Source organism: Saimiri boliviensis, chromosome 17 (assembly GCF_048565385.1).
Source record: "Saimiri boliviensis isolate mSaiBol1 chromosome 17, mSaiBol1.pri, whole genome shotgun sequence".
Taxonomy (NCBI): Eukaryota; Metazoa; Chordata; class Mammalia; order Primates; family Cebidae; genus Saimiri; species Saimiri boliviensis.
This window is the reverse complement of record NC_133465.1, coordinates 32,450,127-32,677,952: the sequence shown is the minus strand read 5'-3', so window position 1 is coordinate 32,677,952 and position 227,826 is coordinate 32,450,127. Positions and strand designations below refer to the sequence as shown.

General features: G+C 41.9%; 5 protein-coding genes across 14 annotated transcripts; 3 read left to right on the top strand and 2 right to left on the bottom strand.

Annotated features, from left to right (window-relative positions):
- The first annotated feature begins 5,423 nt into the window (after positions 1–5,423).
- On the top strand, positions 5,424–37,825 carry DHX33 (DEAH-box helicase 33). Of its 3 annotated transcripts, none has more exons than XM_039476339.2 (12): positions 5,424–5,833; positions 14,229–14,389; positions 15,135–15,362; positions 15,857–16,027; positions 20,927–21,094; positions 21,817–21,928; positions 23,121–23,280; positions 23,433–23,521; positions 26,592–26,719; positions 27,451–27,654; positions 30,222–30,308; positions 34,242–37,825. In XM_039476339.2, exons 1-12 carry the CDS (start codon positions 5,545–5,547, stop codon positions 34,548–34,550), a joined length of 2,106 nt encoding a protein of 701 aa, XP_039332273.1. In that variant the 5' UTR covers positions 5,424–5,544; the 3' UTR covers positions 34,551–37,825. The 3 variants fall into 3 exon arrangements, with proteins under 3 accessions (XP_039332273.1, XP_003931404.2, XP_074244612.1); XM_003931355.4 differs by having other exon boundaries at positions 5,515–5,833; positions 20,909–21,094; XM_074388511.1 differs by lacking the exon at positions 14,229–14,389 and having other exon boundaries at positions 5,669–5,833; positions 20,909–21,094.
- A 949-nt stretch (positions 37,826–38,774) lies between these two features.
- C1QBP (complement C1q binding protein) lies at positions 38,775–45,855 on the top strand. Its single transcript, XM_039476338.2, has 6 exons — positions 38,775–39,122; positions 39,697–39,847; positions 43,248–43,341; positions 44,966–45,061; positions 45,319–45,441; positions 45,570–45,855. The coding sequence occupies exons 1-6, from the start codon at positions 38,882–38,884 to the stop codon at positions 45,717–45,719; spliced, it is 855 nt and encodes a 284-aa protein (XP_039332272.1). The 5' UTR covers positions 38,775–38,881; the 3' UTR covers positions 45,720–45,855.
- Positions 45,853–58,310, bottom strand: RPAIN (RPA interacting protein). Of its 4 annotated transcripts, XM_003931356.3 has the most exons (7): positions 58,175–58,308; positions 56,994–57,164; positions 55,651–55,711; positions 52,295–52,406; positions 52,089–52,152; positions 50,442–50,582; positions 45,853–46,206 (listed from the first exon to the last, which is right to left on the bottom strand). In XM_003931356.3, the coding sequence occupies exons 1-7, from the start codon at positions 58,253–58,255 to the stop codon at positions 46,177–46,179; spliced, it is 660 nt and encodes a 219-aa protein (XP_003931405.1). In that variant the 5' UTR covers positions 58,256–58,308; the 3' UTR covers positions 45,853–46,176. The 4 variants fall into 4 exon arrangements, with proteins under 4 accessions (XP_003931405.1, XP_010340273.1, XP_074244615.1 ...); XM_010341971.2 differs by lacking the exon at positions 50,442–50,582 and having other exon boundaries at positions 58,175–58,307; XM_074388514.1 differs by lacking the exons at positions 50,442–50,582; positions 52,089–52,152; positions 52,295–52,406 and adding an exon at positions 54,402–54,519 and having other exon boundaries at positions 58,175–58,310.
- Positions 58,311–58,362: 52 nt separating this feature from the next.
- NUP88 (nucleoporin 88) lies at positions 58,363–92,778 on the top strand. 3 transcript variants are annotated; one of them, XM_003931358.4, is made up of 18 exons: positions 58,364–58,459; positions 58,849–59,416; positions 65,963–66,132; positions 67,684–67,809; positions 71,079–71,165; positions 72,555–72,731; positions 74,720–74,906; positions 75,712–75,859; positions 79,226–79,324; positions 83,345–83,435; positions 87,013–87,114; positions 90,171–90,329; positions 90,924–91,049; positions 91,158–91,223; positions 91,361–91,441; positions 91,706–91,832; positions 91,988–92,106; positions 92,541–92,778. In XM_003931358.4, the coding sequence occupies exons 2-18, from the start codon at positions 59,120–59,122 to the stop codon at positions 92,602–92,604; spliced, it is 2,226 nt and encodes a 741-aa protein (XP_003931407.1). In that variant the 5' UTR covers positions 58,364–58,459; positions 58,849–59,119; the 3' UTR covers positions 92,605–92,778. The 3 variants fall into 3 exon arrangements, with proteins under 3 accessions (XP_074244613.1, XP_003931407.1, XP_074244614.1); XM_074388512.1 differs by lacking the exon at positions 90,171–90,329 and having other exon boundaries at positions 58,363–58,459; XM_074388513.1 differs by lacking the exon at positions 58,849–59,416 and having other exon boundaries at positions 58,383–58,459.
- Positions 92,779–92,965: 187 nt separating this feature from the next.
- RABEP1 (rabaptin, RAB GTPase binding effector protein 1) lies at positions 92,966–226,621 on the bottom strand. Of its 3 annotated transcripts, XM_074388509.1 has the most exons (19): positions 226,378–226,621; positions 225,889–226,008; positions 176,758–176,886; positions 150,718–150,921; positions 147,924–148,084; positions 145,390–145,509; positions 136,618–136,753; positions 131,371–131,549; positions 126,993–127,124; positions 119,558–120,025; positions 118,230–118,334; positions 115,982–116,098; positions 108,991–109,089; positions 104,753–104,893; positions 100,801–100,990; positions 100,109–100,164; positions 97,999–98,097; positions 96,952–97,068; positions 92,966–95,719 (listed from the first exon to the last, which is right to left on the bottom strand). In XM_074388509.1, exons 2-19 carry the CDS (start codon positions 225,905–225,907, stop codon positions 95,618–95,620), a joined length of 2,574 nt encoding a protein of 857 aa, XP_074244610.1. In that variant the 5' UTR covers positions 225,908–226,008; positions 226,378–226,621; the 3' UTR covers positions 92,966–95,617. The 3 variants fall into 3 exon arrangements, with proteins under 3 accessions (XP_074244610.1, XP_039332270.1, XP_074244611.1); XM_039476336.2 differs by lacking the exon at positions 225,889–226,008; XM_074388510.1 differs by lacking the exons at positions 96,952–97,068; positions 225,889–226,008.
- Between the last annotated feature and the right edge of the window lie 1,205 nt (positions 226,622–227,826).

Genomic DNA, 227,826 nt, shown 5'->3' with positions numbered 1-227,826 from the left:
CACAACTTTTCACTTGATTTCATTTTAGGATTGGAAATATTTGGTTGTTACGCTGTGATTGTATAAATCTTACTGATTCAGAATGCAAGATTCAGCAGGAAGATGATTTATTTCCGTCACCTGGATAAGTTGTTCTCCATCTGGGTTTTGCAAAACTTTGTCAGACAACGTGGGAAAAAAAGGAGGGAGAGTGGTTCTTGTAGCAGTAGGAATTCAACTGTAGGAGAGTCAGCTGTAAGCAAAAAGCTAATGTGTCATCTTATTTGCTCTACTTACATTTCTCCTTTAAGAAGTATCCAGGGAAAGACTGGTAAGGGCCACATTTTTGGAAAACTAGGAAGCTTTTCATTAGGCTTTTTTTTTTTTGTAAGTTTTAATTAAATTTTTTTTTTTTTTGCTGGACACAGTGGCTCACACCTGCAATCCTAGCACTTTGGGAGGCCGAGGTGGGTGGATCACCTGAGATCAGGAGTTCAAGACCAGCCTGGCCATCATGGTGAAACCCCATCTTTAAAAAAAAAAATATATATATATATATATATATATATATATATATATATTTTTTTTTTTTTTTTTTTTTTAATGGAGTTGGGGTCTCACTATGTTGCCCGGGCTGATCTTGAACTCCCAGACTCAAGCAGTCCTCCGACCTCAGCCTCCCAAACTGCTAGGATTACAGACATGAGCCACCATGCCCAGCTTTTTTTCTTCTTTTTATTAAAAAATTTTTTTGGTTTTATATGAGGTCTTCCTCCTTTACTAAAAAAAAAAAAAAAAAAAAGTTTTTTTTTGTTGTTTGTTTGTTTGTTTGTTTTAATTAGAGACAGGGTGTCAGATTTCCATTAGATTTGGAAAACAAGTTAGAAAACTGACTTTGGAGCCAGATGAACAGATAGCAGTTAGTCAGGCGTGTGTTTCTCCAGGGTCTTTGGCTAGTTAACATTAGTCATTTGCTTCATGAAAATCCAAGAACCTTTTCAGAGCCAAGTACTTGTATTACCTTCCCAATCAGGTAGAAATTAGACAGGGTCCACAGAAGTAGATACTTAATGCTGTGGCTCAATAAATACTTGCCCCAAATATTCAGTCTTCCCTGAGTCTCAGCAGATTTGCATTCACACTGCGTAAGTAACTCACAGACCTGGAAGAGTCAAAAGGGCACCCCTAAGGAAAGAGATGATTCCAAACAGCTATCATTAACGGTGTGTACACACAGTTCCCTTTCCCAAAAGTGGATTGTTAGTAGTACAACCTTTCTTAAGGGGTGGCAATTCCAGAATGTGCAATTGTCCTCAGAAGGATAGACATAGGCTTAAACATAACATACATCCTAAATAGGAATTTTCAGATTGTTTTTGAAGTGAAAAGTGTTTTAATATCTTTAAATGGAATTGGATAACTAATAGAATTTAAGTATTTTACATGTTGCTAGTAACTTTGAATATGATTGCTGCAATTTTATGGAACCTGTGTCTATGGTACTGCTTTTTCTTTAAGTGGTTTTAAAAAGCTGTTTAAAGTTTAAAAGCCAATCTTAAAGTGTATACTCCTTATGAGATTCTTAAGTTTTATCATATCTTGTTGTTGCTCAAGAAAGCTTTATCAGTGATGTTTGTTAGAGTTTTTCATTTTTTTTAAATTGTTTTTGGGGTAGAGATGGGTTTCTCTAGTTTTATTTGTTCTCCCTGAGTTAACTTTGAGTTATCCAAGTAGTGGCATTGTTGTGGTAAAATGCTAATTCTAAAATCTATTCACTCACTTTTCATTTAAGTAGGGAATATCTGTATACATTAATGACTGGGTAAAACAGGAAATGTATTTTGAATGTATAGCCTGAAGGCAGGCAGTTACGGGATTTTTGGTTTCTCTGATTGTATAGGGTGCAAGTTCCTAGTGGCAGGATGACAGGCTGTGTGACCACACTGTCCTGAGCAGTGGTAATTTCAATCACCTCATCAGTTTGGCCAGCCCTACTACCATGATTCCTAGCCCTGTGTTGCCTGACAGGATGCCTGTGCTTGAATGGACATACAGAAAAGTCCTTACTTTCCCCCAAATTTGCCCCTCAATCTTGATTCTTCCAGAACACACTTCCTTTTCACAATGCAAATAAAATAAAAGTGAGATTTGATAGGTGGAATTTTGTGACCAACTAACCTTACACATAATGAGGGATTCCTGGATTCTTCCAGTAATACTGAAAAGCACACTTGACTTAAGCATAGGTTTTTTTGTTGTTGTTATGGAAATACACTATACGTTCATTTAAAAATAAATGGACATACAAATTGCATCTCCCTAGGAGATACGTTTTTATACATTTCGGTGCGTTTTTTTCACTATGGATTTCTATTTGTTTCTCTCTTCAACTTTTTTTCTGTGTCACTCTTGTATGTCCTCGTATCTTTCATACCTCTTGTGTAGTCTTTAGAAGCAGGCAGAGGTGTCTCCGGGGCCTCTGAAAATAAGGACAAATTGGAGTTATTACCATGTTTAGTAATGGGCTTCCTAAAATTATTGTCATTTATCCTGACGATGTTTTATGTTGTGGCTGTTTTTCTTTGACAGGTGAGTTCCAGCTATGTTGTTAGTCATGATCCTGCCATTATTTTCTGTGTTCTGTAGGATGTCTCCAGGCTGCTTAAACATATTTTATGAGTTTGCAATAAAATTGTTGAATCTTGTATGATCTAGTCACTTCTCAGAAATCCACAATGACTTCTTAGTAAGCCCCTCTGTCATATGCATCCTTGTTTTTTTTCTTGACTCCCACTTCTACCTAACAGGGACCTCAACTTAAGTATCTTCAGTTCCTCAAGGCCGGGCCTTGTTCCTGATTCCTCCAAAAATCTTGACTCTAAGGCCTATTTTATTGTCTGTCTCTGAATCCCTATAAAGCTTCAAGTCTGTATGACATATTCTTACACCAGATTATATATTGTCTTGTATTGTTCCTAGCTGGTACATGTATATTAGTCTTGTCTTCCTCATGAGAATGTAAGCTCCTTAAGGGCAGGGACCATGTCTTAAATTTTGTATCCACCACAGTGCCTAGCACAGTGCTTGGCACATGGGTGCTGAATAAATACTTTTGTTTATCGATCAGCAAAGTATTATCTGGTATTTTTAATTATAGAGGGATTAAAGTGTATACATGCAAGCTTGGGCCTCATTGCTGAAGCTTGTGTTTGTCTCTGAAAGTGGGATGGAGCAAAACAGAACACGATCAAGGGCAGTGATTTGGTGGTCAGAAAAGCAGAGGTGACTGACAGCTGGTATGGTCATGATCAGACCAGTTCAGTCCACAAACCATCCTAGACAAGTTGGGAATGAAATGTGTCTGACACTTCATCTTTTGGAGAAAGAACCAGGATATTCTTTGAATAGTTATTAGCTTGTTAGTATCTGCATATGAAAGGCTGAACAGCAAGAGACTTCTTTAGGAGAAACAGATGTGGGCAACATGGCTTGATGTATACATAGGACTTAATTTTTCAACTCTTTGGTCCTCTTGGCTTTGAGGTGACAGAACAGCTGCCAGGTCATTAGGCCAGAGATTATGGATGAGTTACCTACAGATTGGTTACCTTTTGTTTTTTTTTTTTTAAGTTTGTATTTTAACATTGACATGAAAATCTTCACTTTTGGCTTTTCTTGAGAAAATTAGAAGATCTGGCAATAATCGGTCTGCATGACAGCCATTGCTTAGAAATGATTAGTGACTGCATCCAGAGGTGACATGTGCTCCATCAAGAAATAAGTCCACCCATTTATATTACCTAAATTATTGTAATCGTTTGGAATGTAGAACTCGTACATTGTTACTCTGGAAAGCACACTGGGGAAAAGGACTGAGATGTCTTTACTTACGGTCCATAATTTGAAAGTTAACATTAATTTTTAATTTTTTTTTATTTTTATTTTTTGAGATGGAGTCTCGCACTGTCGCCCAGGTTGTAGTGCACTGGTGCGATTTCGGCTCACTGCAATCTCCACCTCCTGGGTTCAAGCAATTCTCCTGCCTCAGCCTCCCGAGTAGCTGGGACTATAGGCGTGCGCCACCACGCCCAGCTAATTTTTTTTGTAATTTTAGTAGAGATGGGGTTTCACCATGTAGGCCAGGATGGTCTCTATTTCCTGCCCTCGTGGTCCGCCCGCCTCGGCTCCCCAAAGCGCTGGGATTACGTGCGTGAGCCACCGCTCCTTGCTTGGTTAACATTTATTATCTGGTAGTTTTCGCTTGCCTTTCTAAATTAGTATTTCAGGACAGGAAGTGAAAATTTGTCAGTTTTATTTTTTTTTAATTGTCAGTTTATTCTTAAACACACATCTGCTGCTGGATCAACATGAACATTTTCAGCAATGCCTGGTCACCAAGCTGTCAGCAACTAGAGGAAAATTCTCTCTGACCTGGAGGAAAGGGGAAGTTTTTTGTATTTATACTTGTTCTCTCACGAATGATGGGAAGGGAGATTTTTAACAGGTTCACATACAGGGCGAGTTTCATGGAAACGAGCTTCAGAAGATGTCCTTCGCATGAGTTGAAGCTTAGTGTATTCTCTGGAAATAACACTTCCTGTAAGAGCGAACAGCTACTTGCCATTCTCCGTGGTAAATTAGCAAATCATCTAAAAACTTTTAGGAGGGGAAGGGGGAACTAGCTACATCCTATTTTTTTCTGCTGCAGTTCTGAATCTTTTCATTGAAGTGTCTATGATGGGTTTGGACAGCCATGTAGAGAACTTGAGAGTCTGGCTGGAATGGTTGAGGAAAAGGAAAGATAAAATACAATTTTAGTTTCATTGAACTCCCTCCTTTCTCTGCTTGTATTACTGGAGGCGACCACATCCGCTGGAGTAGTCATTTTCTGAGTTTAATTCATGTGTATCATAGAATTTGTTTTCGTCTTCTGTAACACAGGATGATTTGGGGACATCTGAATGACTAATCTCAGAAGACTCGGTTTCTTTATCTGTAAATTAAGGATAATTTAACAACCAGTATCTACCACATAATTTGTGGTAGAATTAAGACGTTGTTTAAAGGATTAGATTTAGATAACCCTATAAGTTGCTTAGAAGATTAGATAATGCATGTTTGTGCTTCTCATTGATTTTTACAGAATTAAGTACTTTCCTTGAAGAGTGACTTATTTCGACAGAGAAGGGGAAAACGCGTGTTTACTGGAGAGACGTGATGCTACCAAAACAAAACAATGAGAAAAACCTCGTTAACCGAGACTGCAGTCCCACGGAACCGTACACCGTGTTTTTCGCGGTTGTGGCTCCGGATCTTTTCCTGGTTGCACCTCAGGCCCTGCTTTTCCCACCCCCATGAACTGAAAGCCATCCCAAGCCCCCAGTGCATGCTGGGAGTTGCAGTCCCTTTTTGTAAAGGCTGGGGCGGCCGTGAGGTCATCGGTGGTCGCCAGGAGCCTCCAGCACGTGGCGAAGAAAGGGCGGTGCGCGCCCGCTGTTGGCACCTGGGAGGGGGCCGGAGCTGCCGGCGCGGCGCTTGCCCCTCCCGCCGCGGTGCCCTCCCGACATGCCGGAGGAGGCGGGCTTCCCGCCGGCCAAGAGATTCCGGCCGGGCTCTGGGTCTCCGAGCCGCGCTGGGTCCTTCCCTCCCGGGAGGCGAGTGGTGATGCTACTGACGGCGGGCAGCGGCGGCAGAGGTGGAGGAGGAGGCCGGAGGCAGCAGCCGCCCCTGGCCCAGCCTTCGGCCAGTCCCTACCCTGAAGCCGTGGAGCTGCAGCGCCGGAGTCTGCCCATCTTCCAGGCGCGGGGGCAACTGCTAGCCCAGCTCCGAAACCTGGACAACGCTGTCCTCATCGGTGAGTGGCCGCGCCGGCGAGCTCTTCCTTGCTCTTCGTCTGTGGCTTAGCGAGAGCAGTTTTGCTTACATGACAGTCACTCCTTTCGTTCGTGGGCTTCAACAAACCTGAGTACCTTTTCTGGGCCAGACCTGGAGAGGGGTCTCGAAGAAGGGTCCGGCAGCCCTGCCCTGGAGGCGCTGACAGCCCGGTGAGAGTGACCGACGTGTGTAGGCAAAGACTCACCTTCCGTGTAAAAGGGTAGAGAGACGTACCGGGGGCTTGCGGAGCTTAGAAGAGTGGATCTGACTCAGTTTGTGAGGAGGCAGCTGGGGAGGTCGTGTAGGAGGGAGGGCATTCTAGGCAGGGGGGCCTGAGAGACGGGAAACTGAACACATTCCGGTCGAGCGGAAAGGTGTAGTTTCTGGTGCATGAAAAGAGGCACGGTTGTGGGGCAGGGACTGATTTCAGCGGGCTTTGATCCCCCAACGTGTTAGAGGAGATGCTGAAGGACAGAAAGGATGAGCAGCCAAAGAGGGGAGGGAGCCCCAGGAGTGCTGCTAGTCAGAGGAACAGTGAGCAGATGCAGCAGTCAAGTTCAGTTATCCTGGACTTGGATGTGCTGCCCACTGGATTTGGATGTCAGCTATTTGTAAGAGTTAAAGAGGAAAGAAACACGAAACGCGGCTGGCTGTTAGAGACAGGTTTTCTTCAGTTAAAACCCGAGAGGTGCCCTGACCTCGGTCAGGAGCCCTTTCTCTTACAGACTAAGAGTATATATTGGTTTTAGGGTGAAGGAGGATTATCACAAGCTTGGAATGTTTATGTGTGTGGAGAAGTTTATGGTGGGGTTGGAATCTCTCTGGGAGGTGGGGAGGTTTTCTTGGGGCAGACATCTTTCCGTCACGGAAAGGGGATATTTGGGGGCTAGCATGTCTCTGGTCTGCAAGGAGTTTGGAATGTTTGTGGTTGGAGATGTTATTTGTGGTGTATGGTCGTGCCGACCTTAGCTATTAGGCTGATACCCTTTGGATTTTTTTCTTTTTTTTTTTAACGTAAGAAAAGCAAATCTTGCCGGGCGCGGTGGCTCAAGCCTGTAATCCCAGCACTTTGGGAGGCTGAGGCGGGTGGATCACGAGGTCAAGAGATCGAGACCATCCTGGTCAACTTGGTGAAACCCCGTCTCTACTAAAAATACAAAAAATTAGCTGGGCATGGTGGCACGTGCCTGTAATCCCAGCTACTCAGGAGGCTGAGGCAGCAGAATTGCCTGAACCCAGGAGGCAGAGGTTGCACTGAGCCGAGATCGCGCCATTGCACTCCAGCCTGGGTAGCAAGATCGAAACTCCGTATCAAAAAAAAAAAAAAAAAAAAGCAAATCTTAAGCTGAAACTCATTAAAAGATAAGCAACTAGATGAGAACTACTAATACTCAGTCTCACCCCCTACCTCGCCAAATATTTCTGTCATTCTCACCTCTCCTTTTAAGCCAAATATTAAAACTTTTTAATGGAGGATTATTTGCTATGCCACCTTTGTGGGAATTGGTGAACATCTGAATGAGGGGCTTGTCCAAGATGGCAGTGCTCTTGCTCTGTCAATCCAGACCCTCTAATTATAAAAAGGAATAGGACGGCATGTTCTTTCTGGCTACTTCCTGGTGACTAGGACGGAGAGTTTTCTGGTCTCGGGTTGACTGTAGGAGCAATGCCGTCTGCAGGATGTCAGTTAAAAATCTTTGAATTAGGCAGGGTAAGAACATTAATCCCAGGCATATTATTAGGAGAGGGCCCAGGAATGGGATGACCCATGTTATGGTTTTGTTTTCAAACCAAGAGTCTATGTGGTTGTTCTGGTACTGCCTCAGCTTTTTAGCCTTTTCTTTAAGTTTTTTAGCAGTGCTTTTTACTAGGCCCGATTGGTTAATATAGAAACAACATTTCTTATCTAATGAGAGGCAGAGGTGCATGTTTGGAAATTTTCTGTTAGTAACCATTATTCCTGCTATGAGGATGATAATTAAGCAAAATGCTATAGTAATTTGAGATTTTCTGTTTGATATTCCACCCTGAGGGTGCTACAGTATCTAGTTCCACTGCAAATAGTAGAGTAAAGCAGTTCCCACAAGGGTGGCGTAGTAAATAATTTCCATTAAAAAGTTTTAATATTTGGCTTAAAAGGAGAGGTGGGAATGACAGAAGTACTTGGTGAGGTTGAGGGTGAGACTGAGTAAGATGAGTAGTTCTCACCTAGTTGCTTATCTTTTATGAGTTTCAGTTTAATATTTGCTTTTTTTACATTGATATTTAGGATGTTTCTTGACCTGTCAGAGGTTTCCTCCTCAGCTTTCCAGGCTTTGACTTGACTGTGACGTATTTAGGAATTGATTCCTGTAACAGATACCATTTTAATTACCCTGGGTTCTGTGGACTCACTAGACGTGGGGACAAAAGATTCCCGGCTCCCTCAGGGGTTATTAGCTGTCAGCACCAGCAGTAAAGAGTTTTCCTCCGGTGATGGTCAGGGGGCTTAGAGACAGCACCTGCTGAAACATTGAGTTTTCCATTTATAAGGCTTTAAGAAAGCACAGCTGCCAGGCGAGGTGGCTCACACCTTATAATCCCTGCACTTTGGGAGGCCAAGGTGGGTGGATCACCAGAGGTCAGGAGTTTCAGACCAGCCTGACCAACATTGAGAAACCCTGTCTCTACTAAAAATACAAAATTAGCCAGGTGTGATGGCCCATTTAATCCCAGCTACTCAGGAGGGTGATGCAGGATAATCCCTTGAACCTGGGAGGCGGAGGTTGCCATGAGCCGAGATGGAGCCATTGCACTCCAGCCTGGCCAACAAGAGTGAAACTCCATCTCAAAAAAAAAAAAAAAAAGGAAAGCACTGCTTTATTTTGGAAAACATGTAGCCAGAAAAATCAGAGTTTAGTTTAAACAGTAGAAAATAATAAAAATTGTAAAATATTAGACAACACTAGAATTTAACAACAGATGTGCTATAGTTTTTGAAACATAATTTTCTCTTTCCAGTTTACCATTTTTATTAAAAGACAAATCGTGGCAGGACTGGTTTGCTTTATTATTATTTGCGTAATTATTTCTATATGGTGCAGTAAGGATAATTATTTGTTACATAGGACTTTTAAATAGTTTTGATGGAACTTTGTTTCATAGAAGGAAAATTAGATAAGACCTTTTGAAGCCAAGCCCAGCCATGGATATGTACCATCAAATACCTATGAATTGGTGAATTTCTCTCCTCTTGAGGTTCCAATGTAACTTGGGTTCCTGGCCTGCTAGAAAGTGACATTCTTTACTTAATACAGATCAGAACCCCTGTACAGGGACTGTGTAGCCAGAATATGAGGCCAGTTTCCAAGGGCCTTCTTGGCTTCATAAGGCAAGTTTGATTCCTCGAAGGAAAGCATATCATTCCAATTAAAGCCAGTTTCTCCCATTGTGTCCTATGACAAAAGAAAACAGATTCTTATTGCACTTATGCAAATAACTATATTGCTACAACTTGAAAATACAGTTTCCAGATTCTGGAGAAAATCAGGTAGAGAGAAACAAGTATGCTCCAAATTTTGTTTACGGGAGTACACTAAGTTGTAGAAAGCTGTTAATATCTCAAAAGAAAATTTTTTTTGACTTTGAAAAGCAAAACAAAGGATTAGCAATATTTTAAGCAGAACATCAAAAAGATCACTCCAGTTTCCTGTTAGTTTAGTTAATGCAGTTCATTCCTGTCCTACTTGATATTAATGAACATTTTAGCCCTTCACGAATCCTGAATGTTTTTCCTCTATTCTGGTGTTACAATCTATAAAGTTATCAGAAACCTGCATTCAAGAGCACGTTAGAGCTTTATAGCTGATTATAAAACCACCTTTTAAAGAGGACCAAAACAAGACAACAGTTATTTATGGATGACAAAAGTTTTAGGGTAGCCATTTTTAAAGACACAATTAGCAAGGATGGCATACAATGATTATAACAATTATAATTATTACTGATAACATGCACTAAGCTGTATCAGAATTATAGGAGTCATCCATAACTTTGGGGCACATACTAATAACATATTTATACAAAGAAAGCCAAATGCCATTTTATATTTGACAGTGCTTCCTGTATTATTTTATACCAAATAAGCCAAATTTTACCTTTATATTAGTGTACCATTAATGCTAAACTCAGTTTCTAAAAATAACCTTGTAGATGCATTTACCCAATTTTAGTGTTTAACTGTAAGGTAAACTTTTTTGTTTTTATTATACTTTAGATTCTGGGATACATATGCAGAATGTGTACCCCTCTCCCACCCCCCAACAGGCCCCGGTGTGTGATGTTCCCCTCCCTGTGTCCATGTGTTCTCATTGTTCAACTCCCACTTATGAATGAGAACATGCAGTGTTTGGTTTTCTTTTCTTTTTTTTTTTTGAGACGGAGTCTTGCTCTGTCACCAGGCAGGAGTGCAGTGTCGCCATCTCTGCTCACCACAGTCTCCCCCTCCCAGGTTCAAGCAATTCTCCTGCCTTGGCCTCCCGAGTAGCTGGGACTACAGGCATGTACCACCACACCCAGCTAATTTTTTTATTTTTAGTAAAGATGGGGTTTCACCACGTTGGCCAGAATGGTCTCCATCTCTTGACCTCGTGATCTGCCCACCTCAGCTTCCCAAAGTGCTGGGATTATAGGTGTGAGCCACTGCGCCTGGCCAGGTGTTTGATTTTCTAAGGTTAAGATTTTTATAGACTTTTTTTTAACCCATTATAATTTTTGTTAAGAGCAGGTTAGTGCTATAAGAGAAACCCATGCCAGGCACAGTGGCTCACACCTGTAACCCTAGCACTTTGGGAGACCGAGGTGGGTGGATCACCTGAAGTCAGGAGTTCAAGACCAGCCTGACCATCATGGTGAAGCCCCATCTTTAAAATATATATATATATATACACACACATATATATATATATATATACACACACATATACACACATATATATATAAAGAGAGAGAAACCCATTGTGCTTTTATTTTAATGCTCAATTTACAGAAAAACTGGATGATACCCCTTTAGCTTTAGCTAATGTGTTTGACTACAGAATTTCTTACAATTAACCTTCCAAAACTTGCTTAAACCTTCAAAACAATTCTTCAACCTTTTAGTGTAGGTAAAAATTCACATTCTTATGCCACCTTATAATCTTTCTACCAAGAGTATATTTTACTTTCCTTACACACCTTGCACATAAACTGTTCCTTCCATAGTTTAAATACATGTTACGCTGTTAACTTTTAGCAACCTTTACCTTTGTTGAAAACCTTGGTAAATTTGGGATTTTAATTATGTACTGGGTGCAGAGCCTAGCACCTGGACAGAAGTGCAGATAAGGTCTGGCTTATTCCATGTGGCCTAGGTTTTACCTAACTGCAAAGCAGGCAAGTTATACAGTTAAGAGTTACAGTGACATTTGATAAAGCATTCACGAGGCCAAATCACTTTTAAATTGTAAAACATTTCTTGCATAAATAAAAATTTCATGACTTTCACAGGCAATCTCTGGCACCATTGATTGCAGATCCCATCTAGAGCTATTTCAACAAAGCTGTGTGGGTAAGAGCCGATTTGTCATTGAGCTGAAGGATGAAAGCAGGGGGAGCAGGCTTCTGTTTTGAGAAAAAGGAGGGAAGCTGAGAGGAACTTTAACTACAGATGCTGCTTGATCTTAGGATGGAGTTATGTGTGGATGAACCCATCCATCCTCATAAGTTGAAAATATCCTAAGTTGGAAATGCATTTAATATGCTCAGCCTACCTTCAGTGTGCTTGGAACATGTACATTAGCCTTATGGTTGGGTGATATCATCTAACATGAAGCCTATTTTATAATAAAGTCTTGAATATTTCATGTAATTTATTGAAAACCATATTGAAAATGACAAACAGTTGTGTGGGTACTCAAAAGTACAGTTTTTACGGTTTTGACTTTCACTACGTCTTGAAGTCGAAAAGTTCTAAGTCAGGGACCGTCTGTATTTAGAGGTTGAGGGGAAGAACTCAGTAGGGAGGGAGGCTGAAGGCAGAATCAAGCTAACAGAGCAAAGATCAGGAAGCATGGGGCGGGGGGACCTTGGCAACCAGGGCCAGATGCAGGGCTGGTCTGGAAGAGGAGGAGGGTTGAGGCTGCAGGGCTAGAGAAGGGAGGTAAGGATGGTGCAGCTGCAGAAGGGCTTGAAGGGGCAAGTAGAGAGAGATCACATTTTAGAACTTCCCTTCTGTGAGACACGTTCAGGAGCTCTGCTCAGAATGGGAGTCACTGGGCTTCAAGTGGGCCCTTGGGAAGGATAGAGACAAGACAGGCTGCAAAGACAAGAAAAAAGATCAATGTTGGTATTGGTGCCTAGGTGCATTCTGGCTACACTATAAGCTCAGGTTTGCTTCTGCACAGCCAGATTATAGGTTGAACTTCCCAAATTTGAAAATCCGAAATCCAGAATGGGCTCTAAGGAACATTTTCTTTGAGCATCATGTCGAGTGCTCAAAAAGTTTCAGATTTGTGAGCATGTAGGACTTCAGATTTTCACACTTAAAATGCTCAACCAGTAAGTATAATGCAAATATTCCAAAATTGGGAAGAATCCTCCAAAGTTCAAAACACTTTTGGTTCCAAGCATTTTGTATTTTACTTCGGTAACGCTCAGTTGCCCTGGTATAGGAGCAGGAAAGATGGACAGGGAGACCTTGATCCAAGTTTGGGGTTTTGCCTGGTGGATTCAGCAAGAAGATTGCAGAATAATCAGATTCTTAGTCTGATTCTTGTCTGGGTCAGGAAGGAAAAGCAGTCAGAGGGGGCTGACAAAATGAGAGGAAATAAACCCACAAATAATGGGACTGGAGGACTCTGAGGTCAGAGAGATGTGGTGGTAGCCAGAGGGAGGAGAAGGATGCGCTCCTTTACCGAGTTCTTTGCTCTAATCAGGCGCTGTTAAAGGAACTCACGGCAGGGTAGGAAATAGCATTTACTGGGTGCTTATTGTATGCAAAATACTAAAGTACACGCCAGGGACATTGAGAGCATTGCCCTCCAGGAGCTCCTTGTGTTGGAGGAGGACGCACACATTTAAACATTTTTGTGCGATGTAGGATGGTTAGTGCTGGAAGATAGATTAACAAGCCACCACGGAGCCCAGAGGAGGGCCACCCATGCTGCCAGGGGAGCGTGTTGGAGGCCTGACTCATCTTAGAGTTTGCCAGGCAGGCAGTGTGAGGGCAGGTGTTCTTCCCATAGTGTAGGCAGGGGCAGAGGGTTTGAAGAAAGGCAGCAGGCTGGGGGGTGGCCAGGAGTTTAAGGCAGCAGTGCATGAATGGATGTCTCTTCATATCACTCAGTATGCAGACATCTATGTAAGATTTGTATTTTAGTTTATATTTTAACTATGCAAGTTACTTGTTGAACATTTATATTGTTTCCAATTTTTTTTTCTGCCAGGAGCAAAATTGAATAAAACCTCTTTGAAGCTATATCTTTATTTTCTTAAAATCAATTTCTGCAGATAGAATTGTGAGTCAAAGGACATAAACATTTTAAAGATTTAAAAAACATAATTTGACCTCCCGAGAAACAACATTAGTTAACCAATTAACTCCGTCAGCAGTGTACACACCTGAGTGCCCATTCTCCTGAGGCTTTACCAACTCAGAACATTTTATCTTTTACTTCTGACTTTGAGCTGTGTGTTTGGTGAAATTTATGTCAGTTTACTTTTTGTTGTTTTTCTCAGACAGGGTCTCATTCTGTTGCCCATGCTGGAATGTAGTGGCGTGATGGTGGCTCACTGCAGCCTTGACCTCCCAGGCTCAAGCAATACACTCACCTCAGCCTTCACAGTAGTTGGAACCACAGGTGTGCACCACCATGACCAACTAATTTTTGTATATTTTGTAGAGACAGCATCTTCCTGTGTTGCCCAGGAGCAACTCCTGGGCTCAAGTGATCCTCCTACCTTGGCCTCCTCATGTGCTAGGATTACAGGCATGAGCCACTGTGCCCAGCCAATTTGCATTTTTTTTTTTTTTTTGAGACAAAATCTCACGCTATCTCCCAGGTTGGCATGCAGTGGTGCAATCATAGCTTCCTGTAACCTTGAACTCCTGGGCCCCATGATCCTTCAGCCTCAGCCTCCCTAGTAGCTGGGACTACAGGTACATGCAACCACACCTGGCTAATTGTTGCTCTTGTTGTTGAGACAGGGTCTTGCTATGTTGCCTAGACTGGTCTTGAACTCCTGGGCTCAAGACATCCTCCTGCCTCAGCCTCCCAAAGTGCTGAGATTGTAGGTGCCAGCCCTGGTGCCCAGCCGCAATTTACATTTCAATGAGACTTCTTTTCCCTCTCTCCTAGGAGAAACTGGCTCTGGGAAGACAACTCAGATCCCTCAGTACCTCTATGAAGGCGGGATCAGCCGCCAGGGCATCATTGCTGTGACCCAGCCTCGGCGAGTGGCTGCCATCTCTCTTGCTACTAGAGTCTCAGATGAGAAGAGAACTGAACTCGGGAAGCTGGTACCTGGTTTCCTTCTTTACTATTAGTACTTCTTAACTAAACAGCTGTCCCACCACACCCGCTGCCTCTTACTTTTCCAAACAAGACTTCCTTTACATAGTGAGCTGCTTTCTTACCTATTCTTCCAATCGTCTAGGCCTATTTCAGAGTTCTTTATGTTCCATGTGCTTTGCTTTCAAAATCTGTTGTCAAGTTGGACAAATTAGTTGTTTTCCTTGAACATCTTTAAGCCTTCGGTAACCTCTGTTAAATCTCTTATCTGTCTTTCTAGAAAAATTGTAAGCATTATGCTAGTGTATATGTGAGTATTGAGAATGAGTCTCAGAACTGTATATAAGACAGATTTTTTTTGTGTGTTTCTTTTTTGATTTCGTTTTTCTTTTTCTTTTTTTTCTAAGACAGATTTGTGTGTGTGTGTGCGCGCGCGCGCGCGTGCTTGTACTCATTTCACTTAAAAATAGCTCAGAAATCTTTTCATATCTGTACATAACTTCACACGAAACTATTAAATAGCTTGAATTTGAAGGTTGATTTTAAGTATCCTTTGTAATACTTATCATAATTGCAGTTAAAGGAAACTTGACCATCGTCTCTCTCCCCAGCTAGATTGCATGCCTCCCTAGGGAGTAGGAAGGGGTTGGTGCTGGTCTTGTTCACTGTGGTAGTGCAAGTACCCAACTTACTCTGGATGCAGTGGGCGCTCAAGAAATGTTTGATGACTGAATAAGTTGTTTCTTCCCACAGGTTGGCTATACAGTGCGCTTTGATGATGTCACCTCAGAAGACACCAGAATCAAGTTTCTAACAGATGGCATGCTTCTGCGGGAAGCAATTTCAGACTCCTTGCTTCGGAAGTACAGCTGTGTCATTCTGGATGAAGCTCACGAACGGACTATCCACACAGATGTGCTCTTTGGCGTGGTGAAAGCTGCACAGAAGAGGAGGAAGGAACTGGGGAAACTGCCTCTGAAAGTATGCATCACACACAGGACATAGGCCTGGCCGGGTGCAGTGGGTCGCGCCCGTAGTCTCAGCATTTTGGGAGGCCGAGGCAGGTGGATCACCTGAGGTCAGGAGTTCTAGACCAGCCTGGCCAACATGGTGAAACCCTCTCTCTACTAAAAACACAAAAAATTAGCCAGGCATGGTGGTACATGCCTGTAGTTCTAGCTACTTGGGAGGCTGAGGCAGGAAAATTGCTTAAACCCAGGAGGCGGAGGTTGCAGTGAGCCAAGATTGTGCCACAGCACTCCAGCCTGGGTGACAAGAGTGAAACTTCATCTCAAAAGACAGACCTATGTGCTTTGGCGGGGGGTGTTTTCCTCTGTTCTGCTCAGAGCCTTGGAAGAAAGTTAACTATGATGGGGTGGCGCAGGCCTCAATCATCTGCTTTTGGGGCTGGAGAGGGACACGGAAAGGCTGTCCCAATGTTTGTTTCTGGTCCTCCTCTTCATTCTCTAATGCAGGTGATTGTGATGTCAGCTACGATGGATGTGGACCTGTTCTCTCAGTATTTCAATGGCGCCCCCGTCCTCTACCTAGAGGGTCGGCAGCATCCAATCCAGGTGTTTTACACCAAACAGCCTCAGAATGACTACCTGCATGCCGCTCTTGTCTCAGTCTTCCAGATCCACCAGGTACGGTACGGGGTGCAAATTCCCGAAAAGCTCTCTTTCATCTTGCGGTTGGTAGTGAGAACAATGAGCCTTGAAAAGAAAAGCTACTGAATAAAACAACTTTGTGAGTTGTGTCATTAAGATGAATAAGGAGGCCGGGCGCGTTGGCTCCCGCCTGTAATCCCAACACTTTTGAGAGGCCAAGGCGGGCAGATCACCTGAGGTTAGGAGTTCAAGACCAACCTGGCCAACATGATGAAATCCCATCTCTACAAAAATACAGAAATTAGCCGGGCGTGATGGCAGGTGCCTGTAATCCCAGCTACTCGGGATGCTGACATGGGAGAATTGCTTGAACCTGGGAGGCGGAAGTTGCAGTGAGCGGAGATCGTGCCATTACACTCCAGTCTGGGTGACAGAGGAAGACTCTGTCTCAAAAAAAAAAAAGAAAAAGATGGATAAGGAGATCATTTGCCATGTCTGAATTTTTATCCTTTATTTATGATATCTCTAATTTTCTCTGAAAAGAAAAATAATTCGGCTTTCAACAGCAAATTTCTTACACTGAGCCAGAAAATTTCCATATGTTAGAGCAGTAGCTTACCAACTTTTCTTCGTTATAACCCCCATTAAGAAGTACTTTTTATTTTACAACCCAGTATGCTATACCTATAACTGAAATAAGTCTATGAAACACTGCTTCTAGCCAGGCATGGTGGCTCACACCTGTAATCCCAATGCTTTAGGAGGCCAAGGCAGGAAGATCACTTGACCCCAGGAGTTCAAGACCAGTATGACAACGTAGCGAAACCCTGTCTCTATAAAAAAATTAAAAATGTTTTTAAAGAAGAAACACTGCCTCTTTTACTACATGTGGGGTACTCTGATATTTTGTGCCTCACTTAAAGAAAAAGCTGTCTGGGCACAGTGGCTCATACTTGTAATCCTAGCACTTTGGGAAGCAAGGATGGGTAGAGTTGCTTAGTTTAGGAGTCCGAGACCACCGTGGGCAACGTAGCAAGACCTTGTCTCTACTGAAAATAAAAAAAATCAGCCAGGTGTGGTGACACACACCTGTAGTCCCACCTAGTTGGGAGGCTGACGTAGGAGGATCACTTCAGCCTGGAAGATTAAGGCTGCAGTGAACTGTGATCACTCCACTCCAGCCTGGGAGACAGAGCAAGATCCCATCTCAATAAAAGAAAACAAGAAAAAGTTGACATTAGCCCAATAATAGGTTGTAACTTAGAGTTTTGGGGGTTTTTTTAAACTATATCAGGAAAATATTTATAACTATTTTCGCATTTTATTAAACATTTACTTCAAAAATTTGAATCATTGCCTGTAATCCCAGCTACTCAGGAGGCTGAGGCAGGAGAATTGCCTGAACCCAGGAGGCGGAGGTTGCGGTGAGCCAAGATCGCGCCATTGCACTCCAGCCTGGGTAACAAGAGTGAAACTCCATCTCAAAAAAAAAAAAATTTGAATTATTAATTCACTTTTGTTTAATTTGTATAAAATTTTATGTTGTTACCTTCCTATTAACTTTCTGAGAAAATCCAGAAGCAAACTTTTAAAATTAATTTTTATTTAATTAATTATTTTACTTATTTAGAGGCAGGGTCTCATTCTGTCACCCAGGCTGGAGAACAGTGGCATAATCATAGCTCACTACAGCCGTGATCCCCTGGGACTCAAGCAGTCCTCCTGCCTTTGCCTCCTGAGTAGTTGGAACTATAGGCACACACCACTACACCATGCTAATTTTTTTTTATGTTCTGTAGAGACAGGGCCTTGCTATGTTTTCCAAGCTGGTCTCAAACTCCTGGTCTCAGCTGAATTTCCCGACTCAGCCTTCCGAAGCCCTGGGATTACAGATGTGAAAAACCATGCCCAGTCATTTTTTATTTTAAAATAAGTGATGCAGATCGGGCGCAGTGGTTTATGCCTGTAATCTCAGCACTTTGGGAGGTCAAGCTAGGTGAATTGCTTGAGGTCAGGAGTTCAGGACCAGGTGAAACCCCATCTCTACTAAAAAATACAAAAATTGGCCAGGCGCGGTGGCTCAAGCCTGTAATCCCAGCACTTTGGGAGGCAGAGGCGGGTGGATCACAAGGTCAAGAGATCGAGACCATCCTGGTCAACATGGTGAAACCCCGTCTCTACTAAAAATACAAAAAAATTAGCTGGGCGTGGTGGCGCGTGCCTGTAATCCCAGCTACTCAGGAGGCTGAGGCAGAATTGCCTGAACCCAGGAGGCAGAGGTTGCGGTGAGCCAAGATCGCGCCATTGCACTCTAGCCTGGGTAACAAGAGCGAAACTCTGTCTCAAAAAAAAAAAGAAATACAAAAATTAGCTGGACATGATAGTGGGTGCCTGTAATCCCAGCTATTCAGGAGGCTGAGACAGGAGAATTGCTTGAACCTGGGAGGTGGATGTTGCAATGAGCCAAGATTGGGCCACTGCACTCCAGCCTGGGTGACAAGAGCAAAACTCCATCCCCAAAAAATTAAATAAGTGATGCATATGGGGCTTAAAGTTTTAAAAAGTCAAGTAGTTTATAGTAAAAGGCTCATAATAAAAGAATAGCAGTTGTTTTTACTTCAACATCCCAGGTTTCTGCTGTTTAGGGGACCTACTTTCAATCTCTAGATATCGCTTTCATATTTCTAAGCTACCTTGCTTTCACCGCTGTTTCTTGAATTATGGGTGTCAGGCATCATATGCTAATTTCTTAGCATGGCGATAAGAGTTTCAAATGCCCCTCCCCTACCCCCTTTATCTCCAACCTCTTGACAGTTCTATCATGATGTTGTTTAGGTTTTTCTTTTTAAGACAGGATCCTGCTGTGTTGCCCAGGCTGGTCGTGAACTCCTGGGCTCAGTCAGTCCTCCCGTCTCAGCTTTGAGAATAGCTAGGACTACATGCATGCATTCCTGTGTCTGGCCTGTTACGATGTTTTCTAAGTCTAGTATCAATATTAACAATATTATGACCACACATTGCTAGCAGCACACCATCCCTAAACCTTGTTTCTTGAACAACGTAGTTGTTTCTAGGTAGCTCTGGCTAACTTTTTCCCAAATGTTCCAACATGTCTCATATGCCAATCATGAATAATTCTATTTTATGCTACTTTTCTATTTGGGACATGTGGCTCTCCTAGGCCTTTGTGCAGCTGTCATCTTGACTCTTCCCTTTGTCACCATTTTCCTGTGGTGAAGCCCATTACTGCACTCCATGGCTTCCCAGTTTATTTTTTTTTTTTTGAAACAGAGTCTTGCTCTGTCGCCCAGGCTGGAGTGCAATGGCGCAGTCTCGGCTCACTGCAAACTCCGCCTCCTGGGTTCAAGCAGTTCTCCTGCCTCAGCCTCCTGAGTTGCTGAGACTACAGGCAAGCACCGCTATGCCCAGCTAATTTTTTGCATTTGTAGTAGAGACGGGTTTTCACTGTGTTAGCCAGGATGGTATCAATCTCCTGACCTCATCATGATCACCCGCCTCGGCCTCCCAAAGTGCTGAGATTACAAGCATGAGCCACTGCGCCTGGCCCTATTTTATTTTATTTCATTTCATTTATTTTTTATTTTGTGACAAAGTCTTGCTCTGTTGCCCAGGCTGGAGTGGAGTGACACCATCTGGGCTCACTGCATCCTCCATCTCCTAGGTTCGAGCGATTCTTCTGTCTTGGACTCCTGAGTAGCTGGGATTATAGGCGCCCACCACCACACCGGGCTAATTTTTGTATTTTTAATAGAGACAGGGTTTCACCATGTCAAAGAAAAATCAGGGTATTAGGTATGTCATTCACACCTGGGTGTTTTTACCTTTGAAAGTGAGGAACCCTGGTTGGTCGCTGTGGCTGACGCCTGTTATCCCAGCACTTTGGAAGGCTGAGGCAGGCAGATCAGGAAGTCAGGAGTTTGAGACCATCCTGGTCAACATAGTGAAACCCCATCTCTACTAAAAAAATACAAAAAAATAAGCTGGGCGTGGTGGTGGGCGCCTGTAATCCCAGCTACTTGGAAGACTGAGGCAGGAGAACTGCTTGAACATAGACGCGGAGGTTGCGGTGAGCTGGGATCATGCCACTGCCCTCCAGCCTGCACAACAGTGTGAGACTGTCTCAGAAATAAAGAAAGTGAGGAACCCCATTAACCTCAGTATCTCAAGCAGTTGTCCCAATATAGTGTATTTTTTGGACGTGTGAAAGTGCTTTTGATGGCATCATTCATTAAAGGCCCCTTTTCTAGCACGACTGCTTCTGTTCATTTCCATGGATTAGGATTTCTCCAAGTTGCCTTCTGTTTTGTCAACTTCATCTTCAAGATGCTTATAAAAGTAAGGAAGCTTCATGCAGCTTTTATTTGCTTTTCATGGTATTGTTCTTGTTAGAAAAAGCAATCTGATGATTTTCCTTCATAATTTCATCACTTGGCTTTTAAACATAGCTGGCTAACTCTTGTATTTTATAGTTTTGGTTTTTGTGTTTTTGAGACAAGGTCTCAATCTGTCATCCTGGCTGGAGTGCAGTGGCAAGCAGCTGGAACTTGCAGGCATGTGCCACCACCCCTGGCCAATCAAAAAAAAAAATGTCTTGTAGAGATGGGATCTTGCTGTGTTTCCCAGGCTGGTCACAAATTCCTGGCCACAAACGATCCTCCTGCCTTGGCCTCCCAAAGTGCTAGGTTTACAGGCATGAGCCATCACACCCAGCCCGTTAATCGTTTTATGCATTGCTGGTAAGGGTTTTCTCCAAGGGAAACATCAACTTTTAGGCTCATTTACATTTTCATAGTTAAGAAAAAGAACTCTGGGAAACATCATCAATCACCATTGTCTTTTTCTGTGCAAGCTGCAATTTTATCAATGCCTAGTAATCCCACTCCACCCTTTTTATAGGAAGCCCCTTTTTCACAGGACATCCTGGTGTTCCTCACTGGTCAGGAGGAGATCGAAGCCATGAGCAAAACCTGCCGCGACATTGCAAAGCACCTCCCAGACGGCTGCCCTGCGATGCTGGTCCTTCCTCTGTACGCCTCCCTGCCCTATGCACAGCAGCTCCGAGTCTTCCAAGGGGCCCCAAAGGTGAGTGTACCACCTCTTCCGTCCAGCCCCATTTCGGGCACCCAGACGGATCCACCAGTGAGGTTTGTGTACCTATTACCAGACTCCAGATGAGGTGTATGGGATGGGATGCCCAGGTACCAGATCAGCTCATTGAGAAGGCGCAAGGATACAATGCACAGAGACAGATACAGCGCTCCTGTGACAGGAGCAGGGAGACCGTAGTTGGGATGAGGGAGAGTATAACAAAAGCTGGAAGGTAAATGAGTGACTTCTGAGGACCAGCATAAATTGCATTTGTCCATAGTGCCATTTATTTGTGTGCCTTTGCCATGCCAGGCACTGTGCTAGCATTTATATCCACTGTATTTCATCCTTGTGGGAACCGGCAAGGCAGGTTATGATCCCATGGGGATCCCAAGGCCCCAAGAGGGGAAATAACAGTTGCTCAAGGGGCCACATAGTCACTGACAGGGCCACGATTCCAACCCACATCTACTTGCTTCTGATTCCCATGCTTGTTCCACTACATCTCATTGCCTCATATTTACCTTTAAGACTGCAACGTCCCCTTCCCCCGCCCAGTTTAATGACCAACCATTGATATTAATGACTGCCATTAATAATGAAGTCATCTTTTCTTGGTCGTGAGTGAATTGTGGAAATTAATGGTGAGAATATGTTTGAACGCTTCTGAATCATCTGTGTGTCATACGGCTTTTTGGTTTTCTTCCTCCTTTTAGGGCTATCGCAAAGTGATCATTTCAACCAACATCGCTGAAACCTCCATAACCATTACAGGAATAAAATATGTAGTTGACACGGGCATGGTTAAAGCAAAGAAGTATAACCCTGGTGAGAATTTGTAGTTCATGAATGTCTCTCCTGTGTCTAGTAAGCAACCACTGAAACTGTAGTCCCACAGTGTTCCCCTGAGTGAGTGTTTCATGTTTGTAATGAACAGATTCGGGTGGCAGGGCACCACGGGTGAGGTAATCTGCAGTCTTTGAGTCCACAAAGCAGTCCTGAGGCGGATATGTGAGACAGGAAGTAGAGGCAGAAAAGAGCCCAGGTTTAGCTAATATGGGAAGACAGGGTCAGGGACCTGGGCAGAGGATCTGGTACCCCATCAGGAGTTGCTCCAAGGCCAGGGACAGCTGGGTGTCAATCACACGCTCTCATCAGAAAGTATATATATGGCTGGTTTGAGCTCCCAGGTTTCCCAGGAAGGAATCAGACCCCCCAGCTGGGATGAGGCATGGAAGGTAAAGCACTGGCTTCTTCTGAGAAGGTACAGTGGGAAGCTAACTTAAGGTCATCTTTACTTGTGTCTGTTTTATACTTTGCTTAATTCCACAGAGGATTTGAGGCCAGTGCATTTGTTGTTCCCAGTTATTGAACTGAAATGCTCTAGTAAACATTTGAGGGTCCTGACTTCGACTCGTGTGTCTTTTTGGAATGACACAGGTGAAAGAGCTTGAGTCTCCGTTGCCTGGTACAGAATACACCTTTATCAAGGAAATGAATCTCATTTACTGCTGGAAAACAGACATCACAGTATTTCTGTCTTAAAACAGAACTGGGAGGGAGGATAAAGCACACAAGTGATTTGAGAGATTTAATTTTTGAGTCACTGAGTGATAGTATGACCTATGACTACCATCCTAGTTTGTTGCAGCTGTCCCAGTTTTAGCACCCAAAATCCCACATCCCAGGAAACCCTCTGTCCCAAGCAAATTGGAGGGGTTGGCCACCCTGCCATCTAAGCCAGGACCTCGGAAACTACGCTTCTGGCCCCTTGCTGCATGCATGAGGTTTTTCTGATGTGTTTGGAACAGATTTCACACTGGGCTTTTTGCAAAGCCTTATTTCATTAGAGTCAAACCACTGCGGAGCAACCTGGTTTTGCGCTATCCAATGTGCTAGTGTTGAGATCTTCTGGACCCCTGTGTTGCTGAAAGAAACACGGGTGTGCTTCTTTTTTTCGACACTGTAGAAAGAGTTTGTTCATGTGATAAAGCACTAATGGGGCTCACTCTCCATCCAGACAGTGGTCTTGAGGTGTTAGCAGTGCAGCGGGTATCGAAGACTCAGGCCTGGCAGCGCACAGGGAGGGCTGGCCGAGAGGACAGTGGCATCTGTTACCGGCTGTACACGGAAGAGGAGTTTGAGAAGTTTGATAAGATGACTGTGCCAGAGATCCAGAGGTAGGCACCGGTTGCTCCTGCACTGCTGCTGTTGGTCCCCATGTCTCTCCTGCTTGCCCAGAGCTGCAGCTTTTACTCACACTCCCTGCTGAGTGGTTCTGACTCACTGGTAGAGGGATCAGGTAATGACCCTGGTTTCACGCTCTTTATAGGTGTAACCTGGCCAGTGTCATGCTTCAGCTTCTAGCAATGAAAGTCCCAAATGTGCTCACCTTTGACTTCATGTCCAAGCCATCTCCAGGTGAGTGAAATCCACAGTTTTGCAGAAGGTAGGTAAGGAGAAAAACAACAAATGGACACATCCAAAAAATTAAAATATTTTGGTCATCCCCTTATGTTTATTTAATTTTGTGAATAACAACATTAACTATTAGAGAAGCATCTTAAAATCATGAAATCATAGATCGATAAGTTGATTGACTTTAAAGAGACAGGGTCTCACTGTGTGGCCCAGGTGGGAGTACAGTGTCTATTCACAGGTTCCATCATAGTGCACTACAGCCTCCAACTCCTGGGCTCCAGCGATCCTCCCACCTCAGCCTCCCAAGTAGCTGGGGCCACAGGCACGTGTCAGTGCTCCTAGCTGTGAAATGATAGATTCTGTACTATCGGCACCATCCATAAGGCTCCTTGACCTCTGGAACAAGTGAAGGTCATCATGGGAGTCTTTGGGGTACTGCAGAAATTTAATGAAATTGTACTTTTATCAGCACAGGGACTGCAAAGATCACATTTCTTTGCTTTTCCCTGAACTTGATTAGTCTCTTCTGTTCATTAGTAATTTCTCTACAGAGGAAGAAAATAATTGGAATTCTTTTTGAGAGTAGCTTTGGCACCTGGCCTCTCATCAATGCACCGTTTTCCTTTTCCTCCCACCCCCACCCTTTTCTTAAGAAATGCAATTGGTTTAAAAAGAAAAAAGAGGCCAGGCACAGCGGCTTACACCTATCTATAATCCCAGCACTTTGGAAGGCTGAGGTGATCCACCCACTTCAGCCTCCCAAAAGAGGAACTCCTGAGGTCAGGAGTTCAAGACCAGCCTGGCCAACATGAAACCCCATGTTTGAACCCCAAGATGAAACCTCATCTCTACAAAAATACAAAAATTAGCCAGGCATGGTGGTGGGGACCTGTAGTCCCAGCTACTCAGGAGGCTGAAACAGGAGAATTGCTTGAACCTGGGAGGCAGAGGTTGCAGTGAGCCAAGATTGCACCACTGCACTTCAGCCTGGGTGACAAAAATAAAAACAGGAAGGAAGGGAAGAGAAAGGGGAAGGGGGAAGTGGGGGGGGAGGGGGGAGGGGAGGGAGGGAAGAAGGAAGGGAAGGGAAAGGGACGGAAGGAAGGGAAAGGGGAGGGGGAGAGGAGGGGAGCAGGGGAGGGGAGGCCGGGAGAAAGGAAAAACACAAAGTAACCCATTGATGGGTATACAAGGGTCCTGCCCTGATCCTCAAGTTCACAGTTTTTTTCCCCTAGAACAACCACTGGAACCATTTTCTAGTAGACTTCTAGAGCGAATGTATGCATATGTGAGTATATGTAGTGGTTTAATTTATTTATTTTTGAGACAAGGTTTCACTCTGGTCTTCCAGGCTGGAGTGCAGTGGCGCATTCTCGGCTCACTGCAGCCTCAACCTCCCGAACTCAGATGATTCTCCCACATCAGCTTCCCGAGTAGCTGAGACTACAGGTGTGAGCCACCAAGCCACCCCTGTAGTATGTTTTGGTTGGTTTTCTGGTTTTTTTTTTTTTAGACCCAGGCTGGAGTGCAGTGGTGCCATCCCAGCTCACTGCAGTCTCCACCTACTGGATTCAAGTGATTTTCTTGCCTCAGCCTCCCAAGTAGCTGGGACTACAGGTGTGCACCACCAAGCCTGGCTAATTTTTGTATTTTTTAATAGAGACAGGGTTTTACCACATTGGCCAGGCTGGTCTTGAACTCCTGACTTCAGGTGGTCCTCCCGCCTCGGCCTCCCAAGTGCTGGGATTACAGTCGTGAGCCACCATGTTCAGCATGTAGTATGTTTTAAAACACAAATAGCAACACACATTGAGCATTGTTCCATGCTTAATTTTTTTTTCATTGCTAAATCCTGACAAACAAAGTAATAAGATGCATAGGTGTAAGGAATGATTAAAATCCAACACCTGTGTACCCAGTTGAAGCCCCTAGCACCCCTCCCTGGCTGCCCTCACCTCCTTTCACTCCCTTGGGCTAACTGTTCCCCCACATCTTGTTTGTAATTACTTGCTTTTCTTTATTGTTTTACTATATGCATATGTATCCCTAAACCACCCGTTGTTTGTAAGTTCATGTTATTTATTCCTTAGTAAGCTGTTTTCACTCAGTATGTTCTGTACAGTTTGTTTGTGTTGATGCTTTTTCACACTAAGCGCTATTCCATTCTGTGAATAAACAAAAATGCATTTATCCATCCTCCTATTGATAAAATTGCTTTAAAAAAAAAAAACAGTGAAAAACACATTGCTTTTTTTCACTTAATACATTTGACAGATCATTCCTTATTGTGATATATATATTTACTACATCTTTAAAAATGCTTATTTATTCTCTAATAGATATATTTATAAGGTTCAAAGTTAAAAAATATAAAATAGTAAATAGTAATAATGTCCTTCTGACACCCTTGTCTCCCAGCCTCCCAGCTGGCCTCTGACACAACTAGTATTTCCATTGTTTTGTGTTTGGTTCTGGCAATATGGTCTCTGTGCAATGTATGAGTAAATCTGCAGGTAAAATTCATAAGTGTAACATTGATGGGTCAATGGATGTGTATATTCAAACTCTACATACATATTGCAAAATTACAGGTCATTTTAAAAAGGCATGATGGTTTACGCCTGTAATCCTAACACTCTGGAAGCTGAGGCGGGCCAATAACCTGAGGTCCGGAGTTTGAGACCAGCCTGGCCAACATGGTGAAACCCAGTTTCTACTAAAAATACGAAAATTACCTGGGCATGGTAGTGTGCGCTAGTGGTCCCAGCTACATAGGAGACTGAGGCAAGAGAATCTCTGGAACCTGGGAGGTGGAGGCTGCAATGAGCCAAGATCACCCTATTGTACTTCAGCCTGGGCCACAGAGCAAGACTCTGTCTCAAAAACGAAAAGGGAATTGAACTGAAGACAGCGATGTCATTCTTTAACACATGTGTCAGGGGGGTAGTGGTGGTTGTGAGTTTTGCTATTGTTTGATATAGAGTTATCAAAAACTCCCAGAAATACTGAACTAGCTGCAACTTTATCCTTTCTGGATTTTCGGCTCCTTTTTATGTCTCCGTTTCTTTAGATCACATTCAGGCGGCCATTGCCCAACTGGACCTGTTAGGTGCTCTTGAACATAAGGATGACCAGCTTACCCTGACTCCAATTGGAAGAAAGATGGCAGCATTTCCTTTAGAACCCAAATTTGCCAAAGTAAATGATACCCTCTCCTCAGTCCCCTTTCTGTACATTACAGGTTAGCTATCCCAAAGTAGAACCATTAACCTAGTGCTTCTACATGAATCTCACTTTTTCTCTTAAATAATTACCAACCCCTGGTTTATGTTCAGTGTGGGATTCAAAGATACAAGTCATCAAGTGTCCTACCCATAAGAAATTTGGAACTCTGGGCCAGGCACAGTGGCTCACACCTGTAACCCCAGCTCTTTGGGTGGCTGAGGTGGGTGGATCACGAGGTCAGGAGTTCAAGACCAGCCTGGCCAAGATGGTGAAACCCCATCTCTACTCAAAATAACAAAAAAATTAGCCGGGTGCAGTAGCACGCACCTGTAATCCCAGCTACTCAGGAGGCTAAGGCAGGAGAAGCACTTGAACCCGGGAGGTGGTGGTTGCAGTGAGCCGAGATCATGCCACTGCACTCCAGGTTGGGTGACAGAGCAAGACTGTCTCAAAAAAAAAAAAAAAAAAAAGAAAGAAAGAAAAATATTTGGAACTCCGTAGGGAAGGCAGTCATCTGTTTAAATATATATTAAATATAATATTAAATACAATATTAAAGTAAAATAACACTAATGTACATAACCATGGTTTCAGAAATACCTGCCCTTTGACTCCTTAGAAAGGAACCTGCAAAAGCAATATGCAGAAATAGTGCATTCTGAAGCTGGGAGAAAGTTTACACAATTTTAAATTTTGGTTTGCAGACCATCCTCATGTCCCCCAAATTCCGGTGCACAGAGGAGATCCTGACCATTGTCTCCCTGCTGTCTGTGGACAGCATCCTCCACAACCCTCCTTCCCGGCGGGATGAAGTACAAGGGGTCCGGAAGAAGTTCACATCCAGTGAAGGGGATCACATTACCCTGCTCAATATCTATCGGACCTTCAAAAGCATAGGTGGAAATAAGGTGAGCCTTGTCCTGTTCCTTTTCTCCAGTGACAGCTGCTTTCCCTTCTCTGGTATGTGATTCCCTTTTTGTACTGAAGGCGTACACATACTACATTTTCCCTTTTTGGCTGAATTATCTAAAGAGTCACAAAACGAAAACCAGACATCATTTTAGAAATGTCTGAATATTGGGCAATTACCCAGGAAGATGTGTCATTCCGGTCTTTGTTTTGAATGTGTTTTTTTTTTTTGAGACGGAGTTTCGCTCTTGTTACCCAGGCTGGAGTGCAATGGCGCGATCTCGGCTCACCGCAACCTCCGCCTCCTGGGTTCAGGCAATTCTCCTGCCTCAGCCTCCTGAGTAGCTGGGATTACAGGCACGCGCCACCATGCCCAGCTAATTTTTTGTATTTTTTTTTTTTTTTTTTTTTTTTTTGAGACGGAGTTCCGCTCTTGTTACCCAGGCTGGAGTGCAATGGCGCAATCTCGGCTCACCGCAACCTCCGCCTCCTGGGTTCAGGCAATTCTCCTGCCTCAGCCTTCTGAGTAGCTGGGATTACAGGCACACGCCACCATGCCCAGCTAATTTTTTGTATTTTTAGTAGAGACGGGGTTTCACCATGTTGACCAGGATGGTCTCGATCTCTTGACCTTGTGATCCACGCACCTCGGCCTCCCAAAGTGCTGGGATTACAGGCGTGAGCCACCGCGCCCAACTTGAATGTGTTTAATTCAACAAGACTTAAGTGACTCCCAACCTATATCAAAACTTAATTGGAACTTAATAAAGTAAATATGTCTAATAATGAGAGTGCATACCAATAAATGAGTGCTTATTCTGTGCCAAGCCCCATGCAAAACACTTTTTAATGTATGATCTCATTCAGTATAGTAGTCCTAAGAAATGAGCACTGTTACTAGTTTTTATATTCATGAAACATAGTCATGGAAATGAAGCTTTGTGTAGTTGAAAAACTTGCCCAGGGCTAGGCAGTTTCTCAAGCTTGTAATCCCAGCACTTTGGGAGGGCAAGGCAGGTGGATGACCTGAGCCCAGGAGTTCCAGACCAGCGTGGCCAACATGTCAAAACTCCATGTCTACTAAAAAATACAAAAATTAGCCAAGCATGGTTGTACACACCTGTAATTCTAGCTACTCAGGAGGCTGAGGCACAAGAATCATGTGAACCTGGGAGGCAGAGGTTGCAGTGAGCTGAGACCTTGCCACTGCAGCACTCCAGCCTAGGTGACAGAGTGAGACTCTGTCTCCAAAAAAAAGAAAAAAGATGCTTATGGGCATGATGGCTCAGGCCTGTAATCCCAACACTATGGGAGGCCAAGGCAGGTGGATCACCTGAGGTCAGAAGTTCAAGACCAGCTTGACCAACATGGAGAAACACCATCTCTACTAAAAATACAAAAATTAGCCAGGCATGGTGTCGCATGCCTGTAATCCCAGCTACTTTCAAGGCTGAGGTAGGAGAATCACTTGAACCCGGGAGGCAGAGGTGAGCTGAGATCTTGCCATTGCATTCCAGCCTGGGCAACAAGAGTGAATCTCCATCTCAAAAAAAAAGGAAGGAAGGAGAGTAGGGGAGGGGAAAAGAAGCCTTAACGTAAATCGATTGGGCATTTATATTTCCTTTTCTGTGTCTGTTCATATCCTTTGTCTATTTTTCTACTGGGTTGTTGATGTTTTTCTTAATGACTTGTAGAACTTTTAAGATCTATTCTCGGGCCAGGCGCAGTGGCTCAAGCCTGTAATCCAGCACTTTGGGAGGCCGAGGCGGGTGGATCACGAGTTCAAGAGATCGAGACCATCCTGGTCAACATGGTGAAACCCCTTCTCTACTAAAAACACAAAAAAATTAGCTGGGCATGGTGGCGCGTGCCTGTAATCCCAGCTACTCAGGAGGCTGAGGCAGGAGAATTGCCTGAACCCAGGAGGCAGAGGTTGCGGTGAGCCGAGATCGCGCCATTGCGCTCCAGCCTGGGTAACAAGAGCGAAACTCCGTCTCAAAAAAAAAAAAAAAAAAAAAAGATCTATTCTCACCGGGTGTGGTGGCTCACACCTGTAATCCTAGCACTTTGGAAGGCCAAGGCCGGTGGATCACCTGAGGTCAGGAGTTCAAGACCAGTCTGGCCAACATGGTGAAACCCTATCTCTTAAAAAAAAAAGATCTGTTCTGAAGATTCTAATCTTTCATTGAATATGATGATACAAATAACCCAGTCTGGGAAACTTTAAGTTTTTCTTTAGTTTAAATTAATACTTTTCCTTATGATTCATGTTTTTTGATACAAAGATATTTTCCTACATTCCTTTTTGGCACCTGAAGTTTTTCCTCTGAATTCAACTGTGTTCTAAAAATGTCATTGTTTTCTCTATAGAAATGAGAGGATTGTTAGCTGGGGATGGTTGTGCGTGCAGATAGTTCAAGTGGTTTGGGAGGCTGAGGTGGGAAGATTGGTTTGCAGTGAGCTATGATTGTATCACTGCACTCCAGCCTAGGCAACAGAGCAAGATCTCTATAAACAAATAAATAGTGAATGAATGGGTTGCGCTATCACCCTTTCTCCTATTCAGGATTGGTGCAAAGAAAATTTTGTCAACAGCAAGAATATGATGCTGGTAGCTGAAGTCCGAGCACAGCTGAGGGACATCTGCTTAAAGGTATTGTCTGTTCCTAGAGTTCTTTGAGTGACAAAGTTGTCACTCTGTTCAAGGTAGAAATTTTTAAATTGCTTATTGCTAGTGATTATAAAAGGAATTCTCATTGTAGAAAATTTGACAAAGAAGGAAAAAAGTAAGTTACCCACAATTCCACATCTCAGTAGTTTAGTCTGTTTCCTGACAGCCTGTTTTTTTGTTTTGTTTTGGTTTGGTTTGGTTTTTTTGTTTTTTTTAGTAGAGACGGGGTTTCACTATGTTGACCAGGATGGTCTCGATCTCTCGACCTCATGATCCACCCGCCTCGGCCTCCCAAAGACAGCCTGTTTTTTATTGCATGTTTTTACATAGTAAATTACCTTATATGTATAATTTATATTTGGTTTTATAATATTTATAAGCATTTTCCAGAGTTAGAATTCTTCAGAAGAATTTTTTTTAGTGGGAATATCGCCATTATTTTCTTGTAGATTACAAAAGCAGTACATAGTTGTTAAATACTGACACAATGCAGAAAATGGTAATTTATAATATAGAAAGTTTAAAAGTCTCCCATAATCCTGCTCCTCCAGAGATAACTGCTGTTAACAGTTTGAGGCAGATCCTTCTAGAATTTGTTTCTGTGTTTGTTTGTTTTTGTGCATGCATGTGTGTGCCTGTGTGTGACTACACACACATGGATATGTGTATATGAAGTACATGTTCCACAACTTGCTTTCTTCCACATGGCACATTTCTTTTTTTCTTTTCTTTTCTTTTTTATTATTTGAGATGGAGTCTTGCTCTGTCACCCAGGCTGGAGTGCGGAGGTGCGATCTTGGCTCACTACAACCTCTGCCTCCCAGTTTCAAGCGATTCTCCTGCCTCAGCCTCCCAAGTAGCTGGGATTGCAGGCACGTGTCACCATGCCTGGCTAATTTTTGTATCTTTAATAGAGACCGAGTTTCACCATGTTGGCCAGGCTGGTCTCAAACTCCTGACCTCAGGTGATCCTCCTGCCTTGGCCTCCCAAAGTGCTGGGATTCCAGGCATGAGCCACTGCACCCAGCCTCACGTGACATATTTCTTGAACACTTCCTGTGGCTGGGCTTCCAGTGCTGGATGTGTCTGTTTCATTCGTTTTGGTGACTTCATAGCATTTCATTGTATTCACTGCAATTTATTTAAGCCTCTAATGTCATTTCGGTTCTATTATAATGACCATCCTCCTCCCTATGTGCTGTGGTGCACACAGAATGAATTTCTCCATGGGGGAATTTAGATTTTGTTAGATGTTGCCAAAATGTCCACCACAAAGTTTTCTATTAGCTTTTTATTCCCCCTTAGAGTACATGATGCTTTAAAGACCCGTCATGGTATAATTAATGTTTGTATAATACATTTTATGTCAGAGGCAGAGGGTAGTTCAAGTGTTCTTTTGCTGTTGATCATGGCGACAGTGCCCATGTTTTTGCTGTCATAAGCAACTCTGTCTTGTGCCCCTCAGTGCAGACGCCCCTGGGAGACAGTCACAGCCTGAACCCAGGCCTGTGTCTGATGCCAGCGGCCTATAGTTAGCACTAGAGCTGTTTCTTCTCTTAGCAGCCTGTTGTATTCTGTCTTTTACACATTTGTTTAAACTGCTTTTGTATTTAAAGAGTTTCCTGCCAGTCTGTCTCTTGGCTTCGTAAGTTCTCAATTTTTTATTGGCAGAAGAAATGGTACTTCTCTGTTTCTGAATTTAGGACTCTGTAGTGGCTAGGGATACCTCTCATTAGATGCCAGGCACCGGTCAAGGTCCTGAGACTTTACAGACCTGCCTCCTCAGTAACTAAGTCATAATCTAGACATGACGTACATATACCCCTGCCAGGAGGCAGTCATAATTAATCACTGTCATTTGTGAGGTGTTTGTTCAGGCACTGTTCTGAATACTTTCTATGTGATTCCCTTATTTAAAATCCTCTTTTTTTTTTTTTTCTTTTTTAACTCTGACCTTGACCCAAAGGATAAAATCCTCATTATGATTAATTCTTTTGTTATTTCCATTTTACAAATGATGAAACTGCGCCTAATCAGGTTAAATAATTTGCCCCAAATCACTCAGCCAGCAAGTGGTAAAGCTGATAGTCTGAAAGGAGAGACCACCAGTTAGCCTTTGGGGCTTCCTGGAGGTGGTGACAACTGAGCTGAATCTTGACAGATAAGAGATAAGAGTATCTTCCAACTGGGCATGGTGGCTCAGGCCTGTAATCCTAGCACTTTGGAGGGTGGGTGGATCATGAGGTCAGGAATTCCAGACCAGCCTGGCCAACAGGGTGAAACCTCATCTCTGCTAAAAATAAAAAAATAAGCTGGGCATGGTGGTACATGCCTGTAATCCCAGCTACTCAGGAGGCTGAGGCACAAGAATCTCCTGAACACGGGAGGCAGAGGTTGCAGTGAGCCAACATTTTGCCATTGCACTCCAGTCTGGGCAACAGTGCGAGACCCTGTCTCTTAAAAGAAAAAAAATAGTATCTTCTTCAGACATAGATCACCTGATTGTCAGCAACAGAAACCCTTCAGCCATCATAAAGGACAAAAGAAAGACTTTTCCAAGGATGGAAAGGTATCTCTGAGAACCTGTAGGCAGCAAATAGTCACAAGAACTAGAAAAAGCCTGCAGGAGCCAGTGCAGCTGCTTTCTCTGGACCTGCTGGTTCTCTTGCTTTGAGTACCCTTGGTGTGTCTCCTCCCTCTTCTTACCTTTAACTCTGCATGCAAGTGATTGCTGTGCATGGCCTCTCTACTTAAGAGCCTAGTTGATTGACAGGTTTTTCCAGTTTCGGATCTAAAAAATGCCTGGAAGAGAGAAGCTGGCCGGCTTAGGTCCAGCGGGTGTGCACAACTGGTCTGCTTATCTGTGCCCAGGGGCATAAGATTACATGACTCACTCATCAAGAGTGGTAGAGCAAGGACATTGACTAGTGACTGACATTTCCCCTGATGAGTCAAAGGCAGCGTTTCTATTAAGAGCAGCAAATGTGAAGGCACAGAGATAGGAATCACAAAACGGGGTTAGGAAGGAGAAGGCGCCAACTATGGGGGACCATGGAGTGTCTAAAGAAGAGCAGTGAGGCCAGGCACAGAGGCTCATGCCTGTAGTCCCAGCACTTTGGGAGGCCAAGGTGGGAAGATTAGTAAAGGTCAGGAGTTCAAGACCAGCCGGGCCAAAATGGTAAAACCCTGTTTCTACTAAAAATACAAAAATTAGCTGGGCGTGGTGGTAGATGCCTGTTAGCTTACTCCGGAGACTAAGGCAGAGAAAAGCTTGAACCTGGGAGGTGGAGTTTGCAGTGAGCTGACATCTCACCACTGCACTCCAGCCTGGGTGACAGAGTAAGACAGAAAAAAGAAAAAGAAGAGCAGTGAGAGGAAAGACAGGTGAGCTGGCTTAGGGTGGCTCCTTCACGGCTTCACCATGGCAAGTTTGCATTGTTTTGCAAGGAGCAGTAGAGACATTAGTGAAGGTTTTTGAGTGGAAGTAGAGTGACTCAAGTTGCACTTTAGGAAGATGAGCTTGGCAGCAGCCTGTAAGGTGAATTGGAATGAGGAAGGAGATGGTGAGATGGTCAAAGCGAGAGAGAAGGAAGAGCTTTTCCTTTCTGGGCTGTCCTGATGGAATGTAGGTGAGGGGTGGGTCACTCACCTTGCCTGTGGTCTGTTGGCTGATGTGAGCATTTCCCTCCCAGCCCTACCTCCCAGTGTTTTCTGGTCCAGCCTCCTCCAGCTGAGCCTTCTTCCCCTGACCTTGCTGATCCTTGGTAACCACCCTGAATGTCAGAATCCACTTTGTTAGACTCGCAATGTGGACTGCGTTTGCCCTAGTGGGTCTAGTTGCCCCAACACACTGCGTAATGCTGAACAGGGTTTACATTTGGGGTCTGCTCCATTCCTCGCTTTCTCCCGAAACAGATGTCAATGCCAATTGTGTCATCCCGAGGAGACATGGAGAGTGTCCGCCGCTGCCTGGCTCACAGCCTCTTCATGAGCACTGCCGAGCTTCAGCCAGATGGTACCTATGCCACCACGGACACCCACCAGCCGGTGGCCATCCACCCCTCATCTGTCCTCTTCCACTGCAAGCCGGCCTGTGTCGTGTACACTGAGCTGCTCTATACCAACAAGTGCTACATGCGGGACCTCTGCGTCGTGGATGCAGAGTGGCTATACGAGGCTGCCCCTGAGTACTTTAGGAGGAAGCTGAGAACTGCCAGAAACTGAGCCGCCCCAGGATGCCGCCAGAATTGCTGGTCTCTGGGAGTCTGGACTACAGTTGTCCTCACAGCAGGCTTCCAGGTTGGCACTTAGAGAAGCTTTGGAATCAGCTGACCGTGCCTAACTTCCAGGAGCTTGAAAGCATCTTTGCTTCAGTGACTAGGACTGAACCACATAGACATGAACATACCATTTGTACCTGGAAACGTCAAAATTATGCTTTTGGTTCTTACTGGGTGACTTTGACTTACTGAGCCTCAGTTTTCTCATCTGCCAAATGGAAGTAATCATATTAATAATACTTACAAAATTGGGTTCATAAAGTTCAGAGAAAATGAATGGAAAGTACCCAGAACTATGCCTGGAGCACAACACACATGCAATCAGTTGGTAGCCAGTATGCTTAATGTTCCTGCTTTCCACGTGATATGAATTAACTACAGCAACATCCCAAGTTCTCGTGACTGAGGAGGATTTTCTGGAAGGGCCACAGGAGGTTGCAGAGCTTAGATGTTGTCCTTGGTTTTTGTTTAATGTCTATCTGTATGCAGTTTTAAAATAGAAAGAAAAAAAAACAACTGACTTCTGTAGAAGTTTCCAGAGGGAGGTGCTATTATCTCTTACCTCCTGGGATGGCAATCTCTAATGAACGGTTATGTCTCAGGGGGTGGACCGCTCTGTGTCTGTCTCCAAGCAGAGGCCAGTAAAAGATCCTCCTGGTCCTCGGTGCATGTCCCTGTCACTGCTTTCAGGAGATGTATAAGCTTCCTGGATGAAGGTTGATTCGTACCTTCTGAATCATGTTATGTGTAGACATGGGACACTGACCTTTTGGTGTTTGGTGTGTGTAGGTGACTCCCACATACAGAGTTGCCATTTTTTTCTCTAGGCACCAGTGAACATGTGAGCATGAGTGATTCTGTGGACCATTTCAGCTGTTTCTTTTTGGTCAGAGCCCCTGGTCAGAGGTGGTGGGGGTGGGTCAGGGGTGAAAGGTACATAATGAGAACCCAGAGAGCATTGACTTATGCCAGACACCACACCACATCTGGTCTTACATTCTTGTATCTTTTTTGAGGGGTAGTGGGGCGGTTCAGTGAAAACTTGAAGACCTGCCGGACAAATTTCAAAAGAGCTAGAGCTGGAACACTTATTCTTGCATCTTACTAATTTTCTGTGATATTTTTTCCTTCTTCATAGGGTCTTGGGGACAGTCCGGCTTTGCTGCTTTCTAACTGCTAGGCACCTCTTTCTAACCCTCATTGTCAGAGGGAATTAGAGGATTTCCACAGTCTCTTCCTGTTATGATATTCTGAGCAGAGAAAAGGCACTGACGGTTCCCCTTAGCTATTTAATATTCAAAAGCAAGTCATCTTTCCCCAGATAATGTTTTGCCCTAGAAGAAACAGATTTAGCTCTTTTATTGTGCTTACTTGGTCCAGATACATCTGTACAGTGTTTTGTCGTTTCTTCCTGAATGAATCATAGTTTATAAATGGGCCAAACTGCCCATGAGGCTCTTCAGAGCTCATGGACAGCCTCTTTTTGGAAGCTGCGGCCTGGCGGAGCACCCCCATTCCAGGGTCTCATCTGTCCAGGGTTGTGTGTGTCCAGTCTGGCTCAGTCTTTATTTCCAGCGCTAGCCATGGTCCTGTGCAGTCAAGCTCTCAGCTTGACTTGTTTAGGACTGTCTGTCAGAAACGCTTATACGTGGGTGAAATAAGATCTGACAGCTCCTATATACCTTATCTTACTGAATTCTTAAACTTCGAACCAGTTCTTCCACTTATTGACTTGTTATCATTGCTAACTTTCTGAAAAGTTTTCCACAAAGGTGTTTTTTTTGTTTTGTTTTGTTTTTTTTATTCTTTTCAGTAGGGGTCTAGAATCTTTAGTCTGACTTGGTAAGAAAAAGTATTATATTTTTAATAAATCATTCATAGTGCTGGTAAAAATAACTGGGGAGTGGTTAGGCACAGTGGCTCACACCTGTAATCCCAGCACTTTGGGAGGCCAAGGTTGGTGGATAACCTCATGCCTGTAATCCCAGCACTGGGATGGGAGGCTGAGGTGGATGGATTGCTTGAGAAGTTTGAGACCAGCCTGGCCAACATGGCAAAACACTGTCTCTGCTAAAAATACAAAATTTAGCTGGGCATTGGGGTAAACGCCTGTAATCCCAGCTACCAGGGAGGCTGAGGCACAAGAATTGCTTGAACTTGGGAGGCAGAGTTTTCAGTGAACCAAGATCGATCGCTCCACTGCACTCCAGCTTGACGCACAGTGCAATACTGTGTCTCAAAAACAAAACAAAACAAAACAAAACAAAACTTGGGATAATTTATGTCCAGTTTAAGTACCTGAACAGCTTCCAGAAATGTATATTTTTTTTTTCCTGAGAGGTAAAGGATGTAAACAGCTTCTAAGTAGCTTTAATGTTTCTGTACAGAAATATGTTTATCACTATAATATTGTGGTAGAGTTTTAATATAGTATTTAGTTTTTTATTGGGCTTTTTAAAAAAGTTAACTTTTAACATAGCTGCTCAGGGATTAAATCAGATTGGAAAACCCATTCTGACTCCATATATTCCTACAAAGAAATAAATCATTGTTTATATTGAGCTGCAAGGGATAGTACACTTTAAACTTAGGAAAGTTAAATGTTTCACAATAACACTGCAATATAATCTTCTACTCTTTTTCCATTGGTAAAATCTCTGATGATGTGATACCTCTTTGCCAACCTATGAAACCCATATCTGGAAGAATCACCAGCTCCCAGCAGCTTCTTGTAAATAGGTGCACTCCACCCAGATTGCATGCCTTAGGTGTTTGCCTTCTAGTAATCATGGAGTATACAACACCCAGAGTAACACATATTTCACTACAAGGGGCAGGACTGCAAACACCAGGTCCTGGATAAAAACCCTTAATGCTGCATTGCTGCCAGTTGCAAAGAGATGCCTGAATGGAAGCAAGTTTTGCTCTGTGGGCAAAACTGATTATGTACTGTACTGTGATATATAAATACTAAATCCAGCTACCAGGAACTGCCTGGAACTGTGGCCATGCATTTTTTTTTTTTTTTTTTTTAAAGACCAGTGTGATAATAGGCCATGCATCTAAAATAGCATTCCTTGGTAACTAGAGGGAGGGTGGGGGGAAATCAAGTAGGTTCAGGCTTTTGTTTGTGTAGAAATAACTACGGAAAGCTCTTGTACATAATGCTCAAGTTTGCACCCGACGATCAAATCCATTAAAAACTAATCTTGTACATGATGTGTGTGGCTTGTTTCTTGGATCTCTTTTCCATTATTCATAGAAAACTGTTTAGAAAATATTTTCTTTTCTTATAAAGGTATCCTGTGACTCAGGAGTATTTCGAAAGTAGTCTTACCATGAGTTAGTAAGCCATACCTTCTTGGTAGCTTATATGTCCTGTGTATCCTGAGAAGGTGGGATTCTTGGTTCTTAATCTAAATCTGAACCTCCTCTTTGGGTTATATGAATTTACCTGAGCCTCTCACAGAGCTCAGGGAAACACATTTACTGGCTTAATATAAAGGCTATGACCGAGGATACAGATAAGGAGATGAGCAGGGTGGGGAATGGGGAAGAAGCTCCCCTCCCAAGGCCACAGCCCTCCAGGAACCTCCATGTGTTCAGCTATCAGAAGCTCTCCAAACCCTGTCCTCTTGGGTTTTTATGGAAGATTCCGGACTTCAGCATCTCTTCCCCCAGCGGGGAGATTAGAGTCCTGCTTTGGGGCAGGTGAAAGGGCAGGACAGGAGGACGGGAGAAAGATTCTATTTTCTGAGGCCTAACACACCCAACGTTATCACAGAACACTGTAACAAAAGGGCTGAGAGTTAAGAGCCAGGAACTGTGGATGAAAACATATATATATATATATATATATATATATATATGCACACACATAGTAACACCACAGCCTCCTAGAGGAACGTGACCGTGTAAGGGTCTGGTAAAAGCGGGGGGAGACAAGAGTGCATTCCAGGCAGCCCAAAACCCTGGCGTGCCTTGAGAACAGTAGGTGGAAAATGTGTAAGCAGCCACCAGAGGGCATTAAACAGCTTCGGACAGCTGACTCAGGCTAACGCAGCAAGAAAACTCGGGAAAAGATGCGAGGCTTCCCGGGCTGCCCCGGAGGTCTCCAGCAGAGGGCGAGATTCCGCCCACTGGCCTTAGGTCTTCAGAGCGCCGGCGCGAGAAGCGCTTCCTGGCTGGGCGGGGCTTCCGGCGGCAGGCTAAGTCGCGGGGCGCCTAGGCCCGGGTTGTCCTTTGCGTCTGCACGTGTTCGCAGTCCTCTCCGCGATGCTGCCTCTGCTACGCTGCGTGCCCCGTGTGCTGGCCTCCTCCGTTGCCGGCCTCCGCGCCGCGGCCCCCGCCTCGCCTGCTTCGCCATTCCGGCAGCTCCTGCAGCCGGCGCCCCGCCTGTGCGCCCGGCCCTTCGGGCTGCTCAGCGTGCGCGCGGGTTCCGAGCAGCGGCCGGGCCTCCTGCGGCCTCACGGGCCCTGCGCCTGCGGCTGTGGCTGCGGCGCCCTGCACACCGAAGGTGAAGTTCACGCACGCGGGCCAGGGGTGTTGTTGGGGTTTGCGGTCCACAGAGGAAAAACGTAGACCAGGAGTGGGGCCTGCAGCCGACCTCCGAGATCTGGGACATTATTCCATTCATTGGCAACCAGCGGGTTAAACCCACGTGTGATCATACTTCCCCCCACCTCTCCTTTCCACCAGTTTCATTTTCTGTTGGAACGGGATAGATAAATACTAGAAGGTACCTTTATCCTTAGCCTTAGTCTCTCGAAAGTGGACCTTTGGGAAGGCCCAAGGTCGTGATTGAAAATAGCATAGTTAAATCGTTTGGCAAGTGGAAGAGGATGTCTGGAAGTTCTGCTTTATAGCAGAAGGGGGGCAATGCGTTCACTGTTGGAAGTCACTTTTCCAAAATCAAGCTTAGCTTCCCAATACTGTTGTGTTATTTTTACAGAAAAGGAAACTGAGGCTTCCGGAGTAACCATAATAGCAGAGAGATTAGAAACAGGCCAGATTTCTGGCTGCAATAACCTGGGTAATAGTTTTATGTTTTAGACTAACTGGCTTCTCTTTCTATGTATCTGGATTTCTAGGAGACAAAGCTTTTGTTGATTTCCTGAGTGATGAAATTAAGGAGGAAAGGAAAATCCAGAAGCATAAAACCCTCCCTAAGATGTCTGGAGGTTGGGAGCTGGAACTGAATGGGACAGAAGCTAAATTAGTGCGGAAAGTTGCCGGGGAAACGTAAGTACTGGTCTGGGGATTCCAGGGCACCAACTCCATTACCCTGCAAGACCTGTCATGGGTCATCCCCAGAAGAGCCGAGTTCAGGTGTGGATACTTTGATAAATGGTTTTCAAGAGAATGAAGGATTCATTTGGACAAATTCATAAGTTCAGATAGTTGATTCACTGAACACAGATTTGCTGTGGGCTGGTTACTAAGGAGACAAAAATGAACACAAAAAAGTACTGACAGAACCAGATTGATCTCTGGTTTACAGCCCCAGTAAGGTAGGACCCTGATCTCTTAATGTCTAGAGTGGGTGAAAATGCAACATGTAAATGTAACTTCTGTGTAACAGGATGGGGTTACACTGTAGTCAGGGCTGCCATCAGAGCTTGGGAGTTTGTGACCTAAGGCAGCTCTCCCATCTTCTAAGCTAACTGTTAAGGGTTTACACTTTTTTTGCATTATAGTCGTCCATAATCTTATTACACAGATAAACGTTTAGCATCTTCCAGTTTTTTTTTTTTTTTTTTTTTTTTTGAGACGGAGTTTCGCTCTTGTTACCCAGGCTGGAGTGCAATGGCGTGATCTCGGCTCACCGCAACCTCCGCCTCCTCGGTTCAGGCAATTCTCCTACCTCAGCCTCCTGAGTAGCTGGGATTACAGGCACACGCCACCATGCCCAGCTAATTTTTGTATTTTTAGTAGAGACGGAGTTTCACCATGTTGACCGGGACCGTCTCGATCTCTTGACCTCGTGATCCACCCGCCTCGGCCTCCCAAAGTGCTGGGATTACAGGCTTGAGCCACCGCGCCCGGCCCTTCCAGGTTTTTAAAAGTGAATTTCCTTTGTAATTGACCTTATGATGTATATATAACTTTTTTTTTTTTTTTGGAGACGGAGTTGCCCAGGCTGGAGTGCAATGGCATGATCTCGGCTCAGTGCACCCTCTGCCTCCCAGGTTCAAGCGATTCTCCTGCCTCAGCCTCCTGAGTTAGTTGGGATTACAGGCATGTGCCACCACGCCTGGCTAGTTTTGTATTTTTAGTAGAGACAGGGTTTTGCCATTTTTGCCAGAATGGTTTTGATCTCCTGACCTCATGATCTGCCGGCCTCGGCCTCCCAAAGTGCTGGGATTACAGGCGTGAACCACCGCACCCAGCCTTTAATAATTTTTTTAAGTGACAGCTTTAACAAGATTTAATTTATATGCCATAAAATTTACCCATTTATTGAAGCTTATTAAATTGTTTCTTAGTCCTCATAGAATTATGCATCAGATACCACTGCCTAATTCTAGAACATTGTCATCCCCAAAGAATACCCATTAGCAGTCACTCCTGATTCCTCCAGCTAGCCACCCCAGGCAGTCACTGAGCTACTTTCTCTATAGATCGCCTCTTTTGGTCATTTCATATAAACGGAGTCATAATATGTAGCTTTCCCCCTACCCCACGGAGTCTTGCTCTGTCACACAGGCTGGAGTGCAGTGGCAGGATCTCGGCTAACTGCAACCTCTGCTTCCTGGGTTCAAGCAATGCTCCTGCTTCAGCCTCTTGAGTAACTGGGATTATAGGCGCATACCTGGCTAATTTCTGTGTTTTAGTGTTGGCCAGGCTGGTCTTGAACTCCTGACCTCATCATCCACCTGCCTGGGTCTCCCAAAGTGCTCCAATTACAGGTGTGAGCCATGCTGCCCAGCCTGTTTACCTTTTTAATTGTTGGGTTTTAAGAGTTCTTTAGTTTATTCTGGGTATAATTCTCTTATCACATTAGCGATTTGCAAGTATTACCATCCCATCTCGTGGGTTTTCTTTTCATTCTTGGTAATGTCCTCTGACACAAAAGTTATTAATTTTGTTTGTTTTTTTGTTTGTTTGTTTTTTCTTGGTCACTTGGGCTTTTTTACTTTTCTTCTGATTGACCAAGTGCAACTTGTGCTTTTTTAGTGTCACATCCAAGAAACCACTGCCTAACCCAAGGTTGCGAAGATTGATGCCTTATTTTTTTCAAAGCGTTTTCTAGTTTTAGGTCTTAGTTTAGGTCTCGGATCCATTTTTAGTATGGTGTGAAGTAAGGTCCTAGTTCTCTTTGCCTATTGGATAGTGTGTTTTTTCCCATACACAGGTCAGTTGTGTCTTCTGTAATCTCATTTAAAGACCATTTGCACAAGCTTTTCACAGCTATTTGGGGGCTATTAAAAATAATACTCTGGCGAACATCATTGCATTTCTGTGCCCAGGAGCTCAGCTTGGTCAGCACAGTTGGAATTAAATACAATTTTGTCAACTTCAGACTGCCACTGTTACTGTGGAGAAGTAACTTCATTGGCACAGCAGCTAGTTAGCACAAGTCGAGGAGGCAGCACTTAATGTACTTTTTTTTTTTTTTTTTTTTTTTGAGACGGAGTTTCGCTCTTGTAACCCAGGCTGGAGTGCAATGGGGCGATCTCGGCTCACCACAACCTCCGCCCCCTGGGTTCAGGCGATTCTCCTGCCTCAGCCTCCTGAGTAGCTGGGATTACAGGCACACGCCACCATGCCCAGCTAATTTTTTTGTATTTTTAGTAGAGACGGGGTTTCACCATGTTGACCAGGATGGTCTCGATCTCTTGACCTCGTGATCCACCCGCCTCGGACTCCCAAAGTGCTGGGATTACAGGCTTGAGCCACCGCGCCCGGCCAATGTACTCTTGAATGGTACTGCCCAAGTTGCGTAGTCCAGCAGGTCTATCTAGTTCTAAACCTCAGGAATTTTAAATCAAACTTTGGAACATGATTTGTCATGTGTGGATTCTTGCACCTTAAAATTGTCATTAGTTGGTTTTTCTGGCCTGCTTTGTGATGATAAAACTCCCCATAAGTACTCTGAAGAATGGCTCTACTACAGCCTTTGTTCTTTGTGAGGCATCCCCCTCCTGGGGCCAGGGTGCTCTCACCTTCCATTGCTCCTTCCTTTCCTTGCAGGGCGGATTTTCTGATAGGGAAGGCTTTAAAGGGGCTTCTGTTCCGTCTCACAAGCTTCTCAGGTCCTTATTTTCACTAAGCGTTCCCTGGTAAGACCAGGGTAAGCAGTGTCTGCTGACTATGGACATGAGATGCCCAGTCAACACACGGCAGTGAGCCCTGGGATACTGGCCTGTTGGGAGTAACCCATGCATGACTTGTTTGGCTGAGATAAACTGAGGCCAGCTTTGGCTTCCAGCAGCTGTCACATGGTAGGCACACTTCAGACCTGCTGAGTCACTGGGAATTGGAGGTAGGCACCCAACCCTGTTTGAAGTTCTGCATGAAACTGCCAGCCAGGATAGAGACATTGTTTCAATAGGCCTTTTTAACTGTAGCAGACCTCCATGTTTATGTGTTAGCCTACTCAGTTAAAAGCTGCCTTGTCTGTTGTCTCTTGCCCTTTTAGAATCACTGTCACTTTCAACATTAACAACAGCATCCCACCAACATTTGATGGTGGGGAGGAACCCTCCCAAGGGCAGAAGGCTGAAGAACAGGAGGTAAGCTTAACACTGTAATCAGCTTTTACCTAAGTTCTGACAGGCTGTCCCTGGGGCTCAGAGGAGCACTTTGGGAGGCCAAGCTGGAAAGATCCCTTGAGGCCAGGAGTTTGAGACCAGCCTGAGGAACATGGCAAGACCCTGCCTCTAATGGTGGCACATGACTGTGGTTCCAGCTATGCAGGAGACTGAGGCAGGAGCAATCAGTGGTTTCTGACCAGCTTTAACAGCACTGTGGCTCCCTTTTCTTTCTTTTCCCAGGGACCGAATATGTTGCTGTCTGCCAGCTCAGGCTTAGTAGTTTGGCCAATATTCTCTTTTTATTTTTTTTTTTTTTTTACAATCAAGTAGATGAAGTGAGGACAGTATTCTCTTAATGGAAAGGATATGAAATGGTCTCAACCTTTCCCATGATAGGGAGTTTTTTTGTTTTTTTTTTTTTTGAGACAGGGTCTCACTCCATTGCCCAGTCTAGAGTGCAGTGGTGCAATCTCTGCTCACTGCAACTTCCGCCTCCCAGGTTCAAGTGACTCCCCAGCCTCAGCCTCCCGAGTACCTGGGATTACAGGCATGCACCACCACAACCAGCTAATATTTGCATTTTTAGTAGAGATGGAGTTTCACCATGTTTGCCAGGCTGGCCTCGAACTCCTGAACTCAAGTGTTCCGCCCACCTGGGCCTCCCAAAGTGCTGTGATTACAGGCGTGAGCCACCATGCTCAGCCTCTTCCAACATTTTTAAGAAGTGCTGTGCCCAGCCTAGTAGCCAGCCAGTATGAGGGCCACAGAGTCCCTAGAGCTTCTGCCAAAGCAGCCATCAATACAGTGTTGTTTCATGACCTGGTGTGGTCAGCATAGCTCTCTGGTATGCTTCTTTACCAGCCACCCCAACTATTATTTCCCTGACATTGGACCCAGTCTGCTCCCAGAGCTCACCATTAGGAAAAGTTGCTGCTGTTACTCAGCCATAAGGATGGCCATTTAACCAGGTTCCCCAGCCTTTGACCCTGGTCCCTTATGAAGACTCTTGGAACAGTCAAGCTAGAAAGAGATCTTGAAACTTTAGGAAGACTCTGCAATATATGGGTGGAGAAAAAGGCTTGGAATGTTAAGGGACTGATAGAAACTCAGTTAATTGGCACATGGCTGAGGCTGGTATCCTTTTATTTATTTTTTCTTTTGGAGATGGAGTCTCACTGCCGTCAGCCTGGGCTGGAGTGCAATAGCAAGATCGTGGCTCACTGCAACCTCTGCCTCCCAGGCTCCAGTGATTTCTCCTGCCTCAGCCTCCTGAGTAGCTGAGATTATAGGTGCCTGCTACCACGTCTGGCTAATTTTTGTATTTTTAGTAGAGATGGGGTTTCACCGTGTTGGCCATACTGGTCTTAAACTACTGACCTCAGGTGAACCACCCTCCTCAACCTCCCAAAGTGTTGGGATTATAGGCCTGAGCTATGAAGAGATAAAGCTCTTCATTTGGGAACAGTATGGCATAAGACTATTAAAATGGCTACATTGTATCCTAACAGTGGTGGCCATCAGACACTCTGAACTGAGATCCCTGATCCAGGCATCCATCTCCTTCCAGCAATGGCATGTATTGACTTCTTGTTTCTTTTCCCAGCCTGAGTTGACGTCAACTCCCAATTTCGTGGTTGAAGTTATAAAGAATGATGGCAAGAAGGCCCTTGTGCTGGACTGTCATTATCCAGAAGATGAGGTATGCAGGATGGAGTGCTAGCCCCTTGGTACCCCTGGGGAACACAGCGTGTCTCTCGGGAACTTCCTGTCCCTTTTAGCAGACATTTAAAGATTTTCAAGCTTAGACTAGCAAAGCCAGGAGAGGGAGAGGTATGGAGTGAGGGAAGAGGGTTAAAACCTAATGAGTGATACGCTGCCAGTGACCCCCTTTTCTTTGCATGAGTCTGGCTTGCCCTGGAAAACCCTTCAGTTTCCCCAGATACTGTTTCTTCTCAGGTTGGACAAGAGGATGAGGCTGAGAGTGACATCTTCTCCATCAGGGAAGTCAGCTTTCAGTCCACTGGCGACTCGGAATGGAAGGACACTAATTATACACTCAACACAGATTCCCTGGACTGGGTGAGTGCTTGATAAGATGTGGGAACCTTTTGGACCTTGCAAAGGAGGGTCCTAGTTCAAGGAGAGAAAGAAGAATTTTAATGGAAATTAGAGATTTTTTTTTAACTAGTAAATGTTGTTTTTTGCAGGCCCTATATGACCACCTAATGGATTTCCTTGCGGACCGAGGGGTGGACAACACTTTTGCAGATGAGTTGGTGGAGCTCAGCACAGCCCTGGAGCACCAGGAGTACATTACTTTTCTTGAAGACCTCAAAAGTTTTGTCAAGAGCAAGTAGAGCAGACAGACACTGAAAGCCATAGTTTTACGGCAGGCTTTGGCCATTGGACAAATCCAAGTCTGAAGCTAGACACATGCTTTGAAATGATTATCATCCTAATATCATGGGAAAAAAAAATACCAAATTTAAATTATATATGTTTTACGCTCTCATTTATTACCACTTTTTTTCTGTACAAATCTATTATTTGTAGATTTTTGTATAACATAATAGACAATAAAATTGGTTTATCTCCTCCAAGGCAGTTTGTCTTTTCTATTCCTCCCCCTTCAACCTGCGTCACAAAAAAAACAAGAACAGATGCTGGAAAAGGTTTTTCTTTTTTTTTTCATTCAGTATCACTGAAAAGTTTCAATACAAAATAAGTTATAAATAAAAGACTTATATGTACAAGGCTCCTCAGAGGGAATGAGTTGTCTTCAGCTGATTAGAATGATGTGACTCCAAGCTGGCTCTAGAGGATCACAGCCCAAGTATCACAAGCCTAGGTTTAAACAGGAAGATAATTAGCTTAAATTGTATTCTAGTCATGACAGTCATCACTAGTGTCGTTTGTCAAGGAGGCCACTGATGACTGCCCCTCTTGCTTTGCTGGGCCTCTGCCCTGCAGCCTTCAAACAACTGCCTTGGAAACCATTGGCATCAATATAGTCTTCAAGCTAAGATTAAATCCTGTAGATGAACTAATCAAACATCCTTACCCTCAGGAAACCAGTGACCAGAAAGACTGTATTCAAATTCTTGATGGCCTGGGGCCTTTAAAGCCCAGCAGGAAGATGAGACTCCAAATCTACACAAGATTGATGCAGGTATGTATCACAGGGGAGGTACAAACCATGCATGATCAGTATAGGCAGAAAACTGTCTTCCCCTTGATTTGTAATATCAGTAAGCACCTGAGTGTAAAACTGGCTCCCAATTCCTTGATGGCTCAGCCCACCAATATGCTAAGGAATCCAGTTTGTCCTTAACCCATTTATGCAAATTTTTTGTGTGAAAAATCAGAATTTGGGGATGACCTTGAGCAGTAAGGCATCAGTAACTCCCACAGGTTTAGTGTCCAATAATGGAACACTAGGCATAAATAGGTTACCCTTGTTTCTTACCACTTCCACAGGTAATATATTTCGCTTTCTCTAAAAGGCACTATAGCCCTGCTAATAGGTAGTTTAGCATGTTCCATCCCCATGACCACCACCTGAGCACCTTCACATCTGAAATATTCCTAGTCCTTATAATACATCACCATCTTCTGCAACGCACCCCATCTATCTTCCAACACATCCTCAACATTTATGCTGAGCTACCCTACACCCTGACCTCGCCAAATTCTAACCCAGTGGTCCTTGATTCCCCCTTAAGTGAAAACCAAAGGTTGAGTGGCACGCTGAACTAGAGCATTCCAAATGTCTGCCTTTCCAAATGTTGAACTCGGAACCTAAAGAATACAATTTTGTCTTTTACCCTCCTGTTTCTTGTTTTTTTATTTTTTAGGCATAATCTCCCTGTCGCCCAGGCTGGAGCACAATACCGTCATCTCGATTCACTGCAACCTCTGCCACCTGAGCTCAAGCCGTCCTCCCACTTCACCCTCATGAGTAGCTGGGAGTACAGGTATGAGCCTCCATGCCTGGCTAATTTTTGTATTTTTAGTAGAGATGGGGTTTCATCATGTTGCCCAGATGAGTCTTGAATTCCTGGCCTCAAGTGATCCACCCATCTCAGCCTTCCTAAGTGCTGGGATTACAGGCATGAGCCACAGCACCTGGCTGTGCTTCTCATGTTCGCTGTGACCCCCCCACCTCCCCTGACTTACCCAACAATGGTCTCCCTTCCCACCCCAGAGCCCACACTGCCAACTACGATCTCCAGGACTGCTGCATAGCACTCACCTCCCAAACCTCACTACCCACTTGGCTTCACTGCTGCTCTGAGCCACAGCACTGATGGTTAGGTGAGTGGATAACCGGGGTCCATAACAAGTATATGCTGAGCTGAAGCTGTACACTCAGCAGTTAGGCAGTCTTCCGCTTACTCTAATTGCCCTTCTCATACCCCTGAGCATTTGGATTTTCATACTTAAAGAGCTCCAGACACCATTATAATCTGTGTGGATGACTCACTTGTTCATCTTACCAAGAAGGCAGAAGCCAAAACCATCTGACTTGTGCCTCTTCAGCTCTCCTCCCTCCACCTTAACTCATTTGTACAAGCATATTAAGCACCTATTTATTAATATATGCCGAGCACAGGGAGTAAAAGATACGGACCTTGCCCTCAAAGGTCCGTATCTTTGTATCTTTGTCCGTATTGACAAAGAGGAGCAGTAACTGCAACACTATTATAGGTGACATGGCACGAGGTACAGTGGAAGCCCAAGGAGAGACCAGCTAATTCCCCTCTGCCAGCCCTCCTTAGGTTTACTGAGAATGGTAACAGACTCCAAAGGAATGGACTCCTGAACTGGCCGTTTTTTTAAAAAAAAAAAAATGGGGTGTTGCTCTTGCTGCCCAGACTGGAGTACAGTGGTGAGATACCCACTCACTTTATCTGCTTTCCGGGTTCAAGCGATTCTCCTTCCTCAGCCTCCCAAATAGCTGGGATTACAGGCATATGCCACCATGCCTGGCTAATTTTTTATAGTAAAAACAGGGTTTCATCGTGTTGGCCGGGCTGGTCTCAAACTCCTGACCTCAGATGATCCACCCACCTTGACCTCTCAAAGTCTGGGGATTACAGGCATGAACCACCACACCTGGCCATCAGTTCTGTTTCTGAGACACAGTCTCACTCTGTTACCCAGGCTGGAGTGCAGTGGTGTGATCTCGGCTCACTACAACCTCCACCTTCCAGGTTCAAGCAATTCTCCTGCCTCAGCCTCCCAAGTAGCTGGGATTACAGGCACCCACCACCATGCCCGGCTCATTTTTGTATTTTTAGTAGAGATGGGGTTTCACCATGTTGGCCAGGCTGGTCTTGAACTTCTAACCTCAAGGGATCTGCCTGCTTTGGCCTCCCAAAGTGCTGGGATTATAGACAAGCCACCATGTCTGGCCAAGACTGGCCAATTCCATGTGAGGAATCAGGCTGAATGAAGTACATGGCATATTGTAGTGCTCAATAAATATCTGTGCAAATGATCCTTAAATGGAGGGGGAGGAGTCAAAGGCATTCAGGCAGAGCGGAATAAACAGCACAGAAGCCTGAAAGCACCTGCATACTCGAGCATCTGCAACCAGTGCTGGGTAGCTGGGACAGGAGAACACATGCCTGTAATCAACAGGAAGTAGTAAGGGGTTTCATTTGAACTTTCATGTACTATGTTTCTTTCCATGCAAGCTGATGGAAAATGGCATCCTTCCACCAAGGCCTGAGCCTGGAGCAGGAAACAGCAGGGACACTGGAACCAGAAAGGTCGGGGGTCTAATACCAGCTCTATCACTTAGTAGTAAAATTCTGGCCAGATTACTTCACTCCTCTGAATCTGTTTCCTATTTCTAACAGGAACTACCCTCTCCCTCATGAACTTAATGCTCCAGCTAAGCAGAACAAGATGCTCTTTGTATACACTCCAGTTTCCTGCTTCTCTGCCTTGTTCTTCATGTAGAGATCTTCCACTTAAGCTCTACCCCTACAACTCGCCAGATCTCCATGTCTGTCCAGATCCATTCCATGCTTTAAGGCCAAGTTAAATGCCTCCTCCAGGAAGGTGTCACCGTAAGTGACATTACCCTCCTCTGAACTCCCATAAGCCCTCCCGCTACAGTTTTCCAGGGGTACTGCCTGTTTATTCTGTTCTCTTATTACCAACCCAAGACTTGAGCTCTGTGAGAGATATGTATTTCTGAATTTTAGTAAGTCCTCAGTTAATTTTTTTTAATGAATGAGTAGAATTAAGTACCTACGGAAGAAACTTGATAAAGGTGAAATGGCTGTGTTACTAGGCAATGCTGCTTATAATAAAAATGACCCCTATAGGTTAATTGCATTTGGAATTAGAGGGCCATGAAGGAATTCTAAATACTCAGTAGAAGGCCATGGCTATAAACTTCCTAAAGTACAGCATGCGCCTAATCCCAAAATTCCCCTGGGACCAAAAAGCAATAATAATATATATTTTACTGATTTTATGTGTGTTTGTGTGGATATATATACACACACATACATATATGTTGCATGGTTATAAGAGATACTGGTTCCTATAGCATGCTTAAGACTTCTAAGACAGGTGGTTCCCATACCCACTTGTCTTCTGTCCCTCACACCTCAGCTGTCACTCAGGCTAGTGACTAGCCCTTGGACCTCTGTGAAAACTCTGCTGACAGCCAAACCTAATGCTGCCCTGCTATGCTTTCTGCCCTGTTTCCTTCAGCAAAAGTGATGCCAGTGTGGCCTATCTAGGTCTTCTGACTCTGAAATTACCAGCTGAATCCAAAATGACCACTGCTGATCTAACAAGAGCAGGTGTGGAGCCGGGCATCCTAACTCCCAGAGCAATCCTCTTGTCATGATCCTACGCTGCATCTTCCCTTCTCTTTTCAGGGAATGATTGGCCTTTGAGTTGAAATGACTTGTTACCTTCACTTTTCTATGCAAGTAAATTCCTTAGAGAATAAACTGCATTAAACATTTACCTGTTTCTAGGCCATTACTTCTATCAAGGTGAGAATAAAACCAACCACAGACCCCACCACAGTCTGGGTTCCATGAGAGGCTTACCAGACAGCTCATGAGAAGACTGGACTTTTCTTCTGTTCCTCCAGTGACTGAAAATTCAGGTGTGTGGGGACAATGTGCACTGTGCTCATTTATACTACCCTCTAAACAGGCACGAAGCTTCTGCTCTGTCAAGTCAGAAGACTACAAAATAAAAAAGTTCAACCTCATCTTAGTGACTTGATAGCCAACAGACTGAAAATCCTCACTCCTTATGCCAACCAATGTAATTGTGGCTCACTGTGATGGCTTGATTCTTTGGAGGCTTAAGGATACTCTTGGGTCCATGACTGTACCAAGAAGATCTCTTAACCAATCTCCATTTAACTGCCTCTCCAAATTAACCAATACCCTCTACTCCTGTTGTAAAACACACTGACAGCCACACATGGCAGGAAGAACACTCAGAGATTGCAGACTACTTTCCAGCCTCCCTCTGCCTCTGCCCTTACCAGCTGAGTGCATCCTTACCAACAACTATTAGTATTTGCTCCCAGCTCTGCTTGGGTTACTTGAACTTGCTACTGTAACTCAGTAACATTACTTATTAAGTAAATCAATGATACAGGGGAATGATAATGAAGTTTTATTTTTAAGTGAAAAGTTTAGGAAACACTCTAAAAGATGAGCTGCTTTAAAAAAAAGAGAAAGAGCTACAGAATTAGGTAAACGATGGGGAGGAAAAAATTTCAAAGTTGTATACTCAGCTGCTTGATCCACTTTATGGAATTAAAACTGGAAACTCTGGACTGTATATTATAGGAGTTGGTTATATAAAGAAGGTGACCCAGCCAGGCTTGGTGGCTCACACCTGTAATCCCAGCACTTTGGGAGGCCAAGGCGGGTGGATCACCTGAGTCAGGAGTTTGTACTGGTGAAACTCCATCTCTATTAAAAATACAAAAATTAAGAAACAAAGAAAAAAAGAAATAACAAGAAAAAGAAAAAAAATACAAAAATTAGCCGAGTGTGGTGGCACACACCTGTAATCCCAGGTACTCAGGAGGCTGAGACAGAAGATTTGCTTTAACTCAGGAGGCGGAGGTTGCAGTGAGCCAAGATTGTACCACTGCACTCCAGCCTGGGCAACACAGTGAGACTCTGTCTGAAAATAAAAATAAAACAGGTGACTCAGCTCTCCAACCAGCAGAGCCACACTCAAAGGCTGTCAAATAAATTTATGTGTTTGAAACTTTCCATAAAATATTTTATTTTTATAATTTGCCTCTTTAACCAACTGCTCAATTAACTGGCAGATTTGCACTTCAGTCCACATCATGCCAGATAAAAGGGCTCCTTCTGTATTTTAAGATTACTGAAGCTTAAATCCTGAATTGGGTATGGCTTCATATATAGAAAATTTTTATGGAACATGAGATACAGGCATTCCCAATTCCAAGCTGAGGTCTCCATTAAAAAACTTAAGCAGTGGTGGCTCTCCAGGGCTCTAAAAGCCCTGATGTGTACTGTTTGCCAATTTTCATGCCATATATATTCTCACCATGGCTGATTTGAAGCTATCAATGTGACACCACTGAACATAAAATTGGGAAGAAACATACACAGTGGGCTCCAAGCCAGCACTGGAGGGTCTTCAAGAAAGTGATATATGTGGGAAGAAGTGTCACAAAATCTGTGTGAAACACTCACATGAGATGGGATGGACAGGCCACACTGACACACGACCACACCGCCTGTGATTCTCAGGTTGTACCTAGAAGCAGAATTAAGATCCCAGAGCATCATGGCCACCAGACCTGGATCTTCAAACCTTTTCAGGCAACAAATGTGGGGGGAAATGCCACTCAAGAGTGGGGAATGGGAATCAATAATGCTGAAAAGGTTTTAACTCTTACTTTGTACATACAGGACAGATGAGTGGGTTTGCCTCCCACTCAGCCAGCATGACACTGAGACACTTTTCATCAAACTGCAAGCTCTTCTCATACTCGCTGATGATCGACTGCTCTGCAAGGCAAAGGCAGTTGGAGTGCTTCACCATGCTTCAGGTTGCCCTGTATTTAATTCTAAGCTTCACTTCCAAAGGCTTCTGTCACACAAGGGAAATATTTGGGCAAAACCACAAAACCAGTCACTAGTTTTTACTGCTCTCAGGCTGTTGAATCTCTCTCCCTCCTCTCTGTCCCCTTTTTGTGAGCACAAGAAGTAAGCTAAGACACAAGAAGACAATTTTCACACACATCTCCAGAGGCCATAGGAGCATATGGAATATCAGGGTCCCACAGGCAACTAAAAAAAGCTGACAAAGAGAACTGATGGATGGCCAGGCGCAGCTCACGCCTGTAATACTAGCACTTTGGGAGGCCAAGACAGGCAAATCACTTGAGGTCAGGAGTTCCAAACCAGCCTGGCCAACATGGTGAAACCTCATCTCTACTAAAAAATACAAAAAATTAGCTGGGCGTGTTGGTGCACACCTGTAATCCCAGCTACTCGGGTGGCTGAGGCAGAAGAAATGCTTAAACCCGGGAGGCAGAGGTTGCGCTACAGTACTCCCATCTGGGCAACAGAGCAAGACTATGTGTTTAAAAAAAAGAGAGAACTGATTTCTGATGTCAGGACAACCCTGCTGAAGCAAAAGTGATCTGTTTTCCAAGTATGTCCACATACTTGAAATCTGTGTAGTTCAGAATCTGTGTGCTCATTCACTCAGCAAACATTCAACAGTACCTAGTATGTGCTAGTCACTGGGGGCACAAAGATGAAAAAGACTGTCCTGTCCTTGTAGAGCTGACAGTCTAGATTTAGGCGTCCCCAAACTGCGGCCCCCTGAGGCCATTTATCCGGCCCCCTGCCGCACTTTAGAAAGAGGCACCTCTTTCACTGGTGGTCAGTGAGAGGAGCACAGTATGTGGCGGCCCTCCAACGGTCTGAGGGACAGTGAACTGGCCCCCTGTGTAAAAAGTTTGGGGACACCTGGTCTAGATATTAGGGAAGGAGTCAAAAAACTACAGCCATGCTTATTTGTTTATGTAATGACTATAACTGCTTTTCCATTAGAACCGAAGAGTTGAACAGTTGTGCCAGAGACCACCACATGGTCTGTAAAGTAAAATATTTGCTATCTGGCTCTTCACAAAAAGTCTGTCCACCTCTGCTTTAGAATGTTCCTTATGGCTGAGTAAGCACAACACAGTAAATCCTTGTCACTTCAGATTTATCAGTTTAATATGCCCCCAAATAAACATTTGGTGAGTCTTAGTTTCACCACTCAGATAGGTTTTGTAGGCGGGGGAAAGGGAAAAGATAATATCTTAAAGAATTTATAGTCTAACTGGAATCAACAGCAAGAGTTGTAACAACTAACACTTGCATGGCACTTATGTGTCAAATGCTATTTTAAGTCCCTTACATATGTTAACTTCTTCACTATTATTATTCTTATTTTAAAGGTAAAGAAACTGAGGCACAGGGAAATTAAGTGCTTCGCTCAGTCCCACACAAATTAAAGTGGTAAAGCCAAATGAATCTTAGGGGTATGACTCAACAGTGTGTACTCTTGCCTCACCATAATAGCTGTTGATTATTGAAAACTCTCTATGTGCCAGGCAATGCCCAAAGTCTTCTACACATGTTGTTTAAGCCTTACAACAAACTTAGAGGGTATTATCTCCATTTTACAGGTCATCAAAAGGAAGCCTAAGGCTGGGGGCCATGGCTCATGTCTGTAATCCCAATCCTTTGGGAGGCTGAGGTAGGAGGATTATTTGAGTCCAGGTGTTCAAGACCAGCCTGCACAACACACTGAGACCTGTCTCTACACACACACACACACAAATTAGGCTAGGCATGTTGGCTCACGCCTGTCATCTCAACACTTTGGGAGGCTCAGATGGGAGGATCACTTGAGACCAGGGAGGAGTTTATCACCAGCCTGGGCAACAGAGTGAGACCTTGTTTCTGTAAAAAATAAAAAAGGTAGCTGGTCACGGTGGTGCATACCTGCAGTCCCAGCTACTCAGGAGGCTAAGATGGGAGGATTGGTTGAGCCTAGGAGGATGAAGCCACAGTGAGCCATGATCATACCACTGCACTCCAGCCTGGGCAACACAGCAAGAACCTGTCTCAAAAAAATAAATAAATAATTTTTTGTCTTGTTTTTACCATCTTTAGCTAAAAAAAAAAAATTAGCCAGGGGTGGTGGCACATGCCTATGATCCCAGCTATTCAGAAGGCTGAGGTGGGAAAATCACTTGGGCCCAGGAGGTCAAGGCGGCAGTGGGCCGTGATCTCACCACTGCACTCCAGCCTGGGCAGAGACCCTGTCTCAAAAAACAAAAAAACAAAGCCTATTCAAATCAGGGCTACATGGAATAAATGTCTTAACTATATAAGGCAAAAAATTATGCTATCTACACAGTGCTATGGACACCTACATCAAGGAGTCGATGCTCACAAGGCCCTGAGGAGTTAATAGAGAATACAGCACTTAAAATGAACAAGTCAAGGGATCTAACTGACCATGTACTGTCACTGTATCTTGTAAGATGGCAAGTTGCTTTTTTTTTTTTTTTTTTTTAAGAGACAGGATCTCACTCTGTCAACCAGGCTGGAGTGAGGTGGTGCAATTATAGCTCACTGTAACCTTAAACTCTTGGGCTCAAGTGATCTTCAGCCTTCTGGCTGAAGGAGGCTACAAGTATGTGCTACTACACCCAGCTTTTTTTTTTAATTTTTGTAGAGACAGGGTCTTGTTATATTGCCCATGGTGGTCTTGAAGTGGCCTCAAGCAATACTCCTGCCTCAGCCTCTCAAAGTACTGGGATTACAGGCATAAGCCACCACTGTCAGCGAACTATTAACCCATTAATAGAGAGGCAGGATGGTAGAATAAACATGAGAACTGGATTCACACAACTCATTTTGCTTCCCGTCTCCTCCACTTACTAGCTGTATGACCTGCATGAGAACACCACCTTCTATTCTAATACTACTATGTTACTCCTGGATAGTCACATGGAGAAAAGTGTCATTAAATGAGAAGTTCATAGCACAAAGCCTAGCAGCACCCTGGAGACCCTTATTATTGGGAAGATAGACACCCAAGACAACCGAGTACAAAAGAATCCTTTTGGATACTTGACTGATGGAAGTAAACAAAGGGGACTTATGAACTAATCCTGACTGAAGGAAAGGTCACAGCATTCTGGTAGCTAAATTTAGGTAAGGAAGGACTACTCTTAGGGGTTACCTTGCTCAATCAGCTCCTGTTGGATTTCCTCCAGCACAGCCATGTCTATCAGCTCCTCCAACTGGAAGAGAAAGTGGAGGTATCAGAAGTTGAAGTATTAATAACCAACTAAGCCCCACAGTGATTCATACTTGGAGGCTGGCTTGAAAACCTAGATTTACTGGACAAAATCAGTCCAGTCCTCCTGCAGAATATGCTGACAGTGGGGTAATGTTTTCATGCTGAGAAGTCATCAACAAATGATCCAACTACCCAGTGACAAAATAATGGTACCCAATTTTAGAGAGATGATATAGGGTAGTAGTTAAGTACATATTCTTCCAAGGCTATGTAACCACAGGAAAAGCTCCTAGTCTCTGCAGATCTCAGTTTTGGCCTCTGTAAATTGGGAATAAAAATCTATCTGAAAGGGTTACTGTGAGTACTAAAATTGTGGTGCTATATGGCAAACATTGGTGTATTGTAGAACACATAAAGGCCACTGAATAATGCATCATTATTACACAGTGCATTGATGGTTTCAAATATTTGCCCACATTTTCTTACATAGTCTTTACAATGCTGACAACATTATCTTCTCCATTTTATAAGTGTGAAAACTAAACCTCAGAGAGGCAGATTGAAGATGAGTCAATAGCCAAACCAGGATTTGAATTCTGGAACTCCTGACTTCCAGTCCAGTGCTCTTCCTGAAACACTATAAATGGTTTCCTTTCCACACATGGCTCCCAATGCTGGCTGAGATTAGAATCAGAAAGTGTCTGGAGACTGTTTTAGAAAGAGATTCCTGAGGTGGGCAGATCACTTCAGGTCAGGTGTTTGTGATCCGCCTGGCCAACACGGTGACACCCCTTCCCTGCTAAAAATAGAAAAAAAATTAGCCAGGCATGGTGGCACACATCTGTAATCCCAGCTACTCGGGAGGCTGAGGCAGGAGAATTGCTTGAATCCGAGAAGCAGAGGTTGTAGTGAACCAAGATCACGCCATAGCACTCCAGCCTGGGCAACAGAGCAAGACAAAAAAAAAAGAAAAAGATTCCTGTCTATGCCCAACGATAGAGGCAAGAAGTGAAATTTCTTTATTTTTAGTTTCATAGATGATGATGTTGCAGTGATGAGCAGGTCTACAGTTTGGTATTTCATAACAATTCATCTAGACAAGTCTAATATTAAGGGTAATTAATTCTCTAATATTAAGAAAAGCCTGGGTTAAAAGCTGTTAAATGCTAAATGGGGGTAGGGAGGTGGTGGGTTTAGAGGACTCGAATAAACAAGTAAAAGAGGACCCTAGCAGTTCTTGGTAGTATAGTCCCCCTCCCTGAAAACACATAGCCCAGCCTGACCTGAGCCAAGTCTTCTGGACAATTCTCCACTGACTGCAAAGCATTCCACTCTTCTTCCATCACCTCTTGCACTAGAAAGGTGTTCTGAGCCTTCCCTGGCATACTGCTTCCAACCTGGCGGTACCTGTTTAGGACCCTGTCCCGGCTGTTTCTCATTCTCTCCAGGCATCTCTTGGAAAAGAGCAAGATGAGGAGGAAAAAAAAAAGCATTTCTACTTTTAAAAAACACTCTTACATTAGTTGGGAAAATAAAGTTTACAGACACAAAATTTCAACCACACTACTAACTAGTGTTATTTTTGCATATTCCTCTGTAGAGATACATACAATTACAATGCTTTGTACATGAATTTACATATAACCATATTTTTTATTCTATCTTCAGTCCCAGTTTCCTTAATGGTCAGGTGCATAGTATCTCAGCATCCAACGTCCTATTACAGAACATTTACATTCCTTCCAAATTCTTGCTACTCTAGACGTGGCTGTGGTAACGGCCTTCCTGTACAACAGCGTTTCTGAACTCAGGGAGGTTTTGTCCCCCAAGGAACACTTGGCAATGCTTGGAGACTTTTTTGGTTGTCACGATTCTACTTGTAGGACTATTAGCATCTAGTGGGTAGAGGCTAGAGATGTGGCTTAAACAGCCCTCCACAACAAATAACATCACCCTCAAAATGTACATTGTCAAGGCTGAGAAACTCTGCTGTACCTGCTATCTTTCTTGCGTTGGCTTACTTGCTTGGATAACATTACTTACTAGCAACCACACTGTGTTCAGGAGAGGCCAGAACTGAAGTGGAGCGTTCTTCTAAGCCTCAGTTAACTACTCTCTAGAGTAGAAATCTTCTCTACCTCACAAGACGAACGTATAGAAAGTACCTCTCTCGGTGGCCACCTCCGCAGCAACAGTAGATAGTCTTATTGCAGAGGTGCAAAAGGGGATGTCATGACCACACTCAAATTTAAAACAAAACTGAATCCGAAACCAAGGCTTTCTAGGACTGGGCCGACCCAGGCTAATCCCACACTCCACAGTCAGGAGGCCTGGGTTTGAGATCCGCTTCCACTAGCCGCCAGGCGCTCTGGCGCCTGCTCCACAGAGCAGGACTAAGGCAAAGGCAGAGAAGACGGGGGTAGCCGGGTCAGACTGGGGTAGTGTCCATGGCCCAAACACCCACCTGCCGAAAAGCCTCTTTCCAAGGCGGCGAGCCCACCAGTTTATACAGAGAGCGGCGCGGAGACCTCATCGACTCCGCCATCGCCTCTTCTCGGGTGACCCCGGCGCAAGCCCCGCCCCCTAGCGGCACACAGACCCCTGGGAGTTGTAGTTTTGGGGCGTTGACCGCGCTTGGATCGCAGGGTATTCTGGGAAGTGTTGTCTTACAGGCCCGCCCCACGTGGATACACATTTAAGTGTCCAAGCGAAACTTGTGAGGCCAGCCCAACCTTCAGTGAGGGAGGAGGTAAGTCTTTTTCTTTTTTCTTTTTAGATTCGCTCTGTCTCCCAGGCGGGAGTGCAGTGGCGCGTTCTCGGCTCACTGCAACCCCCGCCTCTCGGGTTCAGGCAATTCTCTGCCTCAGCCTCCCGAGTACCTGGGATTACATGCGCCTGCCACCATGCCCGGATCATTTATTTGTATTTTTAGTAGAGAGGGGGTTTCGCCGTCTTAGCCAGGCTGGTCTTGAACTCCTGACCTCGTGATCCACCCGCCGTGGCCTCCCAAAGTGCTGGGATTACATGCGTGAGCCAATGCGCCCGGCCCAAGTCTTGAGGGAAACTTCTGGATGCCTGGGTTTACCCAGAAGGAGGTTTCTAATAGGCAATTAGATACACAAGTGTGTCTCTCCCCAGGTGCGAAACCTCGAGCAACACCACCTTTCTGTTGACTTCTCGTCCCGCCCCCTTGGGCTTCGGAAATAATGCTGGGCTGGTGATTGGCTTTCCCCTGGCGACCCCGCTGCCTGATGGGCTTGGCCTCGCTTTCACCCCTCCTCTGACAGAGCCTCTCAAGCTTCCGGGCCAGCTGCTCGGTGATTGGCCGAAGCAGTGAGTGGACGGCTGCGGACTGGCTGCGCTCTTCGGCGGGCTGAGCGACTGGAGCGAGGGGAGCAGGTGGGCCAAGATGGCGGCCGTCGAGGGCCCTGTGGGCGACGGCGACCTGTGGCCGACCTGGCTTCCTAACCATGTCGTGTTTTTGCGGCTCCGGGAGGGACTGAAAAACCAGAGCCCAGCCGAAGTTGAGAAACCAGCTTCTTCGTCATTACCTTCATCGCCGCCGTCGCAGTTGCTGACGAGAAACATGGTCTTTGGCCTCGGCGGAGAGCTCTTCCTGTGGGACGGAGAAGACAGCTCCTTCTTAGTCGTTCGCCTTCGGGGCCCCAGCGGCGGCAGTGAAGAGCCCGCCCTGTCCCAGTACCAGGTACTGCCGAGCGGTTCTAGGAAGTGACCCTCACCGGGATCCGAAGTAGTTTTTTTTGTTGTTCCTTTCATCTCGGGGCAGGCGTTCCAGCGGATTGACTCCGACACTACCAGTCGCGGTCGCGGGGACTAAGGCTCTCTAGATGCTTACGGCCTGGGAGTCTGCGAGCAGGGAAAGGGCCATGGAAGAGTCAATAAAATACTAGTGATGGTGGAGTGTCCTGGCGAAAAACCAAGCAAGCTAAGGGCCGAGAACGAGTGGGCGGAGTTACTATTTTTAGTTTGTCGGGAGAAACCTATTTCATGATGTGACGCTCATAATACGTATAAATCGTAACTTTCTCTTGTGCTGTGTACAGCAAGGCAGATAGTAGATTTAAAATCACGTTTCGTGTTTGACACGGAGGAGGAAGTCTTTGTTAATTCTCCGCCTCCCCGCCACCCTGCTTTGGAAAATAAAACCATACCCAAAATTGGGATTTTTGTGAAAGTGGGTGTGATCCGGAAAGTATTACAGACTTGCTGTGATCAAATAATGGTTTATGGAAATGTTTATTTGTAATACATAGATTCTCCCCCTTTAAAGATTGGAAAGTAAAGAGCTTGGTACCCAGTCTAAGGTATGACCAATCTGTTGTGAACCCGGTCCAATTCTTGCTACCGAGAAGTGATTTAATTTTTAATAAGATGCTAGCAATGCTTCTGCAGTTTTGAAAAAAGGACAAGAGTCTGCAGTCTTATATAAAATTTCAGTTAAAATAGGGCAAGAGTCTGCAGTCTTACTATAAAATTCCAGTTAAAAATAATTGTCAAGGCCGGGCGCGGTGGCTCACACCTGTAATCCCAGCACTTGGGAGGCCGAGGTGGGTGGATCACCTGAAGTTAGGAGGAGTTCGAGACCAACCTGGTCAACGTGGTGAAACCCTGTCTCTTACTAAAAACACAAAAGTTAGCCAGGTGTGGTGGCGCGCACCTGTAATCCCAGCTCCTCAGGAGGCAGAGGCAGGAGAATCGCTTGAACCTGGGAGGCAGAGGTTGCATTGAGTGGAAGTCTTGCAACTGCACTTCAGCCTGGGTGACAGAGCTAAACTCTGTCTCAAAAAATGATAGTAGTAATTACCAAATGTTCAGCACACAGTATTCTAATAATATCCTATACTACTTTGTAGCATTTGACACAATCGTAATTATTTGTAATTATTTTCTTGTCTTTTTTTTTTTTAAGACGGTATCGCCCTGTTGCCCAGGCTGGAGTGCGGTGGTATGATCTGTGCTCACTGCAACTACCACCTTCTGGATTCAAGTGATTCTTCTGCCTCAGCCTCTAAAGTAGCCTGGATTATAGGCCTCTGCACCATACCCGTCTGCTTTTTGTGTTTTTAGTAGAGACGGGGTTTCGCCATGTTGATCAGGCTGATCCGAGACTACTGGCCTCAGGTGATCTACTGGCCTCATCCTCCCACAAAGTGCTGGGATTCCAGCCTTGAGCCATGGCACTCTGCCTCTGTCTTCTTTTCTAGACTGTAAGTCCAAGGCAAGGGCTGGGTCTGCTCTTCTAATTTTTATTTTTATTTTTATTTATTTTTTTAAGTAAGATATTTTATTTTAAATTTGGAAGTGCCAAGGTGACCATTTTAGTTTTTGTTTTTTTTGTTTTGTTTTGTTTTTGTTTTGAGAAAAAGAATAATAAGAAAAAGAATAAAGAAGAGGAAGAAAGAGAAAGAGGAAGAGGGAGAGAGAATGGGGGTATTGCTTTGCTGCCCGGGCTAGAATGCAGACTAAATATGGGTATGCCTGTAATTGTCCTTAATAATGGAGACATGAAATAAAATGAGGGAAGAGAGTAACAAACAAGGAGCCAACCAACATTTCGTTTAAACTTCTAAGTTGATATGATGTGGTACTGATAAGAGTGTATATTTTGTGTAAAGTGGAGAGTTCTATAAATGTTAATTACGTTTACTTGTTCCAGATCTGAGTTCAAGTCCTGGATATCGTTATTAATTTTCTGTCTCATTGATCTGTCTAATATTAATGTTGAAGTCTCCGACTATTATTGTGTGGGAGTCTAAGTCTCTTTATAAGTCTTGTATGTCTGGGTATTCCTGTATTGGGTGCGTGTATATTTAGGACCTTTAACTCTTCTTGTTGTTGCATTAATTCTTTTATCATTATATAATGTCCTTCTTTGCTTCTTTTAATCTTTGTTGCTTTAAATACTATTTTATCAGAGGCAAAAATTGTAACTTCTGCTTTTTATTTATTTATTTTTGCTCTCTGGTTGGTTGGTAAGTCTCTCTCCATCCTTTGTTTTGAGTCTTTGTGTATCCTTGAATGTGAGATGGGTCTGGATGCAGCATACAGTTTTAGTTTTTTGTCCAAATTGCCTGTCTTTGAATTGAGGAATTTAGTCAATTTAAATTTAGAATTGATAATGATATATGTGAGTTTAATACTGTCATTTAATATTAGCTGGCTATTTTGTCCATTAGTTGATGTAAATTCTTCATTATATTGATGTTTTTTACTTTTTGGTATTTTTTAGAAAGGCTGATACTGTTTGTTCCTTTCTATGTGTAGTGGTTCTTTCAGAAGCTCTTGTAAAGCAGGCCTGGTGGTGATGAATTCTCTGAGTGCTTGCTTGTTCACAAAAAACTTTATTTTTCCTTCACTTATGAAGCTTAGTTTGGCTGGATGTGAAATTCTTGGTTGAAAGTTCTTTTCTTTAAGGATGTTGAATATTGGTCCCCACTCTCTTCTGGCTTGTAGGGTTTCTGCTGAGAGATCTGCTGTGAGTCTGATAGGCTTCCCTTTGTGGGTAACCTGACCTTTCTCTCCGGCTGCCCTTAGTATTTTCTCCTTCATTTCAACCCTGGTGAATCTGACGATTATGTGCCTTGGAGTTGCTCTTCTTGAGGAATATCTTTGTGGTGTTCTCTGTATTACCTGGAGCTGAATATTATCCTGCCTTACTAAGTTGGGAAAATTTTCCTGAATAATATCCTGAAGCATATTTTCCAGCTTGGATTCATTCTCTTCGTCACATTCAGGTACACCTATCAAGCGTAGATTAGGTCTTTTCACATAGTCCCATATTTCTTGGAGACTTTGCTCATTCCTTTTTATCCTTTTTTCTCTAATCTTGTCTTCTTGTTTTATTTCATTGAGTTGGTCTTCGACCTCTGATATCCTTTCTTCTGCTTGATCAATTCGGCAGTTAAAACTTGTGCATACTTCACGTAGTTCTCGTATTGTGTTTTTCAGTTCCATCAATTCACTTATTTTCCTCTCTAAATTTTGTATTCTTGTTGACATTTCGTCAAACCTTTTTTCAAAGTTCTTAGTTTCTTTAGATTGTGTTAGCATAAGTTCTTTTAATTCACAGAAGTTTCTTATTATCCACGTTTTGAAGCCTGCTTCTGTAATTGGAACACACTGGTTCTCCATCAAGCCTTGTTTCGTTGCTGATGAGGAACTGGGATCCCCTGCTGAGGGAGAGGCGTTCTGATCTTGGGTATTGTCAGCCTTTTTTGGCTGTTTTCTTCCCTTCGTTGTAGATTTATCCATCTGTAGTCTTGATAATTACCGTCTTTGTAATTGGGTTTCTGAGTGGACGTCCAACTTATTGATTCTCAGCGCCGAAATCTGAGCAACCCAATGCACCGACCAAATCAGCGGCGTTAAGATTGATGGTGCTTTTCTGACTCTGCACCAAGAACCGACGCTCCGAGGCGCCGGCAAAACCGCCTCGCCGGTCACAAGAGTCGCGCTGGCGACCCGTGGGGCTCCTCTGCTGGGAATCTCCTGGTGCGTGAGCAACAAGAATTCATGTGAAGGTGTGGCGTCCTCTCGTTCTTTGCGTTTTCAGTGGGAGCTACAATCCCGAGCTGCTAGTGATCAGCCATCTTGGATCTCTCTCCCTCATTTTTAAAAAATTTATTTTATTTTTTATTTTTGAGTCTTTCTGTGTTGCCCAGGCTGAAGTGCAGTGGTGTGATCAGGGCTCACTGCAGCCTCTACTGTCAGAGGTCAAGTGATCCTCCCACCTCAGCCTCCATAGTAGCTGGAACTATAGGCAAATGCCACCATGCTTAGCAATTTACTCATTTTTTTATGTCCAGCATACAAAAATGCTGGAGTGCCCAGAATTTATAAGCTCTCAGTAAATACTGGTGGCTTATCTCAATAGCATTCACTTCTCCAGAAATTTCAAAATCTTAGGGATGAGGAAGAAAGCAGCTTATTGAGTTGTAACTTTGGATGTTAAAAAAAAAAAAAAAAAGCATGAGTAAGCCAGGCATGGTAGCTCTAGCCTATAATCTGAGCACTTTAGGAGGCCGAGGCTGAGGTGGGTGGATCTTGTGAGCACAGGAACAGGTGTTCGAGCCTAGCCTAGGCAACTTGATGAAACCCCCATCTCTACCAAAAAAAAACAAAAAACAAAAAAAACCTTTTTAATTAGCTGGGAGTGTTGGCACATGCCTGTAGTCCCAGCTCCTCCGGAGGCTGAGGCGGGAGGAACATCTGAGCCCGCAAATAAAGGCTGCAGTGGGCTGCCACTGCACTCCAGCCTGGGCACAGATCAAAATTCTGCCCCCCCCAAAAAAAAAGCATGAGTAGTGACTTTAAAAACAATAACAGCATCCTAAATAGTATGATTATCACGAATGAACTAAAGTGATTGAATTGTATATGTAGCAAAAGAAAGGTGGCCTCTCTTTGGTGTGAGTTTGACTAGAAAAATCAAGCAGAAAGGAGAATGGGTGTTGAGTATAGGGAAAGAAGGAAAAATGAGGAAAAACAATTTGGTTAGAATCAGCAAAGGGCAACTAAACGAAAACAAAACCAGGCTTACAGACATCAGCAGTTGAAAAACAAGATCATTTCAAGAAGACAAGCAATTGTACAAGGACACAGAGGCATGGCAAAGCAGGATAATATGCCAGAAATACAAATTATTCCATTTGGAATGTGAACTACAAGCAGGGGAGTGGTAGGGTGGAGCTTGATCCTAAGTGTAAGGTTAGCTGAGAGAAAGAAGAATAAACCCAAAGTCAGGCAAGCAAGTTTTATTAATCTGCTGGGCTTCCCCAGAGAAAGGAGGATAGACTGAAAGTCAGACAAGCAAGTGTTATTAATCTGCCAGGCTGCCCCTTAACAATCAGAGGAGGCAGCCCCGAGCTTATAAAACCAGGGGTTTATATGGGATGAGAGGGACCTAAGGGAGTTTCAGGACTCAGATAATCTAATCAAGGCATCCCCAAACTTTTTACACAGGGGGCCAGTTCACTGTCCCTCAGACCATTGGAGGGCCGCCACATACTGTGCTCCTCTCACTGACCACCAATGAAAGAGGTGCCCCTTCCTGAAGTGCGGCGGGGGGCTGGATAAATGCTTGTAATAGGCACAGAAATAGTTTGTGACAGACTTACAATACATCATCCTGTGACTTTTGTTCTGTGGCAGTGGTTTTAAAAAACCAGGATTTTACAGGTATGTGTAAAACAGGAATTTACAAATATGGATAACAAACATTTGTTTACCCTGTCCTCCCCCAAGCTGACCAGATGGCTGTAATCAAGCTTTGCTTAATTGTAGCACCTAGATAGAAGTTCAGGAATGCAGCTGCAAAGCAGTCAGATTGGGGGTGGGGTCAGCTTGCTCGGAGGGGGTTTTCTGAGGCAGCTTGACCCTAACAATAAGATAGAACATTATGCCGGGCGCGGTGGCTCAAGCCTGTAATCCCAGCACTTTGGGAGGCCGAGGCGGGTGGATCACGAGGTCAAGAGATCGAGACCATCCTGGTCAACATGGTGAAACCCCGTCTCTACTAAAAGTGCAAAAAATTAGCTGGGCATGGTGGCACGTGCCTGTAATCCCAGCTACTCAGGAGGCTGAGGCAGGAGAATTGCCTGAGCCCAGGAGGCGGAGGTTGCGGTGAGCCGAGATCGCGCCATTGCACTCCAGCCTGGGTAAGGAGAGTGAAACTCCATCTCAAAAAAAAAAAAAAAAAAAAAGATAGAACATTATGTGTAATAGTCTCTATTTATCAAGGTAAGGAAATCTGATGCATATTACCTAACATTCCAATCTAAATGATTAAAAATATTTCATGACGGCATGGTGGCTCACACCTGTAATCCCAGCACTTTGTGAGGCCAAGGCGGGCAATCACCTGAGGTCCAGAGTTGGAGACCATTCTGGCCAACATGGTGAAACCCCATCTCTGCTAAAAATGCAAAAATTAGCTGGTGGTGCATGCCTGTAGTCACAGCTATTCAGGAGACTTGAGGCAGAAGAATCCCTTGAACCCAGGAGGCAGAGGTTGCAGTGAGTTAAGATCGCGCCACTGTACTCCAGTCTGGCAACAGAGCAAGGCTCAGTCTCAAAAAAAAAAAAAAAAAAAGAGTTAATGGTACAAGTGTGAATACTTACCTAAAGTTTTATTATCCTATAATTGTAGTAAAGTATTACTGTGATTTCAAGTAACTTCCATCTATATTTATATTAAAATTAACTATATCGACTGGTTTGCTTTAATTTTCAGAGATTGCTTTGCATGAATCCACCCCTGTTTGAAATCTATCAAGTCTTGTTAAGTCCAACACAACATCATGTAGCACTTATAGGAATAAAAGGACTTATGGTATTAGAATTACCTAAAAGATGGGGGAAGAATTCTGAATTTGAAGGTGGAAAATCAACAGTGAATTGTAGGTAAGTTGTATAATATTTATCTGTATTTTTTTATGATATATACAGAAAATTGTTCAAGACCAGTGATTCTGAAAGCATGTTTAGTATACTACTCTTGAAACATTAGAGCACTCCTCATGGTCTGCAGACTGGCTTCTTATGTTATTAATGTTTATAGTATGTGTATGATTGTGCTTTTATTCTGCCTTAATTATCACATTGCTGTCTCTTTGGGGGCTAAACCATTCTTTTAATTAGGTAGAAGTAAGATTTTGGAAATGTAGTTACTATCTGTCAGCCAGAAATTTTCCATAAGTTTATCTAAGTATTAGATATATAATATATATATGTATATATATAATTTTTTTCTTTTTGAGATGGAGGCTTGCTCTGTCACCCAGGCTGGAGTTCAGTGGCTCAATGGTACAATCTCAGTTCACTGAAACCTCTGCCTCCTAGGTTCAAGCGATTCTCATGCCTCAGCCTCCAGAGTAACTGGGATTACAGGCGAGCACTACCATGCCCAGCTAATTTTTTTATTTTCAGTAGAGACGGAGTTTCACCATGTTGGCCAGGCTGGTCTTGAACTCCTGACCTCAAGAGATCTACCTAACTCAGCATCCCAGAGTGCTAGGATTACAGGCGTGAGCCACCACTCCTGGCCTATTTTTATATAATTTCTTTTTCAACAAATCCAAAAAAGTGAGTCTGAAAGATCTACTGAAAAGGGTACAGATGCTTTTCAACCTATGATTGGCTTATGTCCCAATAAACCCAGTGTACATTGAAAATGCATTTATTGTTGACAACACAGCAGATGATCCCTGATTTAAGATAGTTCGATTTAGTATTTTTCAACATTATGGTGGGTAACCCCATCATAAATCATAAGGAGCACCTTGATTTATGATGGGTTATGTCCTGATAAATCCATTGTAAAGTTGGGGATCCTCTGTATAAGGTAGAAACCTACCTTTAGCTCCACAACCTGTAAGTTGAATCCCCTTACACTTTTTATTTTCTAAATCTCTGTTTCCTCATTTTAAAAATAGGATTGATAATATCTGCCATTGTAATTTCCTTATAGGATTAGTAAAAGAATCAAATAAGATACTGCATCTGAAAGCATTTGTACTGTATGAAATATGTATCAAAAATCCTAAGTCAAACCATCCTAAAATGTATGTATATGTATAAAATATACTATAATTTGGGGCTGGGCGTGGTGGCTCACCCCTGTAATCCCAGCACTTTGCAAGGCCAAGGCAAGGCAGGTAGATTCCCTGTGCTCTGGAGTTGGAGACCATCCTGGGCAACATAGTGAAACCCCATCTCTACTAAAATACAAAACATAGCTGGGCGTGGTGGCACATACCTATACTCAGGAGGCTGAGACAGGAGAATCGCTTGAACCCAGGAAGTGGAGGTTTTGGTGAGCCTTGATCACACCGTTGCACTCCAGCCTAGGCAACGAGCAAAACTCCATCTCAAAAAAAAAAAAAAAAGTTCCTTTAGAAGATTTTTCATCCAAGCTGTACAAAATGTTTTGGAAAATTATTATCTTTATTTTAGTACTACTCCAATTGCTGAGAGATTTTTCACCAGTTCTACCTCTCTGACTCTAAAGCATGCTGCATGGTATCCTAGTGAAATACTGGATCCCCACATCGTGCTGTTAACATCGGACAACGTAATAAGGTAAATTTAAGTCTTCTCTCTCTTGGAGCCTTATGAGTGGGAAAGCTCTGTTCCTGTTTACCAATTAACAGCTCAACATAGAACGAAATGAGTCATTGAGTCAGTGCTTTTATTTGATGGCTATTGTAACCCATTCTCAATCATAAGAATTGCTTAACTGTCCTAACTTACATGACTTAATTACTGCTATTTCTTCTCAACTAGTTTTCTTGACTCCAAGTATCTCCTAGTTTAATCCGTTAGAATAATCTTTCTAATAGAAACTGTTTTCTTTATGTCACCCTTTTGGTGATAAGGTAGCATAAAGGAAAGAGAATATAAGTACAAATTGAGAGATCTGAATGATTGTCCCACCCTCTCTTCTGTTATCTTTGAGATCTTGAACTTCTTTTTAGGGGTGGGGGCTCAATTTCCAGTCTTTTAAGTTGAGCAGATTGATTCAATAGTTTTTAAAGCCCCTTCCACGCTTTACACTTTGTGATTAAATGCCCTAATCCTATGTAGATTTCTTTATTATCAGTGAACTTTATGTAAAAAGTTATTGGGAGGACTCAGCAAAAGTACAGATACCTCCAGTTTTTTCTTTTTTTTTTTCCACCACCCTACCCCCCAGTTTTATTTTTCTTAATCACTGTTTTTAACTGTGCTTTACTAAATCTTCCTTCACTGCTGAATGGTTGACCCCTTAATGGTATATTACACAGATCCCCATAGCTTTTTGGTTACTTCTAGTTATGAAAACTGTGTGTCCAGTTTAAAACTCTTGATCATGGCCATTTGCAGTGGCTCACACCTGTAATCCCAGAATTTTGGGAGGCTGAGGTGGGAGGATTACTTGAGGCTCTGAGTTCAAGACCCAATCTGGGCAACACACTGAGATCCTGTCTCTACAAAAAATTAGCTGGGCATAATGGCATGTGCCAGTAGTCCCAGCTACTCAGGAGACTGAGGTAGGAGGATTGCTTGAGCCCAGGAGTTTAAGGCTACAGTGAGCCATAATTGCACCACTGCACTCCAGCCTGGGTGACAGTGAGACCCTGTCTAAAGAAAATAAAAATTTCAAAAGCTATTTGATCTCAAATCTATTTCACAACTATGTCCTGGGTCTTTTTTAGGTCAGACCTGTGTTTTGTGGGATCAGAAGTGATCAGAGAATGTGCGGTCTATTCTTTCATTCTTCCTCCTATCCCAGCACTTTGGGGTATGGGGTGAAGTGTAAGGAATAGGGTTGCCTCCTCCTTCCTTCAAATCTAACTCCTTCAGCGTGGGGTAGGGGAGTGAGATAGGTGAGGTAGAGATCTTACCTAACTGGTGGCCTGTGAGTGATGGGGAAGTATGCCTGATTTTGTTTTAATCTAGTTCCATCTGTCACTAATGAACTCTATTAATGTGGTGGTAGTCTCTACATAGATGGGGTGTGTGTGTGTGTGTGTGTGTGTGTGTTAGAGAGCAGTGTTTAATTTCCAGCTCTCCCCATCACTGAGGAGCTCTGGCTCCCATTGGCCCCTGTCAGTTCTTTATTCCCTGAATCATTTCTCAGGATGGGGTACAGTACACCTTATCTGCAGGATTCCAAGACCTCCCATTGAATGCCTGAAACTGTAGATAGTATTGAGCGTGATACGTACATTGCTATGTTTTTCGATCTAATAACAAACAGCTACTAAGTGACTAGGGGCCGTTCAGCTAGGAAGTGGCACCAACCTCCCTTATTACTGGTACCTCCACATCTGGCTGTTGCCTAGAGCCTTCTTTGCCCACTCATTTGGCTTTGGAGTTCAGGGCAGAGAAAGAGGGGAGGGAGAATCTTCCTATTACAAACATTATCTGTACCCCTAAGGACTCTTTGACATCATCTCTTCTTAGTCTTCCTTTTATATACTATGATGGAAACAGAGATGGTGGGAAGATAGCATAGATGCAGTTCTTAAACCCCAAAGGAAGTATCTGGCCCCAAATACTGAAGGTTGTTTTTTAAAATACGCAGCACTTAACACTTCTGTTTTCCTAAGCTTTGGAGTTTTTTGGCAATTTCAGAGCAAAAGAAAATTTTCACTTGCTTTTTCTTTCACTGTTCCCCAGTACAATATTATTGTCTAGTATTCATATGTATTTTGAAGTTAGGAATGCTTATAGGAACCTAGGAAGACCATAATAAATGTGTACTCAAATGGATCAAATTATCATTAAAAACATTTATTAAATGCTTATGTGGCATTTTACTGATAATGGAAGAAACCAAGTTTAAAAATTCTTAGTGGCGTCAGACAAAATAATTAACTAATATAAAAAGACTTTATAAGAGACACTAGATTTCTAAAATGACATTGCTGGCCTTTTGAAAATTCTTTCACTTTTTCACAATAGCCATATATGCTGTGAAATGTAGGTTACTTTACACTTGATCTTAGCCAAAAGGCCGAGAAGCGATGAAATATAGATTACTTTAAATTAAAATAATGTTGGCTAAAAAAAATTCAGTATTGTACTTTCCCTTGAGAAAATAGAGATGACATGATATTGGATCTTTTTTTTTTTTTTAAATGGAGTCTCACTCTGTTGCCCAGGCTGGATTGCAGTGGCATGATCTCAGCTCAGTGCAACCTCCGCCTCCCAGGTTCAAGCCATTCTCCTGCCTCAGCCTCCCTAGTAGCTGGGATTACAGGTGCGCACCATGATGCCCAAATAATTTTTGTATTTTTAGTAGAGACAGGGTTTCACTGTGTTGGCCAGACTGGTCACAAATTCCTGACCTCGAGTTATCTATCCACCTCGGCCTACCAAAGTGCTAGGATTACAGGTGTGAGCCACCATACCCAGGCAATATTGGGTCTTACATAAATAGATTTTCAGGCTAAATATAACTCTGTTAGCCAGTTGGAATATAATGAATAAGATATGGTTCTTTCTCTGGTAGGATTTGGTCTTATAGGCAGAGTTAGATGTGTGTAGTTGAAGGAAAACTGGCAAGCTTAGGGGCAGTAGATAACTAGACAAGGCAAATGTAGCTAAGGGCTTAGGAAGAGAGTGACAGACGTGCATTAGTATCGAATAGGCTGTTAAAGAATATTGGTAAGGGTAGAGAACATTTTTTCAGGTCCCTATGAAACCTCCCTTATGTAGTTAAAGAATAAATGAAGTAGGCTACTTAGCAACAGCAAGATCTTTGCAAAGAAATAGTTGTGATAAGTGATAATGGAGAGGAAAGTGCACTTTTGGGAAAAGAAAGAGAATTTTAAGTGCTAGTTTTCTTCTCTTTTGGTTGCTAGAATTTACTCTCTGCGTGAACCCCAGACACCCGCTAAGGTGATTACACTTTCAGAAGCCGAAGAGGAAAGTCTAGTACTCAATAAAGGGTAAGTTTTTATTTGAGCCATGAAATGTTTTTTTAAATTAGTTTATTGGGATTATAAATTCAGTTTTAACAGATTGCAAGGTTTTTCAGAGGTGGCTAGCCTGCTTTTGGTAATGTGAGAAGTAAGTGTATTTTTAGTAGTAACAGGGTTTCGTCATGTTGACCAGGCTACTCTAGAACTCCTGGGCCCAGGTGATCTGCCCATCTCAGCCTCCCAAAGTGCTGGAATTACAGGCCTAAGCCACCGTTCACTTCTGTATCACCTATGCGATAAAGAAACTAAGATAATATCTGGCACTGATGTTTGCTTTCTCTACTATATGAAATTGTGATTTCATTTTAACCGTATTTGTTAGCCTTGTATTGAACTAGAATCTTCCTGTGTAACTAATTACACTAAATTTTAAAATATAAAAAAGCATGGTTTTATGATTTGTCTTCTTGATATACATGTAATGTATATTTGCTATAGAAAATTGAGAAAAATAAATCAAAGTATTAAGAAAATGAAAATCTTTTTGTAATCTCCTATAGCCTGTCTTAATACAGCAGCCAAAGTGATCCTTTCAGTTTAATCAGATCATTCTACTTCCCTGCTCTCCACACCCCATTGATTTCCCAGAGTCCTTACCTATAAAGGGGCGACAGGTATGCCACCTGATTGCCTTTCCAGCTTGATTCCTCCCATGTGCCCCGGCTCTCTGAGCTCTGGCAACCTTGGCCTCCTTGCCATTCCACAGACATCAAGCATCTTCTACCTTAGAGCCTTTGCCCTTCGCCTCAACTGCTCCTTCCTTAGTCAACCACAGACTTGCTTTCTTACTTCCTTCAGATCTTTGCTCAAATATCTTATGAGAGTCTCCCATACCAACTAAAGTAGCACCTCCATTAATATCCTCTTACCCTACTTTGTAACATTTTCTGAGTTTATATTCCATCTTTCTTCTCTTTTTGTGGTATGTCTCTTTCTAGAGGGCAGGGCATTTGTTTAATTCAGTGATACCTTCCCAGACTCTAGAAAAGTGTGTGGCACAGAGCAGGTGCTTTGTATGTATTGGTAGAACTTATAGATCCTGCTGCTCAGACAACTGTTGACGTTTTCATATGTTTTCCTGTTTCCTTTTTGCAGTTATATGTGTGTATGTATATGTATTTAAACTATTTAAGATGAGAGTAGCACCAAATAATTTTATGGCCAGCTTTTTTCACTTAATTTCATGAGAATTTTTAAATGTTAACATTCTTCATAATCATTTTTTGTCTTTTCAGCCCATTAATTACAAATTCCATATGTACCCACCTCCTATTAAGACATTTTGTTTTTTTGTTTTTTCTTTTTACTTTTCGTTGTTTTTGTTTTTAACAAGTTGGTTTTTACATCTCTTTCCAGAAGGGCATATACCGCATCTCTAGGAGAGACAGCAGTTGCATTTGACTTTGGGCCATTGTCAGCAGTCCCAAGGAATATATTTGGACAAAAAGGCAAAGATGAAGTAGTGGCATACCCACTGTACATCTTATATGAGAATGGAGAGACTTTCCTAACATATGTTAGTCTGTTACACAGGTAAGGTGAGGTGGTAACCCACCTGAAATGAAAACTCAGCTTGTGCTCCAGTACAGGTTGTTGACATTGGACTTGGGAGCCATGTTTTTGAGTTTGGAAGTGCTGCAGCCTTCAGATGGCTTGGTTTGCGTATTTTTGAGAAAGAGTTAGTACAGATCATTTTGCCTTTCATTTCTTCATATTATTTGGGTAAGTTCTGTAGAATTCTTGGATAATCACTTATGATAGGCCTGGATTTGTGTTCACAAATTCTAGTTATCTGAACAAGTGCTTATTGTTTATCTTATGTGAACCATGGGGATGGTTATACATGGCATTCTCTATCTTATGCCCCAGTTGTGGGGAAGAAGACATATATACACATGAAAAATTACTTACCCATACCACATTATTGGTACACAGACAGTAAGAACCCAGAGGAAAAAGAGATCATTCTGACTAGGAGGTTAAGGAAATTTTCACAGAGAAGTAGTGAGGTCATGTGTACCTTAAAGGTCTCATTTAGGATTAGATGAAGTATCAAGGAAGGGTAAGTCTATTTCTATCAAGGGCAGCATAAAGTAAAGTATGAAAATAAGCAAGTGTCATTCAAGGTTCAGTTGTTAGACATTCTGGGCTAGAGCTGAAGATTCATGTAGGGAGGATTAAATGATAAAGCTAGAAGTATCTGCCCAGAAATCATTCTTTCTCTGTTTTTCTTATTTTTGATAGCTTTCTTCGCTATCTTTATATCTTATTGTCATTTTTTGTACACCATAAATCCTTCTGTTGTTGCACTTATCACATGGTATAGTAATTCTGGTTAAATGTCTGCCTCATCAACTAAACCATCATTCACTGGGAGCATCATCTAGCACTCAATTATAAGTATTTGTCTAATCAAATTTAATATGGGGCCCAAAGCCCTGAAGAGAAGTTACATCTCAGAAGAAAGGATTTCGTAGTCTGCAAATACGGATGGTAGTTAAAACCAGGCATAGTTTAATAGTTTAAACACATTTATGTGTTTATTTTGAAAAAAGTCAAATGCATACAACAGAACCCTGGAGAAGACCAATATTTAAGACACAGAAATTAGAACAGGACATTAGAAAAGTGTGTTTAAAGAAGTAGGAAGAGAGAAATATAAGAAAGAACTGCTAGAGTTGTTAAGGGTATTGAGTAGCAGTAATTGTTTTTTGGTTTTTTTTTTTTTTGAGACGGAGTTTCGCTCTTGTTACCCAGGCTGGAGTACAATGGCACAATCTCGGCTCACTGCAACCTCCGCCTCCTGGGTTCAGGCAGTTCTCCTGCCTCAGCCTCCTGAGTAGCTGGGATTACAGGCACGTGCCACCATGCCCAGCTAATTTTTTGTATTTTTAGTAGAGACGGGGTTTCACCATGTTGACCAGGATGGTCTCGATCTCTTGACCTCGTGATCCACCCGCCTCGGCCTCCCAAAGTGCTGGGATTACAAGCTTGAGCCACCGCGCCCGGCCAGTAATTGTTAACCAGTGATAAATGCAGCAGAAGGTTAAGTGCCTTTTGGATTTAGTAAATCTCACAGGTGGCCTTTGCCACAGTAGCTTCAGTGGAGTGGTGAAAAGCATAAACCATAGTACATTTAGGACAAGGGTTTTCAACGTCTGTACTGTTGACATTTTGGTCTGAATTATTGTTTGTTTTAGAGGTGCTGTGGGGGAATGTTTAGCAGCCTCTAGCCTCTAACCACTAGATGCCAATACCTCTCCCCACATTGTGACACCCAGTTGTGACAAGCCAAAATGTCTTCAGACGTTGCCAGTGTCCTCTCTGGCAAAATTATCTCTGGTTGAGAAACACCAGAATGGTAGAATCTGAGTGGGAAAACAAGAAGATAGACAGTTGGGAGTATACTACATTTATAATGAGGGTTGATAGCTAGAGGAAGACAAAGTCAAAGAATGGCTTTAAGAGATGAGCATGGTTGTTGTCAACATTTCCCAAATATGTTTTCACTCCTTCTTTAGCCCTGGAAATATTGGAAAGCTATTGGGTCCGTTGCCCATGCATCCTGCGGCTGAAGATAACTATGGTTATGATGCTTGTGCTATACTCTGCCTACCTTGTGTCCCCAATATCTTAGTGATTGCTACTGAATCAGGAATGCTGTATCACTGTGTTGTGCTGGAAGGGGAAGAAGAAGATGACCAAACAGTAAGTGCAGGCTACTGTGAATGTGTTTTGTATCTTCAGCACCTTGTATGGTTTCTGACCCAATATGAATGCTTAATATATGAGGAAGAATTTTAGCTTATATATGGAACTTCTGGTATTTTGGAAATTAAACAGTTAAAAAAAGTAGCTGAAGCATACTTAACAATCTTAAGTGAAAAGAACTTAGAAGGTTGCCCAACTTACTTGGTCCACCAATCTGCATGTTACTTTCTGATCTCTATATTGCAATCTTCAGGGACAGATATAAAGAAAGAGCCTTGGAATCACTGAATTTGCTTTTTTCACAAACATCTTCCTAAAGGAAGAGAGATGTTTTCTCTTCAGAATAACAGTGCTCTGTTAGGATAGAAGTGGAATTAAGAATTTGAACACAATGTTTAACCACCCCCACTTTTTTATATTTTTATTTTTTGAGATGGAGTTTTGCTCCTGTTGCCTAGGCTGGAGTGCAGTGGCACAATCTCAGCCACTGCAGCCTCCACCTCCCGAGTTCAAGCAGTTCTCCTGCCTCAGCCTCCTGTGTAGCTGGAATTATAGGCATCCACCACCACTGGGCCCAGCTAATTTCTTATATTTTTAGTAGAGACAGGGTTTCACTGTGTTGGCCAGATGGGTCTTGAATTCCTGAACTCAGGTGATCCACCCGCCTCAGCCTCCCAAAGTGCTGGGATTTCAGGCATGAGCCACCGCAGCTGGCCCTGACCCAGGTTTTTGCTTCTATTTTTAATTGTATACATTTTCAAATTAACATGCAAGATCAAAATTACAACACTTTTTTTTACAGTCAGAAAAGTCCTGGGATTCCAGGATTGACCTCACTCCTTCTCTGTATGTGTTTGAGTGTGTTGAGCTGGAGCTTGCTCTGAAACTGGCATCTGGAGAGGATGATCCTTTTGATTCTGACTTTTCTTGTCCAATCAAACTTCACAGAGGTAAGCCTTCATGATTTTTATACTAAGACTATCATAGACTATTCCTGTGTAATTTATTTGTTCTATGGTTCCAGCCTTTAAAAAGTTGACTGGGTTTGGTTTTTTTTGTTTGTTTGTGTTTTTTTGCCTTTTAGTCTCTACAGTACACTTGCTGTCTAAGGCAGACTGAGCAAACTTCCCAAGTTTTGAAATAGTGGTCTTTGGTCCAGATCCACCCAGATTCCTAATAGTGAACTTTTCTTGGTCCTATCAAAAATAGAACTACCATATTAGCACTTCCACCACTGGGCATGTCAAAAGGAAAGGAAATAATAGGTTGAAGGATACCTCCATTCCCATGCCATTGCAGTGTTATTCACAATAGCTAAGATACTGAATCAACCCAAGTGTTCATCAACAAACCAAATGGATTTTTTTTTTTTGAGGTGGTATCTGGCTCTGTCACCCAGGCTGGAGTTTAGTGGCACAATCTCAACTCACTGCAACTTCCACCTCCCAGGTTCAAGTGATTATTTTGCCTCAGCCTCCCAAGTAGCTGAGATTACAGGTACTCACCACCACGCCCAGCTAATTTTTGTATTTTTAGCAGAGGTAGAGTTTTACCATGTTGGCCAGGCACGGTCTCGAACTCCTGACCTCAAGGAGTCCACCTGCCTTGGCCTTCAAAAGTGCTAGGATAACAGATGTGAGCCACCACACCTGGCCCCAAATGGATTTTTAAAATATGGTGTATATACACAATGGAATACCATTCAGCTTTTTTTTTTCTTTTTCTTTCGTGGTACACTGTGTCACCTAGGCTGGAGTACAGCGGTGTGATCTCAGCTCACTGTAACCTTTGCCTACCAGGCTCAAGTGATCCTCCTTCCTCAGCCTCTGGAGTAGCTAGGACTACAGATGTGCACCACCACACCTAATTTTTTTTGTAGACACAGGGTTTTGCCATGTTGAACAAGCTGGTCCCAAACTCCTGAGCTCAAGTGATCCTCCTACCTCATCCTCTCAAAGTACTGGTCCACAGGTGTGAACCACCATGCCTAGCCCCATTTGGCTTTAAAAAAGAATGAAATCCAGTCATTCACTACAACAATAGTTGAGGCTATTATTACCAAAACTAGGGAAACTGGCTAATAAGAACTGGCCATAAGAGTTCTTATTAGCCAGTTTCCCTAGTTTTGGTAATAATTGCCTCAACTCTGTACTAAAGTATAGCCAAAACATTTAAGGGAGCAGAATTCCTAACATAACCAGCAAAAAGAGTACACTGGGTTTGTATTTTGAGATTTGTATTAACTCTAAGAATTTTATAGATGAGGAAACAGACCAAATGAAGTAAAGTGACATAAACTAATTGGTTTCCTTATATGGATATATATATCTTTGGGAAATCTTAAGTGTAGACATCGATCTCAGCTCACTGCAACCTTCGCCTCTCAGGTTCAAGCAATTCTCCTGACTCAGCCTCCCAAGTACCTGGGATTACAGGCATGCATCATGACGCCTGGCTATAATTTTTGTATTTTTAGTACAGGTTGGGTTTCACCATGTTGGTCAGCCTGGTCTCGAACTCCTGATCTGTCCGCCTTGGCTTCCCACGGTGCTGGGATTTGAGGCCCGAGCCACTGTGCCCAGCTTTTTCTTGGTTCTAACGAGAGTAACATTTTGTTATGTGAAACTAAGAAAGTTTTAGCTTCTTCATAATTGTGCTGAACAAGGCATATTATCACTGAGGCACACCAGATTTGTTAGTAACAAAGTAAAATAGCTACAGTATAACATAGAATGGTGTCTAACAAATTTCCTGTTAACTAAATGTTGACTCTTCAGTAATTTGTTTTACACCCCAAAATTGATTTTTCTGTTGATGTTAGCACTACAGATTTTGAAAAGTCATTTTAATAATGTTAGATTTAATGAGATGATTTGAGCCTTAAGTCTTAAATATAAATAAATGAAAAGAAAATTTTCAGTATTTTACTCAAATGGATGGCTCCCATAGATGAGGGGCTTTAAAACTTTTTATAGCAGAATGCTGTTTTCTAAGATGTTTTATGAAACCTCAGTATATAAGACAGAAAAATAATATATTAGTTTTAGAACATTAATTTATGATGAAGTCTCTAATAACAAAGACTGTTAGATAAAAGGAAAATTTAATTTAGGGGTTTTATGAGTAACTGTTGCCATTTTATCAGCTTTAATATATACCTTATCTCTGTATTTTGTTTTAGTTTAGTAACATTAATGTTAGTAATAAAAATCCTGAGTTATAGAGATAAATACGTTGACATAAAATAGGTATTCAGTAGCTTATCTTTTAGTCTGAGGATTGTCTTACTGATACTAGGGCTTAAAGAACAGAAATTTTTGTTTCAAAACCAGTTAATTAAAATTGTATAACAACTATTCATGCTTCTTAGTTATAAATGATTGTCAAAAAGAGCATCCAAAACCGAAAATAACCTTTAAAACTGTCGTAAGTCAACATCATGAAGACATATAAAACTTCAATTCTCATTTAACACCTTACTACACTGTGATAGAACTATTCCCTGAGCCATTGTGCTTAAGTCTTTGGTAATACCTGTGCTGTAGGACCGTATGTGCTTCAACAATTTTATTTAAGTCGATGTGTGCAAGCATAGGTTTTCTACAGAGCTGCTATTTTAACCATCATTTTCTTTTGAATAACCAAATAAATAGAGAAAAGCATAAATGAGTTACTTGACATATTTATATTTTGGTGAACCTCATTGTGTTCATATTTAGAAAATAACTTTTGGATTGTGTTTTTTATACTTTAAAATACGCCGTACCTCATTTTATCATTTTATTGTTGTTCACAGATAGTGAGTTTTTTTGTTTTTTGTTTTTTAACAAATTAAAGGTGTGGCAACTCTGCATCAAGTGAGTCTGTCAGCACCATTTTCCAAACAGCATGTGCTCACTGTGTCTCTATGTCAGCATTTTTTTAGCAATAAAAAATTGTTAAGGTATGTACATATTTTTTGACATAATGTTATTGCATACCTACTGGTATAAACATAACTTTCTGCATAGTGTAAACATAACTTTCATATGTACTGGGAAACCAAAAGATTTGTGTGACTCAATTTCTGTATTTACTTTACTGCAGTGATCTGGAACGAAACCCACAGTATCTCTGAAGTATACCTATACTTAAAATCTATTTGAAATTTGAATTCAAATTTTAACATTTCAAAACCCTTAACAATATGAAAGTCCTATAACACCTTCCATCAACAAATGTGTTTGTAAGCTATTATGGGGTAGCCAACAAATTTGAGGTAAATTCCTTTAGATATCTAATGGCTGCCTTTACATCATTAATCATTCCGTTTGCAGATCCCAAGTGTCCTTCACGATATCACTGTACTCATGAAGCTGGTGTACATAGTGTTGGTCTAACCTGGATTCATAAACTTCACAAATTTCTTGGATCGGGTGAGTTTACTAACTTTCTGTACTTTTAATAGGATTCAGAGGAAAAATAGATTTAATAGATTTTGAAAAGTATTTTGGAATGGAAAAACAATAGAGAATATCAGTGAAACCAGAAGGTTCTTTGAAAAGATCAACCACATTTGACAAGCCTTTAGCTAGACTGGCTGTAATCAGGAATAAAGGCGGGGATATTACTACTGACCTTACAGAAATAAAAGATTTTAAATGAATACTATGAACAAATGTTTGCCATTTAGATAATCTAGATCAGGCATCCCCAAACTTTTTACACAGGGGGCCAGTTCACTGTCCCTCAGACTGTTGGAGGGCCGCCACATACTGTGCTCCTCTCACTGACCACCAATGAAAGAGGTGCCCCTTTCTGAAGTGCGGCAGGGGGTCAGATAAATGGCCTCAGGGGGCCGCATGCGGCCCGCAGGCCATAGTTTGGGGACGCCTGATCTAGGTGGAATGGACAAATTCCAAGAAAAAAACCCAAACTACCAAAATTGAATTGAGGGTCTGGGAGAATGTGCTTTAAAAAAAATAGGAACTAGGCCAGGCATGGTGGCTCATGCCGCTTTGGGAGGCCAAGGCAGGCGGACCATCTGAGGTTGGGAGTTCAAGAAACAGTGTGGCCAACATGGTGAAATCCCATCTCTACTAGAAATACAAAAATTAGCCAGGTGTGGTAGCATGCACCTATAATCCCAGCTACTCCAAAAGCTGGGGCAGGAGAATGGCTTAAACCCTGGAGGCAGAGGTTGTAGTGAGCCGAGATTGTGCCGCTGTACTCCATCCAGCCAGCCTGGGTGACAGAGTGAGACTCCAAAAAAAAAAAAATGGAGGCCGGGTGCAGTGGCTCAAGCCTGTAATCCCAGCACTTTGGGAGGCCGAGGCGGGTGGATCATGAGGTCGAGAGATCAAGACCATCCTGGTCAACATGGTGAAACTCCGTCTCTACTAAAAATACAAAAATTAGCTGGGCATGGTGGCACGTGCCTGTAATCCCAGCTAACTCAGGAGGCTGAGGCAGGAGAATTGCCGGAACCCAGGAGGCGGAGGTTGCGGTGAGCCAAGATTGCGCCATTGCACTCCAGCCTGAGTAACGAGTGAAACTCCGTCTCAAAAAAAAAAAAAAAAAAAAACTGATTCAGAGGGATTGATTAGTAATCAAAATTATCTAAAAAGAAAACCAAGGACCATATGGATTCACATTTAAAGAATTAATACTGGCCGGGTGCAGTGGTTTACACCTGTAATCCCAGCACTTTGGAGGCTGAGGCAGGCAGATCACTTGAGGTTAGGCGTTCAAGACCAACCTGACCAAAATGGTGAAACCCTGTCTCTACTAAAAAAAAAATTAGCCAGGTGTGGTGGCTCATTGGCTGTAATCCCAGCTACTCGGGAGGCTGAGACAGGAGAATCGCTTGAACCTGGGAGGTGGAGACTGTAGTGAGCCGAGACTGTGCCACTGCACTCCAGCCTGGGTGAGAAAGTGAGACTCTGTCTCAAAAAAAAGTAATAAAATTTAAAAAAAAATTTTTTTAATGAATTATTACCAATTCTTCACAGAATGAGAGGAGTCTCAAAAACAAGATCATATAGCAGCCTTTCATGTTAAAAATAACAAACTAGTAATAGAAAGGAACTTCCTCAAACTAATGAGGAAACTTTATCTGTGGAAAAACTTGCAACCAACACGATACTTAATGGTAAAAAGACTGACTCCTTTCTGTATTGGCTTCCTACTGTTACTGTAGTAAATCATCACACATTTAGTGGCTTAAAACATTACAGACTTACTATCTTTCAGTTTTGTAGATTAGAAGTTCTACATGGGTCTCACTGGGCTTTAGTTGGCAGAGCAGTTTTCCTTTCTGGAGGCTCTAGGGTGGAATGCATTTCCCACCCTTTTTCAGCTCCTACCACATTCCTTGGCTTGTAGTTGTCCTCTATCTTCAAAACCAGCCAGCAACAGTGGGATGGGTTGAGTCCTTCTCATGTTTCACTCTGCCTGTTTCACTTTTTTAAAACCTTGTAACATTGAGTCTGCCCAGATAAACCAAGATAATGTCCCAATAAAAAAAAAAAAATCATTTAAGAGACAGAGGGTCTCACTCTATTGTCCGGGCGGGAGTGCAGTAGTGCAGTCATAGCTTACTGTAGTGTTGAACTCCTGGGCTCAAGCAGTCCTCCTGTCTCAGCCCCTAAAGTATCTGGGACTACAGGTGTGAGCCACCATGCCCAGCTAATTTTTGTGTTTTTTTGTAGAGATGGGTTTTTACCATGTTGCCCAGGCTGGTCTCGAACTCCTGGGCTCAAGTGATCCACCCACCTCAGCCTCCCAAAGAACCCTTAGCATTCGATACATACAGTAGGGCAAATAGTATGTATATAAAAAGATGTCCAACATCATTAGTCATTACGGAAATAAAACCCCACAAAACCACAATAAGGTATCACATCACATCCACTAGTATAGCTAAAATGCAAAAGACGGACATTAACAAGTATTGAGGATATGGAAAAATGGGGGCCCTTATACAGTGCTTATTGAAATGTAAAATGGTACAGTCATTTTGGAAAATAGTCTGGCAGTTCCTCAAATGATTACTCATAGAGTTACCATATACCTAATAGTTCCAGTCTTGAGTATATTTTCAAGAGAAATAAAAACCTATATCCACACAAATACTGGTACATGACTGTTCATAGCAACATTATTCATCATAGCCCAAAAGCCACATACCCAAGTGTCCATAAGCTAATGAATGGATAAAATGTATGTCTATACAACAGAATATTAGTCAACAATAAAAGGAATGAAGTATTGATACATGCTACAATATAGATGAACCACGAACGGACGCTAAGCGAAAGAAGCTAGTGACAACTTATGGCTGTTTATATGAGATGTCCAGAATAGACAAATCTACAGAGACAGAAAGTAGATTAGTTGCCTAGGTCTGGAAAGTTTGGTGGAGACTGAGGAATGATTATTAATGGTTATGTGGGTTTCTTTTTGGAAAATGAAAATATTCCAAATTGTTATGATAGGTATACAATTGTTATACTAAAAACTTACTAAATTGTATATTTTAATGGGTATACTTTAAAATGGATGACTTGTATGGTACTGTGAATTACGTTTCAAAAAGTTATAGGCCAGGGGCAGTGGCTTATCCCTGTAATCACAGCACTTTGGGATGCTGAGGCAGGCAGATGACCTGAGTTCAGGAGTTTGAGACCAGCCTGGCCAACATAGTGAAACCTGTCTCTACTGAAAATACAAAAATTATCCAGGTGTGATGGCTTGCACCTGTAGTCCCAGGTCTCAGGAGGCGGAGCCAGGAGAATCACTTGAACCCAGAAGGTACAGGTTACACTGAGAGATCGGGCCACTGCACTCCATCCTGGGCAACAGAGGGAGACTCCATCTCCAAAAAAAAAGCTGTTACAGACTGAGTATCCATACTCTGAAAATTTGAAATCGAAAATGTTACAAAACTGTTTTTTTTCCATCCTTGAACTTGACTGAGCTGCAAAAATTTCTAAGGGCTGTGAGGACACTCCACAGAAATGCTCATTGGCACATTTAGGATTTTAGATTTTCAGATAAGAGATGTTCAACTACTACATAATGCACATATTACAAATGCCAAAAAATATATAAAATCTGAAACACTTCTGATCCCAGGCATTTTAGATAAAGAGTACTCAATCTGCATGAAAATAAAATCAGTTTAGGTAAGAAACAGCCTAGAAGAGAATGATTTCTGGGACTGTTCTTAGTGAAACATTTCTGTATAGAGACATTACCAAGGAAAATCCTACTTTTCTTCTTGGAGCAGAAATCTAGACCCCCTGGGAAAAAGGGTATGCCTATGTCAGAAAAGCATACTTGAGAAGCAGTGTTTTCAGACAAGAACCTCATAGCATTTAACCCAGTATCATTAGCATTTTAATTCAGAGACTTGTCTAAGCACCAGTTAATTTATGTAATGTCTTCCATTGTAGATGAAGAAGATAAGGATAGTTTACAGGAACTCTCTACGGAACAGAAATGCTTTGTTGAACACATCCTTTGTACAAAGCCACTGCCATGCAGGTAAGGACTTTCCCTCCCTTTTATACACAGAAAACAATTGTTCATTTCAGTAATTCAGATACATATGTATACATTACACTGAAATCCACAGTATTCATTGCTGAATCACTTGAAAGTAAGTTGCAGACGTGACTTCTCCCCTAAGAGTATCCTGCTCATCAGCAGCTTTGTTCTGCCCCATGATCACTCCACATATTGTTTCCTGTCTAGAAGGTATTTCCCCAGCCTCAGCCCCAGCTTGCTGTCTTCTCTTGACTCTTACTGTTCTTTCTGATCTTAATGTCACTTCTTCACAGAGAACACCGTTGACTCCCCAATCTAACTTAGTGTTCTCCTATTCTCTTTTTCTTTGTAGCACATATTATACCATTTATATTTGCATTTGTTTAATGTCTGTCACCACTACTGGAAGGTATATGTTCCATGAGAGCAGAGACTATGTGTGCCCTTCACTGCACTGCTGTGTTTATTTGATGCGTTTGCCCATGTCTCCTCTTTGAAATAAACACTCCTTGGTATCCTTGACATCTGTCCCCCCAGGTTCTCCTTCAGTCCCTCCAGCGGCCCTTTTCTCAAGTTTTCTTCTTTGTGGTTCCTCTGTCTCTACTAATTGCTTATAAGTGTTGCTCACCACTCTTTCCTTGGGTCTTTTCAGTTCTTTCTAGGTCCTTTCCTGAGTAACTTCTGCCATAATCATGTCTGCAGTGCTGACAGTTCCCACATCCATATCACCCCAGCCCAGACCACTCTGAACTCCAGATCCACATATCCAGCTGCCCTATTGGGCTCCTCCACTCGGATATCCTATAGGAACATAAAACTCCAGATGTCCCCTTAACTAGTCTTCTGTCTTCCTAAAGCTACTCTCCTATGTCCCATTTTTCTGAAGGGTGCCGTATCGACCCACTTATCCCCCGTAAAAACCTGGAAGATATCCTAGATACCTCTCTTTGTTCTGTTCATCAGTTACTGGATATCTACTTAGCACTCTGTTAGACATTGAGTATACAAAGACAAGAGGCAAATAGCATCCAGTAAGAAATAGACATAGTCTAGGTTTGGCAATATAGAGGACCACAGAGAAAACACTTGGTGGGCAGGGGAAGGATAGCAAACTGTACAAGGTTAAAAAGTGAACAGAGGGCCGGGCGTGGTGGCTCAAGCCTGTAATCCCAGCACTTTGGGAGGCCGACGCGGGTGGATCACTAGGTTAAGAGAACGAGACCATCCTGGTCAACATGGTGAAACCCCGTCTCTACTAAAAATACAAAAAATTAGCTGGGCATGGTGGCATGTGCCTGTAATCCCAGCTACTCAGGAGGCTGAGGCAGGAGAATTGCCTGAATCCAGGAGGCAGAGGTTGCCGTGAGCCGAGATCGCACCATTGCACTCCAGCCTGGGTACCAAGAGCAAAACTCCGTCTCAAAAAAAAAAAAAAAGAAGAAAGTGAACAGAGAAAATACATATAAAATCCCATGTAGGCCGGGCACGGTAACTCACACCTGTAATCCCAGCACTTTGTGGTGGCTGAGGCAGGAGGATCACTTGAGGCCAGGAGTTTGAGACCATCTTGGGCAACATAGCAAGACCCCTTCTCTACAAAAAAAATTTTAAAAATTAGCTGGGTGAGGCCAGACACAGTGGCTCACGCCTTATTCCCAGTACTTTGGGAGGCTGAGGTGGGCGTATCATGAGGTCAAGAGATCGAGATCATTCTGGCCAACATGGTGATACCCTGTCTACTAAAAATACAAAAATTAGCTGGGCATGGTGGTGCACACCTGTAGTACCAGCTGCTTGGGAGGCTGACACAGGAGAATTGCTTGAACCCAGGAGGCAGAGGTTGGCAGTAAGCTGAGATCGCACCACTGCACTCCAGCCTGGCCACAGAGCAAGATTGCATCTCAAAAAACAAAACAAAACAAAACAAATTAGCCAGGTGTGGTAGCATGTACCTGTGGTCCCAGCTACTCAGGAGGCTTGAGGTGGAAGGACTGCTTGAGCCTACAAGGTCAAGGCTGCAGTGAGTCGTGATCATGCCACTGCACTCCAGCCTGGGCCACAGAGTGAGACCCTGTCTCAAAAACCCCAAATCCCATTTGTGTCAATTTCAGAAACAGGTAAAATTAAACAGTCTTGCCTAGGAATGAATACATAGATAGGAAAACTGTAAAGCAAAGCAAAGACACAACATTCTGAATGTCAGAGTAGTGGTTTCTTCTCTGGGGAGTTAAAGGCTATGACCAGGGAGGGTCACATGGGAATGGGAACTCTGAGCCCCCCCCCCCCCCGCCCCAAGTGTCCTGATTTTTGACCTGGTTACTGGTTACATAGTCTATAGCCCAGTAGTGTGTAAATTTCACACTGATAATAAAAAGTAAAAGTTTATAACCTTCCAGATACCGTCTCCATGTCTCCTCCAAAAAAGTAAATGCAAGCTTTGGAAAGGGAACTAGTGGGGTCGACTGCTGTTGAAAGACTGCTGGTTCTGGCCCAGCCTCGTGGCTCACCCCTCCCAGCACTTTGGGCGGCTGAGATGGGTGGGATCATGAGGTCAGGAGTTCAAGATCAGCCTGGCCAAGATGGTGAAACCCCGTCTCTACTAAAAACATAAAAATCAGCCAGGCATGGTGTCAGCCATCTGTAATCCCAGCTACTTGGGAGGCCGAGGCAGGAGAACCTGGGAGGTAGAGGTTGTAGTGAGCCAAGATCATGGCCCTGCACTCCAGCCTGGGCAACAGAGCAAGACACTGTCTCTAAAAAAGAAAAAAAAAAAAATGCTGGTTCTAATGGGTCAGAGAAAGAATAGATTAAGGGAAACCCGACATTATATCGGGGAGTGTTTTAAATGGAAGAGACAGGAGTTTGTAAGCCGAGGGAAAGTAGATAATAGAGAGATTTTGAAACGACACAGTTGATGGTGCAATTTTCAGAAGGTGTGAGAGGAGGCGGCATCAGCATTCAGGGGCAGTTGCGTGTTGTCGTGCAGGTGGGATGGGCATGGGAGCTGCTAGGAGAGCATGTTGGCAGAATTGACAGTTCCCATCTGAGAGCCACAGTTTACAGTGTCTTCACTGAAGTTGAAAGGAAGATTGAGAGAGATGCATGCTGTGCATGCTAAATCATTTCCTGTGACAGATGTTGAACCTCACTGAGAGAAACTTGGAAGTTGTGTTCATTCAGCAGTTTCTAAGCACTTAATTTGTTAGACACTGGGCTAGACAAACAAAGATAGCTGGGGTTTATGTGCAAGTTGGAGAAATAGACAGACATGTAACCAACTATCATCAGTGTAACATGTAACTTTCAAGATTACAGTGTGCACCACTATACGGTTAAAGATTCCTGAGTGACTTAGTCACATGGGCCATGGACTTAAGTGTAGAGCTGTATGAAAGGTTTTCAAGCCACCACTTTGGAGGTTACGGTACTGATAGGTAGTCTCAGGCAACCTGTCCCAGATTATGGTACTGATAGGATGTCCCATCCCTGAGAAGGGCATGGACCTGTCATGTCTTTGCTCTCGGTTCCATTGCATTTGCTGCTTTGTAATTTGACTATGACTGTGTTTTTCCAGGCAGCCTGCTCCAATTCGAGGATTTTGGATCGTCCCTGACATTCTGGGACCCACGATGATCTGCATCACCAGTACCTATGAATGCCTCATAAGGCCTTTATTGTATGTCCCATTTTATATTCTTCACGTAGCTCTTGTTAATTCTGCAATATCTAAGCTGGGAAAATGCACTAAGTGACCAATTTGAAGCTATACATATGTGGTTTATGCTTTGGCTTCTGACTTGAGGCTTGGCAGGATGGATATTTCTGTTGTTCCTCGTTTCTGTAAGGTTTCATTTTAGGTATGGTTTCTGGCATCTGCATCTAGCTGAGAGTCAGGAGCTTTTCTTCAGCATGTGGGAAAAAAATACTAAAACTGAATACCAAATTCTGTTATCGATAGGAGTAATAATTATCAAGTTCTGACCATCTGCCAAGCTCAGAAGTAAGCCAGGTACCTGCACTGCCTTCTGGAATCATCCGGAAGGCACCGTTAATTCCATTGTATAAAAGTGGAAACAGAGATTGAGAGGTTAGTAAATGCTTAAGTCACAGGTAACAAATAGAGCTGGGATACAGATGCAGCTCTGATTGACTCCGAAGTCCATATTCATACTCTAATCTATCTCGGACAGCCTGAGGGACATTGTAGAATATGTAAAGTGAAGTAAAGTTGGACTCAGGCTGGGTGCAGTGGTGGTTCACACCTGTAATCCCAATGCTTTGGTAGGCCCAGAGTTTGAGAACAGCCTGGGCAAAATAGTGAGACCCCTATCTCTACCAAAAAAAAACAAAAAAATTAGCCAGATATGGTGGTGCACACCTGTAGTCCTAGCTACCCAGGAAGCGGATGTGAGAGGACTGCTTAAGCCCAGGAGTTTTAGGCTGCAGTGAGCCATAATCATGCCACTGCCCTCCAGCTTGGGGGACACAGCAAGACCCTGTATCTTTTTTTTTTTTTTTTTTTTTTTTTTTGAGACTGAGTTTTGCTCGTTACCCAGGCTGGAGTGCAATGGCACGATCTCGGCTCACCGCAACCTCCGCCTCCTGGGTTCAAGCAGTTCTCCTGCCCCAGCCTCCCAAGTAGCTGGGATTACAGGCGTGCACCACCACGCCCAGCTAATTTTTGTATTTTTAGTAGAGATGGGGTTTCACCATGTTGACCAGGATGGTCTCGGTCTCTTGACCTCGTGATCCACCCGCCTCAGCCTCCCAAAGTGCTGGGATTACATGCGTGAGCCACCGCCCGGCCAACCCTGTATCTTTAAAAAAAAAAAAAAAAAAAAAAAAGGGCTGGGTGCAGTGGCTCGTGCCTGTAATCCTAGTACTTTGGGAGGCTGAGGCAGGTGGATCACAAGGTCAGGAGTTTGAGACCAGCCTGGTCTACTAAAAATACAAAAAGTAGCTGAACACAGGGGGCGGGTGCCTATAATCCCAGCTACTCGGGCGGCTGAGGCAGGAGAGTTGCTTGAACCCGGGAGGTGGAGGTTGCAGTGAGCCAAGATCACACCACTATACTCTAGCCTGGGTGACAGAGCAAGACTCCATCTCAAAAAAAAAAAAAAGCTGAACTCTTAGTCCTTCCTCCTTTAAGAAACTCAGATAATTAAGCTATAATCACTATATTCCTTTTCTAACAGCCCTGGAAGGTCATTCTGAGTTATTTAAATGCAGGAATAGGAGTACCAAAAACAAAAGTCACTGGAACTTCAGACGTTAGACACCACTCCAACCCCTTGACTGTTCACAGCATGTACTTCTAGATGCTGACATAAATGCCAGATTCTGGCAGTAGTTTACCATTCTTAGAGGATCTTCCATACTCTTTGAAGGTTGATAAGTTATACTATTTGGATGCAAAAAGAAAGAAGTACCGTTTTGTGTTATTTATATTAAAGGCACTAAAAACTAGCAAGACCAAACAAAAATAATATAATCACTGGAGAAAAAATTGCCTACTTGCCAGTTGTCTCAGCATACTTTCTAAAGACCCCCAGTGCATTCAGTAAAATAAAACCTACTCACACTAGGTTACTTCAGATAAAATATGAATCCCAAAGAGGAAAAATCAACATTAATTATCTGAATACTTTTTTTCTGAGACAGAGTCTTGTGCCATTGCCCAGGCTGGAGTGCAGTGGCGTGATCTTGGCTCACTGCCACCTCCGCCTCCCAGGTTCAAGCATTTCTCCTGCCTCAGGCTCCCAAATGCTGGGATTACAGGCGTGTGCCACCACGCCCAGCCAATTATCTGGATACTTTCAAATAATATTTCTGCGAACTCCCTGAAATACAAGTTGTCTAAAAAGTTATGCTACTTAACAAACTTTCACCTTTTTTTTTTTTAATAGACCATTTCGCTCCGTCACCCAGGCTGGAGTGCAAGTGGTGTGATCTCAGTTCATTGCAACCTCCGCCTCCTGGGTTCAAGCAATTCTTATCCCTCAGCCACCCAAGTAGCTGAGATTACAGATGTGTGCCACCACACCCAGCTAATTTTTGTATTTTTAATAGAGACGGGGTTTCACCACGTTGGCCAGGCTGGTCTCAAATGCCTGATCTCAAGTGATTCACCCACCTGGGCCTCCCAAAGTGCTGTGATTACAGGCTTGAGCCACCACGCCTGACCAAACTTTCACATTTGAATTGCTGCCTTCAGAGTAAGTTACTTAACATGCTGCCAAAGTTTGGGAGATCTTTTAAGCTCTTTCTGAAGTGTTTTTGAGTATTTGCACTTGAGTGAATAGTTTTTAAAAATCAAATTATATAGAACCAGTATGGTATATACAGCAGTTACCAGGCTTAATAATGGTTTTGGTCAACTCTAAACCTAACTGGTAAGTGATTTCTGTTCGTGGCTCTGCCTTATAAACTGGCTCTTAAGTCCTTTGCCAGAATCCATGATGGGTTTATGTTTTTGTGCTGCCTTGATCTTTTAAAAAAAAAATAACATGAAATGGCAATCAGAAATGCTTTGACAGATGGTGGAATTGGAAGAGTAAGGGTGTAGCTTCCCAAAGTGACCTTTTCAAGGTGGAAAACATGCATTCTTGCAGTTTTACAAAAGTCACACCTTATTTTTATATTCTGAAAGTTCTGGATCAGTGTGGTTTCTGCTTTTCTGTAATACAGTAAATCACTCCATGGTCGACTTCAGTTTACTTATCTATTTTGCAGAAGTACAGTGCATCCAGCGTCTCCTCCTCTGCTTTGTACTCGAGAAGATGTTGAAGTGGCAGAGTCTCCCCTCCGTATTCTGGCTGAAACCCCAGATTCCTTTGAAAAACATATTAGAAGCATTTTGCAACGTAATGTTGCCAATCCGGCATTTTTGAAGTATGCAACCTTGGGCATAGCGGTTTTATGAATGGGTTCTCTTCCGTCTTCATAATTACTGTGCATCCTTTCTGTCCTCATCTGTTTCATCTACTTTTTACTGTGATGGATTTGGAAAAAAACTGGATATATTTAATCAATTAGTGAATGGGGTAAGGAGAAGTGGCACCTGAGAATGATAAATAGGAAGTATTTACAAATAAATTATGCCAGGCATGGTGGCTCATGCCTGTATTCCCAGCACTTTGGGAGGCCAAGGCAGCTGGATCACCTGAGGTCGAAAGTTCAAGACCAGGCTGGCCAACATGTGAAACCCCATCTCTACTAAAAATACAAAAATTAGCCAGGCGTGTTGGTGGGCACCTGTAATCCCAGCTACTGGGGAGGCTGAGGCAGGAAAAAAATTTGAACCTGGGAGGCAGAGGTTGCAGTGAGCTGAGATTGTACCACTGCATTCTAGTCTGGGCAACAGAGTGAGACTCCATCTCAAAGAAATAAAAAATATTATAAGTTTGAAAAGCACCTGTGACTTGAGTCTATTTTCAGTTGTCTTACTCAGCTAAGGAAAATAAAGGTAGAAACTTTGTTTTTAAGATCTTCTGAAAAGGACATAGCCCCTCCTCCTGAAGAATGTCTTCAGCTCATCAGCAGAGCCACGCAGGTGTTCAGAGAACAGTACATTCTTAAACAGGACTTGGCAAAGGAGGAGATTCAACGGAGGTATGATGTCCTTTGTTCACAAACCATTAATCCCTGGCTAGTAGCTGATGCTATGTCATAGCCTAGACCTGGCTTCTGATTACACTCTATTTCTTTTTGTTCTTGAAGGGTCAAATTGTTATGTGAACAAAAAAAGAAACAACTAGAAGATCTCAATTATTGTCGAGAGGAGAGGTAAGTGTCAAAAATAAGGAGATGAAAACAGTAAGTTAGTAAGACTGGAACCATATTCACCCTAAGATTCTGAGCCACATTAGTTGGTTTCAACATCAAGGTGTGGACCCCAGGAGTCTCATTTCTTATGTCATTAGGAAAAGTCTGCGGGAAATGGCTGAGCGTTTAGCTGACAAATATGAGGAAGCCAAGGAAAAACAAGAGGATATCATGAACAGGTCAGTGGGCTGTGTAACATTTAGTTACCTACTCAGTACTAACAGTGATGGGCATTGGCAGGTGCTTACATACTTGCAGGATTGTATTGATCCCCCTACCTTTCCTCTGAAGTACATATTGGGGAAAACATGACGCTCTCCCCCCAGCCCTTCCTATGGGGCCTACTTCCCGAACACCAGATTCATGAATTATGAGGTTCGTGATTATGCTTCTCCTAATTAGCAGAGACCTTAAGTTGAGATGTGTGCTTGTCTTTTCTGAAGGATGAAAAAAGTACTTCACAGTTTTCACTCTCAGCTCCCAGTTCTCTCTGATAGTGAGCGAGACATGAAGAAAGAATTACAGCTAATACCTGATCAACTTCGACATCTGGGCAATGCCATAAAACAGGTAGGAATAGATCCAAAGTAGCTAAATGTGGTAATTTTTTTTAAAGTACTTATTCTACAGAAAATTTTACAAAAATGTAAAAAGAGCAGATTCAATAAGATACTGTGAAAATGTTTGGCAAACCATTACCAGAATATCTATTTTTGATACTTAAGGTTACTATGAAAAAAGACTATCAACAGCGAAAGATGGAGAAGGTGTTGAGTCTTCAAAAACCCACCATTACTCTCAGTGCCTACCAGCGAAAGTGCATTCAGTCCATCCTGAAGGAAGAGTAAGTAAATACTTGCGATCAGCTATTACTGAGATGGTCTTTCCTTTACAGTACACCACAGTCATCCTCTGTCTTAATAGAAATCTGAATCTTGGTATTTTGCATGTAATTACTGGGACGAGAGCCACATGATACATAGGGACTTAAGAAATAACTATAGTGGGAGGACTGAAAATTACGACCTTCCAATAACATGATTTTGTTGTGTGGCCAAAGGTATTTTACACTTCTGTTCAAAAATATTTCCAGTACTGGTATCACTGTTTGCCATCTTAAATGAATAGTGAACACTATTGCTATCCATCTGAAACCTTCAACTGTTAATTTTGGCAAAGCAGTTCTTAGATACTTCAACATTAACCATTTCAGTTCTTAAGAATCCATACAAATGGTTTATTATATTTCCAAAAGTAAGCGGCTTTACGATTTTACAGGGGTGAACACATAAAGGAAATGGTGAAGCAAATCAATGATATCCGCAATCATGTTAACTTCTGACACCACCAGGAGCCGAATCACACCTGAAGTGAACACCACTGAAGGCTTAAACCCATATTGTAAAACAGGTAGCATTATTTCATTTATAAAAAGGCATTTTGGATGACCTTTGGTGTGGTTTTTCATCTTCTTAAACATTTTGTTTTATAATTATTCAGTAAATGCTTTTATTAACTCAAGCCTACAGTGGTATTCGGCAAGGACTCAGGATTATTTCACTCTACACTGCCAGAACCTTCCTGAGCCCTGTTGAGTTTTCTCCAGATTTGAGCAAGAATAAGAGCTGTGTTTTCAAGTAGCAACAGAAATGACTCTGAAGAGGGTTAGAACCCTAGGATTCAAAGGAAAAGACCACACAGTGTACTCGGCAGCAGCTTTTTTAATTTGAACACTTTCTTAAGGACACGCCTTCAGTACAATTAACAAATGGTTACACCTGAAGTCTGCTAAGAGCAGAGCTCAAGATCCACAACTGCAAAAGCCACTGCTGGCTCACTTCCTCACAGGTGGTATTACCTTTCAGAGTTGAGTGTGAGGCTGTGCTCTGTCACAATACTTGTTATTGAGTGGACATGAGGTGCAAGTTTAGCACCTTAAAGGGAGAAAAAAAGAGATTTAGTATGCAGAATGTGACTTTGTTCTCAGTTCTCTTTAAGTCTTTTTTTCATACTTGCCATTGAGTTCTGAAAGGTAGTACTATGCCTGCTTAGAAATGGCTGAGTGACTGCCAATTAAAAACCACATAAAGTAGGTTACAGGTAAGAGGTAAATCAGGTTAGACATGCGTGAGAACATGTATGCACAGACTGAATATAAACACAGGAACACTCATGAAACCCAATTGATCTGATCTTTTGCCTAGAAGGGCTAAGTCCTGCCTTCTCAATCAGTTTCCATTAATGCTGAAAACCCAGTTAAAAGAATTGTTTCCTACCTGTACAGGGTCACAGTAGTTTGTTTCATACCAGAAACACATTTTTAAACAAAATCTAGAGTCTCCGTTTGGGTTTTTCTACAATATTTTTCTCAATAAAGTGAATTCCAATAGTTTGCATTTGCCACAGTAGAAACCACTAACCGTTCCCTAAATTGTGATGATTTTATTACCCAGTACCATATTCTAGAAAAAAAAATCTGTAAGGTGCTCATCTCAGCAGAACATTTCACTGCAAGCTATAGTTCAGTCAGTTCAGAAAGGCTGTGAATTGCCCACCCTGATTTACAGCACTAATTTTAATAATCTGAAGACAACTTTGGGGCTTATCCAAGGGACTAGTCTTAAACCTACATAATTTAAATTTATTGCATTTTTATAATTAATAAAATCCCCTGTAACTCGATAGTTACGTGTTTCCTTTATCTAAACTGTACAGCACTCTTTATCAAGGGACTTTAAACCAATTAAAATAATGTTTCATGCGCAGCAAGCCTTTAGTATTATTTCCATAATTAGCATTTATTTTTAAATTCATAATCATGAATGCAAGACTACAATAATAAGCCAAGAGATGAGGTATGTAGTACTTAGCATTTGTCCTATGGAAGACAAGTACAGAAGATCTTTAGGGCAAGTCCATAGTGACCTTATTTATAACAAAGACAATTTAAGTGGATGGTGGCTTTATGTGAACAAAACAATCTACCTAGTTCACTAACTCCCAGAAGCCTCTTTCAGGTACCCTGCTGTGATGCAACCAATCTCAAAAATTATTTGAAAACCATTTTACCTTTGAACCATCTGGATGATGAATTAAACAGTGTAGCCATCCATCCACTGGATATTCCTGGGACAGTACTCGGCAGGTATTGGTGAACATGAATCAGTTCTTTGTGCTTTCTGTAGCACTCAATCATCAAGTTATGGCAAAGACCTGTTTCATTGAGGCTTTCCTCACACAGCAAAGGAATCTACCTCTTGTAAAGTGAGAAGGCAGATTTCCAAACTGGTCAATATTCTAACTGGCTTTCCAGAAGCATTGTTACTTACGTTGCAGATCTGAATTTAAAAGAAAAAATACAAAATATCTGTCAACCTAGTTACCATTTTTGTTTTTGACACATTTGAAACAAGTAGTACTTAAGCCTAATGATCCAAGTTGGAAAAATAAGCAGATTTGTAAATGTATACTAGAGGTTGTCAGACAAAGCTTGTTTTATTAATGTTTTTCACTGATCCAATGACTAGACTAAAACACTTCTAAAGAGTAGATGGTACCAATTTGGCTTTATCCTGGTACCTGTGGGCCCATGAAGATCATCTAAGTTTGCAGAAAAAGTGCTTCCAAAGTTTCTTGTGCTTTTCCTTTAACGTTCAACTTTTATATATATATATATGGCCCCAACCAAGTTTTCAGATCCTCATAATTAATTCACTTCCTGAATTGGTTTTGTCTGCCACAGTCCTATGGTTCTCAGGTAAGTTTCAGTAGCATTTAAAGTCCTCCAAAACAAGATAAAATGGTAAAAGGAAAACAAAAATGTACTGAGCAAGGGAAATACAGTCAGTAGCCAATGTCCTGCTCTCAAACCTTCATATTTTAATATAAAATATTCATACAGCATACTACACACCTCTGTCTGCTAACTGAATGCTGTTACTGATGAGCTCTAGACAACAGGTAAAGCAAATTCTCTCTTCCAATATCTATGAACAGAAAATTCCAAACACTACTGGGATGTTGCTTTAGAGTAGGGAAATGTATTCCAAAAATCTATGGGAGAAAGCAGGCAAGGAAACAGCACTTTTTCCATCACCAAATCTGATCCCACGCCTGTTGGAATCAAGCCTGGAATCTCATTAGTGTTCCCGTTTGAAGGTCTCTTGGCTGTAAATCGCCCCACTGTTTGCTGTTTCCTGTGCCGCACAGTCTTCTCCCTCTAGAAGTAAGCATTTCGCCAGTCTTCCTTTTGTTGTGACTTCTCTTTCTTCAGGTAAGAGTTAAATAACAATTAATGTTGCTCTAAAGATGAGTTAAAAACCCAAAGTGCAGGCTAGAATCCTGCCATCAGGGTGTCATGTCTCAGGGAGCTGGTTAATGTCCGTCAGTTTAGTATCATTCAGAATTGCCCGAATTCTCTCCAAGGAGTCCGCTTGCCGGATCCGCTCTAACTGCACCTGAAGAAACAACGGTGAGATGAGTACAGGTGGCTCCTGCCTAGACTTTCTGAACTTTGACTGGTTTAGCTGAGATGCAGCAGATTTAACTTACCAGAGTAGTAGTCATGTCAAAGGGAGACAACAAGAACAATTTAAATTTTTAAAATAATTCCCCAAAGTTACTGTGTAACGGACTGGGATTTATTTTTTATTTATTTTTTTGTGAAACAGTTTTGTTCTTTTCACGTAGGCCAGAGGGCAATGGTGTGATCTCGGCTCACTGCAACCTCCACCTCCTGGGTTCAAGCGATTCTCCTGTCCCAGCCTCCCAACTAGCTGGGTCTACAGGCACGTGCCATCACGCCTGGCTAATTTTTCTATTTTTAGTAGAGATGGGGTTTCACCATATTGATCAGGCTGGTCTCGAACTCCTGACCTCAGGTGATTGACCTGCCAAAGTACTGGGATTACAGGCATGAGTGAGCCAACACTCCTAGCCCCAGCTAATTTTTACATTTTTAGTAGAAATGAGGTTTCTCCATGTTGGTGAGGCTGGTCCTTAACTCCCACCTCAGCCTCCCAAAGTGCTGGGATTACACGTGTGAGCCACCGTGCCCAGCCCAGATTAGGATTTTAAAGTGTACCTTGTTAGGATTATGGAGACAAATGAGACCTGACTCCTGACCCATAAGAATCTACAGTTCCATTGGGAAACAAACTTAGAGTTTTAGGACAGTATTTTAAATGTCATTGTCTCATTACAGGTATTCATAGAGTGCCAAGGGAGCATGACAGAGGGAAGGAGGCACTTTAGCCCAGCTCAGGGACCATGAAGGGCTCCACGGAGAGGACACACCTATGCTGAGCCTTGAAAGGAAGGAGTCAGGAGGGGATGAGACAAAGATGCTTACCAGATGATGCAACACCACGCTGTGGGCAAGGAACTATAAGTAGTTAAATGTGAGAGTATAAAACAAGACAGACAGATAAGCAAAACACTGGGGTAGGCCTGGCTGGGAAGAGTCTTACATGGTATGCTGAGGAGTTTATATTTGACTCATAAGGAGGCAAAATTGGCAGGTATAGAGGAAAAAAAGGGGGCCAAGTCTGAAGAATACACCAGGTTTCTGACTTGAATGATGAGGCAGACAGTCTCTAAACCTCTAGCTACTGCCAGTGGTCAAGTCAGGGATCAGCAAGGTTCTGTCCCTTAAAACTGCCTTCATGCTCTGGTTCCCCAAATGCCTCACCTGAAGGGTCTGTGAAAGCTTTACAAAATCTCTCTGGACTTGCTCACTGACATCTAATTCTGTCTGTAATCTCTGAGCTTTATTCTTCTCCTCAAACATTAGTTGTTCAACGGTGGCCTAAAAAATACAAGTTTTGAATGAAGATTAATGCCAAAGAGCAAAGGTCAGAATCAGGAAATCTAGTAACTTGTAGTTACCTACTACTAGAGCAGAAAGGTGGGTGGGTATCCATCACACTCCCATATACTACCAGTCTCTTCCATCTATAAGGCAAGGGTGCAAGCCATCTAGAATATTTGTTCTAGGTCCTAAGATTAAATGGGTATGAAAGCCAGAGGAAGAAATGGATTAAAGTGCTGCACCCCCAACCCTCAGTGGCTGGTGACTGGCTATAATCATCAGAACACAGCTGCTAAGGTTAGCATCTGTCACAGCAACAGGGATACAAACAGGATTTCCTCTGACAATCTCAACAGTCAAGCATCCACCAGGAAGCAGTGAATATGCCCCAGGCAGCCCCATCTATCCCCAATCTCTCTAACAGAAAACTTGAGAAGGATGTGTGGGAGCCTTTCTGAAAACAAACAGTTAAACAACACTGTCTGTACTTCAAGGTCTGACCACTAAGCTCACTAAGACCATTTCTAGGAAAGTACCCCCACAACATGCATATTTATTCTAACAAAAACTAACCAAAATTTAGGCAGCAAATCTGGTTTGATACAATCTCTCCTTGGATTTGATATATCCATCAAATGGAATGACATTTTCAAAGCAGTGCTTCTAACTAGGTAGAACCCAAGCTTGGTCAGTGGCCCTGATTGCCTACTATCTGAAGTGAGCCAATGACACATGCCTTCAGAGCTAGCAGAAATATTTAACCCAGCTGTAATAGATCAATTTGTTTATATTTTTTCTTTTCACAAGCTGACAATCTTGCTAACTTTTTTTAAAGTGACACTTCAAAGCACCAAATTTTTTTCTTAAACACATAAGATGTGATCTTAGTCCTGCTTTTTAAAATTAAATGACCAAGAAAAATACTACCTTAGCAGCAGTCTCTTTCTGTAACTGTTCTTCCAAACGGGTCTTCATTTCCTGAAGACTCTCAAGCTGTTGAGACTTCTCTCTTAATGTGGACTCCAACTGTGAAAAAGGAAAAAGCTGAAACTCATAGAAACTCCCTTAAGGCCCCAGTATACTGCCTAAAAGAGCCTATAGCCTGGAGAATTACACCGAGACCCTCAGGCTACCCTTGGAATATTACTCTCTTTCACCTCTGGGGATCTCCTATGTATTCTTCCTGAACTATTCTTTCATTACCCATTTATTAGGCACTAACTATATTCTAAGGCCTCAAGATGGAGAACAGAGAAAACAGACATTTAAGGATGAAGGAAGAAGCATTTAATTCTGCCAGAAAAGTTACAAAGGACTGAGGAAAGGACATTTGACTCCTATATTTTTACAGGGGAAAGACAAGGGTGACATGGGGGAGAAGATGCAAAGAGATGCTCTAAAGAGGGAATGGAGGGCATGCATTAAAAACACATGCAGGAACAGTGGTACGTCCGGCTTGCCTACAAGCACAGCAAGTATGTTGGGAGCCACAGACTCCCAACGTGAGGCAGAGAGGTGCTGAGGCAGGAGAGCTCTTGCTGGGCCAAAGATACAGACATGATCCTGTACATAAAGGGAAGCACTGGAGGGCTCTCCACTAGACTGGGACGTGATCTTAGGCTGTTACAATAAGCCAGGTGAGAGTGAAGTCTGAACTCAAAAGACTGGCAGCTGGAGTGGAAAGGATGCGATGTCTTTAGAGCACTGGTCATTTCTCCTGGTGCAATCTCAGTAGCAAAGTGGAGGCAGAAAGCAGACTGCAGCAGGTGAAGGGGTGACTGGGAAGTCAGGCAGTGAGATGACCAAGACTGTGGCAACAGGAAAGAAGAAAGATTGGTATATTGGAAGAGGAGTGCAAAGAGAAACTTGTTCTCTGAATGGGAGACACCTTAGCCTGTTCATGCATCATGGAAAAGACCAGTCAAGAGCTGTGAGGGGACATCTGGAAAAGTCCAGAGATACTCAGTCAAAGCATCTATGCAACAAGGCACTATGCAGGTCATCATTTTCTCTGAAGAAAAAGAGAAGGCTGGGAATAAAAGGAGAACCTGTAACTGAGGAACCCAGTAGCTGAAGGTGGCCCTGCCTTATGCCTGAGGAGTAAGGCCAGCATTTGCTGAGCGACGGGGCTGAGGTAAAGGTGACCGAAATTGCCACTCTGAGGAATGGAAGAGATGCAACTGAGGACACATGAAAGGCTGCATGAGAAACACTGGAGGCCTATCTGGCAGCATGAGCATGCAGTGTCACCAAGTCTGGTGGCATCACCAGCTAGGGACAGCAGGGCTAGTCCAGGGTTCAGCAGTAGTCAAGTGAGGGCAGCAGCAGGACAAGGAGTCAAAGAGGGGGGCAGGTGTGGTGGGAGATGAGGGGAAGAAGCAAGCCAGTAAGATGCAACCTAGGGGAAAGCAAACAAGCCATGAAGCTGTTACAACCAGGATAAAAGGGGGGAAAAAAACTGGAAGTCTGAATGAGATACTCAGATGGACAGGCCTACAGGATGAAGAGCTGGAAGAACGGCAGATTGTGGTCAAGGAACTAGGTTGCAGTGAGATGACACAGTTGGGGAAAGTTCAGCTCAGTGCATGAGAAGGGAGGGCAAAGTGGAGGTGAAAATCTCTAAATCAAGGAACGATGAGATCAAGAAGTTGAATAGGATTTCTATGAAAGGTAATGATGATGTCTAAGAGGACTAAACCAGCTAGAAAACATCATCTCTTGTTTGTACTGTTGTCATACATATTTCTACTGTACTTCTAAGCATATGCCATGTTATGACCATGCCTGGTCTATCTTCGCACTATACTAGGCAACCCCAGGCTACAGACACGTTAGCCTCACCTCCTCAGTTTAACATGGCCTGACGCATGAGGCATTCTCAGTCACATCACACCCTTACCCCATTGTCTTTAGCCAAGACAGAAGTTCCTTAAAACAGGGCCCATGCCTTAATTATTTTTTGTTTGTTGTGTCTAACATAGAAGTCAATAAATAACCACTGGTTGCTGAAATAATTAATTTGAAACTCACGACTTACCTGTCCTTTTTCTACCTTTATTCTTTCTAATTCAGCTTTTAAGCTAGAAATGGAAGCTACAAGAAAAAAAATTGAGATGTATTAGCATTCATCTATTATTATTCATGAAAATTGTTTTAAAATTTTAGACACCTCCAAAGGATGCAAACAGATACTGAACATGGGTTGTGGGGCTGCCTTCTCAAAATTATCACCAAGCAGTCAGCATATTTAGGCTCAGGTCCATACAAATGGCTACTGTGTCATAAACTACTTCTAGATCATATATCACATCTCTGCAGGGAACTGCCACCCATCAAATCATGTTCCCTGGGTCTGGGTTCAAGTACTGAGTCTCCTATCTATGAATAATTGCCAAAAAGGCCACAGAACTCATAAACAGACAAGTTTTTGGCTGGGTGCAGTAGCTCATGCCTGTAATTCCAGCACTTTTGGAGGTGGATGGATCACCTGGGGTCGGGAGTTCGAGACCAGCCTGACCAACATGGAGAAACCCCATCTCTACTAAAAATACAAAATTAGCCAGGCGTGGTGGCTAATTTTTGTATTAAAAATTACAAAAAATGGACTGAGTCCTTACTACATTCTTTCCTGTGCTTTTATGTGTTCCAGACTCCATGGTCACATATTACTTCTTTAATACAGTTTTACTTAGTGACTCTTATTCCAAACTACATCACTATTATCTTCACCTATTTCCTCCTTGCAGTTTTCTATTTCTAGCTGCAGAGTTTCTTCAAGATTTTCTTTTAAACACTGTTCTGCTTGGATCTGCTCTTTTAGGAAAAGTATCTCAGCCTTCAGCTTTTCTTCCATGTGGTCTGCTGCTGTCCGCACATTAATGATGTCCTCACGGTATTTTAATACCAATTCCCGCAGTGCCTGGATTCAACAAATAAATGATTATTGGATTTGTAAGAGTGAAAGAAAATAAACAAAGATTTTCTATAACCAGAATTTCAGATGTTATTTCAATGTTCAAAAATTAAGACTTTGACCATTAAGCCACTTAGAGCTTCAGGGCAGGCGGCATGTCACGTTAACATTCAGTAGGTTATAGAAAGGAGACATTTTGGGCCCAATGGTATCTTGTGAGCCACATATTTTTCCCTCAAAACTGTTTCATAAGAAGAAAAAAAAAGGTTAAGTGACTCACAATAAGCCATTTGATAGAAATAACACCTTAGAATCCTCTACTATTACTTGCAGAACTTTGGGAGGAGTTAGGAAATGAAGACAAAAAAGACAAACTCAGTAGCAAGTGTCAACTAAGAGAGTAACATTTATTTACTTATTCACTTATTCGTTCATTCAAACATTTACTGAACATCTACCACAAGCAAAGTATGACCTTAGCCCAGAGGTAAATAATGGAAAGATGGCTTCCTAAGGTGGTAAGCTGTATAAAATTTATTTTATTTTTCTTCCTAAATTTTAGTTCTGTCTTTTAGAAATCCTTCCAATTATAGCCTAAAGCAACTCTAACATAAAAACAGGATTCTCAGGTAACAATGCATATAAATTAAAGTTTTTTAAATTCCGTAAGATTTATTACTGAGACAGGTCCAAGAATCAAGGCTTACAAGACTGACTACATTCTTAAAGGATTCTTAGAACTGTTTTTTTCTTTTTCTTGAGACGGGATCTTCCTCTGTCACCCAGACTGGAGTATGGAGTGCAATGGCATAATCATATCTCACCACAGACTCAAACTTCTAGGCTCAAGCCATCCTCCTGCCTCAGCCTCCCAAGTAGATAGGATTATAGGTACATGCCACCATGCCCAGGTAGTTTTCTTATTTTTTTGTAGAGACACAGTCTCACTGTGTTGCCCAGGTTAGTCTCAATCTCCTGGGCTCAAGCAACCCTCCCACTTCAACCACCCAATGCGCTGAGATTACAGACAAGCACCACTATGCCCCACCTGGATTCTTGAACATTTTAAAATCTAGGACTAGCCAAGCACAGTGGCTCACGGCTGTAATCCCAGCACTTTGGGAGGCCAACGCAGGAAGATCACTTGAGGTCAGGAATTCAAGACCAGCCTGGCTAAAATGGTGAAACCCTGTCTCTACTAAAAATATGAAAATTAGCTGGATATGGTGGCACACACCTGTAGTCCCAGCTACTCAGGAGGCTGAGGCAGGAGAACCACTTGAACCTGGAAGGCAGAGGTTGCAATAAGCTGAGATTGCACCACTGCAGTCCAGCATGGTTGACAGAGCAAGACTCTGTCTCAAAATAAATAAATAAAATCTAGGAATAAAAAGTCTCTAAAGAACACAGAAGACAGTATTTTTTCCTGACAAAAGAGAAAAATCTAACAGAGGTAGAAGATGGTAAAACAGTGATTTTAAGCTGATAGCAAAAGTAGACAGGTGCCTGATAGCTTTTTTTTTTTTTTTTTAATTTGGACAGGGTCTCACTCTGTCACCCAGGCTAGAGGGCAGTGACACGATCTCAGCTCACTGCAGCTTTGACCTCCTGGGCTCAGGTGATCGCTCCCATCTCAGCCTCCCAAATAGCTATCGCTGGGACTACTACAAGTCTGTGCCAACATGCCTGGCTAATTTCTATTTTTTGTTTCACTAATGTCAGGGTTTTGCCATGTTGCCCAGGCTGGTGTTGAACTCCTGAGCTCAAGCAATCCACCTGCTTTGGCCTCCCAAAGTGCTGGGATTGCAGGCCTGAGTCACCATACTTTCTTTTGATGAGAGCAGTCACCAATTCAGAAAGAAAAGGCAGCTCTCCCAAGAGTGCCTGTAACATCAGCTGAGATGACAAGAAGTTTGGGAAAGGTGGGGGACAGCAAGGAGCTAATGGCAAGGTAGACAACTGGTTTTCTGTAAATGATGAAATAAAAAACAGTCGTGTTAATACATATATAAAGGAAAAAAGAATGAGGTCCAAATTGTAGAGGTTGGATCTGTAGGGTATAATTAGGGAAAACTTCTAATAAGATTTCGTTAAAAAGGAAAAAAATAAATAAAAATAAACAGATACAAAGGTTGAATAGGACAGGCCTGGTGGCTCACACCTGCAATCCCAGCACTTTGGGAGACTGAGGCGGGCTGATCACTTGAGATCAGGGTTTTGACATCAGCCTGGCCAACACGGCAAAACCCGTCTCTACTAAAAATACATAAAAAAATTAGCCCAGCATGCTGGCACATGCCTATAATCCCAGCTACTGAAGAGGCTGAGGCAGGAGACTCACTTGAACTCAGGAGGCAGAGATTGCAGCGAGCCAACACTGTGCTCCACTGCACTCCAGCCTGGGCGACAGAGTGAAACTGTGTCTCAAAAACTAAAAATTAAAAATAAAGCTTGGATAAAGTTAAGGAGACAATTATGAATGTCTCTGGGAAACCAGTTTTGTAGGCCAGGTTTACCCAACTAGAAAAAAATGTAAGTAACCCAAAGTGTCATCTTTGGTCAGGCAAGGTGGTTCACTTGAGGTCAGGAGTTCGAGACCAGCCTGGCCAACATGGTGAAACCTCGTCTATACTATAAATACAAAACATTAGGTAGGCATGGTGGCGGGTGCTTGTAATCCCAGCTACTTGGGAGGCTGAGGCAGGAGAACTGTTTGAATCCGGGAGACGGAGGTTGCAGTGAGCAGAGATGGAGAACCCCACCATTGCACTCCAGCCTGGGTGACAGATAATACATTTCAGACAGATAAAATATTATCTGTCAAAACAAAAGTCTCATCTTTATGGACAGAATGATGGTAGGTAACCTTTCAAGTACTAGACACAAAAACAAACATCATAAGCAGCCAGCATGGTAACCCCTTCAAACATTTAATTTCTGACACACTCTCAATCTGGTCCCACAAAAATAACTTACAGATCTTTAAAACATTAGGCTACGTCAAAGAAGATGGACACAAAAGACCACATATTATATGATTCTATTCGCAGGAAAAGTCTGGCATAGGGACAGCTATAGAGGCAGAAGTAAATTAGTAGCTGCTGAACGTTAAGGGAGGAGGGGGAATAAGGATGGTAGCTGAAGGGTAAACTGTTACTTTTCGTGTGTGTTTGTGTGTGTGTGTTTATGTGTGAGTGTGTGTGTGTGTGTGTGTGTGTGTGTGTGATAGTAACAAGGAGTTACTTTTTGAGGTGACTAAAATGTTCTAGGCCAGGCATGGTGGCTCACGCCTGTAATCGCAGCAGTTTAAGAGACTAAGGCGGGCAGATCACAAGGGCAGGAAATGGAGACCATCCTGGCTAACATGGTGAAACCCTGTCTCTACTAAAAATACAAAAAATTAAGCCAGGTGTGGTGGTACACACCTATAATCCCAGCTAATCAGGAGGCGGAGGCAGGAGAATCTCTTGAACCCAGGAGGCGGAGTTTGCAGTGAGCCAAGATCACACCTCTGCACTCCAGCCTGGGTGACAGAGCAAGACTCCGTCTCAAAAAAAAAAAAATAAAACAATGTCTAAAACTGATTGTGACAATGTTTGCACATATCTGTGAGTACAGCAAAAACCACGGAATGGCACACTTTAAATGGGTGAATTGCCATGTGAACGATTGATATCTGATATCTGAATAAAGCTGTTTACATAAAAAACATGGTCATTTCAGAAAATATATTTGTTTACATTTTTTATCATGTGGAAATTAAGTTACCTCTATAGTGTCTGGGAGGATGAAGTCTTCTGCTTGCTGTAATGATACATGCAAGCTATGCTTTCCCTGGAGACTGTCATTATCTTTCTGTAACCTCACCAGCTCTTCTGAAACCTGTTCCCGTGACTGCATCAGCACTGCCTAAAACAGAAGTAGATACTAATCACAGCCAGAAAGGTAAATCCAGTCTGATGATAGCTACACCAAAGAAAAACAAGACCAAACTAAAGGAGTGCTAAGGATGGAGGGGTATATGAGAAAGTTCTGCTAGAGTTAGAAAAAGCAGCTCAGAGCATGTACTCTAAGACAACTCCTATTTCCTCATGGCATGCATTCAACAGAAAGCAGGGAGAAACAAAAATCAGTGTCTTCATTTCCCATTACCTATACATCTGTTCAAGCTCAGATCACTGTCAATGGCCCTGCAGCCCCAAATACTGGAAGTCATCAAGAGGATCTAGGCTCAGGAATCATAGGGCACTTGAGAAGCTTATTCTTAAAATGGGACATGATCCCACTTCCGCTTGTTGATGTGTAAAACAATTTTTAGGTATTTCATATTATCTGTATCAATATAAAAGTTATTCCAGCAAATCTGAGTAGAAGTTCTACAAAAGCATATGACTCCTGCTAATGTGTAATACTAAGTCACCTTAAGGGTACTCATAAATGTAAATTACGCTTTCATACAACATTTGTTTTGCAGCTTCTATATGCTAATTTGCTGCCCACAGGAAATATAGAGAGAAAAGACAAAGACTTTGCCCAGGAAAAGCTCAAGGTCCAACAGAGGAGAAAGACAAGTAAACCGAAAACTACTCTACAGTGCCAGAAAGTGTTACGACAGAGACTGGGTACTGCAGTGATAAAAGGACAAAAGGGTACCTAACTGGGGGCAGGAAATTGGGGAGAGGGTTAGAGAACACTTCCCAAAGGAGGCGATGACTTAGCTGCATCCAGAAGGACACAGAGCCTAGAGACAGGCAGTCAAGGTCATGCAAATGCTCTGGCTAAACCCCACTGGCTCTTATTTCTTCAGTCTAGAATTAGCTGTGTTTTATTATCACTTTCAACCCATTTACAACAAAGTCTTAGCATCACAACACCTTTTGGATATGAAAAAAGGGAAAGAAGAAAATGTATATATTTGGTTATTTTTGTAAAGAGAAAAACAGAAGGTTAAGCCAAAAATAAATTTCAATGATTACTTATGAAAGTGGGTGGAAATGGGGTGAAAAGGATAGGGAATGGAAATGGAGCTGAGTATTTACTTTTATACTTTTGATTTATGAACCATGTTGTGTATGTAAAATATAAATCAAAAAAGAAAAATCAAATCTGAAAATACAAAGAGGAACAAATGCAGCTAACTACATATCAAATTCATAATACAACCACAGAGAAAAAAAAATAACTTTTGAACATAGTACTTAAAACTGTAAACCCTTAGCTGAGATACCGTCAAAGGGCAGAAGGAACTACAGAGAAATGCGGACCTTCACTTAGTAGATTTGGTGTTGGTGGCAATATTGATGTAGTCACTCTGAAACTATTTTGTCCCAACCTTAACCAAGCGATCAAATTTAACATCCCAGTATGGAACCACCCATCATTAATGTGCCTCATGATGTTATGAACCTCCCACTGAGTCATTTCATTTATGCAGTATTCTTGCCAAAATGTCTAACCTGAATCAAATCACAAGGAGATAATCAGACAAATGAATTCTACAAGAGAGCTGGCCTAAAACAAATCAACTGGCCTGGATTCTTTAAAAAAAAAAAAAAAAAAAAGAGTGGGAGACTATTCCAGATTAAAAGTGACTAAAGTGACATGACAACAAGATGCAATATGTGATCACTGATTGGTTCCTGGATCAAAATATAGAAAATATAAAAAGGAAAACCACCACTAAAAAGTAATCAAGGACTTACTGGGATGACTGGTTAAATTTTAAGGATGTAATAATAGTATTGTAGCGATGCAGAACATCTCTTTGTTTTAGGAAATACATACTAAAATATTTATGACTGTCATGTCTACAACTTAACTCCAAATAGTCCAGCAATAACAAACCAAAGCATACATACATATACATCATATACCTACAAACATACACAGAGAAACTGAGAAAAAGGTCAAGCATGCACCAATGCAGTGAGTTTCTCTTACTCGTGTTAATTTCAACAAAATGGTCGTGTATTCGAGTTCACAGGACCTCAACCTTAATTTCAACAATTCTCCAGTGTCACACATACTCATTTTAAGTGAAACCAGCTTGAAAAGTGTCTGAAAAGGCAGATGGGCCTTAAAAGACAAGAAGGAAAAAGATGCAAGAGGACAAAGGAGTGTAGGCGGCTCACCACTATGAAGTTGTCAGTATTTAACAGTGGTTGTTATGCCAGTGTTATTTTGTATTGTCTAATTAGAGAAAACATATAAGGCAGGGTGCAGTCACACCTGTAATCCCAGCATTTTGGGAGGCTGAGGTGGGTGGATCACGAGGTCAGGAGTTCGAGACCAGCCTGGCCAACATGGTGAAACCCTATCTATATTAAAAATACAAAAATTAGCTGAGCGTGGTGGCTCATGCCTGTTATTCCAGCTACTTGGGAGGCTGAGACAGGAGAACTGCCTGAACCCGAGAGGTGGAGGTTGCACTGAATCGACATCGCGCCATCGCACTCCAGCCTGGCGACAGAGCAAGACTCTGTCTCAAAAGAAAAAAAAAAGAGAAAACATAAGAAACTATGGGTCACTGATTAGGATGAGATTCTCTCCAACAGAACAGGTCTAGGATTTAGGGATCAGCTAAAAGGCCATTCAGATACTGACCTAGTAACAATTAAAAACGTACAATTACCATTCCACCCAAGGCTTTTTTTTTTAACCCATCATCCCCGGGTAAGCAGCTTTGTAGAATCATCCCAGCAGGGCCATCTCTACTACAGTTTAGTTGAAGCCATCAGATGTAGGCTCCAACTTTGAGAAAAATAAAGCAAATGCAGCCAGACTGGTGAGGAGGGAGGCCCAAGTCTGGGAAACTATCTGGAAAGGTTCCAGCCGGCCCTTGCTAATAAGACTCTGTCCCCATCCCTCGCAGGATGGCCTTCTGGAAGTTCCCCAGCATCACAACAGTTACATGTTTTTTTCATAACCCCTGTGAAACTAATATGGTTATTCTTGGCCAGGCACGATGGCTCATGCCTGTAATCCCAGCACTTTGGGAGGCTGAGGCGGGCGGATCACCTGAGGTCAGAGGTTAGAGATCGGCCTGACCAAATGGAGAAATCCCATCATCTCTAAAAATACACACACACACACACACACACACACACACACATACACACACACACTAACACTAACACTAATGATAGCTTAGGAGCTTTCAAAAAAAAAAAAAAAAAAATCACCGAAAAAATAAAGTTCTTTTTCTTTTTGTCACCCAGGCTGGAGTGCAGTGGCACCATCTCGGCTCACTGCAACCTCCACCTCCCAGGTTCAAGCAATTCTCCTGTCTCAGCCTCCTGAGTAGCTGGGAATACAGGTGCGTGCCACCACGCCTGGCTAATTTTTTGCATGTTTAGCAGAGGCGTGGTTTCTCCACGTTAGTCATGCTGATCTCAAACTCCCAACCTCAGGTGATCCACCCACCTCAGACTCCCAAAGTGCTGGGATTATAGGCATGAGCCACAGCGCCCAACTGCAATTTTTTGTATTTTTAGTAGAGACGGGATTTCACCCTGTTAGCCAAGATGGTCTCAATCTCCTGACTTCGTGATCCGCCCACCTCAGCCTCCCGAAGGGCTGAGATTAAAGGTGTGAGCCACCACACCTGGCCCTAATAAGTTTATTCTAAATAAATTAGCCATCCAGGAAAATCACAAAATGACTGGTCAAAAGCTGCACCAGCTATGGCTCTCAAATATTTCAATTTTTTAGCTTTTATTTGGAATTCGAAATTAAACATATGTCCATAGTTTATTCTGTTTAGGTTTCCCAAATCAGAAAAATAAGTTAAACAATGAGAAAAAAATTTTGTTTGATCAGAAAGTAGGTTTAAAAAGGAATACTGTCTTTAGAATATTTCATCCATTACTAATGTTCTGTAGTCCCTGGAGAACACAATAGTAACTACTTTGGACAGGATGACAAAGTCATATGAAAGATGATGTGAAAATAGAACAAAAAAGGAATATTTGTAACATAGTTATCATTTACTTAAAATGTTAACTTACCATCTGTTCCTGAACATCCCTCTTTGCCTGGGAAAACCCCTGTTGTAACTCTTCAAGTAAGATCTCAGATGCTTGGGCTCTTAGGACAAGTGCAGAGATCTTTTAAAAAAAACACACACACACATAGAAATATAGTTAGGAAATTGGTTATTCTGAAACTAACTCTTCCATCTTCTCATTATTTAGTGTCCGAGCTGATAATATATTACTTCATAGTAACCACTCACCACCATTCAATAGCTATGTGCACGTCTGCTGTGTGCAAAGCCTTGTCCTTTCAGATAACACAAGGCAATGCCAAAGCCCAAGTCACATGTAGCCATACATTAACAAAGGGCATTCTACCAGTGTCAAGAAAGCTATTAATGCACGTGACCCAGTTGTGGCTATTTTTAAAGATGTTCTTTAAAAAAAAAAAATCAGGCTGGGCGCATTGGCTCACACCTATAATCCCAACACTTTGGGAGACTGAGGCAGGTGAATCACCTGAGGTCATAAGTTCAAGACCAGCCTAGCCAACATAGTGAAATCCCACATCTATTAAAAGTACAAAAATTAGCTGGGCGTGGTGGCAGGTGCCTATAATACCAGCTACTCGGAGGCTGAGGCAGAAGAATTGCTTGAACCCGAGAAGTGGAGGTTGCAGTGAGCCAAGATTGTGCCACTGCACTCCAGCCTAGGTGACAAGAGTTAAACTGCATCTCAAAAAAAAAAAAAAAAAAAATTAGCCGCGCGCGGTGGCTCAAGCCTGTAATCCCAGCACTTTGGGAGGCCGAGGCGGGTGGATCACAAGGTCGAGAGATCGAGACCATCCTGGTCAACATGGTGAAACCCCGTCTCTACTAAAAATACAAAAAAATTAGCTGGGCATGGTGGCACGTGCCTGTAATCCCAGCTACTCAGGAGGCTGAGGCAGGAGAATTGCCTGAACCCGGGAGGCGGAGGTTGCAGTGAGCCGAGATCGCGCCATTGCACTCCAGCCTGGGTAACAAGAGCGAAACTCCGTCTCAAAAAAAAAAAAAAAAAAAAATTAATAAAAATGTGAAATCAGGCCCACAAAACATCACACATTTAAAGGATAAATGAAATCTTTTCTGAACTAGCTGCAATCTTTAACTTGCTACAATTCAAGCAATTTATACATGAGTAATATCAATGAATTATAAACTCCCTTGAATTAGTTTCAATGTTCCTAAGGAGGGGTTTATTTGAAAATTGATGAATCATACATAAAAATTATAACTGGAAAAGATTTTATTTAGACATTTTTAAAATAATTATTGTCAAAATTCTGCTTCCAAAAATAAAAAAAAAATTAAAGAATTTTGCTTCTAATAGTGGTGGATTAGGTAATATTAATCAACCTTCCTATTGAGGATGAAGGCACTGGAGAACTAACAAAGCAAAAAAGAATCACAGAGAAAAGGACCAGGACAAGGACACATGAAGAGTGGAACAGTCCTCTAGAAGAATGTGCCATACTTCTAAGTAACAGGTGTGACAGATGTGACACTGAGAAGCCCAGGAGAGTGCTGGAGAGCCCCAGGATGAGGTGGCATAGGTGAAGAGTTCAGGTCCTACCTAGCAAAGGGATCCCTGGTAAACATCCTGCCCTTTGGCTTGGATCTCTCAAAAGGGCCACACCCTAGGGGAAGGGAAGAATTTTAAATAATCCAATCTTTGTTGGGGCACAGTGGTTTATGCCTGTAATCCCAGCACTCTGGGAGGCCGAGGTGGGCGGATCACCTGAGGTCAGGAGTTCGAGACCAGCCTGGCCAACATGGTGAAACCTCGTCTCAACTAAAAAAAAAAAAAAAAAATTAGCCAGGCATGGTGGTACATGCCTGTAGTCCCAGCTACTCAGGAGGCTGAAGCACAAGAATCACTTGAACCCAGGAACTGGAGGTTGCAGTGAGCTTAGATCGAGCCATTGCACTCCAGCCTGGGCAACAAAGCAGGACTCTGTTTTAAAAAAAAAAAAAATCCAATCTTTATAACTTACATCATCTCAATTCCTATAACTGGATTAAAGTGATTCAAGATTGTTAGTACCAATATTTATTTGCCTGCCTCTCAAGGAAAATGGCATCATACTAGAATTTATATTATTTCAACTATTTTTTACATACAATGCCCAGCACTTAAAATGTGCAAGGAAATATAAAGTAAGACAGAAGGACAATAGAAACAGGTCTACCATGAATCCAGATATGTGAGTTATTAGATACGTGGCGTGTTCCAAAATTTAAAGTTGACAGAGAACTAGAAATGATGACAAATAACCAAATGAAAACAATGAACTGAAAAAAATCAATTACCAAAATTAAAAATTCAATGGACTGGCCGGGCGCAGTGGCTCATGCCTGTAATCCCAGCACTTTGGGAGGCCGAGGCAGGTGGATCACAAGGTCAAGAGATCAAGACCATCCTGGTCAACATGGTGAAACCCAGTCTCTACTAAAAATACAAAAAAATTAGCTGGGCATGGTGCCACGCGTCTATAATCCCAGTTACTCAGGAGGCTGAGGCAGGAGAATTGCCTGAACCCAGGAGGCAGAGGTTGCGGTGAGCCAAGACCGCGCCATTGCACTCCAGCCTGGGTAACAAGAGCGAAACTCCGTCTCGAAAAAAAAAAAAAAAAAAAATTCAATGGACAGATTAACAGATAAGATCCATGTGAAGAAAAAAAAAATCAGTTGAAGTGAAAGATTTGAAAAAAGTAAACAAAGACAAAAAGATGGAAAGTATAGAAGAGAGGCTAAGAGGCATGCAGATGCAGTAAGAAAGTGTAACACGGGCCGGGTGTGGTGGCTCAAGACTGTAATCCCTGCACACTGGAAGGCCAAGGTGGGTGGATCACAAGGTCTAGAGACAGCATTCTGGCCAACATGGTGAAACCTCATCTCTACTAAAAATACAAAATTAGCTGGGCATGGTGGCAGGTACCAGTAATCCCAGCTACTCGGCAGGCTGAGGCAGGACAATCGCTTGAACCCGAGAGGCGGAGATTACAGAGAGCCAAAATCTCGCCACTGCACTCCAGCCTAGCAACAGAGTGAGACTCTGACTCAAAAAAAATAAAAAGGTGTAACATATAAACCATCTAAAGAATGGCCAATGGAAATATCTAATAGAACTGAAAAGTAAGCCTCCTAATCTCACACCTTCTCAAAGGAAATTAGTCTCCAATGTCCATCAAAAGACGTGTACAAGAATATTTAAAGAAAACATACAACAGCCATAAACTAGAAACAACCTAAATGTCCCTCAACTGTAGTATGAATAAACAATTATATATCCTAGTAAAAGAATATTCAAGCCGGGCGCGGTGGCTCAAGCCTGTAATCCCAGAACTTTGGGAGGCCGAGGCGGGTGGATCACAAGGTCAAGAGATCGAGACCATCCTGGTCAACATGGTGAAACCCCGTCTCTACTAAAAATACAAAAAAATTAGCTGGGCATGGTGGCATGTGCCTGTAATCCCAGCTACTCAGGAGGCTGAGGCAGGAGAATTGCCTGAACCCAGGAGGCGGAGGTTGCCGGGAGCCGAGATCGCGCCATTGCACTCCAGCCTGGGTAACAAGAGCGAAACTCCGTCTCAAAAAAAAAAAAAAAAAAAAAAAAAAAAGAAAAAATACCTACTGATACGCCAAACACTATGGATGAATCTCACCAACCTAATGATGGCCAAGTAGACTAGACATGAAAGGCTACACACTGTATGATTCCATTTATATGACATTTAAGAACTAAAATGCTAAAATACAGTGTTAAAGTCAGCATAGTAGCTATCTCTATGCACAGGTAGGTAGAGTATTTATTGACTAGGAAAAGGCATGGGTATATTAGAAATGTTCTGTATCTTGATCTGGATGAAGACTACCCTGGTAACATTTTTCATATGTTAAAATTTATCAAATTGTATACATGAACTTTGTGCACTTTACTGTAAGAAATACAAGTTTTTGTTTGTTTTATTTCTCTTTTGTTTAGAGACAGGGTCTTGCTCTATTGCCCAGGCTGGAGTAAAATGGAGTGATCACAGCTCATTGCAACCTCTATCTCCTGGGCTCAAGTGATCCTCTTGCCTCAAGTTAGGACTACACACACGAGCCACCATGCCTGGCTAATTTTATTTGAATTTTTTAGTAGAGATGAGTCTCACTATGTTGCCTGGGCTGGCCCCAAACTTCTGTCCTCAAGCAGTTCTCACACCTCAGCCTCCCAAAGTACTGGGATTAAAGGCATAAGCCACTGTACCAAGCTCAAGTTTTTCAGACACATAATGGCTAAGAATTTTCCAATTATGATATAAGACATCAATTCAAAGATTCGAGCGTCCCTATGAAGCCTAAACAGGAAAAGTATGAAGAAAAATACACCTAGTAATAGCAGAGTGAAATTGCTAAAAACAAAAGATACACACCCACACAAAATCTTTAGGTTGGGCAGAGTGGCTCACATCTATAATCCCAGAACTTCAGGAGGCTAAAGTGAGAGGATCACTTGAGCCCAGAAGTTCAAGACCAGACTGGGAAACACAGCAAGACACCATGTCTATCATTTTTTTTTTAAGTCTTTATTTTTTTTACTTTATTTATTTTTGAGACAGAGTCTCACTCTTGTCACCCAGGTTGGAGTGCGGTAGCACAGTCTCGGCTCACTGCAACCTCTGCCTCCCGGGTTCAATCAATTCTCCTGCCTCAGCTTCCTGAGTAGCTTGGATTACAGGTGCCTGCCACCAAACCTGGCTAATTTTTATATTTTTTATTACAGACAGGGTTTCGCTGTTAGCCAAGCTGGTGGTGAAACCTTGTCTCTACTAAAAATACAAAATTTAGCAGGGTGTGGGGGCAGGTGCCTACAATTCCAGCTACTCAGGAGGCTATTGCAGGAAAATCGCTTGAACCTGGGATGTAGAGGTTACAATAAGCCAAGATTTCGCCACTGCACTCCAGCCTGGGGCACAGAGCAAGACTTCATCTGCAAAAAAAAATTAGCTGGGTATGGTGGCGGGCATCTCCAAACACAGCTACTCAGGAGGCTGAGGCAGGAGAATCACTTGAACTGGAGAGGGCAGTGGTTGTAGTGAGCTGAGGTTGTGCCACTGCACCTGGGCCACAGAGTGACAAGTGAGACTCCATCTCAAAAAGAAAAGGTAACTCTGAGCCGAGCGCAGTGCCTCATGACTATAATCCCAGCACTGGGAGGCCAAGGCAGGCAGGTTAACTGAAGTCAGGAGTTCGAGCCCAGCCTGGTGAAACTGCATCTCTACTAAAAATTTAAAAAATTAGCTGGGCATAGTGGCAGGCACCTGTATTCCCAGCTACTCAGGGTGCTGAGGAAGGAGAATACAAAAATTAGCCAGGTGTGGTGGTGACTGCCTGTAGTCCTAGCTACTCAGGGGGCTGAAGCAGGAAAACCACTTGAACCCGGGAGGCAGAGGTTGCAGTCAGCAGAGATTGCACCACTGCACTCTGGCCTGGGTGCGATAAAAATATAAGCTACTGAGTAAAAGTCATCTACAAAACTTATCACCAAAAGATTCTAATAAGATTACATAAAGGACACCTAACAAATCAGTTTTTAAAGACCAAAAAAAGTAAAATAGACCCAATAGAAAGATGAGTATAAGACCTGAGCAGGAATCTCTCACATACACAATAGCCCATTAGCCAAGAAACATGAAAAATGCTAAATAACTTGAATGGTCATTAGAGAAATGCAAACTAAGCCACAATAAAATACTATTACATACCCACCAAAATGGCTATAATTAAAATAACAAAATGACATTTTTCAAGATCTTGGAACCACAGGAACTGTCATACATTGCTGGTAGAGGTATAAATTGGTATAACCACTTTGAAAACTATCTGGCATTATTTGTACCCAAGCATTCCACTTCTAGTTATATATCCTGCAGAAACATGTCCACCATGTCCTATTCAAAAATTTCAAAGGAACATTATTCATAATATCCCAGAACTGGAAACAACTAAAATATCAATCAGCATTAGTATGGATGAATTGTGGTATATCCGTACAACGGTATGACTATTCAACAATGAAAATGAACAAACTTACTCCAGCCATCATCAGTAGGAATACAACACTGTTGAACAGAGGAAGACAGACACAAAAGAACACAAAATGAAGTATGACTTCATTTTCTAAAGTTAAAGCACAGCCTAACCTAATGATGTTAGAAGGTAGGACAGTGGCTGCCTGTCGGGAGGGGTTGTACGTGCAGGGGAAAGTGAGGGCTTCTGGGGTACTGGCTAATACTGCCTAATATTCTACTGCTTGATCTCAATGGTGGTTACACAGATGTTAGTTCTGCTATGTTTGGTGTATCAGCATATGTTTTGGTTTTTCGTGTTGCTATACCTTTTTTTTTTTTTTTGAGACGGAGTTTCGCTCTTGTTACCCAGGCTGGAGTACAATGGCGCGATCTCGGCTCACCGCAACCTCCGCCTCCTGGGTTCAAGCAATTCTCCTGCCTCAGCCTCCTGAGTAGCTGGGATTACAGGCACGTGCCACCATGCCCAGCTAATGTTTTGTATTTTTAGTAGAGATGGGGTTTCACCATGTTGACCAGGATGGTCTCGATCTCTCGACCTCGTGATCCACCCGCCTCGGCCTCCCAAAGTGCTGGGATTACAGGCTTGAGCCACCGCGCCCGGCCTTGCTATACTTTTTAAAAGCTTTAAATAATTAGTATCTTTGTCAGCAAGTTTCTACTGCAGGAGGAAAACCTAATTAATAAAAGAAAAAAAAAAAAGCAAGGAGAATCAGAACCTCCTGCCATTTACTGACCAATTATATTAAAAGTTATTTTCTAAAAATTTGTAAAACAGATATCAGAATGATCAGTAAGAAATCTTTTTACCTGGGGAAAAAAGTCAAACTGCCAAATCTTCAAGGCAAAAGAAACATGACTGTATTTTTTAAATGTTTTATTTGAATAGCCCAGTCATCCCTCACTTACCTGGTGACTGGAATCTTCAGTGCTTTGCTTTATGAAGTCTTCTAGCTCCTGCTTATCTTTCATTGTCTTCTCTAACTGGTCATTAGCTTGTCTTAGCATCAGCTGTAGTTTTTTCACCTATATCATTTTAAAAGTCAATCAGAAAGAAAAACCAGAATCCTTTCATAAATTTTTTAAAAAATCTAACTACAGAATTTTTAAGAATATCTTCTCTTTTTCTAGGAAACACCATAGATTTTTCAATTCAGACAGAAATGAGATATATGACCTCAAGAGACAACTGTACTGTCCTTTACAGTTAACAAATCATTTCTTACACACTTCCCATCTGAAAACATCTGCTTCTTCCCTGGATCCTCTAGTCCAGGTGTCCCCAAACTACAGCCCCGCGGCCACATGTGGCCCCCTGAGGCCATTTATCCGGCCCCCCGCCGCACTTCAGGAAGGGGCACCTCTTTCATTGGTGGTCAGTGAGAGGAGCACAGTATGTGGCGGCCCTCCAACGGTCTGAGGGACAGTGAACTGGCCCCCTGTGTAAAAAGTTTGGGGACGCCTTCTCTAGGCTATGACACTGTTTTCCCTGACTAGAAGTCTATCCTCTGTCTCCAATCTACAATCCACACTAACACCATAAATTTTGTAAAAGTGAAATCATATAATCTCCCTACTGAAAACCCTAAATGCCTTAATGTTTTGTTTTGTTTTTGTTTTGAGACCTAGTTTTGTTCTTGTTGCCCAGGCTGGAGTGGAATGGCACGATTTTGGCTCACTGCAACCTCTACCTCCCAGGTTCAAGAGATTCTCCTGCCTCAGCCTCCCAAGTAGCTGGGATTAAGGCTTACACCACCATCCCCAGCTAATTTTTGTATTTTTAGTAAAGGTGTAGTTTCACCATGTTGGTCAGGCTGGTCTCAAACTCCCGACCAAACCACAGGTGATCTGCCTCTCTTGGCCTCCTGAAGTGCTAGGATTATAGGCAAGAGCCACTGCACCCAGCTTCAGGGTAAAATTTAAACCCCTTCAATCATCACCCCTCCTAAGTGATGTCATCACAGCCTTCTTTTGTAGCTTACTCTCCCATTATTTTGTAACAATCACCTGCTGTGCCCAGCCACCTAACTACTCATACTTCCTAGAATACATCATTTTCTTCCCTAATTCTTGTTCTTTGTATAATCTTTTCTCTGCTTGGACATCCTTTTCTCACTTCTTTTTATGACTAATTTTTAGCCAGACTTTAAAACAGCCTACTGAGGCCGGGCGCTGTGGCTCACGCCTGTAATCCTAGGACTTTGGGAGGCTGAGGTGGGTGGATCACCTGAGGTCAGGAGTTCAAGACCAGCCTGGTCATCATCATCATAATAATAATAATAAATAAAACAGTCTACTGAAATGTGTATGGAATTCATACCCACACCACACCGTCAGGGGCCAACTACATTAGTTTTGCAAATAGCTTTAGAAATTTATCTTTGAAACATCTATGAGTAAAGCACACAGTTTATGAAGGAACTCAATAGCAATGATGTTTGAAAATATGAAACCATCATTCTCATCTGCTTAAAGTTATTTTGAAGACCAAGGGAATCATCTTCGTAACAGCCAAAGAACAATTTGGAAATATAAGGAAAAAAGTATCTTTCTTCCATATACTTTTACAAGTATATGAATTTTCTCATGAATTTCTACATTATTTCCTAAATGTCATCAAGGTACCCATTATCAAACACTGCTTTTGAAAAGGTACCGAAGATTTGCCAATCTCGAATACCAAATCTCCCAAAGCTTAATTTCTGGGAACTTACTAAACTTAACAAATTTATGACAAGAAGTGAGCAATAAGCAATGAAGGATACAAATTTTGATTAATACAACATTCAATTAAGCTTTTATTCTCTAAGAGGCAATAATCAACCTTTTATCTCCCTTAGATCTCCATATCATACAGTAATTTCCATGTATATAAAATCGCTTTTAGGCCTTAGGCAGAAGGGGCAGAATAGAAGAGATGAGGCAGTGTCCCTTTAAGAGCTGGGCTGACCTGTGCCGATACACAAAAGCAGAGTCCTAGTGAGCTCTCACTAAAAATGTAACTGCCACTGCATGTACCACGTTATTTCATAACTTGACAAGATGGATATGCTTCATGATGCAAACAGGACTGGGGGCCAGAGGGGAGGCAATTAACTCTGCACCTCCAATGAAAACTACAATAGGTAACAATCTGGCATATCCAGAAGACACTCACCTGGTCTCTTGTTTCTGCCTCTTGAATCTGAATTCCTTGTAACTGTTTTTCATAATTGGAACACATATCACAACGTCTACCAAGTTTATTTCCAGCATTATGCACCTGAAGGGCACCAAAATTACCTCTTAGGCAAAACAAAGTAATTCCACATCACATACTTGAGGTACACGTGCATAGTCTTACCCGTGGTACTCAAAGTAGAACATGAAGTAAACACTTTTCTTCAGGGCCTTACAGCAAACAGTTACAATATAGGGTCACATACTAAAAAGTCAAACTCTCCAGTACAAGTATGATAGACAACGGACACAATTTATCACCAAAGAGGCACAAAACATCACATCTGAGGAAAACACAAAGCAACCAAAAGGTACTAGACCGTGGTACTCACAGTTAATACTAACCAATCAATGGGAAGGAAAAACAAACAAAAACAGTGCTAAATCATCGTTTCACCAGCTCCAATTATAAAATAGGTATGAAACTAGTAAGCAGCACCTTCTCACTTATGTTTTGCATAAGACCATTGAGAATAGTTTCCTTAAGGCTTAGTATCTGTTCCTCTTATCGACCAATGGCTTCTTTAAAGGGAAGCAGCCTGAGTCAAGGAAAGCACCAGAAGTTGGTTTTGCTACTAGGTCAAAGGGATACTTCAGCAACTCACTTCATCTTTCCTAGACACTTTTCTCACCAGTAAATGGGGAATACCCATGCCCCAATTGTCTCATATAATCATAAAGCTTAAAGTGATCGGGTATGTTAAAGAGTTTTGTAATCCATAAAGCATTATGCAAATAACTGTTTATCTCCTAATCTTACCTGTGAATTTACAAATTCTCTAAGGAGGAAAATTAACCTCATTAAAGATTGCCTTTTCTCTCCCATGTTCCTAATCCCTCTTTAAACCCACTCTCAGCATCAACAGCAGACAGGCAATTGTGCTTTGGCTTAAAGGAAACATAAAAGCCTGAATCCTAGAACACATTGAGATTATAGAAAACTGCAAAGCAAACCAAATTCAGGTTACACTAACTTCAATTCAGTAATGCTAGTCAGAGAGATTGCTCCACCTTGAGAGTTGGGAGTTCAGGTGGGGAAGTTCACATTCACTGTGATAAGCTAGCTAGCTCCTTTCTCTGTCACAATTACCTGGAATAGCCAAAGCAGACTATGACAAGGGTCAGGCGGCACAGGTTAACACCCACTTACTGGCAACGTGTACCTGCAGACTCCAGGAACCATCTGCTACACGAACGATAAATCCCCTAACTTCCCAGTATGCCTCAGAGTGAGCAAGAAGGAAAAACATGAGAATGGTAACTCACCTCTTTCTGCAAGAGATTCCATTCTGTCTCACTAACTAAACGATAACCACTGGGGGACACATAGGCACTCTCCATGCCCTGGGTAACACTAGAGAGGAGGGACGCCGTCTCTTCTTGTTCTGGTGTCATCGCCTTGATTGCTCTTTCCTGATCTTTGGTTAACATAAACCCACTTGGCATCTGGAGTGACCCAAGGGATGCAGTATCAAAGTTCTCAGACACTGAATCTGCTCCTACCAGTGGTCCAAAATCTGACTCGTCCAGGTTTCCAGCAGATTTTGCTTTGTAGTTATAGCCTAAAGCTTTGGATTGCAATGAGCCCGAGGTTCCCAAGCTGTCTGTAGACTGTGCTCTTCTGAGTCCATCTTTAAACATGTCATTGTCTGATTTACTGAAAGGATCTCCAGATGGCAACAATAAGTCTGCATCTAAGGAATGGACTGAACCATGGGTGCTATCTAAATGCTCCTGAAATATGAAAATAAATATTGCCAAATTAGACAATTCTCTTCATTTTCAAAGACAAAAACTATCATGTATTCTACCACTCATTACACATGATAATCATTAATGTGCTCAAAGAGCTCCCAGATACAAAGAGCTGAGGAAAGTCACCTGCAATTCAGTGTTGGGTATGTCGAGTGCAAGGTGCCTGTCATATATCCAAGTAGAGATGCCCACTTAATAGAGGGACACAGAAGTCTTTAGATAGAGACTTGGGAGTAACTATTGCATAATGATAATCAAAGTCACAGGAGCAAATCAGAACACCTAGGATGAGCATGTAAGAAAAGAGGGCCAAGGGCAGAGTCCTGAGAAAGACTAACATTTTGAGGATGGGCAAAGAAGTAGCCATAGTAGTAGAAAGGAAATGATGAGAACGTGGTATTTTCAACCAAAGTGTAATCAACATGTTCAATGTTGTACACTATGTGAAAGAAGATGCAAAAACTCACATGTTGTATAATTCCATCTATTTAAAATGTCCAGAACAAGTAAATCCATAGAGACATAAAGCAGATTAGTGGTTGCTAGAGGCCAGGGAGAAGGGAAAATGGGGAGTGACTCTAATGGGTATGGGGTCTCCTTTGGGAATGATAAAAATGTTTTCAAACTAGAAACATTAATGTATATATGCCATGCCACTGAACTGTACACTTTAAATGGTTCATTTTACGTTATATGAATTTCAACTCTTTTTTTTTTTGAGATAGAGTCTTGCTTTGTTGCCCAGGCTGGTGTGCAATGGCACAATCTCTGCTCACTGCAACCTCCGCCTCCCAGGTTCTTGCAATTCTCCTGCCTCAGCCTCCCAAATAGCTGGGACTACAGGTGCACATTGCCATGCCCATCTAATTTTTTGTATTTTAGTAAAGACAGGGTTTCACCGTGTTGCCCAGGCTGGTCTGGAACTCCTGAGCTCAGGCAATCTGCCTGCTAAGGCCTCCCAAAGTGCTGGGATTACAGGCATGAGCCACCATACCCGGCTGAATTTGACCTCAATTTTCAAACAACATGGTACAGCACATTCCCGAAGGCAAAAAGCAAACAATGCCATTACATGAAGCAGTTGCATAGTTAGTGGTGACATAAGAGAAATGACTTAGGTTGAAGGAAAATATAGTAAGTTTTCCAATTTTTTTTTTTGAAATGGAGTCTCGTTCTGTCACCCAGGCTGGAGTGCAATGGCATGATCTCGGCTCACTGTAACCTCTGCCTCCCGGGTTCAATCAATTCTTCTGCCTCAGCCTCCCAAGGAGATGGGATTACAGGCGCCCACCACCACACCCAGCTAATTTTTTATTTTTAGTAGAGACGGGGTTTCACCATGTTGGCCAGGCTGATCTTGCCTGACCTCGTGATTCACCCACCTCAGCTTCCCAAAGTGCTGGGATTACAGGCGTAAGCCGTCATACCCAGCCCCTTCCAACTAAATTTATTCCATCTAAACGACAATATTTTAAGATAATATCCTTTCTAATTTTTGTTGTTAAATGCTCTTTTTTAAATGAACCAGAATAGACTGTGGAATACAGTTGTTACTGGCAAGCTCACATCACCAATTTTTTAAAATGTTTTAAAAATATACTTGGTGTAATAAAAAGGTGACAAATTTTGAGTTAATTCCACTATTTATTTCCTTTTAAAGATTTTTACTCATCTCAACTCCAATGGCTAAGAACACAAATCTTGTACATATTAAGCTTACTATGGCAAAGATCCCAAGTAAGTATCCTAATAAAAATTGGGCTAAGCCATCCTGTTAGTTTACAAATAAACCTAACACCCACTGCTATGTATCATATACAGTGCTGCTGTGATACTGAAGAGGGAAGGGGCTAGGGATAGAATAGTTATGAGAACCATTTAACATCTGACTACAGGCCTGGTGCAGTGGCTCAGGCCTATAAATCCAGCACTTTGGGAGGCTGAGGTAGGAGGACAGGAGTACAAGACCTCAACTCCTGAGGTTGAGCCCAGGAATACAAGACCAGCCTGGGCAACATAGGGAGACTTCATTTCTATGAAAAAAATTTAAAAATCAGCCAGATATGGCAGCACACGCTCGCAGTCTCAGCTACTCAGGAGGCTGAGACGGGAGGATTGCTTGAGCCCAGGAGATTGAGGCTGTAGTGAGCTTTGATGGCACGACTGTAATCTGGCCAGTCTGGGTGGCAAGAACGAGAGCCTGTCTCAAAAAAACACAAAACAAAAAACCCACATCAGACTCTGCATTGGCAATAGTTATCTTTAAAATGTTTACATCCTTGAATTCAGTTGTTCTTTTTTTTTTTTTTTTCTCCTGGAGACAGAGTCTTGCTCTGTCACCCAGACTAGAGTGCAGTGGCACGATACCATCCCACTGCAACCTCCATCTCCTGGGCTCAAGGGATTCTCATGCCTCAGCCATCTGAATAGCTGGGACCACAGGCATCAGACACCACGCCTGGCTAACTTCTGTATTTTTAGTAGAGACATGGTTTCGCCATGCTGGCCAGGCTGGTTGATACTCCTGGCCTTGAGTGATCCACCTGCCTCAGCCTCCAAAAGTGCTTTGATTACAGTCATGAGCCACCATGCCCTGTCAGGCATTCTTTTCCTAAGAACTCACACAAAAAAAAGAAAAAGAAAAAAATCAGATGCATTCATGATTTTTGTACAAGGAAAAATTATATATAACATTATGACATTACTTATAATAACAAAAAATTGTATAGTAGTAAAAAATGGAACCAACTTGACTATCAGTGTGTTAATCATGCTTTTCATTTTCTATATTTCATACTGTTTTGACTTAGTGGAGGCCTTGCTGGCAGGGAAGAAACTGCTTCACAGGACTAGCTAATTATTCTAGAGATAATAAACAACTCACATGACTGTAAACACACCTTTCATATACAAACCATTGAATCTCAAACCCGTATCTCCAACCACCTCCTTTACCTAAGTCACACACCAAACCAGTATCTCCCCTGCCCTAAATTAACCCAGGGCCAGTTCCAAACAACTAAGAGCAGACCCTATACCCCAAAGGCTGCCAGAATTAATTACTAGCCAGTCCTAAACTCTCTGCTCTGCTCCACTTTGCTTTTCCCAGAGAAAACACAGTAACAGCCATAGCCCATGCTTTTTTACTCGCTCCTGCTCCTGCTCCTGCCTCCTGACCAGCTCTGGTGCTTCCCGGCTGCATGATGAGCTTTGCCTCTGCTTCTAGGAGAACTGTGAGTAACACAAAACTTTTTTCAATGGCACTGACCTCCCTATGTCATCACTCAGTCAAAATTATGAATTAAAAACCAGGCAAAAGCTGGATGCAGTCTCACACCTGTCATCCCAGCACTTTGGGAGGCCGAGGTGGGCAGATCACTTGAGGCCAGGAGTTTACCAACACCCTGGCCAACATGGTGAAGCCCTGTCTCTACTAAAAAGACAAAAATTTGCTGGGCGTAGTGGTGTGCGCCTGTAGTCCCAGCTACTCGGGAGACTGAGACATCAAAAATCACTCGAACCGTGGAGGATACAGTGAGCCAAGATCATACCATAGCACTCCAGCCTGGGTGACAGAATAAGATTGTCTCAAAAAAACAAAAAAAGGCAAAAATTAACAAAGTGATTAGTAGGGAATTGGTTAAAAGAATTATAGTACATTTACATGCTAAAATTATGCCAGCCATTAAATATCGTTTTGGGGAAAAACATTTAATGATGTGCCAAAACCTTAAAGTAGATTTAAGTAAGAGAAAAAAATTACACAAAACATTATGTAGTTAAAATCTATGTTTTAAAAGTGCAAATAGAGCTGAGCATGGTAGCTCAAGCTTGTAATCCCAGCACTTTGGGAGGCCGAGGTGGGCGAATAACAAGATCAGCTCAAGATCAGCCTGGCCAACATGGTGAAACTCCGTCTCTACTAAAAATATAAAAATTAGCCTTGCATGGTGGTGCATGCCTGTAATCCCAGCTATTCAGGAGGCTGAGGGAGGAGAATCACTTGAACATGAGAGGCGGAGGTTACAGTGAGCTGAGATCACGTCACTACACTCCAGCCCGAGTGAGAGTGAGACCCTGTCTAAAATTTTTTTTTTTTTAAGGCCAAATACAAACATGTGTTCCAGCCTCGGTAACACGTTGATACACAGACTCTACAAAAAATCAGCTGGGCATGATGGGGGGCACCTGTAGTCCCAGCTACTCAGGAGGATGAGGCAGGAAGATCACTTGAGCCTGGGAGGTCGAGGCTGCAGTGAGCCAAGATTACACCACTGCACTCCAGCCTGAGTGAGAGTGGGATCCTGTCTCAAATTTAAAAGAAAAAAAAGCCAGGCACGGTGGCTCACGCCTGTAATCCTAGCACTTTGGGAGGCTGAGGTGGGTGGATCACCTGAGGTCCAGGAGTTCAAGACCAGCCTGGCCATCATGGTGAAACCCCATCTTTAAAAAAAAAAAAATTAAAAAGAAAAAAGAGAAACACATATGTTAACATATATATTATCTCTGGAAAAGAAAACAAAAGGAAAAAAGAGATATATACCAAAATATTAGTTGTTATCTCTGAGTAGGATGATCTACCAGTTATTTTTATTTTGTATTATGGCCTTTTCTATACTTCCCCAATTTTCCATAATGAACATTTTTGTAGACAAAAAAGCATATTCTAAGCATCAAGTTAAAGAAAATGTGAGATCTGCAAATTTCAAATATCTTTAGCCATAAATCTAACTCTCCAAAGCATCTCAGATTAACTTTTTTTGTGTGTGAGTCAGGGTCTCACTCTGTCACCCAGGCTGGAGTGCAGTGGTGAAGTGTCGGCTCACTGCAACCTCCACCTCCTGGGTTCAAACGATTCTTGTGCCTCAGTCACCTGAGTAGCTGGGATTATAGGCATATGCCACCTTGTCCTGTCAATTTGTGTATTTTTAGTAGAGATGGGGTTTCACTATGTTAGCCAGGCTTCAGACTAACTCTAAACCAAGAGTTGTGTCATGATTCTTGATACAAAACAATTACATTCAACATTCAAGTTGCAAAACACCAGCTCTGTAAGTCTACAGATCTGTTAAGAGAGAATCGAAAATAAAAATACTTCTCTGTAAATCACAACAAATGTCCCTTTCCTGTTTTCCTGCTTTTAAACTTTCCTGGATAGATTACTGCATGATGAAAACACTATGTAATCATTGGCTGTACCAAAAAATTGAGACATTCTCTTGGGAGTCTAACTATTTTTTAAAAGGCACAGCAGAATTAGAACAAGCGGTTCTTAGTCTATGTCCCAAAACAAAGAATGAACAAAATAACTACAATATACATCACTTTTTAGTGTCTACTAAATTTTTTTAAAAGTTTTTCTTGGCCGGGCGCGGTGGCTCAAGCCTGTAATCCCAGCACTTTGGGAGGCCGAGGCGGGTGGATCACGAGGTCGAGAGATCGAGACCATCCTGGTCAACATGGTGAAACCCCGTCTCTACTAAAAATACAAAAAAGTAGCTGGGCATGGTGGTGCGTGCCTGTAATCCCAGCTACTCAGGAGGCTGAGGCAGGAGAATTGCCTGAACCCAGGAGGCGGAGGTTGCGGTGAGCCGAGATCGCGCCATTGCACTCCAGCCTGGGTAACAAGAGCGAAACTCCGTCTCAAAAAAAAAAAAAAACCAAAAAAAAAAAAAAAAGTTTTTCTTAAACATCAAACAATCTGTAAACATGGGCATATAAACCACCAGGAAGTAGATTATACATGGCTCAAAGTAAATCTGCAAAGTAAACAGAAGCATGATACCCCTGAAAGTAAAGACAAGACCCTTATCCAATTTAAGTGAAATTCATTTTCAGGCCAGAAAAGAAGGTGGGGGGAAGGAAGTGCGCATGATCCTAAACAGCAGGGACAGGGCACATACACATGAACAGTAAGTGCACAGGTCTGGCTACAGAAAAGTGGAGAGCAGTGAGTGAGGCCAGCAGGACCATTCAACTGTGAATGCTTTTGTATGCCAAGCTAGGGATCTTGGGGGATCTAAAGGCAATAATAGAAGCATTTCCTTGAAAACTAGGTAACCCGCACGAGCTTTGAAAAATGAGAAGGATTTCAATACTCAGAATGGCAATGGAGGAAAGTACTCCAAATGAAGAAACCAACAGACTAGGTATAAGTACAGTCCAAGATTATGACCGCTGTAGCTAAAATGCAATCCAGATGATGAAGGGCCTTATTTGTCTGAGTGAGGAATTTGTGTTTAATTATATAGGTAATGGGACTCAAAAGTAATTTTTGAGTGGGGGAGTGGCCTGACTGCAGCTGCACTTAAGAAAATGAATTCGACAGTAATACGGTGGAATGGGGCAAAATGAGACAGGAAACTCAATGAGAAGGCCCTTGCCACACTGTGGGTGAGAGGTGACAAGGCCACAGAACACCTAACACTTTCAGGTGTCTCTACTCTACCCATTCCTAGTAACTGAAACTTTTATCCTGTTGTGTCGTTTTACCCTGGGTGCCAAACCTCACCCACTGTCATCAGGGATTAAAACCTAATACTGGTCCATACTCATATATATGCTGTAGGGAGTTTAGCATTTCAGAGCTTTAGATAACCTCTTTTAAACAAAAGGACAAGTATTAGCAACATGTACTATTCACATCAAAAAAGACTTTGCAGACATTATTTAAAGATTTATTCTAATGTATTAAATTTTGAAAATACTGGAAAAAAGAACATCTAATTATTACAGACAGCAAATGAAGCTGCAATATGTTTCGAATAGTGCCACCTATGCCATTAAAAACAACTGAAAATAAATACTGTCATTTTCATCTAATTTTCACCTAGTAGCTATGCACTTCTTAAGTCTCATATGACCAGTGTAATTAACTAATGTATGAGTAAGCTAAAATTATTGACATTGTGTATATATAATGACTTTAATTATAGATTCACTATACCTCTTCATTTGACAACTGGGCTGAAGATTCTTCTTGAGTTAAAGCACACACTACTGGTATTTTTATTTCTTCTTCAACATCTGTTTTTTTGTGAACCTTTCTCTTATTGAGTCTTTGTTGTTCATCATCCTCCTAAAATTTAGAAAGAAAAAAAATGCATATTACCCAAGTAACCTATTTAATAAGTGACATAGTTCTTTAACCATTCAAAACAAATAAGAAAGAATAGAGCATTATGATAAGAGAAAACCGGCCACTTATGCTTCTTTGTTTTGTAATCCCATCTAAGGGCCTCTGGCCATGACAAAATATTTTAATCCTATAAGCACAGGCCATGACAAAATATTTTAATCCTATAAGCACAAACTAAGAACCCCAGTATAAAGAACAAGTCAGGAAGCAGTTTCCAAGAAAAGTATACTAAATAAAGTAAGGCAAAACAAAAGAAAGCAAAACCACTTTACATGATCCATGAAAAAATTTACATAGACCATTCCTTGTGATTACTGTAGAAAACAAATATGAAAAAGTTTTTTTTGTTTGTTTTTGAGACAAGGTCTTGCTCTGACACTCAGGTTGGAATGAAGTGACGCAAACATGGCTCACTGCAGCCTCCATGGCGCAAGCAATTCTTCTACCTCATCCTTTCACGTAGCTGGGATCATAGCCTAATCTTTTTATTTTTTGTAGTGACAGGGTTTTACTTTGTTGCCCAGGCTGGTCTTGAACTCCTGGGCTCAAGCAATCCTCCCGCCTCAGCCTCTCGTGTAGCTGGGATCACAAGCGTGCACCACCATGCCTGGCTAATTTTTAAGTTTTTTTTGCACAGATGAGGTCTCACACTGTTGTCCCGGCTGGTTTCAAACTCCCAGGCTCAAGCGTTCCTCCCACCTTGGCCTCCCAAAGTGCTGGGATTATAGGCATGAGACACCACAGCCCGCCTGAAAAAGTTTTTTTTTTTTTTTTTTTTTTTTGAGACGGAGTTTCGCTCTTGTTACCCAGGCTGGAGTGCAATGGCGCGATCTCGGCTCACTGCAACCTCCGCCTCCTGGGCTCAGGCAATTCTCCTGCCTCAGCCTCCTAAGTAGCTGGGATTACAGGCACGCACCACCACGCCCAGCTAGTTTTTTGTATTTTTAGTAGAGACAGGGTTTCACCATGTTGACCAGGATGGTCTCGATCTCTCGACCTCGTGATCCACCCGCCTCAGCCTCCCAAAGTGCTGGGATTACAGGCTTGAGCCACCACGCCCGGCTGAAAAAGTTTTTATAATGTTACACATACATTAGAAACATTAACAAATGTATGAGTACAAAAGGAATGAAGTTGACATAATAATTCACTCAACAAAGATGAGTAAAATACCTTATACCTTCAATGTACTCTAAAACAACCGAGTGAGGAGAGACAAACAATTACAAGTATGCACAAGGTTCTAAAGAAGGAGAAAAACACTGAAGGAGCCAGCAAAGGCGACCCAAAGGAGGTAACACTTCAGCTGAATTGTGAAAGATCAGTAAGATCAGTTTGCCAGTTGAATGAGAAGAGACAATTAAGGGTTCTAGGGAGAAAGGAAGCACATACAAAAGACAGAAACATGGAAAAGCAGCCCTGTGGAGGAATTCTGTATAATTTGATATAAATGAAAAATGGGCAGGTACATGAGAAGTAAAGGACATGGAGAAAGAGGTGGTGAGTAAGCACCTAGACTCTGGAATCAGAGATTGTTCAAGCCTCATATGGGCCCTGCCCGACCTCTCAGCCTGTTTACTCATCTAGAACACAGGAACTGTATAATTGTAGTCCTTACTGTTTATGGAAAGTTGTTTTTTTGATAACCAACTGAGATAAAAGTTTACACATAAAGCCTTAGCACAATGCTAGCACATAGTAAGAGCTCAAAGGTTTTAAATGATCATCTTAAGTTTAGACTCTTTTTTTTTTTTTTTTTTTTTTTGAGACAGTCTCACTTGGTCACCCAGGCTGGAGAGCAGTGGTGCGATCTCGGCTCACTGTAACCTCCACCTCAGGCAAGTCTCCTGCCTCAGCCTCCCAAGTAGCTGGGACTACAGGCGTGTGCCCCCACGCCCAGCTAATTTTTGTATTTTTAGTAGAGACAAGGTTTTGCTATGTTGGCCAGGCTGGTCTCAAACTCCTGACCTCAGGTGATCCACCTGCCTCGGCCTCCCAAGGTGCTGAGATTACAGGTGTGAGCCACCAGGCCACATCAAGTTTAGACTCTTTTAATGGGCATCAGAGTAGGTAGGATAAGATCTGTACTTTAGAATCTAAAATTTTATGGCAGTGGGGCATGGTGGCTCACATCTGTAATCCCAGCACTTTGGGAGACCAAGACAGGCGAATCACTTGAGGTCAGGAGTCTGAGACCATCCTGGCCAACATGGTGAAATCCTGTCAACTAAACATACAAAACATGCTCAACTAAAAATACAAAAATTAGCCAGGCACAGTGGCACACGCCTATGGTCCCAGCTACTCAGGAGGCTGAGATAGGAGAATCGCTTGAGCCTGGGGGCAGAGGTTGCAGTGAGCCAAGATTGTGCCACTGCACTCAAGCCTGGGTGACTGGAGTAAAACCCTGTCTCAAAAAAGAAAACACACACACACACACACACACAATAAATGAGTCCAAATTAAGTGACAAAAAGGAATTTTAAAAAGAAGAAACTTTGCAAAACAAAATCTAACCTAAGTCACATAAAGCAATTTGAAATGTTTTGCAAGATTACTTAGAAAGGCAGTGAATACTTTTACATAGCTATCCTAGGGAAATATCTGTACACATACACAACATGGTCCAAGATTTAGCTGTAACATTATTTGAGATAATAAAAAAGGGGGGGGGGGGAATACCTACATGCTCACTACAAGGAGAAAGGGCAAATCAATATGGTACAACCATGCTAAAGTCAAGCACAAAATACAACTTTGACATGAAAATATGTCCAGGATAATGCTAATGGAAAATGTATATGCTTTTTTTTTTGAGATAGGGTCCTGCTCTGTCACCCACAGCTAAAGTGCAGTGATGTGCTAACAGCTCACTGCAGCCTCTGCCTCCCAGATTAAGTGATCCTCCCACCTCAGCCTCCCAAGCAGCTGGAACTATAGGCACCTACCACCATGCCCAGCTAATTTTTAAAAATTTTTTGTAGAAACGGAGTCTCACTACATAACCCAGGCTGGTCTTGACCTCCTGGGCTCAAGCAATCCTCCTGCCTCAGCCTCCCGAAGTACTGGGATTACAGATGTGAGCCACCACGTCCTGCCTAGAATAAATACTTATAACTACAGTTGTGTAAGAGGATGGTCGGGCATGATGGCTTATGCTTATAATCCAAGCACTTTGGAGGCCAAGGCGGGTGGATCACCTGAGGTCGGGAGTTCAAGACCAGCCTGACCAACATGGTGAAACCCCGTCTTAAAAAAAATAATAATTATTATATATATATATAAAATAAAAAGAGGAAAAATGACACCCTAAATAAACACTCATGAACACACAGAACTGGTTTAGAAGACTCTCTGCCAAACAGTAAAGGCAATCTTCTGAGACAGGGAGGTGTGGAGATATTAAGGACGATTTTACACTTGATCATTTTATATATTTTTTTCACTTTGTATTTAAAATAAAAATATTGTGAGAATGTGCATGTGTGTGTGTGTGTATGTGTATGTGTGTATTACTTATGCAATTTAAATAACTAAAAGATAAAGAGGAAACAGGAACTTGAATATGCAGCACTCTGAACACCTGCCATTTCCTGTTACTCAGCCTCTCATCCGTATCATGCCACCTAGTAGAGCTTTTAGGGCAGGGTGTCCAATCTGTTGGCTTCCCTAGGCCACATTGAAGACTGCACACAAAATATACTAACACTTAGTGATAGTTGATAAGGTTAAAAAAAAAAAGGATTGCAAATGTTTTAAGAAAGTTTACAAATTTGTGTTCGGTTGCATTCAGAGACAAGGGCTGCAGGCTGGACAAGCCTGTTTTAGAGCAATGTCACCAAAGACTTGGCCTGGACTGACAACACTCAGGAGTACTAGGAGAACTGGTCAGCACGGTAGAGAAAGATTTTCTCAGAAATATGCACTGCTGCATCCTGTACTCACTGAAGATCATTTCTAAATCAGTTTTTCCTCCCAGAGAAGGCCATTTCTAAAGATGAAAAACAAAACCCCCCAAATATAGCTATTATGTTTTTTAAAGTGGCATACATCACCCTTGTTTCAGCTTAAGTCAATCTTAATATTCATAAGGTAATGCAGTGGTGCATTGTGGTGGGGACCTTACTAACATGTGGTGGGAGACATTACTAACAAAGCAAATCAGTCCCATAAAACTTCTATTCACCTGATCTTTCTTCTTCAGTTCTTCAACTTGTCGGAGCTGTTCTGAAGTTAGCACAATCTCCATTCGCTGCATGTCTCTCATCAGTAAACGCTGAGATTCCAGAAACTGGTCATTGGCCTTCTGCCACGTATGTTTTAACTGGTTGTGTTGTTGTCGCTCTTGCTCCAAGAGATGGCAAACTGTTTAGGAACCCCCCACCACAAATCAAAAACACTGTATTTTAATGGTAGGCAATTTCTTTAGCACAGAAATTGTTTAGGTCTGGCCAACGGCCCACATGTCTAGGATTCTGTCCTTGGCTGGACCAAGGGGCAACCTATCCCCACACCATCTCTTTAAAGCAGAGTCTCCCAAAGTGTACTCCTAGGAACACAGCAAAGAAAGACTTTTGTGCTTAGTAAGTCTCAGAAACTTCAAGTTAAAGGGAGAAATTTATTATTATTTTGCAAAGGCTCCTCCATAATTAAATAAATGTTTAAAGGTTTCTTTACTGCAGGACTTTGAACTCAGAGTCTTAATCATGTCTATGTTTTCTTGGAAGTTGATATATAATACAGCTTTCCCAAATTTATTTGACAAAAGAAAAAAAATTCCACAGTACAACTCAAATAACAAGTATTCAAGGGAACATACTTTGGGAAACACTGCTCCAAAGGCCAAAGGGGGAATAACCACTCCTAATCATGTTTAATACATTCTGATAAATTTATTATCCAGAAATCCTCGTTGGTTCCGGTTAATATAGACTTCTTACGACAAGTCAAGGAGTCTTTGTAAAATGCATGCATTGTTGATACTCATCAGCTCAGCCATCTACTACTGAAAAGAGATGTTCTATCCACCCATCTACCAAGCCACCCAAGCCAGAAACCTGAGACAACTCATACTTCTGACTTTTCCTTACCCCAACATATTTAACTACGACAGAGATCTGCTAATTCTGCCTCCTCTGCAATATGATACATCTATCTTCTGGCTTCTGCCTTTGATTAGCACGTATGACTTAACACAACAGAGGTCCCTTTATTATTCTTTTGCCCTCAGTCTTGCCCTCCCTATTCTATTCACCACAGTGCTATCAGATTGAACTTTCTAAAATGCAAAACTGATATTACCACTCTCCAGTCTAAAACCCTTCACTGAAGCCAGAACGCAAAAAGGCACATACTATAAAATCCCATTCATATCAAAGTCCAGAATAGGCAAGTCCACAGAGATAAAAAGTAGAGGTCAGGCGTGGTGGCTCAGACCTGTAATCCCAGTATTTTGGGAGGCCCAGGTGGGTGGATCACCTGAGGTCAGGAGTTTAAGACCAGCCTGGACAAGACGGTGAAATCCCGTCTCTACTAAAAATATAAAACTTGCCAGGCATGGTGGCAGGTGCCTGTAATACCAGCTAATCAAGAGGCTGAAGCAGAGAATTGCTTGAACCCGGGAGACAGAGGTTGCAGTGAGCTGAGATCACACCACTGCATTCCAGCCTGGGCGACAGAGTGAGACTCCATTTCAAAAGAAAAAAAAAAAAGAAAAAGAAAGTAGATTAGTGGTTGCCAAGGGTTGGAGGCAGAGACACAGGAGGTGACTGTAAATGGGTACCAGATTTCTTTTTGAGGTAATGAAAATGTTTTGTAATTAGACAGTGATGATGAAGCACAATTTTGTAAATATATTAAAAAACTACTAGGCTGGGTGTGGTGGCTCACACCTGTAATCCCAGCACTTTAGGAAGCTGAGACGGGCAGATCACCTGAGGTCAGGAGTTCAAGACCAGCCTGGCTAACATGGTGAAACCCTGTCTCTACTAAAAATACAAAAATTAACCAGGCGTAGTGGTGCATGCTTGTAGTCGCAGTTACTCAGGAGGCCGAGGCAGGAGAATCACTTGAACCTGGAGGTTGCAGCAAGCCAAGATTGTGCCACTGCACTACAGCCTGGGCAACAAGGGGGAAACTCTGTCTCAAAAAGAAAAAAACACTACTGAATTGTATACTTTAACGAGTGAACTTTATGGAACACAAATTTTATCTCAATAAAACTGTTATTTAAGAGAAAATAACCTACAGAGGCTCCAAACTGCCCATATGATAAAGTCTGACATTCTTAGCATTAAGACCTCCATGTCCTAGCCTGTGTCTACTGCTCCAACCTCACATTTTGCCCATTGTCTCCTGTATTCTAATCGTGCTGAACTGCTTTTCTTAGATTTTCTTACCTAGCTAGAACACATGCAAATGGCTTTTAATGTCACGCTTCTCTCTGACTACCTGACAAGCCCCTACCCACCTTCGAAAACTCCACTTAAGAACAACTTCTTTTAAGAAGCCTACCTGTTCCTGGGACAAAAAGAACTGACCACTCCATTGGTGGCACTGCTGAATCCTAACACACTTCCAAGCACAGCACAAATAATATGCAATTGTATTAATTTGGTTGTATGACTAATTCCTAATTTAGGCTATAAGTTACACTGCTGCTGGTATTTATTTATTTTTTAGATGCAGTTTCACTCTTATTGCCAGGCTGGAGTGCAATGGTGCAATCTTGGCTCACCGGAACATCCACCTCCCGGGTTCAAGCAATTTTCCTGCCTCAGCCTCCTGAGTAGCTGAGTTTACAGGCATGCGCCACCACACCCAGCTAATTTTCTATTTTTAGTAGAGACAGGGTTTCTCCATGTTGGTCAGGCTAGTCTTAAACTCCGGACCTCAGGTGATCTGCCCACCTCAGCCTCGCACGGTGGCATGAGCCACTATGCCCAGCCACTGCTGGGTTTTTATGTTTTCTTTTCATTTCAAGACTATTGTCTGGTGTGAGTGTTTCAGTATGGAAATTACCCAGTCTTCTTCCTCATTTTAATTAATCTTCTCAGATACTTTTCAAGGTTTATTAAGAAGGTTTGGTAGTCTCAATAACTAAGTGTTGGAGGGACATAATTTAAACTGAACTAGTTATTTTGGACACCTTTAAGAATGTGAGTGTTGGTCGGGCACGGTGGCTCACGCCTGTAATCCCAGAACTGTGGGAGGACAAAGTGAGCAGATCAGGATCACCTGAGGTCGGGAGTTCAAGATCAGCCTGACCAACATGGAGAAACCCCATCTCTACTAAAAATACAAAATATTAGTTGGGCATGGTGGCACATGCCTGTAATCCCAGCTACTTGGGAGGCTGAGGCAGAAGAATCACTTGAACCCAGGAGGCAGAAGTTGCAGTGAGCTGAGATCATGCCATTGCATTCCAGGCTGGGCAACGAAAGTGAAACTCTGTCTCAAAAAAAAAAAAGAATATGAGTCTTTTTTCTGCAATAGCACATTTGGAAACTGTTTCCTGAAGGCCAAAACTGCAGGTGGTTTGGGTTATTTTCATAGTATTTTATGAAGTAATTCCATAGACTTGTATCATTTCAGCTTTCCACTATTTGGAAAATAACTCATATGCAAATTTGAATTATTTATAGCTATATTTCCCACACTATTTGATATACTTAAAAGTATTCATAGTAGGACTCGATCACCACAGTCCTAATCCTGATACTAAAATATGTTTTACTACTACAACCTGTAGCAACAGTAAGAATTCAAGGAGTCCATACATTTGGATGAAAAAAAAAGCTACATCTTTATTTTTACAATCTTCTAACTGAAATTTATCATTTGCTTTAATTATAAAATGCAGGCAAAAAAGCCACAGCAGCTTAACAATACCTATGACTTGGTCACTAATGGAAATCAGATATTTTCATATTTCATTTCAGTTACAGATATCTTAGTGTTATTTATGCTTATCGCCACTTTAAAATGGCAGTAGTTATTGAACCTGCTGCTAGAACTTATTTAATGTATTTAATGAACTAGCACATTTATTACTTTAAGTTTGATGTTTTTTACATCTTGGTAAATTTTATAATATAATTGGGTTTTTTTGTAATCTTATATATTTTATGTATTAAAAACATTACTGTGAAAGGGTTTCACAAGATTGCCAAAGGAACTCATGACATAAAAAGGTTAAGAGCTCCAGGTATATAGAAATCACTAGAAGAACTGAAGATAAAAGTGTGTATCTGTGTGTGTGGGTGTCTGTGTGTGTGTATCTACATAGTTTTGTTTTATAAGACAGTCTCTCACTCTGTTGCCCAGGCTGGAGTGCAGTGCTGTGATCTCAGCTCACTGCAACCTTTACCTCCCTGGTTCAAGTGATTCTTCTGCCTCAGCTTCCTGAGTAGCTGGGACTACAGGTGTGTACCACCATGCCTGGAGAATTTTTGTATTTTTAGTAGAGATGGCGTTTCGCAGTGTTGGCCAGGGTGGTCTCAAACTCCTGGCCTCAAATGATCTGCTTACCTCGGCTTCCCATAGTGCTTGAATTACAGGCATAAGCCACTGCACCCAGCCAAAAGTATGTTTTAGTGGGGAAAGAATGCACCGCTGGAAAATAGAGTCAATTTATGTATCATTCTGCTACCAGACTAGTGAAATCAAAATTGTCCCTTAAAAACAGTATGTAACTTACCAAGTAAAATACTTGAGGTAGCGATTAAAAAGAAAAATAGAAAAACCGTCTGTAACTTAGGGCCTCCAGAATACACTCTCTGTCCTCTTCCATTCTCACTTTTGCTAATACAGCTCCATCAAAATGAGTTGGGGGTGGGGAGGGTAAAGCAGTTTAAGCAGAAATTCCTTGCTTTATTATCTTTCTTTTAGAGCTCACGCCTTGTGAAGTTGGTGGGTTTTTTGTTTTTGTTATTTTTGAGACAAACCTTCCTTATATTCCCCAGGCTGGAGTGCAGTGGTGTGATCTCACCTCAGTGTTGCAACCTCCGCCTCCTGGGTTCAAGCAATTCTCATGCCTCAAACTCCCAAGCAGCTGGGATAACAGGTACGTGACACCATGCTTGGATAATTTTTGTTTTTTCAGTAGAGACAAGGTTTCGCCATGTTGGCCAGGTTGGTCTCGAACTCCTGACCTCAGGTGATCCTCCTGCCTAGAACTCCCAAAGTGCTGGGATTATAGGAGTGAGAGCCACTGCACCCAGGTGCCTTATGAGGTTATTACTGAGGTCATGAAGCAAAAAGAAACCATAATTTCAGCTTTTCGTGAGTACATTTAAACCAACTACAAAGCTTAAACTGAATCACTAATGCACTGCACTGTTATTTTAAGATCTGTCATTGTTATTAATCAACATCAATTTAACTTATATGGTTCTTAGAGATTAAGATAAAAATATACAGAATATATATTTACCTTCATGCAGTTCTTTCCGCAGTTTCTCAGCATCTTCCTGTAGAACAGATTTCTGAGTATTCAAAACAGCTACATACATCTCTAGATCAGTCCTACAAGATTTCTCAGCTTCCAGATAATGATTCAGTTCTTTAACCTGAAAGAAGATGCAATTCTATTAAACTGAAATTTACAAGTTTATATCTTAGGTACAAAATGATGGTAAGTTCTGGCCATGCCTTAAAAAAATTTACACTTACTTTTACGTCTACATGTTACATCTACGTAAGTTAATATTTATAATTTTTAATTATAAAAACAAATATGTACTTATTATAGAAAACTGGGAAAATAGCATAATTAATAGATGTTATCCATAATTATACCACCTGAATAAAATATGCAATTGAAATTACACATGACAGTTTTGTCCCTTGCTTTTCAAAAAGGCAGTTCTAATTTGTATTCCCATATGCATGTATCTCTTTTACCTATAACAGTAACACAAGGTATGTTTTGTTTTTTTAAATCAGTAGTTAATTTCTAAGGACAAAAATGATACCATACACTTCTAAGTTTGCTTTCCTTTGATTTCTGGTGAGGGAATTCCAAATGCATTAAATGCAAAAAAAGAAGACATTTTCACAGATACGTATATTCATGGAAGTAAAAAAGAGAAAGTTATGATGGAACAAGTAACTAGTTTCACACGGTAATGACTTAAAGGTAAGCGCAGAATACATTTTAAAATCATATCTTGCCCAGGCGTGGTGGCTCATGCCTGTAATCCCAACACTTTGGGAGGAAAAGGTGGTCAGAACGCTTGAGATCAGGAGTTTGAGATCACCCTGGGAAACATGGAGAAATCCTGTCTCTACAAAAAATTTAAAAATTAGCTAGACATCATGGCGTACACCTACAATCCCAGCTACTCCAGAGGCTGATGTGGGAGGATGACTTGAGCACAGGAGGTTGAGGCTGCAGTGAGCCATGACTGCACTGCTGCACTCCAGCCTGGGAGACAGAGCAAGATACTGTTTCCAAAAAATAAAATAAAACCGTATCTTTTAAAAAATTCTTTATTTCTTTTGATCAATTAAGTATAATACTCAAAATATTAACAATACTGTCTAATACAGGAAAGTTATAACCAAAAAAAAAAAAATTGCAGACCAAGTATGGTAGTTCATGCCTGTAATCCCAGCACTTTGAAGGCTAAGGCAGGTGGATCACAAGGTCAGGAGATTGAGATCATCCTAGCTAACATGGTGAAACCCCATCTCTACTAAAAATAAAAAAATTTAAAAAATTAGCCGGGCATGGTGGCACCCGCCAGTAATCCCAGCTACTCAAGAGTCTGAGGCAAGAGAATCACTTGAACCCGGGAGTCGGGGGTTGCAGTGAGCTGAGATGGCACCACCGCACTCCAGCCTGGGAGACAGAGGGAGACTCTGTCTCAAAAAAATAATAATAATGCAATTCTTCGCTAGAAAATCAAAGACTGTGTCACTTTAGACTGTCATATAAATTGTTCATTCTAAATTCTAACACTAGTTAATTTTCAACTTTTTTAAAGGGTTATATATAGTATCACATTCGAGGTCCTTTTCATGCTGTTTGTATTTCTACTTCAAATTTAAAATAGTTTATCTGTTTTCAGTTATCTTTACTCCCAGGCCATCATGCAATAATAGTCAAAGATTTAAGTGACTACTTAAGCAATCATTTGATGCTTCACTGAAGGTTGTCAGCCTAGCACATTATATGAACAAAGAACGGTAAAGTGCCAACTATTGTGAAATACTTTCTCTAACATCTGAAGACAGGAGTAATTCAGCTGATAGTCAAAAGAGTCCGTATGGCAGATTTAAAATGGTGGTATATAACCCACTAATTCTACCAGTTATTACTTTTGGAAATAAACATTTGGTTTAATTTATAATGAATTTCTAATATTTGAAAACTACTAAATAGATTGCTTGAGACCAGGAGTTTGAGACCAGCCTGGGCAACATGGAAAAATCTTCTCTCTACTAAAAATACAAAAACTACGCAGGCATGGTGGTGCATGCCTGTAATCTCGGCTACTTGGAAAGCTGAGGCACAAGAATTGCTTGAACCTGGGAGACAAAAGCTGCAGTGAGTCGAGACTGCACCACTGAACTAAATGTAGCTAAATTTGCAAGTTTTCCTTTCACAGTCAATATTTTTGTCTTATTTAAGAAATCTTGGGCCAGAGACAGTGGCTCACGCCTGTGATCCCAGCACTTTGGGAGGCCGAGCCGGGTGGATCACCTGACATCAGGAGTTCAAGACCAGCCTGGCCAACATGGCGAAATCACGTCTCTACTAAAAATACAAAAATTAGCTAGGCATGATGATTGGTGCCTGTAATCCCAACTACTCGGGAGGCTGAGGCAGGAGAGTCACTTGAATCTGAGAAGTGGAGGTTGCAGTGAGCAGAGATTACATCACCTGGGAAGACGATGGCAGTAATGACATAGTATTTGAATTACCTTGAGTTCCATACCCTGTAATGACCCAAACCAAAAACAAATAGACATCTACAAAAAGCCAGGTAACAGGAGAGGGTACAAACAAATCACTGAAAGCTACCTATTCAGAAAAATATACATGGTATCAGGATCTATGCAGGAGAAAGTACAGAAGCAACGAAGGTCATGAGAAACCAAAAACACTCAACTGGGGGCACAATTTGACAATAGGGGCTTAAGCAGAAGAGTTTCACATACACCAATAGAGGGTGAATGTGACAAATTCGTCTGTAATACTTACAACCTGGTTAGGGTAAAATGATGTCCCACTTAGATTTACAGTTCCCCAATTTCTAGTATGGTTGAATATCTTTTCTCATTCCTTGACTATTCTGATTTCCTCTTCTGTGAACTGATTGTTCATACACTTTATCAGTTTTTCCTTTTTTTTTTTTTTTGTTGAGACAGTCTCGCCCTGTCACCCAGGCTGGAGTGCAGTGGCACAATTTTGGCTTACTGCAACCTCAACCTCTGCCTCTTGGGTTCAAGCAATTCTTGTGCCTCAGCCTCTCAAATAGCTGGGATTACAGGCATGCGCCATGACACCTGGATATACTTTCCCTGTTTATCTTTAGAATTATTTGTCACTTGTTGACTTGGCAATTGTTTTTGCCACTGAGTTTTAGCTCACTGCAGCCTCCATCTCCTGGGTTAAAGCAATTCTTGTGCCTCAGCCTCCCAACTACGTGGGATTATAAGGCATGAACCACCACATCCAGCTAATTTTTGTATTTTTAGTAGAGACAGGGTTTCTCCATGTTACCCTGGCTGGTCTGAAACTCCTGGTCTCAGGCAATCTGCCTGCCTTGGCCTCCCAAAGTGCTGGAATTACAGGTGTGAGCCACCACATCCAGCCAATTTAGCAATTTTTCATTATTTTGGATATTAACACTTTGTCAGGTATGAGGTACAGATACCTTCTCATAGTCTGTAGCTTCTCTTTTCAACTTTTTGTATTAATAGCATCTTTTAACAAAGCCATTTATATTATAATGTAGCTAAATTTGCCAGTTTTCCTTTCACAGTCAATATTTTGTCTTATTTAAGACATCTTGGGCCAGGCACATTGGCTCACACCTGTAATCAAGCAATGGGAGGCTGAGGTGGGTAGATCAACTGAGGTCAGAAGTTTGAGACCAGCCTGGCCAATATGGCGAAACCCTGTCTCTACTAAAAATACAAAAATTAGCTGGGCATGGTGGTGGGTGTCTATAATCCCAGCTACTCAGGAGGCTGAGGCAAGAGAGTCACTTGAACCTGGGAGGAGGAGGTTGCAGTGAGCCAAGATCACACTGCTGCACTCCAGCCTTGCTGACAGAGCAAGACTCCGTCTCAAAAAAAAAAAAAGAAATATTTTTGAGGATGACAAGGTGGAGAGACTTGGCCTACCTATCAGATAATAAGACTTACAATAAAGCTACTATATTAAAACAGCTTGTTACTGGTTTAGGAATAAACCTGTCACCCAGGCTGGAGTGCAGTGGTGTAATCTTGGCTCATTTCAACTTCCACATCCTGGGTTCAAGTGATTCTTGTGCTTCAGTCACCTGAGTAGCTTGGACTACAGGCATATACCACCACATCTGGCTAACTTTTATATTTTTTGCAGAGAAAGGGTTTCACTATGTTGTGCAAGCTGGTCTTGAACCCCTAAGCTCAAGCAATCTGCCCATCTCAGCCTCCCAAAGTGCTAGAATTACAGCCACACCTGGCCAGAAAAAAAAAAAAATTTTTTTTTTTGAGACACAGTTTTGCTCTAGTTGTCCAGGCTGGAGTGCAATGGAGTGCAATCTTGGCTCACTGCAACCTCTGCCTCCCTGGTTCAAGTGATTCTCCTGCCTCCGCCTCCCAAGTACGTGGGATTATAGGCACCCACCACCACACCCATCTAATTTTTGTATTTTTAGTAGAGATAGGGTTTCACCATGTTGGCCAGGCTGGTCTCGAATTCCTGACCTCAGGTGATCCACCTGCCTTGGCCTCCCAAAATGCTGGGATTACAGGCATGAGCCACCACACCCAGCCAAAAAGGGTATTTTTTAACAATCCATTCTTCCCCCACTGATTAGTAATGCCACCTGTCATATATCAAATTTACACATATATATGGGTCTATTTCTGGGCTTTCTATTCTGTTTTATTGGCCCATTTGTTTATCCCTAAACCAGTAACAAACTATCTTAATTATAGTAACTTTACTGCAGTCCTACCATCTGATAGGTAGGCCAAGTCTCCACATCTTGTCTTCAAAATTTTGCTAAGTATATTTCTGTTCGTTTACTTCTCTATATGAAGTCGACTTCTAGAACTGAATTATCAAGTTCCTTACTAAACACTGTTGAATTCTGAGTGAAATTTAAAGATTAATTTGGAGATACAATGTCTACTTTATAATGCTCTTTTTTATTTTTTTTTGAGATGGAGTCTCACTCTATCGCCCAGACTGAAGTGCAATGGCATGACTTCGGCTCACTGCAACCTCCACCTCCCAGGTTAAAGTGATTCTCCTGCCTCAGCCTCCTGAGTAGCTGGGATTACAGGCTTCCACCACCACACCCGGCTAATTTTTTACTTTTAGTAGAGATGGGGTTTCGCCATGCTGGTCAGGCTGGTCTCGAACTCCTAATCTCAGATGATCCGCCCGCCTTGGCCTCCCGAAGTGCTGGGATTAAAGGTATAAGCCACTGTGCCTGGCCCAATGCTCTTATCTTTTCATTCAGGAAAATACATAGATTCAGGTCTTCATTTATAATGTAGTCTATAAAGACTCTGCCCATCTTTGTTTAGCTGTATTGGTAGGTAACTATTTTTATTTTTTTTAACTCTGTGAATAGAATCAATCTTTTCTCCCACTACATTCTTCAACTGGGTATTACTAGGGCATAGAAAAACAATATTTTTGTACGTTAATTTTGCTGGAATAACTTTCAAACTGTTAAACTCTCAATAGGTCTAACAATCTGTTGTACATTCTCTGGTTTCTTTACACAATAAAATCAGTCTCATTGCTTTCTTTCCAGTTCTTATGCCTCATTTCTGAATTACTGAGCATGGGTCTGCCCTATAATGTTCCCATCATTAATGGTAAGGCTGCTAAACATTCATCCTTAACTATGTTTGCTAAAGGTTTGATAAATTGCCCTTTAACTAAGTTATTTTGTGGTTAAATTTCTCAAATACTTTTCTGAATCCAAGATGAATACATTTCCTCTACAATCATTTTATGTGTACATTGCAATAATAGATTTTTCTGATAAATTCCTGGGAATACATCCTACTTGGTCATGATGTATTTCTCCCCCCTTTATTTTAGCTACAATGTTGAAAATTTTAGCTTCTGTATTCCTGAGAAAGATCTATAATTTTTTCCCCTACTACCTAAGTGTTTGTTCATTTGTAGTGAAGATCTGCTAGTGTCCTAAAATGAGCTGGAAAGCTTTCTCTTTTTCTATTCCCTGACAGTTTATAAAATATAAGAAAATTCTTTCTTTCCAGAAAGTCTGGAAAAACTTACCTGTAAAACCAATAGTTTAATGTCTTTTGGTGAGAGGAGACAAGAGACAGTAAGATTTTTTACTGTAGATCCACTTTCTTTAATATCTTAGCTTTCCTGTTTTGGAACAATTTTGACTATCTTTTATTAGAATTCTTTTTCATTTAATCTATTTTCAAATTTATTTGTATGACTGTTCATAACATTTGTTATTTTAAATTTCTACTGATTTGTAGTTATGTGTCTGTTTTCTGCTTTTTTTTTTTTTTTTTTCCTTTTTGAAACAGGCTCCCTTGCCCAGGCTGGTGTGCACTAGTGCCACCATGGCTCACCACAGCCTCAACCTCCTGGCCTTCTGGGCTCTTGCCTCAGCCTCCCAAAGTGATAGGATTACAGGTATGAGTCTCCACACTTGGCCTCACTTCTGACTTGCCTTTTTTTTGTTGTTTTCATTTTTCCTGAACAGTCTTACTAGAGATTTGTCTGTAGCATTAGTTGTTCTATTAATTCATTATGTTGATAGTCTCTATTGTTCTTTTGCTTTTCTATTTCACAAATTTCTGCTATTATTTATATTATTTCTTTCCATTTATTTTCAATTTGTACTTGTTTTTTAAAGATCTGGCATTAGACATTCACATCATTATACATATTTTGTAATTACTTTTTTCATGAGTATTTTTTTGATGTCCAGGCATTTTAACTATCATTTGAATGTAAATAACTGACTAACCCATAGTTACAGAACTGGGTCTGTATAACCTCGATTCTAAGATAATGGATCTAAAAATAACTATAGCTTGTCACATGTACTATCCTAAATGTTTATAGGTATTAATTTATATGTTCCTCATAATAGCTGTATAAGGTAGGTGGGCTTATTATCCCCATTTTACAGTTGAGAAAATCAAAGCACAGTATGATTAAGTAATTTGCCCAAGGTAACACAGGCTACTAAATGCTGAGCTTCTTAACGATTATGTTCTAGTACTGTATAAGGTACCACCTCCTTCTTGAGTACAGAGTTCTCTGTGTGTCCACTACATTTAAATTATTAACCTGACAGTTCAAAATGCCTATAGCTCTAATAATTTTTTCTGATTGCATTCCCTAAAGGTCAATTTCAATCTACTACTAGATTTGTGAAAGTCAGTTTCTCCTTATAATTGTCATTCCTGGTTCATGCATTTCATGACTATGGAAGGTGCATTCAAGTTCATGCCTATTATATCTTACTGACGAACTGTTTATTAGATAGGATCCTTCTTTATTAGTGATTTTTTTCCCTTATCCTATCTTTGTGATACTATACTTGCTATATCAGCTCTCTTTTCGTTAGAATTGACACTGTCTATTTTTATCCCTTTATTTTCAATCTTTTTTCTTTTATTATTATGTTAGATGGAATCTCGCTCCGTCACTCAAGCTGGAGTGCAGTGGCGCGATCTCAGCTCACTGCAACCTCCGCCTCCCGGGCTCAAGCGATTCTCCTGTCTCAGCCTCCTGAGCAGCTGGGACTACAGACACATGCCACCACGCCGGGCTAATTTCTGTATTTTTAGTAGAGACGGGGCTTCGCCATGTTGGCCAGGCTGGTCTCAAACTCCTGACCTCAGATGATCCATCCACCTAGGCCTCCCAAAGTGCTGGGATTATTTGTGTGTGCCACTGTGCCCAGCCTTCTTTTTTTTTCTTTTTTTTTTTTCCCCTTAAGACAGAGTCTCACTGTATCACCTAGGCTGGAGTGCAGCAGCATGATCACATTTCACTGCAACCTCAACCTTTTGGGTTTAAGTAATTCTCCCATCTCAGCCTCTCAAGTAGCTGAGACCACAAGCACACACCACTATGCCCAGCTAATATTTTCAATCTTACCTTGTTGTTTGATTTCAGGCATAGCTCTTATAAGTAATATAAAGTTAGATTTTTACAATCCAATGTGATAATCTCTTTTAAACATAGGCATCAGTTTACATTGACCAAGATTACTGACAAATTCCCATTTATTTTTATACTGCTTTTATTTTTTTCATTGCTTCTTTTGTTTTGTTTTGTTTTGTTTTGAGACAGGGTCTCACTCTGTCACCCAATCTGGAGTGCTACTAGTTCACTACAGTCTCAAACTCCTGGCTCAAGCAATCCTCCCATCTCAGTCTCTCAAGTAGGTAGGACAACAGGCATGCACCACCATGTCTGGCTAATTTTAAAAAACATTTCTGTAGAGACAGGAACACATTATGTTGCCCAGGCTGGTCTTAAATTCCTGGGTGCAAGCAATTCTGCCTTGGCTTCCTAAAGTATTGGGATTACAGGCGTGAGCCAACACACCTAGCCTGTTCCTACTTTAATCCCTTTGCTGTGTCTTTATGGCCAACAAATTCACCAATACTATAGCCACATTATCTCTAAAAGATCAATCCTGGAGCTTCAGAAAATAAGGTCAACTTTGAGCAGTTTATTTTCCTTAACAGGAAAAGGAATGAGACAGGGTCTCATTTTCTTAAGAAAATGAACACTAACTTTGCAACAAAGCAGCGCTTGTGATAAAACACGCTTATTGCGATTATTTTAAGTGACCATAAGAGCAAAACTATCCCAAAGCAGTTTTTTGCATTTTAAAGAAAGATTCTTAAGATGCATGGTCTAAATTACAGTCTTCTTTCCCGTATTACTGATTCTAATTTTGTTCATGGCATTAGGGCAGAATCTTGGATTTCAAGCAAATGGATTACATTGTTTCACAACCTTTGAGGCCTCCAGCTCTTTAATTTTGTCTTCAGCCTCTGTCAGTTTATCCTTCAAAGTTGCAATCTCCTTTTCCATCGGCATCACAACAGATCGAAGTTTCTCAGCATCCTCTTGGGCCTATGGTTAAAAAGAATTGAATGCTACGACTTATTCATTTACTACTTTTCTAGGAAACTCTGACCCTTCCATTTGCTAAAAATTAGTATAACAAGTAACTCAACCAGGCACTATATTAACATTCACAAAACTGAATTCATGTCTAACTTTCAAGTAGTGCATTACTTTGAATGTGAAGTCATAATCAAAGTTTTCCCAAATATTCCGTTTAGAATTTGGGAATAAATGGGAAAATGAATTCACTGTAACAAATTTGACTTCTTAATCAATTAAGAAAATACCCCATATATAAAGGAAAATACACATAATAATTTTTTTTAATAAATAATTTTTTAAACTCCTGGTTATTTTTGAAATTCCTGGGTTACTAAGTTCATAAGACAATAATTTCTTACGACTGTTTAAAGGGCTGATTTTAAACACACAAAATAGAATATGTTTTCTAAAATGTTAGAAAATTATGTTGCTATAAAAAGGCTTCAATCCAATTAAGCAGATACTTTAAATATTATTTTACTTTTACCATCTAAATGAAACAAACTCAGATAATGACCCTTAAAACTATCATTGTTTTCCAAAGTCCATTCTCAGAAACATGGATTAAAAGGAACAAACTTACATAAACTAGTAAACTGGAAACTTTCTCTCTCTCTCTCTCTCTCTCACACACACACACACACACACACACAGAGAGAGAGAGAGAGAGAGAGAGAGAGAGAGAGAGAGAAAAGCAGACAAAAAGTTAGCTTTTTTCCTTCTAGAGAAACTGAAAATTAACCTAATTCACTAAATTTAAATGAGCGCAAACTTAGGACTAAGTTGTTCATGATAGGGAAAAATATCATAAATGCCCAAACGTGAGGGGGATTTTCCCCAAAAATCATCTCTCTCAAAAAACAGGGGTTCAGATTCACTTTGTTTTCAGGTCCTTACAAAGCCAACATTTACATTATTTTGAATACTATTTGGAAAAGGCAAATTAGATTAAAATATCTCAGTCAAGGCTAGTTTAGGCTGCTTATAAAGGTCATCTGATAAAAAACAACAGGAAAAAAAAGAGAGGAAGCAAAGAATTAATCACAAATCAAGCTATTTATTAATATAAGTATGACTTCACAATTCCAAGTACTGAATGTTGTCATAAACGAAAATCTTTAAAGAGCACTTTAAAAATGACAGAAAGGTCATTAAAAACAAGAAAAATTTGAGAAACTGTCACAGCCAAGAGGAACCTAAGGAGACAGGACTAAATGCAATGTGGTATCCTGGATGGGATCCTAGAACAGAAAAAAAGGACATGAGGTAAAAATGAATGCAATCTGAATACAAAAATGGACTTGAGTTAATAAAAATAAACTGATACAGGCTTATTAACTGTGACAAATGTGCCATATTGATGTAAAACATTAACACGGGAGACTAGGTATGGAGTACATGGGAACCATGTACTATCTTTGCAATTTTTCAAGTAAACAGTTCTAAAAAATGAAAATACACATATATTTGAAGAATGAACTAAGGATGAGGAACCAAAAAGCCATAACAAATTCAACTGAAAAAAAAATCAATTACTAATTACTTTATATAATGTGATTATAAATATGTATATGCATATAAAATAATGTAAAAGTTCATTTAACTGCCTAAAAAGCTTTTAATATTTTCTCAATGATAAAATGTCTCACTTTTACATTTAGTTGCCCTATGTTCAAGTATTATATGGTATTATATTCATGCATATGTAGTACATAATATGTGGTATACAGAAACCAAAGGACACTGAGAAAGAAGGAAAACTAACATCTATTCTAAAACTTTCCTTTGACACAATCATCAAGCAACGACACCCATTCAACTAATATTTAGGAGTTTGAGCACCTATCTCCTGGACAGTATGCTAGGCTTTTAGAATATACAAATAAAAAACAAGCACATGTACCCTGAATCAATTAAAAAAAGAGAGAGACAAAGAGAAATTCCTGCCTTCACAGAGCTTATATTTTAGCAAGAAAAGAAAGACAGTAAACAATAACACACAGTAGGTGAACTCTGTGTAGTATTATAAGGAAATATGTGTGATGGAAAGAAAACACTAGAGAAGGATAAGGGAGATGAGAGTAGTGACAGTGGCAGAGGGAAGTTGGCAGGCTGCAATGTTAAATGGTCGGTGGTCAGGATAGACCCCATGAAGTAGTGACATTTGATCAAAAATTTGAAGAATATGAGAGTTAGCCATAGATATAACTGGGGAAGGGTATCACATTATTTAGTACTATGTTTAGGTTGGTGTCCAAATAATTACTCTCACAGAAAATATCAAAGTACTTCTATTACTTTCTATTACACAACAATAACAGTAAAGCAATTTGCATTTGAATTCAAATATTTCTACAGATGAACACATTCCTTCATACCTTTTTCATTTCATTTTCTAAATTTTCCTCCTCTTGACCTTCAGACAGCCTTCTTCTTAAATCAGCTATTTCCCTCTCTGCGGATTCTCTATACTGTGCCCACTGTGTTCGCTCCTGCTCCAGCCTAAGGTGAAACTGGTGCTCATAGTCACGAACTGTTTCTACAAAACATCACCACATATTTCACATCTAAGCATTATGAAAAAAAAATCCTGACACACTAAAATTTTTAAAGTTATATAAAAAGCTTACGCCTAATTTCTGGAAAATGTTTAATTCACTAAAAAAACAAAACTAGTTCTAGTTCTTACTATATACAGAAATAAAGGCTTTAAATCATCACTTCTAATCTCACAATAAACCTGTGTCACATATTATTTTATGAATGAGGAAACCTTAGGAAAGATTAAATAGTCTGGCCAATGTTTCACACCCAGAATAAAGCAAAACTAGAATTCAAGCTTAAGGCCAACTCCAAAATCTATGTTCTTAGACACTATACTGTGGCCCCCAAGGCAAACATACACGTCACCCCAATCCCACTACCTCAAAGTGTGAGAAAAGGGATATATTTCTGGAATAATTTACTAGAACCCAAGATTGTAAGCTGAGGCAAATTCTATAAGTTCTTTAAAAAATGGCTTTATCGGCCGGGAATAGCGGCTCACGCCTGTAATCCAAGCATTCTGGAGGCCAAGGTGGACGGATCACCTGAAGTCAGGAGTTCAAGACCAGCCTAACCAACATGGTGAAACCCCGTCTTATTAAAAAAAAAATTTTTTTTTAAATGGATTTATCTTTAATATAATCTTACAATAAGGCCAGGCACAGTGGCTCACATACACCTGTAATTCCAGCACTGTGGGAGGCCGAGACGGGTGGATAACTTGAGGCCAAGATTTCGAGACCAGCCTGGCTAACATAGCAAAACCCCATCTCTACCAAAGATAGAAAAATTAATCCCAGCACTTTGGGAAGCAGAGGCAGGCAGATAGCTTAAGGTCAGGAGCTTGAGACCATTTTGGTCAACATGGTAAAATCCCATCTCTACTAAAATTAAAAAGATTAGCAGGTATGGTGACAGGTGCCTGTAATCCCAGCTACTGGGGAGGCTGATGCACGAGGACAGCTTGAACATGGGTAGAGGTTGCAGTAAGCCTAGATCGTATCACTGCACACCAGCCTGAGTAACAGAGTAAGACTTTGTCTCAAAACAAAAAAAAAAAAAAAGAAAGAAAGAAAAGAAAAATTAGCTGGGTGTGGTGGCACATGTCTGTGGTGTGAACCCAGGGGGCAGAGGTTGCATTGAGCTGAGATCGTACAATTGCACTCAAGCCTAGGTATTAAAAAAAAAAAAAAAATTGACAGATCCTGCTGATTGACAGATCCTGCTGATTACCCATTAATTTCTACTCCTTCTTCCTTACTAGTAAGACTCCAATTTTTTTTATGAAGTCAAACTGCACAATTTTAAAACTACATTGTCTAGTTTCCCTTGTAGTTATGAGTGACCACACATTTGGTCAACAAAGTGAGGGGGATATGCTAGACAGTTCTAGAAAATTTTTGCTTTTCTGATGCAGACTCAAGGAGAAGCAGCTATTTTTCAGCTGAGGCAAAGATGAAACTGAAAGCCATATGCTAGGGATGAAAGAACAGAAGGGATGAAGGAGTTTGAGGCACTGGTGACATCATGGGACCAATGCAACCAGGCCTAGATTATCTACCTCCGGACTTCATGTTCTGGGAAAAAAATGAACTCTTATTTTGGTAAGCCACTGTAGTCAGGTTTGTTACATGAAGCCTAGAGTAACGGCTAAGCCATAGCTACACACTCAGAAATAGGGCTAGCTTCATCTGCGTTTTTATAAGGAGCATTAAGGCAAAAAATGACACACAATTGCAAACACAGTGGAAAAAGTCATCAATATTTCACATTTAGAATATTAACTAATTCCAGTAACCCAAAGATTCAGTGACAACTTACTTCATTTCATCATCATCTTCTCAGAAATCTGGTAAGTAATTAAGCACTAGTGCCAAAAGGAGTCAGAGACTAAACTGCATCTCTTCTTTTAGAGCAAAGGTTGTAAGATGGCAGCTCATAAAGCCTACCCCAGCCCATCAGCCATTCTACCCCACAGAGTGCAGTAAAGATTTCACACACAAAGTTTTTCAAAAAACCTAAATCAGGCCAGGCACAGTGGCTCATGCCTGTAATCTCAGCACTTTGGGAGGCTAAGATGGGTGGATCACCTGAGGTCAGGAGTTCAACTCCAGCCTGACCAACATGGCGAAACCCCATCTCTACTAAAAACACAAAATTAGCCAGGCTAATTTTGTGCATGCTTATAATCCCAGCTACTCAGGAGGCTGAAGCAGGAGAATCACTTGAACTTGGGAGGCAGAGGTTGCAGTGAGCCAAGATCATGCCACTGCACTCCAGCCTGGGCAACAAGCAAGACTCCATCTCCAAAAAAAATCTAAACCACATGGCCAGACTACATTGGAAGGGCAATAACTAGCTGAAGCTCATCAATGTAAACAGTTACTTTACCCTTTGCATGGCAGCTCTCTAGTCCAGCACATTTCCTGTGCCCATACAGCTTTATTCATTGACTTTACTAGCCTGTCTCTTATATCCATTTATAATATCAGTGACTTCCCTTTCATCTGAAAGTAAATCTTGATGATGACAGTACATACAACCACAAATGAAACTCTGGATATATTTTAAGATTCGCTGAATCAGTTTAGCTTAGAAAATCATAAACTATATCTTTTTTGTCTTTACCTTTCATGACAGCCTGAAGTGAAGCAACTTCTTCTCTCCATTGTCTTTTCACTTCATCTATAGCTTCTTGCTTGGTGTTCTCAGAGACTGTGGCAATCGCCTTAATGTTCTCCATCTCTGCTTGAGCTTCCCACAGCTGGGTTCGAAGGTGTCCCAAATCATCTTGTGCAGCTTGTAATACTGCATTTTGCCTCTTCAGATCCTCTGGGGAGAAAAGTAAAACACATACCATTAATGAGGGGTTCACTTTGATCAGACTGGCATACTAATAAAGAAATAAGGTATTAAATTTTAAAATATAAACAAAACAACCCCTTTTAATAGAGGTGAGATTTAAGGTATGCTGGGTATCACAAGTCAATTATTACTATCTATCTAATGATCCAGTGGTTAAGGTCACGGTTTTAGAGCTCAATTTATGCATTTCCATCTGCTGACTAAATGAACTTGGTCATGTTATTTAATCTTTCTGGCCTAAGTTTCCACATCTGCAAAATGAAGTTAAAAACAGCCACCTCACAAGGTGGTTGTAATGAAAATTTACTGGAAATGCTAATTAATACAGTAGCTTCCACAAATATTCAAGAAATATTTAATAAAAGAGAAAAGAAAGCCAGAGCACACGGCAGTTACTAGACCTATGTTTTTTAAAGTTAGCATTAATTTCTCAGCTCCCTCTTACCATCTCTTAAAAACTAAGTTGATGTAATGTGCCTACTACATGGTTGAAGCCTAGGTAGAACGTAGGTTTGGCCAAACTGACTTCAAAAAAAAAAAAAAAGATGAACCTATTTACAGTATATAGCGGGCGTCCCCAAACTGCGGCCCACAGGCCACATGCGGCCCCCTGAGGCCATTTATCCACCCCCCACCGCACTTAAGGAAGGGACACCTCTTTTATTGGTGGCCAGTGAGAGGAGCACAGTATGTGGTGGCCCTCCAACGGTCTGAGGGACAGTGAACTGGCCCCCTCTGTAAAAAGTTTGGGGACGCCTGGTATATAGAAATGTGTGCCTGTTTTCCCATACCCTTAACCACAGTCACTATTTTCCATCTTTTAAAAATTCTTATAAATATCATGGGTAGAAAATGGTCATCTTAATCTACATTTTCCCTGTTAACAAGGAGTTTGAGCATCTTTTCACTTATTAGTGACTCATTTCCTCTGGTGATATTCTTTACATTTGCTTCTAACAAATGATTTTCCTTCTGATCTGTAACAGCATTTTAAATAGACTGGATATTAAATCTGTTTTCTCTTACAAAACTTTTCCCAGTCTGTTGCTGTGCTTCTTTTTTCTAAGAGATAGGGTCTCAACTGTCACCCAGGCTGGAGTGCAGTGATGCAATCACAGATCATTATAGCTTCTAATTCCTGGGCTCAACCAATCTCCCACCTCAGCCTCCTGAGTAACTAGGACTGCAGGCACACGCCATCACACCCAACTAATTTTTGAAATTTTTTTCTTTTTTCTTTTTTAAAGACCGAGTTTCACACTTGTTGCCCAGGATGGAGTACAATGGCACAATCAGAGCTCACCACAACCTCCACCATCCAGGTTCAAGTAATCATCCTACCTCAGCCTCCCAAAAAGCTGGGATTACAGGCATGTACCACCATGCCGAGCTAACTGTATTTTTAATAGAGACAGAGTTTCTTCATGTTGGTCAGGCTGGTCTCAAACTCCCTACCTCAGGTGATTTGCCCACCTCGGCCTCCCAAAGTGTGCCCAGCCACTGAAATTTCTTGTAGAGACAAGTTTTACTATGCTACCCAGGCTGGTCTTGGCCTCCTGGGTTGAAATGATCCTCCCACCTCAGCCTCCCAAAGCGCTTTTAGCATCTAAAGTTGTAACATACTTACGAAGAAAAATCACTGATCTCTGTAAAATCATCAATTTACTTTCCAAAAGACAATAACTAAGCCAAACTGACTATGAAAATAAACCAATTTAAGATCTAACTTCACCACTCACCAGCTCTATCACAAGACTCTCAAGCCTCAGTTTCCTCATGAGAATACTGGCAATATGTTCCTGCATAAATTTCTAACTATTTATAAAAATCCAGTATTAAAATAAAAGAACTTTTAAAAGTCATGAAACATTCACTGTAATCAAACAATCACAGGAGTTAATGATTTGGTAGTCTAAGTCACAGAGGGAAATACCTAGTCATGCTAAGTTGTTTGAAATCTTTACTCTCTCAACATCAGTTTCCCATCACCATTAAAATATTTTCAATCTCTAGCCAAAGCCAGTTTTAAGAACATTAATTACAAAAAGTAATTGTCTAAAGTCTCTTAAAGACAGATACCTAGGAAGTCACGGTAGGCATGCAACTAGGACTGAACCAGAAAGATATAAACACATGAAACCACAAAGGAAAAGTGTATGTGTGTCAACTATATATTCTGAGTGTTAAACTGTTTCATAAAATGTGCAAAAAAAAAGAAAAAGCAATACTTCTGGGATATTTTATTCATTTTTGGGTACTACAATTTTTTTATTTTTATTTTTGAGATGGAGTCTTGCTCTGTTGCCCAGGCTAGAGTGCAGTGGCGCTATCCTGGTTCGCTGCAACCTCCGCCTTTTGGGTTCAAGTGATTCTCCTGCCTCAACCCCCTGAGGTGATGAGATTACTGAAGCACACCACCATGCCCAGCCAATTTTTGTATTTTTTTTTATTAGAGAGGGGGTTTCCCCATGTAAGCTAAGGCTGGTCTCAAACTCCTGAACCTGTGATCTGCCCACCTCAGCCTCCCAAAGTGCTGGTATTACAGGCATGAGCCACCACACCCAACCTGGGTACAATTTTAACAAGATACAAGTTTATATATGTAACACGTCCTCATGCTAATTACCTCAGTACTTCTGATTTGTTGGGGATTACCTGGAGCTATTAACTATCATGCTATAATTATGAACAGAAAAACTGTAAATACCAAACCCAAATATCAAATTTTTGGCACTTAAAAGTGAAATAGCCTGGAGAAAGACTTGGTCAACACTCACTTTATTTATATATATAGGAATATATATTATATATGAATGTTATATTTATATATAAATAAAAAAAGGAGACAAACAAGTTTAAAATAAAGTTAGAAAATCTTAATTTTTTTGTAGAACATTATGTTTGCCAATAGTAGGAGTTCTAACATTCGTTTATTGCTTTGACTGCTGTATATGTAATGATAAAAATTTTCAAACATACTCAAAAGTTGAGGGTATACTACAACAATCCTTCACATAGCTTTCACCAAGGTTCAACAGGTATCAAGATTTTGCCATGTTTATTTATTTACTTATTTATTGAGACAGTGTCTCGCTCCGTTGCCCTGGCTGGAGTGTAGGGGCGAGATCTCAGCTCATTGCAACCTTCACCTCCTGTGTTCAAGCAATTCTCCTGCCTCAGCCTTCCGAATAGCTGGGATTACAGGTGTGTGCCACCACACCCAGATAATTTTTGTATTTTTAGTAGAGATGGGGTTTCACCTTGTCGGCCAGGCTTGTCTTAAATTCCCAACCTTAGGCGATACACCTGCCTCAGTCTCCCAAAGTGCTAGGATTACAGGCATGAGCTGCCACATCCAGCCTGTCATGCTTATTTAAACTATCCTTATTCTTTCCGGTAGTATTTTAAAGTAAGCCCCAGAAATATTACATTACCTAATCTACTGTACACATGCATCTCTAAAAATATATATATTTTTTTGAGATGGAGTTTCGCTCGTTACCCAGGCTGGAGTGCAATGACACGATCTCAGCTCACCGCAACCTCCAACTCCTGGGTTCAGGCAATTCTCCTCCCTCAGCCTCCTGAGTAGCTGGGATTACAGGCACACGCCACCATGCCCAGTTAATTTTTTGTATTTTTAGTAGAGACGGGGTTTCACCATGTTGACCAGGATGGTCTCGATCTCTTGACCTCGTGATCCACCTGCCTCAGCCTCCCAAAGTGCTGGGATTACAGGCGTGAGCCACCGTGCCCGGCCCCAAAAATATATTTTCTTGTATAAACAACTGCCACGGTCACACAAAACAAAATTAACAACTTCCTGATATCTAATACCTATTTAATCTCTGGTCAAACTTCTGCAAGTGACCCCCCAAAAAAAAAAATCTTTCTATTTAAATTAAGAACAAAACGAGATTCAAGTACTTCATTTGGTTATACCAGTGTTTGTTTTTTTAAGACAGCGTCTCACTCTGCTGCCCAGACCGGAGTGCAGTAGCACGATCTTGGCTCACTGCAATCTCTGCCTCCCAGGCTAAAGTGATCCTCTCACCTCAGCCTCCAAAGTAGCTGGGACTACAGGCATGCGCCAATACGCCCAGCTAATTTTTGTATTTTCTATAGAGAGGGTTTTTGTCATGTTGCCCAGGCTGGTCTCCAACTCCTAGGCTCAAGTGGTCTGCCTGCCTCAGCCTCCCAAAGTGCTGGGATTATAGGCATGAGCCACTATGCCTAGCCTATATACTAATGTTATAAAGCATTATAAACTATTTCAAGCATAGAAACAATATAAAAAATTCTGGGGGGCAAAGAAAAAAAATTCTATCATGTACACCTGTTTCCCATCACCTAGATCCATCAATTTTTAATATTTTGCTCTAACTCCCTCCAGTTCTTTGTAACTTCAGGAAACAAAACACCACAAATACACTACATTCCTCTGAGGTAACAACTGTCAGGAATTTGAGTTTAGCATTACAGTGCATATATGTTACACCTTTACTTATGTTGCAGGTTTTAAAACCTTAATGTTCTTTTGCAGTTACCTCTTAGCCCTCAACACTGTTGATAACTACGTCACTCATTAATTAGAATATCACAGACTCATATCACATATTGTGCTGACAGGTATTCAGGTGTGAAACAGAAACCTGCTTTATCTACATAGGCACTCTCACTGTTCCACACCCACTGTCCCAGTCTTTTCCCATTTTGATAATGCCATCTTTGTCATATTTCAAATTTGCACATTTTTGAGGGTCTGATTTCGGAAACTGTTCTATAAAAACGGTCTGTTTTCATGCCAATACTTTATATACTGTCTAAGCTAACACAGCTTTATACTGTTTTGCTTAGTCTATTTTTAAATGTTTATATAAAAAAAAGTTTAACAAAAAGGCCATGATCATCTTGAATAAGTGGGGAAATCTGCCCTATCAGATATCAGAAATTATTATAAATTTCATTTATGCACCAGCCAGCAACAGTAACCATACAAATAATCCCTAATGCATCTGTATGTACTCCAAATACATTTTTGAGACAAATCTCAGACATACAGTCACATGCAAAATAATGACGTTTTAGTCAACAAAAAACCTATCTGACGATGGTCACATGAAAGTAGAGGGGCTGAAACATTCCTATTGCCTAGTGATATCTAGCCATGGTAACGTCACAGTGCCATACATCTTGCCTACGTTTAGCTATGTTGGTTTTGTTTTTTGAAAGACAGTCTCGCTCTGTCACCAGGCTGGAGTGCAGTAGCACGATCTTGGCTCACTGCAACCTCCAACTCCCAAGTTCAAGCAATTCTCCTGCCTCAACCTCCCAAGTAGCTGGGATTAAAGATGGATGCCACCACATCGGACTAATTTTTGTACTTTTGGTAAAGATAGGGTTTCGCCATGTTGGCCAGGCTGGTCTTGAGCTCTTGACCTCAGGTGATCCAACTACCTCAGCCTCCCAAAGTGCTGGGATTACAGCCGTGAGCCACCGCGCCCAGCCTGTTTAGCTATGTTTAATACAAAAATACCACTGTTATAACTGCTTACAGTATTCAGTAATGTGCTGTACAGGTTTTCAGTTTAGTAGCAACAAGCTATACCATGTAGGCCAGGCGTCCCCAAACTGCGGCTCCCTGAGGCCATTTATCCGGCCCCACACCGCACTTCAGGAAGGGGCACCTCTTTCATTGGTTGTCAGTGAGAGGAGCACAGTATGTGGCAGCCCTCCAACAGTCTGAGGGACAGTGAACTGGTCCCCTGTGTAAAAAGTTTGGGGATGCCTGATGTAGGCTATACCATCTAGGTTTTTGTCAATACAGTCCATGATGTTCACACCAGGATAAAATCACCAAATAAGCACTTGTGAGAGTGTATCGTCATCACTGTACTGTATTTTCTTTTTTTTTTTTTTTTTTTTTTTTTGAGATGGAGTCTTGCTCCATCACCCAGGCTGAAGTGCAGTGGTGCAATCTCCACTCACTGCAACCTCTGCCTCCTGGATTCAAGCAATCCTTCTGCCTCAGCCTCCCAAGTAGCTGGGACTACCGGCACATGCCACCACACCCAGCTCATTTTTCTATTTTTAGTAGTGACAGGGTTTCACCACATTGGCCAGGCTGATCTTAAACTTGTGACCCTTGTGATCTACCTGCCTCAGCTTCCCAAAGTGCTGGGATTACAGGCATACACCACCGTGCCCAGTGATAACTGTATTTTCTTATTTTTTAAATAAACATTATTATTATTATTTAGCAGTTTTAGGCTCTCAGCAAAACTGAGCAGAAAATACAGAGGTTTCTCATATACCCCACACCCCTCTACAGCCACACTCCTCTACTAGAGGCACCCTCACTACAGTGGCACATTTGATACAACTGATGAATCTACACTGGTACATTATCATCACCCACTTAGTTTACATTAGGGCTCAGACTTCGTGGTGCATTCTGTGGGTTTTAACAAATGTATAATGACAGGTTTCCACCACCGTAGTATCATATAAAATAGTTCCACTGATCTAAAATTTCTTTTACCCCCTCTTCCTCCTACCCCTGGCAACCACTGACATTTTTTTTTTTTTTTTTTTTTTGGTCTCCGTAGTTTGCCTCTTCCAGAATGTTGTATGCTTGGAATCAAACTGTATGGCCTTTTCAAATTGCCTTCTTTCACTTAGTAGTATACATTAACATTCCTCCATGTCTGTTCATGACTTAACAGCTCATTTCTTTTTAGCATGGAATAATACTCCATTGTATTCATCCATTAACCTACTGAAGGACATCTCGCATGCTTCCAACTTGTGAAAATTATGAATAAAACTGTTATAAATATATTTATGCAAATTTTGGAACAAAGCTTTTCAAGTCATTTAATTACATACCAAGGAACATGGCTGCTGAATCAAAAGGTAAGAGTATGCTTAGTTTTCTAAGAAAGCACCAAACTATATCCCAAAGTGGCTACATCATTCTGCATTCCCACCGGCAATGCATGTTGTTGTTGCTCCACATCCTCACCAGCATGTTTTGTTATTGGCAGTATTTTGGATTTGGACCATTCTAATAGTCTAATAATCTTTTCATATAGTTACTTGCCATCTGTATATATTCTTTAGGGAGGTGTTTAGGTCTTTTGCTCATTTGCTTATGGGGCTGTTCATTTTGTTACTGTTGCATTTTATTTTTATTCATGCATAATAGATGTACATAGTTCAAAGTACAGGTGATAATTTATTAATGTAACTTGTAAAGATCAAATCAGCCGGGCGCGGTGGCTCAAGCCTGTAATCCCAGCACTTTGGGAGGCCGAGGCGGGTGGATCACGAGGTCGAGAGATCGAGACCATCCTGGTCAACGTGGTGAAACCCCGTCTCTACTAAAAATACAAAAAAAAATTAGCTGGGCATGGTGGCGCGTGCCTGTAGTCCCAGCTACTCAGGAGGCTGAGGCAGGAGAATTGCTTGAACCCAGGAGGCGGAGGTTGCGGTGAGCCGAGATCGTGCCATTGCACTCCAGCCTGGGTAACAAAAGCGACACTCTGCCTCAACCAAAAAAAAAAAAAAAAAAAGATCAAATCAGTATAGTGGGGGATCACCCTAAATATTTTTTCTTTCATCACCATGGACACCAGGGGTTGTCTTCTATTTATGCTAGAACCATTCGAATTCTTCTAGCTATTTTGAAATCTACAATAGATTACTGAAAACAAGAGTTGTCCTATTAGTCTGTTTAACACTAGATCTTATTTCTTCTGCCAAAGCATATATTCATACCCATTAATCAACTTCTCTTCATCTCCCCCAACCCCAGCTTTTCATGATCTTCTCATTTTTTTTTTTTTTTTTTTTTTTGAGACAGAGTCTTGCTCTGTTGCCAGGCTGAAGTGCAGTGGCATGATCTTGGCTTACTGCAACCTCTGCCTCCTGGGTTCAAGTGATTTTCCTGCCTCAGCTTCCTGAGTAGCTGCGATTACAGGCATACGCCACCATGCTCAACTTTTTTTTTTTTTTTTTTTTTAAGAGACGAGCTTTCACCATGTTGGCCAGGATGGTCTTGATCTCCTGACTTTGTGATCTACCCACCTTGGCCTCCCACAGTGTTGGAATTACAGGCATGAGCCACCACGCCTGGCAGAGATCCACTTTTTTAGCTTCTACAAGTGAGAACATGTGATACCTGTCTTTCTGTATTTGGCTTGTTCCATTTAACATAATGATTTCCAGTTCCATTCATGTTGCTGCAAATGACAGGATTTCATTCTTTCTTAAGGCTGAATCATATTCTGTTCTGTATGTATACATTTTCTTTATCCATTCATCCATTAATGGGAACACAGATTGACTCTATAGTTTGGCTATCATCAATAATGCAGCAATAAACACAGAAGTGCAGATGTCTTTTTGATATATTGATTTCCTTTTTCTTTTGAGACAGTCTCACTCTGTCACCCAGGCTGGAGTGCAGTGGCGTGATCTCAGCTCAACTTCCAACTTTCGACTCCCAAGGTCAAGTGATTCTCCTGCCTCAGACTCCCGAGTAGCTAAGCTTATAGGCCGTACCACTATGGCTGGCTAACTTGTTTTTAGTAGAGACAGGGTTTTGCCATGTTGCCCAGGCTGGACTCAACTCCTGAGCTCAGGCAATCCACCTGCCTCGGCCTCCCAAAGTGCTAGGATTACAAGAGTGAGCCGCTGCACCTGACAATTTTCTTTCTTTTGGATATATACCCAATAGTGGAATTGCTGGATCACACAGCAACTCTACTTTTAGTTTTTTGAGGAACCTCCATACTATTCTCCACAGTGGTTATACTAATTTACATTCCCACCAGCAGTGAATGAATGCCTTTTTGATAAAAGCCATTTTGACTGCAGTGACATGACAACCCACTGTAGTTTAGCTTCACATTTCTCTGATGATTAGTGATCTTCAGCATCTTTTCACATCCCTCTTGGCCATTTGTTTTGAAAAATGCCTATTCAAATCTTTTGCTTGTGTTTAAATAAGATTTGGGTTTTTTTGCTACTGACTTCTTCATATATTGTAATTATTAATCCCCTAAGAGACAGGCAGTTTGCAAATATTTCCTCCCATTCTGTGGCTCTTCACTTTGTTGATCGTTTCCTATATTGTGCAGAGGCTTCTTAGCTTGATGTAATCCCATTTGTCTGTGCTTTTGAGGTCTTACACAAACACAGATCTTTGTCCAGACCAGTATCTATTTCTCCAAAGTTTTCCTCTAGTGGTTTCAGTTTCAGGTCTTAGATTTAAGTCTTTATTTTGATTGTTGGGTATGGACAGAGATGTGGCCTAATTTCATTCTTCTGAAAATGGTTACCCAATCTTCCTACCACCATTTATTGAAGAGACTGTCCTTTCCTCACTGAATGTTCTTGGTGCCTTTGTTGCAGATGAGTTGACTGCAAATGCATGGATTTTCTTCTGGGTGCTCTATTCTGTTCCATTAGTCTATGTGTAGTTTTTATGCCAGTGCCATGCTGACTGGGTTACTATAGCTTTGTAGTAAATTTTGATTGCTATATAGTGTGATGCCTCCAGCTTTGTTATTTTTGCTAAGTATTGCTATGGCTCTTCAGGGTCTTTCATGGCTCCATATAAATTGTAAAATTTCTTTTTTTGTTTCTGTGAAGAATACCATTAGTATTTTGATAGGGATTGTATTCAATCTGTAATAGTACGATCATTTGGATAGTACGATCATTTCAGCAATATTAATTCTCCTAAATCCATGACCATGGAATATCTTTCCATTTGTGTGTCCTCTTCAATTTCTTTCATCAGTGTTTTACAGATCTTTCTACATGGCTTTCTATAAAGATCTTTCACTTCTTTGGTTAAATTGATGCACGTGTGTGTGTGTGTGTGTGTGTGTGTGTGTGTGTGTGTGGTGGCCATTGTAAATGAGATTACTTTTCTTTTTCAGTTTGTTCACTGTTGTTGTATATTAATGGTAATGATTTTTGTGTATTGATTTTCTGCCCTGGGACTTTACTGAATTTACCAGTTTTAACAGTTGTTGTTTTTTTTGTGGTTTTTTTTTTTTTTTTTTTTGGTTTGGTGTCTTTAAGTTTTTCTAAGTATAAGACTGTGTCATCTGTAAACAAGGTAAATTCAACTTCATGCTCTCTGATTTGGATGCCCTTTATTTCTCTTGCCTAATTGCTCTGGCCACAATTTCCAGTATTACATTAAATAATACTGGCTAAAGTGGGCATCCTTGTCTTGTTCCAGATCTCAAAGGAAAGGCTTTCAACTCTTCTCTCCCCATCCAATATGATGTTAGTTGTGGGTTTGTCATGTATGGCCGTTTTTGAGTTATGTTCCTTGTACACACAATTTGATTAGAGTTTATATCACAAAGAGATGTTGGGTTTTTTGAAATGGAGTTTAAAAATAAAAAAGAGAACAAAAAAAAAGAAAAACAAACAGAAAAGAAAGAGAGAGCAAGAAAGAGAAAGAAAGAAAGAAAGAGAGTTTTGCTCTTGTTGCCCAGGCCGGAGCGCAATGGCATGATCTCAGCTCACTGCAACCTCTGCCACCCGGGTTCAAGCAGTTCTCCTGCCTCAGCCTCCAGAGTAGCTGGGATTATAGGCATGGGCCACCACACCCAACTAATTTTGTTTTTTTAGTAGAGACAGGGTTTCTTCCATGTTGGTCAGGCTAGTCTCGAACTCCCAACCTCAGGTGATCTACCCACTTTGGCCTCCCAAAGTGCTGGGATTAAAGGCATGAGCCACTGCACTCAGACAAGATGTCAAAATTTTACCCAATGCTTCTGCAGCATCCATTTAAATAACCAAACAGTTGTTGTTTGAGACAGTCTCGCTCTGCCGCCCAGGCTGGAGTGCAGTGGCATGATCTCAGCTCATTGCAACCTCCACCTTCCAGGTTCAAGCAATTCTCATGCCTCAGCCTCCCAAGTAGCTGAGATTACAGGTGTGCACCACCATGCCCAGCTAATTTTTTGCATTTTTCGTAAAGATGGGGTTTCATGATGTTGGCCAGGCTAGTTGTGAACTCCTGGCCTCAAGTCATCCGCCCACATCAGCCTCCCGAAGTCCTGGGATTAAAGGCATGAGCCACCACACCTGGCCAACCATACGGCTTTTGTTCTTGGTTATGTTAATGTGATATATCCCATTTATTTATTATTGAAGCATCCTTGCATCCTCAGGAGGAATCCACTTGATCATGGTGACTGTTCTTTTTAATATGTTGTTGAATTCAGTTTGCTAATATTTTTTCAAGGATTTCAGTATCTAGTGCAGGCGTCCCCAAACTTTTTACACAGGGGGCCAGTTCACTGTCTCACTGTCCCTCAGACCGTTGGAGGGCCACCACATACTGTGCTCCTCTCACTGACCACCAACGAAAGAGGTGCCCCTTCCTGAAGTGCAGCAGGGGGCCGGATAAATGGCCTCCGGAGGCCACATGCGGCCTGTGGGCCGTAGTTTGGGGACGCCTGATCTAGTGTGTAGTTTAATTCTGATGTCTCTTTGATTTGCTGCCTGGATAATCTGTCCATTACTAAGAGGGGAGTGATAGTCTTCTATTGCATTGCAGTCTCTCTCACCCTTTAGACTGATTATTTTATATGTACTTCAAAGTACCAGTGTTAGGTGCATATTTATAATTGTCCTCTTGCTGAACTGACCTCTTTATTACTATATGACCTTTTTTATGCCTCTTTTCAGTCTTTTTTTTTTTTTTTTTTTTTGGAGACAGTCTCACTGTCCTTGGCATGCAGAGTGGCACAATTACAGCTCACTGCAACCTCAAACTCCTGGGCTCAAGGAATTCTCCCACCCCAACGTCCCACATACCTGGGACTACAAGCATGTACCACCAGGCCTGGCTTTTTCCTTTAGACAGAGTTTCACTTTTGTTGCCCAGGTTGGAGTGCAATGGTGCAACCTCTGCCTCCTGGGTTCAAACGATTCTCCTGCCTGAGCCTCCCAAGTAGCTGGGATTACAGGCATCTGCCACCATTCCTGGCTAATTTTTTATTTCTAGTAGAGAGGGGGTTTCACTATGGCCAGGCTGCACTTTAACTCTTGACCTCAGGTGATCCACCCACCTCGGTCTCCCAAAGTGTTGGTATTATAGGTGTGAGCCATTACACAGGGCCTCCTGGCTAATTTTTAAATTTTTAATTTTGTTTGAGAGACAGGATTGCCCATGCTAATCACAAACACGTGGCTTCAGGTGATCTTCCCACCAAGGCCTCCCAAAGCAATGAGATTAGAGGTATGAGTCACTGCACCTAGGTCTTCTTAAGTCTTGGATTTGTAGTCTATCTTGTCTGACATAGGTATAGTTACTCCAATTTTGTTTGTTTCCAGTTGCATAAAATCTTTTTCTGGCTCTTCACTTTCATGTTATATTTATCTTTACAGGTAAAGTGGGTTTCATTCTTATTTTTTTGAGACAGGGTCATACTCCGCTACCCAGGCTGGAGTGCAGTGGCACAAATATGGCTCACTGCGGTCTCAACCTCTCAGGCTCAAGCGATCCTCCTGCCTCAGCCTCCTGTGGAGCTGGAACCACAGGCACATACCAGCACGCGCAGCTAATTTTTGCTTTGAGATGCACCCAGGCTGGTCAATCAGTCTCACCGGCCTTGACTTCCTGGCTTAAGTGATCCTCTCACCTCAGGCTCCCAAGTAGCTAGGACTACAGTCGCATGCCACCACATCTGGCTATTTTTTATATTTTTTAGTAGAGTTGGGGTCTCACTATGTTGCCCAGGCTGAGCTCAAGCAATCCTCCCACCTTGCCCTCCAAAGAGCTAGGATTACAGATGTGAGCCACTACACTTGGCCAGTTTTATTTTTTGTAGAGCCAGGGTCTCACTTTGCTGCCCAGGCTAATCTCAAATTCCTAGAGTGATCCTCCCACCTCAACCTCCCAAAATGTTGGAATTAGAGGTATGAGCCACTGCACCCAGTCAAAGTGGGTTTCTCGTAGGCAGCATATAGTTGAGGCTTGTTTCTTAAACCATTCAGCCACTCTGGCTTTAGATTGAAGAACTGAGTCCATATACATTCAGTATTACTATCTACAAATAAGGACTTACTGCCATTTTATTGCTTGTTTTCTGGTTATTTTTGTAACTACTCTCTTCCTCTCTTCCTTTATCACTGTCTTCCTTTGAGGATAATTTTTTCTGGTAGTGTATCTTAATTCATTGCTTTTTATTTTTAGTGAATCTATTACGGATTTTTATCACAAGACTTACACAAAAAACATCTTGTAGATAACAAGTTACTTTAAAGAGAAGACAAATTACCTTAAAGAATAGAAAGGAAAAATAGGGAAAAAAACATCTACACCTTAGCTCCACTTTCCCATTTTGAATTTTAGTTGTCTCAACTTACAAATTTCTCTATTACCTCTGAACAGGCTGCTACAGCTATTATTGTTCTTGATAGATTTGTCTTTGGGGCTCTATACTAGAGTTATCAACTGTAGTATTAGAGTGTAAGTCTGTTCATGTACTTAATTTTACCAGTGGGTTTTATACTTTTTTTTTTTTTTCGGTGTGTTAGCGTTTTTTTCAAATTTCAAATTGAAGAACTCCCTTTAGCATTTCTTGTGGGGTGAGTCTGGTAGCAGTGAATTCTCTCAACTTTTATCTGGGAAAGAATGTATCTCTCCTTCATATTTGAAGGATAACTTTGTTGGATATACTAGTCTTAGATGTTACTTTTTCTTTCAGCATATTGAAGATGTCGTTTCACTCCTTCCTTACCTTTATGGTTTATACTGAGAAGTCTGTTGACAGACTAACTGAAGCTCCATTAAGATTTGTTTGCTTCTTTTCTCTTCCTACTTTTAGGATCCTCTCTTTGTCCTCAACCATTTAGATTTGGTTGTTATATACCTTGGGGGCAGTTTTATTTGGGTCAAATCTCTTTGGTGTTCTATGGCCTTCCAGCACATGGATATTTTTATATCCTTCTCAAGTTTTGGAGAGTTTTCTGCTATTTCTTTGAATAAGCTTTCTACTCTTGCTCTTGCTCAACTCCCTCTTGAAGACCAGTAATTCTTAGATTTGGTCTTTTGAAATAATTTTCTTCATTCCATAGGTCACCTTCATTGTTTTACTTTCTTCACCTCTTTATATTTTCAAATAGCCTGTCTTCAAGGTCACTGCTTCTTTCTTCTGCTTGAGGAAAGAAGCTATTGAGAGCCTTTAATGAATTTTTCAGTTGAGAAAATGTATTTACCAGTTCTAAGGCTTCTGTTTAATTTTTTAATATTTCAATGTCCTCATTAAATTTCTCTGGTAGTCTGGGCACAGTGGCTCAGGTCTGTAACCTCGACATTTTGGGAGGCCAAGGTGGGCAGACTGAGGTCAAGAGTTTGAGAACAGCCTGGCCAACATGGTGAAACCCCATCTCTACTAAAAATAGAAAAATTAGCCAGGTGTGGTGGTGGGTGCCTGTAATTCCAGCTACTGGGGAGGCTGAAGCAGGAGAATCACTTGAACCTGGGAGGCAGAGGTTTCAGCGAGCCAAGACTGAGCCACTGCACTCCAGCTTCAGCAATAGAGACTCCATCTCAAAAAAATGTAAATTTCTGAATTGCTTTTCTGTGTTAGCTTTGAAATCACTGTGTTCCTTACAATTATTATTTTTAATTCTTTTCTTCGGGAGGGGGACAGTAGGCTACAGATGCACACTCACACCCAACTAATGTTTTCAGAGATGGAGTATTGCTATGTTACCAAGGCTGGTCTTAAACTCTTAGCCTCAAAAAATCCTCCTGCCTCAGATTTCTAAGGAGCTGGTATTATGGTCATGAGGACTTGTGTATGGCTACTATTTTGAATTCCTGATCAGAGCTCACATTTTGCTATTTCTTTGTAGTCATTCCTTGCTTTGTCCACTTGAAAGATCATGGGTCTCCATTTGCTGATGTTTCTTATGGATGTATGTCTATGTCTTTTCATTCAAGGATAAATCAGTTATTCTAGCCTCTTCTGATTGGCTTGGTTTTTATTAGATGTATTTGCTTAGAGGTTCTTTACCTCTAGGTTACCATCTCCTTTTCAGCTCCAAGTGGCACCTTAACCCCAGCTTCACTTTAGCTGAAATAAATGGTCAAAGCACAGCTCATCCCAAATCAGGAAGTCCCAAAGGGGAGGTCCCAGCAGTATAGGAAGGCTGGCTAGGAGTTCATGCCCAGGAGACCTGAATGATTAATCTCCTATTGTGTAGTACTGTTGAACTCTGACTTGGCATCTCATCTGGATGAGTTTCCAGGGCTGGGGATGGTAGTCCTGCCTCCCCACAGATATTTCTCCCTTCAGTAACACACACTACTTCCCATGGGTTAAGGCAGGGACAAAACTTCCAGAGAAACCAAGATGTCAGGGAAGCTGGATGTCCTCAACTTGATCTTTTTCCTGTGTAGGAACACTGGGGGGGGACATTTTTCCACATGCCTGGTACAGGGTAGAGTAGGGTAAGGAGCATCATAGATGTTAAAGTCCAGTTCTGTTCAAGTCTGCTCAGAGTTTTTTCACTTATCTGTGGCCCCAAGAATAGTCTCATCTTCCTATTTGAGTTCTGGAATATTTCTGGTGATAATGCCAGCATTGTAGTATTTATTGTTGGTTTATTGTTGAGGGAAGTGAAGTCAGCCTGCTTCTATGCCATTTTAGAACTGGAACTCCCCTAGAATTCTTCACTGTTGCATTTTAAGATTTCTTTGTATATTTTGGTTAACAGTCCTTTACCATGTGTTTTGTTTGTTTGTTTGTTTTTTGGTCCAAATATTTTCTCCCATCCTGTGGCTCATCATCTCATTTTCTCGAGAGCTTGTTTGGAGGTTCTAGCAGGGGAACGCAGCTACTCATATACCCTTGACCGAAACCAGTCCTCCTCTATCAGGGATGGTCGTCCTCTTCAACCAAGCACACGGCTTCGGGAGGGACACACATGGAGCGGTGAGGGTGGAAGGGGACACCCGCCTAGCCAGCCATATCAGCCAAATCAACCCTGGCAATCAACAGGGTGACAGATGTCACAGGCAGATTGCCCTCACATCCATATCATCTCATTTTCTTTTTTCAGAAGAAAAAAAATTTCATTTTAATCAAGTCCAGTTTATCAACTGTTTCTTTCATGGATTGTGTCTTTGGTTTTGCACCTAAAATTCCTTGCCATACCCAAGGTTATCCAGATTTTCTTCTATGTTATCTTCTAGATTTACACTTCTGCTGTTTACATATAGGTCTATGATTCATTTTGAGTTGATTGTAAAGGGTATAAGGTCTCTATCTAGATTGTTTTACATGCGGATGTTCCATTGTGCCCATATAATTTATTGAAAAGACTATCTTTATTCCACTTTTATTACCTCAGTTAAAGATTATATGACTGTATTTATGTGGGTCTATTTCTGGGCTATCCTTTCCATTCCATTGATCTATTTGTCATTTGTCTATTATTAACAAATAGATCACTACAAGACACTACACTATCTTGATTATTGCAGCTTTATATTAAGTCTTAAAGGTCAGGTAGTGTCAATCCTCAGACTTTTTCCTTTTCTTTCAATACTGAGTTGGGCACTCTGGGTCTTTTAACTCTCCATATAAATTTTTTTTTTTTTTTTTTTTTTTTTTTTTTGAGACCGAGTCTCGCTGTGTTGCCAGGTTGGAGTGCACTGGTGCAATCTCAGCTCACTGTAACCTCCGCCTTCTGGGTTCAAGCAATTCTCCTGCCTCAGACTCCCAAGTAGCTGGGACTACAGGTACATACCACCATGCCCAGCTAATTTTTGTATTTTTAGTAGAGACAGGGTTTCACCATGTTGGCCAGGATGGTCTCAATCTCTTGACCTCATGATCCACTCACCTTGGCCTCCCAAAGTGCTGAGATCACAGGCGTGACACACCTTAATTGAAAAATAACAACTGTATATGTACAGTAGTTACATGTATTCAGTACAAAGTGGTATTCTGACACATGTATACACTGTGAAATGATCAAATCAGTGCAATTAGCATATCCATAACCTCAAATATGGTAAGTTACATTAATTTTTTGAATGTTAAACCAGTCTTGCATACCTACACAAATGCCACTTTGCTGCAGTGTATACTTTTTATACATTGTTGGATCAGATTTGTAAGATACTGTCAAGGAATTTTGCATCTATGTGCATAAGAGATGTAAGTCTGGCCGGGCGCGGTGGCTCAAGCCTGTAATCCCAGCACTTTGGGAGGCCGAGGCGGGTGGATCACGAGGTCAAGAGATCGAGACCATCCCGGTCAACACAGTGAAACCCCGTCTCTACTAAAAATACAAAAAATTAGCTGGGCATGGTGGCACGTGCCTGTAATCCCAGCTACTCAGGAGGCTGAGGCAGGAGAATTGCCTGAACCCAGGAGGCGGAGGTTGCGATGAGCCGAGATCGCGCCATTGCACTCCAGCCTGGGTAACAAGAGCAAAACTCTGTCTCAAAAAAAAAAAAAAAAAAAAGAGATGTAAGTCTGTAATTTTCTTTTAATGTCTTTGTATGGTTTTGATATTAGGATTATGTGGACCTCATAGAATGAATTAGGAAGAAATCCCTCTGTTTCTATCTTCTGGAAGATTATAGAGAAGAGAGACTAGGAGAAATTGGCCTAACTCATGGTATAGTTTCTTCCTTAAATGGTAGGCAGAACTCACCAGTGAACACAACTGGGCATACTGCTTTCTTTTTTGGAAGGTTATCATGGAGTTGTTCCATAATTTTCTTATATTAACCTTTTACTGTATGTGGGACCTAGAGTGCAGTCTCCTCTTTCATTTCTGATATTAGCAATTTCTCTTTTATTAGTAATCTTTTTTTACTTAGATTGGCTTACTGTACTTTTTGGTTAACACTTTTACTGAGATATAATTCTTGACCCTTATCCAATATAATAATTGCAAGATTCTGCCCCATTCTGTAGGTGGACTTTTCACTTTTATGGTATCCTTGAAAACACAAGTATTTTTAATTTTGATGAAGTTCAATTTATCTCATTTTTCTTTGGCTGCTTCAACTTTTAGTGTCATTATCTAAGAAAGCACTGCCTAATCCAAGGTCACAAAAACTTACCCCTATGTTTTCCTGTAAGAGTTATAGTTTACCTTTTATATCTAGGTCCTTATACATTTTAAGTTTACTTTGGCAGATGGTAGGAGGTCCAACTTCATTCTTTTGAATGTAGTCATCCAAATGTCTCAGCGCAATTTGTTGAAGAGATTATTTTTCCCTCAGTGAACTGTTCTGGTACCTTGTAGAAAAACAACTGAGAATATAGTTCTATTCAATTGATCTGTGTTTGTCTGTCCTTATGAAAGTGGCATCTTGTCTGGATGACTATTGCATTCCAATAAATTTTGGAATCAAGATGTGTGAGTCTATCAACTTTTTTCTTTTTGAGAATTGCTGTGGCAATTCTAGATACCTAGAATTTCCATATTATTTTAGGATCAGGTTGTCAATTCCTACAAAGAAGTCAAACTGGGATGTTAAAAGGCATTGCATTTAATCTGTAGATAATCTGAGAAGTGGTACCACCATAGCAATATTAAGACTTCTAATCTATGAACATAAGATGTCTCTTTATTTAGATCTTTTTTTTGAGACAGCGTCTCACTCTGCCTCCCAAGCTGGGGTGCACTGGCATGATCTCAGTTCACTGCAACCTCCACCTCCCAGGTTCAAGCAATTCTCCCACCTCAACCTCCCAAGTAGCTGGGAGTACAGGCACATGCTACCACACCTGCTAATTTTTGTATTTTTGGTAGAGACTTGGTTTCATCATGTTGGCCAGGCTGGTCTTGAACCTCAAGTGGCCTCAAGTGATCCACTCGCCTCAACCTCCCGAGGCGCTGAGATTACAGGCATGAACCACCACGCCCAGCCTAGATCTCCTTTAATTTCTTTTAATAGTTAAGATTTCAGAGTACAAGTTTTGAGTTTGTTAAATGTTTCCTAAATATATTATTCAATTTGATGCTGTTGTAAATGCCATTTTCTTTAATGCCATTTTCAGATATACAGCTGATATTTTTATATTGATCATGTATCCTGAATTTTGCTGAACTTATTACTTCTAAATAGTTTCTAGAGAATCCCCTTGGAGTCTATATGTGAAAAAGGATGCCATCAGAGAATATTACATCTAAATATAGATGCAACTTCCTAAGGTGAACTAACACACAGCAGAGCAGTTTGAAAGAAACGTTTCTTCTGTGTTTTAGACGCAGTCTTACTGCTCATTCTTATATGCCTGTATGCGGCTTGAAATATCTGTTTCTACATTCTCCAGAGAAAGGGTTTCTGAACTGCTGCATACACACATCAGTTTACCTCTGTAAGTTGAATGCACACATTGACAACCATTCTGCTACATAGCCTCGTTTTTGTTTTAGAGCCAGATATTTTTCATTACACCCTGTACTCCCATTCACTCTGGAATGTCCAAACACAGCTTTTAGAAGAAAGGTGTTTCTAACTCGATGAATCTAAACACAGATTCAACTTCCTGGAGTGCAGTGGCATGATCTCAGCTCACTGCAACCTTCGTCTCTTGGGTTCAAACAATTCTCCTACCTCAGCCTCCCAAGTAGCTGGGCTTACAGGTGCCCGTCACCACACCCAGCTAATTTTTGTATTTTTAGTAGAGACAGGGTTTCCCCACATTGGCCAGCCTGGTCTCGAACTCCTGACCTTAGGCAATCCACCCACCTAGGGCTCCCAAAGTGCTGGGATTATAAACATTAGCCACTGCACCCAGCCTATACTGTTTCTTATATCCTATACTACATTTTTTCTATGTTTTCTTTTTGCAAATGTCTATCTCTACTAGTTTTTTGGGTTTTTTCTTTTTTTTTTTGAGATGGAGTTTCACACTTGTTGCCCAGGCTGCCACCTCCTAGGTTCAAGCCACTCTCCTACCTCAGCCTCCTGAGTAGCTGGGATTATAGGCTCAAGCCACCACGTTCGACTAATTTTGTATTTTCAGTAGAGATGGGCTTCTCTATGTTGGTCAGGCTGGTCTTGAACTCCCAACCTCAGGTGATCCGCCCACCTAGGCCTCCCAAAGTGCTGGGATTACAGGCATGAGCCACCACGCCAGGCCTACTAGCAGTTCTTTTAGTGATTATGTAGGCTAAGAGCTCTCAGTTTTTATATGTCTAAAGTATCTATTCTGCCCTCACTATTAAATATTTTAGCAGCATATAAAGTTTTATGTCAACAATTATTTTTTATCTACACTTTGGAGATCTTATTTCATTGCCTTCTGGAATCTGTGGTGTTTACAAAGTATTTCTTGTCATTGTAATTGTTTTTCTCTGGTAGATTTTCACATTTTTCTTTCTTTTTTTTTCCCCCTGAGACAGAGTTTCACTCTTGTCGCGCAGTCTGGAGCGCAATGGTGCGATCTCAACTAGCCACAACCTCCACCTCCTGGGTTCAAGCAATGCTCCTGCCTCAACCTCCCAAGTAGCTGAGATTATAGGCATTGCCACCACACCTAGCTAATTTTGTGTTTTTTGTAGAGATGGAGTTTCTCCGTGTTGGTCAGGCTGGTCTCAAACTCCCCACCTCAGGTGATATACCCATCCCAGCCTCCCAAACACGCCCGGCCCACATTTTCTTTTCATTCTTTATGTTCTACCATATAAAAGATGTGTCAAAGAATGAATTGACTATTTAACCTGTTTGGTACTCAGTATTTGTGTTAAGAACTCACATTTTTTACTAGTAAAAATCTAAGTTATCTCTTCAAATATTCTTTACTATTCCTTCCATTCTCTTCCCCTGCAACTCTTTTCAGATGTATGCTGAAGGCTCTCAATTCATCCTCTATGTCTTTGTTATGTTCTTTCATATTTCCCTCTTTGTCTCACTAGGAGGGAGAACTCAGTACTGTTTTCTAATTTACTAAAACCTCTGTGTCTTCTCTGCTGGTCAAACAAATAATTAACAAACACTACTTTAATTTCTAATCTTTTGTTTACAATATTACTAATGGGTTTTAATTGTTAATTTTATTTACTCTTTTCATTTCCATATCTAAGGGCAAGTTTATGGCACTGGAACTACAGATAGCTTTCTAAATCTAGCTTTTCACTATTGAAGTTCTGACCAGTTAGCATAACAGCTTTATATAAATTATAACTATATATAAAGACCTTTTGAATACCACTAGAAAATTTCAATGTCTTCTGGTGATTAGCTATGAGCTCTATTTCTACTATTTTTCATCCAATTGAGAACTAACTATATGGCCTTTTATTCGGATTTCCAAAGCACAAAACAAACACTGCTGTAGTGCCAAGTTCTGAAGTTTAGGAAAGCTTAATCAAAAAATATTTCAAGTTCAAAAGAAATGCAACAAAACTTTCAGAAATATTTATAACATTCCCAGTTTAAGTCATCTTGGAAAAGAATGGGTCCTAACACCAGCCTAGCCAACCTGGTGAAACCCCATCTCAACTATAAAAATTAGCTGGGTGTGGTGGCACATGCCTGTAGTCCCAGCTCTCAAGAGGCTGAGGCAGGAGAATTGCTTAAACCTGGGAAGCAGAGTTGCAGTGAGTCGAGATGGTGCCACTGCATTCCAGCCTGGGCGACAAAGCAAGACTCCTTCTCAAAAAAAAAAAAAAAAGAATGAATACTAAGAAAAGAACAGGCAATAAACGAAGTGAAAAAGGTAGGTAATAATCTCTTTTATTAGCATTTCTCATTACTGTTTGCATTTATATTCCAGCTATTCTCGAAACAAGTGCAAACACAACTATTACAACACTAAAGCAAAAGCTGAACCTATTGGGGTTTTGAAAAAACAATGTTTAGACTTTCAGGGTTACCTTGATCTGGGTTTTCTAAAAGATAAAACAAAGACTGCTGTGCACATCAAAATCCTGGTTTATACTGTCAACACCTGTGGCAATCATTAAAGACTAGATTTAGACTTCACAGTAGCTACAATATAAGCCTCTGTCTCAGGGGAAATCTTCACATTTAATTGTTTGTTGTTTTGATTTTTTTGTGTGTTTTTTTTTTTTTTTTTTTTTTTGAGACGGAGTTTCGCTCTTGTTACCCAGGCTGGAGTGCAATGGCACGATCTCGGCTCACTGCAACCTCCGCCTCCTGGGTTCAGGCAATTCTCCTGCCTCAGCCTCCTGAGTAGCTGGGACTACAGGCACGTGCCACCATGCCCAGCTAATTTTTGTATTTTTAGTAGAGATGGGGTTTCACCTTGTTGACCAGGATGGTCTCGATCTCTTGACCTCGTGATCCACCCGCCTCGGCCTCCCAAAGTGCTGGGATTACAGGCTTGAGCCACCGCGCCCGGCCACATTTAATTGTTGTTATGATATAGGCTAACAGCCAAGACAAAAACTAAGTAATCAGCATTGAACTTTTATTATACTATGTATTTTCTTTAGGAATGCCACCAAAAACTCTCAAAAGAGATCACAGTATTTATTTTGAACTTTTGTAAAAATTTACCCTAACCGTTCACTATGGCGAGCTAAGTTAATTGAACACTTTCGACAGTCAAGGTACAATAGTATACAACAAGATTATTTATTGGGTCTAGATGTCATCAGTGCAATCTTAACCGAGCACGTTTTTTTGAACCAACTCATGTTACAAGTTTTTTAATTCACAGATCTAAAACTGCAGTTGATAATGCATTTCAGAAATGGGAAGTTCTTGGTCATTTTCATTTCTTCAGAATTTGCAGGGAAAGTCAATTTTATAATTTCAAAGAAAATTAAGAAAACAAACTCTAACAGCTGTATTTGAGAAGAAAGAAAAAAGGCAAAACAAACAGGGTTTAGAAACAATTGATCTCAATTAACTGCAGACAGGATAAACAAGCTACAGAGGTTTTGGTATAAGAGGTAAAGGAGAAAACGGGTATCATTAGCCAGCATCATACTGGGTTTCAACTAATCATCAGAGAAAACACTACCACAATCTTTTATATATACATCAAATGTATTACAGGTCATCTTGACAATATACCATTGCAAAGTGGACGGTGGAGCTTGATATTCAAAAGCATAAACAAATTTTTAAAGGGAGAAGATAAATTCCTGTGAGCATACTAAATAACCAGAGAGAACTTATTTGAGACAGTCTCGCTCTGTCGCCAAGGCTGAAGTGCAGTGGGGCAATCTCAGCTCACTGCAACCTCTGCCTCCTGGGTTCAAGCAATTCTCCTGCCTCAGCCTCCCAAGTAGCTGGGACTATAGGCATGCACCACCATGCCGAGCTAATTTTTTTGTATTTTTAGTAGAGATAGGGTTTCACCATGTTGGCCAGGCTGGGTCTCTAACTCCTGACCTCAGGTGATCCGCCCACCTCATCCCTCCCAAAGTGCTAGGATTACAGTGTGAGTCACTGTGCCCAGCCCAGACAAGACTTATTTCTTATGACACTTAACACATGTTGAAATGATACTGTGCAAAATGTACTGTCTACCACAGTAGACATACTTTCTTAGGAATAGAAGCCATATATCTAATTTACCCCAATCTCCACAGTTTCTTGCAGAGTGCCACTATGCCTAAACACGAACATCAACCTTTCCCATCCCCTTACCAGCCTATAAAGGAAGAAAATAAAAAGCAGCCCTCCTGAAAGCCATGAGAAAATGGAACCTCATTCCATACCAGTCAGTAATACTTTCCAAGCCAGGGCTAAATTCTGCAAGGCCTAAGAACCTTCCACTCTACAGTATTTTACTATGGTTCATTGCCCTGTTGTATTAAAAAATCCTCTACAAGGCCAGGCACGGTGGCTCATACCTGTAATCCTAGCACTGTGAAAGGCCGAGACGGGTGGAGGTTAGGACTTCAAGACCAACCTGGCCAGCATGGTGAAACCCCATCTCTACTAAAAATACACACACACACACACACACACACACACACACACAAAATTAGCCAGGTGTGGTGGCACACACCTATAATCCCAGTTACTCAAGAGGCTGAGGCAGAAGAATCGCTTGAACCCGGGAGGCAGAGGTTGCGGTGAGCAAAGATTGTGCCACTGCACTCCAGCCTGAGTGAAAAAGCCAGACTCTGGCTCAAAAAAGAAAACAAATCTAGGTATTATAACAGAGGGATAATTAAAATTAGTGTCAATAATTAAAGAGTGAATGACTAGTCACTATGTAACAAATCTTCTGGCAAGTCAGGTGGATCCAATATCTCTCCTTTTTTTTTTTGAGATGGAGTCTCGCATGGTCACCCAGGCTGTAGTGCAGTGGCACAATCTCGGCTCACAGCAATCTCTGTCTCAGCCTCCCAAGTAACTGAGACTACAGGCGTGCACCACCATGCCCAGCTAATTTTATTGTATTTTTAGTAGAGATGGGGTTTCACCATGTTGGCTAGGATGGTCTCAATCTCCAGACCTCATGATCCGTCCACCCTGGCCTCCCAAAGTGCTAGGATTACAGGCATGAGCCACTTCGCCCAACCTCTAATACTTCTTTCAACAAAATTGAAGGAAGACCTAGTTCAGTTGTTAGCCAGTAGAATAAAAACATTTTGCTGTTAAAGAATAATGTAACATAATTCAGAAAGAGCTAAGAGAACTGAATAATAATTGCTTTAATAAAACTCTATTTCTATCTTCCTACTTGAGAACAAAAGTTCCTGGCATTTAGATCTTTAAAAAAAATTATTGCAATACAATTGATGCTGAAAAGCTATCTTTTTCTAGCAGTAATATTCATCCAGAGATTAATGATTTAATGAGACCAATATATCTCAAAAGAGCTGCATTTCCAGTAATTTCTATATTTTCTTTTCTTTTCTTTGATTTTTTCTTTTCTTTTCTTTTCTTTGAGATAAGTATCACTCTGTCACCAGGCTGGAGTGCACTGGCACGATCTTGGCTCACTGCAACCTCTGCCTCCCAGGTTCTGCCTCAGCCTCCAGAATAAGCTGGGACTACAGGTGTATGCCACCACACCCAGCTAATTTTTGATACTGTGCAAAATGTATTATCTACCATGTATTATCTACCAGAATTTTTAGTAGAGGTGGGATTTCAGCATGTTGGCCAGGTTGGTCTCGAACTCCTGATCTTGTGATCTGTCCACCTGAGCCTCCAAAGTGCTGGGATTACAGGTGTAAGCCACTGCGCCTGGCCCTACCTGGGCCTTTCAAAGTGCTGGGATTGCATGTGTGAGCCAATGCTATGGGCCGACAGTTTCCATTTTAACAACTCATCACACAATTACTCAACATCTGTTTTCCTCAACGAGTTCAACTAAGTTAAAGAACAACACGAATTTTGCTCCTTCTGTATACCTAACACATAGGTACAATGTCTGCCTCATAGTAGGTATTAAACAAGTATTTATTGGTAAATAACTGAACATTTGTTGTATAAAACTGGCATTTCGTAGAATTAAAGATAACACAGTGAAAGCTGTTATTAGAATGCCAACAATCCTAGTTTGCCCATGACTGTATCTCAAGTGTTAAGAGTACTAATAGTCTCTTATCTCAGGGCTATGTAACCTAAATATCAACAGTAAGAACAAAAAACAAGGAAAAATCTGAATAAGGCATTTTTCAACTTGTTTTTCAATCCCAATCTTAACTCTAGCCTTTAAACAGTATTCTTTTATTATGCAAGTACAAATAAAATCAAGGTTTACTGCACGATAAAATTAACACCACTACCAAGAAACGCAACACTTTAAGGCAGTTTTTGCATTGAAGTTGGTGGGAAACTTATGAACTTACCCTCTTTAGCCAAATATAACTCCTTAAATTTTGCTCTCTTTTGATTAAATTCTTGCTCAAGCTGCTGTTGTGCACGTGAAAATTCTGCGTTAATTTTTTCCAGTTCTGCTACCCGTTGCTGAAGAGAAACTGGGGGAAAAAAAATACTAGTTAATAAGTAATAACTTTTATTATTTATAAATTAAGTTAAAACGCTAAATTAGTATTCCACCTGCACACTGCTATATACAAAACAGGTAGTATTCTTCCAAAAATCCACCATCTGCTAGGAAATTCTAATGTTAAGACACTCCTATTAGACTTAATATACAATTACAAATGAGTTATGTAAAGCGAAACCGCAAATTGTATATACAGAGAATCACATAAGACCAGTTTCCCCACAAAAAAAAGAGCTTCTAAAGTTCCTTTGTGAAAAATGAATAGCAATTCAATTTTAGAACAGTTAAATGTTAGATTATTTGAGCTATTTATCCCACAAATGTATCCACTGACAATCTTGGTATTTCCTGTTTCTCTCAAGTGTCACAAGCAAAATCTAATAGGTTCCCTAATTAGTGTAGCCATACCAGACTGAACTGTCCTTCCAACTTCAAAATGATCCATTACCGTTATACTGAGATTATAATAAACCCATTCAGAGAGAGAGGATACAGAACTGTACATTCTATATAAACTCTCATTTACTGGGAGATAATCTGGTTTTCTTCCATGTTTTTAATATTGATCATAGTATGCAGGGATTAGCAGACTGTTTTTCACTTTATGGGCGCTATAATTTGGACACAGCTAGTTAAATAACTGCCTTCCCTGATGAACCCAGGGGTTCTTTTGATTGAAGCTTAAGACAGGCAGTCCAGCTGTCCAAACACCTGATCTACTCTTTTGCCAGCAGGATCCTGCCTTAAAACTATGACCATAACCCCTTTAAGGGATATCAATTAGTACTAATCAACCACTAACTACCTAGGCCAGCAGAGATCCAAGTCCCATACTACAAGCCACTCCAAATGATGATGATTTGCCTATAATTTTAACCTAGATCTGAGATTATCTTTGAAGGCTATCCCTCTCCCAACCACTCAATTTAACTAAAAGCTGATTTTCAAATGCATAGAAAAAAAGACAGAAAAAATGTACCAATGATTTATGAGTTACAGAATTATGTCTCATTAATTTCTTCCATATGAATTTTTTTTTTTTTGACAGAGTCTCACTCTGTTGCCCAGGCTGGAATGCAGTGGTGCCATCTCAGTTCACTGCAACTTCCACCTCCCAGATTCAAGTGATTTTCCTGCCTCAGCCTCCCAAGTAGCTGAGACTACAGCCATGCACCACCAAGCCTGGCTAATTTCTATATTTTTAGTAAAGACTGGGTATCACATGTTGGTCAGGCTGGACTTGAACTGCTGACCTCAAAAGATCTGCCTGCCTCGGCCTCCCAAAGTGCCGGGATTACAAGTGTAAGCCACCGCCCCTGGCCTTCCATATGATTTTCAAAGTTCTCTTCCATGAAGGTATGTACTCCTTTGACAATGAACTAAAACCAATACAAATAGTTCAGACTTAATGATGGTTTCACTTACAATTTTTCCACTTTATTATGGTACTCATACAACCATTTTCTTTTTGACTTTCAACTTTCACTACAGAATTCAATAAATTACATGAGATATACAATATTTTACTGTAACTTGATGTTAGCTGTCATTATTAAATTGATAGTATATTTAATGAATAAATAGTAGTAATCAAATGACCCTGTATGTAGCCAGAAAAAACCAGAAGCCACTTACTTCCAAGCTCATGATTCTGACTCAGTTCCATGCTTAGACTTCTGGCTTATACCCTTCCCTATTACCAAGTATCTTTTTTTTTTTTTTTTTTTTTTTTGAGACAGGGTCTTGCTCTGTTGCCAAGCTGGAGTGCAGTGGCCCGATCTCAGTTCACTGTAACCTCCATCTCCCAGATTCAAGTGATTCTCCTGCCTCAGCCTCCCGAGTAGAAGGGACTACAGGCATGTGCCACCATGCCCAGCTAATTTTTGTATTTTTAGTAGAGACAGGGTTTCACCATGTTGGCCAGGATGGTCTCTCGTCCTCGTTATCCACCTGCCCCAGCCTCCCAAAGCGCTGGGATTACGGGCGTGAGGCACCACGCCTGGCTTGCCATGTATCTTCATAGCAACATGAACAAACTAACTGCTGTAATGCCAGCCTTCAACAATATTAAACCTTCTGAAACTTAGAAGGCTGAGAATATAAGTACGCCAGACTTTGTCAACAATAGGCTTTCTGTTAGATGATCTTGCCCAACTGTACGCTAATCTAAGAGTTCTGAGCACATTTAAGGTAGCTAGGCTAAGCTATGATGATCCCTAAGTTAGGGGTATTAAACCCATTTTGACTTAAGATATTTCCAATTTATAATGGGATATAGCCCATGGCAAGTCGAAAAGCCTCTCTATTCATTCCCATGATTCCTTCAAACTGGCCTCACTATAGATTTAATAGTGCTAAATGCAATCCATTGCAGGAAGAGGATGACTATTGCTGTGAATTCCATGTCATTAAAGGTAATTATCTTGAGGAAGGAACATGTAGGGTCTCTAAGTCAAAGCAATGACTTCTGGTCGACTGAAGGTTTGATAACTTTGAGAAAAAGACAGATGAGGAATCCACTGGAAGGAAATAATGTGCAATTCTCTCACCTTACCATTTGAAATCATGAAAAGATATTTGTTCTCTGTGCTAATTCTGCTGGTATTTTTACTTATCTGCTGGTATGTTTAACTTATTAAACATTGTTAAATCCACAATGTTTAATAAGTTAAACAACTTTTCCACTTAACACTTTGTTATTACTGGTAGCTACTGATTAGTACACAGGTAACAAAGAGCTCTAGGGAATCAAGAAAAGAGAAAAACCAAAATCCCTTTGTTCTTATTTTTCCCTAGTAAAATGTATCCCCTCCTATCCCTACCTTCTACCAAAATGTAGACATAACCAAAACTCATACCTCTCAACATTCATGTATTTATATTTAGGAATTAAGGCTAATGAATCAACAAAACAAAAACACAGCCATTAAAGATGCAGCCAAGATTAAGTATGTTTCCATTACTCCCAACCCCCTCATAGCTGGGACCCACAGTTTAAATCCACTCTATATCCACAAAGCCTGGCTCTCTCCAGGTTTCAGGACAGTGTTCAGTTCTAGAAATCATGATTCCTTTGAGAGTATACCAAGTAATTGTCTTATTTTTTTAAGAAGTGATCATCCACTTCAAGTACTGCTAACATACTAGAATTCTACAATACAGAAAGACCAAAAACACTGCTTTTTTTTTTTTTTTTAGTCTATTTTTATTTTTTATTTTTTATTTTTTTTTTTTTTCTTTTTTTTTTTCTTTTTTTTTTTATTGCATTTTAGGTTTTGGGGTACATGTGATGAACATGCAAGATTGTTGCATAGGTACACACATGGCAGTGTGCTTTGCTGCCTTCCGTCCCCTCACCTGTATCTGTCATTTCTCCCCATGCTATCTCTTCCCACCTCCCCACCCCCCCGCCCCTCCCCCATTTCCCCCCAACAGACCCCAGTGTGTAGTGCTCCCCTCCCTGTGTCCATGTGTTCTAATTGTTCAACACCCGCCTATGAGCGAGAATATACGGTGTTTGATTTTCTGCTCTTGTGTCAGTTTGCTGAGAATGATGGTTTCCAGGTTCATCCATGTCCCTATAAAGGACGTGAACTCATCGTTTTTGATGGCTGCATAATATTCCATGGTGTATATGTACCACATTTTCCCTATCCAGTCTATCATCGTTGGGCATTTGGGTTGGTTCCAGGTCTTTGCTATTGTAAACAGTGCTGCAATGAACATTCGTGTGCACGTGTCCTTGTAGTAGAATGATTTATAATCCTTTGGATATATACCCAGTAATGGGATTGCTGGGTCAAATGGGATTTCTATTTTTAAGTCCTTGAGGAATCGCCACACTGTCTTCCACAATGGTTGAATTAATTTACATTCCCACCAACAGTGTAAAAGTGTTCCTATTTCTCCACATCCTCTCCAGCATCTGTTGTTTCCCGATTTTTTAATGATCGCCATTCTAACTGGTGTGAGATGGTATCTCAATGTGGTTTTGATTTGCATTTCTCTGATGACCAGTGATGATGAGCATTTTTTCATATGTTTGTTGGCCTCCTGTATGTCTTCTTTTGTAAAGTATCTGTTCATATCCTTTGCCCATTTTTGAATGGGCTTGTTTGTTTTTTTCTTGTAGATCTGCTTTAGTTCTTTGTAAATTCTGGATATCAGCCCCTTGTCAGATGGGTAGACTGCAAAAATTTTTTCCCATTCTGTTGGTTGCCGATTCACTCTACTGACTGTTTAAAAACACTGCTTTTTACAAGAATGACTTTACTATGACATCTCAAAAAATCGATTCATCCTGAATATGAGAAAGATTACAAATAAGCATATCCTAATACATTAGCAACCAATCACAAATCAAGCAGAAAACAGCTCGCACCAAACAAAATGCTGTATTATTTTTTATAACATGGCGACTAATGGGTCATAATCATTAGCTAATACTTCATATAAAAAGTACTTAGTGTGACATACAGAATAAACTTGACAAATGTTAGCTGCCATTATCGAACTGGTGGTATTTATTTAATAAATAAGGATAAAAAGCAGTGATCAAATGACTTTGTAGCTAGAAAAGACCAGAAGTCACTTCTAACCTCATGATTCTGATTCAGTTCCATGCTAAGACTTCTAGCTCATACCCTTCCCATTACCATGTATCTTTTTTTTTTTTTAGACAGAGTCTCACTTTGTCACCCAGGCTGGAGTGCAATAGCACGATCTTGACTCACTGCAACCTCTGCCTCCTGGGTTCAAGAAGCTGAGATTACAGGTGCCCGCCACCACTCCCAGCTAATTTTTGTATTTTTAGTACAGAAAAGGTTTCACCATGTTGGCCGACAGGTCTGAAATTCCTGACCTCAAGTGATCCACCCACCTTGGCCTCCCAAAGTGCTGGGATTACAGGCGTGAGCCACCACATCTGGCCTCATTATACTAAATTTGATAAAAACATAAGCAGTGTGAAATTTACAACCAAAATCTTTTTGTTTAATGATGTTCAAAATCCAAGAAAACACCTATTTCAAGCAATTTTCAAAAAAAAAATAACAACAACTCCAGTGGGATCAAAGAATCTGAAAAGTTCCTGAAACTCAAATGTCTTAACTTGTATATCACCAGATTTTGAAATAGAACTACTGGCCAGGTGCAGTGGCTCATGCCACTTTGGGTGGCCAAGGCAGGTGAATTTTTTTTTTTTTTTTTTTTTTTTTAAAAGATGGAGTCCTGTTGTGTCGACCAGCCTGGAGTGTAGTGGCGAGACTACAACATCTACCTCCCGGGTTCAAGCGACTCTCCTACCTCAGCCTCCTGAGTACATGGGATTACAGGTACATCCTACCACACCTAGCTAATTTTTCTATTTTTAGTACAGACGGAGTTTCCACCACATTGGTCAGGTTGGTCTCAAACTTCTGACCCCGTGGATCCATCTTCCTCGGCCTCCCAAAGTACAGGGATTACAGGCGTAAGCCACTGCACCCGGCCAGCAGGTAGATGTCTTGAGAACAGGAGTTCAAGACCAACCTGGCCAATGTGGCAAAACACTGTCTCTACCAAAACTACAAAAATTAGCCAGGCATGGGGGTGCGCATCTGTAATCTCAGCTACTCAGGAGGCTGAGGAACGAGCATTGCTCGAACCTGGGAGGTGGAGGTTGCAGTGAGCTAAGATCACACCACTGCATTCCCGTCTGGGTGACAGAATGAGACCCTGTCTCTAAAAGAATAAAGTAAAATAAAATGAAACTATTAAGTATGATAGGTACAACCATTCAGTAAAACAAATTCCAAGCCAGAAAAATTTATATTAAATAAAAAGAATTCACAAACTTACATACAGCACAGTTTCAGATATCCAAAAGTTATATAGAAAAAAAGACTGGAGCCGGGCGCGGTGGCTCAAGCCTGTAATCCCAGCACTTTGGGAGGCCGAGGCGGGTGGATCACGAGGTCAAGAGATCGAGACCATCCCGGTCAACATAGTGAAACCCCGTCTCTACTAAAAATACAAAAAATTAGCTGGGCATGGTGGCACGTGCCTGTAATCCCAGCTACTCAGGAAGCTGAGGCAGGAGAATTGCCTGAACCCAGGAGGCGGAGGTTGCGATGAGCCGAGATCGCGCCATTGCACTCCAGCCTGGGTAACAAGAGCAAAACTCTGTCTCAAAAAAAAAAAAAAAAAAAGAAAAAAAGACTGGAATAAATACCTCAAATGGCATTCAGAATAAAATAAATTATGTTGATGAGATTTAAATCAAAAGGTAATGAGACGCTTTATCTTTTATAATAATTGTTATTTTATTGCTCTGTCTCATTCTCTTTGCTCAATAAAATGTATACATAATTTAATAGTCTTAAAATATTTTAACATAAAAAATATTTTAAAATATTTTAACATAAAAAATATTTTAACATAAAATATTTAAAATGTTTTAACATAAAAAAATCATTTTTTTTTTTATTTTGCTCACAGAAACTCACAGTATACAAACTAATCTTCCCCTCCTCACTCCCAACTAATCATTTTTTTAAACTGTACATAAGAATTTCCCACCGGGCGCAGTGGCTCACGCCTGTAATCCCAGCACTTTGGGAGGCCGAGGCGGGTGGATCACGAGGTCAGGAGATCGAGACCATCCTGGCCAACATGGTGAAACACCGTCTCTACTAAAAATACAAAAAATTAGCTGGGCATGGTGGCACGTGCCTGTAATCCCAGCTACTCGGGAGGCTGAGGCAGAAGAATTGCCTGAACCCAGGAGGCGGAGGTTGCAGTGAGCCGAGATCGCACCATTGCACTCCAGCCTGGGTAACAAGAGCGAAAATCCATCTCAAAAAAAAAAAAAGAAGAATTTCCCAGCCAGGCCCAGGGGCTCAAACCTACAATCCAAGCACTTTGGGAGGCCAAGGTGGGAGGACTGCTTGAGGCCAGGAATCTGAGACCAGTCTGGGAAACAGATTGAGACCATCTCTACTAAAAATACAAAAATTAGCCAGGCATGGTTGCATGCACCTGCACCTGGGAGGTCAAGGATGCAGTAAGCCAAGTTGGGACCACTGCACTCTGAAAAAAGTCTAAAAAATTTTTAAGTTTATAAAGTAACTTTATAAACTAAGGTAAACTGGCTGGGCACAGTGGCTCACACCTGTAATCCCAGCATTTTGGGAGGATGAGGTGGGCAGATCGCCTGAGGTCAGGAGTCCAAGACCAGCCTAATATGGTGAAACCCCGTCTTTACTTAAAAACAAAACAAAACAAAACAAAAATTAGATGGGCACGGTGGCAGGCGCCTGTAGTCCCACCTACTTGGGAGGCTGAGGCTTGAGAATCACTTTAACTGGGGAGGAGGAGGCTACAGTGAGCCAAGATTGCGCAACTGCCCTCCAGCCTGGGCAACAGAGTGAGAGACTTCATCTCAAAAAAACAAAAAACGAAAAAACTGTTTTTAGTACCATTCCCCTAAATCAGCTCCCTGAGAGATTTTGGTTCTGCTCTCCAGAATTAGAAAATAGATTTTCTAGTATCTGACATTTCACACCCACCCTGTTTTCTTCTCCAGATGAAAATTCTCCTAATCATGATTTCTAAATGCTTCGTTACGCAAGTTGCAAACTAAACTTAGCCAAAATTCCACATACAATATGACAGTCTGGTCTAAACATAACATCAGCATAGAGTCTAAAAGAAATTGTCTCCTTTCTTCAGGGAACCATGCCCTTAACAAGGTCCAGTAAATCTACTCTAACTTTTTTTGGCCACAATCCCACATTGTTATTGTTATCCCATAGATTAACATAATCCAACGCTGTCCTTAAACCCTTTCCACTTGAACTGCTATTAAACCAAGGTTCCTCATACAACCTAAAGCTAGTGCAGTTTTCACCAAAACGCCGGTGGTTGATTTATTTTTTATTTTACACAAAGTTATTGGTCAGGACTAACAGATCTTTGGTACATCACCTGAAATCTTGGTGGAGGTTGATATTGACTTATTAGAAAGACTGTTCTATTAGTTACCAATTCACTCCAACCATCCTCAGTAACAAATCACATTTCTTCACCTTATCCATGATTTCATGAACAGTGTAAGCAAACGCCTTACTAAAATCCAAAGGTAAGCTAGCAACAATTTTGAAGTCAGAGAAACTTGTGTTTCACCCCAAACCCAAGGTTTCATTACATGAATTAGAGCAAAGAGTTTAACCTGGCCGGGCGCGGTGGCTCAAGCCTGTAATCCCAGCACTTTGGGAGGCCGAGGCGGGTGGATCACGAGGTCAAGAGATCGAGACCATCCTGGTCAACATGGTGAAACCCCGTCTCTACTAAAAATACAAAAAATTAGCTGGGCATGGTGGTGCGTGCCTGTAATCCCAGCTACTCAGGAGGCTGAGGCAGAATTGCCTGAACCCAGGAGGCGGAGGTTGCGGTGAGCCGAGATCGCGCCATTGCACTCCAGCCTGGGTAACAAGAGCGAAACTCCGTCTCAAAAAAAAAAAAAAAAAAAGAGTTTAACCTTTCCCAAATATCATTATTAAAATGAAGATGGTACCTGCTTTGCAGAGTATTGCATGCTGTAAAAATCTGATATAGCGTCATATAAAAGTAGCTCCAGAAAACAGATACTCAAATGATAGCTACTTACTAACAATTTCAGGATTTCATAGTTCCAGGTTTATACTTCTGCTGGAAAAAGCTAAAGTGTTTATTTGGTCAAATTTGTTCTAGATATACCTTTGTAGTGATAACTATATCACTTAATTTTCTAAAATGTTCATAAGCCACTTACTCTATAATTTTTTTAATGTTCCAGAAATTATATTCACACAAAGCTACAAATTAAGCAGGTAAACAAAATCTTAAGAAAAATACAGGCCGGGCGCGGTGGCTCAAGCCTGTAATCCCAGCACTTTGGGAGGCCGAGACGGGTGGATCACGAGGTCAAGAGATCGAGACCATCCTGGTCAACATGGTGAAACCCCGTCTCTACTAAAAATACTAAAAATTAGCTGGGCATGGTGGCGCGTGCCTGTAATCCCAGCTACTCAGGAGGCTGAGGCAGGAGAATTGCCTGAACCCAGGAGGCGGAGGTTGCGGTGAGCCGAGATCGCGCCATTGCACTCCAGCCTGGGCAACAAGAGCGAAACTCTGTCTCAAAAAAAAAAAAAAAAAAAAAAAGAAAAATACAGAAGAAAAGTAACTGTAAACAAAAGTAGGGGAATTTCTAGTAGTATACAGAAAATTCAGAAGGGAAATGGGAGAATAAAAGTCAGCTGCCTCCAAAAAAGGCAGAGGAGAGGGATCTCAGTGGCTTTGGAAGGCTCAGACGGGAGGATCTTGAGTTCAGGGATTTGAAACCAGCCTCGGGGTGAGCTACAACCTTTCCAAGGGAGTAGTTGCACGATCACCATCTTTAAAAAAAAAAAAAGACGCCGGGCGTGGTGGCTCAAGCCTGTAATCCCAGCACTTTGGGAGGCCGAGGCGGGTGGATCACGAGGTCAAGAGATCAAGACCATCCTGGTCAATATGGTGAAACCCCGTCTCTACTAAAAGTGCAAAAAATTAGCTGGGCATGGTGGCACGTGCCTGTAATCCCAGCTACTCAGGAGGCTGAGGCAGGAGAATTGCCTGAGCCCAGGAGGCGGAGGTTGCGGTGAGCCGAGATCGCGCCATTGCACTCCAGCCTGGGTAACAAGGGCGAAACTCCGTCTCAAAAAAAAAAAAAAAAAAGACAAACTGAAACCAGCCTCGGAAACATAGTGAGACTTCATCACTACAAAAAAAAAACTGAAAAATTACCGAGGCATTCCAGGTGCACACCTGTAGTCCCATCTACTAGGAAAGCTGAGGTGGGTGTATCACTTGAGCCCAGGAGCTTGAGGTTCCAGTGAGCTGTAATAGTGCCACTATACTCTAGCCTGGACAACAGAGTTTATAGCCCCTCTTTCTTGCTGTCCCTCTGTCTCTGTCTCTTAATAAAAGAGACAGAGGGGGCCTGGCGCGGTGGCTCACACCTATAGTCCCAGCACTTTGGGAGGCCAAGGTCAAGAGATCGAGACCATCCTGGCCACAGTGAAACCCCGTTTCTATAATTAAAAAAAAAAAAAAAAAGCTTTTATAAAAATAAATAAATAAATAAAATAAAAGACAAAGGGACAGCAAGAAAGAGGGGCTATAAACAAGTGTAAAGTATTTAGGGATCATTCGATGTGAGTGAATGTTCAATAAATTGAAAATGCAGTATAAACTACATTCCAGGGTCTATTCCTGTATTAATATAATGCTATATAACTATATTCCACTATGTACTCCCAAATGGGATAAATAATAACAATGTGAACCATGGAAAAGTTTCCAATGTTTGCCAACTAATGATTATCTCAGAATCAAGCAACTTCTCAATTACACAGTTGAAATAAGCTATGGATTTTTTTTTTTTTTTTTTTTTTTTTTTTTGAGACGGAGTGTTTTTGCTCTTGTTGCCCAAGCTAGAGTGCAATAGCACAATCTTGGCTCACCACAACCTCCGCCTCCTGGGTTCAAGCAATTCTCCTGCCTCAGCCACCCAAGTAGCTGGGATTATAGGCACGTGCCACCATGCCCGGCTAATTTTTTGTATTTTTAGTAGAGACGGGGTTTCACCATGTTGGCCAGGATGGTCTCGATCTCTTGACCTCATGATCCACCTGCCTCAGCCTCCCAAAGTGCTGGGACTACAGGTGTAAGCCACCGTGCCCGGCCTGGACTTTTTTTTTTTTTTTTTAAGATGGGGTTTCACCATGTTGGCCAGGCTGGTCTTGAACTCCTGACCTCAGCTGATCCACCCACCTCGGCCTCCCAAAGTGCTAGGATTACAGGCGTGAGCCACCGCGCCTGGCTTTTTTTTTTTTTTAACACTAGTCAATTTACACTGCAGTTCAATCACTATTACATGAATTTTACCGGATAGTTTTAAAATCATCTTAATTTCTGATTTACATTGAGTCCAATCATTATAACTGTCAAAAAGCTGGTGTTCAACAGCTGAAGTAACTACGTATGAATAAAAATGGTCTATTGTCCATTTAATCTGTACAGTCTGGTGTTATCTATCCTACTTCTCAAGTATTTCAAACACCAAATAATGTCAAGCCAGATGAAAAAGCATGAACATCACTGAACAGCAGATACAGTCTCAATTAGGATATTTAAATATTTTAGTTCCTCACTTACAAGACAGATATATATTCCCAAAAACACCAGCCTTAGATAAGTAGTCAGGCAAAGATTTAGTTTTCTGCCAGGCCAGGCATGATGGCTCATGCCTGTAATCCCAGCACTTTGGGAGGCCAAGGGGGCGGATCACCTGAGGTCATGAATTCGAGACCAGTCTGACCAACATAGAAAAACCCCATCTCTACTAAAAATACAAAATTAACTGGGCATGGTGGGATATGCCTGTAATCCCAGCTACTCTGGAAGCTGATGCATGAGAATTGCTTGAACCTGGGAGGCAGAGGTTGCAGTGAGACAGTGCCACTGAACTCCAGCCTGAACAACAAGAGCCAAACTCTGTCTCAAAAAAAAAAAAAAAAAAAAAAAAAACTAATCTAGTTTTCTGCCTATAACTCTACTGGTATTCTAAACAGAACTATAATATATCATGCCAATTTGGAATCTGGCTTGGGAATCTTAAAATTCACTCACAATGACATTAAACCTTTTTGTGCTTGAATTTCAGTACTAAAAATTTGTAAAGCTCTTATATTATTACTATCAATTTTTTTTTTTTTTTTTTTTTTTTTTTGAGATGGAGTCTCACTCTGTCAGCCAATCTGTCAACTCTGTCAGGCTGGAGTGCAATGGTGCCATTTTGGCTCACTGCAACCTCTGCCTCCCAGGTTCAAGCAATTCTTCTGCCTCAGCCTCCTGTGTACAAGGGATTACAGGCACCCGCCACCACGCCCAGCTAATTTTTTTGTATATTTACTAGAGACAGGGTTTCACCATCTTGAACCTGGGAGACGGAGGTTGCTATGAGCCAAGACCGTGCCACTGTACTGCACTGTGGGGTGGGTGATAGAGTGAGACTCCACCACACACACACACACCACACACACACACACACACACACACACACACACACACACACACGGATGTCAATTCTCTCCAGATTGATTTATAGATTCAATGCAACTCATCAAAATTCCAGCATGCACCTTTTGTAGAAACTGATTTTGTAGAAACTGATTTTGTAGAAGTTGATTCTAAAATTTATACTACAGTGCAAATTACAAATAGCTAAAACATTCTGAAAAATAACAAAGTTGGAAGACTTACGTTATCCAAGTTTGAAACTTACTATAAAGCCAACAGTACTGAGAAGACACACACACGCATGCGTGCGCATGGAAAAGACAGGAATCCAGGAATAGGTTCACACCAATATGTTTAATCAATTTTTTTTATAAATGAGCAAAAGTAATTCAATGGGGAGAATGTAGTCTTTTCAATAACTGTAGCTAGAAATGGCTATCAAAATACAAAAAAAAAAAAAAGGAAGAAAGAACATAGAAGAATCTCACACCATATACCAAAATTAGGTCTAAATGAATCCGTATTAGAGGAAAAAAAAAATGAATCCATAGACTAAAATGGAAGAACTAAAAGTATAAAACTTCAAGGAAGAAAAAAATATTTTTAATTGTGAACATGAGATAGGCAAAGATTGCCTAGATAGAACATGTAGCATAAAACATAAAAAAATTGATAAATTAGACCATCAAAATTAAGAACTTTCCCTTTTCCAAAAAACCTGTTAAGAAAATTTTTAAGTATATAGAGGTTTAAAAAAGAACACTAAAAGGTAAGTCAGATTAGGAGAAAGTATATGCAAACATATACCTGATAAAACACTAGCATCCAGAATACATTAAAATTTAAAAAGAGGCTAGGCCCAGTGTCTCACACCTGTAATCCCAGCACTTTGATCGGCTGAGGGGGATAGATCATGGATCACTTGAGCCCAGGAATTCGAGACCAGCCTGGGCAACATAGCAAAACCCAGTCTCTAAAAATAAATAAACAGCTAAATTTTTTAGGAAAAAAAATGTTCACCATTATTCATCACTAAAAAAACACAAATCCACAATTAGATGCCACTGTATACTACCTAGCCAGGCTACAATTAAAAAGCTTGATAATAAAGTGTTGGCAAGGCTGCTGGTAAAATGCAAATAGTGCAATCACTTTGGAAAACAGGTCGGGGTATGGTGGCTCACACCTGTAACCCCAACCCTTTAGGAGGCCGAGGCAGGAGGGTAATTTGAGGTCAGGAGTTCAAGACCAGCCTGGCCAAGATGACAAAAATCTGTCTCTACTAAAAATGCAAAAATTAGCCACACATGGTGGTATGCGCCTGTAATCCCAGCTGCTCGGGAGGCTGAGAAGCAAGAATTGCTTAAACCCAGGAGGGAGAGGTTGCAGTGAGCAAAGATCATGCCACTGCATTCCAACCTGGGAAAAGGACTGAGACCCTGTCTCAAAAAAATTAAATTTAAAATGAAATAAAAATTAATTTCACCTGTTTTTCTGTTTGGAGTTGCTTTGGTTTTTTACTTTTTTTTTTTTTTGTAGCCACAAAATCTTGCTTGGCTGCTCAGGCTGACCTCTAACTCCTGGCCTCAAGTGATCTTCCCACCTCAGCCTCCCAAAGTGCTGGGATTACAGGCATGCGCCACCACACTTGACCAGGGTTTTCTTTTGTTTTGTTTTGAACTTTGTAAATGTGGCTACTAAAAAATTTTAATTATATTCTTTGGCTCATATCACATCTCCAAGGACTTACTGGGTACCCTCGATATTTAGCATTTTCATTTTTTTTTTTAACCTCTAATTCACTTTCCCTTCTCTATTTTTCTCAATTCATCATCCTGCTTCAGGTATTACCATACTTTGCAAACAATCTAAACACCAGTGTGAGCCACCTCAATACCACCCTAGATTCCCTTCTCCCTTATTCTTTCCAGCTAATCTAAGTTTGGTGTGCAAACTGTTTACTGATCTAAGATTAAGACAAGGAGTTTGTGCCACAGTGTAAAATAAACGAAGACACTAAGCACATTGCTTAGTTCTACTGACATTTTTCAGTGAAGAAAGCAGTACATGGATTTATATTCTGGTCTAAGTTCCTTCTCTCCTCGAAGACCATTAAAAACTGTTTGTGGGCTGGGCGCGGTGGCTCAAGCCTGTAATCCCAGCACTTTGGGAGGCCGAGGCGGGTGGATCACGAGGTCAAGAGATCGAGACCATCCTGGTCAACATGGTGAAACCCCGTCTCTACTAAAAATACAAAAAAATTAGCTGGGCATGGTGGCGCGTGCCTGTAATCCCAGCTACTCAGGAGGCTGAGGCAGGAGAATTGCTTGAACCCAGGAGGCGGAGGTTGCGGTGAGCCGAGATCTCGCCATTGCACTCCAGCCTGGGTAACAAGAGCGAAACTCCGTCTCAAAAAAAAAAAAAAAAAAAAAAAAAAAAAAAAAACTGTTTGTGAACAGGTTACTTTCAGTAGCACTGATATAGCTGACAATCGTCACATCTGCGGCTATCATCTTTTGAATAGTCTTCTTATATTTAAAGAAATTTCCATTTTATGAGTTTCAGCTTCCCAAAATTTAAGTCAAACACAAAACCCCAACCTCCCTTAAAACCAGAATCCAGGCATGTGACCTAGGCTCCTCCAATCAAACACACCCAAAAGCAACTTCAATTCAGAATAGAGCAGTGTAAAGAAACAAGGTTCCATTTTCATTGCTATAAGACTTTCAGTCCTGTCCCAGGGGTATAGGTCTAGCTCCTGAATAAGAAATGCTATCAGTCCAAGCAGCAGTGACAACAGTATTAAAGTGAATTTCTATAGGCCAACAGCACCAAATCCAAGTTTCATGTAAGGTCAGCTCTATAGCAGCTTTTGGGTATTCCTTAAAGTTTAGTATAGAAGTGTGATTCTACAAGTGTAGCTCTGGGCCTACAACATCACTATCACCTGGAAACTTGTGAGAAGTGGAAGTTTTCAGGCCCCATCGCAGACTTCCTTGAATCAGAAACTCCGGAGATAGGGCCCAAGCAACGTGCTTTAACAAGCCCTTTTCGGGCTGGGCACGATGGCTCATGCCTGTAATCCCAGCCAGAGGATCACCTGAAGTCAGAAGCTTGAGACCAGCCTGACCAACATGGAGAAATCCCCTCTCTACTAAAAATACAAAATTAGGCAGGCGTGGTGGTAGACGCCTGTAATCCCAGCTACTCAAGAGGCAGAGGTAGGAGAATTGCTTGAACCTGGGAGTCAGAGGTTGCGGTGAGGTGACATTGTGCCACTGCACTCCAGCCTTGGCAACAAGGGCAAAACTTGGTCACACACACAGATGCAGGCTAAAGTTTGAGAATGATCTAGAATCTCTCTCCTTGCCTTCCCAATGATTCTGTAAGCAACCTCATATATTCTCAAAAATACCTTTTCTGTTTAGACCAGACAGAAAAAACTTTTGTTTGCAACCAAGAAGCTTGAGTAAAACATAATATACTGTCACTCCCAACACCATACTCTTAAAGACTGCTCATAGGGTGCTAAGCAATGATTTAAAAACAAAAATAAGCTGGGCGCGGTGGTTCAAGCCTGTAATCCCAGCACTTTGGGAGGATGAGGCAGGCGGATCACGAGGTCAAGAGATTGAGACCATCCCGGTCAACATGGTGAAACCCCATCTCTACTAAAAATACAAAAAATTAGCTGGGCATGGTGGCGCGTGCCTGTAATCCCAGCTACTCAGGAGGCTGAGGCAGGAGAATTGCCTGAACCCAGGAGGCGGAGGTTGCGGTGAGCCAAGATCGCGCCATTGCACTGCAGCCTGGGTAACAAGAGCGAAACTCCGTCTCAAAAAAAAAAAAAAAAAAAAAAAAAAACAATAAATCTACAAGGAATTAACATGAGTTACAAGACAGAAAACACTTGAAAAATCTGCTTACAATCAAGCTGGTTGGTTTCATAACATTATATGGGGATGGAGGAGCACATACTGACTTCTTTCTAAAGAGTACAGTATAGCAAGGTATCCCCACTTGCACCCCGAGAGAGAGAAACTTGACCAATACTACCTCAGTAGGGGTGGTCAAGGCTACACGTCACTGATAAGCCATGTATGTACCCTTGATGTGACACAAAGAAAACGATCCTTTACCCTTGTGCTCTTCCTCCCAAGACGATGTGTCAAATGAGAAAAACGTCACACAGATCCCAATTGAGGGACAATCTACAAAATACCTGACCAGCACCTCTTAAAACTGACAAGACCATCAAACCAAAGTCACAGAAACTGTCATAGTCTAGAGGAGCCTAAATAGGACTGGCAACAAATGTAATCTAACAGCTGGACAGGATACAGAAAAGAAAAAGGACCTAAGGTAAAAACTAAGGAAATATGATAAATGACAAACTTTAAGTTAGGAATACTGTAACAATATGAGTTCATTAATTTTGATAAATGTACCATACCTCTATATGATGCTATTAACAGTGGAAGTGCAGTATATGAAAACTCTGTACTGTCTTCCCAACTTTTCCGTACGATTCTAAAATGAAGCTTGTTTTTTTTTAAAATGCTGATTACATTTTAAATGGTTTTTAAATACAAATAAATGAATACTTTTTTTTTTAATTCCCCAGCTCCTAAAACTGAGAATACTTTTATTAAAGCAGTCCACAGAGGTCTGGCAATGTTGACCACCCAGCAAAGAACAAATATCCCTCCATACACCATCACCACCACACTGTCCCCGCCTCAAAACAAGCCTTCAAGCTTAACAGAAATGAAAAACTCATGACCTTGAATCCTTAGCTGAGTTGATTTGCCTTCCCATCAAACTGCTTATTACACTCTGTAAGACCCGATCGTTATCTCCTAATAACCCTCAGTTTTGCCTGGAATCCAGTCAGAGAGAAAGCAGTTTAGAAATGAATGCAGATAGCAGGTTGAATAGCTCTGTAAACGAGAAACAAACCCAGATGACAGCACGGAGGAATGGCAAAAATAAAACCATGACTAAAAATGAACTGGAATTCAGAATCATTTAATATAAAGGCAAACAAAACTAACTGAAAAGAAACTTCAGTGGCTCTAGGGACTCATCAGCTTACTGCTCAGTACCAAAACTAACTTCCATAAAACTAAGTCATCAAAAAAAGATTAAATGATGCCTAGTGTTCTCTGTTTAAGGATAATAATGATGACAATAGTGATTTATTTAAGAAAAATTGCTAAGAAAAATATATGCTACATGCCTAGCACCCAGACTGTGTTCTCCAAATGCCATTTCCCACTAAAAGGAACTAGGGACCCTTAGGAAAAAGGACCAACTGCAAGTCCAGGGCAGGAACAAGATAAGCCTGGAACATCTTTGTCTGTTAGGGTTTTATTTAAAAAGATTTAGGAGTCAATTTAAAGAGGCCACACACTTTTAAATGGTTTTTAAAAGCCAAAAATGGGATAGTTTGGATATCAGTGTGGTAGGTTAAAACATCCTCCCCCCACAACCCCTCCCCCGCCACACACACACACGTGTACATGACAACTGGGGATTATGTGAATATAGAACAGCTACTCGGCGATACTGTTAACTATTGTTAACTAGTTTTAGGTGTTATAATAGTATTGTGGTAGGTTTACACATACACTGTAACGTTTCCAAATGAAATCAGATTGCTCTTTTAAAATCCTGGAGGAGAGGTGGGGATTATAGGTGAGACTGGCCATACATTAATAATCATGACGCATGGAAGTTGGTGGCTCTACATACCCGTCTTTTTAAGTGTTTAAGAAGTTCCATATGAAGATATAACGAGGCATTACACACATACACAATTCACAATGGAGAACTATTCATAATGAATATAATTATCTCTGGTTATTACCAATTCCTCTAATATAAATAGTAACTGATTCAGAATATTCTTATGATTTTTATCATTTACAGGAAAAAAGCCTAAAGCAACATAAGATACGTCTTAGAACCATATTTAATTATACCGTAAAACAAATCGAATTCCCTATATACACCCTGCCCTTGACTGTAATGCAGAAAATTTTTAAATGTAGATGTAATTCCTTAACTCCCTGCACTTTTCTTATAAAATGGCTACACTAGCTATAAACGTAGGGGGTTACTTATCAGATGAAAAGTTCTTTATAAATAAATAATAAAAACACAGGGTTATATTTTATTTATAAGGAAAGTTGGCTGCATTATTTATGAGCTTTTCCGAAACATCAAGGTCACAAATAGAGACGGAACAGAATTTTTGATAAATAGCTATCTGCCTACATATGGCTGAAGGAGATTAATTGTATGTCTCAGGAAGGGAACACAAGAACAAAGAGGTAAGAGAAGTCTTAAGGAAAGAATGCTGTGGTTAATACTTGGGAGGGAAGTCTTGATTAAAGCTACAGAAAACGAAGTATGTAGTAACAGGAGCTAACAATCAAGTATCTATTGCCTATTTATCAACTCTTATATGAGAAGCCATAGACCATAACAGCTGAGACCACAGGCGCTGCAATTAAACTAGGGTTTTAATCCCAGCCCTCCCACCAAGCTGGTTCCTTCCCTCCACCTGTAAAAATGGAGACTAATAAAGGACTATCTTCTAGCATTGTAGTAAGGATTAAATAATTCACATAAAGCTCTTCATGGAGTATCAGTCAAGTTATTTTGTACGCTGGCTCATTAAATTTTCAAACCAAACCATAAACCAGTTATAGATGAAGAAATATTCTGGGATTAAGCTAATCTACTGACACACAGCTAGTAAGTAGCAGAGCTGGATTCAAACACAGACCTGCCTGGCTCCAAGGCCTAGCTGGATTTCCTTATAATTACAGTGTTTAATACAGGAGATTCAGGAGTCACATGAGCAGAAATTATAAACAGGTGTAAAACCACTTCCTACGAATGTTCTTCTTTTATGTAGTTACATTTACATGTTGAAATCTGTAAGCAATCTATATTATTAAAAATTATTTTCCTTTACAATAAAGGCATTATGTTATTAAGTTTTTGGGGTTTATTAAAAAAAGTCTTGTATATAATTTTATGTCAGAATGGTAAAGGGGGTATCCTAAGCAACTAGGGGTGATTTTACAATTTCACCACCAGGAATTTATCCTAAGGAAATAATCACAGAGATGTATAAAAATATCATTTCCAAGAATACTGACTGCAGTATCAGTTAAAATTCCAAAACATTCGGGTAAAGTCAATATCTAAAAATAGAAAACTAACAAAAAGCCGGGCACAGCGGCTCATGCCTGTAATCCCACCACTCAAGGAAGCTGAGGCAGACAGATCATTTGAGCCCAGAGTTCAAGACCAGTCTGAGCAACATGGTGAAACCTCATCTCTACCAAAATTTAGCTAGGTGTGGTAGTACACACCTATAGTCCCAGCCACTCAGGAGGTTGAGGATCAATTACCCTAGGAGGGTCAAGGCTACGGTGAGCCATGATTACAATACTGCACTTTAGCTGGAGCTACAGCGTAAGACCTTGCCCCAACCAAAAAAAAAGAAAAAAAAAAAAAAGGCCGGGCACGGTGGCTCAAGCCTGTAATCCCAGCACTTTGGGAGGCCGAGGCGGGTGGATCACGAGGTCGAGAGTTCGAGACCATCCTGGTCGACATGGTGAAACCCCGTCTCTACTAAAAATACAAAAAATCAGCTGGGCATGGTGGTGTGTGCCTGTAATCCCAGCTGCTCAGGAGGCTGAGGCAGGAGAATTGCCTGAACCCAGGAGGCGGAGGTTGCGGTGAGCCGAGATGGTGCCATTGCACTCCAGCCTGGGTAACAAGAGCGAAACTCCGTCTCAAAAAAAAAAAAAAAAAAAAAAAAAATTGACAAAATAAATTTTGCAACAGCTATATAAGTTTCAAGATGAGTCTTTTCCTTTTTTGAGACAAGGTTTCCCCCTTGTTGCCCAGGCTGTAGTGCAATGGCTTTTTTTTTTTTTTTTGTATTTTTAGTAGAGACGGGGGTTTCTCCATGTTGGTAAGGCTGGTCTTGAACTCCTGATCTCAGGTGATCCGCCCATCCTGGCCGCCCAAAGTGCTGGGATTACAGGCATGAGCCACCATGCCCGGCCTCAAGAGGAATCTTGAAAGAGCACATAAATTCTATCAAATGACCAGAGAGTATTTTCTACACTATGTAAACTGTTCTCAGCATAGTGAAAGACGAAATGTTCCCCATTTTACCAAGCTAGTATCATCAAGGTACCAAAACCCAATGCGGTACTAAAGTGAAAAACTATAAGCCAATCACATTTATGAATGAATTTAACTGCAAACATTCTCGAATCTTAGCAAATCAGATCTAGCTACATACTAGAATAACAATCCATCACAACCAAGTTCAGTTTATCAGAAGTGTGTAAAAACTAACATTCAGAAATCCATTAATGCAATCCATTTTGTTAATTCAAAAAGACATGAGATAATGTCAGTGAATTATAAAGAAAAGTAAACCAATTAGAGAGGAAATAGCTATGAGAAACAAACACTAACCAATATAAGGATGATCCATGTGCCTAGAGAACCCAATAAATATAACTAAAAAAAAAAACAAAGGGAGAGCTGGGCGCAGTGGCTCACGTCTGTAATCCCAGCATTTTGGGAGGCCGAGAGTTCGAGACCAGTTTGACCAACACAGAGAAACCCCATCTCTACTAAAAAAATACAAAGTTAGCTGGACGTAGTGGCGCATGCCTTAATCCCAGCTACTCAGGAGGCTGAGGCAGGAGAATCGCTTGAAACCAAGAGGTGGAGGTTGCAGTGAGCCAAGATCATACCACTGCACTCCAGCCTGGGCAACAGAGCAAGATTCTGTCTCAAAAAAATAAAGTACTGTAATTTTCTACCAAATTTTTAAGTTGTTTTTTCACATATTTTACACATATGAAAACTACAAAGACAATAAAGTTTTCCCTCAGTATCTGAGGGCAATTGGTTCCCGGACCTCTTGGATACCAAAAAATCTGATGATACTCCAGTGCCTTATATAAAATGGTATAGTATTCACATATAACTTATGCACATTCTCTCATGTACTTTAAATCACCTCTAAATAACTTATAATACCTAATACAATGTAAGTGCTATGTAAATAGTTATACTGCATTTTTAATTTTTATTTCTATTGTTTTATTGGTTTTATTTTCAATCCTCAGATGACTGAATCCGTGAATGTGGAACCCACAGATACAGAGAGAGCTCACTGTATACCAAAGTGTTAAAAAATTGTCTTTGCTGATTGTTCACTTTACAATTTTTTTGCATTTTCTTAATTGTCTGCAATGGGCAATATAAAGTTTATCTGTAATTATAAAATACAGAATGAAAATTAATGACAAGTGCAAGATGTGGAAGATCTAACTTGACTAACAGCTCACAGACAACTTAATAATTGAAACGATGGAGAAAAAAAATAGCCACTGTTAAAAAAGAAATTTAAACACAGAACAACATAAATTATGAGCAGCTATCTAACTGATTTTGAGACAGAGAACATCTTTTAAAATGTCAAAATATTACCAACTAAGTTTGTCCAAGTAAAATTTTAGATTTCTTTATATCAAAAATTATCCCAGTGGCCAGGTGCAGTGGCTCACGCCTGTAATCCCAGAACTTCAGGAAACTGAGAAGGTGGGGATCCCTTGCGCCCCGGAGTTTGAGACCAGCTGGGGCAATATAGGGAGATTCCATCTCTACAAAAAATACAAAACTTACCCACGCATGGTCACATGTTACTACAGGGGCCTGAGGAGGCTGAGGTAAGAGGTCAAGCTTACAGTGAGCCATGATCACACAACACTGCACTCCAACATGGGTGACAGAGAGAGACCCTGTCTCAGAAAAAAAAAAAAATTACCCCAACGGCCGGGCGCGGTGGCTCAAGCATGTAATCCCAGCACTTTGGGAGGCCAAGGCGGGTGGATCACGAGGTCAAGAGATCAAGACCATCCTGGTCAACACGGTGAAACCCCGTCTCTACTAAAAATACAAAAAATTAGCTGGGCATTGTGGTGTGTGCCTGTAATCCCAGCTACTCAGGAGGCTGAGGCAGGAGAATTGCTTGAACCCAGGAGGCGGAGGTTGCGGTGAGCCGAGATCGTGCCGTTGCACTCCAGCCTGGGTAACAAGAGCGAAACTCCGTCTCAAAAAAAAAAAAAAAAAAATTACCCCAAAAGCCAAAATAAGACAAAAGACAAACTTGGAAAATATCTGTAAATATCTGTGACAAATAAAAAACAAAGGCCAATATCTATGAAGATATTTATACATTTATTTATTTATTTGAGACAGAGTTTTGCTCTTGTTGCCCAGGCTGGAGTGCAAAGGTGCGATCTTGGCTCATTGCAACCTCTGCCTCCAGAGTTCAAGCGATTTTCGTGCCTCAGCCTCCCAAGTAGCTGGAATTATAGGCACACACCACCACATCTGGCTAATTTTGTTTAGTAGAGACAGGGTTTCATCACATTGATCAGGCTGGTCTCAAACTTCTGACCTCAAAGGATCCACCTGCCTCAGCCTCCCAAAGTGCTGGGATTATAGGCAAGAGCCACCATGCCTGGCCAATATTTATAAATTGATAAGAAAATGGACAAGGCATGGTGGCTCACGCCTGTAATCCCAGCACTTTGAGAGGCCAAGGCAGGCAGATAGCTTGAGCCCAGGAGTTCGAAACCAGCCTGGGCAACATGGAAAAACCTTATCTCTACTAAAAATACAAAACACTAGTGAGGCATGGTGGTACATGCCTGTAGTTCCAGTGACTCCAGAGGCTGAGGTAGGAGGATCACTTGAGCCCAGGAAGCAGAGATTACGATCAGCCAAGATCATGCCATGCCACTGCATTCCAGCCTGAGCCACAGAGCAAGGCCCTGTTTCAAAAGTAAATAAATAAAGGCCAGGCACAGTGGCTCTCACCTGTGATCCCAGCACTTTGGGAGGCCACGGCGGGTGGATCACATGAAGTCAGGAGTTCAAGACCAGCCTGACTATCATAGTGAAACTGTCTCTACTAAAAATACAAAGGTAGCCAGGCATGGTGGTTTGTAATCCAAGCTACTCGGGAGGCTGAGGCAGAACTGCCGGAACGCAGTGGGGCAGAGGTTCAGTGAGCCAAGATCACGGTACTGCACTCCAGTCTGGGCAACAAGAGTAAAACTCCATCTTAAAAACAATAAAAAACAAAAAAGAAAAATAATGAACAAAAGCCAATCATACTAAAACTGCAACTACATTTTCAGTGAGGATGTGTGTAAAAGTAAAGAAAAAACAAACTGCAACTAAAATCAGTTAAGATACCATTTGTATGCCTTAGCTATTGGCAACATTTTAATTCTACACTTCATGTTGACAATGATGAGGTGAGACTGACAGACATCAGCACTAATAATAGGAAATGTAAACTAGAACTGGCTTTCTAGAAATCAGTTTGACAATATATATCAAATTGTCACACTTCAGATCCAGAACACTCTTAAGAAATAAAGACGGCCAGGTGTAGTGACTCACGCCTGTAATCCAAGCACTTTGGAGGCCAAGGTGGGTAGATCACCTGAGGTCGAGAGTTCAAGACCAGCCTGACCAACATGGTGAAACCCCGCCTTAAAAAAAAAAAAAAAAAAAAAAGAAGTAAAGATTAATGTACAAGAATGTTGTTTCCTATATAATTGTTAATAGGGATAATTTATAAATGATCAAAATTGCAGTAATAGGAAAATGATACATTTATATAATAAATTAGGCTTATAATCACTTTCACCCAGGCTGGAATGCAGTAGCTCAATCTCAGCTCACTGCAAATCCCAACTTCCAGGTGCAGGTGATTCTCTCCTGCCTCAGCCTCCCAAGTAGCCGTGATTATAGGCACACACCATGCCTGGCTAATTTTTGTATTTTTAGTTGAAATGAGGTTTTGCCATGTTGGCCAGGCTGGTCTCAAACTCCTGACCTCGAGTGATCCACCCGCCTCGGACTCCCAAAGAGCTAAGATTACAGGCATCGTGCCAGGCCAAAACCACTATTAAAAAAACAAACACCAGGTGCAGTGGCTCACGCTTGTAATCCCAGGTACTTGGGAGACAGAGGCAAGAGAAATGCTTGAACCCAGGAGATGGAGGCTACGATGAGCTGAGATCATGCCATTGCACTCCAGCCTGGGCAACAAGAGCGAAATTCCATCTCAAAAAAAATTTACAACACAGAGAAGCATTCACATCATAATTAAATGAAAATGGCAGAATGCAAAACCATATGTGCAACGTGATCAATTGTTTTTAAGTATTTTTATTTGTAGATATAAAAATTAAAGTATAGAAAAAATTAAAGAACAGAATTATGTGTAAGTCTAGTTATCTTTACTTTCTTTGTACTTTATAAGAAAATTGGAGCTTTAATTTTGCCTTTTTAAAAATGACCTAAGTTTACTAAACTAAAATTGACCTGAGGTATAGGTAGAATGAACATAGTCATGGCAACCTGGATTCTAGGCAAGTTGTTAAACTTGTATGGTCTCAATTGTGAAATAGTGTTAATACTACCTTTAAAAAATTAGAAAGCTTAAAAAATATAATTAATGCAGCCAAGCGTAGTGGCTAACACCTATAATCCCAGCACTTTGGGAGGCCAAGGTTGACAGATCACTTGACACCAGGAGTTCAAGATCAGCCTCGGCAACATGACAAAACCCACTCTCTACTAAAAATACAAAAATTAGCCAGGCTTGGTCATAAGCACCTGTAATCCCAGCTACTCCAGAGGCTAATTGGGAGGAGATCAGATGAACACAGGAGGCCGAGGTTGCAGTCAGCTAAGATTGCACCACTGCACTTCAGCCTGGGTAACAGAGAAAGACTCTATCTCAAAAAATAATAATAATAATAAATATAATCAATGCACTTAAATTAATGCATTATCTTAATTGTAAAGATGTTTAACAATGTATGCTCTCTTGAGCTTATAAACGCAATATGTTTTAAGTCCTTTTTTTAAAACAAGAGAGGGAAGCACAGTGGGTGGACTTAATGTGCTCATTCCAAATTTTATCTGAATGCTTAAGAATAATCAAGAAAAGTATAGTAAATAATGAAGGGTGCCTGGCTCTTTAAAATATTAAAACAGGCCACGCACAATGGCTTACACCTGTAATCCAGCACTTTGGGAGGCAGAGGTTGGTGGATCACGTGAGGTCAGGAGTTTGAGACCAGCCTGCCCAACATGGTGAAACCCCATCTCCACTTAAAAAATAAATAAATAAATACAAAAAATTAGCCAGGCATGGTGTGGCGGGTGCCTGTAATCCCAGCTACTCAGCGGGTTGAGGCAGAAGAATTGCTTCAACCTGGGAGGTGGAGGTGGCAGTGAGCTGAGATCACGCCACTGCACTCCAGCCTGGGTGACAAGAGCAAAAACTCCATCTAAAATAAAATATTAAAACACTGAAGACTAGAATGGAACAGTAATTGTAACCATGTGGTATGACAGCAGAATAGATAAATCAATTGAACAGAATATAGTTTAGAAATGAACTCAAACATTCCTGAAAGTTTAGCATATGATAAACAGTGGTATTTCAAAATCAATGAAGAAATATGGATTAGTCACTACATGGTACAAGAATAACTGGCTAGACATCTGAAAATAGTAGTAAGTCCAGGCACAGTGGCTCACACCTGTAATCCCAGCACTTTGGAAGGCCAAGTTGAGTGGATCACCTGAGGTCAGGAATTTGAAACCAGCCTGGCCAACATGGCAAAACCCCCTATCTCTACTAAAAATACAAAAATTGGCCGGGCGCGGTGGCTCAAGCCTGTTATCCCAGCACTTTGGGAGGCCGAGGCGAGTGGATCACGAGGTCGAGAGATCGAGACCATCCTGGTCAACATGGTGAAACCCCGTCTCTACTAAAAAAAAAAACTAGCTGGGCGTGGTGGCGCATGCCTGTAATCCCAGCTACTCAGGAGGCTGAGGCAGAAGAATTGCCTGAACCCAGGAGGCGGAGGTTGCGGTGAGCCGAGATCGCGCCATTGCACTCCAGCCTGGGTAACAAGAGCGAAACTCCGTCTCAGAAAAAAAAAATAAATAAATAAATAAAAAATAAAAATAAAAATAAAAATAAAAATACAAAAATTAGCTGGGCATGGTGGCACCTGCCTGTAGATCCAGCTACTCAGGAGGCTGAGGCAGGAGAATCATTTGAACCCAGGAGGCAGAGGCTGCAGTGAGCCAAGATCACGCCACTGCACTCCAGCCAGGGTGACAGAGCAAGACTCCATCTCAAAAAATAATAGTTTTTTAAAAAGAAAGTAAGTAGTAAAAGATGAATGCTTATCTCATTCCTGACAGTAAAAATAAACTTCAAAATAAAAAGTGATCCAGGCTGGACGTGGTGGCTCACACCTGTAATCCAAGCACTTTGGAGGCCAAGGTGGGAGGATCACCTGAGGTTGGGAATTCAAGAACAGCCTGACCAACATAGTGAAACCCCGTCTTTAATAAATAAATTAAATAAATAAATAAATAAATGATCCAACGAAAGTAAATACTAGACGATACCAGAAGAGGTAGAACATAAACCTAGATATCATAAAGGAAAAAACTGATAATCAAATCACACAAAAAAATTAAAATACTTCCATGGGTCAAATGTCTCAAAGCTAAAAAATAAATTGGGTAAAAAAAGGCAAAGGTCAACTTCTGTATATGCAAAGAACTTGTTAAATTAAGGGACTATGAGCCTTTTTTTTTCCCCCCAGACAGATTCTCACTGTGTCAACCAGGCTAGAGTGCAATGGTGTGATGTCAACTCACTGCAACCTCTGCTTCTCAGATTCAAGCACTCCTCATGCCACAGCCACCCCAGTAGTAGCTGTGACGATAGGCACACACCAACATGTCTGGCTAATTTGGTATTTTTAGAAGAGAGGGAGGTTTTGCCATATTGGCCAGACTGGTCTTCAACTTCTAGCCTTAAGAGATCTACCCACCTCACCGCTCCCAAAGTGCTGAGATTACATGTGTGAGCCACTGTGACCAGCCGTATAAGACCTCTTATATACCTTAATGAGCATGTAAATTGCCAAACCTTTTTGAAAGAGAATTTGGCACTTCAAGTTAAATTTTTAAATACTCACATTCTTTGGACTCAGTAATTCCAGTTCAAGGAATTAATCCTGTGAAAACACAGCAATGTGCAAAGATACGTACAAAAACATCCACTGTAGCATTATTGGAATGGCACGAATATTCATTAATGAGAGAAATACAACTAAAAATTATAATGAATCTGTATTTTGCAAACATGAAAACAATAACTTCAAAAGTAATAATACAGGTTGAGAACAGCATTTGTAGCATGATTCCCCACTCCACCTTTTTTTTTTTAATGAGATGGAATTTTGCTTGTTGCCCAGGCTAGAGTGCAATGGCACGATCTCAGCTCACTGCAACCTCTGCCTCCCAGGTTCAAGCGATTCTCCTGCCTCAGCCTCCCAAGTAGCTGCAATTACAGGCATCCACCACCACGCCCAGTTAATATTTGTATTGTTAGTACAGATGGGGTTTCACCATGTTGGCCAGGCTGGTCTCGAACTCCTGACCTCAGGTGATCCACTTGCCCAGGCCTCCCAAAGTGCTGAGATTACAGGCATGAGCCACCATGCCAGGCTTTCTTTAAGAGATGAGATCTCGCTCTGCTGCCCAAGCCGGAAATGAGTGATGCAATTATAGCTCACTGCAGCCTCAACTTCTTGGGCTCAAATGATCCTCCCCCGTTCTCAACCTCACATGAGGCTAGGACTACAGATGTGCACCACAACACCTAGATAATTTTTTTTTTTTTGAGACGGAGTTTCGCTCTTGTTACCCAGGCTGGAGTGCAATGGCGCGATCTCGGCTCACCGCAACCTCCGCCTCCTGGGTTCAGGCAATTCTCCTGCCTCAGCCTCCTGAGTAGCTGGGATTACAGGCATATGCCACCATGCCCAGCTACTTTTTTGTATTTTTAGTAGAGACGGGTTTTCACCATGTTGACCAGGATGGTCTCGATCTCTTGACCTTGTGATCCACCCGCCTCGGCCTCCCAAAGTGCTGGGATTACAGGCTTGAGCCACCGCACCCGGCGATAATTTATTTTTACTTTTTGTGGAGACAGGGGTCTTACTCTGTTGCCGAGGCTGGTCTTAAACTCTTGACCTCAAGTGATCCTCCTGCCTCAGCCTCCCAAAGTGCAGAATTACAGGCATGGGCCACTGTGTCCAGCCATAATTCCACCTTTTTTTTTTTTTTTCTGAGACAGAGTTTCACTCTTGCTGCCCAGGCTGAAATATAATGGCATAATCTCACCTCACTGCAACCTCCACCTCCCAGTTCAAGTGATTCTCCTGCCTCAGCCTCCTGAGTAGCTGGGATTAAGGCATGTGTCACCACACCCAGCTAATTTTGTATCTTTAGTAGAGACAGGGTTTCTCCATGTTAGTCAGGCTGGTCTCAAACTCCCGACCTCAGGTGATCTGCCCGCCTCAGCCTCCCAAAGTCCTAGGATTACAGGCATGAGCCATGGCACCTCACCTGATTCCATTTTTAAATCACCATAAAACACATTTTTTAAAAACTGGAAAAAATATTCACAGGACATTAACTTTCTGAGGAATGATCTTACTACTTCGTGTCAACTTTCCTTTTATATTATACATTCACAAATTGTTTTTATCACGAGTATTTATTTTTTTGAGAAGGAGTCTTGCTCTGTTGCCAGGCTTGAGTGCGATCTCGGCTCACTGCAACCTCCACCACCTGGATTCAAGCGATTCTCCTACTTCAGCCTCCCCAGTAGCTAGGATTACAGGTGCCCACCACCACGTCCAGCTAATTCTTGTATTTCTGGTGGAGACAGGGTTTCACCATGTTGGCCAAGATGGTCTTGATCTCTTGACCTTGTGATCCACCTGCCTTAGCCTCCCAAAGTGCAGGAATTACAGGTGGGAGCCACAGTGCCCAACCCTCTGTGACTTTCTTAATGGCATACGGGAATCTGTTTGCTGCCTCTTGGTCAGCAGAAGCTGCTGCTTCTGTTATCTTGACATATTTTACGACAACCCGTGTGTGTGTGTGTGTGTGTGTGTGTGTGTGTGTGTGTGTGTGTGTGTGACAGAGTCTCCCTCTGTCATCAGGCTGGAGAGGAGTGGCGCAATCTCGGCTCACAGCAACCTCTGCCTCCCCAGTTCAAGCGATTCTCCTGCCTCAGTCTCCAAAGTAGCTGGGACTACAGGCGCCCACGACCACACTCGGCTTTTGTGCCAAACCTCTTTCTAAAGTCATCAAACTGTCTTTTGCTGGCACTAAATTCTCCAGCTTTAGACCCTTCACCTTCCTGTACTTTAAGCTGTCATATAATGACTTCACTTTTTCTCAATTCTTATTAGAGCCTATAGGTATGTCTCATAGCAATCCTGCACCAACTAAGACTTGCATTTTCAATATGACATTAAAAGGTGTTTCGCAGAAAGTACAAGGCATACCTGCTGGCTTAGCTGCATCAACAGCTTCACAAATTTCCTTTTTCTGTTTTTGTCAACAGTCCTTATGCTAGATTTATTTATCTTGAAATGGTGGGCAACCACAGCTGCAGACCTCAATCTATGGTACACATCAAGCAATTCAACTTTTTCTTGTAGTATTACAACTTTTCTCTGCTTTTTGGGAGGACTTCTAGTATCACTAGTGGTACTCTGTATGGGTCTCAAGGTTTATAATATGACATGATGAAAAACACTCGAGAACCACAAGAGACCACTTTTTACTGTGACATACAATTTACTGAAGAGGTAATTAGGGTTTGTTTTTTTTTTTCTTCCTTTTTGAGACAAGGTCTTGCTCTGCCATGCAGGCTGAAGTGCAGTGGCACAATCTCGACTCACTGCAACCTCCACCTCCCAGATTCAAGGAATCCTCCAGCCTCAAGCTCCTGAGTATCTCGGACTATAGGCGTGCACACGACCATGCCTGGCTAATTTTTATATTTTTTGTAGAGACGGGGTTTCACCATATTGCCCATGCTGATCTCAAACTCCTGAGCAAAAGCGATCCACCTGCCTCCGTCTCCCAAAGCACTGGGATTTCAGGTGTGAGCCACCCTGCCTAGCTGATCAGCATTTTAAGTAGGTACATGCAACATTCCAGTACACAGCAACAGGAGGTGGCTACAAAATTACTACACTACTACAGTATCTACTACAGTTAATTTTATGCAGTTATGATTTAATACCACATCTTTATGTTTCTTTACATTTCTCTCCACTACAAACAGCACCATGAACCAATCATCTGCCTCATGTACAGTGTATTTGTGTAAGTTTTGATAAATTTTAACTTTTCATAATAGATATGTGTATATTTTATGGTAGTAAATTATAAAAGACTGGTATCTACATATGTTTTATGCATTCATGACATAACTTTTTTTTTTTGGTATTTCTAGGCTATGCTGTAAGTTGTTGCAAATTTCCAAAATATTTTCCAATATATTTATTGAAAAAATCTGCATGTAAGCCAGGCGCGGTGGCTCACGCCTATAATCCCAGCACTTTGGGAAGCCAAGGCAGGTGGATCATGAGGGTCAAGAGATAGAGACCATCGTGGTCAACATGGTGAAACCCCGTCTCTACTAAAAATACAAAAAATTAGCTGGCCATGGTGGCGCATGCCTGTAATACCAGCTACTCAGGAGGCTGAGGCAGGAGAACTGCCTGAACCCAGCAGGCGGAGGTTGCGGTGAGCTGAGATCGTACCATTGCATTCCAGGCTGGGTAACAAGAGTGAAATTCCGTCTCAAAAAAAAAAAAAAAAAAAAAAAAGCTGGGCGCGGTGGCTCAAGCCTGTAATCCCAGCACTTTGGGAGGCCGAGGCGGGTGGATCACAAGGTCAAGAGATCGAGACCATCCTGGTCAACATGGTGAAACCCCGTCTCTACTAAAAAATACAAAAAGTTAGCTGGGCATGGTGGCGCGTGCCTGTAATCCCAGCTACTCAGGCGGCTGAGGCAGGAGAATTGCCTGAACCCAGGAGGCGGAGGTTGCGGTGAGCCGAGATCACGCCATTGCACTCCAGCCTGGGTAACAAGAGCGAAACTCCGTCTCCAAAAAAAAAAAATCTGCATATAAGAGGACCCACACAGTTCAAACCCATGCTGTTCAAGAGTCAACCATAATTGATAAGTTGGACTTCATTAAAATTCAAAACTTCTGCTATGCAAAAGACCTGTCAAGGGAATAAGGCAAGTCATAGACTAGGGAAAAAAAATTGCAAATAAAATAGCTGATAAAGAACTGTTATCCAAAATTCAGAAAAAAAACACTTAAAACTCAACAATAAGTGCTTGCTTACCAAGCCACCCCACCCCACCAAAGAAAACGCTCAGCAATAAGAAAATGAACAACCCGCCGGGCACAGTGGCTCAAGCCTGTAATCCCAGCACTTTGGGAGGCTGAGGTGGGTGGATCACGAGGTCAAGAGATCGAGACCATCCTGGTCAACATGGTGAAACCCTGTCTCTACTAAACATACAAAAAATTAGCTGGGCATGGTGGCACGTGCCTGTAATCCCAGCTACTCAGGAGGCTGAGGCAGGAGAATTGCTTGAACCCAGGAGGCGGAGGTTGCGGTGAGCCGAGATCGCGCCATTGCACTCCAGCCTGGGTAACAAGAGCGAAACTCCATCTCAAAAAAAAAAAAAAAAGAAAATGAACAACCCAACTAAAAAATGGGCAAAAGACTCGAACAGACACCACACCATAGAAGATATATAGATGGCAAAAATATGAAAAGATGTTCAATATCATGTCATTTGGGAATTGCTAATATTAAAACATAAATTGAGGGAATGTTAGCCTATATTAAAGAGACAGTTAAGAGTACTGATCAAAAGAGAACGTTTTCCTGTTCTCTGCACAAGTCACACAGACCCTGTGAATGAAATATTTTCACCAATTCTAGGTTCACCACTTTAAAAAGAGCATTATCAAACTACTTGGCATTAGAATATTTGGCTAGCCTACCAGAGGACGCCACACAAAAATAATGAAAGCATAGGACCCTCATATGAGGAGCTGCCAACATGGAAGAAAGCTCTTTAAATATTTGACGACCTTCCCTGTATAAGAGATAATAGCCTAATTCTGATTTGCTCAAGAGATTAGAACCAAAGTCCAAAAGGGAAATAATTTGGACCCCCCAAAATTAAGAATTTTCTAATGCTTACAAATGCTACAAAAAGTGGCAGTTTTCTGAAGACACTAGACTTCCATCTGTTAGGAATAAATTCAAAACAATTTTTTGCAGAGCCAGACCTAAGTTGTCAATATCCTTCCATTACTCTCTACAGGGCCCTACTACGTTCACGAAATGAAGAATAGAATTATTTTCAGAAACATTCTGCTTTTCTTAAGAACCAGGGGTCTCACTGTGTTCTCCAGGCTAGAGATCAGTGGCTATTCATCACCACCACACACTACAGCCTTAAACTCCTGGGCTCAAGCAATCCTCCTGTCTCAGCCTCTCAAGCAGCCGATGCTACAGGTGTGCGTCACCATGCCCAGCTAGAAAACTTCTGTTCTTGAGTAACTAAAAACAATAGGAAGATCACATCTAGATGGGGTCGGCAGTTTATTTATACAATAAATGTAGCAGGAGTTGAGAAGATAGATATCAACTGGAGATTGAATGGCTAAAAAACATTGTTGTCTTGAACTCTGATAGCCTTAACAAACTAATGACAATCCACATCATGGTTTGCTCCCCTCAACCCATTAAATTTCCCACCATAAGGACCCAATCTTATCCTGTATTTATTAGTCTACCAGCCTTTCTCAACCCAGGGTCTATCAAAAAATTAAGTAAGCCCTAATGCCCAAGGCATTCAATGCATATAATTTAGTAACTTCTCTCTCCTGAATCTCTGGTTTGTTTTTTTGAGAAGGGGTCTCACTCTGTCACCCACAATGGAGTGCAGTAGCTCGATTTCAGCTCACTGCAACCTCCACCTCTCAGCACATCACCACACCCAGCTAATTACTGTATTTTTGTAGAGACGGGGTTTCACCATGTTGGCCAGGCTTGTCTTGAACTCCTGACCTCAGGTGATTCGCCCGCCTCAGCCTCCCAAAATGCTCTCCTCTGCATCTAGAATAGTACTTGTTATATCACCTTTGGGACAACTGAGAAAAGAGCCAAATTATGTTCTGTGTTATTTGGTTAAGATAACCCAGGAGGGTATAAACAACCTAATCTACTTGACTGAAATAAAAGTCTTAAAACTGTACCCTCCATGAATACAGGCACCTTGTCTGCCTTGTTCATAGAACGTTATGTTCAAATCATATATATTTGAATAAATGGATAAAAGAATGGAGGCCTCATATATTCAGTCAGTTTCTCTCTTCTACCTCAGATTTTTTTCTACCTTTTCCTTCCCTTTATCCTTTTTTCCCTTCCATTTTGGAGAATGAAGTCCCTGTCTCCCCTCTTTACACTTAGATGCTCTTGTCCTATCTCAACTGCTTTCAATTACCCTGAGACCCAGTCCCATCTATTATCTCCTTGATCTTACATCTTTAGGCAGTTTCTCCTCCACTGGCAGTCCTTCATTATCTACAATTATTTAAATCTCTATTCTTAAAACACACACTCCTTGCCACAGTCCTACTACTCCCTCAAGTAACTGTCCCACTAACATGTATCACCATACTTTCAAAATTTAGTTTATACATGCTACCTCTATGTATTTATGCCTTCCTTATTGAAACTCTTCTCTTAGAGGTCCTTATAACCACTTAATTGCTGATTTCAGTGACCACTTCTGCCTTCCTCTGACTTTTCCAAAGCACTTAGTACCATTGACCATCCCCCTCTTCAAACTTTCTCCAATACTGACTTCTAACACTAATCATCCTAGCTCTCCTTTTTTTTTTGAGACAGAGTTTCGCTCGTTTCCCAGGCTGGAGTGCAATGGTGCGATCTCGGCTCACCGCAACCTCTGTCGTCTCCTGGGTTCAAGCAATTCTCCTGCCTCAGCCTCCTGAGTAGCTGGGACTACAGGCGTGTGCCACCATGCCCAGCTAACTTTTTGTATTTTTAGTAGCGACGGCGTTTCATCATGTTGACCAGGATGGTCTCGATCTCTTGACCTCATGATCCACCCGTCTGGGCCTCCCAAAGTGCTGGGATTATAGGCATGAGCCACCGCGCCTGGCCAGCTCTCCTTTTTTATAAGGTTCACTGGTTTCCCCTCCTGCTCCGAATCCGTTATTTTTATCTGTGCCCTTCTAAATAGCCTATACTTTTCTCCCTGAGCAATAGTCACCCTTCATCCTTCATGACTTCTAGGCATTTGACATCTACATCCCTGATGTCTTCCCTGAGCAACAGGCCTAGATTTCCAGTTGTCTACTAGGTATTTCTGCATGGCTGCCTCACCAGTATTCCAGATCAACATATCTAAAAAAACCATATTTGTCACTTTTTACTATTAAATGTGCCCTTCCATTGGTTGCCGAGATGGGCAGACAGCATTTACATCTCAGAATCCTCTTCAGTTTCTCTCCTGCCCAAATTCCAAATCAAATGTTCATCAAGTTGTTATTTTACCACAATTAATTCTCACACCTATTATTTCCTTCTCTCTGTTCCCATTGACATACATTATAACTCCATCATCTCCCTCTTAGACCAGAGCAATAGCCCAATCCATCTCCTTAACCAATCAACTGCCTCATGATCTATCTTCTGATTAATCTTCAGAGCAAGCTTCCTACAGCACAGTATGGATCACAGTATCACTCTATCAAAACATACGGTTCAGCTTTCCACCATTCAGGCTCCCCTTTTTTTAATTCTTTTTTTCTTCTTTTTTTGGGCTCCCCTTTTTCAAACCTGTCTCTAAGCAGGTCTCACACTCTCAGGACACCAGATTATTTACACACCTCACACTACACATTCTCCAGCCCTACCCTGCAAAGATTATCATCCTCCTCTAACTGCTTTCTCCAAAGCACCATTTCCATTTCCGTTGGTCAAAATTTCTACACAACTCTCAAGGCTTTAACCAAACGCTACTTTCTCCAATATAACTGGAAGTGCAGTGGAGGAGAAGTGGAGGAAGGGCCTACATTAACTTTCTGAATATGATGTCTCTCCTATGTGTTATCAAAATATAGTGAATGAGGAAGAACTATAATATTTTAACAACTGCATATTGTTGTCCATCTTTCAATCTATTATCCACATTTTTATTCTATGACAAGTACTATCCTGAGGATACCATTATCAGTCGGACAAATTACCCTCTCCTCATGGCATGTGCCTGTATGTACCACTAGACTTTTAAAACCCATTAAGAAAAGGAACATTTCTCTTTTTTTTTTTTTTTTTTTGCCATGCTACAGGCTCTATCACAGTCTCTGGGGCTGTTTTTGCCAAAATTCCTTTCTGGGTTATGGGAAAGGAACATTTTTATTTTGCTACAATAGCCCCAACACAATGCCCATCATCAATAAGCATAAACAATAAATACGTGTTTAAAGAATTAACATACTAGCCGGTGCGGTGGCTCACACCTGTAATCCCAGCACTTTGGGAGGCAGAGGCAGGCAGATCACCTGAGGTCAGGAGTTAGAGACCAGCCTGAAAAACATGGAGAAATCCTGTCTCTACTAAAAAATAAAAAATTGGCCAGGCGCGGTGGCTCAAGCCTGTAATCCCAGCACTTTGGGAGGCCAAGGCGGGTGGATCACGAGGTCAAGAGATCGAGACCGTCCTGGTCAACATGGTGAAACCCCATCTCTACTAAAAATACAAAAAATTAGCTAGGCATGGTGGCACGTGCCTGTAATCCCAGCTACTCAGGAGGCTGAGGCAGAAGATTGCCTGAACCCAGGAGACGGAGGTTGTGATGAGCCGAGATCGCGCCATTGCACTTCAGCCTGGGTAACAAGAGCGAAACTCCGTCTCAAAATAAATAAATAAATAAATAAAAATTAAAATTAAAAAATTAAAAATTGGCCGAGTGCGGTGGCTCACACCTGTAATCCTAGCACTTTGGGAAGCCGAGGCAGGCAGTTCACAAGGTCAGGAGATCGAGACCATCCTGGCTAACACAATGAAACCCCATCTCTACTAAAAATACAAAAAATTAGCCAGGTGAGATGGCATGTGGCTAATTTTTTATGTTTTTAGTAGAGATGGGGTTTCACTGTCTCTACTACCTCCAGCTACTCAGGAGGCTGAGGCAGGAGAATCACTTGAACCTGGGAGGTGGAGGCTGCAGTGAGCTGAGATCGAGCCACTGGACTCTAGCCTGGGCAGCAGAGTGAGACTCCATCTCAAAAAAAAAAAAAAAAAAAAAAAGTAAAGTACAAAATTAGCTGGGCTTGGTGGCACATGCCTGTAATCCCAGTTACTCAGGAAACTGAGGGAGGACAATCACTTGAACCTGGAAGGCAGCTATTGCCGTGAGCAGAGATCACACCATGGCTCTCCAGCCTGAGCAACAAGAGCAAAACTTCCTCTCAAAAAAAAAAAAAAAAAAGCATTAACATACTAAAAAAGTTCTGATTATCAAGGAAATCTTACACGTTCTGACAATAATCAAGCTACATCGATTCTATGATTCTTACCAGGCAACATCATAATGAGGCTTCTAGAGAAAGCTCATTCCACATAAAAGGCAGTCACCAGAAGAAAGGTAACAGCCCCAAATCTTCTCCTTAATTCTAGTGCTGGCTCTGCTACAGTACAAGTCACTTCTACCTCTTTAGTCCTTAGTTTCCTTATTTCTAAATTGAGGGAAATAACTATTCTCTAGGATTCCTTTCAGTTATATGACTTTTTATCTACTTTCTACAGGTTACATACATCTAGAAAATATCAGGCACTACTGAAGGTCATTAATAACCCGAATCTGAAAGAAAATCAAAAGAATGTTAAGTAAGCTGGGCGTGGTGGCTCACACTGCTGAGTCAGAAGTATTACTTGGGCCCAGGAGTTCCAGACCAGCCTAGGCAGTGTAGACAGAACTTATCTCTACTTTAAATATAATTCGGCTGGTCCAAAGGTAGTGAGTTATCTCAATTGATTGTTCACCATCAGTTACAGATCAAACTCCCTGTTCTACTCTTTCCTCCCTTCTCACTACTGCATTTGACTAGTCTAAAAAAAAATTTTTAATAAATAAAAAATTATTCAAGAAAGTTAGGTAGATTCAAGACATATGATGAGAGAAATAAAGAGAATATATAGGAAGGACATAAATAAAACATTAGAACTAGTCAAAACTACGAGGTGGTAAGTTCCTTCTCCCTAGAAGGAATGGAATGGATTCAGTTATCTGATAAGAAAACGGACCGAATGTAACTTCCTTCATAGCTCTTTCTGTAATTTTACTTAGATTAAAGGCTTCTTCTGCAATCCAATAGCACCAACTGTACCTGCTTTCCCACTGGGCACTTCTCATTCTGCTCAGGCCCATTCCTCTACTAGGTCATAAAATTCTTAAAGGAACTACATATCATTCATTTCTGTATTTCTCCCCATCACATTACCTGGCACAATTGTACCACACAAAATTAAACAACATTTATTAAACACCTCTATAAAGACAATATTCAAATTAATGACTATATAGGAAGAGCACATCAAACTTCAGTGGATAAAAACCTAGTGTATGGCCAGGCGCGGTGGCTCACGCCTGTAATCCCAGCACTTTGGGAGGCCAAGACGGGTGGATCACACGGTCAAGAGATCGAGACCATCCTGATCAACATGGTGAAACCCCATCTCTACTAAAAATACAAAAACTAGCTGGGCATGGTGGTGTACACCTGTAGTCCCAGCTACCTGGGAGGCTGAGGCAGGAGAACTGCTTGAACCCAGGAGATGGAGGTTGCATTGAGCCGAGATCACGCCATTGCACTCCAGCCTGGGTAATAAGAGCGAAACTCCATCTCAAAATAAAACAAAAACAAAAACAAAAACAAAACCTAGTGTATGATAAATGGAGGTATTTTAGAAATTAAGAGTTCTTAGGATTCAAAAGCAATCGTGGAGAGCAATTCTCTCCACAGAAAGCCAGGTAAGACATGAAAATTAAAGTCCATTACCTAATTCCAGGCTGCTCTGCGTTGGGATATCAGAATGACAAAGGCTATGGGTAAGTGCAGGGCTTTTATTTTTTCAGATTAAGTATGTCTGCTAGTGCAAAGGTTGGGAGATTTACCAAGTTATAATTTACAAACCAAACACATGAGTTATTGAATAAACATTAAGACAACTACCTATCTACTTAGAAAAGAAATAAAGGGTGCTCTGCGTCAGCCCTGGAAACGATAACTGTTCCTTGTCTACTAATCCTGTATTATTTAGGGCTTTCCTTTGTCTTAGTGGGTAATCTCCAGTTTAGTTAATAATTCTTTATATTAGGCCGGGCTCAGTAGCTCATCCCTGTAATCACAGCACTTTGGGAGGCCAAGGGGGATGGATCATGAGGTTAGGAGTTCGGGACCTGTCTGGCCAACACAGTGAAAACCCCTCTCAACTAAAAATACAAAAAATAAGCCAGGCGCGGTGGTGGGCTCCTGTAATCCCAGCTACTCAGGAGGCTGAGGCAGGAGGATTGCACGAATCTAGGAGGCAGAGGCTGCAGTGAGTTGAGATCACGCATTGCCTTCCAGCCCAGGCAACAGTGCAAGACTTCGTCTCAAAAAAAAAAAAAAATTCTTGTACCCCAAAACCCAAAATGCAATTAAAAAATAAAATTCTTTAAACTTCCCTAATTTAAACATAAATAAATTAGATGTATTCAACTACAAAACATAAAAAACAACTTCGGGGCTGTTTTTTTTTGAGACTGAATTTCGCTCTTGTTACCCAGGCTGGGGTGCAATGGCGCTATCTCGGCTCACCGCAACCTCCATCTCCTGGGTTCAAGCAATTCTCCTGCCTCAGCCTCCCGAGCAGCGTGCGCCACCATGCCCAGCTAACTTTTGTATTTTTAGTAGAGACGGGGTTTCACCATGTTGACCAGGATGGTCTCCATCTCTTGACCTCGTCATCCACCTGTCTCGGCCTCCCAAAGTGCTGGGATTATAGGCGTGAGCCCTTTTTTTTTTTTTTTTTGAGACAGAGTCTCACTCTATTGCCCAGACTGGAGTGCAATAGCGTGATCAAGGCTCACTGCAACTTCCGTCTCCCAGGTTCAAGCAATTCTTTTGCCCCAGTAGCTGGGATTACAGGCATGCACCACCATGCCTGGTTAATTTTTGGTATTTTTAGTAGAGACAGGGTTTCACCATGTTGGCCACGCTGGTGCCGAATTCTGACCTTGTGATCCACCCGCCTCACACTCCAAAGTGCTGGGATTACAGGCGTGCACCACTGCACCCAGCCAGGTTTTTTTTTCTTTATATAAACATGAGAGTTGGGGAGGTTTTCGTCAGCAAAATAAGAAACTCAGAAACCATAAATTTAAAAAAGGTCAGGTCTACATAAAAATTAAAGCTTTCCGGCTGGACGTGGTGGCTCAGGCCTGTAATCCCAGCACTTTGGGAGGCCGAAGTGGGCAAATCACTTGAAGTCAGGAGTTTCAAGACCAGCCTGGCCAATATGATGAAACCCCATCTTTAAAAAAGAAAAATTAAAGCTTTCTGCATAATAAAAAAAATTTAAAAAGAGGTAAATTACAAACTGTTAGACCAAAATGTGCAATACATACCAAAGGGCTAATATAATTTACAAAAAACTCCAAATTACTGAGAAAAAGACAACCCAATGGAAAAATGGGAAATGGATATAAATATTCACAAATCAAAGATGTGAAACAGCAACTCAAAGTACAAGAAAGAGAAGAATGAAAAGGACGAGAAGAGACAGAAGGAAGAGAGGAGGGAGAAGGGGAAGGAGGAAGAAGGGGAAGGAGGGAGAAAGGGAAGGAAGGAGGGAGGGGAAGGAGAAAGGAAGTGGGGAGGGAAGCAGTGGGGGAGACCTGGGGGAGGGAAAAAGAGGGGGAGGGAGAAACAGGGGAAGGAGAGAGAGGGGGAGGGAGAGAGAGAGGGAGGGAGGGAGGGGGAAGGAGGGAGGGAGGGGGAGACAGGAGGGAGGGAAAGAGGGGGGAAGGGAGAGAGGGGAAGGGAGAGTGGGGGAGGAAGAGGGGGAGGGAGAGAGGGGGAGGGAGAGGGGGAGGGAGAGAGGGGGAGGGAGAGAGGGGGAGGGAGAGAGGGGGAGGGAGAGGGGGGGAGGGAGAGAGGGGGGAGGGAGAGAGGGGGGAGGGAAAGAGGGGGGAGGGAGTGGGGTGAAGGAGGGGGGAGGGAGAAAGGGGCGCAGGAGAAAGGGGGGAGGGAGAAGGGAAGAGGGAGAAGGGGAGGGAGAAAGGGGGGAGGGAGAAAGGGGGGAGGGAGAAAGGGGGGAGGGAGAAAGGGGGGAGGGAGAAAGCGGGGAGGGAGAAAGCGGGGAGGGAGAAAGCGGGGAGGGAGAAAGCGGGGAGGGAGGAAAAGCAAGCAAGCCAAAAAAGAACAAACAATGAAAGAAAAAAAGAAAGCCAATAAACAAAAAAAAAAACCCATAATTAATATAATTCCTAACCAGGAAGTAAAAACTTAAAAGCCAAATGTCAACAAGGCACTGTGGCTCACTCCTGTAATCCCAGCACTGTGGGAGGCCAAGGTGGGTGGATCACTTGAGGCCAGGAGATCAAGAACAGCCTGGCAAACATGGTGAAACCCAGTCTCTACTAAAAACACAAAAAAGTATCCAGGCATGGTGGTACACACCTGTTATCCCAGCTACTCTAGGGGTTAAGGCATGAGAATCACCTGGGAAGCAGAGGTTACAGTAAGCAGAGATAATGCCACTGCACTCCAGCCTGGGCAACAGAGCAAGACTCTGTCTCAAAAAAATAAATAAAAGAAATGAAATAGGCCGGGCATGGTGGCTCATGCCTGTAAACCCAACACTTTGGGAGGCCAAGGTGGGTGGATTACCTGAGGTCAGGAGTTCGAGACCAGCCTGCCCAACATGGCAAAACCTTGTCTCTACTGAAAATACAACATTAGAGGCCGGGCACGGTGGCTCAAGCCTGTAATCCCAGCACCTTGGGAGGCCGAGGCGAGTGGATCACGAGGTCAAGAGATCAAGACCATCCTGGTCAACATGGTGAAACCCCGTCTCTACTAAAAATACAAAAAAAAAGAGGCCGGGTGCAGTGGCTCAAGCCTGTAATCCCAGCACTTTGGGAGGCCGAGGCGAGTGGATCACGAGGTCGAGAGATCAAGACCAACCTGGTCAACATGGTGAAACCCCGTCTCTACTAAAAATACAAAAACTTAGCTGGGCATGGTGGCGCGTGCCTGTAATCCCAGCTACTCAGGAGGCTGAGGCAGGAGAATTGCCTGAACCCAGGAGGCGGAGGTTGCGGTAAGCCAAGATCGCGCCATTGCACTCCAGCCTGGGTAACAAGAGCAAAACTCCGTCTCAAAAAAAAAAAAAAAAAAAAAAAAAAGATTATAAAAAAAAAAAAAAGAAAATACAACATTAGATGATCATGATGGCACATGCCTGTAATCCCAGCTATTTGGGAGGTTGAGGCAGGAGAATGGCTGGAACCCAGGAGGTAGAGGCTGCATTGAGCTGAGATGGTACAAATGCACTCTAGCTTGGGCAACAGAGCGAAACTCCATCAAGAAAGAGAAGAAAGGAAAAAAGGAAGGAAGGAACAGAGAAGGGAAAGGAAGAAAGGGAAAGAAAGAGAAAAAGAGAAAAAAATAGAGAAAAAGAAAAAAGAGAAAGAAAGAAAGAAGGAAAGAGAAGAAAGAAAGAAAGAGAAAAGAAAGAAGAAAAGAAAGAAAAAAGAAAAGAGAGAAGAGAAGAAAAGAGAGAAGAGAAGAAAAGAGAGAAGAGAAGAAAAGAAAGAGAAGAAAAGAAAGAGAAGAAAAGAAAGAGAAGAAAAGAAAGAGAAGAAAAGAAAGAGAAGAAAAGAAAGAGAAGAAAAGAAAGAGAAGAAAAGAAAGAGAAGAAAAGAAAGAGAAGAAAAGAAAGAGCGAGCAAGCCAGGCACAGTGGCTCACACCTGTATTCCCAGCTACTCAGGAGGCTGAGGAAGGAGAATCACCTGAACCCGGGAGACGGAGGTTGCATTGAGCCAAGATCACACCACTGCACTCCAGCCTGCATGACAGGAGAGAGACTCCATCAGAAAGAGAGAGAGAGAAGAGAGAGAGAGAGAGAGAGAGAGAGAGAGAGAGAGAGAGAGAGAGAGACAGAGACAGAGAGAGAGAGAGACAGAGAGACAGAGACAGAGACAGAGACAGAGAAGGAAAGGAAAAAGTAAAGGAAAATGAGAAAGAAAAGGAGAGAAGACAGGAAAAAAATAAGCTGGGCACAGGGTTCATGCCTGTAATCCCAGCACTTTGGGAAGCTGAGGTGGGTGGATCATGAGGTCAGGAGTTCGAGACCAGCCTGACCAACATGGTGAAACCTCATCTCTACTAAAAATACAAAAATTAGGCCAGGCGTGATGGCTCATGCCTGTAATCCAAGCACTTTGGAGGCCAAGGCGGGCGGATCACCTGAGGTCGGGAGTTCAAGACCAGCCTGACCAACACAGTGAAACCCGATCTTAAAAATAAAAAAAAAAAATACAAAAATTAGCCGGGCGTGGTGGCACATACCTGTAAGCCCAGCTACTCAAAAGCCTGAGGCAGGAGAATCGCTTGAACCCAAGAGGCAAAGGGTGCAGTGAGCCGAGACCTTACCACTGCATTCCAGCCTGGACAACAAAGCAATACTCCATCAAAAAAAAAAAAGAAAAGAAAAGAAAGAAAAAGAAAGAAAGAAAGACAAGAAAAGAAAGAGAGAAAGAGAGATATATACATGGAGCCACACATCATTGACTTGCTTAAAACCCTTCAATGGCTTCCTCTACAGCTCTAAGGAAAAAGACCCCTCAGGCCTGCCCATACCTCCTACTCTACCCAGGCACAGTGACCTTTCTTCAGTTATCTTACTCATTCTGCCTCCTCCAAAAATGGGACTCTTGCTCATCCATCAGATCTCAGCTCCAGGACTATTTCTTCAAAACCCTTTCCTGACCTCTGTAAATTCGTCAAATAAGTCAATTACAGTCACTCACAGCATGTGTCCATCTAGTTGCTCAGACCAAAAACCTTTGAGTAATTCTTAACTACTTACTTTATTTTGTATCCCACATTCAAACCATCAGCAAATCCTGTTAGCCATACTTTCAAAATATAACTTCCATGGATACATCCTGGCCCAAACTTCAACATCTTTTTTTCTGGATTCATTCCTCCCTACTACTTCACTGCCAATCCAGCAGCCAGAGTGAAACAGGGTCTTACTCTGTCACCTATGCAGGAGTGCAATAGCAAGATCATGGCTCACTGCAGTGCTGACCTCCCAGGCTTAGGTGATCCTCCCACCTCAGCCACCTGAGTAGCTGGGACTAGAGGCAGACACCATCACAACCGGCTAATTTTTTGTATTTTTTGTAGAGAAGGGGTTTTGCCATATTGTCCAGGCTAGTCTCAAACTCCTGGGCTCAAGCAAATTCACCCACCTAAGCCTCCCAAAGTGCTGAGACTACAGGTGTGAGACACTTCCAGAGTGGTTTTAGTTTTTGTTTTTGTTTTTAGACAATCTCTCTGTTGCCCAGGCTGGAGCACAGTGGCATAATCTCGGCTCACTGCAACCTCCACCTCCCGGGTTCAAGCAATTCTCCTGCCTTAGCCTCCCAAGTAGCTGGGATTACAGGCATGCGCCACCATGCCGACTGATTTTTGCATTTTTAGTAGAGACTGGGTTTTACCATGTTGGTCAGGCTGGTTTGGAACTCCCAACCTCAGGTGATCTGCCTGCCTCTACCTCCCAAAGTGCTGATATTACAGGTGTGAGCCACCAAGCCCAGCCCAGAGTGACTTTTTTAAAACCTAAGTCAGATCACATCGTTCCTCTGTTAAAGCTTTTCAATGGTTCCCCATAGTGAAAGGCAATCTTTGCAATGCTTCTAGGGCCCACCAAGATCTGCCTCCACCTCATTACCTCTCTGACCTCATATCCTACTACACTCTTCCCCCAGGCCCTGTAAAATCATTACAGCCACACTGACCTCCATGCCATTCCTCAAACATGCCAGACATGCTTCCCCCCTGAAGGCATATGCAAAAACAGATCCCTGTCTAGAACACCCATCCACCAGATATCCTCAAGGCCAACTCCTCTACTTCAAGTCTTTGCACAAATGTCATCTTCTCAACAAAGCTGCCTGACCAGCCTATTTAAAACCAGTCCAACACTGTTCCCTTTATCCTACTCTTTTTTCCACTGCACTTATCATCTAACAATGCATATCATTTGCTTATATTTGTTGTTTAATATCTGTTTCTCCCATACTAGGGCAGGGTTATTATCCACGTTGCCTACTGATATATTCCAAATACCTAGAATTGTGTCTGACAAATAGTATACATTCATATTAGTTGAATAAATAATTTTGTATTTGTCTGTAGGATTGTCTAATTAATGGCTGGATGATTCACTACCTAGGCATAAGGACTAGGTCTATTTTTATTCATCATTGCATTTCCTAGATCCTAGCATAGGATTCGGCATAGAATAGGCACACAAATACTTGTCAATTGAACAATAGCACTTTTTTTTTTTTTTTTTTTTTGAGATGGAGTCTCACTCTGTCACTCAGGCTGGAGTGCAGTGCAGTAGCACAATCTCGACTCACTGCAACTTCCACCTCCTGGGTTCAAGCGATTCTTCTGCCTCAGCCTCCCGAGTAGCTGGGACTGCAGGCACATACCACCACGCCCCGCTAATTTTTGTATTTTTAGTAGAGACAGAGTTTCACCATGTTGGCCAGGCTGGTCTTGAACTCCTGACCTTATGATCCACCCACCTCAGCCTCCCAAAGTGCTGGGATTAAAGGTATGAGCCACCACACCTGGCCAAACAATACCACTTTTTTTGATCAAAAGACACAAATTTAAAACAAATGACATCATCCAGAGCTTGTAAGATTACAGGGAAAATCCACCTGCCATATATTGTTGAAAACTATGTAAACTGATCCCTTCAAGGGTAAGCTAGCAACAGGTATTAAAATTTAAACCACTGAGAAATCATGCTCTTTCATTCACTAGTCTTACAGAAATAAAAGAGTACCTAAAAAAATATGCACAAGGACATCGATCATAACACTGCTTGTAACATAATTAAAAATTGGAAACAATCTACTTGGCCCCACAATAGAGAAATGCACAATAAATCATGCATGATACATGCATATGATGAGGTCGTCTTTTGGGGGGGGGAGACAAAAACGGGATTAAAAAAAAAAAAAAAAGAGATCATCTTTAACAAGAATAAGGAGGCCTTCAACACTGACCTGGAAAGTAGTCCATGATCTAGTACCTAAGCCAGATGGCCTGGATTTGAATCCTGCTCCCCACTTAGGAGCTGTGTAACACCAGGTATGTTGCTTTAACTTCTCTGTGCTTCAGTTTCCTCATCAATAAATTAGAAGCAAGTACTATTTCAATAGTATCCACCTCATTGCTATGAAGATTTCCTAAGATAATGCCTATAGTGTTTACAGAACATTACGTGGCCATAAGACTATGTATGAGTATATAATATAACTAATATTTCTTGAGTGAGATAGGGAAGTTGCAGACCTATGTATGCAAAGCAGATCTTTCAGGGGGAAAAGGTAGCATGTCTGTAACATGAAAGAGTCAGGAATCCAGCCTGGTCAACATGGCAAGAATAAAAAATAATGAAGTAGGCTGGGCGAAGTTGCTCATGCCTGTAATCCCAACAGTGGGAGGCCAAGATGGGAGAATTGCTTGAGCCCAGGACTTCAAGACCAGACTGGGCAACAAGGTGAGACGCTCTCTACAAAAGAAAAAGAAAAGAAAAGGTGGGCGCAGTGGCTCATGCCTGTAATCCTAGCACTTTGGGAGGCCAAGGTGGGTGGATCACCTGAGGTCAGGAGTTCAAGACCAGCCTGGGCATCATGGTGAAACCCCATCTTAATTTAAAAAAAAAAAAAAAAAAAAAAAAAAGGTTAAAAAAAAAAAGTAAAATCAGAGCAAATGCTTCAAAGATATAGCTGAACTTAGATTAAATTTTTTTGTTTTGTTTTTTGAGATGGAGTCTTGCCTTGTTGCCCAGACTAGAGTGCAATGACACATTACTGGCTCACTGCAACCTCCATCTCTCGAGTTCAAGCGATTCTTCTGCCTCTCAGCCTGAGGAGCTGGGATTACAGGCACCTGCCATCACACCCAGCTAAGTTTTGTATTTTTAGTAGAGATGGGGTTTCTCCAACTCCTAACCTAAGGTAATCTGCCCACCTGGGCCTCCCAACGTTCTGGGATTACAGGTGTGAGCCACCATGCCCGACCTAAAATAAATATTAAAATTTGAAAGTGTTCACATTTGGCCAGGCGTAGTTGGTCATGCATGTAATCCAAGCACTTTGGAGGCCAGGGCGGGCAGGTCACCTGAGGTCAGGAGTTCAAGACCAGCCTGACCAACATGGTGAAACTCCGTCTTAAAAAAAAAAAAAAAAAAAAAAAAGTGTTCACATTTTTGAATTCTCTTTTTTTTTAATCAAGATACCTTCGAAGCTACTGCAAAACATTTTTTAATTCTCAAGGGAAAACAGATCAATTGAACTTTCTATGACTATTAAAATTACCTGTATTCCAAGTAAACTAAGAAGCAGTATCAAATAACCAGAACTTTTAATTTACAAAATAATTAAAATGAAGTAATAAAATGACTACATTTCATTCCTTGAATTTATACACAAATCTTTTTTATCTTTTTGTTTTTGTTTTTTGTTTTTACAAATCTATTTTCTTAATCTACCATACGGCTATGAAAAACAGACAAGATACTTTAAAAAAAAAAAAGTCATAAAAGACAATCGCTTCTGCAATAGGGTAAAATGAGATAAAGTCAAGACTAAGCAGTTAGTTATCTTTCACCATCAGTTTGACACAAAAGAATTCTGGCGATTTTTTTTTTTTTTTTTAATCAGCACAACTAGGAAATTCAAGTGTGCCCAAAGCTAAAGTGGTCTACACGAGTTCAGCTAAAGATAAAAATTAAATCCCCAAAGGCCCGGCTCAGGGGCTCACATCTATAATCCTAGCACTGTGGGAGGCCTAAGCAGGTAGATCCCTTGAGTTCGGGAGTTTGAGACCAGCCTGGGCAACATGGCAAAACACCGTATCTACAAAAATACAAAAATCAGCCGGGCACTTGTAGTTACAGCTACACAGAAGGCTGAGGTGGGTGGACTTCTTTGACCCCAGGAGCTCCAGGCTACAGTAAGCCAAGATGGTGCCACTGCACTCCAGCCCGGGCAACAGAGTGAGATACTGCTTAAAAAAAAAAAAAAAAAATCCCCAGGATGAACTTCTAAGACACTGACACAGGCACTCAAATGTACCGAATTATCTCTATCCTACTGTTGAAAAAAAAAAATTAATTTAAAATAAAAATTGCAATATACGCAAACTAAATCTCATCCTAGAGTCACAAGATTTGAAATACAGGAAATAAACCGTAAATAAAATAGGAAGAACACAGATTTCCTAAAGCTAATTAGCCTCTTTCAAGTGCTTAGTCACTTCTGCCTATTTACAGGGAATTTTGATTCCAGACTGTCAGGTCACCTGAGCTGCCCAGACGTTTGTTTCCATGCAACTCAAGAAAACGCAGCAGCCAGCTATGCATACCTACCGCTCCTGATCAGAACCACAAGTTCTCTCTGTATCCTGCCTGGGTGCAGTAACAAAGTGGGTTTGTGGAAGAACAAAGTTTTCTTGCCTGACACCAAATGCAAAAGGTGATCATTAAAATGCAGCCTGAAAATATCCCAGTTTCCTCTGACAGCGGACCAAAAATGCTTCCCTTGCCTTCTACTAGAACAGAAGGAGTAAGCAGGTTCTTATAAAACAAGTGCTTACTGGACATCTCCCCTTAGGCAACTAACAACACCCAAAACTACAGGCTAACAGGCTTTGGAGCACACTTCCCAGAGAGCCGCCAGAACCTTAAAATCTGATAACATGGTTTCAAGTTCCCCAAAGGTGAGAATAAAGAGTAAGGGTTTCATGAAAGGTTATTTTGAGACAAGACAAGCAAAGGTAAGTTTTAAAGTACCTACTCCTTACCAAGCACCTTTTCCCAACATTCTACTCCATTCACACTTAAAGATGCTAAGCACACACGCTAATTATGAAAATAGACCAGAACGAACTTTCACAACCAGAGACAGTAGGATCTTGTTAAAGATCAAGCACATTATTTCCAAACATCAATTCTAGGTGGTAAAACCTGGAACGATGTAGTCAATCTGTGAAGCACAGTTTAGTCCAACTTCCCAGAAGGTCATGAAAGGCTCTGACAACCAACTTTGACAGGAATAAAATAGGAAGAACACAGATTTCCTATATTTAGGATGGGGCCCTTTTTTCCTTCCAAGAATATAAACACCATAAAATGACATATTTCTTCGACTTCGCTTTTTTTTTTTTTTTAGTTCCACAATCTTCAAGTAGTGCAAGTAGGCCTCAGCATTCTCAAATACTTCTCATTATTCCTAACACCTCCATAATAATACTATCATTTTATATACACATTCGTGTTGCTATTTTTAATAGATAAAATATAAAGGCATGAATTAACCTCTTGGTTAATTAGTGGGTGAGACTACTGAGGCTTAACGAAGATAAAAATTGAGCCCTAAGCTTGCTGGTTAAGAAACCAGGTCCTTTAGACTCCCAGGCCCCAACACTTACCATTAAGCCACACTGTCATTCAGGGAATGCTACTAAATCCAGTTACTGTACCCAACGGTCACATAAGAAGATGCAAAGAGCTCTACAGCAAGGACTGGGGCAGCCGGGAGGGCACACTACCTAAGCAAAGATTTTTTTTCCTTAACGAATATAGCACATGTTCCCGATTTCCATCCTCCCCCACCGGCAGAACCCACGTGCCGATCCCCCAGCTACCCAGAACCGCTCCCGGCCCACACTCCCCCACGCTACCCAGCAGCCTCCCCAAGCCCTTCCCTCCGTCCTCCCGCAAGCGCAGCACCGGCGCCTCCCGCCCCCTCCCCAGCGACGGTCCCCCTGGCGCGCCGCAGCCCGCGCGCTCCCGCCTCCGCCCGGCGGGGTCACCCCCGGGGCCTGCGCGCGCCCTTCCCGCCGCCCGCCCCGAGGTCCTCCCGCGACGCCGACGCCGGGCAGGCCGCGCCCGCCGCGCTGCCATGGTGGGCGCCTCACCGTCAGGCTGGGAAGCCGGGCCCGGCTGCGCCATGACCAGGCGGCCGGCCTCGAGGAGCGGGGATGGGCGGGGAAGCGGCGTCCCGGGCTCCCGCGGGCTCAGCTGGCGGAGGAGGCGTCGACCGAGCCGCCGCCGCCGCCGCCCAGGGAGGAACCGCTAAGGCTGGAGCCGCCGGCGCCGCCACAGCCGCGGGCAGAGACGGACCCGACCGCCGACCTCCGCCTCCTCATCCTGACAGCGGGAAATAAGCAGTGCGCAGGCGCGGGGGGATGGGGCGGCACGTGACGCTGTCCCGAGGGGAGGGGCGGGGCCTCGGGAGGCGGAGGGAGAGCCGCGGGAGGAAGGCTCCGAGCAGAGCTGGGCGCCTAACCCCGCGGCCCAGGGAGGCTGAGTACGGAGAGAAGCTGGAGTACAGGGGCAGGAGGAAAGGCCCGGCCTCTCGAAGGGGCCGGTCCCGGTTCTCCACCCTGGCACAGAGGAAAAAAGCTAAGAAGAAAGGAGGACAGATGGCACGGTCCAGTTCCAGCCTCTACCTCTTCAGCCGTGTGACCTTGGGACAGTCACTTCACCTCTTGGAACTTTTATCAATATAATGGCTAACAGAAGTTTAAATGAGGTAATAAAATATGACGAACTGTTTCCAACAGTACTGGTCCTGGACCCCAGGTCTTCTGATGCATAGACCAGTATGCCATCCATTAAGCAAATATGTTTGACTTTTCAGTGACGATAGATGCCGGGGATACGGCCAGGTACAGACCCTGCACTCATGGCAGGAGAGGAGAAATCATACAGAAAGTTTGGCCCTTCTACCTGGGCAGGAGAACACGCTCTGGGGCCCATACATTAGGAAATCGCCTCTGATCACCCCTCCCCATCTGGTTTTGGCACCTGAAGCACCCCATGCCAAGGAGGTAGTTCAAAGTTTTTTGTTGTTTTTTTTTTTTGAGACGGAGTCTCACTCTGCCACCCAGACTGGAGTGCAATGGTACGGTCTTGGCTCACTGCAACCTCCGCCTCCTGGGTTCAAGAGATTCTCCCGCCTCAGCCTCCTGAGTAGCTGGGATTACAGGCACCCCCCATCATGCCATCATGCCTGGATAATTTTTATATTTTTAGTAGAGACCGAGTTTTGCCATGTTAGCCAGGCTGATATGGAACTCTTTTTTTTTTTATATACTTTTTTTTTTTTTTTAAAGATGGGGTTTCACCATGATGGCCAGGCTGGTCTTGAACTCCTGACCTCAGATGATCCACCCACCTTGGCCTCCCAAAGTGCTAGGATTACAGGTGTGAGCCACCGTGCCCAGCCATTGGTCTGGAACTAGACCTCAGGTGACCCATCCACCTCGGCCTCCCAAAGTGCTGGGATTACAAATGTGCGCCACTGCACCTGGCCTAAAAATCTATTTTGAAATAAGATAGGAGCATCAGGAATTATGTACATT

Coding starts and splice junctions, on each gene's coding strand:
- DHX33 (XM_003931355.4), top strand. CDS start 5,545: ATGCCGGAGGAGGCGGGCTTCCCGCCGGCCAAGAGATTCCGGCCGGGC. Junction 14,390..15,134: donor GAACTGAACTCGGGAAGCTG/GTACCTGGTTTC, acceptor TTCTTCCCACAG/GTTGGCTATACAGTGCGCTT. Junction 21,095..21,816: donor TCTTCCAAGGGGCCCCAAAG/GTGAGTGTACCA, acceptor TCCTCCTTTTAG/GGCTATCGCAAAGTGATCAT.
- C1QBP (XM_039476338.2), top strand. CDS start 38,882: ATGCTGCCTCTGCTACGCTGCGTGCCCCGTGTGCTGGCCTCCTCCGTT. Junction 39,848..43,247: donor CGGAAAGTTGCCGGGGAAAC/GTAAGTACTGGT, acceptor TTGCCCTTTTAG/AATCACTGTCACTTTCAACA. Junction 45,442..45,569: donor ACACAGATTCCCTGGACTGG/GTGAGTGCTTGA, acceptor TGTTTTTTGCAG/GCCCTATATGACCACCTAAT.
- RPAIN (XM_003931356.3), bottom strand. CDS start 58,255: ATGGCGGAGTCGATGAGGTCTCCGCGCCGCTCTCTGTATAAACTGGTG. Junction 57,165..58,174: donor GGAAAGAGGCTTTTCGGCAG/GTGGGTGTTTGG, acceptor CTCTTTTCCAAG/AGATGCCTGGAGAGAATGAG. Junction 50,583..52,088: donor GCCTGTCCATCCCATCTCAT/GTGAGTGTTTCA, acceptor TTTATTTTGTAG/TCTTCTGACTTGACAGAGCA.
- NUP88 (XM_003931358.4), top strand. CDS start 59,120: ATGGCGGCCGTCGAGGGCCCTGTGGGCGACGGCGACCTGTGGCCGACC. Junction 59,417..65,962: donor CCGCCCTGTCCCAGTACCAG/GTACTGCCGAGC, acceptor TTTAATTTTCAG/AGATTGCTTTGCATGAATCC. Junction 75,860..79,225: donor TCCAATCAAACTTCACAGAG/GTAAGCCTTCAT, acceptor TTCCGTTTGCAG/ATCCCAAGTGTCCTTCACGA.
- RABEP1 (XM_039476336.2), bottom strand. CDS start 226,411: ATGGCGCAGCCGGGCCCGGCTTCCCAGCCTGACG. Junction 176,887..226,377: donor CCCGGCTTCCCAGCCTGACG/GTGAGGCGCCCA, acceptor TTTTTCCCCCAG/TTTCTCTTCAGCAACGGGTA. Junction 150,922..176,757: donor GTTATATTTGGCTAAAGAGG/GTAAGTTCATAA, acceptor TTTTCTCCCCAG/AGGATCTGAAGAGGCAAAAT.